Source organism: Gasterosteus aculeatus, chromosome 2 (assembly GCF_964276395.1).
Source record: "Gasterosteus aculeatus chromosome 2, fGasAcu3.hap1.1, whole genome shotgun sequence".
In the NCBI taxonomy this organism is placed as follows: Eukaryota; Metazoa; Chordata; class Actinopteri; order Perciformes; family Gasterosteidae; genus Gasterosteus; species Gasterosteus aculeatus.
This window is the reverse complement of record NC_135689.1, coordinates 6,025,644-6,300,789: the sequence shown is the minus strand read 5'-3', so window position 1 is coordinate 6,300,789 and position 275,146 is coordinate 6,025,644. Positions and strand designations below refer to the sequence as shown.

At 44.5% G+C, this 275,146-nt stretch overlaps 29 protein-coding genes, 1 long non-coding RNA gene and 1 other non-coding gene across 67 annotated transcripts; 14 read left to right on the top strand and 17 right to left on the bottom strand.

Moving 5' to 3' along the window:
- Positions 1–2,143: 2,143 nt before the first annotated feature.
- On the bottom strand, positions 2,144–5,261 carry tcf15 (transcription factor 15). The gene is made up of 2 exons (XM_040193556.2): positions 2,923–5,261; positions 2,144–2,518 (listed from the first exon to the last, which is right to left on the bottom strand). Exons 1-2 carry the CDS (start codon positions 3,397–3,399, stop codon positions 2,456–2,458), a joined length of 540 nt encoding a protein of 179 aa, XP_040049490.1. The 5' UTR covers positions 3,400–5,261; the 3' UTR covers positions 2,144–2,455.
- Positions 5,262–6,822: 1,561 nt separating this feature from the next.
- srxn1 (sulfiredoxin 1 homolog (S. cerevisiae)) lies at positions 6,823–10,279 on the bottom strand. The gene is made up of 2 exons (XM_040193557.2): positions 9,907–10,279; positions 6,823–9,403 (listed from the first exon to the last, which is right to left on the bottom strand). Exons 1-2 carry the CDS (start codon positions 10,126–10,128, stop codon positions 9,197–9,199), a joined length of 429 nt encoding a protein of 142 aa, XP_040049491.1. The 5' UTR covers positions 10,129–10,279; the 3' UTR covers positions 6,823–9,196.
- Positions 10,280–18,365: 8,086 nt separating this feature from the next.
- scrt2 (scratch family zinc finger 2) lies at positions 18,366–24,860 on the bottom strand. The gene is made up of 2 exons (XM_040193553.2): positions 24,283–24,860; positions 18,366–20,930 (listed from the first exon to the last, which is right to left on the bottom strand). Exons 1-2 carry the CDS (start codon positions 24,449–24,451, stop codon positions 20,131–20,133), a joined length of 969 nt encoding a protein of 322 aa, XP_040049487.1. The 5' UTR covers positions 24,452–24,860; the 3' UTR covers positions 18,366–20,130.
- A 26,910-nt stretch (positions 24,861–51,770) lies between these two features.
- Positions 51,771–56,440, bottom strand: slc52a3-1 (solute carrier family 52 member 3-1). Of its 2 annotated transcripts, none has more exons than XM_040192460.2 (4): positions 56,118–56,440; positions 54,226–55,316; positions 53,901–54,024; positions 51,771–53,623 (listed from the first exon to the last, which is right to left on the bottom strand). In XM_040192460.2, the coding sequence occupies exons 2-4, from the start codon at positions 55,230–55,232 to the stop codon at positions 53,411–53,413; spliced, it is 1,344 nt and encodes a 447-aa protein (XP_040048394.2). In that variant the 5' UTR covers positions 55,233–55,316; positions 56,118–56,440; the 3' UTR covers positions 51,771–53,410. The 2 variants fall into 2 exon arrangements, with proteins under 2 accessions (XP_040048394.2, XP_040048395.1); XM_040192461.2 differs by having other exon boundaries at positions 52,850–53,623; positions 53,884–54,024; positions 56,118–56,411.
- Positions 56,441–57,385: 945 nt separating this feature from the next.
- LOC120828835 (ubiquitin-conjugating enzyme E2 variant 2) lies at positions 57,386–60,672 on the bottom strand. The gene is made up of 4 exons (XM_040192465.2): positions 60,502–60,672; positions 59,489–59,637; positions 58,833–58,958; positions 57,386–58,080 (listed from the first exon to the last, which is right to left on the bottom strand). Exons 1-4 carry the CDS (start codon positions 60,521–60,523, stop codon positions 57,934–57,936), a joined length of 444 nt encoding a protein of 147 aa, XP_040048399.1. The 5' UTR covers positions 60,524–60,672; the 3' UTR covers positions 57,386–57,933.
- Positions 60,673–60,976: 304 nt separating this feature from the next.
- On the bottom strand, positions 60,977–66,142 carry peds1b (plasmanylethanolamine desaturase 1b). Of its 2 annotated transcripts, XM_040192464.2 has the most exons (6): positions 65,753–66,142; positions 64,976–65,095; positions 64,743–64,834; positions 64,498–64,642; positions 64,156–64,368; positions 60,977–64,067 (listed from the first exon to the last, which is right to left on the bottom strand). In XM_040192464.2, exons 1-6 carry the CDS (start codon positions 65,886–65,888, stop codon positions 63,946–63,948), a joined length of 828 nt encoding a protein of 275 aa, XP_040048398.1. In that variant the 5' UTR covers positions 65,889–66,142; the 3' UTR covers positions 60,977–63,945. The 2 variants fall into 2 exon arrangements, with proteins under 2 accessions (XP_040048398.1, XP_077944833.1); XM_078088707.1 differs by lacking the exon at positions 64,976–65,095 and having other exon boundaries at positions 65,753–65,964.
- An 842-nt stretch (positions 66,143–66,984) lies between these two features.
- Positions 66,985–69,123, top strand: cebpb (CCAAT enhancer binding protein beta). Its single transcript, XM_040192463.2, has one exon. It carries the CDS (start codon positions 67,781–67,783, stop codon positions 68,696–68,698), a length of 918 nt encoding a protein of 305 aa, XP_040048397.2. The 5' UTR covers positions 66,985–67,780; the 3' UTR covers positions 68,699–69,123.
- An 8,914-nt stretch (positions 69,124–78,037) lies between these two features.
- Positions 78,038–85,113, bottom strand: ptpn1 (protein tyrosine phosphatase non-receptor type 1). Its single transcript, XM_040193022.2, has 9 exons — positions 84,580–85,113; positions 83,413–83,503; positions 82,244–82,344; positions 81,823–81,921; positions 81,565–81,702; positions 81,250–81,459; positions 80,942–81,103; positions 80,656–80,816; positions 78,038–79,993 (listed from the first exon to the last, which is right to left on the bottom strand). The coding sequence occupies exons 1-9, from the start codon at positions 84,634–84,636 to the stop codon at positions 79,744–79,746; spliced, it is 1,269 nt and encodes a 422-aa protein (XP_040048956.2). The 5' UTR covers positions 84,637–85,113; the 3' UTR covers positions 78,038–79,743.
- Positions 83,720–95,395, top strand: klhl12 (kelch-like family member 12). Of its 12 annotated transcripts, none has more exons than XM_078088532.1 (17): positions 84,882–85,492; positions 85,624–85,682; positions 86,186–86,412; positions 86,898–87,051; positions 87,703–87,920; positions 88,564–88,713; positions 88,836–88,950; positions 89,049–89,155; positions 89,236–89,431; positions 89,532–89,690; positions 90,386–90,484; positions 90,570–90,756; positions 91,873–91,995; positions 93,156–93,228; positions 93,741–93,937; positions 94,860–95,093; positions 95,169–95,395. In XM_078088532.1, the coding sequence occupies exons 3-14, from the start codon at positions 86,230–86,232 to the stop codon at positions 93,205–93,207; spliced, it is 1,743 nt and encodes a 580-aa protein (XP_077944658.1). In that variant the 5' UTR covers positions 84,882–85,492; positions 85,624–85,682; positions 86,186–86,229; the 3' UTR covers positions 93,208–93,228; positions 93,741–93,937; positions 94,860–95,093; positions 95,169–95,395. The 12 variants fall into 12 exon arrangements, with proteins under 12 accessions (XP_077944703.1, XP_077944695.1, XP_077944678.1 ...); XM_078088526.1 differs by having other exon boundaries at positions 93,689–93,937; XM_078088565.1 differs by having other exon boundaries at positions 90,386–90,488.
- A 2,402-nt stretch (positions 95,396–97,797) lies between these two features.
- Positions 97,798–112,451, top strand: kdm5bb (lysine demethylase 5Bb). Of its 2 annotated transcripts, XM_040193485.2 has the most exons (28): positions 97,809–98,228; positions 99,717–99,794; positions 100,179–100,301; positions 100,389–100,559; positions 101,002–101,064; positions 101,783–101,938; positions 102,097–102,190; positions 103,502–103,620; positions 103,826–103,984; positions 104,124–104,243; positions 104,330–104,488; positions 104,841–105,022; positions 105,129–105,291; positions 105,428–105,547; positions 105,868–106,062; positions 106,229–106,410; positions 106,550–106,674; positions 106,904–107,054; positions 107,142–107,256; positions 107,602–107,957; positions 108,714–108,852; positions 108,965–109,144; positions 109,356–109,517; positions 109,628–110,113; positions 110,202–110,286; positions 110,382–110,587; positions 110,670–110,918; positions 111,550–112,451. In XM_040193485.2, the coding sequence occupies exons 1-28, from the start codon at positions 98,076–98,078 to the stop codon at positions 111,685–111,687; spliced, it is 4,629 nt and encodes a 1,542-aa protein (XP_040049419.2). In that variant the 5' UTR covers positions 97,809–98,075; the 3' UTR covers positions 111,688–112,451. The 2 variants fall into 2 exon arrangements, with proteins under 2 accessions (XP_040049420.2, XP_040049419.2); XM_040193486.2 differs by lacking the exon at positions 101,002–101,064 and having other exon boundaries at positions 97,798–98,228.
- A 2,032-nt stretch (positions 112,452–114,483) lies between these two features.
- On the top strand, positions 114,484–122,436 carry rap1aa (RAP1A, member of RAS oncogene family a). 3 transcript variants are annotated; one of them, XM_040193965.2, is made up of 9 exons: positions 114,484–114,590; positions 115,961–116,114; positions 118,058–118,145; positions 118,396–118,464; positions 118,563–118,619; positions 118,703–118,843; positions 119,559–119,702; positions 119,956–120,071; positions 121,733–122,436. In XM_040193965.2, the coding sequence occupies exons 3-8, from the start codon at positions 118,089–118,091 to the stop codon at positions 120,040–120,042; spliced, it is 555 nt and encodes a 184-aa protein (XP_040049899.1). In that variant the 5' UTR covers positions 114,484–114,590; positions 115,961–116,114; positions 118,058–118,088; the 3' UTR covers positions 120,043–120,071; positions 121,733–122,436. The 3 variants fall into 3 exon arrangements, with proteins under 3 accessions (XP_040049899.1, XP_040049900.1, XP_040049903.1); XM_040193966.2 differs by having other exon boundaries at positions 114,490–114,615; XM_040193969.2 differs by having other exon boundaries at positions 114,490–114,853.
- A 948-nt stretch (positions 122,437–123,384) lies between these two features.
- xkr7a (XK related 7a) lies at positions 123,385–129,556 on the top strand. The gene is made up of 3 exons (XM_040193959.2): positions 123,385–124,112; positions 126,165–126,364; positions 126,586–129,556. The coding sequence occupies exons 1-3, from the start codon at positions 123,568–123,570 to the stop codon at positions 127,539–127,541; spliced, it is 1,701 nt and encodes a 566-aa protein (XP_040049893.2). The 5' UTR covers positions 123,385–123,567; the 3' UTR covers positions 127,542–129,556.
- Positions 129,557–130,139: 583 nt separating this feature from the next.
- cables2a (Cdk5 and Abl enzyme substrate 2a) lies at positions 130,140–136,443 on the top strand. Of its 2 annotated transcripts, XM_040193960.2 has the most exons (9): positions 130,140–130,768; positions 131,207–131,299; positions 132,584–132,661; positions 132,834–132,933; positions 133,045–133,213; positions 133,287–133,384; positions 133,835–133,941; positions 134,066–134,270; positions 134,821–136,227. In XM_040193960.2, exons 1-9 carry the CDS (start codon positions 130,212–130,214, stop codon positions 134,959–134,961), a joined length of 1,548 nt encoding a protein of 515 aa, XP_040049894.2. In that variant the 5' UTR covers positions 130,140–130,211; the 3' UTR covers positions 134,962–136,227. The 2 variants fall into 2 exon arrangements, with proteins under 2 accessions (XP_040049894.2, XP_040049895.2); XM_040193961.2 differs by lacking the exon at positions 132,584–132,661 and having other exon boundaries at positions 134,821–136,443.
- LOC120829662 (proteasomal ubiquitin receptor ADRM1) lies at positions 136,232–140,717 on the bottom strand. Its single transcript, XM_040193964.2, has 10 exons — positions 140,615–140,717; positions 139,772–140,034; positions 139,582–139,698; positions 139,032–139,155; positions 138,813–138,899; positions 138,619–138,721; positions 138,051–138,301; positions 137,325–137,482; positions 137,044–137,146; positions 136,232–136,539 (listed from the first exon to the last, which is right to left on the bottom strand). The coding sequence occupies exons 2-10, from the start codon at positions 139,979–139,981 to the stop codon at positions 136,436–136,438; spliced, it is 1,257 nt and encodes a 418-aa protein (XP_040049898.2). The 5' UTR covers positions 139,982–140,034; positions 140,615–140,717; the 3' UTR covers positions 136,232–136,435.
- On the top strand, positions 137,373–138,412 carry LOC144388284 (uncharacterized). Its single transcript, XR_013452605.1, has 2 exons — positions 137,373–137,511; positions 138,033–138,412. It is a non-coding gene; the product is annotated as an uncharacterized LOC144388284 (long non-coding RNA).
- Positions 140,718–141,896: 1,179 nt separating the features above from the next.
- osbpl2a (oxysterol binding protein-like 2a) lies at positions 141,897–149,159 on the bottom strand. Its single transcript, XM_040193963.2, has 14 exons — positions 148,886–149,159; positions 148,435–148,606; positions 148,237–148,324; positions 147,899–147,974; positions 147,320–147,454; positions 146,842–146,939; positions 146,572–146,754; positions 146,212–146,319; positions 146,038–146,127; positions 145,824–145,950; positions 145,220–145,339; positions 144,534–144,657; positions 144,339–144,429; positions 141,897–143,715 (listed from the first exon to the last, which is right to left on the bottom strand). Exons 2-14 carry the CDS (start codon positions 148,469–148,471, stop codon positions 143,613–143,615), a joined length of 1,380 nt encoding a protein of 459 aa, XP_040049897.1. The 5' UTR covers positions 148,472–148,606; positions 148,886–149,159; the 3' UTR covers positions 141,897–143,612.
- A 353-nt stretch (positions 149,160–149,512) lies between these two features.
- On the top strand, positions 149,513–158,598 carry LOC120829658 (uncharacterized). Its single transcript, XM_040193958.2, has 9 exons — positions 149,513–150,280; positions 151,023–151,247; positions 152,350–152,508; positions 154,356–154,427; positions 154,526–155,692; positions 155,793–155,912; positions 156,702–156,739; positions 156,822–158,025; positions 158,108–158,598. Exons 1-9 carry the CDS (start codon positions 149,690–149,692, stop codon positions 158,261–158,263), a joined length of 3,732 nt encoding a protein of 1,243 aa, XP_040049892.2. The 5' UTR covers positions 149,513–149,689; the 3' UTR covers positions 158,264–158,598.
- A 646-nt stretch (positions 158,599–159,244) lies between these two features.
- On the top strand, positions 159,245–160,142 carry LOC144388264 (uncharacterized). Its single transcript, XM_078088499.1, has 2 exons — positions 159,245–159,483; positions 159,743–160,142. The coding sequence occupies exons 1-2, from the start codon at positions 159,344–159,346 to the stop codon at positions 160,065–160,067; spliced, it is 465 nt and encodes a 154-aa protein (XP_077944625.1). The 5' UTR covers positions 159,245–159,343; the 3' UTR covers positions 160,068–160,142.
- Positions 160,143–161,039: 897 nt separating this feature from the next.
- Positions 161,040–174,046, bottom strand: dnmt3ba (DNA (cytosine-5-)-methyltransferase 3 beta, duplicate a). Of its 6 annotated transcripts, none has more exons than XM_040193955.2 (27): positions 173,724–174,046; positions 173,112–173,633; positions 171,623–171,755; positions 171,340–171,485; positions 170,974–171,145; positions 169,209–170,875; positions 168,984–169,104; positions 168,812–168,871; positions 168,607–168,650; positions 168,219–168,365; positions 167,635–167,694; positions 167,352–167,501; positions 167,151–167,258; positions 166,519–166,648; positions 166,252–166,368; positions 166,069–166,113; positions 165,908–165,987; positions 165,652–165,764; positions 165,345–165,528; positions 164,864–164,948; positions 164,548–164,693; positions 164,372–164,462; positions 164,138–164,286; positions 163,947–164,032; positions 163,799–163,868; positions 163,482–163,600; positions 161,040–163,377 (listed from the first exon to the last, which is right to left on the bottom strand). In XM_040193955.2, the coding sequence occupies exons 3-27, from the start codon at positions 171,744–171,746 to the stop codon at positions 163,236–163,238; spliced, it is 4,356 nt and encodes a 1,451-aa protein (XP_040049889.2). In that variant the 5' UTR covers positions 171,747–171,755; positions 173,112–173,633; positions 173,724–174,046; the 3' UTR covers positions 161,040–163,235. The 6 variants fall into 6 exon arrangements, with proteins under 6 accessions (XP_040049889.2, XP_077944615.1, XP_077944618.1 ...); XM_078088489.1 differs by having other exon boundaries at positions 164,381–164,462; XM_078088492.1 differs by having other exon boundaries at positions 169,209–169,231.
- A 9,330-nt stretch (positions 174,047–183,376) lies between these two features.
- On the top strand, positions 183,377–204,589 carry nol4la (nucleolar protein 4-like a). The gene is made up of 11 exons (XM_040193848.2): positions 183,377–184,054; positions 191,542–191,697; positions 193,309–193,420; positions 194,420–194,529; positions 196,365–196,503; positions 197,200–197,492; positions 197,566–197,751; positions 198,190–198,378; positions 198,493–198,609; positions 198,756–198,942; positions 199,899–204,589. The coding sequence occupies exons 1-11, from the start codon at positions 183,713–183,715 to the stop codon at positions 200,114–200,116; spliced, it is 2,049 nt and encodes a 682-aa protein (XP_040049782.2). The 5' UTR covers positions 183,377–183,712; the 3' UTR covers positions 200,117–204,589.
- Positions 204,590–208,094: 3,505 nt separating this feature from the next.
- Positions 208,095–210,252, bottom strand: ppdpfa (pancreatic progenitor cell differentiation and proliferation factor a). The gene is made up of 5 exons (XM_040194324.2): positions 210,102–210,252; positions 209,072–209,175; positions 208,833–208,910; positions 208,653–208,746; positions 208,095–208,550 (listed from the first exon to the last, which is right to left on the bottom strand). The coding sequence occupies exons 2-5, from the start codon at positions 209,124–209,126 to the stop codon at positions 208,418–208,420; spliced, it is 360 nt and encodes a 119-aa protein (XP_040050258.1). The 5' UTR covers positions 209,127–209,175; positions 210,102–210,252; the 3' UTR covers positions 208,095–208,417.
- A 243-nt stretch (positions 210,253–210,495) lies between these two features.
- On the top strand, positions 210,496–210,567 carry trnae-cuc (transfer RNA glutamic acid (anticodon CUC)). Its single transcript has one exon. It is a non-coding gene; the product is annotated as a tRNA-Glu (tRNA).
- Positions 210,568–211,119: 552 nt separating this feature from the next.
- LOC120829859 (tumor protein D54) lies at positions 211,120–215,305 on the bottom strand. The gene is made up of 9 exons (XM_040194385.2): positions 215,196–215,305; positions 214,661–214,776; positions 214,421–214,569; positions 214,128–214,175; positions 213,659–213,760; positions 212,860–212,886; positions 211,848–211,883; positions 211,658–211,706; positions 211,120–211,580 (listed from the first exon to the last, which is right to left on the bottom strand). Exons 1-9 carry the CDS (start codon positions 215,206–215,208, stop codon positions 211,509–211,511), a joined length of 612 nt encoding a protein of 203 aa, XP_040050319.2. The 5' UTR covers positions 215,209–215,305; the 3' UTR covers positions 211,120–211,508.
- Positions 215,306–216,159: 854 nt separating this feature from the next.
- On the bottom strand, positions 216,160–220,371 carry dnajc5aa (DnaJ (Hsp40) homolog, subfamily C, member 5aa). Of its 4 annotated transcripts, none has more exons than XM_040193449.2 (5): positions 220,161–220,371; positions 219,401–219,529; positions 219,089–219,302; positions 218,818–218,989; positions 216,160–218,713 (listed from the first exon to the last, which is right to left on the bottom strand). In XM_040193449.2, exons 2-5 carry the CDS (start codon positions 219,508–219,510, stop codon positions 218,607–218,609), a joined length of 603 nt encoding a protein of 200 aa, XP_040049383.1. In that variant the 5' UTR covers positions 219,511–219,529; positions 220,161–220,371; the 3' UTR covers positions 216,160–218,606. The 4 variants fall into 4 exon arrangements, with proteins under 4 accessions (XP_040049383.1, XP_040049384.1, XP_077944591.1 ...); XM_040193450.2 differs by having other exon boundaries at positions 220,174–220,371; XM_078088465.1 differs by having other exon boundaries at positions 216,160–218,710; positions 220,174–220,371.
- An 808-nt stretch (positions 220,372–221,179) lies between these two features.
- LOC120829395 (glucose-induced degradation protein 8-B homolog) lies at positions 221,180–224,436 on the top strand. Its single transcript, XM_040193448.2, has 5 exons — positions 221,180–221,459; positions 221,782–221,909; positions 222,019–222,215; positions 222,365–222,562; positions 223,114–224,436. The coding sequence occupies exons 2-5, from the start codon at positions 221,789–221,791 to the stop codon at positions 223,285–223,287; spliced, it is 690 nt and encodes a 229-aa protein (XP_040049382.1). The 5' UTR covers positions 221,180–221,459; positions 221,782–221,788; the 3' UTR covers positions 223,288–224,436.
- Positions 224,437–225,068: 632 nt separating this feature from the next.
- On the top strand, positions 225,069–230,404 carry LOC120828772 (voltage-gated purine nucleotide uniporter SLC17A9). Its single transcript, XM_040192342.2, has 13 exons — positions 225,069–225,506; positions 226,273–226,470; positions 226,560–226,699; positions 227,254–227,353; positions 227,438–227,562; positions 227,671–227,770; positions 227,873–227,969; positions 228,053–228,140; positions 228,241–228,275; positions 228,630–228,745; positions 229,052–229,107; positions 229,191–229,220; positions 229,367–230,404. Exons 1-13 carry the CDS (start codon positions 225,382–225,384, stop codon positions 229,507–229,509), a joined length of 1,353 nt encoding a protein of 450 aa, XP_040048276.1. The 5' UTR covers positions 225,069–225,381; the 3' UTR covers positions 229,510–230,404.
- A 3,294-nt stretch (positions 230,405–233,698) lies between these two features.
- Positions 233,699–239,517, bottom strand: ythdf1 (YTH N6-methyladenosine RNA binding protein F1). 4 transcript variants are annotated; one of them, XM_040192334.2, is made up of 6 exons: positions 239,126–239,517; positions 238,670–238,697; positions 238,133–238,227; positions 236,402–238,030; positions 235,477–235,521; positions 233,699–235,222 (listed from the first exon to the last, which is right to left on the bottom strand). In XM_040192334.2, the coding sequence occupies exons 1-6, from the start codon at positions 239,153–239,155 to the stop codon at positions 235,208–235,210; spliced, it is 1,842 nt and encodes a 613-aa protein (XP_040048268.2). In that variant the 5' UTR covers positions 239,156–239,517; the 3' UTR covers positions 233,699–235,207. The 4 variants fall into 4 exon arrangements, with proteins under 4 accessions (XP_040048268.2, XP_077944487.1, XP_077944491.1 ...); XM_078088361.1 differs by having other exon boundaries at positions 235,448–235,521; positions 239,126–239,473; XM_078088365.1 differs by lacking the exon at positions 238,670–238,697 and having other exon boundaries at positions 235,448–235,521; positions 239,126–239,463.
- Positions 239,426–243,471, bottom strand: LOC120828778 (sodium/potassium-transporting ATPase subunit beta-1-interacting protein 3). The gene is made up of 8 exons (XM_078086169.1): positions 243,081–243,471; positions 242,498–242,585; positions 242,263–242,401; positions 241,619–241,842; positions 240,743–240,814; positions 240,376–240,452; positions 240,109–240,151; positions 239,426–239,517 (listed from the first exon to the last, which is right to left on the bottom strand). The coding sequence occupies exons 1-7, from the start codon at positions 243,128–243,130 to the stop codon at positions 240,136–240,138; spliced, it is 666 nt and encodes a 221-aa protein (XP_077942295.1). The 5' UTR covers positions 243,131–243,471; the 3' UTR covers positions 239,426–239,517; positions 240,109–240,135.
- A 1,261-nt stretch (positions 243,472–244,732) lies between these two features.
- On the top strand, positions 244,733–257,103 carry LOC120828771 (uncharacterized). Of its 5 annotated transcripts, none has more exons than XM_078088422.1 (8): positions 244,733–245,171; positions 250,098–250,337; positions 250,714–250,771; positions 250,896–250,974; positions 251,905–252,251; positions 252,367–252,456; positions 253,980–254,117; positions 254,783–257,103. In XM_078088422.1, exons 2-8 carry the CDS (start codon positions 250,204–250,206, stop codon positions 255,320–255,322), a joined length of 1,386 nt encoding a protein of 461 aa, XP_077944548.1. In that variant the 5' UTR covers positions 244,733–245,171; positions 250,098–250,203; the 3' UTR covers positions 255,323–257,103. The 5 variants fall into 5 exon arrangements, with proteins under 5 accessions (XP_077944548.1, XP_077944529.1, XP_077944552.1 ...); XM_078088403.1 differs by having other exon boundaries at positions 251,794–252,251; XM_078088426.1 differs by lacking the exon at positions 252,367–252,456.
- Positions 257,104–258,811: 1,708 nt separating this feature from the next.
- On the bottom strand, positions 258,812–266,952 carry uckl1a (uridine-cytidine kinase 1-like 1a). Of its 5 annotated transcripts, XM_040192338.2 has the most exons (16): positions 265,438–265,635; positions 265,085–265,138; positions 264,382–264,569; positions 264,079–264,185; positions 263,210–263,380; positions 262,967–263,038; positions 262,684–262,873; positions 262,512–262,573; positions 261,756–261,772; positions 261,545–261,643; positions 261,362–261,455; positions 260,747–260,809; positions 260,518–260,640; positions 260,185–260,292; positions 259,761–259,917; positions 258,812–259,196 (listed from the first exon to the last, which is right to left on the bottom strand). In XM_040192338.2, the coding sequence occupies exons 1-16, from the start codon at positions 265,500–265,502 to the stop codon at positions 259,117–259,119; spliced, it is 1,650 nt and encodes a 549-aa protein (XP_040048272.2). In that variant the 5' UTR covers positions 265,503–265,635; the 3' UTR covers positions 258,812–259,116. The 5 variants fall into 5 exon arrangements, with proteins under 5 accessions (XP_040048272.2, XP_077944522.1, XP_077944519.1 ...); XM_078088396.1 differs by lacking the exons at positions 265,085–265,138; positions 265,438–265,635 and adding an exon at positions 266,792–266,952; XM_078088393.1 differs by lacking the exons at positions 265,085–265,138; positions 265,438–265,635 and adding an exon at positions 266,792–266,913 and having other exon boundaries at positions 264,426–264,569.
- Positions 266,953–266,978: 26 nt separating this feature from the next.
- Positions 266,979–272,898, bottom strand: samd10a (sterile alpha motif domain containing 10a). Its single transcript, XM_040192353.2, has 5 exons — positions 272,375–272,898; positions 270,787–270,968; positions 267,891–268,059; positions 267,654–267,794; positions 266,979–267,326 (listed from the first exon to the last, which is right to left on the bottom strand). The coding sequence occupies exons 1-5, from the start codon at positions 272,385–272,387 to the stop codon at positions 267,304–267,306; spliced, it is 528 nt and encodes a 175-aa protein (XP_040048287.1). The 5' UTR covers positions 272,388–272,898; the 3' UTR covers positions 266,979–267,303.
- Positions 272,899–275,146: the final 2,248 nt, after the last annotated feature.

The window sequence follows — 275,146 nt, the reverse complement described above, 5'->3', positions numbered from 1 at the left end:
TTATTTGGGGTTGATAACTAATAACCAATTGCTAGCGGGTAAAGTGAGCCCAGTACTCCACTGGTGCTATTTATTTAAGACAGAAATGTTTGTGACCTTCGGATCTGCATGAAAGGAAACACAAATCTTCCCCTTCTCTCTTTAGTCTCTCTACTTAATGTATAATTTAGTTTGCAAGAGAGAGTTCAGGTTTGATATTTTAAAACACAACAACAATTCGTAGAGTAGAAAAAGTTCATTCAAGAGAGGAAACAAGTGTTTGGTTCTTGTTGTTTCCATTTTAATTAAAAATGAACCATATTTTTACCCCAAAACAAATCCAATCCATCAGTAATTTCTAAAATCCCATGAGTGATTTCTCATCTCAGGTCATAAAACTGGCAGCTGGAGGAGGAACCGCCGTCTAGCTTCATTTGGTCTGCGCTGAAATTCTTCCTGCTGAAGAACCTCTTTTGGGATTAAGAGATGTGAGCGTCCGAGGAAGAGGAACAACTCACCAAAGCCAGGCAGTAAACCTCTGCAGTGGCCCCCAGGTGGATCCTCGCCTGTCAGACATGTTAAACACATCCACACTGACCTTATTCCTCCCTCATCTCCTCTGATGGTCTCATCAATTTGGTACCTGTCAAAAAGTCTACTTCCGAATTGGTTGAACACTCGCTACGTTGGGCGGCTCTCACTAAGAAAGCAGCACCGGAGAGCCGTACATCTGGGTCCCAGCGCCGGATGAAGTCAGGACTGGCGCTGACCCAAAGCCCGCCGCACAGAGAGTTGCGCCGAGAGGTCGGCAGCGCGTTGTTTTCCCTTCCTGTGCCTCCGTGACGTCTTCCTGCCGGGGCGAGCCTCTGGGAGCCGTTTGAGGAGGCCCCGGGGCCCCCCGAGCGTGGAGGACGTAGCACAGCAAAAACCAATTAGCCTGACAGGGGGCAGGTGGGGGATGTGGAGGTGTAGGAAGGGAGCTCGGACCCCCAGCGTGCACCCCTCAACCGCCTTAAAAAAACTCCCTTTGCACACGGCCCCCAGTGTCACCGGGAGCGTCCCTCCGTCGTTTGGAGGACTCATTCAAAGCGATGCCAGACGGGTCCTCGGGCTCAGCTGTGTGTGTGTGTGTGTCCGCCTGTTGGACCAATCACTGCAGCGTCTTTTTCAGACCCCAGAGGACAGACAGAGGCCCGCAGAGACTCGGTGGCTTTTTATATTTCGCAGCGGATATCTCAGTTATGAGATGTTGCAGTGAAAGAGAGGGAAATTGTCTATGCGATATGTTGCTCATGCTGCAAGAGAATGTAGAAGTTGAAAGCTGATAAATCTAGAAAAATCTAGTTTAGTAATTATCTGTCATGCTGGTTGCGTAACCGAGTTTAAGATTAAACTTAAAAGTGAATCTTCAACCTCTAATCTGTACGGAAGATAACTTTCTGCAGAACGTTATCTTCCGTATCGACCGCAGCATTATATTTGCATCCTTTTCCATGATTACGCCTCAGCGGGGCTTCACCTTCTCTGCTCCAACGTGACCTCTGACCTCTCACCCCATCGCTCCCTGTCCGTTGGGCCCACAGCAGTGATTTATCCTTCTGACATACCAACAGCTGTGTTGGGGGCTCACAGTGGAGTGTGGGCTACTATTTGCCGTGACTAATCGATAACAGACTTTTAAAAAGCACCAATCGTGAGATCTGGAAAAAAATACTGCAGCCATTGACACCAGAAACCTTGAACCTTTGCTGAGGCTCTGCAGGTTTTATACAACAATGTCTTGGCAAGATTACCGGAAAGAGTGGAAAAGTGTGTCAGTGGGAGACATCTTTCCAAAAGGACAAAACCACTTAGTTGATGCTGAAGAAAAGATATTTTCAAATGGAGCAGAAGATTCAATAAAGTTGTTAATTCAGCATTTAGATGTGGAACAAAAACGGTTTACAATTTTGTCTTTTATAGGATCCAATCCAATCTACACTTCAAACCTTGTGAACCCAGCTTGTCGGAGCGAAAGGTTTGTGGGTCCCAGAAGGGAACACTGTCTTCTGTCTGTGCATCAGTGTCCCAGTCATTACGACAATCTGACATACAGCATAACTTTTCATGGCACAATTGTATTTGATGTCCCAGCAAAAACTAGGAAATCAAGAAAATAACTACCTTTATTTTTCATAAAATATATTTTATTTAAAACTTTCAGGTGGATAAAAAAGTTCATAAGTTTCAAACAAATGCACTGCATCTGATGCTTCTGCTTATGATTACATTTCTTGGTCAAGTATAAATAGTCTCTTCTTGATTTCCTTCATTTGATCCAGCATGTGTTTGCGTGTGTGTGTGTGTGTGTGTGTGTGTGTGTGTGTGTGTGTGTGTGTGTGTGTGTTTAAGTATGTGCTGTGTAACACCAGCTTTGACTCTTCCCTGAGAAAGTTTTTGAGGGTTGTCAGGTTGTTAATCGTTCACTGGCCTTCACTCAGCGTCCCATTCGCAGCGGACCCATTCTTCGCATCTTTAAACAGTCTTTGCCATCCTTTATCTGCAAAAAAAAATGAGAAGAATATTTAATTTGTTTATTACAGAAATCTGTGCACAAATAAATTTGCAGCTTCATTGATCACATTATTATTATTGTCACATTGCAGATTGAGCTATTAACGAGTTGTACATTGCATTCTGTTTTGCTCTCACAGTTATAAAAAATAAACTAATAAATAATGTGTGAGAATGACACCTGTGTCTGGCTGCGTGTGGAATTTAAAACGAGCGCCAAACATGTGCCGTGCGTTTTACGCACACCATAAAGCACTTTGAAACAGAATCAGATGCGACAAGATACAAAAAAAAATACCAAAAGGAAACCGCCTGTGTTCACGATGCATTTTGCAAATAAATAAACAAATTGTGTATAATTAAGCCGCCATGGAAAAAGAAGCCATTTACCCCTTTCCTCTGGTTGCTCAGGCAGAAGGTGCAGATGGTGCGCGGCTGCAGCGCCCCGCTCTCTCCTTGCGCGTGGACCGAGCCGAGGCACGGCTGTGCGTCGGCGCCGCCGTCTCCGAGAAGAAGCACGTTGGCCAGATGGGAGATGTAGCTGGACGCCAGTCGAAGAGTTTCGATCTTGGAGAGCTTTCTGTCCACCGGCTCGGTGGGTATGAGAGTCCGCAGAGCCGTGAACGCCGTGTTGACACTCTGGGTCCTGCCTCTCTCCCGTGCGTTAGCGGCGCTCCTCTGTTTCACCACCACCGGCGGCTCGCCATCCGGATTGCGCGAAATCCGCCTTCGTTTTTCGCCGCAGTCGCCGTAGCTCTGCTCCGAGCTGCCGTCGCTTTCGCTGCGGTTTTCGTCCTCCTCGGACGTGACGGTGAAGTCGGAGTAGACCAAGCGCGTCGCCACGGGCCGCAGCATGGCGAAAGTCATCTTTAAAAGAGAGTCGATCAGACCGAGCGCCGACGCGGGGACCGACCCGGCGCGTCGATGTGGCGCACAGGCCGCATGTAACCACCTGCGGCAACAAAAAGGCAGGATTTCAATGAAGCTAGCCGACTTTCCTCAAGTCCGTTTGGACGGTGTCTATTCCAGGGATGGACACGGAGTACCTGCTCAGCTGGGCTCTTATAGCGCGGTGGGAGGAGCCGCAGGCAGCAGTCTTACAGTAAAAACACACTAATAACTAAAGCGGAATATGCCAAATTGGTGTGAATCACAAATTTCACAATATAGATGAATACTAGAGTGATACTTTAAAAGACAAAGTGATTCAGACATAAACAGCAGAGAGATATTGAACAAACATAAGCACTGGGTTACATATTGGGGGGGTCATTGTTCACTTTAAAACGTATGGATCATAAAACAAACAAAATAACTATTGCTTCCCACAGTGTATCAGTACATGGTCTTGTACCTGGGTGAAAATTTTAAGAAAAACATTATGTATTATATTGCTGAATAGTTTTTCATAAACTGATGAAATGCTTCCGTACATTTGTTGTCAGAAAAGTAGCATAACAACAAATAAAGAAGATCAACCACAACATTGTACTTACGTACAGTAAATGTACCGAGCAGCTATAAGCACATTCCAATGTTAATGCAATGGAAACGTTTACGGGCATTTAGGGACTGTAGTTTGCTTTTCACTTAATTTACAGTTTACAATGTTGTCCTAGCCTGACATGTTTATGTTTATTTTGTGCTGGTAAACCACAAGGCCAACATTAAAATCTTCACACAACTGCAGCAACATATAATTGTGCAGCTGTTTGGAGAACTACTTTTAGTTTGTCCGGCCAATTTTCAATGTAAAAAAAGTAAAAAGTTCTTTAATTTAAATATATTTTTTCATGAAGTCTGTAGCTCAATTGTTCAACGAGGTGTGTACCGCAGCAGCAAACAGGCTCACGTTAGATGGAGGAAATAGTCCTTCTCTTAAATCCCCACGCTGAGAGGCCTGCACTTAAGGAGCAAACCCGAGGCGGCAGGAGAAAGTTGAGTGTGAGTAAACAAACAGAGGATCCTGGAATGGCAAACTTGCTGCCTGGAGTTTGAAAAAACAATACAGTGGCAAATGGACGATTTCGTCCCAGCAGGCTCCTCTGGTCACATTCAGCCACTTCAGTAAGGAATCAGACACCAAGACGGTCCGCTGAAGGGGTTCCTACGTCCTGTGAAGGACAAAGAACCGTCACCAAGCCAAAATGATGTTGCCTCTAACTGATATGAAAGTGTTGTGATATCTGATATGATTTGGTAAACACACCTAATCCCCTCGACTGTGAGCAAACAAAATGCTGCTGCTGTGTGGTTTATCACATTTAGAGAACACTCAGCATGTGTTGTCTTTGTGGGGCGTGTGAACCGCTTTGAGGGGGGGGGGCGCGCGTGTTGACTTGGAGCTAAAGGCAGGAGTTCAAGCGTTCTTAGAAGACCTCTCGTGTTTCATGGAGCCGAGGAGCGCCCTTTCGCTCGTCAGGAAGAGGTAGATTAATTCACCCATGCTGATGAAGCGACAGCATGTTGGTGTTTGCCACCCACCGAGTCAGGTGCCGTCGGGCCTCACCGAGCCCCGACGGCAGCGGCTCTGTCCGAGGAAGCTTTCCCGCCATTTAATTGGTCACTTTAAAAGATGGATGTTAGATCTCGTATACAGACATTTGTGTTCCCCGTTACTTTGTTGAAGCCTCATCTTTCTCTCTAGCGCCAACATGTTCGGCTTTTTGCAAAAATATCTCTGCGACTGTTCCATTTATAGCCATTGAAAACATCCAAATATTCACGTTCCCCAGGGGGTGAATCCTAATGGTTTTACTCTGAAGTGAAAACGGCTCGACAACTATCGGCTGTGTGCCCCTTTTTGCAATCGCTCATGTTGCATTTAGGATGAATGGTAATAACTTCAGTGATCCCTTGTCACATCAAGTCAAAGATTTTAATTTGTTCAGTACTTACAAATCAAATGCAAAACATTGACCAAAAAAGCCAAATGTTGGCATAATAATGTGCTCTGTTTCACACAGGTGATGCTGAGTGGCGGCCATATATTTTACATTTGCATTCTGGTACACGGCCCAACAGAGGGAGGCTGTTTCACTCGCCGTTCCCCTTTGGTGATTCACAAGCACTGGGAAAGCGTGAATAATAAGAGCGCTGTGGCAACTTCCCACTCTGCGGGTTTCCTCCGTTGATGACACATTGGCTCACACGCTCCAGCCAAGAAAGCTGGTCAATGTCGTCCCTTACATCCATTTAAAGGGACAAGTCACCAGATGTAAATGATTTGTTTCTTACGGTCAAACAAATCACATTGAAAGCTAAAAAGAACAAGCAGAAACGGTCACTGAGGGATTTAGGAACCGTAATAAGCAAGCTGGATCTTTTAGCGACAGCTGGCGAAGCCACGTGGATGAACATCGCTAGTTGACATACATGTTAATTCATTCATTTAGGTGAATCACCCGACTGAGCACTTGTGTGTGACCTCACCTGAGCACATGTGAGAGGATGAAGTCAACCGAGCGCTAACTTGAGAAGACAAAGCTGATGGAGGGACGTGGTTGACCACAGACTAATCCTTCTATGGAGTCAACAAGTCCTTTTTATTTTTGGCCTAGCAAGATTTAAACATGCAGAAATACAACCGACTCCTGTGACACCTCATGTAGACTTCTCTAAAGCTACAGAGATGACGGTTGAGGGTTCACGTGTCAAACAGCGCCGGCATGGAACTAAGAACATTTGTTGTTTGTAGATAGAGCGGTCGCCCTGTAACCACCAGGTGGACGGTTCTCTTTCTCCCGTATGTCGAACCCCGAGGGACAAAAAGCATTATCATCAGACACAAAAGAATTTCACACAACTTATAATAACCAAATGATACAATACATAGAATCATATAACAGATACAGAGGACATTTTACATTTATATTAGTACATAATACCAATGCTTTTAATAATTTAAGTACATTTTCCTGCATATACTTACATACGTTTCAGTGCAGGCCTTTAATCGTACTAGAGTATGTTCAGTGTTTCGTTAGTACTTTTCCAAACAGGATCTGAATACTTTGTCCACTGCGCACGGCGTCGAGGTCACAGGGTGGATACGGCATTGCAAATCTGGCACAAATTACACGGCTGTACTCAGCCGTAGTCTGAGGGAATTCCGGATAGGAAGCTGTGAGAAGTCTCGCCGCCTCAAACACCTAAACTCTTTCAAGAGGATTTGGTTGTAAAGCCCCCCCAAGTGGAACAAATGGGTGGACTGGCTAACCAGAGATTTCTTTTTTTTTAGCTGTATCTTAAATGTAAATGGACTCTAAACGAAAGCCAGAACCAAATTAGTATGATTTGTCAGGTAGTTTTATTCTGCCATAATAATACAACAATAATATAAAGGACTGAAAAATCTGGCTTGTAAACATTTCAAGAGATCGTGTCGCAGGGGGTAGAGAGCGTGTGCTGGGAAGCATAAGGTTGGTGGTTCGAGTCCTGACTGCCTCATGTTCCATGTCGAAAGTGTCCCTGAGCAAGACACCTAACCTCTAATTGCTCCCTGGGCAAAATGTAAAAAGCCATGGGTTAAAAATGTAATGTAAGTCGCTTTGGATAAAAAAAAGCGTCCGCTAAATGAACTGTAATGTAAACGACTGTCTGATTTCTGCCCTTTATTTCAAATTGCCTGGAGTAAAAAACAATTCATTTCTCAAATTTTCGGTTTGTACAACAGACGAGAGCATTTTACATTCTGTAGGTAAAACAATTTGGCGGGATGTGAAAAGTACAGAACAAAGTCACTGCAGATGACGTCGTTCTTTTGGACGAGTGAGTGATTTTCTCAGCCGCACGAAACATAATCAATCAACACATAACATCTCCACAGGCTGCAGACTGAGCTGCTGCTGTGAACAACAAAAGGCAATAACGTTCTGTGCTGTCAAGTCATTTCAAAGTTTCTCTAAAAACAGAACAATTAAAAATATACTTAAATTGTTGTAATTCTGACGGTATCAATAGATGTCTCCGGACACGAGGGAGTCACCGTACGTTGTTCAGTCATTTGAGAGTTGACACGGCCACAATCCATTTATGAAAATGTCCACAAACACTTCCTCTTCTCAGCCCACTAAAACCCCTTGATCTGCTTAAATCCTCAAAGACAAAGCGTACAGAACCACCCATGAAAAACGGCTCCCCAGAGCAACAGGTGCAATGAATTTTTTCATGATGGTGTTACGTGTCAAAATTCCTTTGAGGATATGGTTACTTCCAGACACTGAGCGAGCCACAGGAAGTCCTCTCACACGCGACGATTCAGAGGAGAGGTTCAGAGTCCTGCAGGGCCGCTCGGTAAAAAGCTGCCCTCGGGTCTTCCTTCATTTCCTCGCATGGCCACAAAGGGAGAGCGTTAAGCAGCTCTGGGCTCGCATTGTTGGAAGGCGGTGCTGTCGGAAAGGCCTCGTCTCGGCGCCTTGTGATGTGTGGCGTACTCTCATAATTATGCATACCTGCGGTTCCTTCCTCCAAGACACAGGGGCCAGGGAACTGCCTTGATTCAATTCGATTGCCAAGTCTCAAGGTTGGTACCGACGTCACACATGTACTTCAAGATCATGAAATGATGTTTAAGCACTCAAAATGATTGCTAAGCGTGTTATTTACTGTAAGTGGGATGCATTCGGACACAAGCAAGGTTACTTTTTTACAAAATTCAAACAGATTTTGACTGATGGCACTTTAGAGAAGTAATAAAAGCTTTGAGGGTTTTTATACAATCAGCCCTTGACGACGGCAGGATGAGAGGAAAAAAGATAAATGAGGGAAGCAGACGACGAGTAAGAAACACCGATGACAGGAAGAAGGAGCAAACGCAGCAGGACTCAACAACATCTTGCATTTTGACTTGAAATCTTGTCAGCCTGAAGTTACGTCACACCTGACTCCTCCTGCACACCATCTGCTCTACGCGCTCCTTTCTCCTGCCTTATTGAGCTGTCCCATACATCACAATCAGTCGACCGTGCATGAGATTCCATAAAGTGTTGCTTCTCCGTTGGAAACATTTGGTTGTTTTTATTATTTCTAAAATTAACATTGCTGCATTTTCAATAGAAGGAGCTCAAATAGGTGCACTTGAAAGAAAGCCAATGGTGGATTAATTACACATTGTAATCACAGAACACATTTTGACGTGTCACAGTAGAAACCTGCAAATAATAAAATGAATGACAGCTGAATACCTTTAAAAAGATATGTGTTGTTAAGAGTAACGTTGTGCTTCTGCTACTATGACACCAGGTCACAATGTCACTGTCACTTAACTGTGTCCTCTTATGAATGGACATTCTGTATTTGTTGTACAAAAAGAACTGTCAAGACGACGCTGCAATGTGAAATAGTGTCTTGAGGGATTTCAGCTTTTTAATTGCTTTTGATGTTCACGTACAAGGATAAATCTATCAAAGTAAAATGAAATCCACTTGGTACAAATGCATAATTTACAAAACCAAATATGTTATCTAAATAGAATTTCATGAAAAACGTGCTTAACTAAAGAGTTACATTTCCCCCTGCTGGTAAATCCTTTGTTCTACCAAGTGCAGCAGAGGAGTCAAAGCGGTGTCGGTGTGTGTGTTTCCGTGCACCCGTGTGTGTGTGTGTGTGTGTGTGTGTGTGTGTGTGAACCACCTGAGCAAGGTCTCTCTAAAAGCCACTCCTGTCACCGCAGGTCGGGGGTCGAAGCTCCCAAGTAAGTGCTGAGGTCTGACACGTTTGATCTGATGAGCTTGGCTGGGATGCTCGACATGTTCAGCCTCTGATACGCAGCGAACCTGTGACAGCCTCCGAAGGAGTAGTAGTAGTTTCCTCCCTCTCTGCCCGTGATCCAGAGCAAGTCGATGGGCGGAACCACGCCGACGTCCGCTGTCTCTTGAAGGAAAGACAGATTGATTGTGATCTCATACAGCAAGTATGCAGCGGAAATTACGACACCCCCCCTCCTCCCACAAAGAAAGTGTTTCTTCAAAAGACACAGCACAAAACCATCGACACACGGTACTGGGATGTTGAAGAGGGAAACCACAGTATGAGTTAGTAGCTAAAGGTTATTACAGACATGTTCCTGTAGGAATTTGGTAAAAGCAGTGGAGGTAGTACTCACACTAAAGATATACTAAAATCGAGCAAAATATTCAAATACACCCCTTTATCAAACAAATTGTGCTTTCATGTATTCATGATTCAGAATGAGTGGATTATTACTGGATCATTATCAGTGTTACTGCTGGTACAGTGGATCCGATTTGAAGTACTTTTAAATAAAACCGGGTAGTTGAATAAAAGTGCATCCAGGGCCGTAGACATTATTTCAGTAAAACGCAGATGTTTGTGTGGAGATACAGGTTTACTGTGCAGTTAAAACGGTATTACCTGTATCGTGTTCATTATACTCTGAACTTTGAGCTCATTCAGCACCGGAGGAATCGGTCTGATGATGACGTGCATGGGGACGTTGTGAACCTCCTCGACGTTGTCCGAGTGAATCGACCTGTTGCTTTTAACGTCACACTGAGACGACTCCGACATGTTTCTGAGGAATAACACTGACACATTAACCCGTCCGGCTTTAGTAACGTGCCACAGGCGAAGCATTTCCCCCTCGACGGCACAGCAGGAGACGTGTTTGCGCTTCCTCACTTCCTGGATTCCAGTTTAATCACGTGGTGCAGTAACTTGAATGGAAGGTTTTCATTGGTCCTCCGCGCTGTCAATCACAAATGCACGCCTTAGTTAATGCCCGCTCAGGCCCGATTGGAACTAACGTTAGTTCAAGTTTAGACTTAAAATGTGAAAATTAAGTAAAGTTCTCTTTGTTTCTTTAGACTTTATGATGTTGGTCGGCCATTTGTTGCCATATGAATGGACAGGAGAAAATGCCAGAACCACAACACTGCTGCTCTGAAGCAATGTTAATTAACTTAACGTTAGCTAACTTTAATGTTAGCGCAGAAACAGCACCGTCTGTTCGGCCACGGAGGGGCAGCAGAAACGAGCCGTGGACTCGACCGACCACTTGTGAGTTGATAACACTGCGGTAACCCTTATAGCGTCAGCAGGCCTATATGTTATTTACACACCCAGTGGTCACGGCGTAACATAATAATGAATTTGGAGTCATGTTTCTGTTTACCAGGTAAATGTAGGTCCAATATTTCTCTGTTTTTAGCTCTGTTTTTGGTCTCCACACCATCCAGCCGCTGAATGCTCCACCCTGTTACGGGTAACAAATGTACACTGACTTTTTGTTGCTCACAAAAACACCGTCCGTTAAGCTGAACTAACGATAAACATTGAAGTTTTGCCCAATGACCTTAAATTTAGAATAAAGCTCCAGGGAGCTGCTTAGATAATAATTCTCTAAAGCTCGCATTGACCCCTTTCATGTTTCACATTTTCAGTTAGCATTAAAATATCAATTATTGCCGCTCTAAATATATTTTCCTCTATTCCTTTTATATTCCCACAAGATGTTAACGTTAACAGTGGAATGTACAACGGTGTGTTATTTATCTCTTGAAGCTATGTCGATGCAATCTTACTGAAAATTGCATTTCGCACGTACACATTATGAGAAAGAGTCAGTTTACAGGTCACCCTGCTGTTTGTGTCAAAATGATAATAGTAATTGCAGAATAAATGCTTTCTTCCTTCAAAATATGCAATTTTATTGTCTCCTGACCATATTCAAGTTCAACTTGCAGTTCTGATGCAGTAACTTTGTCACAAACTTCGCTTCCACATTTGCATGAATGAATACTGTATTCAATATGGTTGTCAAAAAGTCATTCACAGACATAAAAACACACTGTATGTTTCATGGTGACATAACGTTTTAGGTGAATTGGATATATTTGGAAAGACGGAAGGCCACACCAGTCCCTTATATAAATCATTTGAAAATCCCATATTTTACAGCAGGAGAGTCTAAGCCCTTAAACAGAAGTATTTTGCCCGTTTTACGCATGAGACACCTGACACGCATCAACAATCAAAATTATTTAAATGAGCAAATGCTATACAATAGAAAAAGCCATATATAAAGCCGACTAAACAATGTGAACTATTTTTTTTTAAACTGTCAAACAGAACGTTAAGGGTCTGTTTCTTAGCATGTAAACAGCTCTGTAGTTGCGGTAGTTGTAGTATTTTCATGGCATGTACTGTACATGTAAAAATACAAACTATACCCCTTTTTTCAAGATAGCTTATTCATATAATGGCCAAATTGTTTCTCATTAAAATTCACTCCAGCAATTAGTCACGCTGTTGAAAAGAGCCGCTACAATCCCAGAATCCTTTGGTGACAATAGTTTTAATGAGGTCAGTTTTTTTTTTTTTTGTCGACAGTTGCATGATATAGGCTTCCTCCATCAAAGTGCACCACTTGGTGATTTTCTATTTTTGCAGAGATTTCAAAGAGCCAGCCAGGTTGCTGTGGTTACGAAAAAGGACGTCTGGGCCCGCAGCTTTGCACAGGTAAGTGGAAAGCTTCAAAGATCCGTGGAAGTGGAGCGGAAACAGAACTATTGTTGTGGTCTCCAACCCACAGCTTCGGCATCTTCTAATGAGACAATTAAAAATGATTTCTTGGACAGTAGAGGCAAGCCATCATATTGAATTATTACAAATTCTTTGAACTACAATGGCAGCACCTTTTATGTTGATTAATTGGTCACACAGGGATCATATAAAACGTGAAGGAGGTTTATATATAGTATGTAAGAATTAACAGTAGTATCAGTACATTTTACATCATTGTGGAATAAAACAACAAAATACACAACGTAATTCAGGCGCTTCAGTGAATGTAATGTACTTTTGTCAGGTGATAGCTTTGCGGCAACAGCATCAATCTGTTTATAATTTCCCCATAAACCGCTCAGCTCTGAAAGCCACCTCACATTTTCTACATTTTTTCCCTAAAGAGCAGTTTAGTTGGCACCAGTGTAGCATAAAAAACGCCTGACAAATTCCATTCAGACCGTAATATACTGACATGGATTGTGCAGCCGGCTGCATGACATGGTGTCTCTGTTTGAATATCTAGAGTATAGGCAATATGCATGGTGTAATATATATATATATATATATATACACCCCCAGGCCATTTATCACTCTATACAATGTCAATTTCAGCTTGCTTCTTTGCTGTCAATCAAAAAGCACCACTTCATCAGGCACCAAAGGACACCAGTATCACTTGAAGAGAAGAGAGCCTGTCCGTCAAGGCATATAGACATGTAAATCTTCCCCAGTGCTGAGGAGTGTTTGGAGTCCCGCTACACTCTGTGTGACCCTCTGCTGTCACAGCAGGTCTGTACTCTAGTTGCTAGCACATCTCAATTACCTAGATTGAGTTAGTCACACAGGTACAACGACAGGTCATGGGAGAACAGTTCCCACATAATGATTTGCTGTTAATATTAGATTTCAGTCCCGGTGGGATTGTCACACTTAGAGCAGCCGGAGAAAATTACCTGCCAGCTTTCCGACAGGGAAGTGAGCTATATTTATTTTTACCGTCTTTTTTTTCTTTCTTTTACACGTTGACATGCTTTTAAAGTGGTAATCATTCTGATGGAGATTTTCAGTCTTCAAACTGTAGCTTTGTGATAGATGAATGTTTCTGAAATGGTGACACGGTTTAGCAACTGCGGGTGTTTGCTGCTGAATGTGCTCCTGATTTGTTCTCTCATATTGATTATTCACTAGTGGCTCTCGCTGCCCAAACCTATGAAATTGTTTTTTTGTCTATTATCTTCTATAATACAGCTGCCTGCACCGGGATGTTTAATGATCTTCCTCGCCTTGATATAATTTAGCTCACCCACGGAGAGAACTGTTGCGTTGGAGTGAGGTTGCTCAGATGTCTGAGCTTTGCTCCAAAAAAGTGGAAGAAATGTTTTTCCAGCTTGAATGTCAGCATAGAAAGCCACAAATACATAGTTAAAATGATCTTATCTATGACTGAAACAAATGATAAATATCACATCCGTGGTCCTTATTTCTGCACGTACTGTATATGAAGGGAAACATGAGCTATTTAAAGAGTACCCTCCTTGGCTTTTGCTTGAGTGCTGATGACAAGTTGGATATCTTAGATGCATAAAACTGCAATTTTGACATGACTTCAAAAAGAGAAGCATACGGATGAGGTGGACCCTCTGCCAACAGAGAGACGAGAAAACAGATGGGTTTTACACAAACAGCACAAACATCAAGAACACTGAGTTAAAGAGCTTGGCAGTCTCACTTGACGAAACAGTGAGGAATGGAGGCGCTTTTAATGAGCATCTCTCCTGTGATGCAGAATGGGAAAAGACAAACTGTTAGCTCTTAAAGGAGCAGTTACAGTTGGTTGGCCCAGTGCGAACGAGTCCATTTGTTTTACTAACGTCTTGATGAGTGACTGGTCACTATGCATGCAGATTGGTAATAAGGAGAAACCCTAGATGGCCTATTGTAGATGATGTCCTTTGATTGAATTATCCCGTTGACCCAACGGCGCGCCGTCGCCAACACAAAAAGCTTGTTGTTGTTGGATTTTTTCAATGCTAACAGTTGGTGATAAGCCAACAGATGGCGCCAGATGTTTGAGAAAGGTCACAGCGCAGGCCGGCACCAGTTCAGGAAGTGTGGAATTAGATAATAATAGTTTTTATGAAATACAAAGGTAACTTGTTGTTTGCTGTGTCACCTGTGAGCAGCTAAAGCCTAAATACTCCATTCAATGCAGAATTTTGAGGGAACAGTGAAACCTGCTTATAACATATTCTGTACTAGCACTGCAATTTATTTAAGGAATATTCTATAAAATGTAAAAAATTGCGAAACATCATCGCAAGTTGTGGAAGCTCAAAGTGACATCCCTTTAGTGACCAGCAGTCTAAAACACAAATCTATTCAGGTTAAATGACGTGGAAGCAGCTTTTAGACACATTTGAGATGCTTGAGAACAAAAGACTTTGTTTTATTCCACCGGCAAACTACTGCAATGATTCATCGATTATCAGAATTGCTACAGTATAATTAATCTGTTGATTAACAAATGAATTAATCATCTAATATGTATCAACTCCACTGTGATCTGAGCAATAGAGATAATCTCCCTGTGCAGGCTTAGCAGATCACAATTTGTATGATTTTTATGGCGCTGCAACTACTCAACTCTATAGATTATTTACAAGTTATTACAGACGTTTTTATTAACCGTCCTAGTTTAAGTCCTTCTGTCCAGAGATCCAAAGATATTCTGTTTACTATCACAAAAGAAAAATGGTGAATCTTCACATTTCAGAAGCTGCAAACTGAAACATTTTGGTATTATTGCTTAACACACAACAGTTAATCATCAAAATCATTTAGGTTTCTTTAGCAAGTAGTTCATATTAATTGACTTAATCAATTTTTCTCTTAATTTCTCTCTGTGTCATGTGTGAGCAAATAAAAGACACCAGTTGCCACTTGAAATGGAACAAACAATTTTCCGTAATAATAATAATTCCTTTCAATATTAATAGCATGTCCCTTTTCTGCGTAAGCTGCATCATTCGTCGGTGTTTGTTTCAACAGTCATCTGCTGCTGTTCGTTGACCTTGTAGTGACCCCGCCTCACCACATCAGAAGGCCGTTAATCTCTCCTCTCAGTCGCTCAGAAGATGATGGCGTTCTCAGGTCAGCATCTTTGAAGTGAAGTGTTGCACACTCAAATCCTGCAGGTTGCTTTCAATAATTTACTCGATATGCTCTGAGAGTGTGCGCGTGGCGATGGGAGGCTGTCGCCGCGCTGCAGGGATGTGAAAGGCCGCGGTCTCCTTCTCCTTCCTCGCGGCGCCGATCACTCAGAGCGGCTGTTGTTACAAACGCGCACACACACGCACGCGCGCGGCTCACCCGCTGGTGATGTAATTGGATTGCACGGGTCCCCATTTTGCAGTCCATCGCCATGTAATGACATCAGTTATTTCGTTTCGTCATGAAATCTGATAAGGGACAACATCTGCCAGGGTAAAGTTTGAGTGAGCGCCGCACATGAATGCTGATGTGCGTCTCCCCCGCAACGTGATCTGCTGCGGGTGTGACAATCAACACTCTGCCGTGTGAACTTGCGATTTGACTTTGCACAAATGCAACACGCGAATACAGAAATGACAGTTTATTTTAGTTTCTCCTCAGTGACGTAAGCAAGCACCGAAGTCCGTGACGGAAACAATGGCAGTCAGTGCTTTCCCACAGCGGAGGGATGAGAGTGCAGCAAAGTGTCTTGTTTCTGAGTCCTCGCCCGGCTCTGCCTGCTGTCTCATTATGCCGCTGCCGTGCCGCTGGAGGACACCGAAGGACACAAGCGATTGAATTCAAATGTTGTATATTCCCAGGAAACCAATCAAGAAAGGCGGCGGAATAATAATCCCCGTCCGCTGTCGTGATTCATTTTTATTTAGTTCCATATTTTTCTCGGGCTTTTGAGTCACTTAGAAAGAGTAGTCTCAGCATAAAATCAATGTTCCATTAAAATTTAATGACCGGGAAGGGCTTGATAGTGGTGGAACAGATGCTTCTGCTTTTGATAACGCCGACATCTCAGGAACTCTCAGTCGAAGCCATCAGGTCCTCTGACCGCTCCGGCTCTCAGCCGCAGCCAGAAACAAAGGATGTCGGCCTTTCTTTACGCCTGGTGACGTGAAAAGTTGCTTAATTGACAGCAAAGCTTATAAAATGCATCAAACAATGACAGAGGAGGCCATGACTATATTTACTCACTGTGTTCGTATTGACAAAAGGCAACTTCCAGTATTAACAATATAACAATATTACCAGTTTTACAAACACTATTTACGAATGAAAGTTGACCACTTGAAAAGAAACAACAGTGAACTTGGAGGTTCCTTGTGCTATTGTTTTTATTAATGTTATTGTTGTTATGGTTGTCATTGTTAATAATTGCAGAACAAGATAAATCAAAACACCCCTCAGCAATCATGGCTTACGTTTCTTCATACTCAGCTGGGAGACAGAGACAGAGAATCTGTGGAAAATCTTAATCAGTTTTTTTTCTTTGAGGACCATATGGAAGGTTTCAAGCAGCCAACCATATGTTGAAGGCTTTTGTCATGTAGATCATACTTTTTGGCACTTTTTCATTGCGCAGCCAAGCCGGGCACATAAATAAAAGAAAACATAAGAGCAAAATCATACGGAACATGATCAAATCTTTCAGAATACACAGAGTTTAAAGTTTTTTCGTCTGTAACTTACAGCAGAATGGGTTTTTAATCAAGACACTCCCTGATTCATCTGGCCCCTCAGACTGCAATTGGTACCTGTATTTGTCTTTTCTTTAAAAAAAAGAAAACAAAAAAAGAAAAGACATGGATAGAAAAAGAGCAAATAAATGTCTACATGCATTGTCATATTATTGCTGTGATATATATATACAAATATATTTACAAAAAGCATCAAAGAGGAACAATGTTTCCCTACATCTAAATTCAGAAGTTTGGAAGAATCAGATTGTGCTTTCCTTTCGCAAATGAATATTTCCTCTGAGGACGATCTGTAGTGCTGCCAGATCGGTACATTTCCAATTGAAGTTTTTAATGATCTCAATGCTTTTATCTGCCTCATTAAAACACAGACCCCAGGTTTTGGAGATGGGTTGTATCTCCATATGAAGATATAAAGACAAAGAAGAAGGAGCGCTATAGGAAGTGGGGACTCTGCATTAGTTCAATCATGCAGCGACATGCAGTCAAGTGTTTGTTGTGCGAGTTGATCGGGGGGGACAGGTGGTCCTCATGCAGTGAGTCAGCCGCAGCACAGGACGACGAGAGGGAGGACGAATGGAGCAGAAACTGCTCCCTTTTTTTGTTTCTCCCCCCTCGGTTTCTCTGTTCTGTTTCTTTTTTTTTTTTGCGGCGAGCTCAGCATTACTGCGAACGTGTCATCCATTTGGAATATGCAAATAGCTGACAGCGCATTTGCCTGCTGGTGCTTGACCTTCCCCCCTGGAGGTCGCTCACCGACTCAATTACGCTGCCTATCTGCAGTCTGTCTGCAAACACCTGTTATCCTCCCACACTCCACCGCCCTCCGCCAATCCCACTCCGGCGCATCTCATCCCCGGTGCGTCTGTTTCGGATGCAGTTGGGACGGGATGGGGGACAGCCGGGTGCGCGTAGGGGGGGCCGCGCGGGGAGGGGGGGGGACAAATGATGAGGGAGTGGGAAGTGCATTACGCCGCATAGTATTATCACAACAATCTCGAAAACTTTCTCTACCAAGACAGTGCACGACAAGAGGATTTACAACCTTTTGACACGTCAGAGAGCCGCTTTGCTGCGTGTAACCGCACAGAATCATTTGGGAGCAGTTATGACTTTTAAGTGCTTTATTACATCAGTGACCTAAATTAGAATGATATTAATCCTGTTGTGTAACCTTCTAGCATTTCAGTCAAGTCACACCTGCCTTTTAAGTGATTTGTTTTCGCCCGGTTGCTATTGGATACAAGAGACAGTTGAAATAAGGATTATGTAACAGAGTAGCAGCCTTTTCTAGACGAATTAGCATCTGTTGCTATTTTGGACTCGCTGTATGAAGGATTGTTGCTCATAGTTATTGCATCACTGTTATTATTGCTTTTGCACCGTTGAAACCTTGTTGGGAATAGATTACACCCACCTCTTTATATAACCCATCGCAGTATTTTTTCATGCCGTTTTCTATGCATTTCTGGCATTCATTTATTGCCTGAGATTCAGAGACAAAACGGGTCAGAAAGTCGAAAGGATGCAGCGGACTTTTGGAAAACAGTAAGCTGGAGAGTATTATTGTGTTTTGTTTTCATCGTTTATTTTTATTGCCCTAAATCGACTGAAAACAGGACAGCTGTGATTGTTATACATGTCAGTTGCTGTGTCAGTAAAGTTATTGCCACGAAAACAAAAGTTAATTCTGCATTCATTCGTTTGAAGTCTCCTAACACTGGTACTGTACATTGTTCCTCTTTAAAAAACTAAGTCCCATGGACTCTCTACAGTTTTCATGCATATAAACATTTTCTTTGAAGATCAGCAGCATCTTACAAGGTCAATGGATGTTCATTTTTTTGAAATTATAAACAATAAATAAATACATGATAATTAACAAATTAGCAAGTCTTCAATAAATACACAAAAATAAGGTGAATAAATAAATAAATAAATAGATAAATAGGTATAAATAAAGTATATACATGATAAATAGATGGTATGCATCTAAGCCGTGGGCGGAGCTTTGAGCGACATATAAAACAGACAAACAGAATCATTTGACTGTCGCTTTGTAACTGAGGGTGTGTGAGTCCATACCTTCACTCTGAGGTAACACTGGCGGAGGGGGAGCACCTCAAATAATGGGTGAAGATTGATCTCCAGGACTGAACGATGCACCATGAAGGCAGCAGAGTTCATGCAAGCCACCATGGTGGAGGAAGAACAACGAGAGTTTTCATTGCTATAGACAAGTCAACCGCACATGGCACTTATAACAATAGATCATTTGGTCTGGCTCCCAGTGTTTAGTCCAAGTCTGTACATCAGGGCGAGACTATGAATTTGATGTGTGAAAACCTGTTCAACAGGCCCGGTAAATGTTTTAAAATCACTGCTCTTGCAGAATTGAATTGAATGACCTATGGCCTGTGATGGTGTACAGCTTGTTTAAATTAGCCTCTTTTGTTTTGTTTTTACAATACCCACAGTTACAAAGATGCTTTAGATCGACAAGGGATAATAAGCACAAAAAAATAAATTTAGAAAAATCAAATAGAAAAATAACATCCGTTGAATTGAAACATTGGTGTGGAAAAAAGGGGGTTTGTCTTTTACCTTTTAAAATGATCTCCCTTTTTTGCAAATACTGTCATAGTTCACATTTTCATAAAAAGTTCATGTTGGCAGTTGCAAAAGAATTCAATTCTTAGCAAATAAAAAGCAGCATAAAAATACAAGAGGTCATTTTGTCTCTAAAAAACAAAAGAACACTGTTAGTCCTTTTTAATGTTTTTTTTTCATTTTCTCATTACTATTTGCTATAAAATATCAGGAATCTAAATATTATTACTATTGATATCAATTTCATTATAGTCATTGATAAAAATTCACATGCCAGGCCTCATATATAATTGTGTGTATGTGTGTGCACACGTGTGTACATTTGTGTGTGTGTGGCTGTGTGTGTGTGTGTGTGTGTGTGTGAGAGTTTGTGCGCGTGTGTCCATTTGCATACATGTCTGGTTGTAAGTGTGTGTGTGCTTACATGTACCCACGTCCGTGCGCACACATGTTGCTTAATGGTGTACAACTACCATCTACTGTCTCTATTTGGGGGAAGGTTGTTTGATTGTATGTTTCTGTGGACGATTAGCTACTGTGCAGGGAAAAAAATCCAGCATCTTTTGAAATTGTCTTTGCCATAATCAGCTTCTTCACGTAATCTCAGTGAAAATATTGCTTTCTAAAAAAGGGGAAGAAAAAAGGCATGGAGGGCAGAGTGAACAGGGTTATTGGTTGTGAACCTACAACAGGGGTTCAAAATTTCGCTTCTTCCTCGTGGTTAGTTTTCGGATCCGGAGTCGTCCTCGTCCGCAGAGCCCTTGAAGCAAGCCGACTCGTAGTGCTTGTTCAGGTAGGACTTGAGAGCAAAGGTCTTATTGCAGCGCTTGCATCGGTAGTGCTTGAAGGCAGAGTGTGTTTGCATGTGGGCGCGGAGGTTTGAGCGGTCAGCAAAGGCTTTGCCACAGTGTGCGCAGGCAAAGGGCTTTTCCCCCGTGTGTGAGCGCATGTGACCTTGAAGGAGCCACGGTCGGCTGAAGGCCTTGCTGCACACGTTGCACTTGTGCTTGAGGTCGTGGGTGAGGATGTGCATGGCCAGCGCCGGCATGGACACGTACACCTTGTTGCAGGTGGGACACTTCCTGGCCATCTTGCTGTCCAGGCTGCGGTGCGTCTGCTTGTGTCTGCTGAGGTTGGAGGAGGTGGCGTACGTCTTGCCGCACTCGTTGCAGGAGTGGCGAGCCGTGCCGGCGCCCCTCTCCTGGGCCCCGCCGTTGGCGCTGCTGCTTCTCGAGCCCCCCTCGCGACTCTCGCTGTCCCCCTTCCGCCTCGAGCGACCGTCGGAGATGAAGAAGGCATCCATGGTGTAACCCTCGGCCAGGGCCTCCGATTCACCACTGTAGAAGCCGCTGGCTGTCATGCCAGACTGGGGGCTGTCGGGTTGCTTCAGGTCGGGGTCGCAGTACTCCTCGCCGCTGCTCACCTGCGTGTAGAGGGGATCTGACACCGGCGAAGCCAGCTTGTGCTCCATCTTCTTCTCCCCCTGGTATACAGATGGCGTGATGTAATCCTGGATGTAGCCTGAGCAAGAGACACACGCAAACACAGTTGGCCAGGGGTTGTGATGGATAAGGACACAGTGACATGTTGCTGATTGCATGATTATCATGTTGGATGATTGCCCTTGGTTAAAATTGGTGAAAGTGACGGCACGGAGCTAATTGCATTTTTTTCCCCCAGAACGCACACGTTGCAGACAATAGTGCAGTGATGCAGGAAAACATGACGCACGCAGCTGCGTCTGGGAAGGTTGCAATTTTTACAGTGAGGACGAGCGCTGGATAATAGCTCATCAAAGCTATCCTGCGGAGAAAGATGCATATTAATGCCCCTCTCGAATAAAGTGGTCTCATTCATTAGACCTCCTTTTCTTCCTTTATGGTACGTCAGTCCTCTTTGGCTGTGGCCTGAATGAATGCTCATTTAATAACTCCAAATCTCAAGAAATACTTTTTTTGTATTATATAATGTGAGTGTTCTAAAAAAAAGCACTCACACAAAACAAAACAGGTTGCCTCTGATTGGCAAACAAATGCATTTTTATAGTTTTGGACCAGATGAACTCATCACATCCTGCTGCTTAGATCCTGTAGGATTTCATGCTACGTTGAAGCATGTTGCAGCAAAGCACAAAGCACCATGAGTGATTTGAATCGTACAGAGCATTGATTTCGGAGAGATATATTATTGTTGGCATCATTCATGTCTTTCCTTTCCCTCCGAAGCCAGAACAGCACCAGAGCTTGCTGGCAGCTAAATGCATCCAAGTAGAATTCAATACATCTGTATGCTCCTAGGAGCTGAATTAATGCTAAATGCAGTTACCTCCAGGGTTGATATTCTATCAGTTGATCTGACGAGTGAAATTATAATAGGTGGTGAAATTCTTTTCCTGGGAGAAATAGTGCATAACTGCAGAAAAAAAAATACTGAAGCAATGTGTGCAGCAAGCGGTGGAAATTAGGTATTGACTGCTTCTTAATGAAATTCAAAGTTTCGGACCAATCAATAGGCTATCATATGTAAAACAGTGCAGCTGCTAGAAAGAATAGAAATACTGCGAGGAACAGATCAAGTATCTGCGACACACAATAGTTTATTGAGCCCAGTGTGCTTGAGGCCCGATAATGTGAGACACGTGGCTCGAGCTCTGCAGCCGCAGCGAGCTCACTAGAGGGCCTTCAAGGAACAGGGCCATTAAGAGATGCGTTGAAGTGGCCTCTCACTGCGGCGTCCCCATTCCTAAAGGTCTCCGTTCACACGGCCACTCTGTCAAAGACGCGGCCGTGACGCCCGGTGAAAGGGGAACACCGGGTCTGTGCGTTCACTATTATGCCGCACCGCATGGCTCCACTGTTTTAAACTGCGCAGATGGCGCGAGAGCGCTGCACTTCCTTTTCAAAAGTCCTGTCTATTCATCTTTTTGTTTTCTAAATTCGTACGATCACAATTACATGTGCAAATGCTGCAGCTTCAGCAGCGATTCCCAGCTACAGCCACCTGTTTTCGCAGCCAGACTGCAGACTGCGACCAGCACGTCCGAAGGGCCTCAGCACCGTGTACAACAACATGGCCCCGATTTCCTGATACCGAACATACTGTACCACTGGAAGCAGAGTTGTTTACTATATTACCAAGGTCAGACACGGAGCTCATCATTCAGGACGCGCGCTGTATCAGCCTTTCCGGCTCACAGGCTGGTTTCTCTCATGCAAAGTAAGCATGTAATTAATGGACCCTCTCAGCCACCCCTCATTGTTGTTCGACAGACACTCAAGTCAAATGTCTCCACAATGGGGGGAAAGTAAATCTCATGCACGGCAGAAGTGCTGATGTTAGGTGTTTCAGCCCCGCTGTGAATTCTTTTATTTTCCCCAATCCTTCTTCTCTTTTTTTTTGGAGGACTCAGCACGAAAGGATTCTTTTGTTCAAATGAAATGCCTTTTGTCAACACCGGGCGTAGTGCCTTATCGTGCTTTGCTTCTTATTAATGCAACCCTTATTTTTCATGGTGTTGAACAAAATATTTGGGAACAATAGAGAGTGAAAATAATTACATACTTTATTACGATTTAATAATGAAGCAAGATTGTGCAGCAGGAAATCCAAATCAATCCAAAGTTACTAAAAACATGTTTTTAATAAATACAAAAAATAATGTTTTATTTCTTAATTCTGTAGATTAGTTATTTAGCAAAGCGTTCCACTCCACAAACCAGCCCAGACATTTTTAATACCACTAATCCTGTTCCATCTAAAATTCAGCAAACCCTGTTATCGCCACGGTTGAATAACAGGTGGGCATCATCTCAGCATTCAGCTGTGGCCCGAGAAGCCTCTCTCTGCCAACGCATCCCCAACAAATCACAACAAAGACACACATATGGCCCTTTAAACGTGGCCACAAAATGGAAGCGGGTGAGCCTAAAGCGGAGCGTTAAAGTGAAGGTCGCCTGGCGGCTCCGACCGTGCGGCCGGCCGCGTGTGCTGACCACAGTGCAGCTATGTGACTTTCGTCATGTTTACTGTACAACCTCTCGTCACGTGATCAGCCTCACTGCTGCCCCAAGCACTTTTGTCTCTCTTTTTCTCTCCTCTGCTCCGCCGTCCCTTCAGCCCAGCTTCCCCGCCTCCCCCCCGGCGGTACTGTACAGTGTGTTGACGTCTCTCGTGTCGGCGATAGGCCTGCGCGGCTGAAACCCTAACCCCCCTGCTAGTTTTCAAATGCCCGGAAGGAAAGGAAAGATGTGGTGGAGCGATGGGGGTGGGGAAACTGTGCATGCTCCATTTGGATGGGAAGAGGGGGGCAAGGGAGGATCGGACGGTGATGGAAACTCAAGGACAATAACAGCTAAGGACAAATGTATCATCCGATACTCATCTCTCATATTCATGAATTTGTTAGTGCACGTGATGACCAGATATAGTCAGCCCAAGTGCGCTCAGCCAACACAGGGCTGGTGCAGTCACACAAACACGTAACTGCTTCTCCCGGTTATACACGCGTTTGCTTCCCTATTTACATAAGCTAATCCGTGGCTGTGACCTGAATTGTGTCTGTCCTTCACTGGAGTCAAAAAACAAAAGTCTGGGAGCAGGGGAATGGGGGTGGGGTGCCACTGGAGAGGATTATTCAGGATACCGATGCAGAAATCAGCTGGCTGCGTGGAACATCTCACATTAATTTACACACTACGAGAGAAAGGAAAGAAAAAAAAACCTACGTCGACACAAAAGCAAAAGAGGATGCCATCTGGGCTGAGTGTGGAAATGTCCGGCGTGCTGAAATGAGCGCCGGAGCTGTCCACGGGCAAGCACGAGCGCGAGCACGTCTTTAGCCGGAGCGGGGCAGACCGGAGGCACGTTAACTCACCATTCTCGCTGAGACGGACCCCGAGGCTGGTCACCGAGTCTGTGATGGAGCGTGCAAAAGTGAACGAGTCGTCCAGGTGGTGGTGGTGGTGATGGTGATGGGAAGTGGCCACATTGGACGAAGAGAAATCATCAAGCTTGATCTTCTTCACCAAAAATGAGCGTGGCATGTTTCAATGGATAAAAACACAGAGCTGAGAAAAACGCATGAGAAAAAAAAAAGGAAAGACCCTGTGAAGGAAGCACACGAGCAGATCTGTCTTGACGGTAAATCCTCGCAGTTAATGTGGAGACAGCGGCCAAAAAACATAAGATAAGAAAGGAAATGGAAACCAGCGAAGAACAAGGCTGACGGCAAATGCTGTGTGATACTCTCTGGCTCCCCCAGCTTTCCCCCCCCTCCTCCCCGAAAAAATGAAAAAATGAAAAAATAAAAGCGATCCTGTTCAGCACTGGATAGCTCCTGTGATGCGGCAGGCTTCAGGGACCAGTGAGGAAGAGAAGAGATGGAGACAGACAGAGAGAGGAGGGAGAGAGAGAGACTGTCAGACTAGCTGAGATCAGCAATCACGCCGGCCTTTATATGGGGCACAGGCAGGGGGAGATCAGGTGGTGCTGCGAAATGGAGCTGCTTAGCTTTAATCCATCAAATGTCCCCGGGGACACACATCAAATTACTACTGAACCGTCTGTGCATTCGCACACAGACAGAGGGGAAAGAACACAGGCAGACCCCCACTGCCCCCACCTCTGCCCCCCACCCAACACTCCCCCCTCCGCCTCTTCCCCTTCCCCTCCCCTCTCTCACCCCGCTTATGCTCCATGCTCGGAGGAGGAGTGAAAGAGGAGGGCAGACAATGGAGACGTGGATGAGAGCACACTCGGGGTGTCCATGCCCCCCCCCACCCTCTATTGTTTTCAGATGAAGTGTCACAGTTTATGTTTGCCTTGTACAGGCGCTGCCTCCCCCGTGTCACCTCTGTTACCTCAAACAGCCTCGAAACGAGTCCGTCCCCCCGGTCACGTTGCTCGGTGCGGGGGAGGTCATCCAACCGCTGGACCTTTTTCCTTTTCTTTTCTTTTCAAAGGCGCGCTGGATTCCGGCAGTGTTGGCGAGCCGGCTTTGGGGGGGGGAGCGCTGGTGCTGCGCCGCTCAGCACGTCTCGCTCCCTCCCCATTACCGCTGCACAGATGTGCGTCCTGCCATGCGTGGCAGTGAATTATCTGATTAATTAATTACATCTTTTTTGATTAGGGTGAAATCTAGAATTAGATCCGTGCTCACAAAATTGGCTGGATGTATCTGGGTTGGTTTGCCTCTGCGTGGACCCGTTGGCTCGCTCTTCTGATACATTATACATCGTATTTCCACCATAAGAGCTCAACATCCACTTATCGCTTGTTACAATGCATTCAGTTCAATACATACACTGTAATCTCGTGGTAGTGGTGAAAGGCAGCAGTGAAACAGACACTGTGTACCTGTTTGATTCCATATCAACAGGAAACACTTGTTTGATTAGTTAAAGGCTCACAAGAGTAAATGTACTGTATATTTCTGACATATCGTAATATCAGTGGATGAAGGACAGGCATCAGAAAGAAGTGCAGATCTTTTTATTTTTTTTATCCTATTTTTTAGCCGCATGTGTTGTTTTTCAGTGGCTTTGACACATGGATCCCAAACAGATATATTAAAATTGCCATCAAATTAAATAGACAGAAATCCAATAAAGCATCACGTTGGTCAAGCTGTAACCACAGTGCACCAATTAGTGGATCAATTTTCAAAATCATTTTCTACAAATCAATTGTTTCAACCTTGTTAACATTTTACTTCAATTTATTTTCACTCAAAATACCTCTCTGTGCATAACTAGTAGTTTGGCGTTCACTATAACTCATTTCATAAAAACATGCTTCCAGTGTTTACAACAAAGACACGACGACCACTTGTGGATTCGCCGCGTGGCGACTCATTACATCCCCGCGCCGTGATCAGGTGAGAAGGTTCCTTCTCATAACAGGTTGAACGCTTCTGGTCCTTGTTGTTGATCGGCGGCCGGCTGAAAAGGTGCCGTAGATCGCGGCGGACGTTTAGGGGTGCCCCCTGGCCCGGGTCGCTTTAAATCCTCGCTGCCGCCGACGGTGACCCTGCAGCTCGGACGTGGCGGCTTTCTGGAAGGGAAGTTGTTAAATCAGAGCGGTCGGGATTTATCACACACGCGTGTGGTTGTACATTACAGCGCGGGTTCACATTGCTGTCAGCGAGCCAGGCGCGTCGTGCAGAGGCAAGGACGAGAAAGGTCGGGGCGGGGGGGGTCATTGGGAGAACTAATGTGCTTCGGGGAGGTTTTTTTTTCTTTATTTGTGGTGAAATGTCTATTTTAATAAACACTCTGTTGGATGAGTCAGCTTGGGAAGGAATTTTTTAATCAATTCCAACTCTTTAATCATCTAATTGCACCAGCCGATAAGTCACTCCTCCTGCCTTCAACGGTAGCTTCTGATGTTGATATGACGATTTCTTCGTGACATCAATTCTTTTGTTGATGTTTTGTTCTTCCCACAAAGCGGGGAGGTTAAATGAGCTTCCGTTGACCTTTTCAGCTGCTTTCTTATAACCGAATGTCTGCAGAGCTCTCATCACCCTGCTCTTTGTGCAGTGCAGCGTCTACCGGTTTTTGTATCACTCAACAAATCAATTGACTAATTGTCTCCGATTCTGCCACTTTTTTTCAATTCATGTTTTCCCAAACTCTGCTGTTGGAATTATTAGTGAGTGATTAATGAGTTTTCAGCTGAACTTTAGCATAATCTGCACATGAGCCTTTGCACCGTTCCCCTGCGTATGACGCTTACTGATAAATGGAAGAAATGTGCAACAAGTCAGCCACAGGTTAGAGGTGAATTGAAACAAAAACCGCTGTGATTGAAACGTCTCTAAGGCCAGTTGCTTCTTCCTCCTCCTCCTCCTCCTCCTCCTCCTCCAGTCCACTTATGGCCCCCCCACGGCCTCTGACATGTGGTCACTGCCTCAGGACGTTACCATAGCGACCAACCCCCTCGGGCTGGAGGAATGGTTTTTACTCGGCGGTGCAGAGGCAGGAGCTGCGCTCCGTTCAGATGGGAGGGGGTGTCGGGGCCTCATCAACATCCTGTATGGCCCTCCAGGGTCTATGGAGACGACCCGACCGGCCCCCCTTTTCACACCGAACTATCCACATAGATGTATTACCTCCCTTTACAGGCACATGAAGTCTGTTTAATCACTTCATTTACAGGCTAATTTAGACACCTGACATTACCAAACACTAAATGTGATTTCCGCAGCGTCTGACTCTTGGTGCTGCTTATATAACGTTACTTTGGGCTTGTTGGCCTAGGTGAAGAGATGCTGTTAGAGTCCATTAGGCAAAGCCATCTATAATTTACCTCACTCTTGCTTACTGGGTCACTTCAATGAGGCTTTTTTTTTTTTTTTCTTTTAGTTGCATGCTGCTGCTGCGGCAGGAGACCGCCGTGATCTTCAGAAAGACAAGAGCGGCTGCTTATTAAACACCTATAAATAGAACACGAACACACGCTGGATGCAACAAGTATTCGTTCAAGAACATTCACGCTTAAACGCATGTTGTGGCAGCTTGCATGCATGTGGTTTCTACACAGAAACCAATCGGACATGGCTCAGTAAAGAAGGTCAAGAAACTAATATTTAACATTTTACTGTGGATTTCCAGTCCAACAGGAGTCTGAATGGCCTCCCGAGCCGTACTGTATCTAATGCTGTTTGGCAGATAGTTCAGAGCATCACTCATGCCCTATTTGGCTTGTGTCTGCCGGTTGTCCTGCATGCATCTCGGAGCGTGTGTGCATTTGTTGTCCATGGGCAACTGTTCAGTAAATAGGGCAATTAAGTGTGAAAAGCAGAAAGGAGCTAGCATGTTCCTATCTCTTTGGTGGGGGAGATAATTTATGCTAATAACATCTCTACCGCTCAAGCTGCCCAAAAATGATAGCAGACCCTTTTGGCTACAGAAGAATCTTTTCATCCTCTAGTAGAAAAGGGAAGAAAAAAAAAGTGGTTTCTTGACACCTTGCAAATAAGACAGCTGTGTGGCAGTGAATGAATCCCCCCCTCGCCTTTCATCTCTAGATGATAATCTTTTCTCCTTCACTGTCTTGTATGGCGCATGTTTGTTCTTCATTTAGCCTGTGGAATACTTGAACCCCCCCTGCTCTCTCTTATAGCCTCGCACCCTGCACACAATCTATCATCGTTTCCCCCCCAAGAGCCGTCACAGGAAGTAGCAGCGTAACGCGTAAATGTATTACAGCAAATAGTGTCCCATGTGTGAGGGATGTTCCTTAATAACACTTGAGGAGAAACTTGAGCTCTGTATGATGTTCATGTGGCATAAATTCCTCCATGATACCGGGCGCACGGAAGCTGTGGGTGTCTGAGAGCAGGGGGGCCCCGGGACGACAGATCAATAAATAACCTCAGTGAAAGTGGCAGCAATAAAGCATATAAGATCTCTAGCAGCCAGCGCGCCATCACGCTCGGCGAGGCGCTCCGGCGTCAGCCGCCGTAGAACAAATGTGTCCGCCTCCAAGGCTGGGGCTGTTTTCTTTACTGCGCACACTGAGCTCGGCCGATCACAACGTGGCTTTACAGTTTTAGACATCGGGTCTCGCACGTCTCATGCGGTAAATGTGGAGCTAGCGGGGCTAGAAGTAGGGGGACGGAGGGCCAGCTGACTGGCACCTTCCTTGGAGCTGTGACCGCCTTCATTCCATAATTCTCCTTCACACATCAGTTGTGGAGCAAGATTGCTTCCTAGAGAGAGAGAGAGAGAGAGAGAGAGAGTGTGTGTGTGTGTGTTTGTGTGTGTCCACCTGATGAACGTTAGTCCAATATCACTGTTTTTTGTCTCCCACTCCTGAGGGAAATATCTGCCAAATTTGCTAACTTGGTTTGAAAAAATGCAGCAAAGCTCTGAAGGTTCGAAAAGGGCTGCAGATTCAAACAATAATTCAATTAATTAATAATCGTTTGCTTTCAAAAAGTAGTTGTGCTAAACACAAACCACACAGGAGTTAGAATCCTGACGTGTGTCCATCCCGAGCGTAATCAACTCTTTGTTCTTTATCAAACTGCTAATAAACTGTCCCTTTACTAATCCTACTGCTGTTTTCCATTACAATGCTTAACTTTTCCCATTAACAAGGAATATTTCCGTTTCTTCATTGTTTTATTGTCTCCCAAATGTTATTTTCTATTTCAAAAGGAAGCTGTAATCATTTCATTCACTGCCAGAGACACACAGTTTAGTGTGTTCCCAGTAATACACTTTCATGTTCCAACGCTGTAATTAAACCTTTACTACAACAGTCATCATCGCACCTTGCTCTGATTTATCGAGGAATAATTGTTCAGATAATCTTAGTTTAAATGAATCGGTTTAATTAATCACCGCTGCGTCCTCGCCCTCGCCTTCTCAAATAAAGGCATTGTAAGGCTTTTCACATTATGTTCCATCACGAAGGTCAGAGCGCCGGGTAATAGACTGTCATTTCCAATTTGTACTTCCACGCAAAGGAAGAGCAAACGCATTAGTGAGATGGTATCAGCCCGTTTAAAATTAGACAACACATGGGCAGATCTGCGTGCATGCGGCGTGGACGGAGCGGCGCAGCAGAGAGATTACTGAGCGTCGGGTGCAGCAGCAGCAGGTCTGCAAAACAATTAAATACCCGCCGCTCATTTTTCATTTCTTTCTTTCTTTTGGAGGAGGATTCACCACACCTGTTTGCTGCCGTGGGGGCCGACAAAGAGACCCGTCCCCGACGGCCTTGTGTCGTGTCGTATTCAAGAAATAAAAGAAAATCTGCAACCAAACAGATTTTCCGCCAGGCGACATTGAGTCGGGCATTTTTTTTTTACTCTTATGTGTTTTTCCCTGCCAGCGCGTGTCAGGCAGAGAGGTGAGATCAATTTCCACCGGATTAGGCTGCCTGGGGAAAATGATTGCTTTTTCTAATACTTAGTAACAATTTTTCAATTTCCTGTGGTCTTTGTTACTCCCAACATTTTTGCAAATGAGCAAAACAGAGGCAAGCCGCGTTGCTGCTCGGCGAACTTCACCTTGGGACCAAGCGTCATTTGCATATATATTGAGAGCATACGTTTTTGGTTTATAATAGTCACCATTCTGGGGTGGGGGCGGGGAACTGGGGGCGGCTGGCAGGCATTCTGTCACCTGTTATGAGGCCCTTGTCCATGAACATCCCTGGGAGAGGAAAGCAGGCGATAATTAAGGTGCTGCGACTAAACTGGTGTTGCTCTCTCCCTCCACGCTTTGTTTTACTTGTCTCTCCTCAGATTTAAAACAAAAGGGCCGCGGGGCACGTCTCCGTCTCCGAGCTCCCCGGGATTTTCAGGGGGCTACCGAATTCAGCGAAAATGAAAGGAGTCTATTGGCGCGGCGCTGATCCTGTGGTGATTACAGTGTGAGCCTGATGCTGTTAAATCCACACGTTCCACTCGTTGCGCTTTCCCAGTGTGCAGGGGCCTAACTACACTCAGGCAGAATCAGAGGGGATGCAGTGCAGATGGCCACGTGACAAATGGCTTTATTGCCCCGTTATGGAGATTTGAATCATAATTGAGTGTCCCTACAGTGATGTGTGCACTTGGTGTGACTCACACTGAGTCTCCTGCAAGAGGACAGATGAGCTCTGTTGCTTCTACTTCAAGGCGCCACCGCAGTATTTATATTTCACGTCGAATCTCTTTAAAGTGCTCTCGGTATTCTCCGTTCTCTCAGAATATTTGTGCAAGATTTACGTCGAGATAAAGGGAAATAATTACCAGGAGGAAAATCCATGCTAAGGATACCCACTGTTTTTATTTCACCGGCCATCTAAAGCCGAGCAAGAAGCGATGCGAGCATGCACATTTGCACACTGATGCATGTGCGCCACGCATCACTGCTTTTGTGTGTGTTGGGCGCTTTTCAAAGGGCATGCTTTTGTGCAGGCACAGATGATGCAGCTGGCAGGAGCATGACTATCGCTGGGAGCACGTCCACGTTGGCACACTTACAGAAAGCCCCTGGCTCCCGGGTCACCGTGCACGCAGGCTGCATACAGGCCGCCCGCCCGTCTGCTGTCTGGCCCGTGGATAACGGCTGGGATGCGCCGACTGTTGGATCTGGGTCTACAACTAAATGATCAACTGATTGGTGGCCACACAATGAACATGCAGCTATTTTGAGTTTGAATTGAATTGGAGTCATTTTTCTTTTTTCAAAGCCAGAATTCGCTTTTTTTCTAGTAATTGGGGGGATTTTTCACTCTTCTCTATCATCGATTAGAAGTGCGCAAGGATGACAACCAGTTGATGAAACGAGTGTTTTGTCAGTTTAACTGAAGGTTAATATATAATTGCAGGTGCAGGCAATTATTTCCCATAAGCTAAGTACCATTTCTGTGAGGTGAGAGTGTTTTTAGAGCCAGCGTCTCTAACTGTGACAACATGCAGACTCAGGAATGAACAAAACATGCTGTACAGGGTGGGATCATCGCACACTCATGGTTAACACACTGGTAGGTCCCCTTGTTTTGTTATCTGGAGCTTCCTCGCGATAGTCCAACCCAATACTCCAAATGAAACGCTGTAATTGGGATCAATCATGTTTCATGAGTAATGGTAGCTCCATTTATTCAGTAATTGCCTGATAAATTAACCGGCACAGACACCTGTCAAAACAGCAGACAATCTCTGTGAATCCACCTCCCAACAGGCTCGTCTTGGTGGGCTAAGTTGGTAATGACAACTCCCCAAGTCTGTCCCCTCAGGCTGAAGGATGAGAGCACCACAGAGTTCGCTTTCCCCATCCGTCCCTATTAGGATAATGCATCAAATAGACATTTTAATTTGAAGTTCATTTTCTCCTCGAGGCTCTGTAAATGTCTGCGAGCGTGCATGTGGGAAGAGATAACCTTTCTTTGCGCCATGTGATCTTTTTATTTATGTGTCCTAATGAAATGTTCACTTCTCATTTACCACAGTTTGGGAGATTCCAGTGGGAGAATAAATAGAGAAGAAAACCCCCAAATAAATCCCGATGTTTCATTCACAGAGCTCCTCCTCCGGCTCGACGGAACCGCAGATGACTCATTGATTTCCACAAACAAACCAAATTGCCAGGAGTGGTACACTCCAGTGCGACTCTGAGAAAACCTCATCACTCAGCAGTTATATTGTTGTGCACCGGGCGACCTCCTTTTTTTTTTTTTTTTTTTTCTTTCTCTCTCCGACCCAGCCAGTGTGACGATAACGCGCGTGAAATGAGCGGCGCTGCCTGCCAGCGGTGCCTGAGCCCTCGCAGGGCCCCGACACCTGCCCGCGCTCAGCTGTTCCCGCCACGCTTGACCGCACGTGGCTAATAAACAGACCTGTCCTTATCACTGGAACTCCATTAACGGCGGTCGCGGTCACCTGAATCCCTCGCCGGGGCGACGGCAAATTACAAGGCAAATGTAATGGGTTTTGCTATATTGCCACACACTGAGATAGTGAATTACACCAAAGGCCTGATGTTATTACATGTCCCCGGGACGCCAGCTCTGTGTTTTATGATGACACAGTGAAAACCAGGTCAGCGCTCAAATTGTCATGGTCTTCGCCTCCAATGCTCCACTTCTATCCATCACGTCCATTCAAAGAGGGAACAAAGGCGTGCAGCAGGTCGCACACTTCACACGGCGGCCACTTCAGACAAGTGTGCCACGCAGACGCGGAGCTGCTCTCTTCACGACAATCGGTGTGAGACAACAATTCCGTTGAAAGGGACACAAAAGCGAAAGTGATTAATCGGGTCGCCGTGCGTTGAGATCCAGGGTACCTCAGGGTGCCCTCGAGCATGAGACAACCCGACGACGGCGTTTGATTACAGGCTTGGATATTGTAAAGAAATTAACAATTTTTAAACGTTTCAATGTAAGTCAATAAAAAGGAAAACAGCAGCTTTATTCACCAAAGGTTTTACGCTATCGTATCTTCTTCAGGTTAGGACCCAAAGCTGTTGATTACACCTTATATACAAAGTATTAATCACGCATCACAAAACTTTACAAAATACTGTTGTCCTTAGCTCTTCAAGAAAAAAATAATCCAAAACATTTTTACATCACCAAAAACACTTTGGTACACGTGGTATCCATGGTGATATATTTGCTCACATGACCAGACACGGCCCGTTGCTCCTGACGGAGGCGAGCGAGCCGACAACAATGAGTGAATAAAGAGAAGAGCGCCGCGACCTCTTTTCATTTCAAATGGAAACCTCTTTTCAATTGAAGTAAATCTCAGCAAACGTTTGTGTGGAGTTCCACTTTGGGAAACTTTAAGGGAACACAGAGCGCGAGAGTCCAAAGTGGAGGGAGCTTCGGCTGCACAGGTTGCTTCAGGAGAATAAACTCGAAAGAGACCACGTCTGAAAACAGAATTGAGAGATGAGTCTGTAGAGGACTTTATATTTTCCATTCAATATAAATATATTTTTTATTAATAACATTCCTCTAAATAACATTAGCTAATGTGCCAGATCAGCATTCTGTCAGCATCACACAATCAGAGGTGGTCGGAAATGTCTTTTTTAATCAAAGAAAAACAATTATTATTTCATCTGTTGTGTGTCTTGGATGCAGTGTTCCTCTGCACCAGTTCCTGCAGCCAGCAGTTATACATGTACACTCCCTGTGACCTACAGGAGGGAGAGAGGGTGAGGCAGGGGAGGGGCGGGCATGTAACAGAAACAGTGGGTTTGTTTTTGATTATTGAGCCCTGTATCTTTTCTCTGGCCATACATCTTGTTCTGCCAGGCCTCCCAGGGGCTTCGAGCCATCCAACACCAAAGGCCAGCTCCGGACAAGGAGGCAGGGACAATAGTACCTGCAGGTCCCTATCCGGGCTGGGGAGATACCGCTGGGGCCTCATTGACAAATTGTCCTTGTCTGGCCGCATGAGGGAGCGGGGGCCGCGGTAATTGCATATTTCCCTCTAATTGCATTTGTCACATGTGGGTCTGCTGCCGCGGAGTCGGGTCTGAGGCCCTCCTCAGTGATGTGTTGAACCAAACAGCTGAACTCTCACCTGCACACCGCGAGACGGGGATGTGCACGAAGAGGCCTGCAAAGAGGGCAATAAATTATGCAGAGGCACAAAACATCAGCAGAGCAGCAGTGGAGCCGGGCACAGAGGCCACTGGCCAGACGGAGACATGCTGCAGGTCCATTAAAGCCTTGACTCCATTATGCTGTCTAAGGACCACGAAGGCCTTCTACCTGCAGGATTACACGACAGGAGGCTCTTAATGCAGACCAGAAAATCATAATAATGTTATTTTACACAGCTGCTATCCACCTGTCTAATAGCTACGTACCTTTGTTAAATAAGATTTCTAAGAATACAGCAGAAGCAGAAAATATTGACCTAGATTTGATTTTTTTTTTTTTTTTAAGAGTCAAATATACCCATTTTAATCTCAGACTTTCTCAGATATTTTGTCTGATCAATCATCCATGAACCAAAGATATTCAGTTAATTACGTATAAAAAAGAGAAAATCCACACGTTTCAAGAGACTGAAATCTGCCACAGATTATTTTATTTTTTTCCCTTTTTGGGGGAAACGACCAAAACGATTTACAGATCAGCCCCGATGCACAAGTTCCTTCCCTATTTCTCTCCGCTCCAACAAAGTTCCATGTGATGTGTTGGACGGGGGGGGGGGAATAATAACAAGCGGCCCTCATCTTGGCTTCTGGCGCTCCGTGATACGCGGCCGGCCTGCTGCATTATACAGAGGGGTTGTACAACTACATTTTAATCCACTCGTGTTTCTGGCCTGATAAAAGGATTCTCTCCATCTCTTTCTGTTTAATTCACACTATCATCAATCAAATGTGTCCCTGCCCCCCGCCGCCCAAGCCCAGCACAGCCCCCGTCTCCCTCCCCGGTGTCGGGGGGTCTGCAGCAGATAGGTTGGGGGTCCCCCGAGGGGGTTAGGGACACGACGGACTGGTCACAGATGCCACCGAAATTAAAATGCAAGAGTCTGTGCAAGGTGTTACATTTCTCAGACGTGCTCATTTGCAGTAATATCTGGGCGACGTAAAGAGGCTTATCTGCGATTCCACATACGACTCTCACGAGATTATGTGAATACCATTAAAAAAAGCACGCTATTCGGGAGCGCCATCTCCATAGCGTGGCTACAAGTGTGGAAGATTCCCTGCGCGGTGGACACACTGTTTTTGTCTTCCACCATTGTCTGCACATGACAGTCGCCACAGGCTACTTAGTAATGAATATGTGCCTGTAGCATGTGTGCTGTGTGGAGCCTATGAATAGAGAAAATATGCACGTCTCCGCACAACAGGTCAGCATCTGAACACGGGGAGAGGAGAATATGATCAACCGCTGAAACTACAAAGGAATTATGTATAAACAACAGCGCAGTCTGTGACTAAAGTGTCACGCGAGGATGTCTGATGTCCCAGCATACCCTTTTTGTCTAAATAAGGCTGCAGTTCTGTGTTCTTCATTGTCTTTCATGGATAAGCCTCTGATGGTCGTCTCTCTTCATGTGACACATGAATATACGCTCTGCTGACAGGTAATACAGACGGTAACAAAAATAGCATGTTTGTCACAAAAGCCCATATTGGACTGTTGCGTGACATTTTGATAAAAGTAAAGCATTTCTAGCAGATTTGTTAAAGTACCTCCTTTACCATTGAATAGCAATGTTACGTTGTCTCGCAGCAGAGCACGCAATGGTGTATTTTCTTAGTAAATGCTAAGAAATAATGAATTATGTATGTTTGTATAACACTTAACAGATTGCTGTGCTTTTAAAGGAAAAAGAGTAAAGTCACGTGCAAAAATCACAATTATTTTACATTAAAACCTTGAAAGGAATGCTGTAATAAAGAGGTGGCCGATGACTTACTTTAAAAGGGGCGTATCGTCCCCTGTCTTAGTTAATTCCAAGTTATTGTAGCCGTTATAACCGTGAGTTGTTAAAGTGGCGAGGTAAGCTCAGAACGGCGCTCACGTTACAAAGTAATGGCTCACTTTCTCGTTGCATTCGTAAAGGTCCCGCCTATCGATCTTGTTTTTCTGCCCGCGGTGACGGCTTTACACAGAGGCTACAGGAGCTTATCAAGTAAAGGTCCCTCACAGACTTAGTGTGCTGTCAACATCTTATCTGCATGGAAGTGATACGTCATGTGGCATTTTGTTTAAATGAGAGACGATACAAACATTTGGTTTTTCGCAGGTGGTTTTTCAGCACAGTAACCCGGTAACAAGAAAGCAGGTGGCAGCTGTTGAAAAGAGGAGAAAGTGAATGTCTACCCGGCTACAAATCTTCTTGAACAGTCCAATTTGAACAAAGGATTAGGTGCCCGTCATTAATCAAATAGGCTAATCTTGTAGATCTGGGCAAGTGGTTCCCAAAAGTCAATAGAGCTATAATTTAATCAGAGGATGCCATCATAGTTTATGGAGCAAAATGGAGAGCTTACAGATATGGTCTTTTGCAATTGGCTTTCAGATGATCACCTCTGTGCACAACAGGCTTAGTGTGAAGAGTTTTATGTTTTATGTCTCTAGCAAAATCAATCAGTTCAGAAATAAAAGAAGCAGGAAATATTGTGTGTTCAAATTCTCGGGCAGATCTAGAGCATACATATATGTTTTGGTGTATATATATATACATATATATATATGAATCCATGCGTATTTACTGTGGGGTTTTGCCGCTTTTTTATTTTATCAGTAATAATTAATTTTCAAAAAAAACATTATAACTGTTTTGAAAGAGATGATGATCCAAATAGCAACTATACCTGCATATATATATAAGTAATACAAAGTTACTATGGTTCATTGACATGCGTCCTGCTCTCTGTCTCAGTGTAGCAGTCTCACTTCATACTCATAGTTTATGGGACAAAAGAATAAATATTTTATTGGGAGTAAATAATTCAACACCTGTGTATTCCTTTGCGGTTCACTACCAGCTCAGATCCAGTCACTTCAAGACATCTTTTGTGGATGGAGAGCCCTTCAGCCTAAATGACACTTGGCCAAATAGCATTTAAGTACATGCTCAATATTTTAACAGGGCCACGCGAGGAAGCGATAGAGGGGCCGGGCGGTTCCTGTAAAGAAGAGGAGGTGGAGAGGCACAAGCGTGGAGCTCTTATTAATGATCGCAGAGCTTCTCTGCTCAGGTCTAATAATTAGCTCAGAGAAGTGCTGTGATACACAAGTAGCCAATGATTCTTATTATTATTATAGAATTATAGCCTCTACCTCTGTAAGTATTTCAAAGAATAATGGTCAGTATTCTACCAGTTTTCTTCTTCAGCGAAAGACAAAAAACAAGGATGTCACCAGGAGTCATTATTTTGCATTTATACGGGTGAATTATCTTTTTTTTAAGGGGGGGTGTGGAGCATACAGGGTAGCAAAATGTGCTTCACTGTCTAAAAAAGGTTAGTACTAAATGTTCTTTGAAAATGGATAATGTAGTTCCACAAACACAGGAGTGGATATTGTATCTATCAGGGAATATGTCAAACTAGGCTACAGTGTTTTCATGATTATGAATGAAGACGTTTAAGGAGGGAAATCTTTATAGAAATGGTTAGAATGTTTTGTTTCACATTATCTTCAAAGTAAAAATAACATTAATAGGATGTCTGAGGGATTCTGGCCCTATGTTTTACATGTGCTTGCTTTACAACTTAAATAACTGTTCATATTTTTACAGATTTATTTTTTACAGAATTTATCAAGTTTGACTCGGAAAAGCTTCCTGCATGACGATATTTACAGAATTTCAATTTTGGGAAAACTAATCGTCTAATACACACTGATTCTGTTCCCGATTCATTTTCACAGACCTCATGGACCTCAGACCTCACAGACCTCAAGGAGCCCATGGACCTCACAGACCTCATTGACCTCACAGATCTTAGAGACCTCATGGACCTCACATAAATCAAGGAGCTCATAGACCTCATTGACCTCACAGACCTTACAGACCTCATGGACCTCACAGACCTCATGGACCTCATGGATCTCATGGACCTAAACCCCACAGACCTCATGGACCTCATGGATCTCATCGACCTAATCCTCACAGATGTCTTCGACCTCACACCTCATGAACCTCATGGACCTCACAGACCTCAGGGACCTCACAGACCTTAGAGACCTCATGGACCTCACATAAATCAAGGAGCTTATAGACCTCACAGACCTTACAGACCTCATGGATCTCACAGACCTTATGGACCTCACAGAACTCATGGACCTAAACCTCACAGACCTCAGACCTCATGAACCTCATGGACCTCACAGACCTAATGGACCTCAGACCTCTTGAACCTCATGGACCTCACAGACCTCAGGGACCTCCCTCACTCTCTCTGCTCCTCCGACATGCTCCAGGGGCCTCGGGTTGACTCTCAGCCACATGGCTCAATCCCACGGCCCCTCGGCCGTCTCCAGTTGGCCCCTCAGTGGTCTGCTCCTCTGACAGACAACCAGAGGGAGGGCAGGAGTTCGGCGGGGTTTGTAGCGTTGGTTAGCATCGTAGCTAGGTTAACACTGTTCAGTTCAGTTTAGTCTCTCCCGATTGGACCAGTGTGCACTGGCCGTTTCCACAGCAGCAGTATACTGTATGTCCAACATCTAGCAGTAGCTTCTCTAAACCGTATATGCTATTGTAAGGATCATATATTTTGTATATGTTTGTGTACTAAAGTTGGGGGGAGCCATGGTCGCCTTAGAAAGAATCTAAAAATTATACACTACGTCTCCAAAATCCCAGATTTCCCGGTTTCCCTCCAGCACTTAAACGCAGCATGCACGTGTGGACTTGGAGCTGGAGATATTTGTAATTTTGTTTGAGAGTATTCTCACTCCATGTGATTGTGCAACTCGCTGTGTTTTATGAGGTTTTGGACCGCTCTATGGCCCCCGAGAAGTACGATAGATCCGTAGTAGTAGAATATAGTATCAAGTCATTGATGGCTTTTGGGTTTGGGGAAATTATTAATATTTTCAGCAATGTATAATTTAAAGAAGAAATGCATTTACAAGATTAAGCTAAAAAGATAAAATATTTTTTATTGAAAGCACAGCGGGAAAGTTCCGGTAATCAAATTTACCAGAAGTGTTTTCTGAACTACCACCGGATGGGTGTTGAAATGGCCATTGAGGAAGCTCTGATTAACGCTCTGTTGATGAGAAAATTAACTTATATACACTTCATTATAAACCCGGCAGACCTCAAGGACCCAGACTTTTATGAAGCCGGGACCAGATGTCATCCAGCCACAGCCCCAATTAATCTCCGGGCCTTGCAACACGCCCCTAGAAACACACACACAAAAAAAAAAACCTGATTGGGTGTGCAAGGCAGAGACAGTGAGCAGAAAGCGAGGGTGAGAGATGCTATCCGGAGAGCAGCCGGCCCTGGCGAGTCTGCACAGGGTAAGATAAGAAGGGGGTGTCTGCGGCGCAGCCCGGGTCTCAGAGAAGAGGCTGAGGTTATTCATTGCTCCGCCGTGAAAGCTTGAGAAGATTACCCAGAGCCTGGTTGGCAGTGATACAAGGGGGACAGGCAGAGGGGGCCTCCCTCTCACCCCTTTGTTCCCCATCCATCTGCTTGAATCTCACAATGGCTCATCAGGACCAAGTAGGGTGGAGGGGTGGAGCAGCAGAGGCTCGCAGAATTGGGAGGAAGTGAGCGGATGGGGTGGGGCTGAATGGGAGGGAGGGAGGGATGGGTGACAGCGGGGTGGAAGAGGGAGGGGGGGGGGCTGCAAGACATTTGGAGGTAATGCGAGGCAGAGCAGGGAGAGTGGAGCTAAAAGGGAGGAAGAGATGGGGAATGAATCCTGAAGCGCGGTGCTTGTTCAGATTGAATGAATGGTGCCGCGGCTGACAAGCTCCGACAGACTACATCGGGAGAGGCCGGGGAGGCGGGGGTTCGCATTGTTATTTTCTGGGAGGTAATGGCTGGCAGCTCCTCTTCACTCTGAATAATCAGTACTTTGGTTAGACTCAGACGCCACTTCAAACCATGATAAATACACCACTCCAAATCCCTGCCACCAAGAGGGTAGCGTTTGTCTCTAAATGCCTTGACCACCATATTTACCTTGTTGAGGAATGATCAGATGATGAAGGTGCTTTCTGCCATCACACAGGTAATTATAGGTGTTTTTATACAGAGAAAACACCAGTAACAGCTCACCGTTACTGCAGGGGGCTCTCTACTCGTCCCACTGGGCTGATGGTGGTGAGGAATGGTGTTAATGGCGACATAGATCCAGTTCATTCTTGCTGTGGCCGCGCGTGTTATTATCATCGCCCTCACAGCTCTCTGGTACTTTACCGTAATTATTTATTCAACGTGATAATGATTCACCGTAAGCTGCCACTGTTGTTGTTGATTCACTGCATACGTTTTAGGGGATGGGAGGCGGGGGGGTCAGGACTGCTGCAGGCCTTTCTTTAGGGGGAAAGGAGGGCAGCTCTCTTTATTCAAAGTGCCGCAGCTGTTTCTATTAATGGCAGTTCCTCACAATACAAGGTTCACCTTCACACTCCAAGACGTAGCGCAATCCATCAGCGTTTCTGCGTCGCCGAAAAACGATTAATCTGCTAAATTCTAGAGACGACAAGTCTTTGGGTAATGTTGACAGATTCAGTCAGATAAGGAATAAACCGAGATTGGGTTCCTTTTCACCGTGTTGGTTTGGTAAGCGCTGACACTCAGGTCGACCCATCTTTTGATTGTTATCAGTGTAACTAGTTCACGTGTGACTGTATGAATGGCTGGAGGCTGTTGCACTGCTGAATATGAATAGCGGGCCAATTACTTTGGCCCAGATGGAGCTGTGTGCTCCTCGGAGGAAGGCCTTTCCTCGCCGAGCGCCCTGCGCTCTCTCAGTAGTGAGTAAAGAGGGGACATTAGGAACTAATGAGCTACACAAATATGACTTTAAAGCTGATATCACATTTTCGGATCAGCTCTCAACTCCCTGCCCTATAAAAAATGGTTTACCGGTTCCTACAGTGTTTTTGATCGTGATTGTCAGCTAATTTCTCGGCTAACAAATCGCTCCGATAAACTGTCGGCTGGATCGTAACTTGAATGCATCCAAACCTCGGAGGAGACGGTGCCGCGTTTCAGCATCGCAGCCGACCGTAATCGACTGAATGGATGCTGTAGTTGAGTCCGTCTCCGTTCCCAGAGGAGCTTTTACTGGGACATTCCCAAAAGAATCCTATCTCAAAGCAAGCCGGTGTAGCTGGCGCTCACACACACAGTGGACATATGGCCAAACTCTCATCGTCTGCTGTGCTATTTACGGCTCAGTAGCCTGTCATTTTTTATGCCTCTCAGAAACCAGTATGACACCTGTTTGAATTCTCTATGAAATGTTTTTTAATGTCTGTGAGAAAGCTGTTTTCACTTAATCTTTCCCTTCACACCACTAATTATTGATTCTTTTCTCATGAGATTGACAGCAATGTTTTTGTCGATGGAAACGTGGGCTCATAATGATTGAGTCAGCTGTCAGAAGTCAGGGAACCAGAGAACCGTTGGAGCGTCCTCGTGCTTCCTGAACATTAATTAAAGCGGTGCTCTGTTTGCTCTTCACCCACTGACAGCATTCATTCTGCTATTAGAGGCACAACAGAAATCCACTAACTATCCAGCAGTATCACCTGTGTGACGTTCGTTATTGTATCGTCTTGCTCCTCTGTCCTCTTAATATTTAAAGCCTTTCCCAGCATGCATTGGTCAAAAATCAGTTCCTTTTGGTTTTTATTTGATATGCGCAGTGTGCACTCATGGATGTGTTTGCTCTCTTCAAATCACCAAAACACATTTGATGCAAACAACTGCTCCTTTAATCCGCCGTGGTCATCTTGGCTGTGATTGGCTGGTCTTGGTCCAGCGTGCATGCTGCCTCCCGCCCGAATGTGAGCTGGATGCGCTCCAGCTTATGATAAGCAGGTATACATAATGGATGGATGGAGAGATGGAAATTTAACGTGGTCTGATTAACACAGGCTTTCACGTGGAATATGATTACGTGCGTATTGATTTTATTCATAACGCAGGGAAATGGAAATTGCACCAATTTCAAGGTTGTTCCTTAAATAAGAGCCAAACTACCAGTACTTAAGTCACAGTGGAACAGCAGTTAGAGCGTCTTTATCTTCTGTAATGACGTGCGTTTCAAGGTGAGGCGTCGTTACGCGGGAGGGTTTAGATCACCTCGCTGCTGTTAGATCAGCAGGACGGGGGACAACTTAATACACCGTGGAGCTTTACCAAGCTTTTGCCGAGTGAGATCTAAACCGTCTTCTGACGTTCGTTCCGCTACGTTCTCTCAGGATAACGGTTAAGTGCAGTTTTATGTTTTGGGATTTCCCCCCGAATCACATGTTGTTGTATTTGCCCCCAATATTTTTGAAAAAGCAGGGTTTTGTTGCATGAATTGGGCACAAGCAGGGTTCCTTGACACATATTTATCATAAACCAAGAGATTACTGAACAAATAGGACACGGGATTTGAACTAGATGTCACTATGTTGTTAATATTTATTTTTGGGGGTTGGTTGCTCCCAGAAGCCCAACATATGTCCCAGGCATCATGTTGTGTTTACTGTACAATTAAAGTGTCAATCGTGCCGATTTGCACGTTATTCGCGGAAAACACAACTGTGAGCGTGACATCAGATTTTAATTAGCACATAATCAATACCTCCAGACGCTGGGGTTTAGACCCGCTGTATTTCTTTCTGGGAATGTGAGAGTTTTAGCTCTGTGTTTCAAATCCAACCTGTTTTTCATCTGGATGCAAGTATTTTCCTTTCAATTCATTCAAGATTTAAATCTCCATCTAGAGAAAAATAATATATAATAATAATAATAATAATTTATCTTACAGGGTGCAAATTTCCTCATTATTTCTCTGCTAGTTTCCAGGAGAGAACACTAACATTTTGTACTACTTAAAGGGAAAGTGGAGAATTGTCCGTTAGTTTAGTTACTAAAGGTTATGAGCAGCAGTTCACATTTGAGGAAACATTTAAAAAGGTTTGCATTTTTGGAGACTTCTTTTTGCTGCCGCGCCTTCAGTGTAAGTGTAAAGTATTGACTCCAGTCCTGCATACAAGCTGTTTACGTGTGAGCCGCTGTGATTCAGGACTAATGCAATATTTATCTAAAAGAAAGAAAAAAAATTCACAGTTGCCCTTTCTGTGTTTTTACTCATTAATTTGACAGAAATGCTTTGTTGTGAGATCAAAGGTTGTTTCGCAGCAAAACAGATATTTGCGGAGCGCTCTGTGAACCATGAGGGGTAAACGCACGGCGCCCAGGGGGCTGCGACGCCCTGGATGTGGAATCATCTTTTGTTACTGTGCTGAAATGTCTCCTTCCTCCACTGGCCGTGAACGCAGGAAGCAGCCACAGGCACGCGGCAGCCAATAGAAAGAAAGAGTGGACAAAAATATCCTCCAGGACAAAGATTGGTGTTAGAAAAATGAGGGAAATAAATGGAAGGAGATGAGTTTGACACGTGCTCAACGAGGTTTGTGGAAAATAGTACATAGTTATTATTTGATAGTTATTATGGTGCGGTTGTTATTATTTGTCGTTGTCTGCATGCGTGACGCTTATATTCGCTCTATATGGCGCTTTGTCATGCACCTCTAATGCATTAGTCAAAGTTTGATGAGGTATAGGGACACTTTGGGGTTTGGCGTGAAATTACTACTTTGTTAGGAATAGGGCTTTTTTTTCGAAACCGCTTAATCTGGGGAGGACCGTAGTGTACAGCAACTAGTGTATATAGCAACGAGGAGGACTTACCCCAAAAATAAATCAAACTTTCTACCTTTTAGAGTCCAATTATAAATCCATCCGAGCAGCAGTGGACTCTGTGACGTCCCACCATTATTCCCTCTGCTTCCGACTTCCCCCAAATTAACTGCTAGAGGTCTTTGTGTTGTTTTTAGTTTTGCTGGTCACAAGAGTATTTGAGGAAATTAAATGTATTGGGGCCAAATAGGATTCCTGAAATTGCCTTAATGTTTTGGTGCATAACATTGGAAACATATAGGAAGAGAGGAATCAGGAATCAGGAACCAAAATATGTCAAACATACAAGGAATTTGTCTTGGCGGTTGGTGCGTGACAGTACAGTGTAACAATAGCCAACAAGACAGCAGTGCACAAGTAATAAAATAAAGTAAAATGAAATGCTAATGCAATGGATTAGTAGAATAAGGCAATGGGTTAGTAGAAAACAAGAGAATAAAGTTAGTTAAAAATTTTAAATATTAAAAAAGTTATATATATAAAAAATATATATATATATATTAAGCATAAAGTGCACTAGCGAACAAGTGACAAAGTGACGAGTGACGACAAAGTGAAAAATGACAGTTAAAGTGACATGTGCAGTGTGAAGGGGAGTGACCGGTGGAATGTCAGAGTCAGTCAGTGGGGGACTGCTGACGGGAAGAAACTGTTGGTGTGGCGGGAGGTCTTAGTCCTGATGGACCTCAGCCTCCTGCCAGATGGAAGGGGCACAAACAGGTTTTGTCCGCGGTGAGAGGGGTCGGCTACGGCTAAATAAGAAAAGAAAAAACATCTGAAGCAAGTACTGCAAAGGTCAAGAATCAGAAATACAATTTTGAAAAATGTAAATGTAAGAAAATCTTGTTAAAGAAATACGTAGAATATATCTGGGGGGTGGTAAACAAAGAGCTCTACAGTGTGAATGTGTGAAAATAATAATATAAAATGGCAGAAGTTCATGACATAAACATTTGACCTGATCAACGTTTTGGCAATCGATCCGGAGGATCCGACCCATTAGACAGCAGAAACTCCCCCGTGTGGCTCAGAGCGGCGGACGGAGCGCCATCGACTGACACAGGAGAACCGCCAGCGTGCCGATAAAGTGCTCTCGACGACCAACTAAAACCCTCTTGCTCGGCAGATCTTTAATGGGATCCCTACGATGAGCAGATCCATACTAAGCACAGCTTCTTCCTCCTCGCACCCGGACCATCGCACGGCCCCCCAAACGGCGCAGACGCCGCCGTAGCTTCCTCTTTGGAACAGGAAGCGACGCTGAGGTTTAGAGTGTCACCCTCAGGCCTCAGAGTGCTGAGTCAGTCGCCACTGACAAGGTCTCCTCAACCTGCGTCCACCCTGGCGGCTGAATTATTCATTAAAGGAGAGGAAAGCACTGGGGACCCTGCTAATTTCTCAATGGGATTGTTGGCTGTCCTCGCAGCCGGCGGCCCAATGATAACCGTCGGAGCTTATCAGTCAGAGTATTTGGACCCTTGTGTAGTGGCGAAACCGGACGTGGCGGTGCTCTCGCCAAACCGGCGGGCAGAGCGGAACGCAGTCCACGCTTCCTGAAACCAGCGCGGCGTTGGCCGCCTTCAAGGACGGCGAGCGGCCACGGGGGCGGGAGTCTGAATCAGACCGTCGCAGCTTCACTGAGTGCACTCGACACAATCGGATGAGTCCGAAAAAAAGCGTCTGGAGTTGTTTTAGAAGGCCGGGAGCTTTGCCAGTTGTCGTCATCAAACAGAGTGCGTCTGTGTCCGTGTCCTTTCGTAGCTGGCGGCGAGCCAGCGAGGCGTGCAGAGGTTAACTTAGCATATGACATTCTCTCCTGCACCGAATCCCCATAATGAAGTAAATCCTGTTAAAGTGTGAGCGTATATACGTGGTGGGAGGCCACCGGTTGGAACGCGACACATTACTGTTTTTATTCCACTCACATATCGCAGCGGCGCACGAGAGGGATCAATAGTCTGTATGAGATAATGAAATGAATCATTAGAGCCAAAGAACCTAAACTGGTTACCACCGAGCTGCTGGAGAGTCCTTTGATACCAATTAAAAGGCAGTAGAAAAAAGGAAATGTCACACAGTGCAACAAGGGAGAGAGTGCAGGAAACAATTCGGAACACACGTCTTTTCCGTTATCATTTCCCCATTAATCAATTCCTCATGGCCAGAAGGACCCAGAATCGGGTTACGGATCGCCCATCTACCAGAAAGGTTCAATATTTACAAGGTCAGTGGTATCAAAAGTCTCGTTCCCATGAGATCTGTGGAGGCAGACATTCTTCATTACAACGCACCGCTCAGAGACATTATGGTCCGTCGGAGCCAAACATTTTCGTCTTCTACCTTCAAGGTAAAGGCTTACATGACGTTTTCTTTTCACCGCCTCCTTTGAAGAAATGAGACTGTTGGTAATGGACAAGATGAGCATAAAACTCGGTTTAAAATATTGTTTGTGCAAAAACAATACGCCTTTCTGTCGTGATCTTTTACGTTGTTCCTCTTCCCCTCTCATCAAATTGCACCGATAAAAACCTCCTTAAAGGTGTGACACAAATACACATACGTTTTTAACGCTGAAGCCATTCGACGCCTCCTTCAAAAGCCTTTTAATGCTCTCAGAGACGACGAGGTGGTGTTCACGATCAGCCGCACAATGCCGACTCGGCAGGATATAAAAATCTGTTGTTACAGTATGTTGGAAAGACTGCATCCATTTGTTCCGTACACGTCAGGTTTCTTCATTTCATGCATATCTTTACATGTGTTTATGGGGAAGATAAAGGGCGCAACGTGCTCATTTCCTCAGAACGTACAGATCTAAACTCCCCCAACCCCACACCTCTCTAATGCCACCTCTCCTTGTGCTAATTACACACCGAGCATCTTGCCACAGTTGCTTGTCACCTCTCTCTAATATCTCGCTTTAAATATTAGTTTCATGTTTCACAACCACAGAGGGAGTGAGCGAGCCGCACCTCCGGGGGGCATCGGCTTCTCGGCCGCACGACCACAAATCACATATTTTTCCGCAGCCTCTCACCACGCGAGCGTGTGCATGTGCGCGTGCGCTCAGACGGATGCCGACCTGTTTTTTTCGCGAGCACACTCACCCGCAGCCTCGCAGCAACAGATGGACGGCCTTGAGGCAGAGCCTGGGAGGCTTGTGCGAGGGTGAGTGCTGCCAATTGATTGCTAAGATCAGGTGTGCGTCTACACCAAAGGCACCTCCTGCTCTTTTCAAGTACGGTGGGCGGCACTCGCCCCGGGACGAACGCAGGGACGCAGAGAAACAGTGGCATCTGTGGCAGGTACTGAGCCCTTGACCGAAAATCCAGATAATGACATTCCTCCCCCATTTGTTGCGGTTAAAATCACTGTTGCTCCACGCGTGTCCTGCAGCAACATGTGCCGGAGCGGTGCGAGAGCGGCTCGGTGGAGCTGCAGCCCGTGGATCAGCAGTCGGGCCGGTGCTGGAGTCGAGCCAGCGGGGGAGCAAGGCCGGATGAAACGGTGTCAGCTTTTATCTGCTGCTGATCCAACCTGCAACCATAAATTGGGCTGCACACTTTGCATTGGGTCGAAGGTGGATTAGAGCACACTGCATCAGCTAATGAGCATATTTATCGTTTTTTTTTGTTTTTTTTGTTAAAGTGGTTTGGTTCTCAAAACCCTGAGAGCAGCGCTTTATATTCTCCATATGTCCTGTGAAAACAGAGACACAACTTGATATCATGACGCATTATTGTTACTCAAAGCGTCCATGATCTCTATTTTTCTGATAATAATTTTGAAGGTGAAATCGGTCACATGCAGTTATCCTGTGTTTTCATTATGTTGATCTACATAGAAATATGTAATAGAACTTGCACCATTTGGGCCTGGCCAAGACAACAACGCCGACCCTTACAATTGACAGACAAAGATTCATAGTTGAACAGTGCCGCCACCTGTTACGAAACCTGTTGGCTCGTCAGAGACTCCAGCAACTGCCGTAGAGAAACGAAGCTGTGAACCAGGCCGAGCGCAAAGCTGCAGCTGGGGCCAGAAGCTGGAAGGACCGCGAGTGAGCTGAACTCTCTTTCCGTTCTCCAACCAGCTCACCTGAGAGGAAACACCGGTACACACGAGGTAAAGCGCCACGCAGGTAACATGAGCGCCATGTAGCTTTGATTTTAAATAGAAGTCCTCCATGGGCCAAGGACACTCTTCTAATAACCTGCCATGCCAGCTGTCCTCTGGTGTACATTCATCATATCTCCCAGTATTTTTTGAAAGGGCCTATTTGCATAAAACGTGAACGCAATCAGCACCTGCGGGCCGAGGGGCAGCGCCGCGCTTCCGTCCAATGCATGCTGCATTTGTGTGGAGAGCTCTTCAATTAACTCCAACAGGGCTCGCCTGCCAAAGCGAAAACCTCTCAATCAGCCGTCTGTCCCGAGAAGATGTCCGGCGGGTTCGTCCCATCGCGGAGCACTCCTTCTCATCTCGATGTGCATTCTGCTTAGACTTCTTGATGATGAGGTTACGTGTCCTTTTTTGCTGACAGGCTTCTATTCATATTAAGCATATTATACCTTTTATGTACCACGAATGAGTGTTTTTCTAGAATACACTCGTGTAAACCAGAAACCATTTAGTAATGAAAAACCGACGCACTGCTATCCAAACACAAATGTTTTCCTCAGCACACACCGCACAAATGTTTTTGCTCGTTTGATACCTTCGGCTGCTGCGCGAGAGCAGCGAGAACTGTTTAAATGTCTGTGAGGAAATGAGACCTTCGGTGACGTGAATAAGTGTTTTCGAGAGTCATGATTTCCATTTGAAGTGCGGGAGCGGCCGCCCGCGATACCCGACCGAAACAGGTGTTTGAGAAGTAATCACACCGCGCTGAGACAAACCAATCATATCACCACCTGTTCGCTAAAAGCTCCACTGACGCGTTGAAACACAATCTCCACCTGGCTGCCAGTGATCCCGTGTCATGTTGCCCCACAACGCCGCCCGCCGCCGCCGCGCGGCTCACGCGGGCGCCCCGCTACCCCCGGACTCAAACATCGACCAACGGGGTCTCCCCTTGATCCCCTCTCCTCTTGCTTTAGTAAACACGATAATAGCGGCGCCGTGTTCGCGTGGGCTCCGTGTTAACACTGTGGCTGTCAAAGGCCATCATGCCCCTTCAAAGGATGATGGCTCTCTAAAGTGGGCTCTCTCGGTAGCAGCCATTTTCCACTTGACTGGCCCCACACACGAGGGGGGACTGGTAGCCCCGAGCAGCTGGGCAACTGGTCACTGGGGGTGGGGAAAAGGAGATGAAAGGGGCTGCATGGTAGGGGGGGGGGGGGGGGGGCTAATAGCAAGGAAGGAAGGGCGTCTATATGCATCAAGAGGTGGGTTTGGTATTTTGACCTAAAATACACCCTTTAATTTACCCTCTAAAACACTCCTGCTAATGCACCTGCTGCTGCTCGGGTGGGTTTACACATTTAGGTCGACGTGCTCGCTGTGGCGCTCTACCGAGTACCTACATGTGCGCTCGCTGGCCTCGGCGTCAAACATCATTTTGCACGTCAGCTAAAACAGTTCATGGCTCACCCCGAGGAAACCTGGCAGATCCCTCGCACTCCTTGATGAGAAACAGGCTGCCAATATCTCATCAGGATGCGGGGAACAAAGGCCCGTCGAGGTGTCATGATGTGAATGATAATTCGGCGAGTGCGTGTTTGCTCGGCCATATGGGCTGTGCGTCAACGCTCCGGGTCGGGACCGGCTCGGGACGGGCGGAGCGGGATTTCATAAATCATTTCTCGACACCACATCAAGGTTACGTGGTTGGCAGTCTGTGGTCTGCGAATTGCCTTTGCATTGACAATGCAAAGGAGCTCCGCCGGGATTTAAGTAGTTCAGCGGCTATTTATGGCCGGGAAATTAGGATGACCTTTTCCCAGACTGTGATAATAGCGCCTTTAATATAAACCAATCCACGCAAGTGAAACGTCTCATCCAAACTGGAAAAAGTGAAGCATTTATATCTCGAAGCTTGGCGCGTGCAGAGAAGCTAGCTTTTGTTACCCATCCGTGATGCTGCACGCAGTGTGGGGGTAATAATTAGCTCACCGTGGCAGGGTAACAAGTTAGCACCCCCGTCCTGCTCTGCAGCTCTGTAATTGGTCCCCTCATGTGGCACAGTCGGGCCCCAGAACAAAGGGTTCCCAGAGGGGGAATCTATGCTGACCCATCCTGAACCCTCCACAACAATGACAGGCAGGAAGCATTTACATATGCTGACAGACTTGTCTCCTCCTTGGGTGGAGTGCTAGGCACTTCATTAAAGCAACATCAATACCTGCTGATAGAAAACGAGGAGTGGGCCCATGTGCATCGCTGTCTGCTCCCAGACACTATGGTGAAATGACATAGGCTGTCACATCCAATTTCAAATAAATGGATGCCATTTATTAGATGGGTTGTATCTGTGTGTGTGTGTGTGTGTATCTGTGTGTGTGTGTAAATTGATGAGAGCGATGCTGTCTGAGCTGTGCATGTCTGTGAATCGCCTGCATGCATCAGCAAACGGTTTACCCACAAGCTGTTCACCTGAACGTCAGCTGCCAAAATCTGTCGGCCCTGCGGGTCCACGCAAGCAAATTTCAACACTTTCCGAGCTGTTTTGTGTTTTGTTTTTTTGGTCAAAAACACAGTGCGGCCCGACGTCAACTTTGTGCGTGCTCCCTCACTCAACGTCAGACGAGCGCAGGCGGGTTCATCCGCTCATTTCCCTACTGGCACCGTGAATTTGTTCTCTTATGCGGTTGAAGGAAGAGTGAAGCCCCCCCCCCCAGACCCCCCGTCCCTGTTATGTGATGTGCTGCTCATTTAGCTGGGAGGCACAGTGGAGCAGCGGCGATGGGTGGATGGGCGGGGGGGCCTCTCTGGGAGGTGCCGTCCTGAGCAGATGGAGCTCTCTGTGGCGTAGCGAGTTGAGTCTTCACATGGCGGAGGAGAGCGCAGGATCTCACAGGACCGGGGCCGAGCATCCAGGTGGCCCCGGCCCCTCCTGACCAGCTGGAGGAGCGATGGGACCATCTGACACCCGCAGGAAAGCGATACACTTTTCTTAGCTGCTTTTGTTTTGTCTCCACACAAAGGCCCTGAGCCAATCAAGGAATTTAGCTAATGAAGCTTATGAGAATTCAATGTCATGTTCCCAATAGCGTTGCAATCCTCAGGTACTCGCTCTCATCTCAATGACCATAAGCTGCTATTTATTTTTCATTTCAAGACCAAAAAAAAACCCACATTGTCTGATTTCATTTAAAGGCATTCCTCAAATCCACGTCAACATCCAACCGCGGTGGTTCTGCGCGGCGCACACATGCTGCAATGTAGATTCAACAAATCCAAGTGAGAAAGTCCCATCTGTGCTTCTCCTCCACTGATCCTGGGCCCTGGAGGCTACGCCGGGCTAATTGTGGCCCCATTTTCCTCTCCTTATCTTTTTGTTTTTACTCAGTGTCGGGGTCAGGGAAGCTCCCAAGTGACCAGCGGCAGGAGCAACAGCTACCGGCCCCCGCTGAGCATCAGTAATTAGAGCCCTCCTCCTCCTCCTCCCGGCCGGGGAACCTCTCGCTGTCCTTCTGAAGGGCAAGGGGGCAGGGAGGAGGAACAGCTGCTGATGGGAAAGCACTCTCTGGTTCCCATGGATGACCGGCGTCCCTCCGTCCTCCTCAGAGGATGTGCACAAGCATCTCTGATCGGGATGATGGGGGGGCTCAGACCAGACGCATCCCGGGATCCGTCTTCTTCTCTCGCTGTCGCCGTTTCCATGACCAGTAGCCAATTATTAATCTGTTGCTAGTTTAGAATAGAAGCCATTCCTCACAAATGTCAGAGGTGGTGACTATATGTTCGGTACAGGGGAGGGTGGACGATGGACCACAATGTAAAAACTACTCCAAGACAAGAATTAAGTCCTGTAGCAAAATCCTAGTATTTTGTATGTAGTAAAATAATTAAACATAATTAAGTACTACTTAAAAGTTCTGTTTAGGTCCGTTTTGATTTTTTAACTGTAAAGAAATTAATAAAGTAAGCAGTAGCTTTATCCGTCAAATAAATGTAGAAACGTAAAAAGCACTATGTTCAAAACTGTAGTTCTTGAGCAAATCTGCTTTGTTACTTTCCAGTGAATACACATAGCAATACAATAAATACAGTATTAAATGTTCAGCAACAAAGTATTACAGCTTTTTTGTAATAGTTTTTTTTCAGGTTTCAATGTAAAAAAAAAGATCCCGTGTTATAGGTGTAGAAATGTCCCATTAAATCCTTGGCTAATATGTTTAACATTTATATACAAGCACTTCATCCGGTCAAGTGCACTGTGTAGATGGACGTGAGCAGGATTTGTGGTCACTTTGTGTGTGCACAAGTGCATGGGCAGGTTTTACTACACAGAAGTGTGCTTGCGCCATCTAGTGGGGAAATGAGATAGCAGCTTCATGATTGGTGCAATGCTCCTAAACACCTGAAACCACCTTTTTCATTTTAATACATTAATAGCATAGTAAGTTAATAGCATTTCCCATCATAGTTTATTAAATGACTTACAAGGTTAAGTGTGAACCCGGTGTAAAGGTTTTCAACGATCTTTTCTTTAACAAATGACTATGAATAACTGACTCTGGGTCCAAGTGGAGAACCTCTAAGGAGTTTCATGTTGTATAATACTTGTTATTCCTCGCTGTGGATTAGAGTAGTAGAGTCCATTCTCGTATTGTCATACAGTATATTGAGCTCTAGAGCCGGCAGCGGGTTAGCTTACCATTAGGACCTAAACAGGGCAACAATAAATCTGACTATCAAATCAAAGAAAAATCTACTTACCAACTCCTCCAAAGTCCAATAAAACACACGCAAACTGTGGTTGTCATTGACAAGATGATTAGTGATCTGTACATTTAACAGAGCGAAGCTAGCAGTTTCCTCTCGTCTTAATGCTAAGCTAAGTAACGGACTCCAGCGCTGCGCTCAAACCCACGGACCCCAGAACGGATCTTCTCATCGCACCTCTGAATGAGCACAAACTACTCCTTTGACTCCAGACTCCTCAGGAACGCGGCTCTCAGATTTACTGTCACGAGGGGCATCGGGTGCTGCAGAAGTCCCCCGACTTGAACAGCCGGTAGACGTTAACCAGAGGGAACATGGTGAGCGAGCCCACGAGCGAGCCCACCTGCGTCGCTGCTCCGCACCAGACCAGGGCGCTGTGGTTCTGGTCTCTCAGGATGACACCCACCATTACTTTGACGTAAGACAGCGTCCCAGTGAAGAAGAGCCACGAGAGCACCTGTGGGAGGGCGAGAGAACATAGAAGGAACCATCTGAATGATGATCTGACGTCTATACGCTAGTGTAGAAAAAACAATCAGGATGCCGTGTTAACGGCCCAAACATGTTTTACGTCATCGGTTATGAGAGCAGGTGGTTGCTCAATAGTCGGGTGTTTCGTAAAGGAGGGGTTGAACTTTGACTCGTGCATTTCGCTGATTAAGCCACAGAGAAATGTGTTCTGTGTATTTTCTTTCTACGTCTTTTCTACGACCACACCTTTGTGTGTTGCTTACAATGATCATCTCCCCCACCACAGACCCCTGAAGCAAAGGACATGGACTCATAGCTGCCATCGCCATGTTATAGCTGCCGAAACCGGTCCCCAGTGCCGTCATCACGCCGAGGAACACCAGCGACCTGTAGAACAGAGATGTGCCCAGACGTTCATTAGAGTTGCTTCTGCAACTGCTTCTCTGACTATAAATAGATATATCAAAAAATTCCCAGAGGTTCAGATTTGGCATTTGGCTCTCGGTTGACTTCAAACAAACTTTGGAGTACATTTTCTTTAAAAGACGAGGACCTTGGGAAATCTAAATCCATCCAAGATTTGTTCACCTGTTTTGGAAGAACATTGCGATGGTGCAAGCCACTGGGTTGGCTACTGATGCCAGGGCAGCAGAGAGGTGATAGGCCAGGTTCCCGTAGGACTTGCTGGAGTACGTCTGCACCGAGGGCAGCACGCCGTTAGTTGCGCAGTTGACCCACACCACCATGAAGTAGATGAAGGTCAGCTGGTACACAGAATGTTTCGGGCTGGTCGACAGAGGCTCGCTCCGGGCCGCCGCCTCCCCCTGGCATCTCGCGCCCTCTCCGGCGGCCTCCGCTCCGGGGTTCTCCAGGCCGGAGCTCACGGATGCCACGGCGTCTGGCACGAGCTTTTCGGTGGACAGATCGAATATCCGGGGGAGCCGGTTTAGTGCGGCGAAGGCAGCCAGGCTTATGCACATCATCACGGCGAGGAGGCCAAAAAACACCTCCGTGGAAAAATTGGGAGGGAGATACTCCGTATGCGATGACCACAAGCCCCCGTCCGTCTGGTTTCCTGCGGTCTGAGACGAGTTCACACATTTGGCGATGCCAACACTTTGTGCCAGAGCGACGACGCCGGGAATGAATCCGCTGAGCCCCTCGCCGATGTAGTACGTGGTGATGTAGTTCGCCGGAAGCTGCATCATGAAGGGCAGGAAGGTGACCGAGGAGGTGCAGTCCACCAGAGAGAGGAAGAAGGTGATGGCGAAGAAGGCGGTGCTACGCGTTGCCCCCGCCACCACCGTGGTCTTGTCCCAGAAGAAGGCGAGCAAGACGCAGGAGATGACGCCGATGGAGAGGATGCAGTAGATGACGACTGTTTCTTTGAGGCGACCCGGGCACAGCTTGTGCATGAGGGTGACCAGCACAGGCCCCACGTTGGCCAGCTGGATGATGACTGTCAGGTAGGACGGGAGGTCCCAGCCCTCCGGCAGGGTGTTGACGATGAGCGGCAGCTCCACCCACAGGCCATTCACGGCCACCCAGGAGCCGAGGCCGAAGGCGCAGGCCAGCAGGTGCACGAGCAGAGCCATGGTGCGGTCCGGAGGAAGCTCGAAGACCAGGGCGAAAGGAGAAGAAGCCTCCCCAAATGGGTCCCCCTCTGCTGCGTGTCATGCCTAGAGCCGAAAGTCAGGAACTGTCAAACTATCTGAGGAAAGGATTGTAATTCATTTCATTTAATATTGCAAGAAATGAGCGATGTGGGAGGTGTTGAAGGTGCAAAAGAAAGCGATTCAAGGTGGTAGGAAGGGAGAGGCAGGAGGAACCACAGAGGCCAGTTCATCAGCTAAAAGTAGTCATGTAGTAGAGAAACACTACATTCCCAGGGTGTAAGGTAGCACTAGGTGATAAATTCAAGTGTTGCATAATTTTCCCTTGTCGGGAGATCGTAAATCACCGATAATTCATAAGAGTCGATAATTCATGAGAGCAAATGTCAACTGTGGCCGGCGAGAGTCCCTCCGTCGTTATCAGTAAAGCCTGACAGCTCATGTGCATTAATGCAAAACGCCACGTCAAGGTCAAGTTTATTTCTTAGATAAATCCAGTTGGGAGTCAAGTATCTCCTGACAGAAAACAGTCATTTAAGTTCACGCCCACGGAGCGCCTCGCATGTCCCGAGCAGCTGATACCATTTTCACATCCCTTTTCACACGCTGAGGAGGAATGCGGGGAACCACTCGTGATGATGTGCAAAAACAACCCAGTAAACGTTTTCCATGTTGGCTTGAGAAGCTCATCTCTGTCTCAAACACGGACTGTATTATGTATTTTAACAAATGCAATCACTGAAAGAAAAGTGTGTTCCTCGCACAGATTCTCGGGCTTTTAGAAGAACAGAGTTTACCAAAACGCTCGTGGGCTGCTGATTCAGCTAATCAAATAATCTGCCTGTTTCGACAGAGAAAAGTACTCACGGGTCCCTTCGTTCCCTGGAGGCGTTGGAGACGACTCGCTGCCATCATGCGTAGGGGTCAGCGACAGACGTGTTCTTGCATACACACACTGAGGAGGATCACATGGGGCTTCTGGGTAGGTCAGAGTCCACTCCGCCGGCTCCACTGGATAACAAGAGGGCAGCGTCTATATCCGTTGAGCCGTCAGGACTGCACCCACCTCTTATTAGGTCAAATCAGGGCTGAAACACTTCAAGGTTCCCTTGACATTTTATCTGGCATACATTCGCCCCCCCCCCTGTCCCCTCCAGGAGTGTTGTCTTTGACTTTCCTTTGCCTGCGGTGCCCCCTGCTGGCCCCTAATGAATGTGGCACTGAGATCTGACTGATCAGCACACAACAGCCCCTCCCTCGCTCACCCAGAGAGTTGCAAAGTGATGCAAAGGAAGTAGACGGTTCTTCATTCCTGCGTGTGATCAAAAGAGGTCACTGCCCTTGTATAAGAACCCTCTCCATCCGACTCATAGATTTCACTCTAACCAAGTGAAATCAGAATTTACAGTTGATGTTATTCATTTGATTCTTATAAATGCTTATAAAGGCTGTTTCCCCCCCAGTGGACATTTTGGTATGTCACGGTTGAACAGCACAGCTCTAAATAATACACAGGCACTTTTCTTTAGTTATTACTTGAGCAAAGATGTAATAAGTGACATGGACAGTGCCGCTGTGTCCCAGCAAACCAGCGTAAACACCCGTCCATAGCAGGCTCATCTAAACGGAATGCAGTTGTTCTTGATGAAGGTTACACCTGCAGTGTGTAAAAATGTTGGGAAATCCCAAAGTATTATCGCTTTGGCATAACGTGGTGTCCTTTGTGCTCGTTATCGGGCTGACTGCCTCACTCATTCTCAGTTCTGCTTTTCACTTTGCTGCAGTCTACAGTGTAAACTCACCCACCACACATCCATTCGCTATTCATCCAAATAGTTTGTTTTCACGACACCAACGAAACTAGCTTTCCTGCATGTGGACTTTTGAAATTCAATTTTTTGACTTATCTACAGGACTCGTAACAATTTCAACACAATATCTCTTCAAGAATGTTCACAAGGAGACGAGCTGTCGTCTTTCCAACGGGACGACATGAAAACATTTCAGAGATTTGGCCACATGATCATACATGCTTATTATTGCCAAGTCAAACGTACATTGGGGGTAACAAAGATTGTCTCATAGTGGCTTTTTTTAGTGAGCGATGTTGTAAAAAAGGCGAAACACAAAGCAGGTACACTCAATAAGATTATTTATGTTATTGTACAATCTGCATTTTTAACAAATAATAATACAAAAAAAAGATTAGTAACATGTACAGTATTCAAACGATCACATCTGGTGTGGACTGAGGACACCACCTGCCTCGTCACATCGAGTCCACCCAGAGCTCCAGTGGTTGGGGAGGGGGGTCGTGGGGGGGAATGACTTTCATGAATGCTCAAGTGTGTCTTTGTGTGTATGTAGATTTGCCTGTACTCGTTATTGTTTAGGTCTTATGCGGGTTGTGTGTGTGTACTGATATATGTGTACGTGTGTTTGCATGTATTCATGTGGACCTCATGTTCTGCTTTGTGATGGTGTATACAGATTTGGGAGTGTATATTTGCACGTGTCTGTCATTGCATACGTCTTCAGCTGTGTGTGTGTGTGTGTGTGTGTGTGTGTGTGCGTGCGCGCTCAGTCAAGGTGTTGGCATGAGATGTCACATGGTGGGGATAAACAGATGAAAGCAAAACAAAAACAGAGTCGAGGAGGCGATGGAGGCAGAAGAAGCCGGCGCTCAGTTGTTGTAGATCTGGCCCTCGGGTGGCTGAGGAAGCTTCGTGTTCTCCTTGCAGGTCATGAGCCGTCGCAGCTCCAGCAGCACCATCCGGATACTGTAGGAGTTCTGCCACTTGGCCAGTGCAGTCACCGCATTCACGTCCACCTGCAGGTCAGAGAACCAGTGAGGCTGGGTGGAGGAATTCTTACCCACAAACATTTGGTCTCTCTTGCAACACATCTGAACGCTTACTTCCCTCAATGACCAAAATGTTAGACGTTCAAGTTATTTTATAGCCTTTCTTCACAGGCCGCTCCTTATTGCCAAACTAAATTTAAGTTTGATGGTCCTCGATCTGTGGTTGGTTTAAAAAAGCCTTTTGATATAACGTGGGAAACAATAAAAGGGCCGGGCACCGCCACATTTTAACAACTTAAGGGAAAGCAAACACTGGCAGAGCCAATAAAAAAAATAAGATAATGTTCTCCATTTGCTCCTGGGGAGATCATGTTGGCCTAAAGTGACATTTTCTGTGATTCTAACTCATAAGTAATTCACATACTACAGTTTAAGTGAAATTGAGGTTTCTTAGAGCTCATTAATGGTTGCTTCACCACTAAGTGAGACTCGGAACAGGAAATGTTCTTATCTGCCCGGAACCAGTCTGCAGAGCAGGACGATGGTCTTCCTTTCATTGTCCTCGCTTATTTTGACACATGCCATTCTCAATGTGTTACACTTTTGCACTGCAGGTACCTTTTTAGTATTATAAACTAAATTGTGTGCTTTATCTTAATGTTTTCATACGTCTAGCAAGACCAGGATCAGGAGTATTTCTTCTTTCAAAAGAGCCAAAGGCCCCTAAAGTCGAGCGACGGAGCTGGAACCAGAACCTCGGGTTTTGGAAATTGACGTACCTCACCGCTGGAGGTGTGCACGCCATTCAAGTTTATCTTTGTCACAAATTTGACAAACGGTGGGGACTCCGGGTATTCTGGCCCACATACAACTTTCAGATTGTACATCCTGTTTTCAAAGCTTGTCTGTGGACAGAGACAGAGGTAGAGAGAGGTGAGTGGACAAAAGCAAGAACCGCAAAATCGCGGTTAGGACGGTTACAAAAAATGATAAAGGAATGAAGATTTGGAATGTCTGCAGTCCTTTGACAAAAGTCCTTGGACGTACAGAGTCGTTGAATAGTTCTTTACGGTTTAATATTGAGCTGCACTTGTACAGACTCAGCCTCCCAGAGGCAGATGACAAAAGATTCTCAATGCGCCTCTCAGCGTACATAAGTAAATACCACATTTAGCATCTGAAAAATCTATGACAAAAAAAAACATTTTCAAAAAGAAATGTAAGCAGCTGTGACGTTCCCTCTGAGGACTGTGCTTCATGGTGCCTGGGATTTATTCACTGATATTTTATATTTCCTGGAATGTTTTATTAGTCTCATTGTTCACGTTACTCATCCCCACCCTTTGCAGCCACCTTCTGACGCAGCTCCTCAGTGCGATCTGTTCACCTCTGAAAGCCACCAACATGCTGGTGGCCCAGCCCTTGTGTAACTCACCCTCTGGGGGCCGAGGATCACTCCTCTCCAATGCGTCAGGGTCATGTCGTCGTCATCCTCCAGGCCCCAGCTCACCGTGCCATCGCCCACACCTTTCTGGCCTTCCTCCAGCTCCTCCAGGAGCCGGAAATTGCGAGGGACTTTGACAACTGTTTGTGGACAGAAGCAGCCACGTGACCACCTGCTCGGACACCTGCGCACTTCCAACCAGATCAAAAACCGTCAACGTGCACGAGCGATGACTTCGCAGATACAACGCGCACGCACGCGAGAGGAGAACGAGCAACGCCTTGATTGACAGGCTGTTGCTCCACCTTGTTTTTAAGTATTCAAGCGGCCCAGAAATTCGGGGGTCTGGCTTCGATGACGCCGCGTCATTCGGCCTCTGCGGTGCGACGCGCCGGTAACGAGCCACGCGAACCAACGCGAACAGATGTTGCAGCGGTTCGGGCTCGGATCACCGGCATCTTGCGAGCCCCTTCGGGACACTCGCAGGTTGACGGAAAAACGTTGCGTCATTGTTGACATTAAGCAGTCTCGGGCACGAAGGACACGAATCATCATCTGTCGGTAACATTTCACGGTCGGTTTGTGGCACATCCGCTTACAGAGGCAAAACATTACGCCGACAGCGTCACCGCTGCTGTGGTTCACTAGCATCGACGCTAACCAATGTGGACTTACGTTACGTCATTTACGTTATTAACGTTATCAAATACAACGAGTGACTTAGGATGAACTCAGGTGATCGGTGCTGCATGACTACCTACCGACATAAAACCCCGTTATCGACAGTTACCCTTCTAACTTAAGTTACGTTAGCTTAGCTAATAGCATCGCTTCCTATTCATTGCCTACAGAAGCCCCAACTTTGCGTTAGCTTGCATATTTTTACACAGCTCACGCCTCAGTAGATATTTAACCTCCTTACGAAACTGGATAGTCACATCGCGGTATTTAATTCGGCCATTAATACATTCTATGGTTGTGATATTTTTCTCTTAAGCATTTACCTGATCCGGCGGCGACCGCCATCTTGTCGCTTCACACAGCGGGAGCGCGCACGTCGGTTCGCTTGTGGCGATGTTGCGCGCGCGTGGAACAAACGCAGAGCATCGCTCCTTTGTTGTCCCGGTGTGACGTTAGACGATCAGTACCATGATAGACCAAACATCGGCCCGTGTGTGAGGAAAGAGGTTTGTATTTATCCTTGAACATATTAGTAGGCTGCGTAGATTAAAAGCAGGAAGAACATACATTGCCCAAATAATACCATCAGTATGGAGGTGAGGTATTAGTCTAAGTAGGGTTGCTTATAGATTAGTATGTGCACTATCAATATTGGAACAACTTTGAGAGTATGTGGTTATTCGAGAATATTCATGATAATACCAATATATTGTCAAGTACGTTTTAAGTAACCAATAAGACTGCAATCCAGAGGGAATGTATAGCCACTGAGAAAGTAACTAGAGAAACAGGCAGGAGTAAGTATCAATCTTTTATTTAGTTAATTTATAAATACACTTTATTATATACATTGTGAGTCTTCTGAATGGAAGACAACAAAAAGGCATCAAGGCATTATTCTGATATCAAAGACTCCATCACCACCAGCATCGATAACCTACTGCAACATCCATGAAATATGAGTCTGACCTCAGAGGAAGTCAGACGCAAAGGGCAAAATAAAGTCGGGTTTCCTATTTTGCCGGCAAGAACTACAGTGAGTCAATCAGAGAGAGGATAAGGCAATTCAATGAGTTCAAGGATCATTACAAAAGTGATTTAAAACAAAGCGTGTGACTTAACAAGAACTGGCCACCCCACTTACCAACAACTTCCTTCGCTTTCACAATTTTCAATGAGAAAGTTTTAGAACACATTCTCACTTAATACCCTTCAAACTCACTGACACTCGTCTCTAAAACAAAACAAACCACAATCACAAATTGTACCTTAATAAGAAGAGGCCACGTTTGCTTTACTGATTGCGTTTAAATAATTAAGCTATTTGGGCCAACAGGCTGGAAAATAATAACTTGAACAAGTTTTACCTTTAACACAATTTTATAATAACCCACTGAACCACATTCCCAAGATCATCTGGAGAATACGAATGGTGAATAACTTAATGCATGTTGGATCTAAATTCACAAGCCTGTATGCAAGTTACGTTTGTTACGTGGAGGCTTCCTTCACCGTAAATATTTATTGCAAGGTTGTCAGATTTGTCCAACTTTAAAAGTAATTTGCAGGTCTAGTATTTCTTACCAATATCCTTAAAACACATATTGTTTTATCGACACAAATTAATTTGCTGACGGTCCAAAACATTGAGTAAAGCCAACTGTTATTTATAAAAAAAAGCTGTCAGTCAATCTTGATGCAAATTAGTCTACTTTCCCAAACTATATATATATATTGGCCAATTATGATTTTAAAAAAGCTAAAACTAAAGTAGTTCTGCGCAAGCCTCAACCTAGATGCAGTGGCAGGTAAAGGGATCACTTTACCTGCACATATTACACTATCACACAAAAACTGCTTCTCACGATACTCAGCAAGCGCCTGGCAATCTGCAGTGTATTTCTGCCGTTGACCTGTAGTGAACAATTGTACATAATGGAGTATGAAGGATTCAAAAACTGGAATATCACATCATATAAAGCATAATTTGAACTTCAAAATGAACAATTCAGCTTTCTCCACTTGGTAAACGTAACTGTTTTAAGCATGAAAATGATCTATTAGATAAAATGTTGATAGTTCAAACCCTGAAACCACTTGGTCCAGATTTTGGGTAATCTTTTAAAAGCAGCAAAAATGATCTTATGGATGAGCCCAGAGCTACCTAGCCAGTGTTTGCTGTACACAAACACAAAACAGGAAGCTGGTGACCCAGTACATCACATGTCGTACACATGCGTCCTTACATTTGTGTAGCTTAGTTAGTACATGTAAGTTTTAAGCTCCAGTTATCCAACTAAAATGGCGACTGTGTTAACTAGTAGAAAAGAAAGGCATTTTAACCTAATCAGACGAGTTAAGACATATGGTTCAGGGCTCGTAATACACTGCATAGTTATTTGCCACACAATACATTTACAAATTGCAGACTAAAGCATTAAAAAAAAAAAAAAAAAATCTCTCAGACTAATCAGTTAATGGCAATATCTCTAAAAAGGGAAGAAGTCACTGGATCGTAAGCGGACAGCGAAGCTCGAAGTGACCTCGCCGAGTCGGCACAGTGTGCACGCATCCCTCACCGGGAACGACGCGAGGAGCGAAAACAGTGTTACACACTGCTCGCACACAACTTGTGTGTATCTGTTGCTGACCAACTAGGCCACAGATCCCAGACAGACAGAATCATAGTTGCACAACATAAAGAAGTGCTAAATGAAACAAAACAAGATTTTTTTTTTTTAAAAGACACGGTTCCATGTACTGCAGGTGTGGTGAGTAAGGCTGCTGGACAAAAACAGTGTCTGCTGCAAATCTCCTTGGTTTATCAGGAGTGAAATAGACACTAAAAAAGGCTTTTCAGAGGACAATCGGTCATCGAAAAGTCAGACGGGCCAGGCTGACTCGGCAGAACGACATGATACATTTCATTCGATTTCTAACGGCCTGCATCGACGCCGACGACAGTAACACACATTTTGATGCCACTTTTTCAAGATCAAATTACCTCAATTGTCAAAAGTCCAATCAAAATGCCTTCTTAGGATCTGACGGCAATTTGGTTGATTTTTTTTTGGTTGTTTAAGTTAAAACCCTTTCTCTGAGCCGTCAGATCTGTCATGTAGCATCCAGGAGGGATGATTTTGGCTTTTAAGTAACAACTAACACAACAGCCCCAAAAGCTTGCAGCCAAACCCAAATGAGAGTAACAGTAATTGGCCGCAATACAATTGTATCAGTCCCACATCAAGAGGACCCTTGATGAGGTGGAGCAAAGAGTTTCCCAGTGACACTAAAAAGCAGAGCTAAATATAACGCGATTCATCCACTCTACAATGAACAGAAGCGTTCGCTCGTAGTCTTTTCTGGGATAGCTTGACATTTATACACGAGGGAAATCTTTTAATCTCCTTGGAAAGGATTTACAGATCACCTGTGTCCGACTATCAAGCATCCGAGTAAACCCTCTTAGCGAACGCACTTTGCAAACCAGCTCAAAAAAGTGATGAGTTGTTTTAGACCCGCGAAGAGTTTAGGATGTATTGCTTTTTGAAATGAGGATCTCCATCAGTGAGTTATGAAAAATCCCCGCAACGCAGCCCTCTTGAAAAACAGACAAAATGTGCAAGACTTAAAGCTATGGCATCAGAAAGAGTTAGTTCTTCCTTTCTATAGATTACAGTTCGTGCGAGGCAAAACGAAGGGGGGGGGGGCGAGAAGCCTGGGCGGAGCCAGGGTCTTCTGAGGTAGGGTGCAGTTAGCCAGCGGCGTTACTTGACTTTTTGAGCCCATTTCAAGTCGTCCGCCCGGGGCTTCTCTCCGGTGACGCCCTGGATCAGATCCTCCAGGTTCCTCCAGAAACCCAGCTTCTCCAGAGGGTAGTTCAGCCAACCTGGAGAGGACAGAGCTCAATGACAAGCCTGCCCATAAACGGCGAGGGCCGACTGAAACCCGGTCGACTGGAGAGAGCGGAGACCAACCTGTGGTGATGCAGAAGTACGTCTCGTGCGGGGAGACGTGGTGGACGCGGTGGTGCTTGCGGGGGAGGATGACCTGGTAGTCCTGCAGGAACACCACCCAACGAGGCAGGCCGAAGTACGTGTGCGACCACTTGTGAATCTGGTTGGTCAGGGTCACAAAGATGGCTAATGCGAACAAGTAGCAGTACCAGGCGTAGAAGCGGTAAATCTCAGCTGGAAAGGGGGGGGCGGAGAGTAATGGGTTTAGTGTGTGCATATCAAAAAGGAAAACGATTTTGGGAAGAAAAAAAGAAAATCAGACAGACGAACATGTCAGACGGGGTTTGTCGGGAGGAAACTCACCAGGGGAGAGGGTGAGGAAGCTGAAGGCCATGTTCGCTAGAGGGACGATGGTCAGCATGCAGTTGTCGCCATTGGTCTCAATGAAGTCGTGACGGGTGATGGCCGTGGGGTCGATGTGGTGCTCCCGGAATGGTCGTATAAAGGCCTGAAAAACATGTGACGTATTAATGCAGGAAATGGCCTTTTTGGAAGAAGAAAAAAAAAAAAGACAAGATCATCAAGAGTATAAACAATGGATGCGTTACCTTTCCAAAGATGGGTAAATCCACTGACCCCCACGTATCAGCGCCCCAGTGAACCAGTCCCGATGCGAAGTCCGCAGTGAGTATTCCCGCCACTGAAGAGGAGTTTAAAGAGGTGAAAAGAACCGGGGGAAAAGGTGAGAAAACTTGGTCGTCGAGTTCTGTTGTCAAGAGACAAACTCAACCGGTGACGATCCAACAAGAGACGATTAGACGCGGTTTCAGTCGACACTCACCAATGCTCAACAGGATGTACCACAGATGTCCCAGGTGGAAATTGGCAAGAAGGTGAATGAAATTGAAGGCCATGAGAGAGAAGCAGAGGAGGACAGACAACCACTCTTGAAATCTTTTGCCTTAAAAGAGGGAAAAAAACACAAGCAGACGTATTAGTGTGATTCAACACACGAGGTCCTGATAAAGCTACCAGTGAACAGATGTCCCAAACCAAAACGTCCCCAAGGTTAGTAAACTAGGCCATGCGATGAACTGATCGGATGCTTCCTTCCTCGACGTCCACGCTTCACTTTGCTTGTCACGTGACCAGAAATACCTGTCCACATCGCACAACTTAAAAAAAAAAAAAAGGGAGGCTACAGTTTGGACGTGAGTTACAGTGCACGGGCACAGAAATAACACGGTTATGAAAAGCTCTCGGAAGCAGGAGCAGGATGCTCTTCTAACTCGGTGCCTGCCGGGTGTGGGGGGGGGGGGGAAATGTCAAAAGACGAGCGCGACTCAACACACAAACACAAACACAACCTCAACCCTCGCACGATTGTTGTTGAGTGACAACAAAAGTGGGGCTGTGACAGTCACGGAGCCGCCGCCCGTTGTTCGGTGTCATTTGTGGTTTAGCAGTTAGAGACAAACTGGGTCCTCTCGGTAGGATTTTACGGTGTCAGTTTGCTGACGTTAGTTTGGTAACTACCCTACGTAAAGCCTGCCGCTTGTGGCCACTCGAACCGGGGAAACGAGCCCACGAGACGGAGCTGCGGAGAGGATCGGCTCACCTGGGGAGTAGAGATTGGCCAGTTCTTTGGCCCCGGCGTGTTGTGGCCCCCATCTGGCCGAACCCCGGCCCGGCGCCTCCGGCTCCATGGTCTGTGTTTCCACTCCACGGCCGTTCTCGTTAACCGTTCTCGCCATTTCTCCAGTGCGGGCCCAGCCCCTTCAATGCCGCCGTTCTCTCAGTTAGCAACCAACGGAATCATCCAGCGCTCAGCCCACAGGCAGCGTAGCGTTTTCAACCAATCGGGTGAGAGCCGTTGAGCGCAGCAGCCAATCGGCGCGAGGAGAATTGTTCCAGAGACAGCCGAGTGGCCAATGGGCGGGGTTCGCGAGGGCAGAGACCGCATTTCCTCACCCCGCCCGCGCTGGTGCGCTGTGTCCGCTCCGCTCTTCGGTCGTCCGCGGCGCGTGCGGTAGGTGGAGCTCTCCCTCTCTGTTTCTATAACATCTTACGTACCGTCGGACATCCTGGCCGACCTGGAGGTGTAACAGCGGCATCGGTCACCCGTCACGTTATGTGACGCTGCGACTTCAGCCAGGTGAAAAAGGCCGAAGGTTTGACAACACTTTGGCGGGTGAGGCGTTGACGGCGAACAGTGACGTGAGGAAACTATTTGCTTCAGTGTTAACTAACGGTTATGTGTGTTTGACAGCTGGAGGCACTGGTTACTTTTCAGATTAACTTCTCTTATATACTATTAAAATACTATAAATACTTTACTATCACATGTATTATTCGGGGAGAGTTTATAATATTGACCATAGACTGGTTATACTTCTAGTCCAACACCAGGGCCTTCATGATAATCTAAATCTACGTTATAAATTCTAAACTATTGGGTTAATTAGTCACAGAATAAAGTGTCACACCGGTTGCGTGCACCTGGGGAATGGGGAGGGGCTTATCGTTCTAGACAACACATGCTGAAACTGATTATGTGGAGACGTCCTCAACATTTATATTAGCTGTGTTGCTGTCAAGGTTCTGGTGTTCATTCTTAAAGTTCACCACGAGATGGCAGTGAGGCCTTATCGGTAAACGACGTCACTCAGCTCTGACTATAACTTGTAGATCTGAGCAGCTTTGGTCGTTGAGCTTCTTCAGACCAACGGCGCATATTAGTCACTGTGCTCCCTTTTTGTCAAAAGTAATGTAATGAGTTAAATATGGACCAAGTTTGGACGATAATGAAAAAAGAAACTGCTAAGAGTGTGAGTCATACAGAAGGCTGACAAGTGACCAAACACCCGCCCTGACCCTCATACAGTGTTGGAGAGGATGCATCATCTTGTACAGTTTGACCACACAACAACAAACCGGTTTAGACTAGTTGCTGTCTGTGTTGTGGGGAAACAGCTGTCTGCAGATGTGTCTCGGGATGCTTTTCGTGAGCATCGTTGTTATGGCGTGATTACGCATGAACTTAAGGGCCACTGTGTCGGATTTGTTTGTTCTCCATTATTGGCGGAGGGTTGAGATGTGACTTGAAAAACGGCGTGAATCGACGTGTTGTAAATAAATGCTTGTAAAGAAAGGGAATTATGTGAAAATGAAGGTGTTGGCTTTTATTTTCACGTATGATTTTTTTTGGTCTGTTTTGTTTTAAAAACACATTAAGTTACTCTTTTACGTGGTTGCACACAAAGATAAAACCACGGATATTTGTCAAAAATGTCAAACAAACAAACAAAAAACCAGATAAACCGTTTACATACAAGAAAGTTCATCCAAAAACAGCACATGTGTTCCGGTTGGCTCTCTATCTTGCGCGTCACACACCTGCCCAGCCAAAGCCCCGCCCAGCGCGTCTAATAAAACCCCCCCGAGACAGGAAGACTTGTCAATCTCTCCCAATACATGATCGCAGCTTCTACAAAGTTCCACCGCGCGCTGTCAGGGGCAGTGACCACGGGAGACATAAACTCGAGACACTTTCACCACTGAGGCAACTGAATCCAAAATTACAAACCGACCCGGGCGTCTCACCTCCGCCCTCCATGCTCCTTCGATCCGGCGGGTTTTAAGATCCATGGAAGTGGCCGGATTCTACGACGAGGGCGGCTTTGCTATCCACGGTAGAGACGGCATCATCGGTTCCGTCAGCGGCGGCGCGCACTGGAGGGTCGGCGACTCGATGACGGAGCTGGGCATCGAAGAGCGGGAGAGAGCGATAGACTTCAGCGTTTACCTGGATTCGGCTTTGCACTGTCCGCAACAGGCGGCGCAGACGCACCACCAGCAGCAGCAGCAGCACCACCACCACCACCACCAGCAGCAGCAGCAGCAGCAACCCCACCACCACCACCAGCTGCAGGGGGACGCTTACTCTGATTTCCTGCCCGAGAGCAAGCTGAAAAGAGTTGCGGCTCTGCAGAACTACAAGAACTACTCGCTGTTGACCGAGCTGGAGAGCAGTCAGTGCGACAACCCGAGGGACCCGAGGGAGCCTTACGCGCTGGGTTACACGGAGCTGCAGGAAACCCGCGTGGATAGCGTGCTCAGCCCCGAACTCCCCGGGAGCCGCTACAGAGCCGCGGCCGAGAGGGACGCAACTATGGAGAACGGCTCGTCCGGTTTCTACGTGCACTACCAGTCCACCAGCGGCAGTCTCGGAAACATCTCCAGCGCGTCCTCGACCTGCTCCAGCCCGCCCGGCACACCTGCGCCTTCAGGTAAAAGCGGGTCCCCGACGCACAGTGGCAAGATGTCCTCCGGGAATGCGAAGAAGCGCCTGGACAAGGACAGCGAGGAGTACCGGGTGAGGCGGGAGAGGAACAACCTCGCCGTGAGGAAGAGCAGGGACAAAGCCAAAGTGCGCAACATGGAGACTCAGCACAAAGTGCTGGAACTGGCCGCGGAGAACGATCGTTTACAAAAACGCGTGGAGCAGCTGTCCAGAGAGCTGGCCACCCTGCGCAACCTGCTCTCCGCCACCGGACAGTGTTAAGACCGCACATGTCTGGTCGTCGGTGGACTTCAGAGGACACTAGTCATCTAGTGTGGACAAACGGTACGCGAAGACAGCGGCCACCGGTTTACAGGGACAGTTTCAATGGGACTGAAGGAGTGGCTGCATGGATTGCGCAATCATTCACGATTCTTCACATGTCACCGTGGCTTTATTCTCAGATGTAATTTCGTGATGCAGTATTTCGGTGCATATTTTACGGACATGCGAGTGAATTTCTACATTTGGTGTATCTGGAGCAATGGTTGTTTAAGGGAAGAGTTGTGCTGCAGTGAAATGATGCAACTCTTTGTAATAGTGCTGGCAATGAATGAAATAAGTCAAATTATTTAATATTAAATGGTTAAATGCTTTAAATGTACTTGATATTTTATTGAATTAAACAGATTTATACTTTGTCTAAACAATTCCCCTTTGTGACTTCTTTTTTCATCCTTTTTTAAGCAGATGGTGTTGTGCTTGCCTTAAATATTCACGACCTGTCTATTGCAATGTGTTTCAATCACATATTGCAGATAAATACTGGCTCGACGTTAAGGAACATTTGGCATCTTCTAATCTAGGCCAATATGCAGCAATATATCAACTCGCTAAAGGAATGTGATGTTAGCTTTTGTACACAGTGGATTTAATAGATCTAGTCTTCACCAGTGGGGCTAAAGACATTTTAAAAGGATTTATGGTTTCCACAAAGCAGAAAATGTCTTTCAGTGGTTTGATCAGTGCCGTCACTTGGTGACAGAAATAAAGAAAGAGGGTTAATATGTAAAATAGTGTTTATCTTTCCAAATGACATTAGAAACATGAAGGGATTCCTTGTTAACCTAATGCATTTCAATGTTTACTCATCTATTGAAACGAAAACTCAAATCTCAAAATGCATCCCACCAATTTATACTGAAATGATACTGCTGAGCAAAGCGGAAAAAGAAAAAAAAAAAAAAAGAAGATAGACTCTGTCACACTGCACTGCAGAAATGTTCGCTTTATCTGTGGCACACGGCTCTGTCAATAGTCTGCCGGGTCCACTGGCCCAGAGAGGGGTTCAAGGTTGCATTCAAATTAATCAGCAACTAACCTCCTCACACCACCTCAGGTCACGCTCCAACAGCCAGAAGACCTGGTTGGAAGGCGAGATCCGTATACCCCCCCCCCCCCCCCCCCCCACCCAGCAAACCTTGTTTCAACCTGAAGGTAAAAAAAAAAACATCGAAAAAAAAAATGAAGAAGTTAAAACTGGGAGTGACAAAGTAAGTTACACCAGACATGATAAGTTCACTGCTTGTTTGCAGAAGAATTTACCAATCCGGCAGACCGCTTTCACACACTATGAAACTTATCTGTCTCAAACAAGCAAACCCCAGACAGAGAGGATAAAGGAACGGGCACGGTGGGATTTGTAGGTGAGCCGTGACAATTAAGGGTGGGGAATGTTTTCCTATATGGCCAAAAACGAGTTTAAAAAACCCCCACCTTGTCTAGCTGCTCACAAGGGGACACGTCTACTTTATTGTCAATGACAACTGTCTTTTAAAAAATTCTCTCAAGGTATAAAAACTGTTGCTGCTTTGTGCGTCGAAAGATGACATTTTGAACACAGTGGTTGTTTCAACACACCCAATGATGGAACAGTTTAGCTTTTAACTGTTGTGCAATATCCTCCGTTTCCAACACATCACCACTTGAAGACTGCTACACCCACATTTGAATAAGACATTGTTATCCTCCACGAACATCACAATAGCTTTAAATAGTTGTGGTTTAGCTTTAGGACTTAGTGTGTACAAAAGCAGTGCCACTAGACATGATTGTTTCTTACACACAGCCTTCGGGAAAAGTTGTAGAACAGAACATCATCTAAAGAGTTTCAGGAACAATTATCATGTCGTATAACGCGTTAATGATTTAACACACGGCGCTCCATTGTTGTGACTTCTGTCAGCACATTTAGGAGCTCTCGTCGTACCCGTCAGTGTTTGGCAGAGCTTCGTTTTAGACATTCTCTGCATTCTTTCTTCAATGACCCCCCCCCCCCCTGGTTTCCCATTGGAGCCCCAAAGCAGTCCTTCCCTGCTCCTGGCGCGCATGCTGACAGGAGAGAGGGAAATTCCCACACAGGGTGACCTCTTTTCTTGAAAGTTTAGCCCAGCCTTCTTTCCACATTTTACCGTCAATGGGCAGTGTCTGTCCGTAAGCTCCGCGTTGCATCACCGCCCCTCCTCAGGCCAACTGGCATCCTCAAAAACTCCTCTGATAAGGCAATACATGCGCACGCACACACACACACACACACACACACACACACACACACACAGACACACACACCTGTCACTCTAATGTCCACTCTGTACCAGTGGTTGAGAAATGGAAGATGTTTCCCACTATGAGTCATGTTAGTACTTTCTTTTGGTGTTTTATTAGTTGTTTCTCCCACAAATCCATTTTTTACAACTTGGCGTTCGCCCATGTTTTCCGATTTGATCAGAAAAAGTCGGATGAAAACTCAACCATCTATTTGACACGATTCTTTAATTAATTAACTTGGCTTTGGTCCGTTTTTTCTCCTGGTTAGTTTCACAATGTGTCAGCTGACAGAACATTTGTTTCTGTTTTACATCATGAGTAACATAACCTCCTGACTGCTTGCAGTTAAATTGCAATGTTAGCAACAGGGAGAAGGAGAAAAAAAAAGATGGATCTGGGTTTGTTGCATGTCCACAGATAAGGTTAACAACACAAATTCATGGTACAACTGCAAGAATTTCTCAATACATTAAGTAATCTAATGAACTGGAACTATTTTGATAATCAAATCACCGTTTCATTCATTTTTCAAGCAGAAATGTCAAATATTTGCAGTTTCAAAAAACTGTATTGAATGCTTTTCTTTGTTACACAGATTTGAAGTAAAATGATCTGCTGATTAATCTTTCATAACGTGCAATCACCTTATTCATCACGGCAAATAAAAAACTACAGATGAGCACATATGAGCGACAACACAGTGATTTACTATTTCAGCCAATTTGGTTAAATTAGATTTTGCCATAGTTTGCAATCCATTTAAAACAGGATTAAGTGGGCAACATTAAGTATTGCTTATGACAGTCAGCCTGACTTGTCTGTTGAACTCAGGCCAAAGCTCATCGGCTAAGACAAGGAAAATAGGTACAAAATATATATTATGTTTTCTTTACTGTGAACTTCAGTACAAGAATAAGATGTGCATTTGTTGTGGAATTTGTTCAGCCACAGAACAAAATGCAGTGCTTCAGTATTTACAGCAACAATATGATGTGGAATTGACTCAAAAGGAACTAGCTGGGTGGCTCATTGATTGGTTTTTAATAGGGATTAGTCATTAATCATGAAGCGTCACGCAACATTCGATTCATCTTTTTATAGGAGCTGTTGAAAATTAAAATATCAACAGATTCATCCTTTAAATTAGGTCTGTTTCTGAGTTGGTTTCTGTTGTTGTTGTTGTTATGTAACAGGTAATCTGTGGAGTGCCTCAAAGTTCTATCCTGGGCCCTGTTTTTTTCACATTTATTCCTTTAGTGTTGATAAACTTTAGATGCTTATTTACTGCAACCAGTGAAGTTGTGTTGTTTCTTCTATTCTGTAAAGGACCATAGACAGACATTTCATTGTGATTGATTGATAAAGAGAACTAAATAATGATGGAATGACCCCACATTTAGGACCCTCAAATACTGATATTGCTTGTGTAGAAATATTTGATCATGAAACTGTAGGTACTACTTTTTTGTTTTGTACCTTTGTGTTTGCACATCATCTCTTGTACGCTGTTCGCTCAGAGTCAAGAGTATTGAACACACAATTAAAACTGATATTATTAAATGATGATTTTTAACCCTGTGATTTTGCTTTTTTGGTTCCTCCTCTAAGTGAAAGGAACATTGGATATCCGGACAACGGGTTGTGACGGGAAGCCAGGCCGCCTGAGCTACGGTAAACCGACCAGTACATGATCCGTCTTTAAGTCCACCGAGATTTCAACATCTTAGTTCACTTCTGCTATTTTCACCGTGGATGACTGTGACAACGCCAAACTGACGTGCAGAAGTGACTTGCGGTGACTACACAGGATCAAGTATCACTGCCCAGATCTTGTGTAACCCCAGGCCATCCTTGCAAAATGAGGATGCTACTTCTCAGAGAAAAACTTGTGTGTAAGAAGAGGTCATTTCAAAATAACTGCAGTGTATGGAGGGTTAATAGATGGGAACAGGTGTGTCCTAACTGTGTACAGAACACTGCAATTGTGTATCATCAGAAATTAATTTATAAAATGAATCCTGATCTTTTCCTTTTTACTTTGCTTTTACCAAATGTTGGACTGTGGCAGGATAGTTGTTGATTTAAATAAAAAATATTCAATGCTATTTGTAAATAAATAGTCATAATGGCGGTTTAGCTGACCACTCATGGCTGACCACTGTTAAAATAATGTCAAACTAAGGATTTCATCAGAATTTCCAAAAGGATAAATAGCTATAAAAGGGCAAAAACAACGTCTGAGGATGATCCTCTAGAATCAGAAGGTGTATTTAGCACATATCATGTCACCTGCTTTTATAAAATGTTCACTGTGCCAGGTGCCTGTGCACTGACCACTGCTGTGTGGTGAATTAGCGGATCCATTGTGTAGACCACGAGTGTACCGGTCCTTTCATTCCACTGGGGCCTCTTTGAATTTTTATGTCTGAGTGCTGCGTCTCTGTTGTTATTGCTGCTCGCAGCTTTCCCGATTAAAACCTCTCAAAAAACAAACATTTTTACCCTCAAGACTGCGCTTCGTTCGGTCCTGAGCAGCACACCTGCCCCGACATGTTGTCAGCACACACCCAAGTCGCGGTCAGAAGCTGTGTGAAATACACTGTGCTTCCCTGAAAGCCCAGAGGCACACTTTGCCTCGAGGCAAGTGAGGCCGTAACTAAAAACGCCTCTCGGATTTATTGTGATGTTTAAATTTTGGGCATCGTGTTATTCAAACGTATCGTACCCCGAAATAGCTTTCAAAAAGGCCCCAAAGCACTTAAAAAACGATATACAGCTCACGAATGTTCTACGACTCAATGTGCACCTCTACTTCTGAAAAATGTCACTGAATGCAAACTTATTCATTAAACTATCCACTAATATGTTAGAACTAAAATAACAGATGTTCACTGTGCTGATGATGCCTCTCTTTCACTCCTCACTTTGAAGTAAACATTGGAGTACAGAACTTTTACTATGCAGTATTAATAGATGAACTATTCATACTTTATACCTTCACCGTAGAGACATTTTTTTTGTATTTCTTCAACCAAGCAGTCGGCCCGGAGCCGTCAAATCACAGAGCACAACCTTGAGAAACACACATATATATATACTGGATGCTTGTAAGTGTGAGGTTGATGCCCCATAGAAAGGTACGGAATGAGTGCGGAGAGGCAGCAGCGTTGAATTGTAAGTTGTTTGTTTTAGAATGAATGAATAGACATTAGTAATTTGTTATTTAGTTCCTTATTGCAGGACTTGTTGAGAAGACATTCAACTCCTCTTTCACAATGCCGAAGTTAATATAAAGTTCAACCCATTGCACTATTCCTCAAAGCTCTCCTCTAAAACTTTCCTAGATTACCAGACCGGCTTGACGCCCTGCTCAGTTAGACTGACATCCTTCTTTTATTTGGACAACTAAGCGTTGGAAATCCTTGTAACATGGAAGTGAAAATGGGTCTTCTCACACATTCAAGAAATGCAACCACCTGTTGTGCAAACGTATAGCTTACTGTAAATTGTAAATATTCATGATAAATGAGAATGGTGAGATCAAACCAGCTGTGCAAGAATTTCAACATTTAACAGGTATAGCAGCTTTTGACTGACTCATCATATACTGTAGTTTTGTGTCAAATGTTACTGATAATTAAACAGTTAAAATGTTCTAGCCAGGCCTTTTGTCACGTTAGGAAGAGCTTGCTCCCTTCTGATCATTAGACGGCGAAGCCTGACGTAACTAAATGTACAGTAAATTCAGCGCTGAACACTCATGAAATCACAGTTACCTCGACATAATAGTAGCTGTCATGTGTGGGCCTTGACATGTTCAGATTACTCAACAGGAAGTAGGGTGTGCTGACGACGTTGCTGGCATCGAAAACATTCCAGCCGCAGAAGCTTTAACTATGTGACCATCCTCGCGTACGCGGCCTACCTTTCACCTCATTCCCAAAAATTGTTGTTACAAACAACAGCCGGTGACGTGTGTGTGTCTGTGTGTGTGTGTGTGTGTGTGTGTGTGTGTGTGTGTGTGTGCTGCTTCGCAATGAAACTGACGCAAAACAAACAACATCAAAAAAAGGTTTTAATTTCCACAGTTGCTAACCCAGGAAAACAACAACAATACCCCAAAAGAACACCGTGGTGACTTTGCGGTGAGGCAGGCAGGTCATGTTTACGATGCGGACCACGTGGCGATGACGTCAGGAAGGATGCGGGAGCTCTGCGCGGAGGGGAAGCACCGTCTCCAACCTCTTGGTATCTGCGATATGACCTATATGCGTGAACGCAGCCAATGGCAGTCAAAGTGCTGTTTGTCACGTCGGTGTTCTGACGCCGCGTCCACGACAGCAGCAGCTCCGGGGGACAGGAACCGGAAGAGGAACTGCTCACGGGTGAGTCTCTACAGACGCAAAGCGAAGATATCGGCCCCTGAAGGAGAGAGGCCGCGGTTTAATGACAACAACCACCAAATAAAATCCCCCAATGCCGCTCGATTAGGAAAACAGTTTGTTTTTAGTTTTTTTTTTGTTTATATGCCATATCTAGGTAAGGGACACATGAATAAATGATGCCGAGAGGAACACAGACCTCATACTGAAGAAGCAATTCACCAATTTAACCATGACTGCAAAACAAGTGGAAGCCTTTATTTCACCCTACTGAAGTTAAGAGGTATTGTCAGCAGAAGTCACTTACATCATCAAAAGAACATTTCCAAAAAATAACAAATGCTCTTTTATTGGTGTATTATCCACATTGTTAGACTGTTAATGCAAAACCAGCATTTTACCACAGTAACCGGTGGAGATGGAGCTCTTGTTATCTCAAACCTTTGGATAGTTTAGTCTACTGGGGTCACGAGATAAATCAGAGGGGCCAAATATCTGATACTCAAACCCGTTTGACCCTTGAACAGTTGTTCCCATTAGGCCGGTGGAGAAAACTCCCGAGGAGCCCCAGCTCGACCCTGCTTTTCAACTATCAATACCAGTCATGTCTACAAATACGAACTACCAGTTGGCTCAGCTGTGCACAGAGACGGAAGACATTGAGAAACAAGTGGATTTTGTCACCATCGAACCACACAAGCCGTTTCCAGTCGAGACACAGCGTGCCAACCGCCTGCTGGCTGTGGCCTCGTATTTACCGTAGTATTGGAGTAAACGGTGCTAAATGTTATCTTACTGCGTCAAAAGTGTACTTAAGTGCTTCAGTGAACGTATTGAGCTGCATTCCACCAACGGTCGACGCCGATGGTCGACTGTTTGTAATGATAAGGGCATGAAGAGACACGGTACACCTGAGTGCCATCACTTCCTCGTGCCGAGCCTCCACAGAACCACCCTAGTGCGTGTGCACTGACTCTCACGGGTTTGCGGAGTCACACTTGGAAACATCTGACTCCCCTCACATTCAGGAATTTCCTGATGCCTGCGCGGCTCCTGGCGCGAATGATCTGGCAGGACACGAAAAGAGACTCACAGTCAAAGATCGTTCCCGCCCACTCGCACAGCCAGACCTCTATTGGGAAGTTCCAGGTTAATGGCTAAACTGACACACGCTTTGTAGGAGTCAATGTGGAGTCAGCATTATGCACATTTTGGGCCGAGCAAAGAGGCACTTTAGTGCACATTTTACATCTGTTCAAGTGGCATTGTTCCAACTCCGACAACTCTAATCACAGCATTTTATATCCACGCTTCGGTGGATGAGATACCTGGATGTGATACATACATTCAAAATAAGTAACAGAATACTCTTGACCACAAACAGTGGTTAAAAAAAAACACCGCTGGGTTGTTCAGTCGAATCAACTGTGACTTTAAGAAGACTTCCGGTCCCCGGTCACACCTTGATTGTAGTTTTCCTCGATGAGTGCCAAGTGTCTTGACGTCAGCAGAGCGTGGTTGGGAGTGCTATTACTCACTCTGCTTAAGTCGAATTCTTGTACAGCACGTACCAGCGTCTTATTTCCCAAACAGGAAGTTCTAGCCGAGGCTGTTGCCAAATCATCTGTACTATATCAATGTGGTGCAGTTTACTCAAGCAATGCATGTGTCAAGACATGTTCTTCCGCCCTGCAGTGTTCACTATTGACTATTGCTGTGTACTTTTTACTCTAAAATGAACCGAAAACCTGTTCTCGGGGCTAAGCGGAGCAGTTTTGACGTCAAACATTTTCTGGGTGTTCTTTCATAAAACAATGTTAGAATAAATATAAGAATTGTAGTTTTTTATTTGTAGCACAATACATCATCTCAGCGTTATTGGAAGCCGGTAGAGTTTGAACAAAATGTTTGTGGCAGTTTATATGCGGCCAATAGACAATAACTCAGTGACTCAGGCTTACTGTAAATAAGTGAGCAGACACCAGTTCCAAACAGAACACAAAATAAAGAGTGGGATGCAACAAAATCCAAAGGCTCCATGTCGGCCCATCAGGAACCAGCTCGTTTTACAGCCCAACAGCGCCGCCTGCTGGCGGCGTCCAAACAATTCACAGAGAATTATTAATACTCTGGAAGCTGGAAGAAGTTTCCAGTTCTTTTAGTGTAACAACTGTAACACGTAAATGTCTCGCTAACATCAGGTCGAAGTACTCATTATGCAATAATCATCATTACATCATTTGACTTTGTTGCTGCGGTATTGATGAGTACTTAAAAGGTTGAGAACATCATACTAGCTAGTATGTTATACAATAATACTTTATTTGTATTGTTTATTAAGTGATTGATTAGTTTTGTAATAACCTGCAGCAACTGGAACTGTCAAACAAATATAGAAGAGTACAAAACGCCATCTGGAAGATTTCCTGACGGCTGTGAAAATATTTTGGCCCCCTTCGTAAAGTAAACTAATGTTGGCTTTATAAATTATTTACACAAGTTTTACAAATATCTATAAACCATCACAGTCATTTGCTAAATGTTATGAGCACTATTACCATCGTCTAGGAGGGAGAAATAGAATGTGGTGGTAGATGTAAATGTTTCAGAAAAAACCTGCACAAATCAAAAGTAGACTTCATTTTTTTATTTAAAAATTAACACAAATGTAAATAAAAAAATACATGTTTTTGAGCTCAGTGTAAGTAGAAAAAAAGGAAAACCCGGCGCAATGGCTGCACGGTGCTGAGATTAAGTCCCTTGCTGAAGCTGAAAATAAAACATAAATCAAAAAATATATATATCGAATAAAGGTGTGTCCTTGTTGAGGACGTTTATACATTCTAAAAAAAAGTACAGCTGTCGGACTCACGTACTGAACTTTGTCGAGCCACAACAGGCAGACTGAATGCTAGCAGCTTAGCTAATCTCTTTTTAGGACAAACCTGTTGATTCACGAATGCAGCAATGCCAAAAAAAAAAAAAAGAAAAAAAAGAAAAGAGAAACGAATCATACAAAACAATATTGCCAGCTCAGGGCCGCGACGCCGCGGTCCGACGGTTCATTGCTACAGTGCATCGCTTTCATCCCCGTGCTGGTGTTGGATATTTGGTTTGCTCAAAAGACCCTGGTTCCCCGTTCAAACCCAACAGTTTGACAAAGCAAAGGGTGACACATGACACAGTAGGTATTTGCTTTATTGCTGGCGAAAAAAGGGGTCGGACGTTGGCCACTTTGTGTCTCAATCAGCCGGCCGTCTCGAGTGCAACTTAACACACGCAGTGAAAAGGTGTTATTCAGGCTGTGTTACACATTCTGCTGGCATTAAAAGACTCCGCACTATTCAGACCACTGCGACTTAAAACACTCGAATGGAGTTATTACCTTAGTCAAAATGCCTCAGGACGTTTTCCACTGTCAGTTTGTGAATGCCAAGCAAGCGGAGGAGGAGACAAACCGCCCCCCCTCGCCCTCCATTTGGTGTTTAAAAAGACTTTTTCTGTGTCATTGTGTCATCACCAGGGAGAGAAAACGGCGAGGGAATCGATGACCAAGAGGCAACTCTACATCTCACATTAGCCGTCCTAAAAAATGTTATATTATTATTTCTCACTGCGTCGATTTAACTGAAACATCAGTGGAAAGCTCCACTCGCACAAATGTCCATTCACACACACACACACACACACACACACACACACACACACACAGGATAAGCAGGCCTCTCGCTGACTAGTGAGGCCAGTTAATTCAATGCCCATCCCAGCATGCATCTCTCATCTAGTGGCACATGGTTACTTCACGTCCTTCGCCTTTCTGTCGGGTTTCGTATCGAACCGCAACAAACAGACAAAAAGCTTTACGTTCAAAAATCTGGCTCTATGATTTCTGATCAATCTGTGTACAGAAAAGAAAGAGCCGGTGGGGGAAAAAAAATAACATGTATTTGAATCCAAACGGACAACTTAGCAAGGGTTAAAATGGAAGAACTCAAACAAGTGTCATTTGGTAAATAAGAGAGGAGAAACAAATGAAACGGGCCATTCTTCCCGGTCCACCGAACAGGGGAGCAGGAAAACAAACTCCTTTTGGGTCTAAGTCAGCACGCAGATTAGGGAAGTGACACCTGAAAAACGAAAGGCCCTGAGCATTCACGGCGACGCAGCGGAAGAACGTTCGGGTGGTGAACGAGGAGCCCGGCGGCCCCTTTGCCCCCCCCCCTCCACGCCGCAGTTGTAAAATAAACGAGTGAACCCGAATCTGCCGAGGTCCAAATAAACCCCTCACTCGCAGAGTAAACCCAGAGAGGCGACAGAGAGGGGGAGGGAGGACGGGCATCAGTGGAAACAGGCCCGATAGCAGACGTAGGCACCTACAGCCAAGGCCGTGCACACGCACACGTTGGTTAGCAAGGGGGACCACGCTTCTGGCCTGGGGGGGCTTTCCTTTGGCTGCTGCTGCTGCTGCTGCTCCGTCTCTGGCTGCTGAGATGCCGTCGGGGCTTTGGGGGCGCGATGTTCGATGCCCTCGGGGGGAGGCTGGGGGGGAGCGGCGGGCCTCCTTCGCAGCTCCGGCTCTCGCGAGGACCTGAGCAGAGGAGGAAGGAATCAGGAAACAATTATTACCATAATATGTCAGATATACAAGGAATTTGACTTGGCGGTTGGTGCGTAGCATCAGACAATGCAGGGTAAAGTTTCCGTGTTCCCCGCCACGGCAGTTTGGTTTTAAATCGAGTTGGGACTTTTTAAGAGGACGCCACGGAGTTCAGACGGAACACAGACTAGTCGGGGTTTATTTGTCCCTCGATTTGGTGTTATGGAAATGGCCGGCACAATCGATCAAAAAACGCGATAAGACGCCGCTTAACGGACGTAAATGTGAAATCGTTTGAATCTACATTCCACGACACGACCGTGACACAGAGCACCGGATCATTGCGCCGTCATTGGTCAGCTTAGCATGATCAGACATTTCCCACTCGTTCCACAAACACTGTGGAAGTTAAGCGCCAGCTTGTGATGCAACGCCGACTTTCTGTTTACATTTTGATCGGACGGCACAACAGACGTTTCCTAGCAACAGCTTTGCACAGAACTAAACTTCTTACCAGTTTAGACGTTAATATTTAAATGACGCCACCATCAACCAGTTCAACTGGTCGAAAGCTTTAACAAGATATGTGTACCAACGGATTTATTAAACTACTAAACAAAGACATTTTCGGATATAATGTCGCGGACGGTTACCCCAGACTGTGGATCTCCTTCTGCTGGATGAGCTCATCATTTTCGGGGAAGAAGGATCGCTCGTTTTTGCCATTCTGAGGGTCTCTGGGCGGAGGAAGCGGAGGCGGAGGGGTGAACTCTGGAGGATCATCCTCCTCATTTGAGAGCTCTTTCAAGGACTCCTTGATCAAAAACAAAGTGCTCTTATTACACACAAATAAAGTGAAAACACAATTGACCAATTTCTTAAACTGAAAATGAAATGAACTGATTGAAATTGGGAAGCGGAACAGGGGGGAGCACTTGCCTGCAGAGATGTATCTCCCTTGATATACTTGGCACCTTCAATGACGGCGAGGTAGGAGAACCGAAGTTGATCCGCGGTCTGAATCAAGCCCATGCGATAGCGCCGCATCTCCAGCAGCACGTCGCGAATACGCACCGAAGACGGGTCCTTACGGATGGACATCTGCATCGCACAGCAAAAGCGCTCAGTGCACAGCCGTCTCCAGCTCTTAAATGGATTCATATATATATATATATATATATATATATATATATATATATATATATATATGACATCATGACACCTCAACAGCAGAGCTCTGTACACACCAATAGTAGGCACGTGTCCACGAGACAAAAGGTCCCGGAGCGTCCGATGCCGGCGCTGCAGTGCACCACCACTGGTCCCTGGTCGGAATTCAGACAACCCGACTTCTGCACCTTGAACAGGAAGTTGAGGAAGGAGGCGGGAGACTCCGGTACCCCAAAGTCGGGCCAGGTGGTGTAGTGAAAGTGTAAAACGTCCCGAGTCTCCTGAGTCTGTGACGGAGGATGAGACGTGCGGGGACAGAAGGGAGCGGGACGGAGCGTTAAAGGCCCGAAACGACAACCACTTTAAAACCGAAACGTAACAAAAAAACGTACCGAGAGATTTTCCAGCTCCAGCTGACGGACCGTGTAGTAAGACTTGATGTCCTCTGAAATGAGGGTGAGCTTGAAATTGGCATCTTCAAAGATAGCGTCCCTCTCCTCGCTGGCTGGCCAATATTGGGCACATTTAATCTAACAGTGAAACAAAGGGCATAAAGTCACACACAACACAGAGAGGAAAGCAACGAGGCCACGGGGCAAATAACGGGGGGGGGGGGGGGGGGCAAAGTCAGGAAAGGAGCCCCTGCTTACAGATCCTTTCTCTATGACACGGTTCAGCATCACGACACCGCGGGTCCTCTGCTGCCACACCATCTCCCAGAAGTTCCCACATGTATTTGGAAGGGGTCCCTGCAAAAAAAAAAACTATCTATTTAAAGTTCTCAACTTAATATGTTTTATTAAGTTTATTCCACCTATTAAGATTGTTTTAATAAATTACTATTTATTACACCAATTTCTTCTTTCATGCTGCTTTCACTTGCGCGTTCCCACAGGAGGATTCGATTAGTCAAATAACTTAATAAAGACCCGCTGTTGTAAACCATCTGTGAAATCGAACCTTCTTGAAGGATGCAAAAACATGTTGACTGAACCGCGTTCCACCGACGGGTGTTTCTATTAACGTCTCAGCCCTGAATGCATCGATGAAGGCGTTCTGACTCCAGCTCACCTGAGTGAGGATGTATTTCCTCTGCGCCTCCTCCACCGTTATTAGGCTGGCATTGATGTAGTCATTCGTTCCCAGCTGCAGACATATTCTGCTGTGGTCAACTTCGGGGGGGGGGGGACGAAAAGAAGAAACGTTGGATGTTTTTAACGTGACACAACGCTCAGCTGAGCTCAAGGTGGCCGCCTTCCAACGAGGCACCTCGGCTTGATAACGAGGTGGATGACGTCGAACTTTTCTTTATCTCATTTATCGCACGAAAAGGGCATTTAGGCGTAAAAAAAAAAAAAGATACCAGCGTGAACACGTTTCGGGCCACAGATTTGGACACGCTTGACGGCACAAATACAGTAAATATTTGCATAGATTATTCAGTGTGAAAAAGAGGAAACTGTAAAGTTCAGCTGTCGAATCGGGAAGTTGTAGTAGAAGACGGGTACGACGCTGCAGATAGTCTTACATGAAAAGACACACTTGTAGTTAATGGCAGTTGTATATAACAACACACACATGTTGTGTTTCTCACGTTTACAAAGTGTGTGATTAGACAGCAGAAAAGATGCTTGCTTGAATTGTGATTAAAATCTACTGAGATACGTACCGATGGATCTTACAGATTATCGACTTCAACTCGTTGTATAGTGTTTACTTGTCCGACCGCGTTGTTGGTTTAAGATCATCGGAACAAATTGGTGCGATTATTGTCCTTTGTCTCCGGTTGTTTTATCATTTGTGCCGGGAATTTGGGAGCAGGTTTTCTGTTGCACTAACCGACATAACACACACTGATGCCGTTAGCTGTCACGAAGGTTATATAAAAGCCAGCCTATAGAAGACAATTATCATGTTGTTATTGTCATGTAGCCACACCTACACGTACAATTAACAACCGTCACAAATCCACGGACAAGAGGTCAAAAGTTATGAACTGGAAGTCACATCCTTTGTGACGTCAATCCGCAGTGGTGCAACCCTCGGGGCCATTGTGTAATACTGACATTGTGTTATTTCAAATGACTGAGGTCAAACATCACTGAGCTGTTTGTATAACACTCAACTGTGCAAGACCCGCTTGATGCGTCCAACAGTAAGTCACAACTGGCCGGTGTTTGAACGTGACACAGCAGATTAGAGAGAACTATTTTAAACAGCGGAAGCAGTTCCGTACTCACATGGGCTCACATCTCTGTAGCGGTTGCGATTCTTGTTTTCAGGCAACTTGGCGACTTTGCAGGGGAGTTCACACGACTGCTGGCGAATCTCCTGCGGCAGAATAAAAAGAAAATAGAACGACGTCAACACAAACGAAGAAGAAGAAAAAAAAGGTCTGACGTCACATAGGCCGCGTCTCCGTGGTCGTTAGGCGCTTTGCGAGCTTTCAATAAGGCAATAGCGCTTAAAGGGGTGTTGTTCCTTCCTTTATTGAAAACAATTCTATGAATTTTGAAAACAAAACAAGAGAAGAAGAAAAAAAACTCCTGAAAAGTGGTGTGCTGGTGTGTGGGTGGCGGTGCAGGCTGCCTGTTCAACCTGTGAGTGCACCCACTCGGCTGAAGAAACTGAAAATATAATAACAACACCGGATCCACACTCGGAGGAGATTTTGAACAAGAAACTGTGGCGTAACCATAAAGAAAGAATCCAAGGTACAGATGCAGCACTTTTACTTTGTTTGTGTACAAGTACTCGTCCTGAATAGCATGCTTATATTTAAAGCAAATTAGTTCTGTTTACATCGGGTACACTGCACATTGAGGTTAATAATGCAGAATATGAGCCAACTCCTGTATCGTGACGCATTATTATGGGTCAATTGCTTATTACAGGGGAAGTTTATAAGTAGTTGAAATTAGCTCCACATGTACCGGTGATGCTTCCACCAGCATCAAATAATCATAATCCGGTTACAGGTCGTCCTGACGTGAGTCATTCTCCACGATGAGGACTTTATTAACACATGAGCCGACAACGTGTAACTTTAAACACAACATGTTTTAACTGTGTGGAGTTGGTGTTCTTACTCGAGTAAAAGATCGGAGTACTTCCCCAACACGGACTCCTCGATGTACAAATGTATTCATTTGACAACAATGTAACTGTTTGTTTGTTTTGGAGGGGGGGCGGGGGGGTCGATGGGGGAGGGAGGAGGGGGGGGGGCCTCAGGCATATACACATCAATCATCGGATTGATCCGAGCAGGCACAACATGGACTGAACTAACAGGCTTACAACAAACGATAGACGCCGCAAGCCTCGTGTGCTTCGGACACCGTTTGCCCTGAAAGCGGGCCGCGTCCACCGGGGCTGTGCCGGGGGGCGGGGGCGGGGGGGGGTCCTACCTGGTAGATGGCGTTCCAACTCCCGTTTTCATCGATTTCCCGAAACTCGGCTTCCATTGCTGACAGTCCAGCTGCCACTCCTTCTTCTTATTCTTCTTCTTCTTCTACTACTATTTCCTCAAACATGTACAACCGAAGCGCCCCTCCACCCCCCTCGGGGATTAAACAATCGGTACTCTAAACACTGTCCTGCTGTCGCTGCCGATTGTTCCGTGGATGTCCTGTGATTCTCGGTGCGGCTGCATGAATTACCGTGTTCCCTCTGTCGGCCTGCTGCGAGCGGAAACACGCCGCTGGCTCCTCCCACTGCGCGTCACCGCGCTGGCTGGAAGAAGAAAAAAAAGACAGGAAGAAAGGCACGTCTGTTTGCGCGTTCGCGTTAGCGCGTGGATGTGTGTGCGTGTTTAAAATGTTGTAACCCACACGGCGGTTTTCCGCGTGTGTGGATGGAGATTTTTATTTCGTCGACAACTTTATATGTCAGAAAGAGCATTTCTGGCAGACCGGCGGTGACTAGCGGAAGTCGTCTTGTGTAGCGAACGTGACGCGTCCTCTTCCGGGAGCGCGCGCGTACACACACGCACGTAATGGTCTGTTTACGTCCAATCTGTGGAGTCTCTCTGCTGCTGTGACCTGCTGCAGTTCAGTCCACCAAATTTTCATAGCTGGTTAAAACTCGTGCCGGGGACGATATGAAATTATCCTTTGGGGCGTTTTGGACGTAGCTGTCTTTAAGCAGGGTCGTATAGCGTGACCTACCAGGGGTCATCATGGATTAGCTGTAGTTCAGAGGCGTTTCTCCAGCCAAGTGGGACTGACAGCAGGAACTGGGACAAGGGACTTTAGTGCTACTAACGTTAGCTAGCAACGCTACATAGCTACACGTTTTGAGTCGGCTTCCCTGCTGCGACAGGTACTGCGCGCGTTCCTGACAAGTTGTTGTGTTTGTGTGTCGCTCGGTGTGTGTGTGTCGCTCGGTGTGTGTGGTCCTCCTCCGGCCGTCGGCTCACTTTGTCCGCCCGCGTGTTCCCTGTTGTTGTGCAGCGTCGGCGTTAGCCTCCGGCTGGCTGCTGCTGGCTAACGTGTAGCCCAGTCTTTTAACGGTAAGTTGCATTAGCACTACCACGATCTCCTGCATTCAAACATGTTAAGAAAGTAACACTCAGTTATTAGAATCATAAATGATTCAATTCAATTTGAGAATTGAATCAAGAAAATCTTAACGAGCTGACTACATAAAATAGCTATGAAGTGTAATGTTGTCCTTTAACATGGATTGGAAATCTCAAACATTGGAAATATTCAATTTAGACACCTCAAACGGCAAATTATATTCAGCCCCTGAATATACTTTGCATCTTTGTTTCCCCGCCTTTCTAACTTTCTAACGTCACATCTAAAATGTCCATTGTTTCTATGAGCATGCAACACAAGCTTGAATCCGTCACACAGTTACATATATAGCTTGAATCCGTCACACAGTTACATATATATATATATATATATATATATATATATATATTACACACTCAAACACTGACCAAAGGATGACAGAGACGTAAGTGCTGCATGTTGTGTTGTGACGCTCGTTCTCTCTCGGTTTTAGATTCCCGGAGTAGTTTGAGATCCTTGAGAGATTCTCCAGGCAACATGGCGCCCAAAGACATCATGACCAACTCTCATGCCAAATCCATCCTCAACGCCATGAACTCCCTTCGCAAGAGCAACACACTCTGTGATATCACTCTGAGGGTGGAGAACGCAGATTTTCCCGCTCACCGGATTGTTCTGGCCGCCTGCAGCGACTACTTCTGTGCCATGTTCACCAGCGAGGTAAGAGTAAAACCGCGTCAATGCTTAGTAGATAACATAATGTATAAATAAGAAGAGAACGATATCTATTCCCGGGCGTGGAAAAAAAAAAGAGGAAAATATCTACATAAGATCTGCAGATGAATCACTTGTTGTTTAGCTTCTCCGACAGAATTTTATTTCTGCATTATCACAAATATTTACAGCATCCTCCTGTTCCTAGAACGCTGATTCAGAAAAAGGAAAAAATAATAACTAACCAAAATACCTAGGAGAATGAAGAAATCCTTCACACAGGACAGATATGCAACAGGTGTCGTGGAAACCAACAAGTAAAAGGACAGAATAGACAATCAGGATGAAAAATATAGTCCGTAAACACATATGAAGACAATGCTTGTTTTTACTAAAACAATAAAGTTAGTGAGACAATTCTCGATAACACCCAATGCACGTGACTTATCCCTAAATGAGATTCTTCTAACTCTGTGTTTTTGGCTCTGCAGCTGGCAGAGAAGGGGAAATCTTTTGTCGACATTCAGGGTCTCACTGCAGCGACTATGGAGATCTTGCTGGACTTTGTGTACACAGAGACGGTGCTGGTCACAGTGGAGAACGTACAGGAACTGCTCCCTGCAGCGTGCCTACTGCAGCTCAAAGGTAGGTGAAGAAGTGTGGCCATACCTTTATTTGACAACTGTGTGTGCTTAAGTCTGCTGATATCGTTGTGAGTCTAGGCAAAGCGTATGTGCACATCTTATCAGGCATTTCATTTAGTTACAGCAAACAAAAGGTCTCGGAAGGTGTTAAAAAGGTTCAAATAATTTTTTATTTTTTCTAACGTCCTAAATATGGCATCTTGCCTGCTGTGTAGTATTGTAAGTTATAAAATGTTTGCATGCTGTGGGGAGACGCTACAATTAAAACGTGATTGCTGCGACAGTAAAATGTGTTTGTGGGATGTTGTTTAATCCTTTTTAGTGGAGTTTCAGTCGCCACAAACCAGGGATTTCATTGTAAAAATAAATCCAATAAAATAAAAAGGACACTTTCATTGAAGCCTTCTGTTTATTGTAAAAGTATGAAAAAGGTGACATCATCAATTATTCCCAAACTTTGGTGAGTAGTAGTAATTATCATAATACGTGTTATTCAAAAAGGTCTTGAAATAGTCTGACATGTATCTAAATTAATCTAAATCTTTCCAATAAAATTGCTTCGGCATTTCCAAATTGAGTCAATCCACATCTGGTTGAATTTGAACCATGCGTAAAGTGTTAAGTGTATAGAATGCGTCTTTCTTTTCTTCAGGGGTGAAAAGAGCGTGTTGTGACTTCTTGGAGGGTCAGCTGGATCCATCCAACTGCCTCGGGATCCGCGACTTTGCCGAAACTCACAACTGCCTCGACCTGATGCAGGCGGCCGAGCTCTTCTCCCAGAAGCATTTCTCTGAGGTGGTTCAGCATGAGGAGTTCATGCTGCTAAGCCAGGCAGAAGTTGAAAAGCTCATAAAATGTGATGAAATCCAGGTATGCAAGCCGGGTGTCATGAGGTTTGAGTCCGTGTGGTTGTTTACAAGATGCTTCCGATCTGCTGTCAATGAGTGACGATCAAGACAAATGCAGCAGCTATAATGTTAGAATCAGTGTTCTATGTGCCTGAAAAGCGGGTTAACTGACTTTCACAGCTTTCACGTTGTTTTTCAAACAACTGAGTGCGTAAAGAAGAAAGCAAGCACCAACCTGCAGTATTCTGACCCCCCCCCCCCCCCCACCTAATTCCATTCGGTTTGCGGATTGAGCTGACAAAGAAATTGCAGTGAAGAAAACCGTATTTAAGTTTTCCCTTCTGCTCAGCAAACCACACACCTTGCTTTATGAAAACATGGTTATTATAATCAAATGATTTATAGATCATCGCATCTCTCGAATGGTTTCTCCTGTCACTTTTGTTGTTTTAAGAATAAAACGTAACCATACACGTGAGCCACTGTCACGCATAATTTGGCCCCAGTAGAAACTAGGTGTTGTCCTCCTCGTGTGAGGAATTCACGGCCCGTTTCCGCAGCCTGCATTGTTCCACGTTGGGCACAAATAACTGCAGTTGCTTCAGTGTGTATTTCCGCGCCTCAACGTGGCCGCACCTCCTCTGACCGGTGCTGTCTGCACGCAGGTGGACTCGGAGGAGCCGGTGTTTGAGGCCGTGCTGAACTGGGTCAAGCACAACCGAAAAGAGCGCGAGCCGTACCTGCCGGACATGCTGGAGTTTGTCCGGATGCCGCTGCTGACCCCCCGCTACATCACAGATGTCATTGATGCTGAGGTGAGCCGGGCGACAAGACAGCGGCTTGTTGTTGTGCGCAATCACCCGACGAGCTTGGATTATCTGATGAAATGTCTTATCACGGTAACCACCATAATTATGCAAGTTCTGACTTGTTGTAGCCCCTCATTCGGTGTAGCCTGCCATGTCGAGACCTCGTCGACGAAGCCAAGAAATTCCACTTGAGACCGGAGCTGAGGAGTGAGATGCAGGGCCCACGCACACAAACTAGATTAGGTGGGAATCATTTCTCTAGTAGCGCTTCTGCTGTGAGCTTTCCTCCCGTACAACCGCTGTAACTAGAAACGGTTGTTTTGTGTTTATTTTTTTTCCAGGTGCCAAAGAAGTGCTGTTGGTCATCGGCGGGTTTGGCAGCCAGCAATCGCCAATCGACATTGTTGAGAAATATGATCCGAAAACACAAGAATGGAGCTCTCTTCCCGTGAGTACTGGAGCCCCTCAGACGTCCTGGCGTTTTCTATCCCGAGTGGGTCCGGCTAACGCGGACCGCCTCTCCAACAGAACATCGCACGGAAGCGGCGCTACGTCGCCACGGTGTCGCTCCACGACCGGGTGTACGTGATCGGAGGCTACGACGGCCGGTCGAGGCTCAGCTCGGTGGAGTGCCTGGACTACACGGCGGACGAGGACGGGGTTTGGTACACCGTCGCCACCATGAACGTGCGCCGGGGCCTCGCCGGGGCCACAACGCTCGGAGGTGAGCGGGACGACTCGACGGCTTCGGCAACGATTGCAGCTTTTTGAATGAGTGATTTGTTATCTCTCAGGAGGTACTTGATATTTTCTGCTCTTTGCAGACATGATCTATGTTGCCGGGGGCTTCGACGGCAGCCGGCGTCACACCAGCATGGAGCGTTACGACCCAAACATTGACCAGTGGAGCATGCTGGGAGATATGCAAACGGCTAGAGAAGGAGCGGGTCTAGTGGTGGCGAGTGGACTTATATACTGTCTAGGTATGGACAAACCTACCAGGCGATCATTTATGATTTTATTTTTGTCATCAATCAATGAACTCATTTTCTAACCTATGATTAGTTTTGTCTATGATGTGCTTATTGTGGCGTCTTCAAATTGAACGTTTTATTCGACCATGGGTCCTTTCGAAGCAGCAACACAATTTCCTGAGGTGTAGGACTCATTTAATTTGCGTGTTTTGTCAATACAATCCTCCAAAACCCAAATATATGTAATTGACATCACATATGGCAGAAAACCAAAACAGAAAAATACACACTGAGTTCTTTCTTTCTTGGTGATCCCTCTCATGAACCTTTGACCTCTAGACTAACCGATCGATCCCTTAGTCCATCTTCTTGCTGTCTGTCAAACACGATCGCCTAACAGTCGCACAGAGGGCGAGGGGGGGTCAAAGGGGACATTCCCCCAGCGTCTGGTTCCTGTTCAAATTCCTTTCTGCAGGGGGTTCTTCTGATTGGACAACACAAACCTCCCTGATGTGTATTAAATTGATGATTTTTCTATATTCTAGTTAGTGATAAATACTAAACCACGAATGAGTTGAAGATACTTTGAATGTCTCACAAGGGATTAATCCACCAACTCCCAACACAACTAACAGATTGTGGCATTTTCGCTCAAAAAGTCAATCTGTCAATAGATGTCCTCGTGTTCCTGCGTCTCCTCACAGGTGGATATGATGGGCTGAATATCCTGAATTCAGTGGAGCGGTACGACCCTCACACGGGTCACTGGACGAGTGTTACCCCTATGGCCACCAAGCGGTCAGGTAGGTAAGAAAACAGAATGCCCTCAAATGTGCCGGCCGGCCGCGTGCGTTGCTTTTCCGCCTGAGAGCTTCCGACTGCTTTCAGGCGCTGGCGTGGCTTTACTCAACGACCACATCTACGTCGTGGGAGGCTTTGATGGTGTTTCGCACCTGGACTCGGTCGAGGTCTACAACATCAGAACCGACTACTGGACCACCGTCGCCAGCATGACGACGCCTCGGTGTTACGTCGGAGCGACGGTCCTCAGGGGACGCCTCTACGCCATCGCCGGGTAACAAACAACGTGCCTCCTTCTGGGACGGTTTAGAGGATCAGTTTAGACTTTCACTCGCATGTTGCAAGTCGCAAGAAGCGGATAGCCTGGCAAAATCGGGAACGAAATTCACGTGTGGAAAATGTATCCACATTTTGACCAAAACGAAGATAAAGAGGCCTCAATTAGTCAAATCAATAATAGCGAAAAAACAGGCTCAACTCGCGACATGATCAGGTGCTCCGACCCAGCAAGTCACTTGATTGGCCGATCAAATACACGCCAGAGGACATTCCTGCTGGATTACTTTGTAACATAAATGCCCTCGTCACATTACATTGTATTTATTTAGCAGACGCTATCAAAAGCAACTATTTGGGTACAGCTCCAGCAAATCTGCAGTTCTACTTCAAGGAGATAAGAGAGCAAAGAAAGAAGGAAGACGCTTTGTTGTTCTATACTTTGGTCCCAGGTGCAAGCGGGACAGCAGAGTCATTGTGAGGATTTCTGGCGTCTGATGAGCCTTCAGCCTGGTTGATCTGTCACTCAAACTGCACTACGTGGTTCTTGTTCCTTCACACTTTAATTCTGAACTCGGATCCGTAGCTTGGATCTAATTTTTTGGTTTCACTGTTAGTTCAGACAGTGAACATGGAACCGTGTTTACGGTTTCATTTAAAAGTTCCATTTCAAATGGTGAAGATGTGAAAAGAGAGCAAAAGTTTGACTTTGAATGAATTGTGACAAATGCCGAACTAGAGGGACGTAAGAGTTGCCTAAATTCACACACATCTTTTCGGACTGACATCTGAAATACTAGTTGAAACTATAAAAGGGTCCCAATTTAAAAATAAACTAATGAAAACCTCTTTAGAACGGGATCTTTGTTACAGACGGGGAATCATTACAGCAATTAAAACCTGTTTTGGTGTCCAAATGAGCACATTATTATTTCCAAGCAGGGGTAATGGGATTGTAAACCTATCCCTTCATGTCTCTGTATTTTAACACTTATACTCTTGTTATCTGATAAATCTTTAGCATTGTGGCACATCGTTATCGACAGACGGCCACCGATCATCCCGTTAAGACTCCCAGCTCACCTCCGTTTGACTCCCGTCTCTCCGTCTCCAGGTACGACGGGAACTCTCTCCTCAGCAGCATCGAATGTTACGACCCGGTCATCGACTCCTGGGAGGTCGTCACGTCGATGGCGACGCAGCGGTGCGACGCCGGCGTCTGCGTCCTGCGAGAAAAGTGAGCTTTGCCGACGGGAGCACGGCCAGCTGGACTTTGCTGAAATGCCACTTTAGACGGCGCCAAACAAGGGGAGACGTTTGTTGGCCAGTATGCAAATAGGGACTCTGTTTGGGCCTCGCCTGCTGGGAGGGGGGGGGGGGGGGGCTGTGCGGTGCAGCTCGGCGGTAGAGTTCACCTCTGACGAGCCCACCGCCGCATGCATGCATGGCTCTCCGCTGGAACTTGTCGCTGTCGCAAACCTGTGAGATTATTTTTTCAGTTTGTCTTCAAAGTGCAATATATTTCTACTCATCACAACAACAACAAAAAAGAAGAAAAACAAAAAAGATGGAGTTGATTTGGACTCCGGTTGCTGCTATATGCCTTATGACTTTGGCCTACATCAAACAATGAACATCCGTGTTGCCTCCCATTTGACTGTGACGAGTTACAGTACGTCGGCTCATTATCGAGTGCACTCATTTGGCCACGACGAGGTCGTCAGTAATTTCAACCATTTTTTGTAATTTCTTCCGTAAACAGTGCTTTTAGATTCATATCGCTTTCATACAGAAGGTTTAATACTTATCGTTGCTCTCAAAATATATATTTAGAGATCAATATTGTTTTAGAAAATGACTGAATTGTACCAGTTGATTATTTTGTCCCTAAAGAATCACTTTTAAGTTTGAGGTGCATGTGATTGTTCCTTTTCTTTTCTTCCTCCACTTTTAAACCTGGAAATGTACATGTAGGACAAACAAAGTCCACAGAACATTGTCGCCTGGGAAGTGAATAAACACTGATAACTGAGGCGTTTCGTCCTCTCAGTATGTAATCACCTGACCGGTGAACAAGCGGCGCTCATGTCGTCCGCTGAGTCAGCGGCATCGCGCTCCACATCCACACGCAAAAGACCACATTCAACCAACTACACAACGAAATAGTGTCTAAATGCCTCTTAATTACTAGTTTGCCTTCTGATGAAGACTGTTTGACACCATGAGGTAATAATTGTGGCTCAGATATTGAAAGAAATGCTTTGAAATGTGGTACAAGCATTTATGTTTCCTTTAGAATAAAGTAATTACTTTTGTCATCCTCTGACGTTTCATGCAGCACAATCATCCGCTCGCAACGTTAATTTGTCCAACACTTGTTGTGCTTCTTTGTCGCAGACGGCAACAGGATCACCAAACTAATAATGCTGCTGAAAGAATTCCACCATAAACAAGTTTATCAGAATAGAAAGTACGTTTACACGTTGACCAAATAATCAATGAATAAATGTTACCATCTTCTGTACTTTTGCGATTTTGAAAATTGTAAAATCGTATCACCAGCTATAAATATAACTGCTATATATGAATCATTTATGTTAGACATACAAGGAATCTGACATGGCGGTTGGTGCATAACATTGGACAGTAAGACAATTAGCTCAATGGTAAATTTACAAATCATTGATTAGATTAATTTTGACAATTACATTTTCAGAACTTTATCTACCACAGTATTCATTAATCACTGAAATCAAACATACAAAGTGGGTGAATACTAAATGAATCCTTTAAATGAGTAAACTACTAAAAGAACACAACTATTCCTATTCTTAACCACCTGTATATTGGATCATTTTAAGGTTCTGTTGAGACGTTTCATGGAAAAAACATAATGAAAATCCGAATGGGACTCGTGTTCTACCTTACAGCACAAAGTCAATATGCATTCTCCTCTCCGACTGTCCCGCCTAATGGTGCCAGTTACAAGACGTCCCAAACAGAGTGACCGAAACAACATTTCGAGGAGGAGCAGCAGCTTTCTCACCCGCGTCACACAGACACACACGCACACACCAGGTGAGTGTGTGTGCAGCTATAAAGAGCGGCGGTGATGGGAGGAGACTCTGCTGGTCCCGGATCAGTGTGGAGGAAGGTCTCAGTGTCCTGCAGCAAACATGGTAAGATAATTACAGTTTACTAGAAATGTCGAAAAAAGGGTTTAGTTGGTTTTGTTGGAACTGTTGCATTATCAGTGCATGCAGCATTTACTTCTGAAATAAATCTTTAGTATTTAGCTGCTTAATCTGCAGGGAAATCATACGTGTTTTATCCAAAACCTCCCCTGAGCTCTGGCAGCGTGGACTGATTCAGGTATTTGTGTTAACATACATACAAATTTGAAGTCTCAAATGTTATTTAATCATCTGCTCTAATTTTGGGTGTAGAACGTTTTACGAGTTATAATCACTGCCAAAAGCTTCTTAATCTTCATCCTCAGACCCTCAGAAGTGAAGTTGTTTGTTTTCTTGTCATTAAAGTGTGTATTCCCAACTAATCTTTCAAATATCACTCAACAGCCAAAAAATGAAAAACTTGGTCGATGGTTTCCCTTCAGGGAAAACAAAACTAACATGTTCAAACAGACCTGCTGGAAAGCCTTAAAGCTGTTGAGTGTTCCCCTTCTGTTTGTTACTTGGTTTACTCGTAATAAATGTAAAATCGAAAAGTGGAATTGCAGCCACTTCATTTTTTTTTTTTTTACCTAATTAAAAAAAAAAAAAAGTTTAAAAACATGGAACATTTTGGTTCCAATTCTGTTTCCTCTCGACCGGTGGAAATAGTGCCATTTACAGAAAAGCCTTCACAACTATTGCATTGATCGCATTAAATGAATTCACGATGCCCAGAGGATCCATCCTTATGACCTTTGTTATCCTGTATCTTCCCCTCTAGCGCCATCATCAGGTCAAAATGTAGACGCATTCAACATCTCAATGACATGACCGTTGAAATTACTTTTAACTGCACACAACAATGCACTTTTCTTTGGTACGTATATTTAAAATATCATTATTCTAATTTCTCCAACCGAACGTCCAGCTGTTCTCTGTGCAGAGAGAGTGCATCTGTGTCCACGTGGGCCAGACAGGGAACGCCTGCTGGGAGCTCTTCTGCCTAGACCCGTTCAGCAGTTTCTTCGACACCGGGAGCTCCGGGCTCCACGTTCCCAGGGCGGTCTACGTGGACCTGGAGCCCACCGTGGTTGGTGGGTTGTCCCCGGGTTTATTTTTATTTTCCTCATGAAGTAGCGATTGGTGCCCGACTGGCTTTAAGGTGAGTAACCTTGTGAAGGTAAGAAGTGTGGTTTGAGATTCTCCATCTTTCTAATCATTCTCTTCTACTCAACAGGCATCAACTACCAGCCTCGCACTGTAGTTCCTGGTGGAGATCTGGCCAAGGTCCAGAGGGCTGTGTGCATGCTGAGCAACACCGTGGAAGTAACAATTTCACATATGTTCTGTGTGTCTTACAAAATACCGTTCACCAAATTAATAACCTAATAACCATCAGTCAGCTTTGGACTAAAAAAGACAATGTACTGAATTGTGTTTTTAAAATAAAGTTGGACATGAAAACTGTGAGGGATGCCGTGTGCTAAGGTGGTCAAAGACGACATCATGTCGACACCATGACACTTGAGTCGTTCAGTGAAGAAACGCAAAAACAATGCTTCATCTTACATTTTAGTTCAGTTCATTTTATTGTGGGGGCGGCACGGTGGCGTGGTGGTTAGCACTGTTGCCTCACAGCAAGAAGGTCCTGGGTTCGATTCCGCCCAGTGGCCTTTCTGTGTGGAGTCTGCATGTTCTCCCCGTGTCTGCGTGGGTTCTCTCCGGGTTCTCCGGCTTCCTCCCACAGTCCAAAGACATGCTCTGGGGATCAGGTCAATTGGGGACTTTAAATTGCCCGTAGATGTGTGAATGTGAGTGTGAATGGTTGTCTGTCTCTGTGTGGCCCGGCCCTGCGATTGGCTGGCGACCAATCCAGGATGTACCCTGTCTATCGCCCGAAGTTGGCTGGGATGGACTCCAGCCCCCCCGCGACCCTGTGTGCAGGATAAGCAGTTTGACAATGGATGGATGGATTTTATTGTGATCAAGGAACGGTAGAAACATAAAAATAGGTAAAAGACTGATTTCCATTGAGGTTCTTGATTTAAATACAGCATTGGTGAATTGTATAATTTGATGTAATCCATTTTTCTGCTAGTTTATGCTTCTGCTCCAATATATTTTAAAGGAAAATATTATGCTTTTTACCCCCATACATTGAATAGATACTTGTTACTTTTCAGATTCAAATTTTAAATGTAAAATACATGATGCCAAGTGGTATTTAAAACAGTTGAAAATGAGCTCTACGTTACAACTAAGTTACAAAATTAAAGCACCGCTTACTAATTCATCAATAATCCCAAAACACTGACAGATGCCTTTCTGCATAATGAGTAATTTTAGTGTAATACTTTAAGTACACTGTGTTGCTAAAAAGGAATTTTCTTCATTCAAATTTGGAAAGGAGTAATCTAATTTAGCATGCGTGAGATTGCTACTTTTGCTTAGGCAGGGAATTTGATGCATTATACACTACGTATACAAATTAACTTAGACGATTCCAAGTCTCCCATAAGTGGTTTTCTGACGCTGAACTATATCAAATCGTCATTTTTCTCAAATCGCATGAAATCATCCGACAAAGTGCGTGTGAATGTGCAGCAGCAGACGTTATAGGACTACGAGAAGCATCCAATCACAGGGCGGCCTATTTACGCAACGAGTCCCGGCAGCAGCGAAGGTGTCACCTGAACATATTCATCCGCGTGAAAATGTAAACAGTAGACGTTGTACAAAAAAAGAGACTTGTTTTTCACATGTTATAATGTAATATTTCTCAACAGTGCATCGCGATAAACTATTTGCAATGTATTCATCGTTACATGCATTGTACTGAATATCAAGAATCTATAATTTAGAATGTAATCTCCACTCGGCTGACATCGCCCATGAGATGGACACATGTTTGGTTCCTGTTCGCGGTGGCACATTTCAATGTCTAAAATCGTTTTGCCTTTGTTGTGAATAGTCTTAATGAAGTTTTATTCAATGACTTGTACTAGCACTATTGGTATTTCTGTTTAAGCTGTACACTCACTACATGCCTATGGAAATATTGTACTTTACTTTCCTACATTTATATTACTTACTAGTTACTTTTCAGTTAAACATTTCAGATAAAATGACCATTTATTAAATATGATGCCCAACATTTATCAAACAGCTGTAATTTTCAGTCAATTCAACATCAAATTAACAAACTAATCATGAACTAGGGCACAATTATGAGTTCAGCCACAATTGTAATTATAATCTGTTATAATTAGCTCCACCTTTACCAGCTATATTCAAATTATATTTATACATAAATGTAACCAACCGTATGATCCGATTACATAACATCTATTACTATAAAAGGAGACATTTTGAAAAATTACTTTCACTTTTGTTTTTTTTAAGTATAGAATCTTGAGGCCAATATATATTGAGTAATATTGCTACTTTTACTTCAGTAAAACATCAAAACAGTACTTCTTCCTCCACTAATTTGGTTAAGTATTGGGATATACCCAATCAGGCGTTCTAATAAAGCATTAGGTGTAATTATTTATTATTAATTCTTTAATTTTATTAAATTAAATATCAGTGTCAGATGTTGGCAGTATAGTACCCTCTGCTCATTCAGGCACAAGGGAAGCTCAATCTTTCATCTGCTAAATTATGTTGAACGCAAGTCTGGACTGTGTGCTTGCTTAAGTTCAAGGCTATGATGAGATGCTTAATTACAATGTAACAATATATATATAATAGGCTGTGAAAAAAACATTTATTGCACAGCAACACTGGCAGAAATGGAGAAGTACATCAGACATGATAAAGCTCTCCTACATCAATTACAAATGTGTGGTGTCTAGTTTTTTCAGCGGACGTGCTCAGTGCCTTGGAACGTTCTCCTCGCTGTGCATGCGAGCGTGCGCGTGTGTGTGCGTGCTGGCTCTGTGTGTGTGTGTGTGTGTGTGTGTGTGTGTAAGCCGCCTCATCTCGTGCTGTTGACGACCGACTACAACCGAGACCGACCGTGAACAAAACGGGATTTTAAAAAAGGAAAAAGCAGCCCACCCCAGGCGGACCGCACCACGGCGATACTTCCAGTGAGTGACCGGTCCAGCAGGAGCTCCCCCCCCCGGGTCGGTCCGCGACGATGAGCCAGCCTCGGACGGACGAGTTCAAGCCTCCTCCGGAGTGCCCGGTCTTCGAGCCGAGCTGGGAAGAATTCAGAGATCCGTTTGCCTTCATCAATAAGATCCGTCCCATCGCCGAGAAAACGGGCATCTGCAAAGTCCGCCCGCCTCCGGTGAGTGGGATTTATTTATTATTTTTGAAAAGGGACAAACGTTACTCGGGCACTGTAGTTATTTAACCGTTCAAACGTCGGCAGATGGACCGAGCTTTCGGGGTTTAAAGGGACTGTTCAACATGGCGGATGTAACGTTAACGTAACGGCTGTGCTCCGTCTTTGTGCTGCTCGCGGCTAGCTTGCTCTCATTTGTGATCCCAAACGCCGCTGCTGCGCCCCTTTTTTTGAGGGGGGTGCGGGGCTTTAAGGGTGTCGATCGATGGCTCGTTCGCATCCGCAAGGATGTGGCGGTGTATTAAAAGCTTGTTTTGGTCCCGGTCCACCGTGTGTCAACAAAGCCCCCGGTGCTCCGTCCGCTGAGCCACGTAGCTAGCTAGCTAGCTAGCTAGGCTAACGCTAGCTAAGAGCTCCACAACCAACCTGTCATAATGTAGCTCGCGGCTCGGACGCAGTGTTATGCGGAAGCCATTCCTCCCTTTCTGCCCAGGTGATGATTATCAAACCACGCATGGATGTTCGCTCTTGTTATCACCCCCTTGTCCTTTTCAACGTCCCCCCATCCACGCTGGTGGGGTTAATTATGGATTATATTTGTTGAAGATCATCACGATGCAGTCGGGTCATTTCCATCCATCACTTCTCAATCCATCTATTGGCTGGTTATAACTGCTGTTAATGTCACGGCGTCGGGCTAAATGAATGTCCCCCGTTTAATGGCTTTATTTTATTTTTTAAATAAAAAGTTAATCAAGTGACCCCATGGTGGGGACAAGAGGCACACCGGGTAGTTTAAACGTGAAGTCCACTCTCATTGTCAAAGAACAAGTTGGGACTTTAGAAGTGTTTGTTCAATCGGTCACACACACACACACCTGTGTACCAGTGTTATAGCATGTTATACTAGCAAGACATCCCGTGTTCATGTATGAGCCTGTGTGGCAGGGTGTTGTCCTCCATGTTGGCTTTGTGGTAAGCTGGGCTGCTGAGTGTGAGTCTCCATCTGGCCATTTTGTGTGCCAGTGGGGGATGTTGGCTACTGACTAAAAACAAGAACTTGGGTCTCTGCTTATACAATAGTTTATTTTTTGTATTTATTGCGTGTACAAGGTTGTATTGCCACAAATGTTGATTGTTGCCTGGAGTTTCAAACTGACAAAGATAATTGTGTTCCTTCCGTTTCGGCAAGGCCTTGCTTTTCTGCCAAACTTTATTCATACATTAGTTAAATATTTTTCAACTGTGTGGCAGACTATTAAACTGCATGTTCTATCTGCTTAATTAACCTTATTTAAGTAAAAAAAAACATGTTTTTTTCAAATGTGGTTCCATGCTTTGAAAAGCAAAACATGAGATCAAAAACAAATAGACTAACCAAGCTATTTATCAATTCAGCATATCACTACAATAATGCTCATTGCATAATATAATAACAATGTTTTTTTATGACCTTCGTGTGCCCGTCTGTGTATTTTTGTTGTTGTTTAGGGTTGGCAACCTCCGTTTGCTTGTGATGTGGACAAACTTCACTTTGTTCCTCGGATCCAGAGGCTCAATGAGCTGGAGGTGAGTTTTATACCAGTGATTATCTGACCGCATCGGTGTGTCGACAACGATAATAACAAAGAACACTAATGTTATTAATCCCTGCTAATGATGTAATGATGTAATGTAAGAAGAGATACAGTGCAGATTTACAACGGAAATTACACAAAGCTAAATGCAAACTCTAAACGATTAACTTTTTCTATTTATTTTAAACAGAAAGACACTCTTTCCTGTTATTGAATCTATTTGTAGCTTCTACTGATTCTTTCTAGCCCATTATATGTTTTCCAAATTATTGCCTGGGTTTGAAAGCCTTTACCTCGTGTGTCTCGGATGATTTCCCTGAGCTTAATTTATTTGTGACTCTTTTCTTTTTGTTTTAATTCCTTATTTTATATCCAGGCACAGACCAGAGTCAAGCTCAATTTCTTGGACCAGATTGCCAAATTCTGGGACTTGCAGGGATGTGCCCTGAAGATTCCTCATGTGGAGAGAAAGATTTTGGATTTATATAAACTCAATAAGGTTAATACTTAACATCGCACAGCATTGTTTTTAAATATCGATTCCAATTAAAACGACTTGCACTCACATACCTCACTATCATTTCAGCTGGTAGCCGATGAGGGTGGATTTGACGTTGTCTGCCAGGAAAGGCTTTGGACCAAGATCGCACTACAAATGGGTTTCGCCCCGGGCAAAGCAGTCGGCTCGCACCTGCGAGGGCATTATGAGAAAGTTCTCTACCCCTACAACCTGTTTCAAAGTGGAGCAAACCTGCTGGTGAGTTTGACGCGTGTCTCATTATGACAGCACATCTTGTTCCTGCTGATCCTCACAAAGAGAAGCTAAAGAAGGAGTTATTTAACACTAGACTCAAAGTTAAATAACATTTCTTTAGCTAGAAAATGTATAAAATTAAACTATTTCTATCAGAGATTTGAACGACTATAGGCTATATTAAGATGAATATAAACAGATGCATATTAGGATATGCATATTATGTCAATGTTTTTTAGAAATGTTTTATTTGTAGAAGTTTATTGTGTTGTCTGACTAATAAGTGTGAAATTACAATCGGGTGTCTAGTTATGTCAAATAAAACCTTTTGCACCCAGATATTCCATACCACATTGCAAGAGAGCGTATGAAAGTTTGGTACTGTGTGACCTCCTCGAGAGGTCACTCTAAATTTTGTAATCACCAAAGCTCTCCCTAACCTCAGGCACCAGAGCCAGCTTCCAAACAGATGTGTTTGGAGGCTGATCCTGATCCTGAACTTGAAAAGGTATGTTTGTGTTATGGTTAAGGGCCACTAACATTAAGAACTGTGCATGTATGACTTTGGCTGCACACTGTACTGTACCTGCAGCTCGGTGTTGTAATATTTCCGGGCATGGTAATATTAACCCTTAAAACAGTCATTAACTGGTTTTACAGCAAAAGAATGATCTCAAGCAAATACCTTCGCTTCTATTTAGTTCATCTATGATTAACCTACGTCTTGGGACACATTTATAAATCAATTATTTTGTGTCACAGGCAACAGTAAATTTGGTGCTTAATATTTCTCAGTTCAAATATTCTTGTTTTCTATCTTTCTCAAGTGTACTATAATTAAACCACCGAGCCGACAGGCTGTTCTTTACCTGCTCACACGGCCACAGCTCAGATCTATGTTTTTGTTTTTGTGGTTTGGCCTCTTTGGTGTGTGTGCCCCCTGTTTGGGGCACTGCTGTTGATTCCTTCCTTCCTTCTATTTTATTACATTTGGTAATCAAAAGCAACAATCGTATAAGCACATCTTTATTCAACTGTGGTACACATACACTTCCTGTTTTAGACAACCAAATCTACTGTGTCTGTAGTTTGGTAGCCAAATTTAACGGCGTTGGAAATTTCTCGCTGACTGCTCCATTTAACCCTGCAGGTAATTCCAGTTGGACACGCATGCCTTTTTAAAAATATATGAGCTGTGGTTTTAACTGGCACGCTGTTCCCTTCAGTGTGTTCCGAGGCCAATCCAGCCGGTGGAGAGCACAGATAGCATGGACACCAAGGACACCAAGGACGCCATGCTGCAGGAGCCGGCTCAGAGGACGACTGCCCCGCAGCCCGACTCGGGCCCCACTGCTCGCAGAGCGAAGCGCATGAAGTGCGAGGTGGGTGTTGTTAAAGAGAGCCGACAAACACACCTGACTGAAAAGATCCCGAAACAAGCAGCACACACGCCGCTCGTCGCTGTTCACCGCATATCTCCACATCACGGTTTTAGTCATTTTAAATTGTCCCGCAGTTTAACTTCTCCGTCTCTCTGCAGGCCGTCTGTGTGAAGACCGAACCCGGCGAGTCCGGAGACAACAAGCCCAACCTGAGGCGGAGGATGGGTTCCTTTGTCGCCAAGCAAGAACCAGGTCAGGCTCCACATTCCAGGGGGGGAAAATAGTTCCCCCAATGAAGTTTACACTATTAATCTATCAGTAGATATCCATGAGCCATCCATACACAGTATTTAAACATCTGACAAAAGGTTTGTAGCCCATTAAAGGGAAGTTTTAAGCTTTCGTTGTGTATTTTTTAAGGTCTTTGAGTTCCTGTCAGAGATCATGACTGTCAGCAGGTTTACAAACCGATAATGCTCGATAATATAGTAAAACACCATAACATATAAAATATGTCTTTGTAGAAGTTATAACTGATGACAAATACCATAAATATTTGATTGAATTGATTTGACTCAATTCTCACAAAATATGTGTGAAGAAGAAAAAAAGGATTATGTAAATATATAGATAATGGAATAATTGTTTAATATCCAAAGCAATTTAAAGATAGATAGTGGATTTACAAAACTATCACTATTATTTTAAAGACATTATAATGGTCATAGAAATCTGTAAATAGCATCAGACTGTGTTTTTCCAAACTATATAAGATCATCAAGTAATCCAATGAACTAATTGGATTACTTCTAGTTCTAATATATCTGTTTATTCGAGGCTTGAACCTTGTCTGGCCTCACAGTTCCATTACATGCGCAACAATTCTTGATGAATCGCATCTTCAATTTTAAATATTGTTATACATTGAAACTTTTTCATCACTGAATACAAGCGGAAAGGGGTTTAAAAATCTGTCCACAACCCTCTAGATGCATGAAAAGCTTTGTCATCTCAACAGGAGCATCTGTGTGAGACCCCCCAGTACATAAACAAAACATGTTTCTGCAGTACATTACAAGAGTTTATCCACCTAATGAAGGTTTTCACATAGCAGATTTAAGAGACATTTCTATAGCTACCACACTGCACCAATTAGCCTTCTGTCGAGCAGACTTTGCCTTACTCATATCTCCTCCACTCTTACTCCGTTTGAGTCACTGCGTCCACCGACACGGTTACAACAACGTTGATGAATTTCAGCCTGCGTAGAGGGACGGCAGTAGGCCTGCCTGAGCGTGTGTGCGTGTGTACGTGCTCGTGTGCATGTGAGAGACACCAAGGAGAGAAATAAGTGCGTCACTAACAGACAGCAAAACGCAGTAAAGGTTAATGCTGAGCTGGAATGAGCCCAAAACTCCTGTTGATGCACTGCACTCCCAGAGGTCACTGCATCGAAGTGGTGCACACCTCCGTGGTACATGAATAAAGACTCACAAATGTCCTTGTACCACACACACGGTGAACGGTTAGTTGGTGTTGCTAACGTCTCCTGTTGTCTTGCAGAAAAAGAGATCCCGATTCCAGTGAAACAAGAACCAGTTGAAAGTAAAGAACCAATACTTGAAGCCGACAAAACCAAGTCGCGTTACAAGAAATTCATCCCTCCTGTTTTTTCAAGTCCAGTAAGTATAAATGTCTCTATATTCAACGTGTAATACGTGATCAGAAGTCAAAGCCCAGCCTAAATCACTTTAGGCTAGGCTAAATCACTTTAGGCTAGGCTTTAGGTACACACACCGTGTACCTTTGCTATATATAATCTAAATGAATGGCGGCTTATAATCAAGCTCGGAAACAGATCCATTAACAACTCCTTTGGTTTTCCAGGTGGATCTGGTGGTGTGTCTGGTGTGCGGCAGCGGGGGAGATGAAGAGCGCCTGTTGCTGTGTGACGGCTGTGACGACAGCTACCACACCTTCTGCCTGATCCCTCCTCTACCTGACATCCCCAAAGGAGACTGGAGGTGCCCCAAATGTCTCGCTCAGGTGAGGATAAAGTCTGATTCAAGTCACTCAAATCAACTTTAAACAAACATGCCATGGATCATTTTTTTTAAATGACTATAAGAATATCCACAAAAGACATTGAACGTATTTGTTGTGTCTCTTTTTCTGTCCGCTAAAGGAATGCAACAAACCTCACGAGGCATTCGGCTTTGAACAGGCATACAGAGACTACTCCCTGCGTGCATTTGGACAAATGGCTGATGCGTTCAAATCCGATTACTTCAACATGCCAGTTCATGTAAGCATAAGCAGTTTCAGAGCAAATCGGTCCGCCTCTCCCGCTGCGAGTATTTTTCTTAATGTTGCTTCATGTATTCATCACAGATGGTACCCACAGAGCTGGTGGAGAAAGAGTTCTGGCGGTTGGTGGGAGCCATCGAGGAGGATGTTACTGTAGAGTACGGAGCAGATATTGCCTCAAAGGACTTTGGCAGCGGGTTCCCCATTCCCAACGGAAAATTCAAAGTCTCCCCAGCTGATGAGGTAAACCTGTGAAGCAAGCACCCCAAAGATTAAGCTGCAACTTAAATGAATTTACAATAATTGGTAAATCCATCCCTCTTTCCTTTTTATGCTTATCAGGGTCCAGGTCACAACAGATTCTAAAATTAGGAGATTGTTGTTGTATACTGCTGCTAATAAATAATTGTGTGCCATACCATCTCGACAGTATGATCAAGAGATAGGCATTTAATTGCAGTCTATGTGGTAGACTTAAAGACCTGACCTGCACTTTAACCTGACCGTAGGGGAAAGTATCAGTCTAATAATAAATGAAGTGTTGTGAACAGTATATTGCTGTATTATTGAACTCTGAATGTTGTCTGTCTTTCAGAAATACCTGAAGTGTGGCTGGAACCTCAACAATCTGGCGATGATGAACCCTTCCGTTCTGACTCATGTGACAGCTGACATCTGTGGGATGACGCTGCCATGGCTTTATGTTGGCATGTGCTTCTCCTCCTTCTGCTGGCACATCGAGGATCACTGGAGCTACTCCATCAACTACCTGCACTGGTACGCAGGATTCCCTTGAGGAGAGCAAATAGGTTCTTGATGGTGGTGATTTATTCCTGTTTTATTCTAAGCGTTATCTTTTGTTGTTCTCCGGTTTTACCACCAGGGGGGAACCCAAAACGTGGTACGGAGCTCCTGGCTTTGCTGCAGAACAGCTGGAGGAGGTGATGAGGAAATTGGCCCCAGAGCTGTTCGAGTCTCAGCCCGACCTATTGCACCAGCTGGTCACCATCATGAACCCCAACACTCTGATGGCCCACGGAGTCCCAGTACGTACTTATGTCCCTCCTCCATCGCCACTGACCTATATGTTTACCCGCAGTAAAGCCAGTCCCACTTCTTTTAGGAACAAGCAGCGTGTCTCTCTAATAGGAATCCTGATGTTTTGTGGCTGTTGTCCTTCAGATTTACAGAACAAACCAGTGTGCAGGAGAGTTTGTCATCACGTTTCCCAGAGCCTACCACAGCGGCTTCAATCAGGGCTTCAACTTCGCTGAGGCGGTCAACTTCTGCACTGTGGACTGGGTACGTCTGATCCCTGAACATACTTGTGTGTAAAATGGCAGCTCTTTTAAAAAGATGGCAAACTCAGTTATTTTCAGAATGATTACACAATGTATTGCACCAAAAACAATAACTAAACTGGGAGGCAGGGAAATTACATAAGTGTGTAACACAACAGGCTTGGTGTGTGTGTGTGCATGTGTAGTCCTGCATGCCGCACCTCCCTGTAACTCCCTCAGCTGCGGGCCTTATGGAACTCATGTGGTGTATTTTGTTGTGGATTTGACCCAACATGTATGAACTCTCCCTTCAACTCATCCTGTTCCCCTGTATGTCACCAGATGCCTCTTGGCAGGCAGTGTGTGGACCACTATCGTATGCTGGGCCGGTACAATGTGTTCTCCCATGATGAGATGGTGTGCAACATGGCCGCCAAGGCGAGCACGCTCGATGTCGTCCTGGCATCAGCTGTCCACAAAGACATGGTCGTCATGCTCCAGGAAGAGGAGACGCAAAGAGAGAATGTGAAGAAAATGGTAAGAAATTGCCTTTTTTTTAAATAACCAATACGCTGTTCCACTGACTAAATTGTTCCTTCATGAGCGCACGTGCCCTGCTTAATATCACATACGTGCACGCAGATATGTTCACTCAAAAACAACACGCTAGTCACTTTTAACATCTTTTGCTGTTGTCCCGCAGGGGATGGTGCACACCACAGAGGCAAAGTACGACCACCTCCAGGACGACGAGCGGCAGTGCGCCAGGTGCAGGACCACCTGCTACCTGTCTGCTGTCACCTGTCCCTGCAGCCCAGGTGTACTGGTCTGTCTGCACCACGTCAACGACCTCTGCTCCTGCCCCATCGGCGATTACACACTCAAGTAAGTCCCCGTGCAGCTGATCGACAGGCTTTATGTGCGGACATCAGAGCGCACCTGCTGGCGGTGTAGATGTAGATGCTCCTAGACCTGTAATTACCTCTACCCTCTACCCTCTCTAATGAAGAGTTTTCTCCTGCAGTCTCAGGTACACACTGGACGAGCTGTTCCCCATGATGACAGCGGTGAAGCAGCGAGCCGAACTGTATGATGAATGGGCTTCCCTCGTGAAGGAGACTCTTGAGGCTAAACTAGAGAAGAAGAAAGGTAGGCAGCAAGCGCGAATGAGAAAACAAAGCATAAAAGGAGCGTACCGGGGATTTGGTACGTTGACGCCAAATAAATACTCCATTCGCTATGTTGTTTTGAGGCAAACGTTACAAAATGCAATCAGCGGGCTAAAGATGATGGAAAGGAATAGTTAGCGATGTGTGTTCCATGTTCTCCAAACTTAGCCGTATGTGTCAAACGGATCAACCAGGTGTTCTGTCCTCAGGTCTGCCAGTCTTTCGCTCGCTTCTTGCCGAGTCGGAGTCCAAGCTGTTCCCCGACAACGACCTGCTGCGTCGGCTGCGCATGGTCACACAAGACGGAGAGAAGTGCTCCTCCGTGGCACAGCAGCTGTTGAATGGCAAGAGGCAGACCAGGTAGCACTCTTTATGTTTCCTCGTGTCGGAAAGTAGAGTTAGTTCCTTTAACGGCGCTCATACCTTTAACTGATTGCTCTTTCCCAGGTATCGGTTTGGAAGTGGGAAGTCATGCAGCCAGCTGAGTGTGGAGGAGCTGAGTTCCTTTGTGAGGCAGCTGTATAATCTCTCCTGCAGTCTCCCTCAAGCTCCCATGCTGAAGGTAGGAGAAATGCATCCATTAAGAACATTAATTCAAATTTAATCTGGGCTGCCACTGTGCATTTCTTTAAATTCTGTATGCTCTGTCAACTTTAATCCCCACCGACAGAAAATGCAACTTTAAACTGTGGCTGCTCACGGCGAATGTTAGCGAGGGAACGGCTACTGAAGCCTCTCATTCCCTTTTTATAGTAACGTCTGCATACATTTTACACAGAACATGACTGCAGAGTTTGTCGCTAACATTAGAAGCACATTAGGAACATCTCATGACAGCAAGAAAACCTGTTTCCATGTCAAACCAACTTTAAAGATTGGGATTTAACCTCCTGTATATTTTTATCAGGAACTCCTGAATCGCATCGAAGACTTCCAGCAGCACAGCGAGAAGGTCCTGGCGGACGAAGCTCCCGGCGTCGCCGAGATCCAGAGCCTGTTGGACGTCAGTTTCGACTTTGACGTGGAGTTGCCCGAGCTGCGACGCCTGCGGGTGAGGCTGGAGCAGGCGCGCTGGCTGGAGGGGGCGCAGCAGGCCAGCGCCCAGCCTTCCACGCTGACCCTGGAGACCATGAGGAAGCTCATCGACCAGGGGGTCGGCCTGGAAGCTCACCCGTCCGTGGAGAAAGCCATGGCACGCCTGCAGGAGCTGCTCACTGTGTCCGAGCACTGGGAGGACAAGGCGAGCAGCCTCCTCAAAGCCAGGTGAGGACAGCATCGACGAATCCGTGACTACATCAAAGCCACGGGGAGGGTGGGTGGTCGCTGGGGCGAGGGGGCCCAAGAAGAGTCCCCAAGAAGACGTGATAGGCGGCTCTGTTAATAACTATAACTTTCTGTCCAGGTCTTTGCACTGATTGTACGTGAATAATGTCAACATTACATCGGTGCTGCTGATTTTGCTTCGTTTTAATTACAGCTAATGCAAAATGCCGCCGATAGAATATTCAACAAGACCAACAAAAAGTGAGCACACATTTAGTTCTGCCGTCATTCCATTGGTACTCATTGCTGTTCAGTATTAACTGTCACAAGTGCTTTACAAAGGCTTTAATGGCATGGCTGTCAGCAATGTGCATCTCCCCATTATCCCAAAAACTAATTTCCAGTCAGGTGTAGTCGAGTGTTATGTTCCCTCACCATGCTTAGTTTACTGCAGATTTTCATTTTGGGTTTCACATTATTGAACATATGGTTACAGTATTTATAGTGTTGCCCGAGATGTTTGACACACTCAACACTTTATGAATTTAGGTTCCATCTACAGAGCCTTGGTTTTGACAGTGTGATTGAAAAGTGCATACCGGATGTTTGGAAAGTGTTGGTTGGTAAAATATTGGAGTTTCCTGTGAGGATGTCGGAAGAAAATGCCAAGACAGGTTGTTGTTAAGGACAGTAATTGATTTGAAAGTGATGCAGGTTTACCTACAATCTGTCATTTGTGTTTTCACGACCGGCCAGACCACCACACTCCATAGAGACTCTTAGTGCTGCAGCAGAGAAGGCGTCCGGCATCCCCGCTTACCTTTCAAACTGTCGCCTCCTAAGAGACACTGTCAGAAAAGCCAGAGAGTGGCTTCAAGAAGCTGAGGAGCTTCAGGTAAGGACGCACGCACTCGACACTGCATGACCTTAGTGGGGAGTTTGATGTCAAAATATTCTCTAATATTTTATTGCAATCCTGAAATCGCTTGTTTGTTTGTCTTTTTCAGGTGGGTGATTGCACAGTGATGATGGACAGCCTCTCTGACATGGTGCTACGAGGACAAGCCGCTCCAGTCCACTTCGAGCCTTTAGAGCGGCTCGAGTCTTTAATGGTAGAAGTGCAAGAATGGAGAGAATCTGCAGCTCGAACTTTCCTTCAGAGAGACTCAACCCTTTCCTTACTGGAGGTAAAGAACGGCTGCTCCCTCCCTCTGAGAACCCCAAACACCTCCGATATTTTTCCTCCCTCGTCTCTTTCAAAACCACAAGCATGTAAATCAGCTTTTGATCTGTGATCCAGTGCCCCCCCCCCCCTCATTCCCTTCTCAGTCATTGTTATTGCAGCTCTCGTTCCTGGCCAATCAGTACAAAAAATAACAACAATTTTGTCAATCGCAGGTCCTATGTCCAAGATGTGAAGTTGGCAATATGGGTTCTCCAAAGCGCAAAGCCAAGAAAGGAAAAGAATCGCCAAAAAGTAACAAGAAGAAAACTCCACGGCTAAACAATCTCAGTGACGTGGAAAAAGCTCTTTCAGAGACCAGAGACTCCACCTCTGCAGTAAGTGAAGTACTTCTAAGATGAATGTATCCGAGGCTGCGGTGGTAGATTAACGAACCCGTACTATCTGGAGATTGACTCACCAACTCGGCCCGTATTCGGTTTCCCAGATGGCGACTCTGGAGGAGCTGCGGGTGAGAGAGATGGAGGCTTTCTCTAATCTCAGGACGGCGAATGAGTCCAAGCTCCTTCCTACAGCCGACTGCATGGACCTGAAGGTGTGCGTCTGTCAGAAAGCGCCCATGGGTGCGATGTTACAGTGTGAACTCTGCAGAAATGCTTTCCACAGCGTTTGCGTCCGAGAGCCGTCGGACTCTTGCGGAACGCAGCCGTGGCTCTGTCCGCTGTGCCATCGGGCAGAAAAGCCCCCCCTGAACAAAGCCGCGTCTCTGCTGGCCTCCCTGCGGCGCATCGGGGTGCGCCTGCCGGAGGGCGACGCGCTGCACTATCTGGTCGAGAGGACTGTTAACTGGCAGCATCGAGCGCAGGAGATCAAACAGTATTTTAACCTACCAGAAGTGGAAGAGAGACCCGGGACTCCTCCCACCTTAACCCGCTGGGCATCGGGCAGCCACGAAGCTCACGACGACACTCAGGTTAATCTTCATCCCACACTTCACCCTGGAAACAAGAGTATTTTGTGCAAATGTTAAGTTTTGGCGGTTTGCTGTTTTTTTGCCGCAGGCTCCGTGTTTGACTCCAGAGTGGAACAGGACAAGCCATAACCAGACCGTCTTCTACACGGAGCAGAGATGCATCCCGCTGCAGGGTGGGTGCCATCTTATTCTGGACAGCACGAGTCACGGATCCCTGTGGATTGTTATTGTTTATGTTGGGGCTGTTGTTTTTCCTCCCGTGCGACAGGCCTGAGCCATGATCTGGAGGAGCTGATGGTGGAGGGGCTCTTGCTGCAGGTGTGTCTGCCGGAGGTGCAGAGCCTCTTCCACGTTTTATTGGACAGAGCCAGCAGTCAGCACGCAAACCGATGCCCGTCGCCACGACAGGACAAAGCCGCAGACTGTGAGGAACACATGCCGTTTAACTCCGGAAAGAATCCGCCAGCGAACCAGGTACTGACTCTTACCGCCAGATGAGTTGATCAAATGCCTCCTAAAAAACTGCCTCAACATCCCTTCAAATGATCATTTTCAGGATGCCGTCAATGGAGGGAGGGAAGCTACGATTGGCTCCGAAAATAAAGCGAAGCGGCATCTGGACGGAGTAAACGCAGAGCACCGAGTGAAGGAGAAAAAGCACTCCCATAAAAGACAGAAGATGAATAAAAAGAGGCCGGCCTCGACCTCCTCCTCCCCACGCTCTGATTTCTCCCAGTCCGATGACTCCGATGAGGAGATGGCCGTGTGTCCCGCAGAGAGGTGTCAGCTGCCGGAGGGAGATGAGGTGAGGAAGAACCGCCGGCTCCCAATAGATTACTTTCATGATGCAAATATAGCATCAATATTAGAACTATCGTGGAACTAAGTGGAGTTTTGCCACAGAGAAAGTTTTTGCGATGGGACAACCTGAATGGGAAGCGTCTGCGAGAACAATGCTGATGGTGTTTTTTACTAAAAAGGTTGTTTACTTTCACCACTGAAGCTTTATCTTAGAGGACAGTGGACGTTGTCCCTCATATCCCACAAACGAAAGCATGATAGTAAGTATACTTGTAATGGCCAGTATGAATAAAACTAATAACTTTATTCTCGGTGTACATAAGGCCGTGTGTAAAGATTTTGAAAGAAGGTGATTCAAGATTCAAGATAGTTATTTACTTAACTTAGTGCTTCATCCAAATAACAAACAAGGCTTATTTTATTATATATATATTGGTTATAATCAATAGTTTTGCATCAATGCCTTATTTTTCAGCTTAAGAGCCTGAAGATTTCCCACGTCATGAAAATAATTAGTACAGCTCTGCAAATGCTGGAAATAAGCAACTTGTGAACCCGAAATTCGTAACAGCAACGAATAAAATGTAAATGTTGTGTTTAACTGGCCAAGCACTGAATCGCGCTCCCTCTCGCAGGTGGACTGGGTCCAGTGTGACGGCAGCTGTAACCAGTGGTTCCACCAAGTCTGCGTTGGCGTCACGGCGGAGATGGCTGAGAAGGAGGACTACATTTGTGTCAGGTGTACTCTGAATGATGGACACATGAGAAAATAAAGAGAATGTGATGAGGTCGGTCATCACTCCATTTTATTCGAGCCGGAAGTCTGGATGTGTCACTGATCCGAAGGCCCCGCCCACAAGCCCCATCCCATCTGTCTGCCCCCTTTTTAAACAACGGTGCTATCTCCTCTTTGACTTGTTGTGCAGAACTATAATGTTTTAGTTATTTTTTGTATTTTACATATATATATAAATATATATATATCTATCTATATAGATATATATATTTCTTCTTATGGATTGTTTGTGGTTGTCTAAATGAAAGAAAAAAAAACTGGGGATGTGAAGTGCGCTGCATGGGATTCCATATCATCAGCGCTAAGGAGTCTTTAGAACTGTAAAGTGGGTAATAATCATAATAATCATGGGTTAATAATCTCTCTGGACCCTCCGTGCATGTTAACTAAGGGGATCGGAGTCACGGTTTCCATCCCTTACTCCCCAAAAAATGACTACACATTTTTTTGAAATCCAGTGTTTAGTACATGCATCTTAATATAATTATTCCCATTTTTTTGTAGAATAGGTTAATTTATCTGAGCAATAATTTTTGTCTGAATCGACTTAAATGGCTCGATCTCGGCTGAGTTGTGTTGCTGCTTTGGCGATGGTGTGATGTACAGAGAGCGACGTGGACAGATTGGATTACCTCTGTGGTGGTCTGCGGCGACACGTCACCACCACCACAGCATGTAGCGTAGGATGCTCCGGGGACAATGTTACAAGTTTATATTGTGGAATAAAGCCCTTTTGTTCTATGGAGAAGTCCTGTTATTTTTCTGACACATGGAAGGGGACAAACCACTAGATGTCATCGTAAACACGGTTTGAAATGGATCTCCGCTGGTTGTTCTTTGTATCTTGTGTACACTCACCAGATGGTAACCAAGTGTTGAAACACACAAATACAAATGCACAAAGGGGAAGGATTACTTGCATACAAAGACATCGAGTTCCTACTTTTGGTGTCAACAGATCAGTCTGAGTAAAGTAACCAACAATAAATGTGACGGCAATGATAATCAAACAACAACACTAACATTTTTGATCAAACAAGTTGGCTTTAACGTCAGTGAGATGCTTGACAAGAATATATAAAGGCGTGTCGCTGACTTCTTAATTCTTCCAGTGCAGACTTCAAATTGTAATTACAAAACTAATCAATATTAAGTACGCTGAAGCTCAGTGTGTTGTTTCAACTTGTGACAGGTGAATCTTTCTTCCTCTTACCGAGCAGTTTGACGGATGTTGAGAGCTGGAGAATGACAATAGGATCATCGGTAGTGATACTCATTTTCTGATGTGTCATCGGCCAGATGCGCGTATGTTTTCCTTCATGAACAGTGTTCAGATTTAGCGACACAAAGACAAACATTGAGCCACACACTGAGCAAAGAGAGTGACGTGTCTGTGAGATCTAAGTGAGTCACATGCGTCCTTTCAACAGGCCGAGGTGTTTTCCCTTCACCAAAACAGCCACCAAACAAACAATGATTTACAGTTTAAATGAATTATTGTTTCACTGTAATTGAAATTAAGCTGTGATTAAAAGAAAAAACACATTCCACACATTTCCTTTCCTCGTCCCACAGAAACTAAATAAAGCTCAAGGGATGAATTCTATTTATAACAAATGTTACTTCTGTTGATGTCCCTTGAATCTAAGTTTGGCCCAAAAGCTTGATCACCAGTGTGGCACCAAACGGACAAACACGTGAGCGTTTCTTTTCAAGGTGATCTGTAGTTTATACGATGAGGCCGAAGGACAGCAAGCTGTTCGTAGCGTGTGTTTGTATGTCGTGTATTGAATGACTAACTTTTGCCCTTTATAACATCGATATCTGCCGTTTATGGCAGGGATCATGGGAATAGCTCTCAAATCTGTTTGTTTCTCTAACAAGAGAAGGAACGTTTATCTAGAGTAACATGGCAGCACTTTCCACAGCACACAGTACATGAAATTATATTTGCATTCTTCAGTCAACCGAGGATAGACAGCCTTTCACAAACTCCACATTTAGCCAGTGCAATGAGGAAGATATGCAATGAGAGAAACACATCTAATCCATGTAGTCACTGCGCTGTGACCAGCTGGCACTGCTGTTCTTTCATGTGGGTCTTTGTCATGACAACAGTCGCAGTAACAAAGCAGGCACACAACGGCAAATGGAAATGTTAAGTGGGCAATGAACTGAAGAAATGATTTAGATGCAACCAATAATGTGACACACCTACGCAAATTCAATGTGTCTATATGAGAAAGGCAAAAATAGGCGTTAAGTCAAACTACACAACAACTCATCCAGGAAAACATTTCACTTAAATTCCACCATGTCAAACTCATGTTGTCGTTCAAAAAGGCCACATGCATTTGCATCACACCAATTGTCTTTATAATGGGTTTATGAAGATGCCAGATTGTTTCTTAAGAAACCTTATAAATTACAGAATTTACTGAGTAAATGATGCCCTTCTGGTCCTACTCCCTAAAATTCTTAAAAACATGAACTATGGTATCCCATGGTCTTCTTTTAAAAGGAGACTATCTTTTTGCAAGCTTTTTAGTGAGGTTCACAATGTTTGGATTATGGGTAACACTCATTATTATCCACACGTTTAATAATAAATAACTGATTTATGACTGTTATGCTCCCATGTATTCCTCTTATAGGTTTTATATACTAAATCCATTTTGTGAAATAGCCTTTTGTCGAGTATACACTTTTCGTATGACGTTTTCCATAAAATAAACTTGATTAGACCTGCAGAGGTGTACGTTTGTTCTTAACCCGGAGAGCTGTGATTGGCTGATCCTGAGCCAATCAGAGGCTTCTGCTCCGAGCCTTCCGTACATTGGCACATTCACATAGAGGAGAGCGCACACATAGCGGAACACGGTAAGCGTCTTGTGCAGCTTTACCAGTGCGTGGAATTGGCAATTATATATCTAATAACAAAGTTGTTTTTACTTGTTTAGTCCCTAAAATGTGATAGTGTCTCATGAGATACTATCACACCTTCTGGCTCCACCGTAGCTAAACATGTATGTTGTGTCAAATAGCTTTAGCTTACAAGCTAACTTAACAGATGACCGGATTGAGTAACGTTAGCTAACATCAGCTAATGACGAGCTAACTAACCGACATGATTTGTGGTTCAGGTAGTTTTTTGCCCGACTGTATCTCTTACATCGCTTACAGATATGAAGGACCGTGTCCACGTGTTAATAACAAAACCAACGTCTGATAAGTCAAAAATTAGCAGTATTAATGAAAACACGATTTGAGAGTTAATGCTAAGTGGCTAGCTAACTTATTTTGCTAAAAGGGTTAGCTAAACACGTATGTTGACCTTAAGGCGACATAAAAGATAATTTAGTGTTTACCAGACATGGACACCGTTAAACCGTGAGCTCGACTGGTTTTCTCTGCCAGTCCAGCGTTAGTTAACAGTGTTCGTGCTGCACAGCTTTCCGTATCCTTTCCAGGCTAACACCCAGTGATGTTAGCATGCCATTACAAAATGCTGCTAGCCGAATGCTAACATTTGGTATGCCTGAATACGCTGTTTTTTTTTTTTACTATCGACGACGGCTTTTCACGCTCAACGTAACATTCTTATGTTCGATATGTTGATCCGTCAATATATAGTACGACGCCGAGTTGTACTGTTTGAATTAAACGGTGTTACGGCGACTCTAGTGCGGAGTAAAACTAATAGCCACACCCTTCCTTTCGAAAGCAAGTGCCGTTAACGTTACGTTAACGTTTCGCTTTAAGTTCTGAATAAATCTGATGTCGGTATCTAGCGTTTAAGTGTTGAGGGCGTAGTTTGAGATGATATAAGTTTATTAAAGCTTTATTGAATTATAAGCGTTGTTGTGCTCGTCTACTAGCGTTACGTTTAAAGTAATTTACCCCCTCTTGACTCTGTCATTCATGATCCAACACGGACTTGGAACAGATGAGTAACCCAACATTTTTTAAAAAGTCCAGCCAGGTAATAGATGTTTTAGAAAATCCTGGATATTTTTTTTTACTGCTTGCATGTTGATCAGCAACAGGTCTTTCACGGAATACTTTTTATTGGTCATATAACACGTGACAACTCACGTCCTAATTAGCAGACCCACACAGCACGTCAATTCCCCGCGTAGAAGCTCAGCAGATGATTATAATAATCCTTCCAATTTCTTATATTAAACTCGTAGCAATCCCAGATTAATTTAGGCTGACCGTAAACACTTCAATATTTTGGTTCAATTCAGGGCCCGGTTCCTGTCTGACCAGTTTGGCGGAGTCCCCTTTTCCCGAACGACCCTCAGCATCTGCCCGCTAACATCTGTATACCTGAGGATCTGCCGGCCCCCCCTCCCTCCCCAGATGTAGAGGGAGTTGTCATCTGCAGCAGCCGTGTACACAGTAGGTCGAGCTGGTTTCTCAGTTTTTGTTGGATGTCCACTCTTCACTTCTTGATCAGGAATGTAGGTGCTAATGAGAAACCAGCAAGTGTTTAGGAGTTTGGTGAAGGTTATCAGCTCAAGTGTTTAATACTTGAAATGTTTGTGTCCAGGCTCGTATCTAATCGGGCGCAGGCTTAGCCCTCATATCTGAAGTCAGGGCTTAGAACTGAGTTTTTGTGACACCCATACACATTTACATCTTACACGGGGTGCTTCGCCTACATTTTGTATCAGGCACACGTTGATGTCATCCGAGGTTCACCCCCCACATGCCATGGTAATTGTATTTCAGTGCACTGGTTATGGATGCACCCTCTGATCTCCATTTTCTGTTTGTATGGTGTACTTGAGTAGAGGAGGGTCATTACAATGGCTCTTTGTGGAGTTCCCTGTGTGCCGGTCTCACACTGTGGGTTTCTGGTGGTGCTTCATACGTCCTAGTTGGAATTGCAAATGCCGGTGGAGTGGAACAGAGTGTTTTTTTGTATTGTTTGCTTCCACATTTTGGAAAATATCCAACAGACCTACTATGATTAGTAGATCTAAAGAGGTTCGTAAATGAGATTTTCGTGTGCATCACGCCCTTTTGGACATCAGGTGAAGATTGCTTGTGTTTTTTAATTACTATTTTTAAGGACGGGTTACACTTTAAACCACATCTTCCTTTGTACATGGTTGCAAATTGTATTTCACTGAATTTCGTTCTAGTGTTTTTTTTGTTCTGTTGCCATTCATTATTCTTGAAAAAGTTCACCTTAAATTTCTCCCTCTTTGAGTCAGATCTATCAAACTAGGCAGCTCGACACATGCGTTCTCTGAAATATTTCCAAATGAAACCCACAACAATGAGCTGTTGGATTGTTGGTGTTTGGTAAAAAACAAACAATTTAAGCTGTGTTGCAAAATTACACTACAAAAGACAAGCCCCCCGTTGTCATGGTTGTCAAATATTTTGTCCCTGGATAATAAAGACGACACACATCAGTCTTCTGGCTTGATATTTTCTAGGTCATTTAGCGTTTTCAGTCCGTTGGAGTTAATTGTCTGTGACCTCTTTCCTTCGCATAATAGGGAAGTTATTTGCGACACAGGAACCCTTATCTACTCACACTCACTTTTTTGGAACGTATTGAACTTTTCACACATTACAGTTCAGATGTTGCACATTTTTACTAAAAAAGGCACGGAACTATTATTGCAGGAAAGTGTTGCTTGTTGATTTGCCCGTCTGAATCTCTGGAGTTGAGGAGCATGTCTTTGATTTCCGGAGCCCGTCTTGATTTTCTTCTTTCTGAGGCGACGCCCATCGTCTTGACAGCTGAAGTCCCATGATAGTGGGTGGGAAAGACGGCCACATTTTTGGCGGAGTAGCAGCGTTTTAATCTGCTGATGTCAGTGGTGATTTTTGACTGTTGTAGGCTCTGTACTGACGGGGTGTTCACCCTTACATCAGCTCTACTACTTCAGTCACTGTACATTGTTACTAATACAGAGTTTGGTACAATTTCTGCAGGGGGAAAAAAACAAGTATTTTAATTGCATTCAGAATTGTCTTTCTTAGCCAAGTATGTTTACATGTACCAGGAATTTGAGTCCGGTTTAAAGTTTCTTGTAATGTATTTAAACATAATTTCAAGAGTAATTTACAGTAACATAAACCTTAAAATGAAACGTGCAGAACGAAGGTGGGGAATGCGGTCGAACCACTACGTACGTACATGTGTGGTGTGTAAATAAACAATGTTGGAAAAAAAAGAAGTTTTGTTTGTGTTGCTTTGTCTAACAGTACTGTTAAGAAATTCTTCCTTAATTAAGATAGTATTTTAAGAGAAAATGTAATAAAAAAGGTGTTTTGGGTTTAGCGAGTTCTGCCTGTTCATCGCTCCCTCCGTCTGTGCACAGACCCTTGTGCCGTCCCGTGAAGTCGCCCACCATGCGTGAGTACAAGCTCGTGGTGCTGGGATCAGGTGGCGTGGGAAAATCTGCACTGGTGAGTGATAGCTGCTGCTGCTGAGTCCTCATGCGTGTCACGTTGTTGTCGTCAAATGGTGTTAAGATGCGATTTACAAAGTACAGCTTTCAGTAAGACCGGCGAGTCTTTTTAGAGGAAATATATTCTATACATTTTACTTAGGTGTGTTTTTATATTTTGAGAAGTAGCTTTTCCAGGGACAGTTTTTGATTTAATGATCTACTTCATTAAATCTTTTTCGTTCATTTCTTCCATTTGTACATTTCAGACAGTCCAATTTGTGCAAGGCATTTTTGTGGAGAAGTACGACCCCACAATTGAAGACTCCTACAGAAAGGTAGGCTCAGAAACACACGGGTTGGCTGTTAAAGTGCCTTATGTTTCTTATAAGAAAAATGTGCTTTACTTCCCCCCCCCCCTTTCTTTATCCAACAGCAAGTTGAGGTCGACGGGCAGCAATGCATGCTGGAAATCCTCGACACGGCTGGAACAGTAAGTCCAGGCAAACACGGGCATCAGATGGAGATGGAAGGTCTACTTGCTGCTGATGGCTCCTCTCTGCTTTGGATCTGTAGGAACAGTTCACGGCTATGAGGGACCTGTACATGAAGAATGGCCAAGGGTTTGCTTTGGTGTACTCCATTACAGCGCAGTCGACATTCAATGACCTTCAGGACCTCCGGGAACAGATCCTGCGAGTAAAGGACACAGAGGACGTGAGTGTGAATCTTTTGAAACTGATTGGTGTTAAAGTACGTACTGGTAAGTACTGGTAGATAAAATGAATGAAAACCCTGTTTTCTATTGCTCTACATTGTTTGCTAAATTAAAAAAAAGGTTAAAGAGTAATGTGACTGGATTTGATTCTCTATAGAAGTTGCAATATTATGAATCCCTTCAGACTATACATTTGCATAGTGAAAAAATGAATATTCAATTGCTGTACGCGTAGACAGACGTACAGAAGAGAGAAAAATGACCGCAAAAAAACTGTTTCTTTCACTTAAAGTGAAACCATTAGAAGGCCCATGATTTTCCCTCTTGGTTGTTTTAGTGATGATCTGATTGTAAGGCAGGTGACCTCTTTTCTCAGCCACTTCTCTCTACAATCTGCCCGTGTCGCCTCTCTGGCTCATCACTCCCCCACTGGAGGCTCTGTGGGATAGAGGGCAGAGTGATGGGGGAGGAACTTTGACTGGGTGTAAATGTCAGCTGTTACTTAAATCCACTTCCAGCCTCTTCATCTCTGAATTTTGTGTGTGTGTGGTTTATTTATTCATTCATAGCAGGTTCCTTTATTTTGTCTTGTTGCATCTACAGTAAATATGATCTTAAACCAAAGGAATCATTCTGTGTAACAATTAAAATGCTCTACGCACCAAGATGTTGCCCAGAGGCTCCAACCCTTTAACATTTCTGTTAATCAACCAGGTTCCAATGATCCTGGTGGGAAACAAATGTGACCTGGAGGACGAGCGTGTGGTTGGAAAGGAGCAGGGTCAGAACCTGGCCCGCCAGTGGAACAACTGTGCCTTCTTAGAGTCCTCAGCTAAATCAAAGATCAATGTTAATGAGGTAAGTGCGCCCCCGATTTAACGACACACACAAGTTATGATTCAGCTTTAAAAACAAACATTTTATCCACCGTAACTTTGGTGCCGAAGAAGAATACGATGGAACAAACAGCGTAACTCCAGGTGTGTTCATGTGTTTACGCGTTGTAGGTCACAATCGAGGAGCAGAACCACTGATGCTGTGCCATTTAAATGTCCTTATTCCCCAATTCCGTGCTCAATATTTTAAAACCATCCCTTTCTCTTGTCTTTAGATTTTCTATGATCTGGTGAGACAGATCAACAGAAAAACGCCGATGGAGAAGAAGACAAAAAAGAAGTCGAGTTGCACACTGCTCTAAACTGCCCGCCCACAGCAGCTCCAGGCCAGGTGAGTGGGTGTTGATTCTAAATGTATTTCAGACATGAGCCGGCCTCCCTCTGCACACCGAACAAGGGGAAATTCATTGAACGTTTAGAGGTTTATTGCAGCAATTATTAGAGGCATTTGGTTCATTTTGGTAGCAGGTAAGTTTTGTGTCTCATTAACCAGGTGAACTGGTTAAAGAGGGTTTAACGCGTCACTGGAAACTATGTAACAATAACTCATGAATTGCATATTTTTGCAAGGGCGGGGGGGGGGGGGGCGAACAAGAATACATACGCCCTCTAGTTCCTTTTTTCCCTTGTGGTGCGGTTTGTACACGAGAGTGCCTGGAACAAACACCCAGTAAACCAAGTTACTTCAAAATAATAACAAATAATAATAATCATGTTTAAAAAAGAAAATCCATTTGACGCTGAAATTTTCATCTTTTAATGTTTTATCCAAATGTTATGACTTTTATTCTTTCATGAATATTGTTGCTCCACCTGCTGGTGGAATGTTGTAACTGTAGTTAAATATGCCAGAAAAATACTTTGTGTTCCGGCCCGTTTTCTAATGTTTTTGACTTTGCCATCCACTGCTTCCTAAAGCAACGTCAGGGGGGTTTCCCATCATTGCTGTACGGGCTTTTCATTTAATATGAAAATCCAACACTTGAGGCTTGGTTGCATACAAAAATCATCATGGTGACATTCATGGTGTGTAAACTTCTCAAATGAAATTAAACTTCCCTTTAGGGCATTGACAGCAGTAGAAACGTCTCCCTGTGATACATCACTAAATTTAAAAGGAATATAAAAACAAAACTGCAAGCTTTGTTAAAAGATGCGTTTGCTTTGGAAGATACTTGCTTTGTCTATACATCCTCATGTCATGGCTCAGCAGTAGTTCATGTTTTATGATACTTTACAGGTTTTTGATCTCATCAGTCAGCGTGTCCACCTTCAACTCTTGGTATACAGAATTAACTCAAACAAATGTCTTTGGGCACATGAGTGAAAAACAAGTCAACAAACGTGCAGCGTTGTTCCCGTTCTCTGTACAGCAATATTTAAGTATCACGAATGAAACAAACATTATATATAATATCTATCTCTATCTATCGCGTTGTTTTTTTATATGAGGGTGCATGTTTTGCCGTTCCATGTCCCTATTCTTTTATATATTAAACATGGTTACCACAGATGGCAACCAAAGGACAAATATTGGTTGCCAATGGCAACCTGACAACTGATACTGGAAAAGGAGGAAGGATTACATCAGGCAAAGCATGTTTCAAGGTTCCCACTAACACCTGGCTAATGTTTCAAGGTGGAATAATTATCGACTCATCCCTTTATGTGGACGTAATACTGGTTATGATGCTGGTTGTCCACTCTTGGAGAATCCTCATCTCATAACAGTGGCTATATTTGCATTGTCTAGTGAGGGAATGTGATACGTTACTGTAGCCAGATGGTCAATTACGGTCACTGCAAAGTAAGTGGAAGTCTTCTTAAGAACAGTCTTTATTTCCAAAATGTTGGAAAGGCGAGAACAACCGGCCCAGTGGCTCCCCGGTCATTTGAGTTTGAGGCGTGTGCTCCAAACGGAGCTTCCTGTCTTCTCTGCATTTCATTCACAGGGTTTAATATCCGCTGACATCATTCTTTTCTTGCTTACAGAAACGTGTCATGATAAACTGTTTCCCAGTGGATCGTGTCAGCATTCCAAGTCCTCTCCAGAGCATTTTAGAAGAAGGCAGAAAGAAATACTTCACTGATGGCAGGAGACGGCACATACTCTCAAGATGCTCTTCTGCTTTTTAACAGCAAAGAAATCCACTTTTTTTTTTTTATCGTCACTGATGACAACTGTTTTTTGTTTTATTTGCTGTTCTTTCTTCTCCACAGTGTCTTTCTTTTTTAATTATTTGTGTAAAAGAAGATACCATGGTTTCAAATCCATATATGGAAACTTAAATGTTTTAAAGTAACATCAATCTTTGGCATAATGTGACTATGTTTGCAAAAGGAAACCTTGTGTTGACCTTTACATGCATTTCTGCACTAACAGTGTCAACAAAGATGCACCATAGTCCATGCGTCGCTCCTACTTTCAAGGATGTGTATTGATGGAATAACATCTTTCCTAAGTGACTTTGTTTTTTATTGAGAGCTGCAGGCCTTCCATATTTCCCATAATATATTCTACTTCCATTTTTGCATAATACAGCTAAGGAAATTAGTATTTTATAGACTGATGGGGGAAATGGTGTGTTCTGATCTGTGTCTTGAGGCTGAAATACATTGTACTAAACCGACTCTAATATTGCTGTCACAGATGCTTTTCCAGCTTTTATGAATGATTAAATTTTAGTACATTTTCATTGTCTAGTTTTTTTTTTTCTTCCTGAATGTTGTCCAATGTGTTAAACTGTTTCTACCATTGTTTGTTAATCAGGAAATTGAGTTAATTTGCTCAATACTGTTTGTCCCGAGCAGTACTCACAATAATAATTTATAAAAAAAACAAAGTCGTGAGAGGATCAATAACCTCAGAGATTCTCGACAAGCTTAAAGTGCAACTGTTGGTTTTCTTTGGCAGAAACGACAGCCTCAACTCAAGTCGCCAGACTCGTAGCTGAGCATTTGGCACCGCTGCTGTTGAGGGAGGAGCACAGAGGGAGAAACGCTCGGCGGCAGAACAGAAACACGTGGTTGGCTTGATGCAAGTGCAGGCCGACCGGAGTCAATCAGCTGATCCACCTCAGAATGCTGGCGAGACATTGAGGTCTCTTAAGATGTCAAATACAATTGCGGAGTCATATTTAGAGCAACATTTATCCAAAAGGAACGTCATACCCCACCCGCTTGAAAAATCATCTCATCTGGGTTCTTTTTTTATTTCTTAATTATTTATACGCACGAAAATGAGAAACACATTTTTGTTCTGCAACGGTTTTTCTCTGATGGCCCAGACTATTTGAACAACTCAATGTTCTGTATCTCTTGGCGCCTTTGAGGGCCCCTGACGTTAAGGTCAAAGTGGCACCACGTGATCCAGCTCCAGTAACCAAAGGCGACCTACACGTTCATAAAGAAGCAGCAGCGACTAAATATGTAACTCATCTGTCGCAGAGAATGCGTTTGAATTCTGTTACTTCTTAGTGCATGTTGCTTATGATAGTGACTTACTTCCTGTACATTAAAGTAAATTATCTGAGTTACTTCTGGACAAAACTACAAATTCAGCATAACCATTTGTGATCCCGTTTCAGCCCGCTGTACAGTGAACGTAGCAGCAGAGGGATTAAATCCTCCTATATTATCATTACCACCGCTGGGTGAGCTCCCGATGCTCCTCACCTACCCGCCCCCTCCTCCCTCCTTCCCTCCCCTCCCTCCCTCTATCCGACACGCATGCATACGGAGCGACGGGCTACGCGACCCCCCCCACCGCCCCACTCCCCCTTCCATCATTTCCCCATCTCTTACTCACTCTCTTCCCTACAACAAACATGGCCGCGAAATCCGACGGTGCAGCCGTCTCTCTACGAAACGAAATCCCAGCGGAGTGTCCCTCCGGGTCGGACCCGCGGCCTTCCCGGCACCGCGCGGCCGAGCAGCGCTACTCCGTCCCGGACTGCTGCTGGACGCTGTGCGCCCTTTTGGTCTTCTTCTCGGACGGGGCCTCAGACCTGTGGCTGGCCGCGGACTACTACCTCAGGGGCTCCTACTGGTGCTTTGCCCTCACGCTGGTCTTTGTGGTGATCCCGTCCGTGGTCGTGCAGGTGTTGAGCTTCCGATGGTTCGCTTACGATTTCACGGAGACCGTCGAGAGCGGCGCGGCTGCGGCCGCCGCCATGGTGGGAGGGGGGGCGTCCACCGCCGGGCAGAGCGACTTCAGCACCACGGACAGCGGCGAGCGGGGCGCTGGCCGCTCCGCGGAGGCCGGGTCGCTGCCGGGACCGGGCACCGGGGGAGGAGTCCGGGGCTGCTGCAGAGCCTTCGTGTGGCTCTTCCAGGCCATCATTCACATCTTTCAGCTGGCGCAGGTCTGGAGGTGAGTCTGAACAAAACGGGACCTGAGCGGGGGGGACAATACACATTCTGCCTTTGTGTGTGTGTGTGTGTGTTTGGCTGTTTGTGCACATGCATTCTTCATATGGCCCCAGCATCACATCACCTGAAGCTGAACGCTTATGAAAGTAGATAATTCAGGGAGGACTGTGCCCAGAATGCCTGTAGTCTTTTTGTATTGTTTGACGTGTCCCCAGCTTAGAAAGGGAGAATTAGACTCCACCCAGCCCCACCCCCAAGCCTCCCCGACGCGCTTTTAGGTCAATCATCCTACTGGAAAATCATCAACTCATCCACACCAACCGCTTTATATAAATGAACTCAAATTATTCCCTTTGTCTTTAGGGGTTTTTGGCAAGAAGCATACGAAAGAAAATTAATAGTCTTAAATGTCACGAGAGTTGCTTCCTATTTCCACTAATCTGTGCACCGCCTTCCTTTCACTGAGTATTTTTTAGCTCTTAGCTTGAGGCTCCTGCTCTTATGTTTGCTAAATCCCAATTCTCAAATCCCCCAGCAGTTTTCAGATCCAGTCTATTCCTCTCAGTGGAGCCCCAACATGTTTAATTATCAGACACGCGCCGACTCTAAACAAGCGGGTTACACGTTCTCCTCCCACATGGATGCGAGACCTAGTAGGTCTGTAGGTCAGCTCCTGAATCAGCGAGGCTGAGGCAGTGCTCAAGCTCCGAGTGCTCTGATAGCTTTTGACAGGCTTGAACTGCTGCCAGCCAGGAGGGGTCATCCAGCTGAACCGTGATGGGACGAGGGTTAGACTAAATGTGATGACGTTCAAGGGCAGGTTGTATTTTCTAGGCATATAATGCTGCACACAGACTATGTGTAATTGTGAAATCGGATGCACATCCCTTCTTTGATTTATCCGTAAACCATCATAATCTCCCCTTCTCTCCGTCTTTGTGGTCGCTCTCTTCCTGCCTCTTTAGACAGCCCTATTTATATTGATTTCTTATTTCCTCCTGGAGACTGAGACTTGTGTGAGTGTGTCCAGGAGCCCATTAAAGCATTGTGGCGGCACAGAATTACCGGTAATGCCATTAAAGCTGTTGTGCGTGTCGTCCGTTCATTGCCGCTGCTCTCAGACCGGCGTGTCTGCCCATTAAGAGGATTACCGCTCTGTGTTTCACCCTCGGATGTTAACTCGGAATGATCCGTCACCGATACACTGTTAGTCAGGTGAACCGGGATCTACCCGAATTAAATGTCAGCGCAGGAGAGCATCACAGAGTGTCTGCGTGTAGGTCCTTCACCCTCATTATTGCACGCGTGCTCTTCTCTTCTCAGCGTGTTACGTCCCAAGGTAGCACTTGTAGGAAGCAGAACAAAAAAAGGTTACACAAACTCTCCAGTGATTCAATGAGCTCGTTGACATAGAGGCCCTCAGACTTTCTCCCCCCAAGCAATTAATGCACATTTATAGCTTCAGTCAACGGCAACCGCCACTTTATTTGTGTGGGGTTTTTTTTAAGAGAAATGATTCACACAGTGTGTATTTGCGTGGTTCAACGTGTCAGTGCACTTTTACAGAATTATGTTTGCACAGTGCAAGTATGAGAAGTTGTGTGTCTACAAAACGATGTGTGTTTGCCAGACAAGGTCATGACTGAACAAGCTGCATGGGGGTGGAACTACATGTCAGCAAAGCTCAGGAGTTCACCAAGGGATTTATAGCGAGCTCTTTTTTCCCCATCCCTTCATAACCTTGAATCTAAAGACTAGATTGAGTGTGTTTTCGTTGCTCATATTTAGCCTCCTTCTGCAGCACTCACGCTGATTTCATACGAAGAGAAGCTCCACATTCACCCCCTCTAATGCCGGTACTAAAATCACAGAGCTGCTTAGTTCAGTCTAGTTGGAATCCCAGAGGAGCAAGCAGCTGGCTTTTTTTTAAAGCTCCCGGAGCTTGAAACAAAGTTAAGTCCAAAAGTTTTTGAAGCACAGTTTTTAAAACCTTAAAATCCTGCCTCAATACACAAGTCAATGTGTTTGAACTGCGTCTGCCTCTGATACACAGGTACGTCCACGCCCTGTATTTGGGTGTGCAGAGCCGCTGGCACAGGGACCCCGAGCGCCGGCACTACTACTGGCGCATGATGTTTGAGAGCGCCGATATCAGCATGCTCCGCCTGCTTGAGTCCTTCCTGAAGAGCGCCCCCCAGCTGGTTCTGCAGCTCAGCATCATGAACCAGGCCACTCAGGTGCTGCCCCTTCAGGGTGAGTGTCCCAAAATGGCCAATCACTACATCAGTCAGCCGCAGGTCCCGTGACCCCATGCTATGTATGATGAGTCACTCCTGATGCGCCTCGGTCGGCCTCCAACAGAGCAGAGAAATGTTTATTTCTGTCGTGCTAAACGTTGCGACAGTCAGCCCCCGAGCTGTTTTCATCAAGTCTAACTTCTCTTGCGCGTCTCTCTCTTCCCTCTGTCTCTCCAGGGCTTTCAGCTTCCGCCTCACTGATATCTCTCGCCTGGATGGTCGCCTCCTACCAGAAAGCCCTGAGGGACTCCCGAGACGATAAGCTACCCATGACCTACAAGGCCGTCATAGTTCAAATTCTGTGGCACCTGTTTACCATCGGCGCCCGCACCCTGGCCTTCGCCCTGTTTGCCTCTGTGTTCCAGCTTTACTTCGGCATCTTCATCGTGGCCCACTGGTGCATCATGACGTTCTGGATCATTCAAGGCGAGACGGACTTCTGCATGTCCAAGTGGGAGGAGATCATCTATAACATGATGGTGGGCATCGTATACGTTTTCTGCTGGTTCAGTGTTCGGGAAGGGCGCACTCGCTGCAGGATGCTCATTTACAGCCTGACTGTGTTCATTCAGAATGTGGCGCTCACCACTGCCTGGTATTTGTACCGCGACCCTCGTACCTCAGACTTCTACGCCGTCATCATGGTGTGCGCGGTGGCGAGCAGCTACGCCCTGGGCACCTTCTTCATGTTCGTGTATTACTGTCTGCTGCACCCCGACGGCCCCATCTCGGGGTGGGGTTACATCGTGGCGAAGGAGGTGCCTGTCGAGACGCTGGCCTCTCCGGCAGCCAGCCTCCCCCCCGACGTGGTGAGCAGCCCCCCCAGGACCCTTCAGAGAACTAAAGGGTCAGAAGGAGAACGGGGCTCCGGGGTGGACGCAGACGTGTTTCAGGTGCGAGCACTCCGGGGAGCTCAGGCCCCGGCGCCCAACCTAACGCCCAGAACAGAGGGGCCTGTCATCCGCATAGACCTGCCCAGGAAGAAGTACCCCGCCTGGGACGCTCACTTCATCGACCGCCGGCTGCGCAAGACCGTCCTGGTGCTGGAAAGCGCCGCCCCGGTCACGCCGAGGATTCAGTACCGGTGTCTGGGCACACCCAAAGAAGTGATGGAGTACGAGACCACCGTGTGACGCGCCGACGGTGCTGTTGCCGAGCTTGAGCCGCGTGCCGCGTGCACACCCTGCCTTAAATGACGTGGCAGGTGGAGGACTGTCACTGAGCAGTCTGTGTCAGCGCGCCGCGCCCAACTTGATTGCTCTCTGCATGGTCACTTAGCGGAGAAACAGGTGTGAGAGTGTGGCGTCTTTATCTCTTACAAAGGCAAAGTGCTGTGATGTTGTGTGACGATGGTGCATATTTCGGTTCTGTATCATTTCTCAGGTCGGGGTGTGGTACACGAGGTTGACGTTAGCAGGGAACTTGCTGTCCGGTGGAGTTAGAGAGAAGCACAGGTAGTCAGAGAAGTGGAGCTGATCCACAATCCGAGGCCCTCCGGAGAAGGTTGCTTCTGCGCATCCTCTCAAGTCGGCCAACAACAAAGACGAGCCTTCAACATGCGTGATTATTTATGGCAGCTGGGGAGGAAACGTCATCGAACCAGATGTGGAATGGTGATCGGCGTTTCAAGGTGGAGAACTCGCACTGTAATTTTAAACCCAAACTCCAATAATGAAATCACAGGCACTGATGATCATAATCATAATTTACCATAGCTACTCACTCATGTTGAAGGATTCTCTGAAAATGCTGAATGTAAAAACAGTTGAAAACGTGATTATTTGTGACCAGGCTTCGAGCGTTTATGTTGTCAGTGGGATTCACAACATCCCTGTGGTACAGCACTTGTTTTTCGTTCTTCAGGTAAGCTAGGATAAAAAGATTTGTGTGTTTACAAGCAATCTGTTGTTTTTGGGACATGCCATCAATGTTATTCCAGTATGATGCACCTTCATCCAGAATGTGTACTGAACAATAGTTACATTATGATTTACAAGATGTATTCGGATAGGACTCTCAACATGTGTATTTTCATACTTTACACAGCAAAGGAAACCAGACCCTCATTTCCATGTAAGTTAAACTGTAAAATGAAGAGGACGTTACCAAGGGACCACACTGTCGGTTAAAATACTGTATCCATACTATGTTGTCTGAATAATGTAGAGCGAACATAATTAGCTGCAGACTCGGAATAGCTTTGATATTATTGATGGTACAGGCGTGTGAAACTTGTGGTAACATTTCTATTTTACAGTATTGGAAGTTTAATTTTCATTTTTCTCAAGATAAATATATTTTACCTGGATATGCGTTGAAGGGAATATAGACTATGGTCTATTTAATCCCCAAAATAATCTATTCATTATCCACAAATTATTGGAAAATTCTTCATATATGATGAATTGAATACTCACCATGCTCAACTAATCACACATTTCTGACTTGTAGAGTCATGGTCACGCTTAGCATTTAATATAAATGCATTATTTGGCATTTATTTATATATAATCAGTGCTAAACATTGTTTTCCAGGAACCTCCCTATATAAAATGATCACAAATTCATGGTCCTGTGAAATAAAGTGAAACCGTACTTTATTTTATCAGGCCTGTTTTTGTATAGAGTAGTCACAAGAAGGAGATTTCTGAACTGTGTGTTTTTGTGTGTATGTATGTGTGAGCTCATATACCAGCATGTGTATGGCTGTATGTGGGGGGAGGGGAGTCCTGCCATGTACATTTAAGTTAATTTGAAATGTGTCATTGAGATAAGACAGTTTTGTTGTAAACACTGTCCAGTCAGCTCAATTTCCCCCAGATGACACCAGAATGAACGCATAAAAGCCCATTTAACACCTTTACAACGCTGTTGCAGTAAAAAATAATAAGAAAAAAAAGCCAGAGAGGTTTCGAATATGGTGCTAACTGTTTGAGTCCATCACATCATCACGACCACACGGTGGACCATACAATTAGCTCGTCATGGCAGGGCTGTACCTCAAAACACAAAGCTAGAATCAAAAAGCCTTAAACTGGTCGTACCAGGCGGTTGCTGTTCAGAACAAGAAAGAAAATAATTCAAAAGAAGGTGAAGACAATTTCATTATGGTGTTGTTGCTAAAATAAAGAGCAATGTGTTTACCTGAGTTTTGCTGTAAGTCCTTTTTTATATTTTTTACACAGAAACGAGCTTAACACGGCGTGTTTGGACAGGCGAGTAGATAATGTCAGATGTTTTCATCCACGCAGCATGCTGCTGGCATGGCTCCAAACACTCAAAATAGGGCGTTTAATTTCTCTAAATGATATATTTCTACATAATGGCCAAGCTAAGCTTAGTTTTGGTGGGAAATATTTGATTCCACCTTTTTGTGTTGTCTTTTTTTTTGTTTCTTGAATCTAAACTCTTTCATACTCTCACAGTTTAATGATTTAAGATTGGGGTTTGCTAATGCAATATAGTCAAAATATACCATATTGGGGTTTTCCAGCATGGGACAAATTGTTTGATCTGATTGGCCTTTTATAGTTGGTTTCATTACATAAGTGTATAACCTGATAAAAAGTAGTAAATTGTGTTCATACAAATACAAATGAACCCGAAAAAACATTTTATTGGTGAATTTAGCAATTGCCACCTTTGTTTTCAGAGCACCTCCCACTACTTTATTGCAGCGAATCAACGGTGAGCATGATAAATTGTTTCCACTACCGCCAATCACCGCCGACGGGGGGCGGGACCAATGTGGTGCTACCGGTCTCCAGTTGCCTTCGCGTCCAACGGCCACATTTCAAACTAGAATGGCGACCGCTGTCTGCGGTCTGCAGTCCACCGGTAACAACGGCAAACAGGGGAAAACACACCGGGAACACCGGAGGAAAGCGAAGGATTCAAGAAGGAGACAAGCTGCGTTGTTGTTTTTAAACAACATCTCCCTCGATGGACGGCCCCAGTGTCAGCCAAGCGATGGAAATACCGACCGAAAAGCCGCCGAAGAGCAGCGACTCCGGGACAGAGACGGCGCCGCGACGTTCGTGCCCCCGCCGGCCGACAGCCAAGAACCGGTCACCCAGGTGACCGAACCCGCCGACGCCGGCAGCGGCTCGTTCTCCGGTTTTCCAGCGGCAGTCGGTCCCGCCCGGCTCTCTACGGTAATATCCCCGGGACCCGGCGGGGCGACCGTCGTGGGAGCCAACGAGGTATTCTTGGAGGGTGGTGGTGCGGCCGAGACGCTGACCCCGGACACCCCGCTGTCTCCTGTTACCACCGGAGGACACGCGGCCTCCTCCCGTGTCAGATCCGCTCCGGCCGCTATCAGCCCGGTGCCGGCCGCCAGCTCCCTGGATTCACGGCCGAGGTAAACAAACAGTTAGGCCTTTTTTTAAAAACAGCCCAAGTCGATCACTTCCGGATACAATGAAAGCAGCAGGTAGACTGACAGGAAGTCCCTCATTCTCCTGTACGGAGCACCAGCAAAGTGTCTTCTTGTTCTTTGACATGTGAAATGTGTTTAAAATGTCACCTATTTCTGCTATTAGACTTTATAGACAGACATAATAGGGTTACAATAGGCTTGTTACCTGCAATCTTCAATGTTGAACAACGTTTCTCAATATCTTGGATGTAAATCAAAGCCACTATCCTGCTTTATGATACAACATACCTCTTGTGCGGTGCTTCATTTTGAATGTTTGGCGTTAAAGAGAATTACATGTTGCATGTTACAGATCGATCCTCCTCATTTAGAGGGTCCTTTTTGTTTTGTTGATGTTTGTTCTTCTCCAACGGTACTCAGGTTGAGGAATGTCTCCGGTTCTCCGGGTCCCAAAGTGCCAAAGAAAGTCCACTTCATCAAAAGCATGAGACAGTACGACACCAGGGGATGTAGGTGAGTCTCCAATTTACGGAAACCAATACATTTACAAATAAATCCAGGAACCAATGAGTATTGCTGTGACACCAAGTCTCCTTTTGAAAAGAGTGTTACAAAAACAAAACAAAGGCCGCTTTATCTCCTGCTCTGAAATATGCGATTAGCGCATAGACATGGTTACACTCCTGCTAGTATTGTAATAAGCTGCTTAACTCCGGCCCAGACACTTTGGCCAGCAGAGGAATAACAGCAGTGCAGCTGCTGCGTGGTGCCGGATACGCTACATTTAATCACCATTGGAAGCTTTGCAAAAACCAAAAGCGGGGCAGTGACGGATCGTAACACCCTGTTGTTGCGCGAGCTGTAAGGTAACTCCAAGCACGAAGGGCCTCATGACTGAGGAGTTCTTTCTAGTGGAATGTTTAGTCACCGGCTGCAAACGGCATGTCATATTTTTTTTCCACTTTGCCACACCGCCTGTTTTTGAATTCCACTTTTATTGTTTTTTTTAACATTTTTTCCTTCACTCGACCATTTCATGCCCAACATGAGTCATGTGTTTCCTTCTGATCTGAGCACAGCGACAATGAAGCAATCTCAAACGGCCCGTCCAGTCTCCCTTTCTGTGTGAGGCAGCGCATGTTACCGACTAGGCTTACTAGGCAATCCATCTAGCTTATGTATCCACGCTAATTAACACAAGTAGATTTCTGTGTTGCTATGTTGTCCCTTGTATGATATTTCAAACCTCTCACAGAGTCTTTCTGTTACTAATTGGTGTTTTGTTGTTCAGTGGCTGTAAATAGACTGGGCGTTTGGCTACTTTCTTCTCAGAACGCAAGAGGTCTTTTGAACGTATACTTAGTTTGTTGTTGTAATTCCAGCTTGTAGCCCCAGCATGTGTCTCTCATTTGTGTACGTGACCTTTGAACTCCAGATATCTGCATCGGATTACAACTAGCTCATTTCTATTTGGAGCATGATTGAAGCTGTTTTGTTTAACCTCTTTGCTTTGTAATTACATTTGATTGATGATCAAAACCGCTTAACTTTGGATAAATGGAAATACAAGAAGGTCACAAACGAGGGTTTTTCCTCTTATTCCACTTTGAGCCGCATGTAGTGTTTTGAAAGCTGTCCCGCTTTGGTAGTGATTCAGATCCACATAAAAGTGTCTCTGTGGTTGATGTAGCTCAATCTATAACTAACACTGCGAGGAAAGTGGCTGTTGCCCGTAGCTGTTGCTTGTAGACTGACACACCGTCTGTTTTGTCTGCCTTAACTTGCTGTGTCCTGCAGGATCGTGCTGATTTGTGCCAAGCGGTCGCTATATGCTGCTTTCTCAGTGCTGCCCTATGGAGAGAGTGCTCACGTCAGGTACAATGAAAGCAGCGTCCCAGGCAGAGCGCCCACCCATCGCTTTTATGTTCCCATCATCAGGCTGTTTGATTTCTCATCATCATCGTCATCATCGTTGTAAGGGATGTGTGACGGCGGTGTGACTTCATCATGTGGTGAGGATGACACCGATGTGACTCTTTCTGAACAGTGACCCCAAGCTGGAAGCCCACAGGCAGAGGCTGTCTTCTGTGGTGGCCGTTGACCTGCTGCCTTCCTTGGAAGGTGTGGAGCTTGCAGACTACAGCAAGGTAAACGTTGAGGTGTCGCACGGCGCTATGAGGAGAAGCCAAAATACTCATTACTCAAGTATTTAGGCTTGATTTTTAAGGTTGCCGACCGCTTCTTTTCTCGCTCCTCAGACGGTGTCATACGCTCAGTTCCTTTATCCAACCAATGCCTTGGTGAGACCGAAGAGCGGCGGCGCACCAGAGAACTGCGTAGCTCAGGCCCCCCAGTCCCGTTTCCGTGGTAACGGGCAAAGGAACTTCACCCCGGCTCGTCCGAACAACAGCGCGGCACAAGACGCATGTATGTCTCAGAGTGGGACCCACCGGCACACATCTGCTTCCACAGTTTAACTGACAAAGATGATGTTTTTCAGCTATGGACGAGGTGGTGGAGTACGATCCCAACCTGCTCAGTGACCCTCAGTGGCCTTGTGGGAGACATAAGAGGGTTCTGATATTTGCATCATATCTGGTGAGTTTGCTCTGAACATTTAAATGATTTTTATTTTATTTTATTTCCTCAGTCTGACTAAAACTGAGACTAATGGTTATCTGCAGTTCCTGAAAGGTTTTTAAAAGCACTAAATTACATTTTTGCAAAAAAAAAAAGAGAACGATTGGAACAAAAGGTATTTTACTGTTGATGATAATTCACACATCACATATTTGAATTATGCCTGTAAGAGTTTCGTTACGGAATTTATGAAGTCTGCACATGTGAGTCACCGCAACCACGAGAGGTCCTCGAGCATTCAGTCACACAGAAGTGAACACACAATTACTCAAAGGTTATTTCTTTGCCATTTTTCGACAGGATTTCACAAGATAATGCAAATCACAGCCCCATTTAGCATTTAATAGAATATCGACCCACGCCGACATAATCCACTTCTGTCCTGACGTGCTGTTTCCATCTCTTCAGACGACTGTAGTTGAGTATGTGAAACCATCTGACCTGAAGAAGGACATGAATGAGACTTTCAAAGAGAAGTTTCCTCACATTAAGCTGACTCTGAGCAAGATAAGAAGGTACAGACGCCCGTCTTTTAAATGTCCTCAAAGAGCCTTTTGGTCGTTGGAACGTTTTTGTACCTCAGCATATTTACGTTCCAGTTTTGAGTTAGTTACTTCCTTCCTACTTGCTTTTTACCAGCCTGAAGAGGGAGATGCGGGCCATGGGCGATGACTGTGGTCTACAGCCGGTCACAATAGCAATGGCTTTTGTCTACTTCGAGAAGCTGGTGCTGCAGGGCTGCTTCAACAAGCAGAACCGGAAGTTGGTGGCAGCCGCGTGCGTGCTGCTGGCTGCAAAGATCAGCAGCGATTTACGGAAGCCAGACGTCAAACATCTCATCGACGTGAGTAAAGTTCCCACAGACAGAACAGGACATCTTGCAGATAAGACAAAACGGAAAAACTGTACAAAAATTATGTTGTCAATAAGTCAAAGTATAGCACGTTAAAGAAATTCATGAAAAACTATTATGTAAAGAAAAGTTATAAAATATCCAATTCATAAAAAATAAGGCATGCCAAAAATCACAACAAGTTTATTATTAAGGATGTCAAAATAAAGTGGAAAAGGGTCATGGAAAAATCTTCCTGCAGTATGTTGAAACAAGTAATAATAATAATAATAATAATATAACAGTCTGATTGTAATATGTCAAAAAAGATCATAGTACAGTATGTCAAAAGAAAAATGTCAGAAAAGGTGATGCTGGAAAAAAATATTGTTTGTTGACAAAAGTAAATGATAAAACTTAAGGAGTAATCAAGCAAGACAACAAATCCTAGTATTGTATGTAAAATATGAAATAAAAAGCTGCGTGAGCATCAAACGGATGTCTTTCACCACCTACATATCTTCACTGTGGGACTTCCTCTTTCTTCCCTGTGGACGAGCAGAAGCTGGAGGAGCGTTTCCGCATCAACAGACGGGAGTTGATCCCGTTGGAGTTCCCGGTGCTGGTTGCCTTGGAGATGGGACTCTACCTGCCTGAGAGTATGGTCATGCCACACTACCGCAGGCTGGTGCAGCAGGGCTAAACCGAGGGGAGACCTGCAATCCACCGCGGAGCGTCGACGCGTGAGCGAGGTGACGCAGCGACCAGTTCATAAGCTGCGCCGTTCGAAACTTAATAATTCTGATACTTTGTTTCCTGTCGGTCGTCGAGATTTACACTCGCATATCTTAGACTCGATGTCATGTGCGTCTCCCTGAATGTCCTTTTTTTGTACGTGTGACGTTGTCTTGAACTCTACGTTAGAGATGTTTGATAAGCACGTTGATTGTGCTTTTATTTTGTCTGGTACGTCCGAGTATTTGTGAATGAAACTTGCGCTGTGACGTCCAGAGGACTCTCCTCTCTGGCACCTTTCTCATCAGTGCACACGGTCTGTAGAAGAAACGTACTGTTGATTTTGTAAATGCCTTTTTGAACCCACTGTGAAATGAATGTCCTTTTAGCCATGAGACTGAAACTGTAGAATGTTGGTGGAAAGATTAGAGAAGCAGCCATCTGTTGGTTCAATACTAACAATCCTGCCACATTCATCTATTTATCCTGTGAAAAGAAAACATTAGTTTACTCTTGTGGCCATCTGTGCGTTCATACTGTACCAATATACAATATCTAAGGAAACGTGTATAATTATTTATAGTAAGTGATGTTTTAAATGTCGTTGAACAGGGATGTTTTTATAAAAAAAGAAACCGGTGAACTGGAATTTGAGTTGATGTATCTTTCGGTGCTCAGGAGTTTTACTTTCTCGTGTCTTTTGAATGGTTCGTATCTAATCCAAAGAGATGTTTTGATATTCAGGTTGCTATAATAACAAAAATGACCTGTGCTCCCATTGTAAGTCAATGAAAGGTCACAGTTTATATTTATTTGACAGGTAACTCCGAGCACCACACTGTATTCACACGCCTGCAGCCGCCACTTAGCTTACAGTAATTCTTCAGATTTAGGACGTCGCGTACGAAAAGAAAAAGTGCCTGAATCTACAGTGGAATTGTCGACCATTCTAATTGTGAGTGCCATTTGATGTTGACATTTCTGACTATTGCTGCTGTAGAGAAGTGTTGTTTTTCTGCTCTAGGAAAGATAATTAGACATTTTATTGTGGTAAAAAAAAATGGTACGATAAACATCCAAATAGAGCTGTGGAACTGCAGAAAATTGTCTTTGTATGGTTGATGTTAAACGCGTATTTATTTGTTTTGATACTGTCAAATTAATGTTTTTCTAATATATTTGCAGAAACCTGCCTCATTCATAAAACAGGAGAATAAACACGAGGCACGAGTCACGCATGTATCTCATCGTTTTACTGTTCCCGTGTTACAGCAGCTGGTTACATGTTCAGTTTAAATAATGCAACACGCTGATGGTGAACATCTGAGTCTCAGTGACATTTCCTTCTATGAGCTGCAATTTTTATCCTCAATTTTGAATAGTTCTAAATCAAGTGAAGCAGCTAAATAAATACCTTAAATAATAATAAACTTTAAGAATTCTTAGTCCAGACTCATGTCTTCGTCGTCATCCTTCTTGTCTTTACAATCTTCATCCTGGTCCGCCTTTGTCTCCGTCTCCATGGCTTTTGCAAAAGCCTCGACATCTGCACAATAGAAATATCCATAAAATGAGTGCTAAAAACGGGATGAAATATTGTTCTCAATATTAATTATGTTGCAAATTAGTTTCTTGATTTAATGTGAAGTCTCAACATATTGTATACCTGTAAGTCAGCGCATAATATTCTATAAATAAGCCATAGTATGTAAACAAAGTCAGTACAATTATTTAAAAGTCATAGTATGTTAAAAAAACCTCTAGTACGACAAAAAATCAATCAAATCATAATATGCAAAAAAGTAATAAACCGTGAAAAATTCATACTATTGCATTATGAAATGTCAAAGTCTGAGTATAATAGTTTGGAAAAACTCAATGTAACACGTTTTACAAAGTCATAGTATGTTGAATAAGTTTCAAAAGTTAAAGCATGTATAGAACAAGTCAAAGTATCCTACAAAATCTCTGAACATGAGCTATACAAAAGTGCCGACGTTGGTTTCCCTGCTAGAGAAGGGAAACAAACGTCTGCGGGCCGAACACTCGCCTCCTTTGTTGGCTGCATCCACAGCTTCTGCAGGCAGACCAAACTGGTTCATCAGAGGCCCTAACTGACCGGACGCCAGGGCGCTGCTGAACATGCTCATGGCCTGCAGAGAGACAGCAAGCACCCGGATGACCACGAATATCAACAAAAGAGAGAGAGAGACCCACAAAAATAGAATATACAGGAGTTTAAGCTGGTTGTTTATTGGCAAGAATACATTTGATTACTGACTTTAAACACTCATTCTCAGAATGAAAGGAGGGTCGGGGGCAACCTGTTACCTGCTGAAACTGGGGCGAGCTGAGCGTGTTCTGGAGCTCCTCCGTGCTCTGAGGCAGGGACTCCCCGGAGGGCAGGTACGGCATCAGTCTCTGCTGCACCTCGGGGTTCACCAGGATGGGGGCCATGATCTCAGGTGTCAGGACGCTGGCGAGATCCACTGCAGGACACAAACACCCCCACTGACCGGTTAGTTGCAAGATATCCACGTGACGATGTACAGTATTCGAGTGTTTGTGAGCTGTCTGACTTCAGCGTTACTGCCACACGTGTATTCAATCCCACCTCTCAAGAAGTGTTCACATTTATTGGAGTAAAAGTAACAACATCACACTGTGATAATACTGCTAGTTGTTGTTTTAGAAACCGTTCCCAAGTGAAAGTAGTAGTATTCTCTGCTATGATCCCTATGGTCTCTTGTTTACTGTGTGTGTGTTTCATTTGACTGCAGCACTAATTCATATGTTGCATCTTACTGCTGTAGATATTCAGGATTGTGCTTTTGCTTATAGTTTAATCTCCATAAATACATCATATGTCTTGTGAGAGCAACCACGGATCTCTGAAAAGGTTTATTATTATTATTATTTCAGTGACTTTATGCGCCGAGTTGTGAGAAAATGGTGAAAAACGACAATAATACATTTCCCAAAACCCCAAACAGTGAATGTAAATCCCTTTTTGGTCCCCTGATGTGTCCCCGTATCCAGAACTGCTCGGTGCCTCACCTCCTTGTCCGCTGGCGGGCACGTTCATGGTGGCCAGGATGCTCTGCAGGTCTCTGAGCTGGATCGGCTGCGCGGGGCTCGCCGCCCCCGCCGCCGCCGCCGCGGAGGAGGGAACGGCCGGGGTGGAGGGTGTGGAGGCCGGGGGGGAGGCGGCTGAGGCGGCGGAGGGAGTGATGGGGGTGGTCGGGACCTGGGTGGAGCCAAGCCGACTGGCATTCGAGGTGGAGGTTGGTGTGACGGCTGTGGACGGGCTGAGAGGAAGAAAACAGCAGTCAGCATTATACAAATGATCCTCCAGGACCTTGTGCTAGAAACTTTTAAAAAAGGTATTTCCAAAGTCAATAAAGAACATTTGAGTGCTAGCTTGGGTTATGATGCTCTCCTCCGTCCCTCAAACTTCATCGCAACATCACGTCTCCTTTGTTTACCAGCAGCAATGGAAAAAAATGATGCCGCCAAACAACAAATGTAGGACAACAAATACAAACTTTACCGCCGGTTGTTGTTTTAGAGAACACAGCGATGGAAAAGTTAGGATTTATTTTCAATATGCAACAGAATTAGACACCTTGTGGAGGAGTTACTGGCAGCGGGGACGCTGCTGCTGGTGCTGCTGCCGCCGCTGCCCAGGAGGTTGGCCAAGCCTGGACCCGCCAGCGCCCCGAGACCCCCTGGCGTTCAGAGAGAAACAGCCAATGCGTGAAACGTTGTTTGCCGAGATTTCTTCCCCTCTCTGACTGACGAGCATGTAGGTTTACGTACCGATCCCGCCCAGTCCAGTCGGTCCAATGAGCTGCATCAGCTGGTTGTGGCTCATGTTACCCAGAAGGCTCTGCAGGCCGCCCTCCCCTTCACACGAGACAAAATGACCGTTGACATCCGCATCAGATTCACTTTTGAGACGTTTTCTGACTCCAATATTTCAGATTCTTGCACATTAGATAGGAAAAAAAAGAAAACGACACTTTGAGCATCTGTTACCTCCCAGCGCGGACAGATCATGTCCTCCGCTGCCGCCGCTACCGAGCGCACCGGGCATTGGAGGGTTGTTGAGATACTCGTTTACTTTACGGCAGTGTTCCTCGTCCTTATCAGTCTTGGGCTCCTGAGGTCAGAAAAACAAAAAAAAAACTGCTCAGGCTTACTGACTCACTAATGATTGAGTTACAGTTATTGCATTATGTTGAAGCTACAGTGCCCACATTGTGACGGAGGAACAGGCCACTTTAATTGTTGTTGGACAACAGTGTCTCTGTCCCAGAGAAAAATGGCCGCATCTGACTTTTTCATGGGATTTGGTGGCAATGCTAAATTATTTCAGATTACAGTATATATATAGATAACAATGCTACTACCAGCATAATAAAACTGTAATGATCATAAAAGGGTCTTATACATTTAGCTTCAGATTTTTATCCTTAAAGATTACATAAAATCCCAGGATACATGAATACTGATTCTGAATACAGAGGTGTGTGTGTGTGTGTGTGTGTGTGTGTGTGTGTGTGTGGGTGTGTAACCGGCTTCATACCTGAATCCAGAAGAAGAGTCTTTTGGAGCCTGCTTTGAACTTCAGCACATAGACCCGTCCGGTGGTGCACTGGCTCACGCGCTTGAACTCGCAGTCATCCGGGAAGATGATCAAGTCCTAAATCAGAAAACGAGGAGTTCATGATAAAAGGCAAAAGGCAGAGCCTTTTCACACTGACCACGTCACCTACGTCGTCCACGTTCCCGGTCGTCCGATCCTTCCAGCAGAAGTGGATCAGGGAGTCGTCGGTCTGCTGAATGTAGACCTGACCTTTGCGCTTGTCAGGGGTCACCGTGCTGCCTTTCATGGTCATCTTACCGGCCCGAAACTCCACCAGGTACTTGCTGGAGGAGCCACGGGACCCAGAGACCATGCTGGGGAACAAAGCTCCAGACGCCATGACGAAGAGGACAGACTGCTGCTTATTTAGGTTTTTATGTACAAGGAATTTGCCTGCAAGAAAGAAAAGAAAACCCAAGAAGTCAAGTAGCCTAACTATAATGAGAAACATTTACAATAACATGGAATATTTGTTCATGTGTACATTAATAATCATAGAGCTGTGTTGACCATCAGGATATTGGGATTGTTTTTTTTCCTGCTGTATCTCAAGAATACAAATGAACATTTGATCAAGCTGATTGATTTTAAATGGTAGCTGCGGTATTTTAAATAATTTCTACTAACCTATTCAATACAAAGCTATTATTATTATTAGTATTATTGTCTGCTGTTTTCCGAGACTGACATTAACGATTTTAATAATGCATCCGATTCAATAGGAAACATAGTTCTGGGACAAAGCCAATCGCAGTGCTCCCATAATAAACAGCTATCGTTCCTGCGATGGCCACTTTAGCCACCGATGACTCTGCATCCTTTAACGCTAGCAGGCAGCCTGCTTTCAGCTCGATGACGTCACGACGGAGCTGCAGTCTTATAATGCAAAAACGGGATCTAAACAAGCATTTGGTTGATATGTCACTGAATCAAAAACATGTTACTGATGAGAAAATAACATGTTCATACTTACATGTACTCACTGAAATGTCGTTCAACCGCAGAACAGCTAAACGTACTGAAGATGATTGTTATTGGCTGGCTGTCTCCAGTGCTTCAATGTGATTGGACGAACCACATGTCAATAACGTTTCGTTCAAAGCTCCCTGCACAAGTTCGGTAGAGAATGCACAACACAAGCTCTTTCTAGCAGTGAACATTTTTAAATAGTCATTGATCAAACACAACTACTTCCCTATTAAACATCACTTATTGGTTGTTAAGCACATTTTTCACCTTATTTTTGTACCTGTTCTTTTTGATGTCATTTTACGAAATATTTCAGTACTTTTATTTAATGACATTTTGAGCAAAGATCCTTCAAGTTAATATTTTCAGACTTTTTTAATGGGATTTTTTGACCAGAAATATTCTACTTTGACAAAATATTATTTGACCTTTTTTTAAATTTCATTTTCGGATCTAAGCAAAGTAAAAAAAAAATGTATCGACCTATAATCTTTGGACCTTTTTCCCCCATGACATTTATATAACTTAATCATTTTTTCTTTTTTTCCCCCTGAAGTGAGAGCGGTGTTCAGGTTCTCGGCACTAAGTCCAGTCGTTTCCGGTGGTTTGCCTTCGCCTTGTCACCAATCCGGTTCGTGGTATTTATGGACAGGATATTGAGGCGTAGCGCCGGGGGGTGGGGGGTGTTTACAGTTCAGGGTGCTGCAGATCTCGCCGTTGCTTTTTTGCAGACGACCTGGTGGTGATGGCAGGCTCTGTGGCTTCCAACGGCTCGCAGGCGAGTGTGAAGCGGTTCGTGATGAGGATCGGAGCCCTTAAATCCGAGGCCATGGTTGTCAGCAGGAAACCGATGGATTGCCTACTGCGGGTGAGGAACGTGTCCTTACCTCAAGTGAAGGACTTCTAGTACCTCGCGGCCTTGATTGCGAGTAAGGGGAAGATAGAGTGTGAGTTTGGCAGAACACAATTTAAAGCTTCCATCCTGTCAGTGGATATTGTGCTTCATGGGTATGGATCCTCATATACACCCCAAAATGAAGACTTAACACAAACTAAATAGAATCTCACGTGCCGTGGTTGGGAGTAACTTCCCCTCTCAGATGTCAATCCTCTGATTATTTTGGAAATCCAAAGAGTTAAAAGGTTTCTTGTGGTTCACAAGAATAAAGCAGAGATTAAAAGCCAAATGTTGTGTAGCATCAACGCTTTTTTTTTTCTCTTCCAATCTTTTGTGTTGTGACCAGACTGGAATAAAAAGGACCGACTAGCGTTGCTGTGGGTGAGTGTTTGTTTCAGTAGTCCATTATTTATTCCTCAAATATGCCATATGGTTGCATGTGGATAATACTAAGGGTGGATCAACGAACATACAATGTAAACATTTTTAAATGGATGCATGACGACAAAAATAATTGGTAAAAAGAGGGAGATCAGAAAAACCTTTAGAGTGTCTGCAGGTGTCACAAAGTGCTTTGAATTCAGAGTAAAGATGAAGGAAGCCGGAGGAAGAAAGGAAGTAGAACCTATCTTCACTGTACAATATGTGCGTCGGACAGTGAGTGTACACATGTTAGTGACTTGAAATACAAAAGGACTATAAACTATAAACCATCATGTAAGCGTTGATTGGCTACAAGCTGAAGGAGTTTTCACATGTCAGGAGGGCAGACGGGCTGGATCTTTTTGCATAGGTTTATGAAGGCTGCAGAGTCCAAAAACACAACTTTCAATGGTGGGAAAATATGTGTCAGAAAATCACAAAATATACATTACACCTTTTACATTTGTGGTGACTTGCATATTAATATCTTGCAAATAAATACATGTCCAAAAGTCACTTTCAGGAATCCCATCAGAATCAGAGACCACCTTCATAACTCCAGGATTTTCCTGAGAATCATTCAGTTTCTTTTCTTCGGTATCGGTCATCCAGTGAGGGTTGTGTATACATCTTACGGGCACATTTCCAACAGGAAGTGCTAAGCCAATCCGGCAAATTTATTAAAAAAAATTGTTTTAACGTGCCAAAATGAACAAATACAAACTTTTAGAAAAACGTAACAAAAAAAACAGAACTACCTATCTGACAAGGGCGACTTTATACTTTAGTTTAGTATTTCTTAAGTAAAACAAAATATATTAAGGGTTTAAAAATACGTTATTAACTTTTTATTCACATTTGTGCTTCAGAATATGCAAAGATGAGGTTTCTTGTGGTGTCCGACTTTGAAAACATCCTGCTGTAAACTAAAAACGCTCTGTAACCTTTTGCTTTAACATTTTATGTGAATCCATTTACAGTTTTATACCTAGTGCAGAACTACGTTTTTATGGCTTTAACGTTGTGTAAATAATCATTTTGGTGAACATACATGCACCAATCATTATACACAGCATCTTTGTTACAGTGAACAACATAATGTACCAACAATACGTTTACTGGGACGGTAAACGTGGTTAAAAGCAGCTTTCAGCTCTACTGTAAGTCTCTATTCACAGAAAACCGGTCACATCTGCCTTTTTACAGTTAACTAAAATGCACAAATAGGTTATATATACATTTTTTTTTTAAATAGCAGTTGTGTTTAAATAACCCCTGATATCTGAATGCAGCGGACAAAAAGTGTTTGTTACGTCTACAGGTAAGATTGCGGTTGAGTCCCTAAACTCAAACTCAAAATATCCTCTCGGGAGTTCTGTGTCCTGCAGCATCATCATCAACACGCATGTAACACGCACATAAACGGGTGACCGGTTTACCAACCCACACAGGCCAGAAACATACATGTGGACTATTATTGTCATGATTAGGGCTCATAAAAGATGCCAACATTTACAGTAAGTAAAGTCTAAAAACCATAAAACTCTGCTGTGGTCCGTACTGATCTGATTTTGATATCAGCTTTTAATGGATCCAAACAAAGACACAGTACCTGTGAGCGTCCGGACATCACAAAGACACAAACGACTGGAGCTCTTCGAACTGAACACCTGCTCCTGCGTCAATAAATGTTGGGACAGTCAGTGTAATTCCTGTCAAAATATCCACCAGTGTACAGCCAATCCTCCGCTCCAGTATGAGGGTTTGCTCCCAGCTGAAACCACCTGGGGGGGGGTGGTGGGGGGGGACATAAAACATGCCGACACATTAGTAAAATGACTATTAAAACAAAGATTAAATCTTTTTATTTATGTGTTGAAGCTATTCTCGCAACTATTGTCAACACAAAGGAGGCTCTTCCCAATAAAACATTTACTCTGTATTTTTTCCATTAGTAAGGGAATTAAACATGCTGTACAACAAATTAGACGTTTCAGACTAAAATGAGCTTGTTTTGTTTTAAAAAGGTACCAGGGACAAAATACGATTTGACCCAGTTTGACCTGTTTTTCAGGATATTCAATAATCCGTCTGTACTGTGTGCATGAGGGAAAACTCATGAATAGTGGAGGTGCTGTAGTTTGGAATTTGTTCCTCGTCTCTTCTCCGTGTCTCCACATCATGACACAGAAGATCATTGTCCAATTTGACACGAGGAGAACCTCCTCAATACCTTCAAATGATAATAATTAGATAGTCTTCAGTAGTTTAGCGGTTTATGCTTTCCTGTGTATTAAATGTTTGAGTCGGTCATTCGGCCATCCTTGAATTTCCATCACATCTATGCAACAAGATGCACGTTTGAGGTGAGCTTTAATTTTGAGTTCTTGAAAACAAGCCCACCGACCTGGTTGACCACTCCTCCTCCTCCTCGGAGCGTTCCCTGCGCGAGGCCCGTTGTTTGTCCTCTAAACGCTCCTTCTCTGTACTCGATAAGTCTGTAAAAACATCAACGAAAAAGCAACGGCACAATCATGTTTTGTGTGCGGAAGGAAGGAAGGAATGGAGTGTGTGTGAGCACGGGGGGGGGGGGTTGTGTTACCCATGTCTCCGTTCTCCATGGCCCTGATGTCGGGCCTTAGCCGGCAGTCTGTGGGGGCCAGAAGCCTCTCCATGTCGGGCTCCAGTTCGTTTAGTGTCATGGCAAAGCTGGTGAAGTTATACATCTGGACACACGGAATAAACATATTTGTTCAATAAACGAGTCTGCAGATTTTGAAAAAAAACTCTTCCACATCTGGAAGTCTGAAGTCAAATTAAATTGATACAAAAAAAGGTTTGGACTCAAGTTAAAGAAAACAAAATAAATCTTATTTACCTCTAGTGGTCTCTATTCGTGCAAGTAGTGTAAGATTTATTTGCCCAGTTGAGATCTCGGCCTCCACCTCACAGTATGAGGTGATTTGTGTTTGTATTCTTGACAACACTTAAGAGTTACATGTGGGATTATATTTAAAAGTAATTTAAGAAAACACCTCTTTCCAGGATCTGTGTGGCTATTATTCCAGCTAATCCACTTTTATTAAAGGAAACCATTTCTTCAGGATGAAAAGTTCCTTCCGTGAAGACGTGCTGACCACGTTCAACCATTTCATGGGCTGGAGGCTGATGACTCAACATGGTGAACACCGCCGGTTTGGTGAAGTTTGCTAACAAGCAACGCCTACAGACATCTGTAGCGGTTCAGCAGATTTCCTCAGTGTTTTTGAGTGAGTGTCTGATATTGACCTGTGCTGAATTAGCAGGCCGCGGCGTTATCCTCCACAGTAAGGCACTTCCTGGTATCACTGTCACGGTCTCTTGAGCTTCTGGCATCTCATCTGCCTCCTCAGATTCACAACCATGTTCCTACACACACACACACACACACACACACACACACACACACACACACACCGATAAATAAGACCAAGCCAGGTGGAATGACAAGCTGAAGCCGACATTACGTACAGTTCATGTGCAAACAGCTAATTCACAGAACTACAGTTGCACAAATTCAACACGTCGCTCAAGCAACAATGCGTGTCATTGCAAGACATTATAGATTAGACCTAATCATACACTTCACTTTGAACATAACTCAAACTAGACAACAGCAGTAGCACATTACAGATATCCAATACACTTTCACCTTACCTTCTACTAAAGCCACTGCATGTTATTGTGAGAGGAAAAGATATCATTTGAGAAAAGAATTTAGATGGATGAGTCACACATCACTTCACGTTGTAAAACACATAAAACAAGTCGATGACGTGAAAAGATACTCATGCAGCGTTTCATCTCAGTAGAAAATCAGATATCAGTCAAAACAGAGTCTGAACTCACGCACCTGTTTCGGCTTTTTTGAGTCAGCGCCCGCCTTCTTTTCAGACTTCTTGTATGCTTCGTGAACCTTGGCGTCCACGCTGTACATGCACTCTGTCCACTTTCCATAAATCACTTTGTGCTTCTTCTTACTGGTTCAAAAGCAAAGAAGAAAGCTTGTTCAGTCAGGAGAAAATTAATCACAGAGGATCGACGGCGTCGTTGTGGTCCAGCGCTACCTTCGGTCTTGGATATGACCCTCGACCCTGTGCAGCTCTTTCCCAAACATTCCACACGGTTTGAAGTTCAACACACACTTATCCCTAGTGCTGGGGAATTAAAAGCACACGTAAATCAATAAGCAATGATGACAAACCAGTTAAAAACGTTGCAGTTAAGTATTGAGGGAATACCTGTGGTTGACTATCTCCACTGTTCCATATTGTTCAATCCAGAGTTTTCCCAGTATGATGTTATGCACACAACACATCGGGTTTGTCCATGTGTACACTTCTTTATGTCTGTGAAAAGTTCCCAGAATCAGAAAGGAACGGTTTGATAGTTTTGGAAAAACACATTTCCAAGACTTGACAAAAGATTGACAAAGTCGGTCAGTCAAGACTATTTGTTACCATCGGACAGAGCCGAGCTGTAGAGTCACATTTACCACACACTACACATTTTAGTCTGATGGTAGTGTGTCCGCTGGTGCAAGCGCAACGTGCTTTGTGGGGGGGGCATTATATAAGAAATAAAGAGGTAGACACACTCACTTCAGTAGCTCCAGCGTCATGGTGCCTTTGGGCTCGGCCTCCACACTTTTGCCCCAGAACTTGAGTTTTGGGTAAATTGAGCCGTGAAATTCAAACTCTTGCTTCAGGGACTGGGCGTGGAAGGCACTGACGGGGGGGTGGTGGCTCACCTGCTCCGAAATCAATCTGTATCCCTCGTCCTCTCTATGAAAAACATTTAAAAACTCTCATAGATTAATAAAGAAACATTTTGGTGTCTTTCTGACAACAGAATATTGTCCTCTCTGATACCTTGTGAGTTCATATGTCTCCCCTAGTAATGGATTAAATGGCTTTCCAGTCCTTTCCCATTGAGATGCTACAGCCGAAACAGCAAACGCGGCAACGACCTGATACGGAGACATGAAGGGGATCAGAGAAGAGCGGCAAAGAGTTTAAATGGGTTAATTTATTGACAGAAAATAATCGGTTTACATTTCTGTTGGGTTTGGGACTATTGCTCCAACAAATCAAGTTATTTGAAAAGGTCATATTGGTTTATGAAATCCTAACGGGAATCTTTCCAAATGTTTTGACACACTTAAATTACTGGATAAAGAAAATGATTGTTAGCTGCAGGTTGAAGTCAGAGTAAGATGTGTTAAATGGTTCGGTCCAGATGGGTTTAGAAGAAAGGAGAAAGAAAATGGTTAAATCAATTAAGAGAGGAAGAAAATGTCTGAAAATCCAAGTAGATCACAAGCTCCTAAAAGTTGTCCTTGATTTGTACCTGCATTCGTTCTATTGAGTCAGACAAACTGCAGGCTTTGTGGATGAGGTGAGTGTGCTCCATGTACTCCGAGATCCTCTGAAGGAAGCTCAGCGGCTCGTTAAACACAACCGGCATCGCTATTTTAGACAGTTCCTAGAAGAGCACATGAAAACATTTTTAGACAGAAGACATAAATAAGAAGTTGAACTTGCAGTTTGGATCAGAACTGTGACACTGACACAAAAAATGCTTACTTAAACAACTCATGCATCAGTTTGTTTAACTTCCATGCAACAAATACACTCTGCCTGTAGATGAGTTTCACATCCCTGGTTTTCTTTTTGTTTAAGCTAGTTTTGTTCATTCAGATGGTTGCAAAAAAACAACAACTTCCAAGCCAATTATAGTGAGCTGAGTAGAGAGAAGTCAAAGGGTTCTGTCATGATTAGTCTTGTAGCGCCGCAATGCAGGCTGATGCACGCAAGCAATTATAAACCCCAAAAAGATGCCACAGTCAACCAAGAATTTGACAACATCTTGTTCATGGCGAATCGGATGTTAAAAATTGAGATTAAATTGGAAGCAGATAGGACTCACCATGCCGATGCATTTCTTCAGTATACTCCACACACTGAAATTGTTTCTGGAGATCATTTCAGCAGGCAGGGTTTTCCTGGTACACATTAGGACCATATAGGATTTTGTTTTTAAGCCTGTGACCGGGTATTGATTATACAATGTACTGCACAAAAAGGAACAAAAAAAAGTTGAAAGTCGACTAGCTTCACCACATGTTTTGCAAAATGAAATCTAATGGAACAGAAATCTGGTTCCAGTGGCCTCGTGAGTGAGTGCACGATGACCCCCGTAGACCGTAACCCAAAGACTAACGTGCACACGGACAGACATGAGTACACCTCCGCACGGTTCCTCACCGGCGCCTCCGGACTCCGTTCTCCTGCTCGTCGCTGCCGTCAGTCACATCTTTGAAGCTGACCTCACAGGAGTCATCGGATTCCAGCCCTGGTGCGGACGACGCGAGGGGTTAAGGGAAGAAATGGAATAAGGAGAAGAAGAATTAATAAAGACACAAGGACGTTGGACTAAATGAGAAAGCCGTCGGCGTGTCTCACCCGTCTCCGCGTCGTAAAACTCTTCCTCGCTGTTCATACTGAGCGGAGAAAGTAACGTCGTGCGTTACTCTACAGTCATGTTTGCACCGATGGCCCGTCTCCGCTGCCCGGTCCCGGGTCCAAGCATCAGGCAGCCGAAACACACCACCTCCAACAGCACGGACGACTTACACTAAGCAAGGGGCAGCCAAAGAAAGCACAGAGTAAGTTACAGGATATGACAAACAAAAATAAATAAAGGCTTCCTAGCTGGCTGTCAGCAGCTCTGCCCCCCCATGAGAGCCTGGCGGTAGCTATTAGCGTTAGCTAGCCATGAAGAGCTAACTAGCCGTCGGCTAACATTGCTGCTGCTAAGCTTTGCCGTTAGCTGGGAGTTGGGCAGCAGAGGTTGTTTTACAGTATCTACACAGAATCTGGCAATAGGAACGATGAATAATTTGATTAAATATACCTGTGAAATCAAGTCAAATCAACGCTGGAGTGACATCAACAAACGAAGAGTGCGCTCCTTCTCAAACGGGGCGGTAAGGACACCGTGACTGACGGATCCGTCAGCCAATCACAGCGCGGCCCAGTGCGGGCTAGAAATAGAAGGCAATGGTTCTTTGGTCAAAGATGGTTCCGTCTGCCTCAGCTGTTCTCCTCTGCACACCCCCCCCCCCCCCCCGTTACATTAAAATACTATCAGTAGACTACGGTTGACTGTTTTTCTTCTATTCTTTATAAAACCCATAAACTCTTTTTACAAATGCCTTTTACATTACATCATCATAAATGGGTAAAGTACACATAATTTAAGGTAAAATACTCATGTAATGAAATATACACTCATCGTACACGTTGTACTGACTTTCTAATAATACACTAATTACTTTTGGATGGTTATTATATGGTTATCACTTGTTGACAACCATATAATAGAGTTGTTCCTGACGAGACATATACACTAAGGCAAAGTGTTTGGGAACATTTTCATTGAGGGTCAATGGATTCATTTTATTTTGTAAATGTTAACCGGAAGTCGTGAACAAACTACGTCAGTCCAACACTTCCAGTCACTTTCTGCCCGGTTTTCTATGATCATTTTGGCAAAGTTAGTCTTCAGGATGGAGAGCAACCAGACGGATGTCTTCAGTAAGCTTTGAGCTGTAGACATTAACACATTTCAACATATTAGTGGAAACATCATTATCATATTGAACAAAAACAAAAAGCTGCTATTTCATTCTACCGGAGAAAGAAAGAAAGAGTCGCGATGAACAGAGACGTGGACAAAAGCGCAAAGACTGCGCTCCGGAGCCACAAACCCCCAAAGGCGCAGCAGCTGGTTTCTGTCCAGAAAAAGAAGAAAGATCCGGCTGCAAAAGATGCCCAAAGTGGCTCCAAGTCATGTCAAGGAGACTCTGAGAGGGAGCCGAAATCGGCCGCACCGCAGGGGAAACGACCGGTGAAAGTGTGCCCCGGTGCCCCGCTGGAGCGCCCCGGCGCGCAGAGGAAACTGTCCGACGCCAGCAACGCATCCGAGGATCTGAGCAAAGACTCCGGCTGCCCGTCGGGGAAACTGTCCTCCTCGGACAGCAGCTCAGAGATATCCGACTGCCCCTCGGAGGGAAACAACAAGCACGACTCTCCGAGCGGCGACAGCGCGCTAAGCTGGATAGACGGCGGAGCTTATTTGTTCCCGGACGGCGAGGCGAGAGGCGACGGGAGACCGCGCGTAAAGGCAGCGGCGGGTCTCAGTTTGTTCAACTCCACGGGGTCGTTTATGGATCTAATGATGGACGAGACGACCGAGGATGTTTTCCGGGAAGTGGAAGATTTGAGATCAGAGAACGAGTATTTGAAAGTGAGTTTAACTTTTAATACGGTTTGTTTCAATTGTTTTCTAGGATTCAATTCCATTCGCACGATAGTGGTGTATCTTAAATGTCCACATTTCTGTATCTTGTTTTTTTTTTAGGGTCGTTTCTTGGTGAGACCTAATAAGAGGCCCTCAGACCCTGCATACCAGAGCAGATTTTCTGTAAATGCTCTTGTCAGGGTTCATTAGAGTAGAGGACAAGTGAGGAGGGAAGGTCTCCTGCAAGAATCAGAGTCACGAGTGAGTGACACAGATTATCTGCGGCGCCATCCGCATTTTTTGTATTGAAATTATGTTAAATGGAAGACGCATAGTAACAAATCATTTAAACCATAACACGTTATTGAGTTAGTGTATTTGTAGTAACGGACTTAACGCAGTCTTTGAAGTTAATTAGGAGTTTAAGAAGTGGAAATTACTTTTGTTGTATAAAAAGGCGTACTAATTCTAAATCAAAGTGACAGAGATCTCTCCATCAGACTATAAACCACTACGACACAGTGTGAAGTAAATATAGTGGAATAAAACAGTGCACACCGTCAGGAGCTGTTCATGTCTTCCACTGTTAAACTAATTAGAGACTGTAATAATAACCACTAATTGAAAATGCATTTGAATGTATTTGATCTATATTGGTCCAGAATGGTTGTAACTTTAACATACAGTATGTGTGTGTGTGTGGGGGGGGGAAATGCCTAAGGTTGAATTTCTGTGTTGCCTGTCCCAGGATGAGGTGGAGGAGCTCCGCTGCGAGATGCTGGAAATGCGCGACATGTTCCAGGAGGAGGAGGTGTACCAGCTGCAGGAGCTGCGGCTGCAGCTTGAGCAGGCCAACAAGACCTGTCGCATCCTGCAGTACCGCCTCCGCAAGGCCGAGCGCCGCAGCATCCGCGTGGCTCAGACGGGGCAGGTGGACGGGGAGCTGGTCCGGAGTTTGGAGCACGACATCAAGGTCATGGGTCACCGGCGGTCACTGCTCACCCTTCGTCGTCCCGCAGTCTCGTTTAACGAAAAACGCCATGAAATAGCACGTTCCTGCCCAAATGGCTTATGAGTGAATCACTGCCATTCCAGTCGGCGACACCAATTTATTATTCCCACAAAAGTTATCTCTCATTCCAGCAATCGGGGGGCCTCACACACGCACGGACTGTACCGCTTGACGGCCGCCCGACTCACTTCGATGAGCTGTAAAGTGCTTCCCGCTGCTCGTCAGCGCCACAAACATTTTAATTCGTTGGAAATGTCTTCGTCATGCGCCCTGTTTATATTTATGTCACACTGTGGTGTAATTATGTGGTGAGTTGTTCTCCATCGGTAGGAAACATAAAGGCAAAGTAACATTTTGCAGAATCAATCAGTGTTGGGCTGCGTGAGGGGGTGCAGGATTCCCAAAAGCCTCACACACGCATATGGTGAATTCCCGTCAAAAGCATTTCCTTGTAAAGTCGCTTTTACAACTCTGGGAAGGAGGTGAAATCTGGGCCAAAAGATTTTCTTTTCCAGCGGTTTTGCCTGATTGGAGGCAGATCTTTAGGGCCTCTTTTTGTTGGTCAGACGACTACAACAACGTAACAAATAAGATGCAAAACAAGACACAAAGATGGTATTCAAGATGCAATACTGCCACAGAAAAATGCCAAAGGACCACTGACGGAAACCAAATGATGTCAAAGATCAATAAAATGATCACCAGGAAAAAACAGAAAAGTCAGACAGCGACTCAAAAATACTACAACAAGACGTAAAATAACCATAAGAGATGCAAAATAAATTCAAATACACTCCAAATGACCCACAAGAGAGGCACTGCAACCACAAAGAGCCAGATAACGACAGGAAAGACGTGCAAAATGGCAACAAACTAAAAAAGATCAGGTGAAGAGAAGTAAACAACCACTGCATCTCGTTAGGGGAACAACAATCTCCTTAGTGGATTTGTCAAAGGTTTTACACGCCCTTCATAACCCGTTCACAGTGCTCGGGCCCCTTTCCTCATAATCTGTGTGTACTCGCTCGTTCACACTAACCCCCGCTGCTGGCTTTGTTTACAGGTGGGAAAGAGCGTGTCCCTCCGGCTGTACAACGAGCTGGAGGCGGTGCAGAAGAAGGACGCCCAGTTGGAATGGGAAAACGAGGTGCTGCGGGAGAAGACGCAGGAACTGGAAGTGGCCCGACAGGTGTTACAGGCGGAAGTGGAGAAGAGCAGAGAGGTGCGCGCATTAGAGCATGACAATTTTACATCAAAGACACCACATCCAGTACAAAAAAAGGGAGTATTCTTATATGTCTTAAACCCGTTCTGGGGGGAGTGAGGGGGTCTTAAATCAATCAGTTTATTGGACTGTCACCAGCCTCCATCCCTTCACGTCAGGAATCCTCCTCTCCGCGTTCTACACAGCTGCACCCGCCCCGGCCAGTTGTCGCCCTCATCCCCCCGGTCACCCTGATGTCAGGGGACACATGACCCGGGTGCACAATGATATGAGGAGGAGGGTACGGCCGGCAGCTGCCTGGTGCCTCGGCGGGCCGAAGAGGCTTGGTATGCCGAACTCTGAACTCCGGGCACAGCTGACGTCCTCGCAGAGAAAAGGGAGCGAGAGAGATTACAAAAATAGATCCTCCCTTTCCGCTCCTATTGAGAATGGCTAAATCTAGATCAGCGTGTATTACGGCCTTTAAATTGTCGTTTGTGTGGCGGCATACTGACCCGCAACCGCTCAGGCTTTTATCACACAGCGGCTGCCGCACAAGGACACTGAAAACATTTCCAGTTCTCTTTTTATTCTGGCGGCCCCTCCTGCCTCGATGGCTCCGGTGATAGCGGCCGCGCACTCCAGTGACACGTGTGTGGTTTAATCCAGGATTCTGTGAGCTCAGTCTGGCTTCAGACGCAGCTGCTAGTCCCTTTGATCCCGGCAGGGAAATCCACTTAGATTACCTAATCTAGGGGCGCAAAACACAGTCTAGATGGACGTGAAGGAGGATGAACATTTCAGAGACCCACATTGCAGCTGGTCTGTCTGTGACCCAGTTTGTGGGACTTGAATGGTAATTGAATACGGTCCGGTCACAAACACAGCTGCAAATTCTTGAACAACGACGGAACCATAAATAACACCTAAAACTGCGCATTTAATTTATATGCAACATAAAGTTTCCATACATCTCGTGCTCAGTCTTAGAATAAATTCACACTTTTAGAGAAGGAAAGGACTTAAATGTTAGAAAAGGTTTTGATAAAATCTCACGGTGGACTGTTATCTCATGTTAGGTATCTCTTAAAGTAGCACAAGATCATAATGCAGAGTTTGAATTGTATTTTTTGCAAATGAATAGTTTGAGACTTTAGGAAATACTAAGACTTTTCTTCCGGAGACTGAAAGGGGAAGACGGATACCACTCTCAAGTCGGAAACTGGTACCGATCTTCTCTTTAAACTGCATGAAATGTAGAACGGTTCCTTCCTCTCTATTTGTATGTTGGAGAATTCCACTACCTGTGCCGTTCAAACACTCTGGAAGGCAATAGTGATGCTCAGTATCCAGTTATATCAACAGCAAAAAGCAAAGAGACACTGCGCCCGTTTATGCATTACGAGCAGCAACGTTTCTTTATTAAATTCTTCCAGAAGTTGAGTTCTGTACCTCTGTGAAGTACAGTTGCTGGTCGAAGGTCCCACGGCCTTTGCCGTAAACGTTCACGGAACAGCCAAGTAAATCCTAATACATCAACAGCCTACAATACATAAGAGCAACGCAGCCTACAGGGACTGGTGGAGGGGGGAGTGAAACCTAAATCCTGGCCTCTAAATCAGAGGAAATCATTTGGTTGGCGTGTCGATGATCTGTGTGTACGCAAGGATTTGTCATCAAAGCCGATCTCGGCATCTCGGGGAGGCAGATAAGGACATCGCAGGAGGTGCCCAAGCCTGTACACCCATTAGGTTCAAGAAATGTTTCTTAAAAATCATTCACTGGTGACAGGTCTCTCACTTGAACAGGTTGTTACCCGTGTGGCATCCTTCATAAACCTCTTGGCCCTGTCTTATATCCCTCAGAGCACTCTGAAGAAGAAGAGCAGCCGATCGTCAGCCAGTAGGTCTGAGAAGAGGCTCTCTCAGCAGATTGAGGTTCGATACGTTTGATAATGTCATTTAAAATGTGGCTGCAACGTATATGAACCTACCTTCTTCTGGATGGTAATCACTGCTTGTTTGTTTACCCAAAGGATGACAGTGCAGACCTCCGGTGCCAGCTGCACTTTGCCAAAGAGGAATTAGCGCTCATGTGCAAGAAGCTCACCAAGTTGGTTTCAGAGAGCGAGGTCATGCGCGAGGAGCTCGCCAAATACCACTCGGCCTGCGGCGACTTAGACACCGTCCAATCATCGCCAGGCAGACAAAACTCTGCCCATGCCAGGGAGGCAGGGGTCAGGGTTCACCTCAAACTGGTGGAGGAGGAGGCCATGCTCCTGAGTCGGCGAATCGTTGAGCTGGAGATGGAGAACCGTGGACTGCGAGCGGAAATGAGCGACCTGAGAGGGAAAATGGGAAGAGGGGGAGGCGAGGAGGAAGAAGAAGAAGAAGAGAACCGGGATGCGCTTGAGGAAAATCTGTCAGCATCCACACAGGTGGACACAGAGAGAAGTTATGAAACAGGATGCACATTGTTCGAGCGGTGTGAGGAATCAGAGAAAGGTAGGAGTGATAAGGAGACCTCATCACAGACTGGTGAGATGATGACTGCTCGTCATATCACTCGAGAGGGTCCTGTGGGGGGAGAGTGGGACCCTTCAGAAAGTCATGAGATTGATAACAGCAAAATTACAGAAAGGGGCCTCAAAGGCTTGACGGTAAAAGACTATGAAACTCTTTTAGCTCTAAGAGATCATTCCAGCATTTTGAGTTCAGCAATCCAACTCCTGACGACGCAACCTAAAAGTGACAACAGATTTTCCACCTCGTCTGCTTTTACCTCTACGACAGAGGTGGACTTGAACGACAAGGGACATAAGTTAGTCCCCCCTTCAAATGAGGCTTTGGAGCTTCTGCAGGCCATGTTGTTGGCTTTCATCGGCAGGGTGGAGACGCTCCTAACGGGGGATGATTTTGGCAAACTCTCCCTTCACAAGGATGGACATGTTTGGGATTCCGGCAGTTTCTCCTTTCTCTCTGGAGACTGTACAGGTCTCAACGTCGAAGAGTCACAGAGTATGCAGGAGTTTGTAGAAGACCTGCGCACCTCCGGGGTTAAGGAGAGAGAAAAACAAATGAGACAAACAATTTTGTTTCAATCGGACCTTATTCACAGCTGCAGGGACCCGAAAATGCGACTGTGCTTGCAGGTTCTTTGGATTCTCCATCAGTGTTGTCAAGTTCAAGGACCCGGGCTGGAGGTAAAAGAGCTCAAACCAAAGTTGTTGGTACCTAAACCAGCCAATTGCGTCTGTTTGTTTTAATATATTGTTATTATATCTTCATCTTTTATTTATTTAGGGTAAAGACAACGCCATGTCTGTGCTGTGGGGCTTGCTGCAAAAGCTTGACGCAGAGCTCCGGGGCGAAGGGATCGAATTCAACAGTGAGGCCAAAGGTGTGCAGGGCAGAGACGCCGAGGTGAGGATGGTTGTCTCGCCTGCCGTGTGTGAGTCTTGCGTGATGCAGCGGGGAGTCTTGATGGCTGATGATCTGGCGCCCGCTCGCCACACGTCCTCCTGACGCTCCCTGCAACTTGCACCATAAAAAAGATTCATGCCAGAGGATCTAGGCTAATCTCTGGTAGGCGCTGCAGCCAAACAGGACGCCTGCTGCACAAACTCAACTGATTCTCTGCATTGTCCATGATCGTTGTTATTCAGAACGTAACAGCTTTCATTATTTTTCCTAGCTGCAGAAAGGAAGCTTTAATCCATCTAAAGAAATAACCACTGTTGGTGCTTTCTTTCTCAAGAACTGCTCTCAAGGGCTGGATTTATTTCTTCAGTGGTGTTTTTCCTCCTTATTCCGCTGGCTAGACTGTAATCCCTGCTTTCGCTTGCAGCACATTTAATATGCATCGGTGCCAAATAGCGTTGTTGTTCAATGTAATTGAACCCAATGTCCCGTATGACATGAACCCTGCATAATGGTTTCCTATGCAGTGTCCCCTAAGGTTTACCAATTAGCACCAAACACAAAGTACAGTCAAGGCTGACAGGGAAGACCTTGTTAGAAGCCTTAAACAAATTGAAATTGATCTGATGGGGACATGAGTTAAGACTCAGAAGAACATTGGGGTACCGTTAAGATCTGTACATCCATCCAAGAGTTGTCCAGATATCTGAGCCTGGACCAGTGGCTCAACAGGAAAACATTTACGTTCCATTATTTACACGTTCCATTATGTGTTTATCTCCCTTTCCTCAGTGTGGCGCCAGCGTTGACTGTCATGGTGGTGCTGACAGGTGAGGTCTTTAAAGCCTTTGAAGCCTTTTGTCCTTGAGGTCACTGCGGTTATAACTCATAAATCCCCGTCTGTTTTCACAGAACGGGCAGCTCAAAGGGGAAAAGACTCAGGCGACAGTTTTCTCCACGCGGCTGTAAGACGAAGAACTGGTGCTATCTGAGCCAGGAGGCTGCCCAGCTGGACCGAGAGGACCCCGTTAAGACGTGGGACCATCTAATCATGCCGCTCAGCTTCCCTGATCTCGACTTTGAGCGGATGTCCGTGGACAGGAGCCACACCGCCCCGGAGAAATCTGCCTTCCGCATCTACTACAGCCCCCCGTCCGCTCGCAGAGTGCAGCTGGCTCAGCAGAAGCAAAGCCCCGTCACGGACGGCCAGTCGGTCAACTCGGGCTCTCCGTGGTGCACGCCGCCGACCTCCTTCTCCCCCGTGTGTCTGGGGTCAGCTGCCAACCTCAGCGACGACATGAAGGAGATGACGGCCAGCTGGAGGCAGACGGGTCAGGGCGGTTCGCAGGAGCAAAGGGGGAGATCACAGCGTCGCTGGGTGGACGTGGCCTGTTCAGGGACTCAGACCCACAGCAAGCCACAGATGGTGAGTGTTGGTCTGCAGACAGACGGGTCGATCACTGCGAGAAGCAGTCCATCCCGGCTCCTAAGCCCCTCCCTGGTCTCCGCCCGCTTACACCACATCTCCACCTCTCTGGACGGGGGACCAGGCAGAGTCGAGAGGGCCAGAGCCTCCGCCTCCTCTCCTAAATTTTACCGGAGGCACTCTGTGTCCGGTGCATCGTCTCCCCCCGAATCCACCAAGTTGAGCTCCTCCTCCTCATCATCATCCACCTCCAGAGATCGAGCAATTTGGAGCCAGAACCACTCGACCCACAACAGCCTCAAGTGGACTCGGCAAACCAGTAGCAGGTCCTGTCCAGGACTGAGCCACAACTCTCTGAGCAGCACCAAGTCTCTCAGTGGCAAACCTGCAGGCGCCAACCGTTACGGCATGGTCACGGAGTTCCTGCGCAGGGTGAGCGGCCGCGCCGAGAAAACGGTGCCGGTGCCGGGGTCCGGGTCGGGGCAGAAGACGAAGAACGGTCGGAAGAACCTGGAGCGCGTTCCGACGAGGCCCCCGGCCGCACCGCTGCACAGGAACGACAGCGTGACGAGGATCGTCAACCAGCGGTTCATGAAGCAGCGAGAAGAAGCCGGCCGGGCCCAGAGAGAAGAGAGGGGGAGCAGCCTGGACCTCGGGGTTCGAGGCGGCACGGGTACCGTCACAGCAGAGGTGAGTGTTATTGATTGAGGAATGAACATGTATTCTCCGGTTAAGCCTTTTCGATTCTTGCTAAGTGTCTTTCTCCGACCAGGATGGAAACTACGAACGCAGCTCCAGCAGCACCCTGACCTTCTGCTTCGCTCGCCCGTCTCGATCCAGCCAGAGACAAACGTCAAGCCAGAGCAAACTCCAGCGGCACAGATACTCGCCTCCCTCGAGTACGGCTGCAGACTCCAACTGCGAGTGAAGGGGCAGAGAAACCGCAGCTGAGAGCAACTAGGAAGAGAATTTCAAATATTGTCTTCAAAAGCAATTTCTGCTCTACTTCAGGAGGGTTGAAGTGGGACAACTGGTAAACTGTTGGACGTTTAGGTTTTTTAGCTCAGTCCTTGTGTTTTTGGCACGTTGGCTCAATGTGGATGTCAATTACAAGAAACTACAATGTTGCAAAGCTTAATTTCCATTAATGACTTTAAACTTGATCATAATGTAAACTGCAAATTCACTTTCTTATTTATGTTTGTGGTATTTTGGAGATAAAATCCTTGTCTTGCTGAATAAATATCTAAGATCTCACTAAAAGGATGTATTGAGATCATTTCATAAACGTTTATGCCTTGTATTCACAGTCAAACCTCACCAGGACTTCTGCAGATACTTGTTTACGCAGCACTAATCAGCTGCCTCAGGACGGAGGCTGCAGGCTCTTACATTGAATGCTCAAAAAGAGAAAAGTAAAAGTAGTAGCAGCATTTCATGGCCTGTCACCAGCATGATCAATCCCATGTCCCTCTCTCTGATAGTGTGACTGTTGACTTTCACTGACTGACAACCAGCACAAGTATAGTGTTTTGTTTTCGGTAACAAATATTGATATGGAAGCTCACATTTCTTTTTTTAAAGCTGAAATATGTTGTCTCCTCTTTGGTACCTTGCCGGCTGTAGTCAAGGACAAAGTGACAAAATCAAACGGTGTCCTGTTTCTGTTCGACACACGTGTTCCCTGTCTATTGTCTCCATAGGTCACAGACACACTCTGTGGGTTCGCTCAAGTGGAGAGTCTTTAGAGAGTCAAACATTATTGAAATAAGGGCCAAAATACACAAAATACCCCACAAAATAGCCCACAGTGTTTAATCTCGATATTTGGATGCGCTGCAGTACCGCGTCCTACCGGAGGGGCCGCGGTCGCTGGAGCGCTGCACCTTTTTCCCCGCTGTTTTGTTGACGCGAAACAAAAACAAAACCGGAAGTTCTTCCCTACCATCAGATAGCTTGCCTCCAGATGAGTTAAATGAAGTTAAATGAATGTCGAATCAGCGGGTAAATGGAGTCCGTTTTCTCCAGGTTTGATGCTTTTGACTTCGAGGCCGATCGCCGGTTTCAGGCCGGTCTGACGCATCTGAAGCGAGACGGCGGGCGCGAGGAAAGCAAAGTGCTGGAGCTGAAACTCGTCTTCTTCAACAGGTAAAACGCCTGTGAATGTATACAAATACAGACCGATGTATTTACAAATCATACAATGCAAAAACAACATATTTGCCGACCGAACAAATTAAGGGCTCTTAAAATAGTATTTTTTATCAAAAATCTGAACGGGACTCACAAGCTACTCTACAATGCATAATGTATAAGTATCTAAATTGTAACTGTACTGCATCACATGTGTTTACTTCCATGATCTCGGTGATGGAGTTAATGTTACGACACCACCTGTCATTTCCAGGTTTGTGGAGCCGATCGACGGCACTGGCTACAAACAGTGGAGCTGTGCTTCTCCTCCTCCCGTGACTCCAGCGGACGGTGGTGCTGAGCAGCCGGAGCAGCAAACACCTTCAGACTGTGAAATCAGTCACAACCAGACAGCAGAAACCTCTGCAGAGCCGGAGGTCGGGCAGCTGTCCTTCGCCGAGGTGATGCGACTGGTTCAGGAGGGAAAGGAAGTGCCTGGAGCAACGAAACCGGACATAAAGCCGACCAACCAGAGTCCCACTCCTTCTCACATGGAACGCAGACTGAAACCCTGGGAGGTGTCGTCGGCTTTAAAGTGACTCTTTTTACTGTCAAATAAAAATGTATATTTAATGAAGAGTATGAAAAATGACAATTATATGATATGTGGTTATTATTATTGTTATTAAAGTAAAGCAGGAACAAGTGCTGAAAAACTATTATCGAAAAAAAATGATTGGACCAACAGAACATGCTAGAAACCTAACTTCAAAATCAGCAACATACTTAATGTAAATATGTGAGAATGTGAGCCCAAATACTGTTTATCTTCAATTGTCCTCCTCCTCTCTCACTTAGGTCAGTGTGAAGACTTAAGTGGTTCACGTTAACTTTGAGCTTTCAGTGGTGCCGTATAGCTAAATACATCTAATCAAGTACTGCAATCACCTTCATTTTCAAGACAATGTTATGCAACTTCATTCTTCTTCTCCACAAGGTTTTATAGAAAAGGTGTTTTTTTTAGGTTAATTTGCAGATTATGGATTCTAAATTAGAATATTTTCATGGGTTAAAGGGCAACTGCGGCCAGTTGCTAAATGGATAAATGACACTCACGGTCTAGGAATATTAATAAACATGAACAGTTCTCCCAAATCCAAAAGCTACAATGTGAAAGTTATAAATATATTATCGGCTATTATATATATATATATATATATATATATATATATATATACACACACACACACACATACTGATATAGACGACTAGTTCACTTGTAAGACATCTTTGCATTGTGTTGGGCTTCACATCCAACCACCAACGGAGGCAAACGCTCTGGAGAAGTGGGAGCAATTTTATTGTGACAGGATACCTATAAGTGAGCAGCAGGCTGATTAACTCGAGATAAAAAGCTACGGATTCTCTTCCACCACTTCCCCAAGTATAATGCAGCATTGTGAAAAACAATGCTGATCTCCTGCGGTGGAATAAAAGTGCTTTCAGTCGTAACCTTATTAGCAGTGTGTGCTTGTGACATGCATAAACAAATTGATTGGAAGAAGCAAAAATGATACAAATCAGCTTTTATTTCCATCAGTTGACATAGCACCAAGCTCCAGGTAAACTCACGTTTCTACGTATCTACATCACGTTGGACTAAACTACATTAATATAATGATTCCTTGTCTTTGCCCTAAGAGGGTCCGGGGCACTTGATCCCTGATGTGTCTAATTAGTCAACTCAAAACAATAAAACGGGAGAAACAAAAAAGTATACCAATAACCATTCAACACGCACCAAAGCAACAACAAAACAGCCTAAAAAGAGGTAAGAAAAATTCAAATAAGGCAAAAGCCAACTGTACGCACTGTTAGCATAGCACCACTAGGAGTCAAAAGTCCCTAATAAGAAATGAGGTAAAGACGTTGAGCTTGTCACAGCAGGTCTGTGTGCGACTGCCCAACGAGCAGTGAACACATGCAGCACCGGGACGAGTCGTCAAGCACCGGGACGCTAACAGTGATTCGTACAGGAAACAGCACCAACATCTTAACTCTCTGGAGAGCTAACATGAAACATTTTAAAACAAAAACCCCACAGGTGAGCGTTAAATTGTCATACAGTACTGTTGCTTTTTCAAGATAATCATAAAAGTCTGCATGTCAATGACAAACCGGTCAAACGGTTCTTACTATTATTGTAGCAGTAAGTAACGACTGCACTCGTTACTGGTTAATCTGCCGAGTGATTTCTTGATGAATTGTTTGGCTTCTGAGACATCAGAAGACAAATGAACATCACGATGCAATAACATCAGTTGTCTTGTATTTGTCCAACTAATGGTTCAAAATAAACAAATATTAAGACCACAAAGTACTATTTTCATGATTATCAATCTGAAGAATATTTTGACCTGTTCGTTGATTAAATGTCAGTTTCATGATTTGTCAAAACCTACGGGGTTAGAGTACAAGATGACAAAAAGAGGAATGAAGGAGCCCTTGTAGGACACGACTGATGAAGCACAATGCAGACTGTAACGGTCTTCATCAAGCTCAAGACTCGCTGTGCTTAAAGTTTAAAAAACTTCAAACAATGATGATCGGCACTTTTAAGAGCTGTGACACTTAAGCTCATTAACTCTCCCTGTGTGAGATGGAGAAAGCCTAAAATGTGTCTACTGGACTTCCTAATGCTCATTATATTCATTTTCTTTTTAATTATTTTTAGTGGTTATTCTTTAGTAATTCATTAATTTAATTTTGTAATAGTTTTATTTATTATTTTTACAATTTAAATGTTCACAGTTCCTCTTCATTGAGGCTGTTTTCCAATCAAACGCACATTGCAACAAAGTAGGTTTTTGATAGTTATTAGATAAATGTTTGAGCCGTTTTTGTTTTATATTCATCTATTGGAAATGAGCTGAATCTAAAATATCTAAAATCTAAAATACAAGCCTTTACTGCAAGTTGAACGTCCACGACGTCACGTTCAGGTCGGACCTTCTTACAGTAATATTGAAGACAGTACAGTGAAAATATTAATACTAAAAAATACTCACAGCTTCTTGTTCACAAAGATTAAGCAGAAAATATTTTTGGTATAAATAGCAAACCTTAAAAAACACAAATGTTAGCACCGAACCGCTGTCCAATGACGAACAAACTACTATGGAAAAATGACGGACTTAAAATAGGTTCAAGTAAAAGTTCTTATTGCCGTAAAAGCACAGATTAATCATAATTATGAATAGTAACTGTCATGTAAGTAATTCTACTGATCTATAAAATGTCTCTATTGCAACGTTATGGCTTCATTGCCAATTCAGTGGTTCACGTGTAAGAATGTGACATTTCTTCACATGATCTGGTTGGTCAGAAATTAAGTTAATGGAAGGTTGCCATAGTGATCTTCCCCCGAAAGAAGAAGAACCAGCTGTGCAATACTGTAAAATAAGCCCAAAGATAGTTGATCAGCCGCCTGATCTCGCTTTGTGGTTCAGGCCAATGTTCCCAGCAGAATTATTGTTTGATTACAGCATCATCATTTATCAGAGGAAACCCCTGTTTCGGTTGGTGATAGTGGATCCCGGATGACTGACAACTCTCAGCATTAAAGGAGCTCATAAGCAAACACTACAAGTCCAAATAGTGGATTCTAAATTGAGACTTTCATAAAAATACTGGAGAGTTTGAACTGGCCAGTGAAGCAGGGCGGATTTAAGGCAGGAGGTTTACCGCTGCTGTTCGGCTCACAGTCGTTATTCACATTCAAAATAATCCTTCAGCGGGGCGAAGAGGTGACGGATAACGGGGACACTCCAGGAGCGACCCAGGACTCTCTGCCTCTGCGAGCGGCCCATGTTGTTCACGTCTGTGTAGTGCTTGGGAAAGCCAAAGATCCTGAAGGAGTCCATCGGATTAGAAGTGTTACAAGAAAAAAAAAATCATCACATACAGGTCAAACGTCACAATCCACAAGGAGAATTATTTTCCAAAAGGCTTACTGTTCCATTTCGGTGCACCACAGGTAGTCCTCTTTGCCGTTCATGGTGACAGGAAGGGGACCCATCTTTCCTTGCCTTATAGAGTTAGACTTTGTTGTGATGGTGCGGACTTTGTCGAACTACAGGAAGACGAACGATCGGGGTGTTTCTACACGGTTCACCAACTTAAATTTAACCCATTTTAAGACCTTTTTAATAGCCCACAGAAAATCAATTAAGACCTGCAGGTACACAGGTTATACAGTCGCTGAAACAACATAATTATAATAGAATCAGGTCATCATCTATTTTACACATAACAAACTAAATGCCTCTACCATTGCCTTGCGTCCGCCTTCCAAACAATCCTGCAAGCCCACTTTGTCATCAAGAGACGTAGCGAGAGGTCTGAGGAGAAAGAAATGCTTTTGAAGGCTGTGGATATACATATGAAGAACGCACATATGATCACGTATTATCATGTACCTGTTCATGCCAGGGAGGTTTCCCCAAAAGTAGCGCGCTCTGTGGGCAGGGGAAACTTTCACTGCATCGATCAAAATAGGATTACACTGAAAGATAAAAGGGAGGAAGAGAATAATGAACAATAGGATTTAATTAGGCCTGTTTTCCTGGGGATGAGGGGATACTTTCACCGGTCATCCCAAAAAAATTACCTCTAGGAATCTGCAGATATCTGATTTATCGTTGGCACTCATGAAAACCACGTTCTCAAACAACCAGAAGAACGGACGGTCGTCGCCCTCCTTTGGCTTCAACAAGGTCAAGAGGCGGTAGAACTCAAAAAAGAGCCTTCCAGTGCCCTCTGCAGGACAAACAGAGGGAGAGAAAGTCATTAGATGCACTTAACCTACCAAAATGCCTTCCTCAGAAGTCTGGAAGCTGCATACCAAATAAACCTTTTCTAAGAGGGTTGACCATGGACAGGTCGTTACACGGACTGCCTCCAATCAGGAGATCAAACGGACCCCATTCAGCCAACTGCAACACACAAGCACAGAGCTCGACTTGAGTTCATATCCTTAGGTGGTCTTTGACCACAACCACCACTAAAGCTAGAACTCACGTGTTTCCTTGTGATGGTACGAACATCGTTGACATATTCGATCTTTCCCTCGTGCTTGATCATCCCCACGGTGATTGAATCGTCACAAATCTCTGAGGCGAGGTAGCGCTCGATCTTGAAGCCCAGGTCTTTGAGCACCAAGTAGCCTGTCGTGATGCAAGAGTAGTTACTCATTAGGAGGAATACAAACCTGTTTTTCAATGTAGACTCCATAACCGACTTCCCGTTAGAAGTGTAGTTTTGTTTCAGTATGAACAAAACATTTCCAGAGACCAGACGGGTTTGTCCTAAAAACAAATACAACACAAATACTAACCTGTTGCAATGCCGTCAAAAAGGGAGAGCACCTTGATTGGTCGACGCTGGTCAGCGCAGATGGAGGGGTAGACTCTGTGAGGCTCCTGGGATTAAAAGAGAACGACTCTCAGTACCACTGAACTAATATGTTGGATGACAGCATTCAGTAAAGAGACAGTTGTAATCTACCTACACTGCGTTCTATCCGCTGCACATTCATTTTTGTTACTAGTTAAGAGTGGAAAAGTGTGGAAAACATAAATATGATGAATCTCTACTGGCAGTGGGTACAACTACCTAAACCCGTAACGAACTGTCTCCATCACTCATTATCGACTAATTGCTTCAGTCATTTATTAAACAAGCACACGTAATATTCTGCGTTCAGAGAAAATCTACTTACACATTTGAAACATGACTATTACTATGTTTTAACTATTATTTTGCTGACATCGTCTGTCCTCCACCTTCAAACAGGCCTGATAGAGTGAGGTACGTACAAACGCCATGGCGGTGTCGTTGGCAAAGAAGTCCTGAACCCTGACGCTCCAGTCTGGTCTGAGTTTGAGGTTTCCTTTGCAATGTGCGGGCTTGCACATGTAGCAGCTCCATGGATCAACATCTTTCAGCTCGTCGAAGGTTCCCGGGCCCACCAGGATTTCCAGGCAGTCCTTACAGAAGCATCTGGGATGGACAGAGAACATTTCAAGTGACCAATCTCCATTGACCGTTATTATTAACAGTCATGTAAATACCCAATGATTGACATGATAATCATTTAGTATCGCGTGTCGTGGTGGTGTTTACCTGCAGCAGCTGGCGTTGCCACACAGAATGACCTCTAGGCCGGCACAGCACACGGTGCAATACGACTGGTAGCCATCTTCATCGTAGCGATACAGAGTCTCTGTGAAGTTGCCCTGTGGACAGCGACATTGCGGTCGTGCAGCATTTGGGATGTGAGTAGCGGCGGCGTTTCAGATGGAGGTTAGACATTCACTGGAATGCAGTGAAGCAGACCAGAAACAGTAGACAGAGACAAATCGTTGGATTATAAGATTACCTTGCATTTCAGACACAGACCACCTTCAAACAACGGATGCTGCACTTCAATCTCCAACGATCCACAGCTCAAACAAAAATCTGAAATACCGTTACCGAATATTTATATCAACAACGGTTTCTAAATCACATACTTCTTTAGTACGCTCGGCAAAAACATACCTTCAATTTTTCTGCCTTTTTCTTTGACCATTTCTCTTATTGATTCTGAAAAGTCAAATATTAACACAAATCACAAATATGAAAAAATAATGTGGACATTACATGAACGCCAGGACTGAATCGAACAGGTCATGTTGTCTTCCATAAAAGTTTGTCGGATCAAATGTGGTTAAAGATACGTACCTTTGTGACAGATGATTACGGGTGCATTGGCCTTGTTTTTATGAACATATTTTCTTTTTGCTGGCGGCTGGTTGTCGGATGTTGCAGAATCAGAAAAATCTTGATGTGCTGCAGCATCTTGAAGAAAAAGAAAAGATGTAATCAACAACAACCATAATTTATGAAAAAAACATGACGACTAACTGTGTCTTTATTTCTATAATAGCAACACTGTCTGAATCAGCAGTCATTCATAAATAAGAAAATGTTCATGAACTCTACTCGTACCAGTAGGTGAAAATCCTTCAGGTCCGGAAGGCAGAAATCCCCCAGAAGCCCAATCCAGCATCAACTTCAGCTCCTTTTCTTTATTTCCTTCCGCCTCAACAAAAGACTTCTCACATCGCTCACTCGCCAACTGGACAGTACAAACATTCAAAAGTTGCATGTAACATCTTAAATGTTTGCAAAAGGAGAAACTGTAATTATTGAAAGAGCCCGAGTGGCACGTAGCTGTTTGAAATCCGATTTCATTTTTCTATTTCCACCATCTGTTCAATAAGTCTCAGTTTAGACCTAACCCGCTGACCTTCCGATTGAATCCAATTTTAAAAAATAGCCGTTGTTGCCAACATATTTGATTTCGGGCGATCACAAACACACATTTTGAATAAAGTTTTTAAAGAAATGAGAGTTGACTTCATATTGTCTGATTCCAGTTGACCATAACTTCGTAAGGCGAAGCAGTGCACAACGTTACGTTACACGTTACAAGGTTGACCAACCACAGGTCATTCAGTCGGAGCTTCCTAAGTTTGAATCTTGATATGACAGAACATTTTGTCAGGGCGTCTGTTTTGGGTCAGAGGAGGTGGTACTAAATGTTTTGATTTTGTGACAAATGCATTTTGGTCTCCTACCTCAATGATCTGGTAGATGGCTTCCTTGTAGATGGGCAAGCTGGCAAAGGAATTTTTGCAAAAGCACCTATTGAAGTTCCTAAATGTCAACAGACTCTCCGTATAGCTCTGCAACAGAAAGCCACAATTATGTTTAAGTGCTATTTGATATGATATCGATATTTGTTTCCGCAGTTCGAGCACATTAGCTGGACCCCTCACCTCTGAGAACATCCCGTCTCCGAACCACTCCACCCGTCTCATACCCAGGGGCGATGACTTGGCTTTCCAAGGCATCACCATTCCGGGCCACCAGGAAAAGCCTTTGACTTTCCCCCACACCAGCTCACCTGTCAGAAACCCTTTCCCATCCTGCAGATGTAAAACAGAAAAAGAAAAGTAATACTGATTATCCAGATTAGCTTTTCAGCTAAAAGAAGATCATCTAAATGATGTTTAAGATCATCTGTATTGTAGACTGGTTCTTGTAACTGTTTCCTGTTACCTGATAGGCCGTCTTCCGTCGTCCTCTCAGTGTGGTTTTGAGGGGTGGTGTCTCTTCTCCCTGAGAGTCCGACACATTTAAAACATTCAAACGTTTTACCCTGAGAGGCCCACATAGATGCGTTTTTGTCTTTTTAGGGGGAGATGGCAGGTCAACGCTATCAAGGGGGATACGTCATCTGAAATGTGGGACCCCGAAGTTGTTCAGTGTGAAAGGACTTGGAACATAATGATAGAAGTATTCGACAGCCATCCCATGCTCGGTTATGTCTCATCAATTGTTGCACATTCTGCTTTTGATGGCAGCAAGCCTATTTTTGATTGATATTTCATTTCAGGTGGCATGGAGGAAAGAAGCCAGTTATCCCGTCATCAATCCTAACATATATACATTTGCTTTTTTCTAAGCAGCAATAGTTACTGAAATACATATAATTGATAAGTAATCAAACAGTCGACAAATGAGAAAACTGTGTTTCATCTCACAGAACATGTGTCCTTGAGTCTAAATGGAATTTAAACGGGCGGAAAGGCCCAGTCGTGGCCCAGGCGTATTCTGGTAGAATACTTGAGTACACCAAGTACCTCATCTTGGGACTCCAGACCCCTTTTGCTGTCCTTATCAACCCCTTTGGGGCTGGAGGTGGTTCTACCACCAGCCTGAAACAGTGTACGGGTCAGTGGCTTCTGGCGCAAACTGCTCTCCAAGCCGTGCGTTCCTCTAACAGCCATCTGAGAGACAACACAGGCATTACACACTCGAATATCCCTATCGGGACAAACTGTAACTGTAATCACAAACAGTAATTATGTTTGCAATAGAGATTAAAGAAGAATTTGGAGGACATAAGGAATGTAGGTAAATAAATAGAGTAGAGTAGAGTTGTGTGCATAACTGATCATATTTATGGTCAAATAATTATTTATTCATTAATAAAGAAATACAGCTTTTCTAATTCTGAAAATCTGTTACCCCGTTCCACACGGCGCCGTTCTCTCCAGGTGTACCACCATTTTCTTTGGAAAAAAACAAAAAGGATTTTAGTCTGTTTTGCTGTTGTTATCATTAGAAGTATTACATCTGCGCTCGGACATGTTAAAACTAGAATTCTGAAGTGCTGCAGAATCCAGAACCTGATGCTCACATCAAAAAAAGACGTGTGTTTTCCTTTACTTACGATGTATCTTTGTGAGGCGAACTTCACACTGCTTCACTTCCACATTAAGACCATTCTGGTCTGGAGAATCACATACAAGTGTTAACGACATGCAGGATTGACTGCACGGTTCAGTACTGTACACCGAACACAAATCATCATCATCACCTAATACATTTGGCTTTAATCTTACCTTCAGTTTGAGTTGAGGACTGTGTGATGGTGGAGTCCGAGAGAGTGCCGTCGGACGTGAGGTCAGACTCGCTTTCTGTTGAGCCCTCCCTCTCAGAAGACATTGCAGAGTTATTCAGGGCCTGCAACAGGAAATGCAGCAAGTGCAGAGAATTAATAATATTAAAGATACCGTAACATAAACAGAGACAAAGAAAATGTTGATACGGCTCCTCAATTTACATACCGTGGTAAAAACCTGCTGAGCCTCTAGATTTGGACAGGGAAAAGACAACAGGGTCAGAACAAGCTTTCGGAAGATTGATGTCGGACGCAGGTCCTCCAGTACGCTAGCCCAGTGTTTCTCTGGTGAAACTACTCCCGAGGGCTCTTTATCTCCCCGCTCGGCTTGCTGATACTCAAGGAATTCCCGCGTGAGCTGCTCGACCTCCTCGGGGGAGCTGCAGACTTTCAGCGAGGTCCCGAGCTTCTCCACCTCTTTCCCACTAAGACTCCCTCTGCTGTCGGGGTTCAGCAGCTGAGCTATTCCACTTAGCACCTGGTCGCTGAGAGGCAGCTCCTTTGCAATGCAACCTGTCAGTGCAATGTAGAAAGACAACGCCTCCTCTTTTAATATTGCCAGTGTATCTGTAGCCTTCGACTCATTCAGGAAGTCTTCCACAGCGTTGCCACCCAGACAGAGTTTGGAGGCTGACCAGTGGAATTTCTTGCCCTCTAGGATTCGGGGATTGCGTTCTTTGGTGAATCGAGCAGCAGCTTCCGGTTGAAGGAAGTAGGAGGTGTAAGTGCACAGGAGGCCACTGGCCTCTTGTAGGATGAGCAGCACATCGCCTCGGACCCCTTCCGTCCGTGGCTGTAGACGTTTTTGGAAACTGTGCAGAGGCTCTATGGCATGCTCCAAGAACATAAATGTTGCCCTGACTTTAGGATCCTGCATCTGTTGGCAGATTAACTTGGCTTTCGTGTCGCCCTCGTCGCAGGACGTGAAGTAACTAATGAGATCTGTCCATATTTCTAAGATTTTTGTGACCAACGGATAGAATGTAAGGCAGTTGGTGTTAAGATGAAGGGATGGACTCTCTGCACTAATATCTGAGCCAAAAAGAGTATTGAGGTTTTCATTCTTGGTAGCGCAGGAGGAGTAGTGAGCATGGATATCTACCATCAACTCTTGAGGCTGATTGGAGAGCTTCTTAATCCCTGCATGGAACGCAGCATCAGTCGTGGCGTACAGATCCCCTAAGGCTACTATGTTCGGGTTAAGTTTCCTGAGCTGCGAGCAGATCTGCTCTGAGGCCACACTGCTGCAGTTTGAATAAACAGACACAATATTATCTGTGTATAACCCGAATTTCTTTAAGGTCGCCACTACTGCCGCTGCTGTTAGATCGTCGGCGTTATCCTCTGACTGAAGGGCATCCAGGAATTGGAAGCATTGCCTGGAGGTTTTGACATCAAAAAAGCCAACAAGGACCACAGAGACCGTGTCCATTCCCAGTGTACAACCTCCAAAGACGTACACACAGTACGGAGTGTGTTGGCAAACTGGTGTCATGTTGGAATTCTGCAAACCCAGTTTGCTGCGTGCAAAATGTCTAGAAATAGCCGCATCGCTACTGGGACGAGGCTTAGAGGGATTGGTTTTTGGGCAAACACGGTTGTATATTTGGGCCTTTTTCTTGTGTTTCATTGTTTCCGCGTGTCGTTTGAGTTCCAAAAAACCCTTAGGAAATGTCTTCAGGCTTGTTTCGCAAGAGCGGCAGAAGGTAAATTCCTCTCCAAGAGCACTATGGTCAGCCCAGTCATAAGTGTTCTTCCATTTTTCAGTGTAAGGAAATTCTTTAGCTGTTACAGTGGCCGTTTCTTCCGTGTCTGAATCTAATTTCGATCCCCCTGACAGAAAGGAAATAAGAATTACTGCGTAACTACTGTAAACAAACAAAACACAGAATGCGTTTTTCATTATAACAAAAAAAAAGTTGTTCAGTTACCTTTAGGAAATTTGTCAGGTACCAGAATAGGGCTGATATCCTGGCTGTTCCGAGCTTTCACAGGGTCGTATTTGTTATTTTTATTATTTGAGGTGTAGAAACGTTTGAGCCACTTCAGGAGGTCAAAGTGCACTTTCAAATCCCCTTGTATGAGCTCCTCAATTGGAATAATCTAAACCAAGACAAAGAACACAGGCCACAATTTTGAAGTCAACCTAACTTTCGTATTGATTATGAAGAATTGAAGAGAATATATGGCTAGCTAAGCTTAGCATAAAAAGACTGCAGGAAACCGCTGGCCTGTCAAATGTAAAAAATCTGCCTACCAACACCAACAAGTTAAAATGCTAAGAGAAAAATGCCTACCTTTGTGAGACCGTTCTTGCTGAAGGCCTCATGTAAGAGCCTGAAGTTGTGCTTACAGTCATCCTCACTATGTGCATCAAACTTCACCTTCGTCATGGCAATAGAGCCGGGAATAATACAGTCCATGATCTGACAGTGACACGCACCTGTGGGAAACCGACCACATAGCAGTAACATTTTTAAAAAGCATGTATACGTACATGTATACACACAAGATTCAGGTACAAGTTCACAGAAGTACTGCTGTACCATCATATTGTATCTGCTCATAATGATCAATCACCTGAACCCATCTCCTGCACATCTTTGAAGTTTGTCTTCAGCAGGTTGTTGTACCAGGACACCAAATAAATACGGCTGCTTTTATCGCGGATGGCGTCTGGGATCGCAACCACTGCACTTGCCATTGTAAAGCCCTTAAAAGAAAAATTGGTTATTATCATAGTTATCTCCTCTTCATGTCAGTAATTTGTTTTAGTTTACTGTAAACTTACACCAAACATAAAATCACAAAATTTAAACATTTACTGTTGCTCACTCCTGCTCGGGAGGTGGAGATAGAGGTCCACAAATATAGTGTTGGTATAAGTATTGGTTTGATCTTGTATAAAAACACTTACATGTGATATGGCCCATTGCAATCAAGGTAATGACATATGTTAATATTGATGTACCTCACAATGTAGCATTTTTTCTGGTAACTAAATAAATAAAGTGTGGATACATTAGGTGGAACAATTACTGCTTACTGTATATTCAATCAACAATGTTGGTATATTCAACCAACGGTGTTATTTGTAATATTACATTTCTTTGTATTATAGTTTTTTTCAATGTATTATTACCAATTTGTTAACATTAGAAAACATGGCTGTCAGTAATGCCAGAGCTCAGTTTACCCCACCGCGGGCTATCAGGGGTGGGGGTGGTGTGTGTGAAACCGCTTCAGTGGGTGGTTTCTAATCCCTTATTGTCTCATCGTGGTGCACACGGACGGGGCGCGTTCTGTCAAATACACGTACGCGTGTAAACTGTTTGCGTGTGACTTCTCAGAGCCGAGATGCTGCCGGGTTCCCCGGGACTCTCGAGCCACGCTGCACCCTCACTTTCTCCTCCCCTTCCTCCTCGATGAATCGACATCGTAAACGAAATCTCGCGTTGCCTATTTCTTTTTGCCGCGAACGTTCCCCTCAATGCACAACTTTCATTGACCGACAAGGAACTCGAGCTTTGCAAACACACGATCTTATTACATTATTTTTTTTAGGGCGAAAACAACAAACACAACGCACCGATAGTCACTACCATGGCGACCGGCATGTTTATTTCTGCAGCCGGTGTTTACGTTACGTGCACGGTGCAGTTGCAGCTGCCGGCGGACACGTAAGGGAGGAATCTGTACGTCCCGATTCAAGCGACTAGCTATAAGTGGTGCAATGTAAAAACTAAAGAGAACGTAATAACAACGGAGTTTCCACGCGCGCGTACGTTATTAAAGCAACCGGGGTGGTTAGACTGATGAAAGACGGTGGTAATCGCGGTCAGTAAGTCAATACCACCCGATCAGATATGTTATCGACGAGGACATAGATCAGTCGGTCTTTGTTTTTGAGAGGCTGCATAAGGTTAAGCAAGATTTTGCAAACACACCAGGACAAAACCAGCTATAACAAGGGCCCCGGCATGGTTATCTGTGCACCGCCGATGAAGTCTCAGTAGAATACAAGCGACTGGCTTCGTAAAAAGACAATGGGGAACTCTGGGTGGCTTACCTCGCCGGATCCCTCACTGAAATAGACGATTCTCAAGACCACTAGCTCCCCCTCCAAGGCACATTTTAGAATGGGCAGACCGGCACTTGTGACGTCCCATTAGCCGGGGGAAGCCATTGGGCGAGCGGTACAGGAGGCCGCCCCGCTTACAGCCGACACTATTAACGTTAGCTAGCAAAAGTGCCCCGACGTTACGAACCTTTTCCCATCCCCCAACTAACGTTAGCCTGATTAAGTTAACATCGGAGATAAAATGGTAGCTAACAGTACAGTAGTTAAGCTTTAAGTTAATAAAGTTCCTCGGTTTATGTGTCAAATCACTAAATAGGCTGTAACCCCCATCCATTGTCATAAACAATGCGATGTTCCCTAAGGAAAGATAAAACCACACCTACCTCAGTGACATTCGAGAACCATGCTAACGCAATTAGCGTTAGTCGCCTGGCTAGCTATTAGTAGCCTAGCTTAACGTTAGCCAAATTTAACCTTGCATCTCCCAGCTTCCGGTCCAGGCCCTCAGCCCTAAAATATACAATTCACGTTAGCGCAACACGTCTAAGGTTAATTCACTATAAACTGTACGTACAATGACTGAAAAACACCTCAGCCTACCTTCTTTTAAGTTATTACTAGACACTTTACGGTTTTTTTTGTATCTCCTGTCTGGGGTTATAACGTTAACGTAACGTTAACTATCTGAGTACAATTCCGTTTTAACAGTGTAATGGCCGCTGTGCAAGGCTGACGAGTTCTTCGTAGTTTAGCTCTCAACGAGCAGTACAAATGAATTAATCTCGGCAAAACGTAAAAGTCTGATGCCGCCCAAAAACTAACAACCGAGTGAGTTGTCCAACTTAACTGCCACAAGACACGCAAAGAGAGCGAACCAGCGTGGCCAATATGGCGTCTGTTAAGCGAAGCGATGCGGAACCCCTCTGAATGACGTCAGAGTGAAAGCCAGCTCAAATGTAGTTACACTGTTAGCAGCTGGTAGTTTAATTATTTAGTTATTCTGTCAAGTTACGCGACCGTCGGAATTTGTTATGACATGTGCTAGATTGATAAATATTATTATGTCACCAGTCCGCTGGTTTCAAGCTGACGTTTTGTCGAAAAGTGATGCACACTAAATTGTGTATATTTCCATTTTATGAAATCACACAGCCATAAGAATATGGATAATTTGTTACAAATATTTAACTAACTTTCCACAATTAAGTGTTAATATCATGTCTGCAGAGCTGGAATAATAGAGATTCACGCTTGATACTGTCAAATAAGAGGGAATGTCCTTTTTAAAATCTCACTCATTAATATGAATTGTGATGTTAAAATTAAGGTTTATGCTGTTGAAAATATGTGAATAATAATTACTGTGTGGCAGACATTATTTAAGGCTCAGGGCCTAGCTGTGGGAGACTTACTTTACGAGACATGTGATCTGTGTATGTGGGACATCACAACGGTCTATCAACCTTTTTACGACAGAAGAGCGCCTCGTGAGGCAAAAAGGAAAAAATTACAGCTCAATTAGATGAAAAAAAAACAAGAAGGGCGGCACTGTCGCCTCACAGCAAGAAGGTCCTGGGTTCAACTCCACCCAGTGGCCTTTCTGTGTGGAGTCTGCGTGGGTTCTCCACAGGTTCTCCGGCTTCCTCCCACAGTCCAAAGACATGCACTGGGGATCAGGTTGATTGATGACTCTAAATTGCCCGTAGGTGTGTGAACGTGAGTGTGAATGGCTGTATGTCTCTGTGTTAGCCCTGTGATTGGCTGGCGACCAGTCCAAGGTGTACCTTGTCTATCGCCTGAAGTTGGCTGGGATAGACTCCAGCCCCCCACGACCCTGTGTGGAGGATAAGCGGTGTGAGGATGGATGGATGGATGGAAAAACAAGGCGGCAGAGAGTTAGCCCAGCGGCTGGATAATAGCTGGAATCTGCAGCCAGAGAGCCTCGGGCCACGAGCAGCTATGCCAAGTAACTGCAGTAGGTTTGGAGAAAGTACGTGACGGAACATGTGTGTTCTTGTCAGAAGGCACCTTCATCACATTGCAGCTGCCAGCATAGAGCTCGAAGGCCACTACGTTGAATCAGAAGAGGCGATGTGTGCCCCTGTAACTAGTGGTAAGTTAGTGTATCGCTGTGGGACATGACTAAAAATGCCACTGCAACGTTTTCAGACAGCTGTATTGCTTAAACTTTAAGCACTTTACACACAAGAGGAGAGGTTTCAGTTTGTGTGTTTTTCTCAGAAGATGCACACAGGCCCTCGCTGATCAAACTGCATTACGATTGCTCCCCTGGGGCAACTTATTATGTGACTTGACTTAGCTGCCTCCTCGTGTGAGGGACAATATTATCTATTATCTTATATAGGAAATGTTGCGAATCCTTTGTGTTTCCTTGTTACTCTGCTGTAATTATTTTGGTCCAGCTGTTTGAGGTGTTCATTTCTTTCGATTTGTAATCCTTAACATATAATATGTATTCAATCGTTTCTGATAAAAAACCTCAATTGGCCAACTTTTGTCTTCATTCTTTAACCACGTTCACAAGGGCAGGTTACATCTTCAGCTATAAAGATGCCAATGCTCTCCCTATATCCGTCTGTTTTGGGCATTAAACACATTTTAGCACAGTGTACAGGTTATAGCATAAACATTAAGAAAGGCAGATTAAAGCAACTGGTGCGGTGAGTGGGTTGATATGTTGATACTGAAATCTGTGACACAACTTTAATAAGAACAATTTATTATAATCATAAGGGGTTTAAGGAGCAGGCTGTGCCTTGGAACCTGATTTATATGACTTAATTGAGTTAAAGCCTTGGTCATATATGTTGGTTGGAGATGATGGTTATCACAGAGGCGGTCGAGGGGTTAATGTGTGTGTCTGAATTTATGTTCAAGCTCAGGAATGGATGTAAGTGAATGGTTGGATGGGATCACAAGGGCAGTGTTTCCATTGGTGGGGGGGCAACATTTATGCATCACATATTTATAGATGGATTGATACTAAACCCTGATGCGAAAAATGCTCTTACGACGAGAAATATTGCTTTAATAGGGTAAATTGTCCCTGACTGTCTTTTCATGGTGTCATTACGGCGAGCGCTCTGGGCTTGTGTGACACCATCTGTGGTGAGTGTAGATCCACTGCGGTGGTAGCCAGCAGCGGGGTCACCGGGGTCATGTTGGGCTTTGTTTGTCCAAACCAACTCTCCACCAGCCCATCCTCCCTAAAGGGAAACCCGCGGGCTGGCTAATCAAAATCTTCCCTTTATCTTCATGTGGCTGACGTTCAGTGGGGGTGTAACAGTGGAGGCAGTGCAAATATGTGTGTGTGTGCTTCTCCTAAAAGAACTAAAAATAGATTGAGGTGATGATGTTGACGATGGATACAGTAAAAACACTTATTGGTCAACAAATACCCTGAAAAGACCAAAACAAAACATTTCTAGTGTGTTTAGCTCATTACTCTCTGCCTTATACTCTGTTTTTTTTTTTATTACTGAGAACCTTGAGCGCTGCAGTTTCTTTTGAGTGAACACAAAATGTGTTTTCGGACAGACAAGCAGTTGTAAAATATCCCTGCAGCCCCCTCGTTCGTCTGAAAGGAGCCGCTGCAGAGGCACAGAGACACAGCAGGGATGCCCAGCAGAGGAGTCTGGGTAAACAACTGCATGGTTCTCTGGCAGAAAAACAACATTGAAAATCATCTATTTCACCAAATACCAGTTAATTACTCACAGCAACAATGTATTTCTACGGTTGAACACCATGATCGTGGATCTATTATCCCTTTGCATCTGCTTCACACAGGGAGTTTTTACAACACTCGCCAAAATAAACCCAACAAAAATGATGTTTACTCTTGTTTAAGAAATATTCCCTATGGCCTGCACTATCCAACTGCTTCCACGTGTTATTTTACATATTTTTCAACCTGCAGTAAGCAATTTATTTTGGACCACTTGGGGGCAGCAGAGAAAAGCTATAAACCAAACTGACATATCAGTGCCTTGTAAGATGAATTATTTAGCAAACAGTTGTTTTCTTACACATTCAGCTGCTGAGCAACATTCCCATTCATGTTTAGTTGGGTTTTTGTCCTCCATGATAAATGCGTCTACTATATTTTATCTCTTTTTTATCTCTACTAACTGCTGAGGAAAAAAATCTGTCTCATCCATTGCTTAGTTTTAAGTGCTCTACTATATTCTCCAACTAGTCGTTACGTTTGTGTCTTGCTGGTTTATTAGTACAGTTTATCAAACAGCTGCCTGCTCCGTATGGAAACAAAACCCGTCGCTGAGAGAAGTAACGACACTTTGTAGATTTTGGGTGTTGGATTTGTTGTCTGTGAGAAAGTCGGCCTTATGCTTTACATGGATTTAACTCGAGACTTGGATCAGCAATAATGCTGTGGCGAATTCACACTTATTGCAAACACCTGCTGTGTTAGTATATATAATAGTATAATACACCAACAGAACAAAATCAGCTATTACATGCATTTAACACTTATTACAGTGCTATTCCTTTAATATATCAATATGCATTAGGCTCGGAGGCCGAAAACCGACTCAACTGACCCACTCTTTGAGAGTGCCATGTGCAGTGAAGGAGGACTAACATGTGGTCTGAAACAAGGAAGGAAAGTTAGAAAAGGGGAAGAAAAAAACCGAGGCAAAGGTCAGCGGGAGCATTCAGGGGATAAGGCTTAAAGCACGGAACCTGACGGGTGCAATCAGATGTGTCACCCAGCCGCGGCAAAGTGGATGTCAGTGCGGCTGCAGGGGGCCCACCGCGAGCATGTCACCGCCAATCATCGGGGTAGAATAAGAGCCGTGGAGTGTTTGGGCAGCAGGCAGCGTGTGCGTCTCTCCACAGTGAGCCCATTACAGCTGTCGAGGCAAAGTAGTATTGGCACGGACGAGGCCGCAAACACAGGCGGCAGTGACGGAGGCAAAGGACGTGAGAGGGAGAGCCTCATGCGCAGCAGCTATGTGTGAATGAGCGGATCGAGGCGAAGGGTCGTGTTTGTGTCTGCTGATGATGGCAGTCAGATTTCTGGGCACTTGGACTTGTTTACGTCTTGAGTAGCAGAAATTTTTTCAGGCACTTAAGTCGTCCGCGCCGGCAGGTTTCACAAGCAGCCCGCTTGATAAGCAGATGTTGTGTCGGAGATAAAGCTTCTGCTGTGAGCGGTGGTTAGTTCACCGGGGTCACAAATACAATCTGCATTTGTGTGGAGGTAACAGGCTTCCTGTGGGCCCCTCGGAGCCTCCCAGACCGCAGAGGAGGGTTAAAGTCCTGCGCTGCTGACAGACGTGCGACTTCTCAGTGCTAGACGCCACGTTCTAAAAGTACTGAGCTTCTGTGCTTTGCCTTTGACTTCAATGTCTTCATCACAATTCATTTAAAGCTGCATCGTTTTTAACACTACTATAGTGTTATGGTTTATCTGAACAATGTAGGCAGTGTTCAAAGAAACATTCCAAAACTCTAAAAACCTCTAACGAGGAGAAGTAGCAACATATCACACTGGCAATCGCGTTTAAAGGCTGGAAATGTGTGCACTTAATGTATAAGACAGATACAAACTGTAACCTTCGAGTCCTGATGTTAACATCAAACGCTCCAGTAGGTTTTTGGGGGCCGTTTCACTGAACACTACCGCATGCTGTGGCTTCATAGGACGCTGCAGAGTTGTGGGTCGGGCAAATAAACAATAATGTGAAAACCACTGGACTATAAATCTGCAGAGCAGATTGAGATGGTAATTCCCTACAGGGTGATTGACGCCTCTTTATATTGTCAATTGATAACCTGTTAACGTACAAATATTGATTATGAGTGCTTTAATATCAACGCACACACACAGACACACACACACACACGCTCAGTTTAATGGCTGCTCTTTGGCTCCCCTGCTTGTAGTGTGCGCTCATTAACACTCCCTCGTGGATATGAAAAGGATGGGGTAAGAAGGGCGGAGGCTGCGCCTCCATCAGCTCACGCTAATCCAGAGTCAATCCTGTGCACGTGGGGAGGCAATGAGAGCACTCTCTTTAGAGGAGAGGGGTCTGCAGTGAGCCAGAACTGTGGCCCTTATCTCCCAGCCATTGTCCCCCCCCCTCCCCCCCTCGCCCCCGCCCTACTCCCTTCATGATTAACCAGACTCATCGCCCTCTATGGTCCGTTGTTTGCTGTTACTTAGTTACCGGTTGCAATGATTTGCCTGGGCCGCTTGTGTTTCCATGGCGACTGTGCCGATTCTGTCGTCTCCCAGGCTTGCCTGTTGGCTGTGCTGTCCCGATGGCCTGTAGCCGCCCAGGGCCCTGACCCACAGCGCCCTGCCCCCCCCCTCCTGAGCCCACCCAGCCCAAGTCTGGTGATGTGTGTTCACGTCGCACTGCAGGCCCTCATCATTCAGACTGGTGAAGCAACTTCTGGTCGGTGTTGTGGCTGGCTGAGCAGACAGAGAGATTATATCGTAGATAATAAATATTCAGTTGGCATGCTCCCTCTCTCTTTACCCCCCCTCTCACTACACATTTAACCACTGTCGTGTTTTTTTTAAAAGGAGGAGTGTGGCTGTATCAAATTAAAAAAAACAACACAATCATTTGAGTTTGAATGAGTTTAATGTTCACAATGAAAAATACAGAACATTCTTTCAAATCAGATCGCAATAAAATATGCAACCTCTGTAGAAAAATATAAAAAAAGAATGCAAATTAAATAGATTCAATTTAAAGTAATTCAATAACCAAAATGAATTTTCCTGACACCACGAGTGGTATGTCAGAGAATATTCTTGAGTGTGATTTGTGGGGGGATCCTTTATCTACAAGACGTTGCACAAACATTGTGACACAGGGAAACAAATCAGTTACTCGAAAGACAAATGAATGTGGTTTTGTTTCGGACAGGTCCGGTTCAGGACGGGCGGCACAAATGAGGTGCAGTCTTCATCCCCACCGACAGGCGGCACTAGTGATCCGATTGTCACTCATACTCAATCACACGGTGAGACCAACATGGGGCGGAGGAGGGTGACTTCGTCGCCCTGACGGAGGCTGATTCAGCATCACTGCCTGGCTCTTATGCTCTTCTTCAGTCTTACATTGCGTGTCCTCGTCTGTCCCCCTGTTCACTCTGTGAGACTCCCTCTGAACTCTGGTGAGGTTGTTTCGCCTCATCTAGGCTTGTATTATCTTGTATTTTGTGCACGCATAAGAGCAAAGCATAAGAAACCTTTTTTTCAAACTATCCAACAACATTTAAAGTTAGAAATTTACTCATGCATGAATTCAACATTGAAATGTTGCTTGCCAGATGATGGGTCTGCACATACATGTTTCATAGTATTTTAAAATACATTAGAAGTGTATGTTACTCAATTACTCAGAAAGTACTCAGTTTGCACATTGAGTACTAAGTCGACTGAATATAGGACTCTCACTTGTAGCATTATTTCTTTACTATTTTATTAATACTCAAGGTGCTACTCCAATAATCTGGCATTATAATAAGGTTGGTTTACGTACAAGAATAATGCAACTTGCTTCTTTCATTGATCTCTCTGTGATGATCAATAAGTTTAAGTTACAACCAAAAATGATTTTGGGTCATCTGAGAAATTCTTTTTCGGCCATCATTTTTGCTGACATTAAAACAACCCATAAACCTCGACCCCCGTTGCTAAGCCAAATTTAAAGTAGGGCTACTTTATCATCTTGTAATTCATCCAAAAATTGTCACAGAGATTTAAATTCAAGATATTCCTGAAATGTAAGTTCTGTGATCAAATGTTTGAGGCCGAAATGCACCCTGGGAGTTTCCTTCTCCCCCGAGTTCTTCATGTACACAATTGCATGCTTTACTCGCTATTTATCAAAGAACTACATATTGAATCCAGAGCTGAACGTAGTGGAGGTCAGAGTGTAAGCAGATGGATGCTGGAAGCTGCTCTCTTCAGGCTTGTCTTTAAGTGAGGGGTTTTATTTTGGAGAGCGGGGCATCTCTGCTCCAGACAGGCCTCGCTGTGGCCCTGCAGGACAGGAGTTGTGCACCTCCTGGTGAAAGGAAAGTGCCCAGTGGGGGACTGTGAGCATAATTACAGCAGTTTTGCCTCATTAAGAGTGAGGAGGCGTGACCCTGCCTACAGGTCTGACAGCTGAAACGCATGGATGCCGCCGCTGAGCGATGGTCTCAGGGATCGGTACATTACAGGAGAGCGATCTGGTTGCATGTGTGTGTGTGTGTGTCCAAAGGTGGAAGAAGTATTTAGATCCTGCACTTGAGTTAGTAATACTGCAATTCCAATGGTAAGTACAGGCCCTGTATTAAACATAGTAATAAAAATGAATAATTTTTCCAGATCTTTTGAATCAGAAAAGATGAAACGGCTCAATTATTACACTACGGTGGAATCGCATGATCTGTTCAGCTGAGGATGTTTGTGAATTTGGCCAGCATCATGAGGATTTGGCTACACAATCATTTTTATCTAAAAATAAGTTAGGCTAAATCAGAGAATCGTAAAGTATCAAAAGTTGAGTTATAAGCGTCTATGAGTGTTATATGTTGTCGTTAAGTGATTCCGAACCTGGGGCCAGGGTTCCTAAAGGTGTTCCACAATGAATCCGAGGGGCCAACAAATGATTATAGGGATTTAAAATTATGTAACAGAAATCCCAGAGGATTGGATTTTCAATCGGCTGTTAAGACCCAATATTAACTTTATTGTGTGTTAAACTAAAATATGGTTTTATGTTTTACAAAAAACTGCTATCTTTAAACAATAATGTTTCTGGTGTTTTTCTTATTATGTGTAAGAGGTTGCTTTTGTGCTTGACCCAAATGGTCAGTAATAATTTCACGATGAGTCACTGTTAAACTGGCCTCATTCTTTGCAATTACAACAAGTCGTGGATTCCTTCTAAAATCTGAGATGTTTCCTCCCCTGAGGGATGAATGGAGCCCTGGAGCTCATTCTGCATGCAGGCCATTCCAGAGAGAGGACACAACACAAAACCAAATGATGAAACTAAATGAAATAGCATGCAAAGGAACATACAGAGACACACGCGTGCACACACGTGTGTTTGGTCAATCTCTTTGTCGTTCAGTCGGGGTGGGGCGTTTTTTTTTGTCCAGCATGCTCATGGAGAGATGAGGATGGGGCATCCCACTCACCCTCTGCACGGCCGGAGACACTGCTGCTGTCATGGCAACAGCAGCAGCCACCACCGCCAGCACGGGCCTATAACGCACAGGCCAGGAGAAGTCACACACACACACACACACACACACACACACACACACACACACACACATGCAGACATGCAATGAGCACGACACACACAGGCCTCGAAACCAGATCCAAAATATGTGCAGTTTGTTGATTCTTTACCAGAGAAAGTAAAATTCTTCCTTTGTTAAAAATAGTTAAAATCTACATTTTTCTTTTTCATGAGACAGATGTTGCAACATTGAGAAAACTTAAATCACCTTCAAGAAATGGTTCTGAAATGGTTTACAGCACTGTGCAAAAAGCACACAAATTGACAATAAGTGGACCTTTATCGAGACAACTGCCATATTTGGTCATACATGTTTTTTTAGAGGTTGCTTGGTTACTTCGTCTAACATACTTTTTTTATCCAGACTTCTTTGGCCTATTTGAGTGGAAATTATAAAATGAATGATTTCTAGCATATCCTCCAGATATGATAAAATATGTTCTGCCCCCACCCTCCGTCACCTTCCACGTCTCCAAATCGGACATTTTCTCTCTGCGCCGGGGCAGAATCAACGCTATTTGCTGCAAATCAAGCCACTCGTCAGTGCAATGCAGACATTTCTGTGTTCTATTCACGGGATAGAAAGAGCAGCCAGTGCAAACGCGATTCACATTCAAACAGGTGTGAGGAGCCGAAACCATCCCAGGTGGCGCATGTAGATCGAATATGTGGCCACATAGGCGCACGTTGTGTGCATTTCTGCGGGGTTTTTATGGGTTGAGCAACCGGCATCCGAAAATAGTGTTGGCTGTTGAAAAAGTAGGTCGATAGGAACTGAAAGCTTCGTCTGTTTCGACGCTTTCGTTTGTGTTCTTTGTTGTTTAGAGAGGACTGTGGGGTCTTTTCATAGCCTACAATTTAGCGGAGAGCGTTTTACGCACAGGTGGGAGATACCCGCTCGGCGTGCTGTAGGACAGCCCCCCTCTCTGCTCCCCGGCGGATGATGTGAGGAAGTGACATTTTTCACGGCTGCGGTTCGGGACAGCACACTGCTCCGCTGCAAACAGGTGTGCAGCCGTCCGGGTCACTTTTCTTGGGAAACAACAGAGAGGCAGCATCCCGAACCCGTAACCAAGCCTCCTTTTACACGGGACGGCGGGGACCCGAGGACGAGGATCAACCCGGTCAAGTCTTTATTAGCCTGGGCTGTTTGAACGGGCTGAGACACACAGAGAGAGAGAGAGAGAGAGAGAGAGAGAGAGAGAGAGAGAGAGAGAGAGAGAGAGAGAGAGAGAGAGAGAGGGGGGAGAGAGAGGGTGCGAGAGAGAGAGAGAGAGAGAGAGAGAGATGGCAACGAAAAAGGCGTGCGTGGATGCGCCTAAAAGGAGCCGGAGTCCGGTCGTGTTAGAGGCGGAGATGTTCAGTGAATTTCAGGACTGGTGTCTCCGGACTTATGGAGACTCCGGCAAAACAAAGACCGTCACCCGGCGAAAATATAACAAAATCATGCAGACACTGTTGCAGAACGAGGAGTCGGACGGCGTTTATATCGACAACAGCCACATCAACGCCAAATTCAAATTTTGGGTGAAGTCTAAAGGATTCCAGGTCGGGACCAACGTGTTGGGAGAGCACAACAAGAAGGGAGCTCCGGGGAAACCCGTTCTGTATGTCCCGGTCAAGACAACGGTAAAGTGTGTGTGTATGTGAGTGTGTGTGTGTATGTGTTTGCTTGACAGAGAGAGAGAGAGAACGCGCGTGTGCACGTGCACAGACGTCCCATTGCCGCCTGTTAGTTAATAATTATTTCACGCTGCACAGATGCACCTGTCACATGAAATACAACTTAGAATCTTTTGTCGTCCCGGCTCGCCCTCGTCTCTCATGATGAAGCGTCACTTTGTCCACATCCCAACCAGAACAGCCGTACTCTCATCCCTTGCTGCCATAGCAACGCCGGTGCCTTCTGGCAATCGCGATTGTAAAAGGTATCGGCTATCTCGCCAGTGAGGTTGAAGTCCTGTCAGCGGCGCGCTCCCGGGTGCAAAGCGCGGAGATAATTGGCTATTGGCAACATTTAGTTTGCACCGTGCGGTTCGGGTTCCCGATGTGGTGATTCCGTGCGCGCGTGCACGCGGGGATGCAACGGCATGTCCGTGGGTCGGGTATAATAGCCCGTGTCAGGCCACTCCGGCGTGTGCGGGACAACGGGGCAGACACGTCGACTAAGATGATGTCTGATACACCCTTCCGCTGCGCGCTCAGCGGGTCTGGATGGGATCATATGACGAAACGCGCCCTGCACCGTCCCACCAAACGACTCCGTCGCCAAGAGTAGTTGGAGAAATCAAAAGATGCGGTACTACTCCATACTCGAATATATGTATTTTTTTTCCTCTCGTACAAATGTCACTGCGTGGCAGACAGTCGGAGTCTCGGTGTTTTCACTTCTCATTGTCCTGGGCAGGATGCGGATCGACTCGCAGGCACTCGTTGCTCTGGCAACACCTGTGTAGTCCAGGATAGTCTGTCTCTGCCGCATTTTTATATTGTACGTTTAGATTATAACCCCCCCCCCCCCCCTCCCCCTAAAACCCCAGTCTATGCCCGTGTTTGAAAAAGAAACATTTCACAATGGATGTGACGGACTGTCGGTAGCTGTGCGTATAATTGGTGGCCACGTGAGGGGCTGTGGCGGAAACAAAAGGGTGTGATTGGGACTGATAGCGACGTACGCCCACAGTTGCCGCTACCGACTTCTTCTACGTGTGGATGCGTGGATGAGTGAGTGAGATATTAATGCAACACTGAGGCGCCAGGTGTGTGGTGCGGGTTAAATCACACATTCTTTATTAAGAAAAACACGGTGAACTGTCAGCAGTGCCCTAGAAGGTCTCTTTGTGCACACACACACACACGCACACACACACATGCACGCACACACATGCACGCACGCATGTTATATATATGTATGGTGTTTGGGCCTGCTGTGCCAGAAAGGAGACAACCACCATTTTAAATAAGCGTCTTCAGGGAATAATCCCCCCCACTACCCGCCCTGCTGGGACGAAGTCTCTCTGGACCTCACAGCGCAGAAACACAATTTCTGGTAACTAATTCTGCCACCAATTACAGTCTTTATGCTTTCGACTTTTGTTTGAATAGCACCGAATCTTCCACAGGTGTTATACCTGTGTGAATGTACAATTTAGATTAAGGCCAACTGCCTTTACAAAACTCCTCTAATCTCCACTCAATATTATGTTTCCCTCTGGGCAAAGGGGCAGGTGCCCCGTCTCTGCAGGTGCAGATGGGGCCTGAAATGTGTTGTTGATTAGCTTTTGTCTGCGGCTCTCGTCATTTCTTGTCCAATATAAATCCTTCCCTCCAGGTGAGCCCTGCTTTGTCTGCCTCTGAGGACCCTCCGATATAGATACTTCTCTAAGGTCTGCCTAAACCATTGGGGAGACGGAGAAAGTCCTACAAAAGAGTGCAGCTGACTGTTTATTAGAGAGGCACACGCTTCCTATTAACATAAGGAAGGGGAAATCATCCCCCTGACTCCACTTGGGAAATTCAAACAACAAACTAACATCGGCAAACGCAAACTGCTTCTAATGATGAGTCAGTGGCAACAAATCCAGCTATCGAAATGCGTTCGGCTCTATTAGAAAGCGAGAGTTTTTCATCCGCCGTTTGTGGGCTTTATAAATAGGCCGTCCTGGGCCAGTGGAAAAGTGACACACGAGCAGACGCACACACACGCACACACAATGGTCACTGGCTCCCCGTATGGCTGCAGGGCCGGGGGGGGGGCGTGTCTCTGGAGCTCCGGCATTGGTAGCCCCGCTGCAGCTGCTCCGTGGGTGTGCCAAGTTTCTGTATGGGGGCAGGCATGGGGCTAAATGACAGGAGGCTGGGTGGGGGCAGGGATGACGGTGGCTGATGTGCAGACAGAGACGGTCTCTTCTTCTTACCATACATACAAGGCTGCTTCAGTGTGTGGCGGGACAGAAAGCCGGGGCCCGGTACAGCACGCACACACACACACACACACACACACACACACACACACACACACACACACACACACACACACACACACACACACACACACACACATTATGTCTTGATTAGAGGAGTCCACGGAGGAGGAGGGGAACGGGACCAGAAACAGACACAGAGATGCGCCACTCTAGCTGAGCACACGTACTTGGTCGAGTCAGAGTGCGGCCACTTTGAAAAGAGACGTTTAAATGCCCCGTGCGTTTTTCTTTTCGGCATTGTGTTGACGATTTCCTGCGAGCTGTTGCTTTTCGTTGCCATGCCAACGGAAGTCTGTAAATATCTTTATTCCCCCCTCCCCTCGGTGGACATATTCTCGCACACAGACAGTCCACATGTAACAGTTCAGAAGCACTTTGTGTACAAGTTGAATTTAGCTGAATTCAATATCAGCCTGTGACACGCTTCATATTTTAACTTGTACAATTTGTTCGGAAGCTTAAACAATAAAACACTAGTTCAGAAAATGATTTGCCTCAAGTAACAATGTATTGTGCAGCTGTCAATTACTTTCTCACTTCCGTCTATAACATGCAGGAATACATAGAACAATAGCAATTACAGGTTGTGAAAGCTCAAGGTTGCTCTCAGGCCAAAAGATGTTCAACACAACAACCTTACAAACTATACAATTATGGACATGTTAAGAAGCAGAAGCAGAGGAATTCTGCATTTACTTATTTTAGAAAAAGGCTAAAAATTAGTGGTTGCAGATGGTTTTCTGTCAGTTGACCGACTCGTCGACAACAACACGTATTAAGACATTGTTTAAAGAAAAATTAAGAAAGAAATTCTGGTTTCAGCTTTACAAATGTGATCATTTTCTGCTCTTCTTTGTCGTTATAGTTAACTGAATATCTACAAGATAAAGCATCTAAAGGTGCAACCTCATACTTTCGGAGATTATATTTTTCAGAAAATATCTGACATTTTATCAACAAAAGGCTTCATCCATTAATTGAGAAAATAATCAGCAAGGATTGCCACAGAAAGAGGTTTCCTGAAAAGAAGATTTAATGCTGCTATCTATTTACAACATAAAGGTTTGTCTGGGGACGTCCTTGTGCAGAAATCAGAAAACGCTCTTCCTAATCTGTGTCATGGAAAAATCGTCCCTAAATGTTTGTGCTTTGCCGTCAGACAGGAAGAGCAACATCATCATTATTATTTGATTAATTAGTCCACGTTTCCCCTGAGAGGGCCTCTTTTGTGGAAGGGCCACAGAGTCAAAAGAATACTGCCCTTATTATTCCAGAGCATTTGCATTTATGCTATTTTTGCATAGAGAACCTCTGGTGCTTTTGTTCCACGTTTCCCCCCCCCCCCTGTCCCGTCCGTCTCTGGCAGCGCCTAATAGCATGGGCTCACACTCGAGGATTCAAATGGCAAATGCTCACCACCCCAAACAAGAATCAGCTAGTTGGTCGGATAGATCGAGCCGTCCTGTGCATGTCGGTCAAACTGTGTTCATAAAGACAAGACTTTATGTCCACGACGTTATGTTACTGCGACTTACTGTAAGATGGAAACTGTGCTGCACGTATGTGGTAGTTTGAGCGTGTGCTCATACAAAGAGGGGGTCGCTGATCGCATGCTCTGTGTTTCCTCCCTTCAGCACCCTCTCTGTTGCCATGGAGAGACCGTTCTTTGCTTTCCCATAGGAGGAGAAATTAACACCATTTTTAACTGGCCCGGGGGCCTCCCCCCCTGTGTGGGAGATAGTCTGAGTTCTGCTCCACACGCACACACACACACACACACACACGCACATACAGACACACACCCACACATATGCTTTAAGACGGCAATAATCTTCATACCAGGCCGCTACTGTCATTTTTAATACCTTTGCCGGGCCAACGTTTGACGAAGTGGGACGGTATGATAATAGCCTTAAAATGGACTCTGTGATGATGTATGTGCGAGTCATTTGCATACCATTTCAAGTCAGGGACTGTAACGTCAACACTGCTGGTCCGCTGGCGCTGGTGGGACTGTCTGTGTCTCCGGCTCGCTGGGATAATGTGGATGTCACACACTCAAATAATGTTCATCGAGGATGCAACCAGGAGAGGAACACACACACACACACACACACACACACACACACACACACACACAGATGTGTGCGTAGGACATGAGGGGTAGAGCTCTTAATGTGGATTTAATGAGAGGGCGTCATGAATTTAGAGAAGAGAAAAGGATGGTGGGGGTGAAAAGAAAAGAAATAGAAGGGGACGGGTTGTGTCAAATATTTGGGACATTATGGAGGTGATAGTTTCTTTTATCTCATTTTTCTAAATTGTCATCGGATTCTTCCTCTTGCATACGCACACCTCCACACACACGCAGACACACACGAAACAAGGATTGGACCGTTTACATGTCCATTAGCCAGTCCTGGAGGGAGAGATGGGGCTATAAAAGATGACCTGTTGTCACATCGGCAGTAAGATAATCTGAGTCATGAGCGCTGTTGACACAGCCATCTTCACTCGCCAGTTGAGGGTACACAGACACGCACACACAGACACACACACGGAAAGTACCTGAACACACCGCACTCCTGCTGATAAAGCTACTTATTAAGCTACTTATTGTGCAACCACCTTTCAAAATAAAACACCCTGCTCATGTTTTGCTTGACTTTCAAAGTTAAGGCTACATTTCTGCCTTTGAGATCGTTCACGAATGAAATCTCCCGTGTGGCGCATCTCTTGTATCTTTGCCGGCCCGTCTTTGTGACCCAGCTGCTTCCCGTGAACCTCCCCTCCTCCTCCTCCTCCTGACCTGCCTGTGTGCAGGACTGCTCCTCTCTCCCCTTTCTGCTACAGCGTGTGTGTGTGTGTGTGACTGCCAGCGGGGGTGGGGGCAGCCAACTCAACCCCTCCAGTCTCCTAGCAACAGAGCGGTTTGGTGCGGGACGGGGAGAGAGCGAGCTGGGGATGGGGGCTGGTTGTACAGTGGCTGGGGAGAGCAAAGTCCTACGGGATTAGAAAGACAGAGAGAAGGAGAAGAAGGAGGTCGAGGAGTTTTTAGGGATGCTGACACGTCTCATGTTTGCGCCGTAAAAAACTGCTCGCCGCCGATGAGACCAAAAATCCACGGCGCCGTTCGACAGCTGTTCTCCTGTGAGATGCTTCAGCTACAAGCTGCAGCCGGAAGACATGTGCTGCACTTAAACACACACCACGCTCACAAGTGCACACACACTCAAACCGTGTTGCTTTTGGAGGTGAACGTTTCACTCCCCGTTGACTTGTGTTTATAAACTTGAGAGCTTATGGAAGCGGCGGCGGCCTCCAGGTGGCTGCATTTTCGATGAAAGAAATGCATCTTTTTGTCCGCAAGTTTGCTCACTTTTCTGATAATATCATTGTTTGAGAAGCAAAAATGTGAAACAGTCCTTTGTAACAGCTTTTGAAATGTGGCCTTGTCCATGTTTTATATCACTTCAACTGAATATTTCTGGTTTTTCTAGGGCTGCCGGACTAAAAAGAGGTTTTAAGATTCCACACGGGCCTTTGGGGAAACTTTGAAAGGCACTTTATAGACCAAATGATTGTCCTGAAAACAATTGCTAATGAAAAAAAACATTTACAGCCTGAAACAAAGCATACAACAGCAGGATTAACTACGCTAACTACGGTGCAGTGGGTGGCAATATAATGTATGTGTGCGACTTTCGACACATTCCCATGCGGAATATCCGGTGTGCGTATGTTGGATATTCTATTGGGGTAGAATTCAGTGGACGATGCAGTGGCTGTGTGGGTACACTGCACACCCCACAGTTGTATGAGATTATCTAAATCCAGCGTGAATGGACCTGACACCATTGTCCCAAGCAGCAGCAGCAGCAGCAGCGGCGACGGTGGTGGTGATGTCACCGGGGGAATGATGATGAAACCTCCAAGTGCGATAGATTACACCTCCGATGATGAGGCGGAGGGTTGCTATCATTTAATTTATTCTCATTACATTTAGCCCATGCTGACAGGGGAGAGTGGCTAGAAAGAACGAGGGAGAGAGGGCCGGATTAAAACAAACCCGCTCCGTGAGCTGGTTTTAGTTGCCATGGCAACGATCATTACCTCGCACTTGGGAGAGCAGGAGCAAGGAGGAGTGGGGGGGGAGAGAGACAGGACGGAGGTAGGGGATGAAGACATGGAGGAGAGACGGGAGGGAGGACGATGTCGAGGAAGAAATCTGAAATTGAAATGTCAATCCCAGGAAATGTGCAGAAATGTCAAGGAGACAAGGGGGACAAAAGTGTGATTCCTCAATGCCGGAGGGACAACTTTTTGAACTCCGGACCCTCCTCACTTGAACAAGGAAAGATCGCTCCCCACCTGGAACCCAATTTCCAGAAAATGTCGGGGCTTGTTTTGTATCTGTGTTGAAGGGGTGCACCAGAAGGAAACCTAATTAAATGCCCCAAGCCATTTCTATTTTCCAATTTTAAGCTCACTGGGACACTTTGAAAACACCAGCAGGTGCATAATATTAAGATAAGATCTGCTCGAAAATGCAAAGTGTTGGAAAAGGATCTAGGGGATGGGAGAGTTACTTGGAGCAAAAGATGGAGGCAGAAAGGAGGTAGAAAGGACCCATGTGGTGCTGCGGATGGAGGCCGTTGTCCTGGCGATCCCACTTCTATTGCATGTCACATGACCCTTTGCCCAGCACACCTGCCCGAGAGAAATCAGTGGCAGTTTCTATGGCGACGGGGTCAGCAGTATGGGAGGCGGGATGGCTGCCAGAGGTTGTGGTAGGAGGAACTGTTAGTCTTGTACAGTGTCGTTGGTGTTATTTTTAAACATTGCAGAGATGAGGCGATGGCTGCCGACCCAGCCGGGCCGAGACTTCTCCACCCGAGAGAGACGTTTAGTGAGGCCGAATCACCGGCGGACAAGAGAGGTTGCTGAAGTGGCAGTTAGGACCCTTTGTGCACAACTGTAACCACCTGACCCATGACTCATTTCACTCAAAGATCATGCTCACGTGACACGGATGCTCTAATTGCAGCTATATTACATGAGATGTATGATACACACATGTCATCTCTCTCTCTCTGAACTCCGGTGTCTATCTCTCTATCTCTGTTTTAGTGCTCGGACGGGAATTCGGCCCAAGACAACTCGTCCCTGAAGCGTGTAGCCGTGGTGGAAGATTTCTTCGACATCATCTATGCCATGCATGTGGAGATGGGCGCCGACCCGGGAAGAGCGCCCAAACATGCGGGCCAAAAGAAGACCTACAAAGCGGTGAGTGAATCCAACCGCACGCAGGGCGCTGCTAACCCTGCGAGCGCTGCTCACAGCAGCAAAGCAAGAGCAAAGACTGTCTTCAGGATGACTTTTTTATCAGCAATACATCAATGTGAACAATTAACAGTCAATACATTGTTGCCCCACGGACACACAAGGCTCCTTCAGCCATGCCAGACGCTCAGTGATGCTGCATAGGAGCAGTGGTGCTTATAGCTAATTGCTAATTTGTGCATGACAACATGCTAACAGTGAAAATCAACATGTTTATGGATATCTTTCTATGACATGTCATTAGGATTCACTCTCTGGGGACAATGAGTGTTAGTACCAAATGTCATGACTTCCAACAGTTATATTTTAGTCAGGACTTCATATATATTGTGTAGTCTGTGTCTTTGTTTGCCTGTGGTTAGGGTTAGCTGGTGTTAATATTTTAAAAATCCAATGTAGTATTATTCTATTACTTTGTTTGAAGGAGTGGGCCCAAAGTACGCTTTCTTTTTAGCGGGGCAGACCTTCTGTTGCCTGGCTAAAGGCATGTGAAACTTAGACCTCAAAGATGTATGTTTTATTCTAGGCTCCACTGCAACATAATGTATAACATCAAGGGTTACCAAGGGAACAAGTAACCACCCATACCAGAACAACAAAGTATTTATGGTGCTCAAGAGTTTTGTGGTGCCATATGATTGATGTCTGCAGAACAAAGGCAGACAGAAATAGGAGTTAATGTTGCAAATAGAGGTGGCGTTTCTGGTCGGGGGCGTGCTGAAGGGACGAGGGGCTTTTTTGGGGGGGGGGGGGGGGGGGGCTAGTAGAACTCTGGTACCTCCCTCCCCCCAGGATTGGAAAAAAATAATCACAGAGCCTCTTCCTCTTGCCCTGTAGAGAGGTCCTGTCACGTCTCATAGAGTGTACCCTTTTGAGGAGGCAGCATCACTGGGGCAGGGCATAATATGGAACTGTCACTGTGGCCTTCTGGGAGGTGCACGCTCCTCTGGGTGGCCTTTGCCTCTCAGCTGCCTCAAGGGGCTGGCAGGGTAGGGGTGGGGCTGTGAGGGTAGAATGTGTGTGTGTGTGTGTGTGTGTGTGTGTGTGAGGCGGAGGGGGGGGGGGGGTGAATAGGGAACCAGGAGCTGTGGCAGTGGTGATGGTGGGCCGGTGGGGGTGGGCACCCCTGCTGCCTCCCCATGGTCACGTGAAGGTCGCATTTTACAGGGAAACGCCAGAGGAGGCGAGGATGGGAGGGTGGCATGGCTGTGTGTGTGAGAGAGAGAGAAGGGGAAGATGCGAGTCGACTGCACCTGAGAGAGCGGAGAGGAGAGACATGAGTAACACTGATTGTTTAGACTATCAAAGCAGAAGTATCCCCTACTAGAATTAGGCCACTCGAAAGGATGAGAAACCGCCTGAGGGGAGGATTCCTCCTCATACCACATCCAGATGACACGTTATCAATGACCCCAAACTTTCACACATGCACGGTATGAAAAAAACCCTAAAAAAAAAACCCTGCACACACAGTTTCAGTTCACAGCCGGAGCCATGACCGCTGCCATTTTTGTTGCTATAACCCAGCCTCCTCTGCTCACTCCGCCGGCACAGATAGCAGAGACCTACGCCTTCCTGCCCAGAGAGGCGGTGACTCGGTTCCTAATGAGCTGTGGAGAGTGTCAGAAGAGGATGCACATCAACCCGAGCACCGCCGAGTTCAAAGGTAATGACACACACGTGACCTGTGGAGGACTTTCTAATTCTGGAGACATCATTAACTGAAATGGTATTTTTGAGAGCAACCTTTAAAAGCGTAAAGTTCAGATCCTTTGACATGCGGTCGTGGAAAAAAGGGTTAATTACAATGCCCACTGCAGGCGGAGATGGAAGAACCCAATCAGTGTATTCTACAAAAGCCTGATGTAAATGTTGTAGGATTTTGTGAAATGATCAAACGATTCAATTCAATCAAACGATTGATGGAGGTGTTTATTTTAGATTATCAAAAATTTTAAAGGTGAGTTCTCTATTGTCCCGTCAGAAAACAAAATAGGAACAAATGTAATATAAATGTTTTTATACCAAGAGGAGTTTTAATATGAGTCCTTCTTTAATAAAACATAGCGTCTATAGAGTGTATATATCCATCACGGGCATGCTGTAACAAAGACCCAAGAGGACCACATCTCTGGGATTGTACACACCCACTATGATCACAGGGTCCCTCTAGTGGCCGGTACGGAGACCGCAGGTGGATCTCAGCCACTTTGTTTGACATGCTGCTGCTTGCAGTCAAACCCTTTAACCAAAGCTCTATTTATTGCAGAGCAGAGCTTTGAGAGGACAGCGGCACGCTAGACCTGTTCATTAAAGTAGCACAGGAAGTTAATTGCTGCAGGATGTCCTGCTAATATTTGGGGTTACTTTTGATTTGGGTCAAAAGTAACCAAAGAAATAATTGTAATTGATGAAAAAGTGTTATATCGATCTATTAGCTGTAGTGGCGTGGAAATACAAAGTTGCATACAAAGTACCTCTAAATGGTATTTAAACACCGTACTGGAATAAATGTTTTCTTTGTTACTTTCCACAAAATTAAATCCAGAAATCTTCTAACTTGATTCATCATTCTGCATCTGTATTCGATTTTAAATAATCGAAATCTACCAAGAGTTTGTAAATTATTTTTTTAAATTGCGTGTATTTTTGCTCCCTTTGTCAGAAAACGACAGACCCACCTCACTGGTCCCGGACCTCATTGATTACAACATGCCTCTCACTGCCACCTACCTGAAACAAATGAAGCTGCAGTGCATGACGGCCACCGAAAGGGTAGGTTCCCTATTTTCTGCAAAAGGCCACGATACACGTGTCCTGATGGATTGATTAGAAAATCAATCCCTGTCAGCGTCTCCTTCTCACCATGTTTGCATTTGTGTCGACTGCAAACATCCTCCAGTTAACGTTCTTCTCTCACGGAAGCCGTGTGGAGAAGACACCCGTCCTATAAACTTTTGGGTCAACATTAAACTTTCTAAGCAGTCCTCCTGCTGAGGAGGCGGGAGGGAGGAGCTCAGTGTGAGATGAGGATTAGTAAATCATGTGCTCGACGTCATGTGTGAGACCACTCCCTTGTGTGGCTGTGACAGAAACCCTGCGGAACCACTGTCACTAAAGTGCAGAGAGCGCTGCCTGATGACGATAATGTAGAACCTCGCTCACGCACAATTAGGATTATCCGGAACAATGACCCAGACTGTGATTTGCGGGTGAGTACGAATTAACAAATGCTCCGAGTGTTGGTCCCATCTGTGTGCAGGCTGAGTATGAGCACGGCCAGTGATTTGATAATTAACCATGGCGGAGGGTTGTTGGAGGCTCGTAGTGATTCGTTCCATATCTCTGCTCTGCTGGTTCAGAGGACTCTTCAGAGCAGGATGCAGCAGGTTTGTCGTGTTGGCAGAAGTTCATCAGTGAAGAGTTATTGCTGAGAAGGTTTGAATGTTGTTTTACAGACTTTCTGTTTTAGATATGGTAAAGAAATAAACTGCATATGGGGACAAAAACGTTCCTTGTATTTGATTTCCATCTTTTCCAACTAAAGATTCTCACTGTCACACAGCTTAGCACGATCATTTGGATCAGACACCACAGAGACGCTGCAACCAGTGCAACCAGTGCAACCATAAATTATGTATTTAACTGTGGAATGCAACATTCATACATGGAATGAAAAACGTGGATCTCTGAACGTTTGGCATTTTTACTTAAAACAACTCTTCTGATCAGTTGCATGTCTGAAGTTGAACTTTATGGTGTGTTCTTACAATTATTTTACCCATGTCTAGTACGTTTATTCTGCAAGTAAATTCTTCCCTGACGCTCTTCAATAATAAATCCTTTTACAACTAAATCCCCAGACTGTATGAATTATATACTTTCCTAAAGCAGAGGTATTAATGACGCCTGAAATGGTGTAATTAAAGACTCATGTTCTCTTTCTCTCCCTTTAACGCTACGTTGCTCACTTGCTACTTAATGGAGTTGTCACTGAGCACTTTGGGCCTCCTCAAATCTTTATAGAGGGACAGATGCATGTTCAAACGCAGGTTCAGAGCTTTTTCTGTGCTCGTGTGGCAGGAGTCACACAGCGAGACCATATTTCCGCTGGGTTCCCATCACACAATTTGAGTTTTTGCTCCCCGTTCACTCTTCACTCTTATTTGTGAATCGCTACAACAAGCATCCTTAGGCTCTCAACGTAACAGAGTTAAATATAGCAGCGCTTTAGGAAACATATTACTTAATATGGAGCCCTCTGCATTTTTTTCTGAGCCCGACTTTTGTGTGTTCTGCAAAATATTTGAATCAAGAAAATGTGAGGAATGAAAGCATCATCGGCCGTGTTTGTTCCTCCAGAAGCTTTTTCAATTTTTTAAAGAAGAATGTGGATTTTGTCCCCCATCAACAATGTTAACATGTGTCTTTGTGGCCTGTATGGTAGTAACCCCCCAGAATTGCTTTGTAATAAACAAAAAGACAAGTCACATGTCCTTCTTCGTCTCTGTGGGACAAATGGGAAACTTAAGGACCTTCCTCCTGCCCCTCGGGTTCACACGCAGGGTTCCCCTCCCCGTTCTCACCGTCTCTGCCTTTCTCCCGCCCAGGATGACAGTTCGATGAGCAGCGAGGACATGAACGGCGTTGAGCCCACCTGGGTCGCAGCTGAGCCGCCACCAGTGCCCGAGCCCAGTCCGCCGAACGGAGAGCGGGTCAGCGACCCGGCCCCCCTTAAAGAAGAGGATGGTAAAACATGGCTATCTGTTCTAATCTCGTACTGTTTGTTAATGGCACGATGGCTTTTTAGATGTTTTAACTCCTGTTTTGTTTTTATTTACATCTGGAATCTGAATGTTTATGCACTACATGAGAAAGGCCACCGATTGAGGATGCACAGGAAACAGCTTGCCTTGTTCTTAGTGGACTAATCCACATAAATCCACTCTTACAGGGGGTGGTACACATCCCAAATCCACTGTACACACCTCTCTCGCAGGGTACAAGGCTTAGAGAAGTAGGACAAAGGCCAACATTCACCATGACAGATTAGGCTCCAGTATAGAAAAACATTGAAATGTACAATGACTGTGGTTGTGCATGTGACACATGTAGAAATAACTCATGGGTTGAAAAGGAGTCATTTGCAGACACCAGGAAGTGAAGGCTCCCTTCCCCCACCAGTCCCTCCTCATCCTCATCTCTTTCCCTCTTTGTTGTTAAAACTCAGAAGATTCCCCCCTTCTTCCCTAACTTTCATTTATCTTGACAGTTGACCCCGATACCGACTTCCCTACTAGTTTTCAGAAAGCACAACATGAGGCAGAAAGCCCGCACCTCCCCCCTGTAGTCAGAGAGCGATATTCTGCCTTTTGTAGTGAACAAACCCACTAGAATACAAAATAAATCTCTGAGCACCTTCCGTCGCTTTCCCCTTTCTGCTAGATGACGTCTCCTCGGAGAGCGGCAGCGCCAACGGGCTCCCGGCCCTGACCTCCCCTGAGGCGCCGGCCGTGGGCGGGAACCCCCCAGATGGCGGGGCCCCTTACGGGGAGGTGACAGAGAACGGGTCGAGCGCCCCCCTGGACTTCAGCACCACCTCGCCCTCGTCCACCTCTGAGGATCAGCAGCCGGTCAATCTGAGCGACAGACTGCTGCCGGCGGGGAGCTCGCCACCGAACTCGTACGCCGCAGACGGCGGCAGGAAGTACCCGATCAAAACAGAGTACGGCAATAAGGTGAGAAGGGGAACTTCACTTCATCTTTCTCTGCCAGTCTGCATAATCTATAATAAAGCTGTTTGTTTTTTAGTCCCCTCTTTACAGCTCCGGGAGCTATGATTCTGTGAAGACCGAGCTGAGCATGAGCGCCGAGGATCTGACCTCTGGTCGGGCTCAGATGATTGACGACGACGACGACGATCACGACGACCACGATGACAGCGACAAGATCAACGATGCCGAGGGCATGGACCCCGAGAGACTCAAAGCCTTCAATGTAAGGAGCCTGGGACCTGTCTACACGCTGATATGCTCACATGCAGATATTGCTCTTAGAAATAATAAATAATTCTCATATCTTGACTCGATATAGGCGCGTAACCTATGCCGCCGATTTATTCCGTGAGAAGCACCATCGGTGCGTTTCTGACTCTAATGGAAACGAATGCAGTAGTTGCAGAAATGCAACCATGAGTGAATAAGCCAACGTTGTCCTGAATATGAGCAATGATTCAATTTCCACCCCACCCCTCTTTATCCCCTCCTCTTCCACTCTACCTCTGATGCTACTCCCCCCCCATCCCCTGCATTCCCTTTCCTCTCTTTTGTTTTCGACTCTCACACCCCTCGCCCGCCCTCCTCCCTCCGCCCGGCTCCCCCGCTCCATTTTTCTGCTCTATATCCCCTCTCACCCCTCCCCCACTGTCTCTGTCAGATGTTTGTGCGTCTGTTCGTGGACGAGAATCTGGACCGCATGGTGCCCATCTCCAAACAGCCCAAGGAGAAGATCCAAGCCATCATCGAGTCCTGTAGCCGCCAGTTCCCCGAGTTTCAGGAGCGCTCCCGCAAGCGCATCCGCACCTACCTCAAATCTTGCCGCCGTATGAAAAAGGGGGGTTTTGAGGTACAAAGCGCCCCTCGGCTAAAATGAATAATTCCAACATGCAATCATCAATCCCAATGAATCCAGTATTTCACATTTCGTAATGTGCAAAATCCTGCTGCCGCCTTCTGGCAGATTCGACCAACACCTCCTCACCTCACGTCCGCCATGGCTGAGAACATCCTCGCTGCCGCCTGTGAGAACGAGACCCGAAACGCTGCCAAGAGGATGCGGCTCGACGTCTACCAAGCGGTAAATGTCTTGGCAGTTGTTCTTTGCGAATTTGCCCTGCAGGGGATTTGGGGAATTTGCTGGGATGGCTGTGCATCATTAACGGCAAAACTCCACGCAGGCTACAATATCCCACCGCCGACTGAACAATGTCTCATTTCTCTCAGGATGAACCTGCCTCCGACAAAACCAACTCAAGGGACGCGGCCTCTGTGGCGCCGTCAGGTTTCACCATCTCAAGCGCGGCTTTTGCCCAAGACCAGCTCTACACCAACGGAGGCCTCAACTACAACCTGCGGGGGTACGGGACAGTCGGCAGCAGCCAGCCGAGCTCTGGTGCTGCACACGCAAACGGTGAGGAGGCCTGGAGAAGAATTGTTCACGCTGTGTGTTTAGAAGGAAAGGATATTCATCACTTTTCATTTTTTTTCATTATTTTGCCCCTTTTCAAACAAAAGGGTTGGCTCATGCGACAACAACGCAAATATACTTTGTAATTTAAGTCTCCACCCCAAAGATTCCACTTTGAGATGATTGCTGCCTTCAAATTTAACCTGAGAGCTTGTGTTTACCACATAAACAGTCACATTATGTGTGTTTAACATGCTAGTGAGTGGTTAAGGTTATGCAGGAAAAAGCAAGGGCAATAAAGAAAATATGAGGACCGTTTGGAATATCGGCATTTTCCTCAGACAAATAAAATGATGAAGGAAATTACAAAATATCAAGCACCACCAACAGCCTTTGATTGCTTGCGAGGTTGTGAAGACCACGAGAGGTGATGTCATATAGACTTTTCTTGTTAACACTTGAACACAACATAAGTAGCATTTAAGAACAAATATTGGCCCCCGTTTCTTAAGATAAAACTATTTTCTTCTACATTGAAATTTTGAATATATGTCTATATATATAAGTGGATTATGCAAAACATCTGAGATGTCGATGAATCATCTTTGGGTTCTGCCGAGGCTGTCGGGATGTTTAAAGTCCACATTTTGGTCGGTCCACAACATTGGTTAAAAATGAAATGTCACGGTGACGGTTGAAGGAATTACCCTTAATCATCGTGGTGCTTGACCCTAACCCTGAGAGAGAGAGAGAGTCATCCCCTGACTCTTCCTATAGCACCACCAACAGGTCAACATTTATTTATCTGATACTTATTTATTAGTGCGCACAAAGCTCCTTTTGTCTTTGAGACATTGAGCTCCTTTTTGATGCATTTACTCTCAACACGGTTTGATGTCTCCTTGTCTCCGGCCCGTTTTCCCGTGACATCTCTCTAACCAACGCGACTGTGCCCGCAGGTCCCACGGATCTGAGTATGAAATCAGTCGGCTCGAACTCCACCTCCTCCAGCTCCAACAGTCACGGTCAGGGCGGCGGCGGCGGCGGGGCTTCGGCTGAGCTCAGCCCTCCGGAGGTCACGGCGGTGAGGCAGCTCATCGCGGGATACCGGGAGTCGGCCGCCTTCCTGCTCCGCTCGGCGGACGAGCTGGAGAGCCTGATCCTGCAGCAGAACTGAGTTTGAGCCGAAACCCTCTCACAGCCCATCCATCTCTGCACGGGGTCACACACCTCCGGGCAGACGTTCATACAAAGACGCAGATGTGTGCGAGTGATACTGCAGCACACAGTGGGTCCTGTAGGTACGGTACCTTCACTTACTCCCGACTGCGTCTATGGGTTCGGACGGGGCCAGAACATATCACGGCTGACAAATGTTTAGTTATGCATTTGGTTCACTTTGACCTTACAGTGCCCTGTTATCTGTAGCCATTCATCCCATTCAGTTCATTTGAACCCTTCAACCTCCATTTGTCTCAGGAAGCGATGATCTATGTGAAAGAGTTGTCTTCATCGGTGCACAACCGGAACCCTAAATTAGCTGCGACCACGATGCCGCATTGGCTTGTTTATGCAGATGTTTGGAGAAATTGAAATGGTTAAATGGCAGCGATTTAGTGTCTTGTTTCTATTTATACACCGACGAACCGTAGGCTGTACAGTGGGTTAGGGTTAGACATTGTCTGATTCAGTCTTCTGAATCGAGTCATTCCTAAACAATTATTCTCTCCGAATTCACTTCTGTCTCACGGAGAGTTTGGAGGATTGTTTTCTGAAGGTCTGCAGATAAATTGCTGCTAAATCCGCTGACCTCAACAGTTACTGAAGGATGCGCTGACCTAAATATACCCAAAAAGCAAAATAAGGACAGGACAGTTTGTGAAAGCTGAGACGTTTCGACCAACAGATCCGTCAAACCTTTTACCTCGGCCCTGCTCTGGTGGAAGAGTTTCCAGAAGCTCAGACATGTGGTTACTACGAGAGAAAAGACTCATTACCCAACGTTACTTTATTATGGTTATTTCTATCACGGGCAACTACTCATTATTTAAATATGAACAGAGGCTTTTATTAAGCCTGGGTATGCAAATTGAGGTCACAGACACCTGTCAGGGAAAAAAGGAGATTAATATATTGTTCAGACGTTTGGTTTATAACCAGTACTACTGGAAAAGAAGAAAACGGTGCAATATTGAAGATAATCAGTAAGGGTGTGCTTACTGAAATGACTGTCAGACTTTTTGAAGCATTTAGGGCAAAAAGGCAAAGTACTTTACCACAATCTCCTCTCGCTGTAACTGTCAAGTTGATAAAAAAAACAAAAACAGAAAGGATTTCCCATGCAGCATTGTAGCCAATTTCAATGTTGTTTGTTGTGAAGCTTCATCGCGAACCTCTTAACTGAGGCACTTTCATGTATTGGTAATGCATCCGTAGTCAAAACCGAAATGGGACCTGGCAGAAAAATGAGACTTAATGTTGCACGTCTTCTTTTCTGTTCTTTTTTTACTTTTGAAGTGATTTTTGGAGTCTTTTTTTTGCGAAGGAATCGTCCCGCGCGTGTTTTGTAAGTTAAAAAGGAGCACACGGAGCTCACGCGCATCGCTGTAACCCTGACAACCACGTGGCTTTACTGGATGTAGTGAGTGTGCGTGGGCCGTGTCGTCCCCCTCCGACCTCAGCTGTGTCGAACCCTCTCTGATGTCCATCGTAGATGTCGTGTCTGAAAACACACCGTCTGAAAAGAAGCAAGAGACAATCTTTGAAAAAGATGTGATCGCATCACAGTTTACTCTCCCAGCTTTCTGCAAGTGTGTGTTTGTGTGTTTGCGTGTGTGTGTGTGTGTGTGTGTGTGTGTGTGTGTGTGTGTGGGGGTTGTTGGTCTGAGGGCACACTCGAGTACACAAAGCAGATGTAGAGCACAGTCTCACAGCAGACACTTTTAATGGTGAGTCACTCGGCACAAAATCATGTTTTGTAAGTTTGTGTGTGTGTCTTTTTTAAATTCTTTTTTTGTTGTCAACGTACGTGTTGGTATTGACAGTATGTTTATGGTTTTCTGTTTGTGTATAAGTGGAGTGACCCAGTTTGTACCACATCAATCTGTGAGTATTTAATTCAGTAGGCTGACACATTCCAAACTAGGACAATGACTCTTCAAGCAGCCGAAAAAATGGCTCGCACCTTATCGATCAGTCAAAGTTTAGAGAGATATATTTCTGTATTTATCACAAATCTTAGCATATTTATCAGTTATTTATGAGGAATCAGTCTATTTCTCAACACCACCAGGCTGGTCTACAGTTTGATTTGCAGGCTAAACAACCATTTCACATTTTTATTCCAATGTCACAATTGGGATGCACAACATTTACATTATTTTCAACTATTGCAAGTTTGGAAGCACTTTATAGCTCAGGATTAAGGTAACAAAACAGTGATTTGAGTGTGTCTTTACCTCATTTGGATTATCAGCTTCAGTTCAATCATAGTAAGAACTGATTATGACAAAGGACAGAAGCGGCACTCGTTCTGCTTTATTGATGGAAAAAGCGAACGGCTCCTTTTCATAAACCTTGGAGCAGCGTTTGAAGGCGTCCCAGAGGGGTGTTCAACGAAGGGGACTCGGAGGAGCAAGGCTCATTGTCAAAGGTCCGGCCCGGAGCTGAATCGGGTTTATTTCATGATGAGCGGCGGCTCGCAGGGTCAAACCTACACAGAATTTATCACACGTATTCACAGCTCGCCTTGACAAATTTAGAGTGTGTTTAGTCATTTGGTTGCAGTGCGTTTACAAGCACACATATCGACTTGAATCCGGTGAAGGATGACGGATTCATCGTAAAAACACTGTTTAAGCCTGAGCTGAACCTAAGGCCGGAAGCCAACTGGAGCCAAACCCGGTTGACCTGCTGACTCACTGGAATACGCCCAGTTCAGCGGCTTTACGAAACACCCCTCAGGGCTCAATCAGACGTAATCATAGATGTACGTGGGACCTGAGTCCTCACACATGTCTTCCTTGTCTCCTCCAACCTGCTCGTTCATCACTGCAACCACAGCAGACCATCTCCCCTCGCGCCAAACTCAGTGATGTCCCGCCGTCCCGTTCTCACAACCAAACGTCAGCTTGCAGAGTTGTAAACTTAAGAAGTTACTGTGATCACTGGCAACCACTGGTTGTCATGTTGTTGTTTTGTTTTTTTCTAATTATGCCCAATGGATTTTCTCTTTGTATTGACTGGACAATGTAATCTAGTGGTGTTAAAATGCCCTGGTAGCTTGTGGATTGCTTAAGTGGTCAGATAAATGTACTGTATAGCTGTACAAAGAGTGATAAAAGATGTTTTAAACCTTTTTTTTTTGTGGGTACAGCGCTGAAAAAAAAAGTCAAAGTGGTTTTAGTCTTTGCTTGTTTTAACTTATCTTTTGGTTGTGGTCTGTATTACTTCTATTGTTATTTATATTATTTCAACTGTTGCCTCTCCTGCACCGATAAGAGACTGTAGCTCTGTGCAGGAGGTTGTACTGTAAACCCGTGTGAAGCTTTGTATTTCCCCTCTGGTTTTTGGACTCAGTGAAAGTGTGATGTTTACATGTACAGTTTTCCAGAATACATTTGTGTTTTATTCAGTCTATATTTTGTTTTCCTCACTTATACCCAGAATCTGTGTATATTTGCCCAGATAGTTTCCTCTTTTTTTTCTTGCTCCATTGCATCAAAGTGCAGGCGCGACGTGGTCACGAGGGCATGAAGTGCGCCGTGGCAGCTGGATCGGGTCGCCTCGGTGTTGTGGTGGCTTTCAGCATTTAAAAAACAAACATTAACAAAAAAAGCGGTAAATCTTAAGTAAAAGCGAAGCTTCACAACTTCTCAAAGTGGACCAGCAAAGATTTGTTAAGGATCCACTTTAATCAACTCTTTTAGAATACTTTGGTGGCCTAAATGGAGATCGGTGGGGTGTAGGTACATTTATTATACTACATTAAGTGCTCAGAACCTCTTAATATCCCGGCTACGTTGTCAGGGAGAACTCCTTGTCCTTAACTCGATTGGTACCCTGGAAGGTACACTTTGACCTGTTGTAATATCTCCATGGTAACATAAAAGCCATTCCCCTCTCCTGGCCTTTTTAAGGGGAACCCATAAACCTCAGGAAATACTGAATCTCCGAGTTTAGTTTTTATCCAGTGATTTCTTCAGAAGTGAGATTTAAATCTCTCAACGAAAACCATCAACATTTATATGAGATTGTCTATTGTTTTGTACATTCATCATTGTGATTTAAAAGTGGAACTTTTTTCCAGTACCTGTGACCTAATAGTTTGATTTTTTTTTGGAGTGTTTATAGGTATGGATATTTATTATTATATGTGGAACAAAAAGACAAAAGAAAAGGTTGAACCTGTTTCATTTGTATGTTTCATGCAAAACTGTCCAGGTGAGATTATCTCTGCCTCTTACATATCACTGATGAGGGACCTGTGTTTGTTTGGAAATAGCGCTTTTTCAGTGTTGCATCAACGCTATGAAAAAAAGAAAAAAAAAAAAAAACACCAGTGGTTTACCAACAGCAGAGCTCCAAGGCGCTCCTCTTCTCCTGAGATGTCAGTAATTGAATAAAACAGTGCGATGAGCCATCAAACTGAGACCTCATCTGTTTTCTTTTTCCTCACCTCGTGTCAGACCAGAGCGGGTTCCCGTCCACAAGAGGGAAGCAGAGTGCTGCTGACAGCACATGCAGACCTTCACCTGTCACACTTTGTTTCTCTGCCGCTCAATGCCAAAAATATGTAACTTTAATTTTATTTAAAAAACTTTCATCGTCAGCTGTGAGACCTTATATAGACATATGTGGGCCTTTTTTCATCAAGTCCTGTTGGATTAGGTGAAATCTTTACGACGTTTAAGGCACTTGAGTTAAATGTCTGAATACTTATTATCAATGGAATATTTTAATTGTTTTAAAATTTCAAAAATCATTTCAAAATCCTGTTTCACTTTTAATATGTGCCAGGAGAGTAGATTGATGAATGGAAAAATAAAATTTAACAATTTTAGCATGAAGCTGCAGTACATTTAAGTGGGAGAAAGAAGTGTACACTCAATATAGAAAGTGTATTCAAAAGGAAAATTGCGCATTTGTGGGTTGAAAAAGTCACAAATCGCACATCAACAATGTTGATGTCTCATCTTTAGTTTGGCTTGTGGATTTCAGAATTCATCCTGCGGGGAACATGAAAACATGAAGTCAAATGTTTTGGCTCATGCAGGTCTGGGAAGGTTTACAGCTGCTTCCTCACTCTGTGTGAGGAAAAAGACGCCGTGTTCCAGCACCAAACATAACGTTCTCACACGTCATTTTCCTCTTATTGATATCAATCTACAACTAAAAGGTCAATTCAGAGAGAGATTAAATGACTGGTTGAAACATACGCAATATTCAATGCAGTAAAGTCTGGATGTAAATCTCATTAAAAGAAGTTCAATTTGATAAACTAAATAAATTAAATAAATAAAGACAATTTGATTCGGTCAGTTTGTTTTTGTGTCCCACCAAGTCTCCTTCTAGCTGCAGCTCATCCACATTGTTCAAATCAGTTAACTACTCAGCCATGACATTGAGACACTTTGCGCTTTGTGGACTGCAACTGACTCCAACACAATAAACTTATGTCACTTTCCTTGTGTTTCCCAAGTGGCCTAATGCAAGATTTCGGAACAAGACTTGACCTTGAATGTTGAGTTTGACCGACACAATAACAATTATCTCCATCTCCATTAAAAATTTGTTTCATATCAATATTTGTGGACGGGCCTTTTTCCAACCCCTGATATAATTCACACATTTCTACATTCATATATATTTATATATACAAAACTACTTGGTAAGGACCAGTTAAAGATGAAGGGAACGCCGGTTGTTTGTGTTTATCATTATAATAACCTTTCAAGCAAAGGTTCAAGTCCTACGCACATTTCAGATCTGTTTCATTCGACATGTGTTTTCCAGTTTATTTGAGTCCCAAACTTGATCCAGATAACAAACTCCACGAAAACAGCTGCGTCCTGCAGAGACAATTGGTCATGGCGAGACTTTGTGTTGACACTCAGTGACACGTGAACTCAAACAGGCCTGGAGGGTACACGCTGTCTGCTCGTGCTGCCGTTCAAATACGGAGCTAAAAACAGGAGGACACCTGACCCCCTTTATCTGAAAAAACAAACATGTGAAATTACACAACAATGCACTTTGTCTGCTCGTACTGAGAATTAAACATTTAGAGATTGTCTTACTGAGTAAAATGGAGTCGTACTCGTGGTCCCGATACCTTTGCCCCAGACTCCCCTGCACTCGGATCACGTGTGGGAACGCTCCGCGTGGCTATTTCGACATCCATTCACAGACCATATTTCCAGTGCATCAGGGTTTAAAAAAAGATGCCATTCGGAGGATAGTGTTTCAATGATCATCACACGGACAATTATAGTCAAAGATGAATTTGTTAACATTGCTGTGGCCCTAAAAATAATCAACTCCCTGGGAGGTGAAGGTGTTCTTCCCTTGTTGGTCATCAACGCCGACAAGACCGATAACGCTTTGGCACCTAAGGTAATTCCAGAGTGGGAGGTCGACGTCAGCCATAAGAAGGCCCGAGGCAAGGTTTAGGAAGTGACTCGGGAGGCGAGGTTATGGAGCTGCTGTGGAGAATGTCTTTGCCTTCTCGGTGACAGGGTGCTATGGCAACAAAACCACCCTTCAGCATCAACACTTGAAGGATATTGCCCCCCTCTGCAAATCCCCCCCCCCCTTCAGAGGGAGATTCCAGAGCTTCATGTGGTCAACGTCTCACTTCGGGAATCCCAAGAGCGTTCAACACCCGAGCATCTTTAGTAATAGGATTAGGTGGACAGAAAATCGTTGATGCAGTCTACTACAAAGGTCCTGAATAACTCATTCTGTCCCGATCGGATTCACAGATATTTTCTATATAAACGCTTTTCTGTCTTGCTGAGAAATGCATGATATTTGTGCTGGTGGCCTTTATGTCGACATGCCGTCTGTTACCCATTAACCTCTAAAAATTACTCAAAAAACAATCTGGAATTAGTCAAATATATTTTTACTAATTTGGAACTGTGCTGTTGTGGTGATTATTCGTGGGTCGTTCACTGTGTTCCTTGAACTTTGTACTGAGAAACCCAAAGCGGCCTGCGAAGGGAGAGAACGCCTCCCGTGTCGCTGAAGAGCCGCGGGAAGTATTGTACTCGCCCGGGATCGCAGGACGTCTTTAAACCCAAACGCTTCCCAGATACGTCGCCTGAAATAAAGCAGCTTTGGAGGGCGTGCGGGACAGATTGAGCACTTTTTAAACGGATAGAGGTCTAAAGACATGAATGATGTGCTGGAAACATACAACTTTCCTTTTGGAACAGAGAGGTTATCTGATGAAGGATCTGGACTCAATCCTCTGAGTCTATTCTTAGTTCTCTGTGTACACATTGCAAAATGTTCCCCACATATCACTCCACTAACAAACTCCATTCAGAGAACTTGTGCATGTATTGATCTATCAAACGGTCAGTAGTACCTGACATGAAAACCTTCAAAAACATTGGTTCTACCAGAGTTTGTGGTATTATATTATTTAAGATAGATTTGTTGCCACTTATATTGCTTTTAACACGTTATCCAACACACGTTGCATTGAATAAAAACCACACACAGACTGCAAGGAAACACAAGCGCTCCCCTCGCAGCACTGGAAGAATGTGGTCATCTGAGCCGTGCAGGCAGACCGTCGACCTGCTTTCAAACGTGTTGCATAAATGTCCGGGGTCACCTAATGTTAGACTCTGTTAAAGCCATTTTTACATTTGGAGAACCAAAATATATTGAGCACATGCATTTCATTGTTGAACGAAACCCACAAACCTTCTCTAGAAGCTGTTGACCCACATTCGTGCTCAGGTGAAACAAGTTTTGTGAGCTGTATTATAACCATGTCACGGATAAACCGATTAGTTTGGAAAGTAGGCTGCATTAGTTGTGACAACTGCGCCGAGGATCTGAGGCTCATTGTAGAAACTAAGTACAATTACCGATCTATAAAAAGGTTCAAAACAGCTGTGTGGAATCAGAAAACACGCTGCTTAATGCTGTAAGCATTTTATTTATTATTTATTAACAGTTTAAAGTTTAAAGTCACAAGAACAAAATGAAAAACACTTTTACATACTTTTTTAAACTTTTGGTCATAACAAAAATATACTATTGGTGGGCAAAAAACAGAAAGCATTGACTAAAAAGTAACAACCACCATCATCATCATCATCATCTCCGGTGACGTGGACTAGGTGATGGGTGACGAGCTGTGGAGGCCATGTGGGGGCCATGTGGGGGCCATGTAGGGGCCATGTAGGGGCCATGTAGGGGGGCGATGGCAGGAGACAGGTAGGTGAGGCGGGGGTGGAGTCTAGGCGGAAGTAGGTGGAGGGGTCGATGTTTCGGACTTTCCGTTGTCGCTGCTTACACTGAGTTTTCTGTTCAAAACCATTTCCCTGGCGACGCAGGTCACCTGACCGTTGGCCACTGTGTAGGTGCTGTTCCTGTAAACCAAAAAGAAGGCTTAGCTTAACCCCACAGGACCAATCGTCACCGCACCCCATTAACTGACATTTGGTTATACGTTTGTTTGTCACTACGCTCACTTTTGAGTGTCAGATCCGTTCGGCATGCCGGGCTGGTTTTGTTTGGCAAAGAAAAATGAAGTCCACCAGTGGCCAGAATCTTGCCTTTGAAGACCTGAAGAGGGCATGAATCATAAATGGGAGCTCAGTTTGCTGCAGGGAGATTTTGCAAAAAAAAAAGTCATTTTTTGTTGTACATACCTGGGGGGTGTGGAATAACCTCTCCAGTGTACTCCGCACTCCCACAGGAGCTGTTGCTGGAGTTGGATCCCAGGCGCCCTGGAATCATTTTTTTTAAAAAGAGAAAGGTTTTAGAAAAAAAACATCAAGTCATCTCCCACAGGGAGAATACCTACACTGCCGTCAGAATATCCAGAATGAAAAAGCAATCAAAGATGTTGTCTTGCCATTGAAAAGCGTACAAGCCACATGTCACTCACTTCTGTAGTAATCGTGCGTGGCGATGAGGGAGCCAGTGGATGGAATTGCTGCCATTTTTGCCGCCCTTAGCTGGAAAATTGCTCACGGGTGGAGAAATGGAAACCTGGACACCGATGGTACAGGTATTATTAGCTGGAAATATAAGAAAATGAATGCGGTTACGGTGTTTTTTATATATATATATTAAAAATGTTTCCTTTTATTTAATATCTATTGCATATATTACTATTAAATAATGCTTTGGGTAAAGGAGACTATTTCACGACAAGCTTTTTTTGCATGCATGCATGCACGCACGCACTCTGATTTATTCCTACCCACCTAGTAATAAATCATAAGCAGCTGCTTCCTAGATTCCGGTTTCCCATGGCTCAAATAACGAGAATTCCATAATGTTAGTCTAAACTCCGAGGCTTAGCGCGCAAGAAGGCTGCGTAACCATGGAGGTTTCTGGCAAAAAGATTGTGCCATTACCACCAGGTGCACGTTTATAAGGAAATTATAGGTGGTTCCATCCAATTTTAGTACGATATACACTCTATTAATTTAGTAGATTAAAAATGTACAAGAATGAAGAATGAGTTATATGTTTGTGTGTGCATTTTATATTACATGTTTGTCTTTAAGAGGAGTGTGTTAGCAGACTGGAGAACCAGCTGAACTATGAAGCTTAACACCAGGTGAGCAGCAGATTAGATTTAGGGATTTCATGGAGCAGACAAGGACAGCAACTCATTGCCTGGATAAACATAGCAGAGACTTGAAGCATAAACTCAATAATAGCCAGAAGGCAGATTGTACCTGTAACAAGTAGCAGATCTACTGCATGTGCTCATAAAAGGTCTGCATGTTGTGCTGAGATTGTTAAAATAGGTGTGGGAAAACACAGAACTGCACACCTAAGAATATAACAAATAATCCAGCTCATAAGTAAATTATAATTTGTGTTGAAGATGTTGTGAGATAAATACAAGATAAACCCGATTTAGTTCATGTTTAAACACACAAAAGAAGATTATTTCGACCTACCTTTAAGATCAGGACGTGGTTGAAAGGCGCGAATAGCGCTAACTGTGACGATGGCCCATTTAGTAGACGACCTTAAAGCACTGACTGCCCCCTCTATGGGAGGACCGAGCTTTATAGGTGCCTAGCCTGCACGTGCTGTTGTGGCACGGGGCGGAGTCTAAATGATTACGAGAACACGCGTTGTTCTCCTCGGTGAGGGGAACTTGATGACGTCAGAAAAAAGGACACTTACATGAACCCGCTGATATGAAAGACTGAAGGACATAACGCCGCGGTAGCTGTAGCTCACAGCTAATAGTTATACGTCAAATAAACGACGTCCAACGCGTTCTTCCCAACTTATGTGAATAATTTAGAGGTATAAACCTCTATGTGACCAGCAAACATTCGCCGCTCCCTGGTGGTCTAGTGGTTAGGATTCGGCGCTCTCACCGCCGCGGCCCGGGTTCGATTCCCGGTCAGGGAACGTATCTTTTCTCACTCTTATGCGTATTTAGTGAAGTACAATTCTCAAACTGAGATGGGCTCGAGTGAGAATCGCGTCTTTGCCAAATATTTGTTTTGTACAGAAGTTTATTTGGAAGATGGTTGTACTTTTTCCCCCCAATCTGGTTTACTTGAAAGTGATCGCAGTTTTTTTTTCATTATTTTAAAAACCTTATAGGGAGCAGTCACAAAATGTTATTTCAATTAAACGTCCACATGTTGTTAGGGCGGTGGATCAATAACATTTATCTTCCTCCAAAGTGGGTCATGACAGAAAAAGTTTGAGACCTACTGGCGTAGCGTAATAACACCTTCCATGGCACTAAATGTCGTAAGTACTCTGAATTTATGGATCAGTACTCCCTTATTACAATTAAAGTGGATGCAATTGAACGGACGCATACACCTTATCCTAAAAAACACATTTGAAACATTTGAAGCCTCTAACGCCACCCAAAGGTTCGATAGAGAATAAAACCATCACCAAGTAAATTAAATAAATTTAACATGACGAAAAACAACAATAGACCAATCACCATTCAATTGACTTTAATTGAAAAATCTGAAATTACAAAAATACTTGTTTATGATATTTTGTTTAGTAAATGTCACAATTAATGTCAATGAATGCCTATTACAACTACGGGATGGGTTTACTAGACACTGCATATCAAAGTAAATAACTTGTACATACATTTATCCAACAAGCAGAAAGATATTCACATTCAAAGACTATTTTGACATGTCATTTTACAATGATTTCGCATTGTAATTGTCATACATTCTATTCGTCATATTGTATTAATAAAATAAATAACAATTGAGAAATTAACACAGTAAAAGGAGCAAAAGAAGATCAATTCTATTTTCTAGTTTTATGAAAAAACAAACATCATTAGTGATATGTAGTAAGGGTTCATCTCATGTGCGGGAGGATCTTCTTTCAAATCCAGAGGTGTCTCCGTTATTTGTGAGACCGCCACCCACTTTGTCCTGTGGGATCCAAGTAGGAAAGTGATCAATGCTCAATAATATACACAGAAATAACTGTGCTGTTTTGATATACTCACCTTCACATTTCCAACCATTTCCTCAAAAGACTTGAATGTAGAAGAATGTCTACAGAGCAACGTATAGACAAATTACACAGGACATATTTGAACATTTTTTCTACAATTCATGACAGATCTTCAAACATTTGTGTTTGAGCAAACAAATGTATCATTATGCGGTAAATGAAGAGTAGCAGTGATGTTTTACCTCATAGACGGAACACTCATGGTGTGGCTCAGGGTGCTTTGTGTCATTGGGGAGGCAGAAGAGAGGACGTTTTAACATTGTAAGTGACAAATAAAGCTTATATATATATATATATATATATACACACATATATACATACACACATATATATATATATACCGATTTACATATATATACATATACACATCTATATATATATATATATATATACATATACATACATACATATATATACACATATATATATATATATACACATACACATATATATATATATACACATATATATACACACATATATATATATATACACACACATACACATATACATATATATACACATATACATATATATATACACATATACATATATATATACACACACATATATATACACATATACATATATATATACACATATACATATATATATATACACATATACATATATACATATATATATATACACATATACATATACACATATACATATATACATATATATATATACACATATACATATATACATATATATATATACACATATACACATATACATATATATATATACACATATACATATATATATACACATATACATATATACATATATATACACATATACATATATACATATACACATATACACATATATATATATACATATATATATGTATATATATATACACATATATATATGTATATATATATACACATATACATATATATATATATACACATATACATATATATATATATACACACATATACATATATACACACATATACATATATACACACATATACATACACGCACACACACACACATATATATTTATGTGTTATGTTTACCAGGGACAATGGGCAGTCAAAATTTCAGTTTCCACATCAATATATATATATTCTTTTTACGATCCCAATACTTTTTTCAGTAAGATTCAAAAGGAGTTTTACTTGAAACAGACTAATTTCACACTGCTGTAATAATACATACAGACACACTCAGGCTTACCGTGGTGGGCTCGGAAGAGGCAGAGCTCTGTTGAGATAAAGACAAACACACAGATGACGTCACATCAGCTTCTTTTTTAACATGTATGACATCCACAGACGGTTGATGATGATGTCCAGATGTAATAATGTGATTGGATTAAAATTGCCCACTGGCTTAACAAAAGCACTCTGATTCAATGGGATTTTGGACCCCATTTGTACACATACAAACATACCTAATGAACCTCAAATGCTGTTGTGCTGTCCTTTACAAAGCATCCTAACATGGGTACAATTTTGAAAGACTATATTTTTTTAAATGTATGCTACTTACATACTTTTTACATTAAGAAATATTTGGGGAATCTTTGCCATCGATTTGAAAATGTTTTGTGACTTAGCTATTTTTCCCTTTTTGCTAATCCGAAATATATTCAACTAATATTTGTAGAACTATTTAAAATGAATGAAAATTACTAAATAGCATTTAAAACGTGGAAACACAGGTGCACTAAAAGTTTTCTGATTTAGGATTTTTTGAAAACAAAAACCTGGGTTTTACATAATACTCTTAATGTATTTTTTTAAATGTATTTGTTTGCTATATTGATTCCTACTCATCACTCTACCTTTCTGAATTACCTATTCTTACCTACCACCTCATTTGTAGCTTTTTCACTATATACATTTTAATCATGTTCTTTTTCTCTGTGTTCTTACTTTCAAATTGTTTAGGACTCATATCTTTTTTACCAAATCCTATTGGAAAATTGGGTAAACTACTTAGAAGAGGGAAGCTGGGCCAACCCGGGGGGTACCTCATGTCTGCCAGTCTCCTGGTGATGTTCATGCCGATATTGGACAGTGCAGATGATGTCACCTGGCCTGCATGAGTGAGACTGTCCCGGGTCCTTGTATATCTACAGATTGAGAGGAGTAGCAGCAGTCAGGAATAACGGAGAGCAGTCACAACGCCAACACACGTGTGACACAGAAAGCATAAACGGGATAAACGGTCAACAGGTTCCTATACGTCAGTGCATGTGGCTCACGCTTTTTCAAACACTTTAGGCCAGTCCTGCCATTACCTGTTAACACAACTGCTCGTTGCACTAAGCCCGGCTGTAAGGCTATTAACGGGGCACCAATCCTATTCAAGCTGGAAAATCCCATCACTCGTTTCTTAGAAGAGAATCCTCTTTAGCGTGTGAGCGCAGTGCCAAACATCCCTTGTGCCATGAAATGTTTCCGAATTATAATAATGCAAACATGAGGACCAACACTCACATGTTGGAGTGGCTGATGTCCTCCAAAGTAGCAGAGGCCGAGAGGTATCTGAAACAAGTTGACAGATGATTAGCCGGACTCAAGACAAAACACACAACGGTCAGTTGTGTGGTTTCCACGGTTACGTAACCACGTCAAAGTAAGACAATGCGTGGTAAATGGTCGGCCAGATTCTCTTAAGCCTGCTTAGACTGCATGTAGTGCATGTATGTAGTGGCGTTTTGGGCCATCTGAAAGCCCTCGCCTTACGATAAAAGAATCAGCGTAGACATGCAATGTTTAGGTCGACTCACGGGGCAGAGGTCTGGACATCTTGCCAGCCCTTGGACAGGTTCTGTTTGATGTTACTGAGAGGGCTCGTACCCAGCTGCCTCCTGATGTCTGCTGCATATTTTTCTCTGACCAAAAGCACCTGCCTCAAGGTCTGAATTTCATCATCAACCTGGAAAAACACAAAAAAATGCTAAATAAGTAGAAACAATATGTGAGCAGAAACTGTTAAATACATTTAACGCCAGTGAATGAATGATAACCTTTGCAAGTTCAATCTGTAGATTGCATATATCCTCCTCTGTGAGGGCCGAGTCTGAGCATCCATTTTCTGTTATCCTTGAGGAGAAGCTTGTGGATGTTGAAGCCCCACCAAAGCCTTACAAAGCAGATGGTAAAATTAATCTAGATAATTTAGACAGTCACCAATACATAGGATACCCTTATGAGAAGTAAAATATTAGATGGTCTAAAAAACATTGGATTGATAGATAAAGCATATTATTGGTTCGCACTTTTTAATATTGTATAATAAACTTTAAAACGACGTAAATTACACCAGTCACATAACAATCAAAGCACCCGGAGCTGTCCAAAGTGCTGAACTCTACTCCGTCTGCCCGGATAACTGAGGCTAACGGGAGCTAACTGCTAACATTACTTGTTGCACACGGAGCTAACGTTAACGTTAGCCAACGTCGAAAGCAGCACAAACACACAGAGCGCAAATTAGCCACCGACTAAAGACTAACCGAGGTATTTGTTACGATTACGGTTAGAGCGATGAAGTAGTCTTACCTGGTCGGTTCATCGCTGCCTCACTTTCAGCCTCGGGAGTGTTTTCACTCGTTTAGCTAGCAGCAGCCTCCTGTGACGTCACCATCCAATCAGCTCAACTCAAGAGTCTCAGCCGAGATCACAGAGGACGTCATTATCTTCCAAACGCGGGATGACGGCGCAATGTACACATTACGAATCAGGCATTCCATGACTTCAAAGTACATATACTTAGAATACCAAAGGTAACAGCACTGTTTGTAGTAGTGATTATGCAGAATGGCCCATTTGAGAATGGTATAAAGGGTGTTGTGTCAGCAGCTGATGGAGCATGAGAAGTCAATTCACACCACCATAATTATAGGATATTATACAGAGACGGAATTGGCTATTGTCAGTTACAATAATAAAAAAATAATAATCATGGTGTAATATAAGAGTCTTTGAGTACTTTGAAAAGCACTATAAATAAAATGTATTAAGATGCACAGTTGAAATTTAATCTGGAACACAATTTATATTGCATATGACCATATTTCATATTACCACATTTTAGTTAATAGTTTCTAAGATGAAGATAAGTATCTAAATCATTCATCTTGTAATTTAGACTTGCCTCCATCTGCTGGCAAGAAATACCACTACACTTCAATGAGTGCCAAGTCTCCTCTTGATGGAATTTAAAATAAAGCTGCTCTTTTTGTTGTGTGCTTTTGGTCATGTTACCCGGAGATGACCAACCAACAGCAGCAAATGACAAAGACGTGTTGATTTAGTTTACTTGATACATTCTGCGAAGTATAGTTTAAATATGTATTGATCAAAAAGATAAATAAATAAAATTGTACGACACAAACCCTCTCGCTCACTCACTGTTCTTGCATGACAGAAGAAAAGCTAACCAGTCCAAATTGTTGCATTTTTGTGCTGAGAATTGAAAGTGTAAGATTCAAACTATTTAAAAAAAACTGAAGGTAACTAGTGAAAATTTTCAGGAACATTTATTCAACGACAGCAAATCAGATCAATGACCACTTGTTTTCTTCCAGACACACAGTTACCATGCTACAACATAAACGTTAAGGTTTATACTTTATATGGGCGAAGTGATCGTACAAACGCTCTTAACCATTAAACCATTCCTTGCTAAATTGAACGGTTACATTACAACACCATACCAGTTAAAATGATAGCCATCATCAAGTATGAAATAAATAAAATTCCAAAAATGCATCATATAACCATTTCACTATACATACTATTTATTTTTGAGGAGTGATTTCCTGATCATTGATCCATTATAGTTACTTTTTTTTTTTCCAAACACACAGTGCATTCAACTTAGAACATTGACAGTAGCATCTTTCAGTAGCTCTATGAAAAAGCCATGACAGGAACATCTATGTTTCATCAAGGGTTACAGGAAACATCATACGAGGGCCACAGAGGTCAACATCCATACCGTTAATAGCAGAGGGTGGGCAACGGGAGCTCACCTAATGTAAACCATTGAAACACAGTATTAGCATTTATGCAACGGACAATGTGGCGAAGACGTTCATGGCCATTTGCAAAACTGTGACAATGTATGCAAATTCAGTAGTATGAAAAATCTAGAGTGGTTTTTGCGTGGAGCTGCCTGTGGCACAGAGCTCACAGATGATATGCTGGACGAGCTTCTTACTCTACATGGATTAAAAAAAAGTCAACAATGATAAACGATTACAGTATATAGGACAATATGTCATCAGACTTCAGTTCAAAACACGAGGACTAACAACATGATGTAAATCATATTCTTCACTACCTAAAACGTTCCCCTTGTCGATGTTCTGTGGTCAGCTTTATTACCCAGCTAAGAAGAGTGCAACATGTTTTTGTTTTTCCACAACACATTAACTACTTCACATATTCAAGACAGCTCCGTTGAAAACATGTCACCCGCTGAACAAGCTGCTGATATAGACCCGTTATTTCATCATATCGACGGCTCTCATCAAGATCAATAAACAACCAGAAATAACAGGAATATATAAATTAAATTAATATCTTTGAGTGTCAATTAGTTGTGACGTCCCTGAATTAAATAAGGTTTGTCGTGGTTATGAAGAAAGGAAAAAGGAGCAGTAAGTCATCATATGTCAGAGTAACCTTGATGTTTACCTTTAACTATGGACAAATGTAAGATAACATTTCCGCCACTGAAGATAAGTAAATCATTCAACTATCAATTAACCTATTTTTTTTTGAGACTCCTTAAAAAGCAGAATTTTCTCATTTCTGAATCCAATGTCAATTGTTTTGCATCTATCAGATGTAACTGCTGATTTGACAAAAAAAGAAACAAATATAAAAAAGGACACAAAAATTCTTGTTAGGTTTAAGTGACAATAGATCAACACACTACAACTAATCCACCCGGGCTCAAAAACTGACATAGATCGATGCAATAGGCAACATTTTGTAACCAACATTAAAATTACCTTGACAATAACGGTCATGACGACCTGTTCCGTGCTGCAGGAAAGTGGTCTCCATCCTGCAAAGGGAAGCTGAAATAAAGCTGAGGCAGAGGAACGGAAAGCCAGTGCTAATTAATAACAAGAATGTTACGCCAGCAGGCATTTATGAAACAAATGTCTGCAAGTAAAGCTCTGTGCCTTAACAACCTCGTGAGTGACTAAACTCTCATGGGAGCCACCACAGACAAACAAACCAAAGCCAGAGACGTGCTGCAGGTCCGACCACAGCCGGCATTCATCTGAAGTAGCACTGATCGCGAATCGGATGAGCAAATTGCACTGAAAATGACAACTCTGATCTCGAGGGTTTAAATGATGACATCGATCACCTCAGCACACAAGCGCATCTCTTTGAGCTCCTCCCTGAGCAGTGGATCTCTCCTTCTGCATTAAATAACACGCAAACCTCGCCCCCCTCCCCCGCCTCCTTCGCCAGAACTGTGCTCATTTGAATATATTCCACATACGTATGCACCTATAAGTCTTGCAAAGTAAAAATGTTGCAGAAGACTAAAGAAAATCTGGAGACCGAGGTTTATAAACAGTGCATGCTACACCATGATGCAAAGTGCGGGGGGGGAGGTGGGGTAGGCGACCTGTGCGGTTAAAGGCCGAGAAATACAAAAGAAGAGATAAAAACGAGACATAGGGGGTTTCTCTTTTCGTCTTGTACCGGGGGGTGGGGGGGGGATACGTTGTGGACCAATCGGGGGAAAGGGGTTGGAAGGAATGCGACGTCATAAGTTCCTTTCATGGGCCATGCTTACTAGTCCCCTCTCCTCCGCACGGCGCACCCTCTCTGAAGTGGAAAGATGGATTGCCCCCTTCTTACATCTCACGGAGGCGGAGCGGGGAAGCAGGCAGGACCGCAGGCCAGGATTGACGGGGGGGTTGGGTGGGGGCGCGGGGTTTAGTTGAAGCCGGTGTCGGTGTGATAGGAGTGGTGCCCGTCCGATGTTAACTGGGTTGTCTCTGTCGCTGATGGTTGCAGCATGATGGGGTCACCCCCAGCCTCTGCTTGAAAAAAAAAAAAAAAAAAAAAGTCATTCTTTGAGCCTCCTCCACTCTTCTTGTTGCAAACCCGACCTCTCAAGGAGTTCAAACGGGCGATTGGGTCTCACCTCTCTCGTCGGACTGCAGCTGAGCCTCCAGGTCCTCGGGGGACACGTAGAACTCCTGCTCCTGGCCCTCCCGAGGTCGTGGTTTACATTTGCCACAGCAGCAGTTACAGCAGCAACACAGGCAGCAGCAGAAGTAGCAGCCGGTGGCCAGACCGCAGAATACGAACAGAGCCTGAAGGAAAGGAAGGCATGGGAGTGACGAGTCAACGTAGCGTCAGGAAATAGAAATGTTTAGCCAGAAAGAAAAAAAATAGTGCTAACTCTGTCTTACCTTTGCCCACCAGCTTGAAAGGACAAAGTAAGTGTTGACATTCTCCTCTCCAAACTGCTCGGCCACATACAGTCCAAGAGAACCATATTTGTCATAAATATTACGCTTTGTGGGGTCATTCAGAATAGCGTGAGCGCTGTTTATCTCCTTGAACTTATCGGCGGCCTCTGGGTTGTCTGGATTCTTGTCCGGGTGGAACTTCAACGCCAGTTTCCTGCGCAGGAAGTTGGTTGAGGCAAACATAAAATAAGAATCGCAGAACCGGTTCTCGGTTGGTAATTAAGCAAGGTAGGCCGCAGAGGGATGCCTCACCTGTAAGATCTCTTAATATCATCCGGCGTGGCCACCTTCTCCACTCCCAGCACGAGGTAGAGAGACTCACCGGCGGTGGACAGAGAGCGCTGCCTCTGATGCTCTGCCATGATGCCTCACGTCCACAGGCTGTGCACACAAGCAGAGAACATTGATTGGGCTGCAGGTCACAGGACTGCTTTATTACGATAACCTGTTTAGCGTGACGTGCATCTGGTAAAATATCAGCCCTAAAACCACAGCGGGGCCCTGTGCGACTGCAGCTCGTCCAACGCTGTCAGTGTGACTGATCTCCAACGAAGGCAACATGCAAGATGCATTATATTTTCACGTACTGATTACTGGTTTTTCAGAGTAATTGGTGCTTTTATATAAATAAAAAAAATAGGAGAACATCATCCCTGACAATTTGGCTGCTTCCAAATGGGTGTCAGCTGATACAGACCCTGGTCTATTATTTGAAGCTCCGCACAGCGTACTTTTCTACCTCTGACAAGTGTATATGTCAAATCCCCCTTTCGCCTCTAGATTTCAATTGTCTGTAAAAAAAAAAAAAAAGGATTAAGACTGAGAATAGGATGCTGGGAGCATAATCTCTGCAAGCATCATCGCCAGCACCGCCACAGTACATAGCGCGCAGCATCCATGTTGGTTCGCCTCCTGGCCTTTTACTTGATGCGAGCCAGGGATGGATCAGTCAGCAGTAATTTTCAAGGGCACGCGGCAGTGTCTCGCGGGCAAACAAATGATCGAAACGTACCTCTGTGGCTCACCTTTCCGTCGGCTGTGATGCGCTGCGGCACAAACGATCCCAGCAGGTTATATCTAGTCAGACGGCGTAGCGTGACTATGGCTGCATCTCGCACGTACCCAAACTCTCACTGGCTCCCACACTACACAATCATGGACAGCTGCAGCAGTACGCTGGCTCCGCCCACCCCGTGGCGACCCGACCCGCGCATGCGCAATGGACCAGGATGAGGATGCTGGATACAGAGGCGTGCAAGTACCGCAATGGCTATTTTAATTGTGCTTAACGATCATCGTGACACTAGGACCACGTTAACTTTATTAGTATCTTGAACTAAAGTAAAAAAAAAAACATATTTAAGAAGTCACATTAACCATTAAAGCAACAATGAAACAATACTAGAACTGGATACTTGTAAGGGGAGTCAGACAAGCATCATTCAATGTAGGCAATGTAAAGTGCAAATAATGACAATTCGTGCAGGCAGTTAAAATATGAAATAACTTTTCAGTCGGCACAAGCAGATAAAAGCGCAACAAATGAGGACGGACAATGGGAGCTGGGCCCATAACCCAATTCGCCCAGTTGGTTGATCCAGCTTTGCATGTTCAACTAAATTCAGATCTGGTGACTTTAAATCCAGATAATATTTATCATCAAACTATGGAGTCAAGTTCATTGATCGTTTTTAGGGTATTTGGTTTGTCTATGGGGCTGTATAAGATCAAGACCAAATCAAGACGCATTAGTAAACATACATTTTAAATGTTTCTCTATTCAGTTTCCAACTGCATAGGTCTCCCATTTCACATTTCTCCATTATGTCTAAGCGTTGTAGCCTTCTTGTATTTTAACAGTTTATCTGTTGTGTTTTGACATACATACAGTGTGGTGAAAGGAGATAGTTTTCATTAGTAAAGGTCGTGCACGAGAAAAAGGTTGTTTTCGAAATCGTATTACAGCATAAGTACAAGGGTAGCATGAAATAATATATCAATAAAGTAAAATATCTCCCTCTATGCATCGCCATACAGATCAGATTTGACCATCCGCTGCGCCGACTGTTCCTCGGCAACGGTGACGTCACCGTCTTCACCAATCGCAGAGCTCGCCGGGATGACGCTGCTATCGCGAGCTTATCACCTTAGCTCGGTTAGTTAGCTAGCCGCGAAAAACCTTGACCGTGTACGCTGCGTTTTTACACTTTTCTCTCCAAAAGCACCGAGAGGACATCGCGCATTTCTGTCGTGATTATTGTCCACTCCCGCGTGTACGAAACGGATAATCCTCGGACCTTTTGTTCGCACGGTGAGTTGGATGAACGCTCACAAGCTAACTAGCCGGGGCTTGTTGCCCAGAAGCAAACGGGTTTGTTTTGAAAAGCTCCGGAGAATCTCCACAATATTTTTTTTTCGTGACGCTATCAAGCGCTCAATCGCTTTAAAAAAAAAAGGGCACGCTTATTGTGTGTGTGGTTTTGTTATTACTCCAGCATCAATCACCGTATTATACCAGTGTTAAATCCTTCGTATGTGAACGTTACCGCTCGTGCAGGTACAAACTGTGACCAAGCTGTGTCAGTCTTGGTCACGTGTCGCTGTGTTTGAAATACGATTTTTCGTCCCTCCAGGACCCCAATGATGAGTTATGCTGAAAAGCCAGAAGACATCACAAAAGAAGAGTGGATGGACAAACTGAACAATGTGCACATACAGAGGGCGGACATGAATCGCCTCATCATGAATTACCTGGTGACAGGTGAGGCTCGTGGCCGCACTACTGTGACTGGGATTTGCAACTAATACGATATAATCATTAATGTCTCTGTCGTCGCGTCTCGTGTCTTATCTGTTTCTCGTGTTCCAAGAGGGTTTCAAAGAAGCTGCAGAGAAGTTTCGGATGGAGTCTGGGATCGAGCCGAGCGTGGACCTGGACTCCTTGGATGAAAGGATAAAGATCAGGGAGATGATCCTGAAGGGACAGATACAGGAAGCCATTGCACTCATCAACAGCCTACACCCAGAGCTGCTTGACACCAATCGATACTTGTATTTTCATCTGCAGGTACTTTCACACTGAATCTGAAATAAAAATATATTACTTGTAATAATAGTAATATTTTCTAGTTAAAAAGGATAATAATGCAATTTTTAGATAAAGCACGAACTTCAACATTCACTGCTTTGTACTTGTTTTTGGTCTCTCTTTTGCAGCAGCAACATTTGATTGAGCTAATCAGGCTAAGGGAGACTGAGTCAGCGCTGGAGTTCGCCCAGACACAGCTGGCGGAGCAGGGGGAGGAGAGCCGCGAGTGTCTGACGGAGATGGAGCGAACGCTAGCCCTCCTGGCCTTCGACAACCCAGAAGAGTCGCCCTTTGGGGACCTGCTCAACATGATGCAGCGGCAAAAGGTGGGCCGTTTTTTTTTAATTTGTTTTGCTTTCCGACTGAATTGTTATTTAGTTACTATTGCACCTCATTATTTGAATGGCTGCAAGAAATAGAGAGTTGCTTTCATTGAAATCCAACGTCGGACCAAGCAGAGGGGGAAAGTGAATGTTGTTGTCTTGATCTTTGAATATTACCCAACGTAATGCCGCTCGTTTGTCTCTGAGGTCACATTCCCTTTACTCCGGCTCTGCTTTGTTTTCACATTAGATGTTCAACTAGTAAATAAAAAGTTGTTAGGAGCCCATTTGGGTGACTGGATGGAGAAGAAGAGTCTTGTACAGCAACATAAAGGGGGACTTTAACGTGTCTTGACGTATCTTATAAGCTTAATGACCAGCCAAATACACAGAGTAGGATACAACTACAACTACTACTACCACTGTTCTGCATATGGGTTTACCAATTAATAATAAATACAGATGAATAGTTGTTTAACATTTGAAGTGATTCTACCAGAGTTCTTAATTGTAGTTCTATTCGCTGTGACTGAACTGCATATCTGGATGAACAGGTGTGGAGTGAGGTGAACCAAGCCGTGCTGGACTATGAAAACAGGGAGTCAACGCCCAAACTGGCTAAACTCCTGAAGTTACTGCTGTGGGCACAGAATGAGCTGGACCAGAAGAAGGTGAAATATCCCAAAATGACTGACCTCAGCTCGGGCACCATCGAGGACCCCAAGTGAACATAGCAGAGGAGAACAACCGTAATTTATGATCAGTCAGTGACTGTGTGACAACCAGGTAACGTATATGTATAAACAAATGCTACATTGTTTTTGTTTTTCACATGTCATCCATCCGAGATACAACTTTAACTCTTTGTGCAAACTGTAAATTGCTGTATTGCAAGTTGGAAGAAATTATATAAATACCGTTCCAGAATTTTTAGATCTTTGAGAAGACAAAATTAAAATTGCCGTTTTTATATTTTGCCTTTCTAAAGCTTAAGCCGGTAGTATTATTTATTGTAGGAGAGGGAGAGAGAGAATTGAGGACACAATTTAAGAGTATTTGTAAATTGAAAGATATGCAAATAAATGTATTCTAGTTTAAATCAATTAATATCAATTAAAATATTGTATGATTTGTCGTACCATAACAATGTTCCTATAGGATGATCCACTTTGCAAAGTAATATTGTGTGTGTGTGGAGAGGGTGATACGCAAGTTAAATCTCAAAACTGGCTTCCATATTACGTTTTTAGCACCCTCGGCCTATTTTGAGCCTCAGTATGCGTCACTATTCCTCATGAAAGGGTTTTATATTACAACGGGGTTGAGATTAAAAGAATATTCTACCATTCTGAATGACTGAGGTGGGATTTCTGTTTCTTGAGAGAAAGGGCTGCTCCGATCAAGAGATGCTAACGAGTGACTGTGCCAATAACGACTCTGTTATTTAAACTTTATTCACACTGGAACAGATTTCTTTTTTCAATGGCTGTGTTTTGTTTTTTAATATTTATATATCAATGATTAAATGCATTGACGTTTTGAATAAGTCCCAGAACGTGTAATTTATTTTGCCACTTTTAAAGCCGTTCATATTTTTCACTTCTACTGCATGTAAATGTATTTATTATTTTTCAATGGGGAAATGCTCTTGCGCTAGTTTTTGTTTTGTTTATTAACTTTTATATATATATATATATATATATATATATAGATTGCTGCTAGTTGTTAGTCCTTAATTTAACTTAAAGTTATTTTGTCTATAGATGTTGGCTTTGACAAATACTAAGACCCAGTGAGCCCACATCCCTTTTTATTATTCAACATTTTTAAGATCAGATTTGCAATTATTAAAATAAACAAAACTTTTGTGAACCATACAACAGCCATGTTTCCATTTTTTTGAGTTGGGAAAATCTGTTTTTATATATACTGTATCTCCATTTGATTATACTTACTATTGGAATTCCACTACATTTTTAAGGAAAAACGTTTTTACTCTACAACATTTACCTTTAGTCATTGGTTTATTCAGATACGAATTATAGTACAAAATAGAAATCGACTAAGACATTGTGAAGTATTCTATAATAAGCTACACAGTGTATTACATTACAGGTCATTTAGCAGACGCTAAATCCAAAGCGACTTACATTACACCCATGGCTTTTTTCAAATTTTTGCCTGGGGAGCAATTAAGGGTTAGGTGTCTTGCTCAGGGACACATCAACATGGAACATGGGGCACATCAACATGGAACATGGGGCAGCCTGGACTCGAACCACCAACCTTGTGCTTCCCAGCACACCTTCTCTAACCTCTGCGCCACGACGACCCCCCCCATTTACAAATATTACAAATAAACCTCTACCTTTACCGTCAGTTATGCCTGCACAGTAATGCAACAATAATTATAACCAATTATATATTCAACCAATTATATATTCAATTCATAAAATACCATTCTGATATGGGTCACTGCATAAGTGCTTTTGCTGCTTTAAATATATACAAATATATTTTAATGTAAAACATACTTTTTATTTTTTTATTTTAGAAGGATTTTGAATGCAAGGCTTAAACGTGTAACAAAGCATTTGCACTGTAACATTGCTACTTAAATAAAAGATCTGAAAACTTCAGAAGCTTCAAACAAACAACTCTTCTGTCCTACAGTAGATAGAGTAATTTCCGGCAAATCATGACGGTTCACAAGATTTTCGTTTTGTTCAAACAAGTTTTACCAGATGGTCCTGTATGCCTGAGGTAGAGCTGGCTCGCAGTGTGGTGGAGTTGTGCTGTTTCATACCGACTCCAGCGTGCGGATGGCTGACAGGCACGCATCAGGAGACGGCAGAAATGGCTTTAATGGTTCTCCACCGGATCTTAAAGTTGAAATAGCTAATGGTTCGACCAAAGGGGAGAAAGAGGACAAGAACCTGTGGCCAAGGTGAGAAATTGCACAATATTTAGAGCAGACTAAAGATCGTTTTAAGCTTCAAAACAAATTCTGTGTGAAGAGTATGCCGTAACATTACAGAGGTAGTAAATGTTTGACTGAAACAGCTTTTCTAATATGAACTTTGCTCAGGCATTTAGGGTAACTTCAAAGACTGTTTTTGCTTCGCTGGAACAAGATACTCTTTTTAGCCCAGCTAGTAATGCTTTATGTTAAAAGGTGTTTTGGTGTGGACCGACTTGAAGGTTTGACAAAGATAAACAACTGTTGAATGAATTGCCATAATGTGCAAAGATTCGTGGTCCCCAAAGGTTGAATCCCTCTGACTTTGACCCCCAAACTTTTCCTCAACCACCACCAGCATGTTGACATTTTAGGTTTCTATTGAAATGCCACATTTGGTACAGATATTCCTGGTCCCCAGAGGATGAACCCCAATAAGGTATCCTTTAACTTTTGGTCTAACCTCGACCCATCAGATGCTTCGTAACACCGAACCATTTGACTTCATCCGTAACATCTTGCAAAAGGGCAGACACGTCTTTACTGCTGTTGTTTCTGCTGCCAACACATTCCTGTCACTCAATGACATTCCTGCGGGCCTCAGCTGAACGCTCCCACGTTAGAGCTAGCATGCAAAACTAAACCTGCTCGTTCGTAACCCGCTCCCCAAGTGTGTTTCCCCCTTTTTGTTGTTCCTGTTAATGGTTTCTGCTTCAACCAACTGCAGGTGTAACCTGTTTCCCTTGGTTTGCAGAGCGCTGGCTCGAGCATGGACCCTGATGCTGTTCGTAGGCACGTGCCTCCTCTACTGCGCCAGGATGGCCATGCCGATCTGCGCAGTGTCAATGGCAACGTCTTTCCACTGGAGTAAAATCGACGCCGGGCTGGTTCTGGGTGGATTCTTCTGGGGTTACTGTTTCACACAGATCCTGGGCGGATATGCTAGTGACAAGTAAACAAACAAGCTATTAACACAGTGTTGACAGACTTTAAGCAAAAAGCTAATAACCTTTAACTCCACGGTGTTTGTTGATCTTCTAGGCTTGGAGGAGAGCGCGTCCTGCTCATCTCTGCAGTCTCGTGGGCTTTGATCACAGCTGTTACTCCTCTTCTGGCCCACTTAGGTTCTCACACCCTTGCACTCATGACTATGGCCAGATTCCTCATGGGACTACTGCAGGGTGAGAGTTGCCGTGTTGGAACAAGCACGTAATGACGTGATTAACATTTTGAGTGAGAAAAGTGTTCAGTTTCTTGCCCGGAATTAGATGAGAGGATCTATACCCCTCGGCATAGGTCTGTGCACTAGCCGACGGTTAGCGCCTTTGTTTTTCATGTTGAATATTTCATTTAGAAACAACATTTTGGTAATTTACAAAGCTAGTCATTGCAGCTTTCCCTCAGAAGCAATGACATCAGGTGGACCAGAGAAAACACCTTGCGCTCTAGAGCCTGTGGTGAGGAAATATTCCCCAGGATATATCAAATTTGCATTCAGGCAGATGGGTTGGGTGGAATATTTATGTGGGTCATCACAGCTGACAGCGTCGCTCATGTGCTTTTCTCACATTTATTATGGGCAGGTGGTTGCATTAAAACAGCTGTTTGATTCTTGAAGTGAGCACATTTGCTAAACAGTCACTCCCCCCAACAAGAGTCCCAGCGCTGCAAACAAATGTCCACTATAGTGAATATGTTATTGAGGAAGCTAAGAGTGTCTTATAATGTCTCTTAGGTGTTTTTTTCCCGTCTTTGGCCAGCCTCTGCTCACAACGTGTGTTGGAAGGTGAGAGGGGTTTTTTAATGAGCGCCATGAACAGCGGGAGCAATCTTGGGTATGTTGTACACACACACACACACACACACACACCGTCACTACCTACTGTATCTATGATGACACATTTTTGTGGCCCTTTCAGGATATTGCTAGCGGGGGGGATGGGGTCCCTGCTGCTGGACCGGTACGGCTGGGAAAGTATGTTCTACATAATTGGCTTCCTTGCTGGACTCTGGGCCTTCGTTGCTTGGCTGTGTTTAATAAAAGGTACAGTTACTACAGCGGGAGGGGGAGGTGTTTGACTGAATAACAAAGGGCCCATAGGTTGTAACTTACATACAAAAGCAAAATATAACGTGTATATGTGTGGTTCAGGTACGGAAGTTACCCCCAAGCGGATGGAAAGAAGCAGCGACACACAATGGAGTTTGTCAACAACGGGCTGGCTGAGTCTTTTGAAGGAGTCGCCAGTCTGGTACGACCGCGTCCTCTGATCCTTCGCTCTTTACCAACTACATAAATGCCCGAGTCAGTCAGGGTGACCACATTTCTGCATCTGTCTCTGTCATCCTCTAAGGGCCATGGTGTTCACTCACATGTGCATGAGCAGCACTTTCACAACATTAATGTTGTGGCTGCCAACATACTTCGAAGAATCATATCCTGAAGCCATGGTATTTCACACTGTAGAGTAGATTGCTCCAGCTCCCCTCTTCTGGCCTGCGTGGTTTGAATGCTTACCTGTCCGTTCTTGCAGGGATCTGTTTATAATGTAATTCCATGGCTTGTCGCAATTCCATCAGCACTTGCCGGAGGATACGTGTCAGGTTTTCTCATCAACCAAGGTGCTTAACTGTGTTTATTAAGTTATTGCCTTGTGTGTTTTGAGGTCAGCTACAGTGCCTTTCAGTAAAAAGATGTTAACACCTTGTTTTTTCCCCTTAGGGTATAGTGTAGTATTGGTCAGGAAGATAATGCAAGTAAGTGTGGAAATACTTCATCAGTTCAATGATCCTAGTTGTGTTCTCACGTGATTTGAAACCGCTGTCTGTGAAGTTTTGTGCTGACTAGCTTGTTCTGTGTGCATGCTACAAACATGTAATTAAACAAGATTCTCCAGCGCAAAATATTTACAAGTTTAGTGATTCACTCTTATATTTTGAACTACAAGCTATACATATATTAATGTTCATAATTAGGTGCATCAGGCGCTCAGACCTCTTTTAATCTATTGTTATTATGAACAATTATGAATCTTTCTGCAATTTTACATTTATTTCTAGAACATAAATGATGTCTTTAAATGTCTCACCTGCACCTCTCACCCTCCGCAGGCAGTTTCCATGGGCCTATCGAGTGTGTTCATCGTGCTCCTGTCCGGAGGCGTCCCATTTACCTCTGCTCTCATTTTCATTTGTGCTGCAATTGGTCTATCAACATTCAGCAGCAGGTGAGTTATGAAATGTTTGTATTCGTGCATTTTACTCTAGCGAAAGATGTGTTGGTGAAATTAACATAAGAAACTATTTAAAGGGTTGTTCTATATTCCTGTTTCCCTGAAAAGATCAAAAGTAAAAAAAAGTGTTAGTCTGTTTGTCAACACTTTCATCCTCCCTCTCTCCCTGAACTCTACTTTATTTTAAATGGAACTTCTACGGACAACCTAGTTGATATAAAGAGATATTGGATTTTTATGATAACACTGTAAATAAAGAATATCACTGCAGTAAGCATAATAAGTTTCAATGTGTTTCAGCGGTGTGTCTGTCAACGTGCAAGATCTCTGCCCATCGTGTGCTGGTGCCATCTATGGTATTTTAAACCGTCCACATTGGAGATCCATAAAACTAATCTAATCATTGTTTTGCTTGATCAATTTTCCTCTTCCGCAACAGGTTTCATGAATATGCTGGGTGCTTTCATGGGTAGGACATCAATATTCTGACATAATAATGTAACAGGGATTTGAAAAATGTAATTTCCATTGTTGCTACGAGCTCTGATCTCAAAAATATAGATATTTATATTTCTTATTTCTGTCTTCATTGATTCCCTCGACGTGGCGGCACAGGACTAGTGTTGGTTTCGGTGTCCGGCTACCTGGTGGAGGTCACGTCGTCGTGGGCCACAGTGTTCTCCCTCCTCACTTTGGTGAACGCCACGGGCCTCGGGATCTTCCTCATCTTTGGAGAAGCTCGGCGCGTCGACCTGTAAGGTTACACACAGACGTTGCGAGTTCTGCATCTCATTTGGGAGACTGGACATTAAACCTAAATGAGAGTTCATTTTGAGCCTCGTTCTGCTCAAACTGCCTGTGAACAAAACTAAATATTTTGTAGTGAAATAATAGTTTTTTTGATGGTTTAAAATAATTTGTTATCAAATGTTTACTGAACATTAAAGTAATAATCTTCTCCTGTTGGAAATGAAGGAACTTGAGTATCGTATAGAAGTACGTTTCACTCGAGTATATTTACATCAAAAAGGAAAGCTGATGGTGACCAATCAATGAACATGTTAAGAGATGAATTAAGTCCCAATCATAGTCAGATGTTATCTAACATTTACAACATACAAGTTGATTTTACTTGAAGGACATTCAACTTTTTTGGCCACTATTAAAACTACTGTACTTTCTGTAACTGATCACATTTTTGTGTGGAAATTTCCTGGTTGCTTTAGTTTATTTTATTTAAGTTATGCATTGGTCAATGCTCAAGTCCACTAAAACAATTAGAAGGAATGACTATGGTCACAACAACGGCGTGTGTCCTGTCGTATGTTTAAAGCTTCAAACGTCAATTAAAATATATTTTTTTAAAAGTAAATTTATTTAACTGGAGAGTATTTTGCTGTGCTATTGTGTTTTTTGTACTTTTGAACAAGTTTTAGTGTTTGTGATGGATGAAATGTGTATTTTCCAGTCGAAAGCCATGAATGTCCATTCGTCTTGCTTCTGTTCAGCACAACTTATCAACAAAAAGATGGCAATATTTATTTCAATGTCATAGTCATTGTTTAAGAACCAACATTTATTTTGACAACCATTTGTTTTTCTAAGTACATGAAAGAGTTATTATGAATAAAGATGCACCACATACAGTATTTATTCAGACTTGTATTCTTTCACTTTATGTTGGTCTTATTACTAAAATGTCTTTAATTAATTTTCCCTCCATCAGTCTACACCCACATGCCTTAAATGACACGGTCAAAGCATGTTTGGGGTTTTCTTGGGTTTGACAAGCTCTGCACACCTTCATCTATTCTCTGCCATCTTTCCGTGCTGACCCTTTGGAGCCATGTCATCGGGTTTCCCATAGTCCTTCGTTTTGTTTTCTACCCGTCTGACGCCTCCCCGGATGGCTCAGTTTGCCCGAGCAGCTACCTGCATGAGTGCATTTTGTTCCAAACTTTTGTGTTTGTTTGTGTGCTGAATCCCAATCCAGTCTCTGAGCTCGGCCGTTCCTTTGACCCCATGCATGGTTTCTGCTTTGAAGTGATTGTTGGCTGGGAACCCTTAAGTATTATGACATCTGACTTCAATTCCCAAAATGTCATGAGCAAGATTATTTAACAGCGCCCTCTGCTGAACAAGGTTTAATTCAACCTTCCCCATTCTACCATACTAAACCTGCAATCACTCTTTGACTTCCCATTTTACCACATAACGAGTTCAGAGCCCGGAGGGGGAAAGAGTTTCCTCAGCTGTATGTCCGGTTTCAGCACCCTGGTCAGCGCATCTCACATCCGGGTTCAGTTGGTCTGCAGTAATGGAGAAAATGACCACGGCCTGCAGCAGATCCGTTACATTAACCCGGCCAGGCAGACGGTTCTGGAGTGTGTGTGTGTGTGTGTGGGTGGGGGGGGGGGGGGGGGGGGAGTATTCCAGCGTTAGATAGCGAAAATAGGCTACGTCATGACGTCATTGCTGCAGCCTATGAGGACCAGGGCATGCAAACCAGGACGCGGAGGCTCGATGTAACGAAATGTCTAATATAGGCTATTAAAAACAGAGAAAAGAAAGGCACGTTCGGCGTCTCAATCCGAAGGTGTGATCGGACTGAAGCACGTCTTCATCCCCTCTAAGCCCGAGCGGACATCGTCGGCGGGCTACTCCGCCCGCCTCGACCGGAGGACGGCATTGTTTGGCCCTCATCCCCTCCGTCTCCTCCGTCTCCATCTCTTTGAATCCTGCAACACGGGGACAGGCGGAGACCTGAAGACATCCCATGCACGCGCTGCGGGATGAGAGCACGCCGCCGGAACGGGCCGGAGAGATTGAGCAGGTCGTTATGGCGTTAAAATGTGGAGGAGCCTTTTTTTCTGTGAGTGCGGACATGAAGGAGACGCGGAGCATCGTTGGATGGAGACGCAGCGGTGTGAAATGTGTCTATTTCAATATAGATCACATTTGAGGACATTTTAGATACTCCATACTGCGTCGATGTCATGTATGTGTGTGTGTGTGTGTGTGTGTGTGTGTGTGTGTGCGTGCATGCGTGCGTGTGGGCGTGCGTGGGCGTGTGAATGTCTATGTGAATGCGTGTGTTTCATCCTTTAATGCTCTTAAAGCTCGAACTTTCCTCGACAAGGGACAGGATTGCCACTCCTCGTGTTCACGGCGGACCTTGATTTATTAGCAATACAATTAAGGCACGCGGTGAATGCCAAGAGAGGAATCCCACTATCCACTAACTGCATGAGGATGAAGATGAAGATGAAGGTGAAGGGATTTAAAACATCTGCAGCGAGCGAGAGAGGGAGAAGGGGGGAGAGGGGGATGATAAAGATATAGAGGGAGAGAGGACGAGAGAGAGACAAGGAGAAATGGACAGAGAGGGAGATAGAGGGGAACAAAGGCCGCCTGTTTTCTGACCAACGATGACCAACATTTAACGGAAGTACATTGTTTTTGTAGCAGATTTCTTAACTTTAAGTCTTCCATGAAGAGATCAGTCTGCCAGATTGTGTTTTTTAATAATGACAATCATCAAAAGGTTCGGGTTTCTTACGTATTACAGTAAAATTGGTATATTCTGGTTTTGGACTGGACAAAATAAGCATTTGAAGTTGTCTTTTTGGACTTTGGAAATTCTTAACTTTCTACATGACAAAATATTAGTTGCAGCCGAAGTGACGCCTTCAAATGTATGGTTTTGTTTGACAAACACAATTCAGTTTTACTGCGATTCTTTGTTTTGTTTTCTTAACATTAGTCATCACATTGAACTGTAACTGATTAGCTTTATTGCTTTTAGAACTGTACAAATGTATAGTTATTTGTGTTTAGAAGTATATTAAAAAAGCATTTGAAAATGGTGTTATTTAGATTTATTGTCACAATAAGACTACTAAAGGCCAACTACGCTGTAAAGTCAACTAAAACTAATGACAAAAGGATAAGGCATAAATAGATAGCAATGAACAGATTTACTATTTTAACATCATGCATAATTTCTTTTATCGTATGTACCACACTTAATTTGTCTGAGCGCTAGTACGTTTTCACACATTTCCTGACCAATCATAACGAAGCTAAAATGGGGTGATTTAGAATTTAGTTGTTTCTTTCAAACTGCATGTTTTTGGCGTGTTCTCTCCTCCAGCTACATTTACTATTTTAAAATGTACCATTTTAAAAGCTGTATCAGATAAAAAGTGCATCGTCACAAACCTGAAACGGGATTCTTTCACGACAGCGACGCACGATGGTTTTTTGCTGTATTGAATTATAAAAGAAGCCTTAAATAAGTACAGCAGTTCAACGCACACAAGAATGCAGCGGTAATATTATTCCAATCAAACACTGCATGGAACATTTTACAGCACAATGACCACTTTTACTTTTGATAGTTTTAAAAAATGTATGTGATGATACTTAAAGGGTTTGTATGCAGAACTTGCAGTTGGTTTTCTAAATTGCATTTAGTGTTTATGTGCCTCAACTGCAGCTGTTCAAAAGGGATTCAAAGGATACTGCTGACCATTTTCTAGAAGTTTATCATTTTCAACAAATCCCACGAAAAGACCCAAACTACAAACCTTGATCAGACAAACAACAGAGTGTGCACTATATTATGTCATTATAATGACAAGTTAATGAAGCAAAGGGAGAATTATGCATATTTTCGGTTGATAGTGCTTGAAAGCCAAACAAGTATGATGCTGAGAGAAAAACATATTTATAGCAGTTTTATGTGAATTAATCAAAGCAATAGGCATATAGTTGCAAGCGTGGTCCTGCAATTATATTTAAAAAGTGGTTTAACTTTACCAGTTTGTTCTTATTCAAACCCAAGCTCCTGCATAGTGCAGCGATGTTTTTTTTATTTGGGGCTACACTATCAACATCGATTTAGTCGTGCACACATAATCCTCGTCACAATAAAACCCCACAGAGAACCGATAAGTATATCTTTAATAATGGACATGATCAAATCTAAGTATGTGATAGTGACCTTTGATACAATGGATATTAAATTCAGGGGTGACTTTAAAACTTCTTAATTTTTTTGCATAAACGTTCTATAATCCAATACCAGTAATATAACTCTGATTGCTCCACAATCATACTCCCTCTCCTTTCTTTCATTCTTGCGCGCACACACACACACACACACACACACACACACACACACACAAAATACAGCAAGCAAGTAAAAAAAAGAAAAAAAAAGTTACACAACATATACCATATAGGCTAGTCTCTGGGTTTTCATACACTTGACAATAAATCAGTTAAGTATAATGCTACAGTTAAACATTTCGAGGCGATCTCAGTTAGAAATGCCGTTACATTAAAGCTTACATTGTCTGAGGATGATGTGGACGGGTTACAGCGATGGCAATGATGGCAAGATTGTAATTCTGTTAAGAAAGAACAAGAAACAAAAAGAAAAACAAAGTAACAGGCCTGGCTCGAGTTTAAAAAGCAGTACATGCCACATTTCCTCCGGAGTCCCATAAACCGAGAGCTCCTGTTTGAGCAGCGGGGAAATAAAAGTCACCGGAACAGGGGAATAAGAACGAAAGCAGATTCTGAGTTGAATCATACATAGAGTTGTGATTCCATAATTTATATAAAAAAAAAGAGAGGGACCACCTAAGAGCATTTGATCTCTAGACAGCTTTTCCTAGAAAGAATTTGGGGTGCAGTTCTGGAAAAAAAGCAAATTGCTAATTTAATTTAGAGCTGAAAAGAAATGTTAACGCTCGACGCTTGGAGAGACAACATCGTACATACTCTCCAACTTATGAAAAATTTAGCTGTAAACCAGTTAGTATATTATTCAAAATATATTAACATTTACGCGTTCTAACGTCACAACCTCACACGATTATGACCACAGAGACTTTCAGTGTTCACCCTCGCAACCCAGTAAAACACCCCTCACATGAAAAAATGGGCTGTATAGAAGTTCACTTTTTTTCATCTGAAAATATAAAATACAACCGGCCACAAACAGATAGTGGACATTTGTCAATAAAGTCATATTTACTCGTTAAGATTAACCAATACAAGCACTTAACATTTCTCCAACACACAAACCACAAAGTGAACTGTCAGTGAATATCAGCAGCATGTTGTCGAGAGATTTTCAAAAACAGACGTGCAGATATTGGTTACTTATATTTAGTTAAGAATGCAAGTTCCGGGGTAGCGATAGATTGGTAAGGCTAAAAAAAAGAAAACAAAACAAAACCATGAAAATACGTATTGAAGCGATTCAACTGGTGGAACTTTCTTCATCCCTGCACACATCTTAGAGACAAGGAGCGTTGTGGGTCAAAAGTTTGATGGGGGGCCAAGTCGAAAAAAATTAAATAGAAAAAAATATTAGTTTCAATTTCTTTTTGTCCTAGTGTTCCTTTTTTTAAAGTCTAAATTCCATCGACTGTCGTCTTCGGATTATTTTTGGCGATCCTGTAATAGGGAATAAAGAATTAAATTAAAATCAACAAATTATGATACAGATCATTTAATATAACATCACTTACACAATTATATTCAGGAAAATAAGGAACAATATACGTTATCATTAAAGAGAAATTATATTTGAGAAATGACACAGCAGCTCTTTTATGTCGATGTGAGAGTTGTGTTTGTTGTGAGGCAGATCAAGTTGATTACTTCATGTGTGTGATTCACCATGCGTTTGAATCAATATCTGACTTCACCTGATCGATCCGGGATCGGCTCTGTATTGGGGCAGGCTCATAACTCTGTTAAAAAAATATAAAAAAAAACACATCTTACTGAAAATATATATTATTTTATTATAACATCAGCAGATTCTCCAATTTCACATGGTTGGATAAAAGTACAACCAATGGATGAAAGTGCAAGAAAAAGGGAAACCAGCTCGCAAAGAAGGGACTTTATAAATCAGATTATGAAAGAAAGGGGGGGGCAGTGTGACTTTTATTTATATTTTCATATTTTAATTTTAGCCTTTCCGCGTAACATTTATTGCATAATGATCAAAAAGATGGCTTTCAGTCATTAAGGTGCAGTCTCTGTCTCAGGGCTTTATTTTCAGCATCAAACAATTCGCTAAAACAGAACCAAAATACACCTGCCACTCAGAATTACGTAAGTGGTTTAACTATGAGACAACCAATATAATGACATTGTATGGCAGCGGTCCCCAACCACCGGGCCGCACCACAGAAAGCTTATATATATATATATATATATATATATATTTTCTTCTTTTTTTCTGAAAAATGTTTTATTTTGAAAATTGACCGGATTTTCTCCTAATTATGTGCGCTCGTCCCTCTGACACATTCCCCACGCGTCACCAGGCGTTTTTCCTTTTCTTTCTGTCCTTTTACCGTACACGGCAGTTTCGCCAACCAGCGAACACAGACTACACCCCCCCCCCCCGTCGGTCGTTCCACCCGCAACAACTACAACACCACCCATCCCCCCCCAGTCGGACCTTCTCGACCGGTCCGCAAAATATTGTCTGACATGAAAACGGTCCGTGAGCTAAAAAAGGTTGGGGACCACTGTTGTATGGGACTGTATTTTCATACACTTCCTTAATATCTTTATACCCAATTTAAAAGTGCCATGTGTCTAGGAGGAAAAGACTACCTTTTTCACCACCTCCTCCTCCTCCTGCTTCTTCTCATAGTGGGAAAAGTCATCAAAGAGGGAGGTGGTGTGTTTGTACTGGGCGATAATCTTGAGCACCTGCTTGGCTTTTTCCAGGGGAACCTCTTGAGTGTCGCGAGAGTTGGTGACGGGCTTGTTGTCATTGTTCTCCAGGCGGATGTGTCGCAGCTGGCTGTTGGGCACGTCCTTAACAAACAACCAGTTCACATCAAACTTGCCCTTCCACTTGTCCTGCGCCCAAACGCCGGCGCTGGTGCCGTAGTCCACGGGCGAGCGCATTTGGGCCACGCCGCAGAAATGGCCGCTGCCGTTGACGCTGAACAACAAGTAGACGGGACCTTTAGAGTTCATAGCTCTGAAGGCCGAGTCCAAGCGCTTGTTGCCGTGCTCCGTGCTGCACCAGATGGAGTACTTGATGGAGCGGTGGATGTCGTCCTCGGAGTAGCTTTTGATGATGAACACGCGTCCGTTCTTTAGGTTCCAGTCGAACTCCTTGGGGTTGTAGCTGTGGACGGCGCGCAGCTTCTCCAGCACGGGGTGGGACTCTGATCCCGGGTCCGGGGGCGCACCGCCGCCCCCTCCGTTACCGACACCGCCACCGTTGGAGGAGCCGCTGCTGTCCAAGCTTCCCCCGCCGTAGCAGAGGTTGCGGTTGCGTGGCGCTATCCAGCGGGTCTGAGGTGTCGGAGCGGAGTTGTGGTTCTGGTAAGACTGTGGAGGAGGAAGTGGGGGACCCTGCATGGTCATTTGCTGCACGAGGGACTGGGCAGACTGCAGGGACTGTTGAAGGGGGGGTAGGAGACTGGGGGCATGGGAGTGAAGCTGGGGCTGTTGGTGATGGTGGTGGTGGTGATGGGGGGGCAAAGGAGGGGCCATCTTATTAAGAGCCCCTTTATTCTCCCATGTATCAATGTCCATGTTGTGTTTAACAGGAGGTGGAGGCAGACCTCCTCCAACTATGGGTGCGCCGAGTTTGTTCTTGGCCTTTTGTTGCGGCAGCTTGGCAGGTTTACCAGCAATAGCAGCCCACGATGTCGGTTTCGGAGGGGGCATTCCAATTGGTGCGCCGCCGTTGCCCGTAGCAACGGCTGCAGCCACACTGCCACCTCCAAGGGAGCCTGCGCTCTTCACACCCGAGCCACTTCCTGTCAGATCCCCACCTATCTTTAGGCCCAGCATGCCGTGTTCAAGGCTGTTCATACCCGGTGCCTTACTCAGGGTGTCACTATGGAAACCCGTCTGACCATCGGGTACCAAGGTGCCTCCCAGAGAGCTCGGCGGGTAACTGTAGCTTCCCCCGTAGGCCGAGCTCTGGGTCTGCTGGCCCTGAGAGCCACTGGTTCCCCAGGCTGAGAAGGCCGGGTTCTCCGGGAAAAAGTTGAACCTGTGAGGGTAGATGCTGCTGCTGAGGCCGCCCGGCTGTCCAAACACCGTGTCGTGCATGAAATGATGGTCTCCATTGCTGAGGGGGGCGTAGGGTGTCAGGTAGGGAATTGGTGGATCACCTCCTGTAGACCAAGGAGCCTCACTGAGAGGGTAAGGAAATCCAATGGAGGGGGCATAGTAGCTGGACAGGTAAGGGTCTGTCATGGATTGATAGCTGTTATTCTACAAACACAAATAGAATAAAGGTAATGTGTTAGGGCTACGAGATGCAGCGATATGGAATCATTCCAGTGAAACAGACGGGATATATGGGATGTTTCCTACCTGATTAGACTGGTTTGTGAGATACGGCTCAAAGTCATTGTCATGCACTGTGTCCTTCTGGTGGAGGGAACCATTCTGCACTGAAACTGGAAAAGCTGCAAACAAGTCAAACTGTTGTCAAAGCTGAAATATACACACTGCCCAAAACAAACCTAATAATGCCAAGTTTAAATATCAGCATGGTATGAGCCGTCATTACAACATCACAGACTCATAACATCGTTTTGTAACATCCAGCATCACCCCCGGTACGCTAGAGCCACACTGAAGTCAGTCAGGCAGTTAAAAGTGAAAGTGATTTGATTTCTATTGATAAAGCTGTTTTTTCGATTATGTTCGAGGGACATAGCAAGCACAATATGTAATAAAGCAAATATAACGTTAGTATTTGGTGCTGCAGAGACATCATTTCTTTTCTCAGTTGACATGAGGACCGCATCAATACACAGGTCAGATGTATCACACATATGGTATCAGCTGCTAAGAAGCTCCATGTGCCACATCTCCAAAAAGGTTGAGAAGACATGTTCTTCCTACCTTTGCTTGCATCTTGTCCTTTCGTTGTCTTTAGTTGTCACATTGAAAGGAGGGATGCATGTGAAATGAGGGGAAAAAAAACAAAAAACGCTTGCATGGGTCTCCAGTGTTACTTCAAAGCATCACACGTCATCTCAGCTGCACAGTGGCGTGCGTTACATGCGCGGACCCGGAGGCGCTTGCTCGGCTGCCTCTCGGCTGCCTGCCGCTCCGAGCGGAGCAGCGGGCCCTTCGTCGCTGTCACCGGACAGATTTTGAGGTGTTATCTGCCCTCCCTGTTGGCTAACTAGCTGGCTAGCTTGGGAATGGTGGCAACGTCTTCAAGAGTGGGATGCACAGACACCGCACAGGCGCGCGCGCGCGCACACACACACACGCGCGCGCACACACGCATAATACACACACGTACACACGCACATCTCTGTAGGGAATACAGCGCTGATCCCCGCTGCTTACCTGAGGGTCGATGCTAGCGGCAGACATCATTCATCCGCCAGGTGTTTTGTCGGACTGAGAAACCCTCGCGACACGTACGGCGTTGTAAGCTGCAGGCTAATGGCTGGGAAAGCTGCTTCCCTGATCCGCGGCAGTTAGCTAACAGTGAAAGCCGGCTAGCAGCAGCCGTTAGCCGGTGTCTCTGCTCGTCGTGGCCCCCGCTGGCACCGTGCGCTGCCCTGTCGACATTAATCCAGCGGGGCTTCGATCCGCTGCCACCCCCCTCGCCGTTAAATTAAAATCCGACCAGCCTTGGTGGCCCTGCTCACTTGCCCCAATGGCAGCTTCATCCGGGGTCTGAGGGGCGGAAATGACGGCGGTGACGTGGAGGAGGCGTTCGCGGCTAACGTTACCTAGCAGCAGGAAAGATGATGAAGAATTGGCTTGTTTTGTCTGGATTTTTTTTTATTTTTATATCTGTTTCCCGACATGATAAATATGAACCCTCGTATGTGTTGATGGTATATTAATTGTTTCAATTAATAAGCCCATTATTTGGTTATAAATTATTTGAAAATATTATTTTTGTGATCACTTGTATCCTAGTACATTTCTATTTTCTTACTGTTTTGCACCAGTTTGTGTTGTCTTATCTGGTATGCATGTGTTCTGGTACATATTGTGTTATCTGTGCTCAATTAGATTGATGTGGAAAAAAGCAATATAGTATTCTCCCTTGCAGTTGTGCTTACATCATATGTACATTTTAAAACACTGTTCTTTAATGAATTTACCTTTTGATAAGTATTATCTTCTGCCTGTCTATTCGTCCATATGTGGCAGCACTGTATTATTGCTTCAAAGCTTACATGATTAATATATTTGTCCTTCTATGACACATGGTTGCGCAACAAAATACGAAGTGTATAGTTTACACACAAGTAGAACATATTTACAGATATTTAAATTAGAATAAAATGAAATTAAGTAGCATACATGGTTACCTTACAGATGTAAATCCTTGAACAATTTCACATACAGACCCTCCTGTATGTGAAGGGGGAAAACAAACAGTTTAGTCATATAAATCTTTTAAAATAAAAAAGTATACCACATTGCAAGCTGTTTTGCGAGTGTTTATTTTACTGAATTAAATCATACACAAGTTAGAATTGTTACTTCATCAGTTTTAACAGTAATATTGTTTGGACCAGCGCATTGATGCGTGGTTTTGCAACAGGTGTTTTTATTGAAAATTATACGCTAACTACATGATGGCAGTTCCTTCCTTCGGCCCGGTTCCTTCTTGGTTTCCCTCAACCACTTTACATGTGTGGTTATTTAGAATCTACGCAAAAGAAAAGAAAAATACACATTGTGTTAGATGTTAAACAGATATGAAATATGAAATACAACGGATGGAAAAAATAGGTTTCACTAGAGAAGCAACTGAGAGGGTTTGGGTGGAAGATAGAAATCACCACTGATGTGAACTAAAATTAGAACAAACAAAAACACATAAAGAAATAAATTATATAAAGAAATCAAGCTCAGTATAAAGGAAAGAAAATAGATCATATTGTAGAAAATACTTAAAATGGATAATGCATGTAAAAGTATTCATATTTGTTAAAATACCAGGAGCATGCAGCTGTCTTCCTCCTCTGAGAAAGTGCTGACGATGTAGAAGGCATAAACAAATCCGGGGAGCTACAGGAAATAATACAAATATAAATAAGAGTGATTCACAGAGTGAAAAGGGAGTTTTCAAATGGTCCCCAATCATCCCCAAGCATTATTCATCACAAAGCTTTGTATAGAAACACTCTCTTGGTGGTGATAACACGGAACATTTGACAGAGGACCTTTTGATATTGTCACAGTCAGAAATGCACAGTTGACAATAATAAAATGAATTCCCCTCAGCTGCTCCCTACATGTTATTGATAACGCTGGTCATTATCGTCTGCTGTGGTACAGGCTTCTTTTGTTTACAGCTCTCATAGGTGCAGTGGCTCAACCACAATATTTCTTAGAATTTAGATTGTTTAGATATATAAGTTATTTATGATCAGTTCCACATTTTGTTTTCAACGTATACGGCTTTTGAACGTTTTTATCTTGATGAAAGAATTGGTACTCTTCCAAGCTGCTGGCAAGCTGCTTCACACAGTTGTTGTCAAAGACGCAGCATCAGATTAAATGTAAACATGAGAAAAGAATCCAGAGGCTGAGAAGCTCAGCATCACACTAAACACCACCGGACACCAGTGACAACGTCGTGCCATTTTTAAATGTTCGAGGCAGGTTTTCCAATTTAGAGTTGCTGTTGCTAGGCAACCCGCCGTTCCTGTGAGTGGATATTTACTCATATTAAAAGAACATGAAATGATAAATTTACTTTGAATTGGAGTTTTTTAAAGCATAATCTAGTAATTCTGTTTTACATGTTCTCCTGTTTAAATAGTACATAATAATCCTAATGAGTTTCTTATGTCAGTGACGGAGACTCACGGATACGAGTAACTGGACGATGCGGTGCAGGATTTCGATGTACTGGTATTCCAGCCAGCTCAGCACCGTGGTCAGCTGTGGGTTTTGCTGGTTCTGCTCAGGGAAGGCCCTCGCTCTCGTGCCTCGGACCGGTGTCCTTCCACCAGAGCAATGCGATGATACTCCCAGCGAGGAGACATCAATGTGCTGCAGTGATACGACAGGCAGAGAAGATGTGATGGTGACTTTTCACCTCTTGGGTTCTGGAAAATATTCTGCTTGAAATAGATCAGAAGATACTAGCTGACCAAAAAGTTTTATTAAAAACTCCTTCAAGCTCAACATCAGGCAACAAAAAAAAGTATGAAATGATAATTAAATGATTAATTATCTCATATTTCTTGATCCAAAACCAGCAAATATTATAAATACATTTGTGTAGACTAGTCAGTTCATTATTGTAATTTCCAATACAACCGCAGATACAACTGCTAATATTACTATTGAAATGACTGTTTCTATCACTAGTATGAGCCCAAAAAATGTATTAATATTATTTCCAAAGCAGAGGATACATAAACAACTTGTGTCAACAGGAACAAAGTGTGAACTGAGTGTTGTGACTGCAGCTCCTGTCAGTTAGAAGGACAGCAGATAAGCTCAACACTGTATTTGTGATCGGACGCTGTGTGGGTCTCTAATTATGACACTTATGTGACTTATCTTTGAGAGACCTCCCAAATCCAGGTAGAGACAGCTGACAAAGACATTCCAGCCGACCCACAGCAACGTCCACAGCAGGTACTGAGAGCACAAGTCAACAAAAACTATGATTGTTAGTAAAAAAACAACAACGATGTGTTTTTTTCCTCTAAAATAAAAATCCAACCGTTCCCTCACCATGAAAACATAGCGTGATCTATACTGGATGACACCAAACCGGCCCAGGATGACCATGACCATGTAGAAGAAGTGCAGTGCTGTGATGCTTTTCATAACATCTTACTTAAGATGCATTGGAAAATGGCTCGTCTTACATGAGCAACAGTCTAAAACCAAAATATATACAGAGTATTTTAATGGAACACCATTGCAACATTTCAGAGCCTGGAACCACCTCTAACTTTCATCTTTCATCTTAGTTTGAAGTTGATGCACAAACCTGAAAGAATAATGACCATGTGAGTGGAAAGTCATCAAATACAACACACAAGAATGTGTTTAACAGCTATTAAAGCTATTAATTGGGAATAAAATGTTTGACGCCTCTGGGTATAACAAAAGATTCAAAATGTACAGAAAAAGAACATTACAAAAGCGTCCAAGCATCAACAAATAAACTTACTTCTATGAGTCTTTCAGCTATTCGCTTCATTAAAAAGGGAGGATCAATTTTGTGGTTTGAATGAATATAAGTTGTATCACCAGGGGGAAGCAGATGTGTTTAGGTGGAAGCAGGATGACAGAAAAACATCTTACCAACTGCAGACAACACAGGGGGATCAGCATGCATCGTGCCGAGCAGCAGCCCATTTTCCTCTCCGTTGTGTTAGATGAGGATGAAAAGGAAGATGCAGATGTGGACAACAGTGAAGTGACTAAATTAGTTTTATAAATGCCAAATGTCCAGACGTTTGGGGAAACGTAAAACGCAGTACACCTGATGAGGAAAATACTTTAAGCTGTCTCTGTGTGGGAACTTCGGGGGAGGGGAGGCTGTATGAGAGGTAGTTAATGCCAGGATAGGGAGAGGAGGGGAAATCTCCAACGACAAAGTCAATGATGCTGTGAGGCTTTTAAAATTCAAAAACACTGTCTGTACAAAGAATACCATGAAATAATACTAAAAGAAGTTAGATGAATTAGCATTTCCATCCATTAATGTACTATATGTGGATATTGGAAATGAACACACACTCATTTTCAAGTGACATGCTGTTGAGCCATTGCAGAAGAGGAGGTTGCTATTAAAGACGCAATGAAAAAAGTCAACCCTGAAAAAACAAGATTGAAATATGATGATTTTGTTTTATTGAAACATGATGTTATTGTTCCAGGTCCAATTGTTTCCATTGCCCCATTTAGCTTTTAGCAATGCACAAATTTTGTTGTCTTTTTCTTCTAATTTCCAGCTCAAGTTCATACGAAGGATTTTGATACTAGATTCCCTACACTAAGCGGAAAAAAACATGATTGAAATGAGTTGTGAACTGCAAAAAAGCATCTGAAGATGTTCCCATGTGTTTTTGTGGTGTGGCTTTTCCGTGACATTTTTTGACCAACATTTTTTTTTACCTGTCTTTACAGGATATATTTTGACCTTTAATTGATTAATTAATTGATTAATACTTAATATTTTTACTTTTTTCAAAGCTATTTTCAAATAATATTTTTACATTACATTTTTTAACCAAACATATTTCAATTTTTTTTAACCTTATATATATTCACTTTTTTTCATCTATCTCCAGAATAATTCTCCTGGCTCTCCCAGCGTGGCACGGATCGACCCTCATACAGCAACACCATCTCCTGCACCGTGATAGGATGCTGCTCTCCTGCAACGCCCGGTTGACGCCGGTACGCGGCGGTAGAGAGCGGTGGAGGTGTGAGTGAGTGGCAAGGTTACAACAAGACATACTGGCCTACTTTTATATCTATCATGACATGTGGACCTAAATATTTGGTAGAACTTGACTTGACATTGTGTTATTGAAAAGGCGTTCTAGAATAAACCACTGTGGGAAGAGCAAACATGTAAATCACATACAAATATGTGTGTCACACCCACATGAGTCTCATTGAGTTTCACTCTTCAGGTTTTAAGCCGAAGTGATTGAGTTTCAGTACTGAGGTTAAACGAGCATTCAAAATACAACAATAGCCTACAACAAAAAATAACTCCAACAGGTAAATGAAAACATTCTTTGTCGAAATGACGGACCTGACAGGGAAATGTAGTTCCTTAATCTAAATTCTAAATAAATCTAAAAGAGGTTTAACCAGAGCCATGTGCACCTCGTGCAGGGACCGCGAAATCCTCCCGAGCCGCACTCAGCGCGTTCATCTGACGCCGCTACGCGCGCACCTCCGCCTCCTTCCGAGGGAGGACGCTAGAATCAAAAGACAAATTCAAAATCGGGGGGTCTCCAGCTCTGCGTGTCACATGGAAGCACAGTAGCCGAGCCGAGGGGATGTGAGCGCAGATGGAAGGGGCTTGAGGGACCGCGGAGGAGAACAACCCGGGGAGCACATCGGAGATCCAGCGGCGGCACAAAGGCGGGTCCGACCCGTGCCGGGCCTCCCTTCTGGCTGGGGAGCGAGAGGTGCGCGGACAGGGCGCACGAGCGGGTCGGCGGGCGCTCGTCGGGTGTCACATGCAATATGCAGCATTCCCGTTTCCTCAAGCCCGACAACGCCAAGTTATCGCCTTCGATCGATTGTGCTCGCGGGGAGCGCCATGGTCCGAGGGGAAGCAGAAACTGAAGGAAGCGACCGGGGTTGACGCTGCGCCCCCCCCCACCCCCCACCCCTCGCTCCCAGCCCCCCCCCCCAAAAAAATCTCCAAAACTGAGTGAGTACAGGGACGCTATAGCGCAATGCTCTGTGCCCGTGACTGTGTGATAGGCTGGAGGGAGGTGTGAGGGGGGGGGGGGGGGGGGGGGTTGGGGGTTGCATTCATATGTGCCTATAGATTCAGCTTGATAAGCGGCATCCTTTATTAATCCAGGAAATGTAACCCATGAGCTTTTGGCCGGTTTCCTCCTCTTTCTTTGTGTCCGCCCTGCCGGTGCACCCCCCTGCCCCCCCCCCCGGTCATGCATTTAACACAGACACGTGTGCACCCACCTCTGCCTAAATGCGCTGGCGTTTTAATGATTTCAAGCCCCGAAATAAAAGCATTCGTCAGATAACCTGACATTGATTTGATGAGAGGAAGGTGCAGGAAGCTTTCAACCCCCCTTTACCCCCCCCCCCCCCACCCCCTCCCTCAGTGAGATGTCCCTCCTGACTGTGAAGCATAAAGATAATTAACGTAAGAGCTTCCGTTAACATTTCCAGCCTCCCTCTCCTTACCCTCCCTTACCTTTGTCATGAGTAGACGGGGGGGGGGGGGGGCTTTTGTGTAAGTTGCCAGCTGACCTCGGGGACACAGCACCCTTTGCCATCCTCACTTTGATCTGACAATGAATCGGAAACACTTGGATGATTCGATGGGGAAGAAAGGGAGGAGGAGGAGGAGGAGGAGGAGAGAGAGGGAAACACACATCTGGGAGGCTTAATGAAACCGTGATAAAAGCTCACTGCATCAGCATGAAATTCTTCTGTTGCTGTGATCGCCCATCGCCTCCACCTGCACCCCCCCCCCCCACCCTACACACATACAGACACACTTCACATCCTCCCTGCCCCCCCGCCGGCATCGCTTAGAGCCGCGGTTTGTAACCTGTTGTCACGGGCATCGCCGCAGCCTGAGGTGTCACAGCCCAGAGGCGCGGCCACGCGGGATCGATGCCGCGGAGTGGGGGCCATCATGAGCCACGTATACGTACAGCGCGCGCGCACGGATGATTTTTACTGCACACAGTGTAAAAAAAAAAAACATGGTTGGATGGATTTGGGGTTTTAAAAAAAAAATCTTTTTTCGCTGGTTAACGGATGTGAATCATGTGATCACAAGTGATGATTCTTTAATTTGCTGCGAGTGTTTGTGTCAGAGGCAGCGTGGCGCAGATAAAGACTCAGCTTCCTTCCTCACAGGGGCATTAATCGTTGTTGCAAGCAAACATTTGACCTAATTCACATTCTCACACAATAGCAGCCCCCCCCCCACCCGCCCCCTCCCCTCCTCTCTCCCTCCATCCCTCCATCCCTCTCTCACACACACACACGCACACGCACAAGCACGCACTGCTGTTATTCGTGTCACCCAGAGGGTGAGGTTTTGCTCCACATGAACTCCCAGGTGGTTTATCAAAACCTGAGCAGATTGACAGAGAGGAGGCCAGTGCTGGCTGGCTGAGCTCTAAAGAGGCTCTCGTGTCATTAATAATGAACCAACATGTTAATGCTGTGCATGTTCCTAGAGATCGGAGAAGCTAATTGGTGTTTTTGTTTTGCAATTTGTTGTCACACAATGTGTTCCTAAAAATGCATTTTATCAAAACGATAACAGAATACATTCTTTACTTTTTGTTGTTGTTGCTGAGCCAATACCATGAGCATTCATTTACTTATTTAAGGGAGTTGGAGTATTTAGTTTTAAAATGGGACAAAATAATGTGCCATTCTTTTGCTCAATTTGCTAAAAACGCATGATCTGTTTCGTTGAGTGTGTCACACTGTTTCCTTAAAGCATATTTAATTGTTGATATTGTCCAAGTCAACAGTTTATATTCATTCATTTGGACTAAAAATATAAACTTCTTGATTGATTGATGATAATTGATGGTGGTTGATGGTTTAATAACAGTATAGAGAACATCAAGATTCCCAAGATGATGTCTTCAAAACAGTTTCAAATCCAGATAAAACCAATTTATCATCATGTCAGAACCAGAATTGCAGCAAGTTTGATTTGAGAAGCAGAATCATACATTGATTGGTCAAATCATAAGAAAATTATTGGCAGCTATATTGATAAATAGTTAAATTAATCTATTCTAATGGTTTTCCATCTTCTCCAATTGTGAGGATTTCTGCTTTTCCCGTTTTGTATTAATTAATTTATAACTGACATTTTATAAACAAACAATTTATTATAATTAGGAAAATATGCAACAACATTAATGAACGGTAAAACTTGTTGCTGTCATGTGGTGAAAAGAAAATGTCACTGCCCATGTCCAACTCTATAAATACGTTCGATACGTTTTTAGATCAAAGCAGCGATTTAATGACATTGAGAGTGGAGCATTGATTACGGATGTTTTTGGTTTTATACACCAAATGATAAAAAATACTAATAGCTTGTCTCTTGTTAAAAGACAACAGGACGAATAAGTAGAAATCAGGAATATAACGTAAGCTCAAAGGTCCACTTCACCTTCTGGTTTTCAGAGCATCCAAACACCATGTTGTGTCGCTATATGCTGTTCCCAAAGCCAAAGAATACACGTTTATGTTTTTAACTCACTGCTTCTTCAGTGATGATGAAGTGCATGTGATTCAGGACACCAGGTATTAATGATCAACAATGCTCCAGTTTCTCCCGTCCCTTCTGGACTGTGAAACCACGTCGGAGGCAACACCTGCTAAATCCGCACCTGCAGGTATTCTCTGGTATTTTGTAATGAGCAAACTGAGCGCCACAGGCTTGAGAGCGGGTGGGGGGGGGGGGGCTCTGTACGTGGCTGACGGTGAGGGGGCTTTGTTTAGCAGAAAAATCCTCCAAGGGAGGGCCTCTCCTTGCTCCCGCTCTGAGCTCTATGTCCAATTGGTCGGCTCATGTGAGCCAGCTCCAGGGCCAGAGATTACACTGCAGTGCCGAGGCGTCACTCCGGCTGATCGCCGCAGGCAGAGGCAGGGGGGGGGGGCTGAATGGGGAGGAGAAGAATGGGTGGGGAGGTGCGGACGCGCTCAATGAGATACAGGGAAGAGGAAGGAACCCTCGTTAGAAATGTGACAGCCTCCTCTCATCATCTGCTTTTCGGTGTCGTCTTCAAACACCTGCCACCGGACTCCCACGCATTCCTCCCCTCCTCTCTCTCCCTCCCTCTTTTCTTTTTACTCCACACCTACACCTTCCCACTTTCTTCCCTCTCATTACCCTCTCCGTCTCGTCTCTCTTCGCCTCTGTTGTCAAATCAGCACGGGTGTAATTGCAGTCGTGTTGTTGCAACTGCAAATTAAATGATCGCTGTCTCCTGGCTGCATCTCATTCTTTAAAACCGTTGGCGTTCAAATGGGTCTGTGACACCTCTGACACGTTTGCTGGCTGCTGTTGAAATACCCAAAATAATTCCACAGACGTGCCGGGAAATCACTTTCTCAAGATGTGTTCAAAGAAGGAGGCCTAATTTTGTTGGTCACCCAGCATTCAAATTCGACTTCGATGATATTAATAGCCAAGTAGCATGGGGTTCATTTGAATAGGGAAACAAAGCGTTTGGTTTCTGGTCAGGGCCCTTCTGAACTTACAAGGCAAACTACAAGCAGCGTGCAAATAACCACAAAGACGTCTGTGTTTGAAATGTGGTGCAAATTGGATTTCATGCTGTGAACAGTGGGGTTTGTGGCTGGAGCTCCTCAGAGAGATGCAAATGACCCACAAAGTGTGCAAAACTTACACCGTGCAGAGCCTTATAAAGTCCTCCTGTCTCAGCTGACATCTCCAGTAAGAGAATGTTTCCACCGAAAGGAACATAAACAAAATAAAAAATAGAGGAGAAACGGTTGGTCAAGAAAACAAAGAGAAGCTCAGATGTCTTTACATTATAAATTAGTCTTTGCCTTTGTAGTAAATCTCTAAATCCTCTATATTGAAACTATTTATGAAATATGTATCTTGTACAAAACGTAATCAAACCCAAGTGAATGATTTGACCAAATGACAAGGTCATGACGAGACTTTTAGGGAAGAAGAGGCAAGAACAGAGAAGGGATGCTTAAGTCCTTATTAGACCTTACAGATCTCTACTGCAGCGCCAAAGCAACATTATGAGACACGTTGTTCACCAGACTACATAAATATATTCAGTCTGTGAGGAAAGGATCCACGAGCCAAATACATTGTTTAAAGAATCCGATTTAATCGTTCGCTAGAATGAATGCGGAAAAGTCCGTCTTAAAGCAACAAGATCCATCCTGGAGCTTTCTGTTCTGTAAGCTCCATGAATACACAAGAGACATTTGGTCGGACGTATACAGACAGCTGAGCATCATCATCATCATCATCAACCCAACAACAAGACTTTGAAAAAAACAAAAAACAGGCAGCAGTCTGCAGCAACAGGCAGCAGTCTGCCGCTCAGCCTTGTTGTTGCTGATGGACAAGTGACAAATAAACACACAGTCACATTAGACAGATGGCGTGATTCGGCAGAGATTAGAACGAGCGCGTAGATTTTTTTGCTCTGGCGCCAGGCTTGTTATTGTCTATTTAAAGCGCATTACGCTGCCAAATGTGAAATTGTCTGGTAAGCAGCAAGGAGCGGCAAGAGGGACGCTCTGCTTTCATTCCCGTCTCCTTCAGTGTTTCGGGTCACTCCGCCTGATGGCACGTGCAGCTTTGGAGGTGACGCATCGCACCTTCTCAATATGCATTTTGTGCTTGTTTGATAGGTGATATGAACTTACACATGTGCATCAGCACCAGCTGCTGGACACGCAGGTCTCAGGTCTCAGCCTTCAGATTTTTAAATTCCCACTTTTCTTCTTCCCAAACTGCTGCTTCCCTTCACAGTGGGAATATGTTGCTTGTGGTTCCGCTGCAATGTTAACCCACTTAGCGTTTGATCATTTTAGCAATTAAGCGCCGCTCGCTGCTTTCTCGCTGCAGATCCCAGAGAGGCCGTGGCACTTCCCCGCGTGGATGAGTTGTGCGGTCGTGTGTGCGAGTGTGCGCGTGCGTGTGTGTGAGAGCAAGTGAGCGTCAGCGCTCCCACATGGCCTCCATGCAGGACGGGCTTATCTTCACGGCTCCTCCCTACGGCAAGGTCCTGCTGCTGGGTGCTATCGCTGCTGCCTCGGCCTTTGTTGTCACAATCCTCATCGTGGTGCTCTGCGTGGGCTGCCAGAGGTGAGGCGCCGCGCACAGACACACACACACACACACACATGTTCATTTACACGTGCAAGCCGCCAGTGGTGGAAGAATTCCTCAGGGACTTTACAGAAGAAGACAACAAGGTACTTTGTATTACATGCATTGGAAATACTGACTGCTGCAGCTGGTACTGTTGGTAAATTTAAGCTGTAATAATACATCATAAGTGATTAGTTGAAATTGATTTCATTTTTAAGTATGAATACAGTAACTACAGCTGTTAAACAAATGTAAAAAGTGGAATATCTTCCACGTTCATGGATAGTGACTCAAACTCTGCACACACACATACACATAAGCGCATGACTAAGTGTCTACCCGGGTTACAGAGCGCTTGTGTGTTCCACAGGAAGGGGAAGACACACAATGTTCCCAGTGAGGGGGGAAAACACCGTCTCATGGACATGGTAGGTATCAGGCTCCTCCATGTTTGGAAGCAACTCAATTCACCAGGGAACAACATTTCAGATGCACCTTCTTTTTGTAACTGGATCTTTGTGTGTGTGTGTGTGTGTGTGTGTGTGTTGTCAGGGTATACTCAGGCAGTCAAAGCTGCGGTCCATCAGTAAATCCGGCACTGAGATGAACAAGATGAACTGCAATGGCAAAAGTGAGTGAATTTTTAACAAAAATCCTGACTTCTGAACTGAACCTGACTGTCTGATGAAAATCTTTTATCCCCTAAATGGAATGAAACAGTCTGTTCTTGTCTTCGCTGCATGACAAAGCACCCTTTTCCGTTTTTAATGTTGCAGTTTAATGTGCAGCCAATTTTAGACACTTTGTGTGTTGCTAGATGTGTTGGTATACCATTGCATCATATTATATTTGCATGGTTTGTTGAATGTAAGAACTATGGTCTAACATTTGCCTTCAACACTGTCCTCGGCCCGCTCCACATCCACTCCGGCCCCAAATTCATGAACAGCCCTCCTGCAATTTACCCGAAAACAGAATACACGTTACGATAACAACTCATTTCAACTGAACTGTTCAATTTTTAATTTACAAACATGCATATCTCTCTCTAGAAGACACAAATCAGAGAGCCAACACAAGTCCCGGCGCTCCGTCGCTGCCAGTCAGCAGGGAGCTGTGTATGTGGGCACTGTGACAGAAGCCTTAAAGGCTTTGAAGAAACATAAGCACATGTCCTGCTTCATACTTGTCCTGCTTTCAATGCAGTGGAATCAAGTCAATTTGGACCCGTTTCCTCCAACAGCTGCTCCCAGTTCACCGTCAGCTCCAGATCGTCTCTTTCTACCAGCGAGAGATTCATTCATGTTCACATATGTTCGTCTACTACAAATGTGCGTGAGTTCTGTTTTCTGGTGGGCATCGGCCTGTAGGGGGCAGCTAAAAAGTAAAAAGGTCCAGCCAGCGTAGACCGTCCGGCCCCTCGGGTCTAACTCTGACCTTCGTTCTCAAGGCAGGCAGCTTCCCCAGGTTCCCTCTGGAGAGGACGGGGAGCACACTTACTCTGAAGTGGGCCGAGGCTCCTCCACCACACGTACTGACGATGCCATGTACGCCATGGTAGGCAGGGCCGGGCAGACGGACACGCCGGCCCCTCCGGCCGTCCCCGCCAACACCCCGGCGCCCCCGGACCCGGACGGCGACGTGGAGGGAGGGCTGCCCGAACCAGAGTCCGAGGTCATGTCCCACCCTCACCCTCCGGAGACGGCCGAGTACGCGTGCGTCAGGAAGCTGAGGAAGGCCGAAAAGGCCCCCCAAAAGAGGGACAGCGGGACGGACATGGGGGAGCCGCCGGTGCCGCCTCCGCGACACGCCCCGCCGTCACACCCCGCCCCTCCTCCGCCACACCCGCACAGCACGAAGTTGCCCCGGAGAAACATGGACGCCTTCAGTGTCCCGGCGTTCCCAAAGGTTTGTAGAGGAACGTTTACCAACAGTCATTCAGCTTCAAATTTCACACATTTCATATTGTGCAATAGTTTGACAGTAAAAAATCAAGGTGCACTTACTAAAAGCTTTTCTCCAGCGCTTTCAGCTGCATCTCATCTCCATGACAACTGGGCAAACTCCATACGCCGATGAAGACCATGAGATGCAGTTGAAAGTGGAAAAGCTAGTAAGTGAACCTTATATTAAGATTGTTAAAGTACAAAGATGTTGTTGTTTGGGGTAAAGTTGGTTTTAACTTTTTGACATTCATTTCTTTGCGTGGGGGGGGGGGGGGGTAGATTACCTTTTTAATGGGATTAATACGATTACAATCAAGTCAGAAAAACTAAAAAATGTGATCAGATAAATAACGGATAAAGAAACATTTCATGCAAGGTTCCCCAGTGGGTGCGCTGGTATCATACAACATCTCTGCGATGAGGCCGGACAGCCTGCTCTCACACTGCAGAGGGGATTCGGTTTTATGGCATGAGGAAAGTGAAGAGGTGATGACCTGAGTGGGAGATGGAGTTCACTGCTCAGCAAGGTGGTTCTCCAGCGGTCTGACGTGGACCAGCAGAGCTGATCGTAACAAGTGTGGATAGAAATGTTGTTTTTGTCATTGATTCGGTCCACCACTTTAGTCAGGAATGAAGTATTTTGTGTTGCCACTATGTTCAGTACAGACATTCATTGATTGAGGTGTAAGGTTGGAATGAGAAATACAATAGAAACAGCAGTAACATTAAAGTAGGGATATTTTACAATAAGTTCCACAACTCTCACCAGAGTCAGTAAATACCTGCAGGCTCTTGTGTTCCCATTACAGTGGACAACAAATTAAAGTAATAGATATTCATATCTTAACCTTACAAAATATAAAATAGTATTACCTGATCCGGATCCAAATAGTATGCAGTGTAAACTGGAGAGCAAAGCTAATTTAACAAAGGACCGCTCGCCATCAAGGCGTGCAGCCCCCCCACGGTGATCTTTTGGAATTCCCCAAAATAAAAGCACCACAGTAGAAAAAAACACTCCCTCCAGTAACCGTCCATATCATCCCTCAGACAGCGTGCATGCGTATCTCTCCCCCTTAGTGGGGAGGAAGCCTTCCAGATGCCGGGAATGGACACGGTCGTTACCGTGCCAACGCCGCAATTTCCACCGCACCCAGGCCCCGTCCCGCACGGCGCTGTGATGCGAGCTGTGTGTATTTGTGGAATGACTCTTCGGCCCAGTGGGGGGTGTTTCTGCCCGCGCGTGCTCGCAGCAGCGGGGCGTGAAGGCGGGATTCCCGCCTCTTAAACGTGGACACGAGGCTCCGTCCTCCCCTCCAGGTGACTGTGGGAGACCACTCGCTGCCCTGCGCGAGGTCAGCGAGGTCGTGCTATCCGCCGCGACCCGAGTGAGTTCGGCAACGCGTACGCGGCTCACAGGCTTCCGTGTGAGCGCCGTCTCCTTATTGTGGATGACGCAACATGTTGAAATGGAGTCACCCAGAACATGAGCACGTGGCTTCTCTCGCCACCTTCCAGGGAAAAGCTGGGAAAAGTACCGTATGAAATCCATCCGATAGATCATATGAGGCCCACTTCTGCGCGTGTGATGTGGTTAATTTGTATTTGATGAACCCCTTCAATTCTGTTTTTTTCAAGCAAAACTTTTTGCTTTACTCATGAATGTGTAATTGTTTGGTTCTGTTTTCAGGAAGTGATGTTTATGGGCAACGGAGAGCAGTACATCTGGAAGCCGCCAGAGGATGAGGAGATGCTCATGCACCAAAATAAAGCCCTTGGACCTTTGGGTGCTCACCCGGTGGAGAATATACAGCCGTCTGCTGCTGTGGTGAGCGATCATTCTTCAGTCTTTGCATGAAACCGAGTTTATTTGTTGAATTAGTTCCCGTTAGATTTACGAGGTAGCTTTAATATGAACGTTTCACCACATTGTTTTATAGTCTGCTGACTATCTGCTTGGACCATCACTTCACTAAATTATATCACTATTAAACTCAGCCCCAGTTTGTGCCTCTAGTGAACAATATTACCTGTGAATTTAAGAAAATCCTTTATTGGTTTCTCTGAGAAATGTATTCTTTGGCATCTTTTAAAAACCCAAGATATTGTTTCACAAATTTAGATCTGAACAATCTTCAAATATTCAGTTAAAATAAAATTAATTAGATGATATAAGAACTCTTATGAACTAAAATATAAAAAGTTGTATTGCTGTTTATCACATATGTAAACACGTAGCCATCCATTTATATTGATGTTAGTTTCTATTACAGTTTTTTTTTTTTTTTTAAGTGTGAACGTCTGAGAAAATATAGAGAGAATATTTAAAAATGGTTGAAAGAATAACTGGAACTGGGTTTTTCACTTTCTTTCAATTTTAAGATGTAGAAAGACAGGTCTGTCCATATAAATCAGCTCTGATTGACTTTGACTGTGTGAACTTGTAATGAAGTGTTTTTCACAGCCCATAATCTCAGTTCATCTTGGCTGCAGGTGGCTGAGATGTACTCAAAGGTGTGCAAGCCAGGAAAGAAGAAACGAGCGGTTCCCGTGTCTCCCCCGGCCAACCCCGGCTTCCGGACCCTGGGTCGCGGCGACCGGGACCGAGACCGGGACGGGGGCTTCAGTGTCGTGGTCAAACCCCAGACGTGGGCCCTTCAGGACGGCAAAGCCGTCGGAGGGCCCCTCGACGACCACTGCTACGAGTCCATCGGGACGGAGGAGTGCGACCCGGCCTACGAGAACATAGAAGGTGGAGCCGCGTGGAAGAGAGAGAGGCCCCCCAACACGTGCGCCACCCTGCGGCCGAGGAGGAAGAAAGCCCAGCAGCCCTTGCAGCAGCAGCAGCCCCCTCCCCCGCCGCCGACGCAGCAGACCCCCAAGCTGCAGCACCTGCCCGCCAAATCCCTGCTGCTGCCGGGGGAGAACCTGTACGAGAGCATCGGCGACCTGAAGCAGGGCTCCGCCACCTCCAGCACCACCACCATCTTCACCTTCAACGACGGCATGGAGATGTATGTGACGGGGCTCTGAGGCGGCGGCGGCGGCGAGGCGCTGTGACCCCTGACCTTCAACACGAGGAGCTGAGCGAATGCGCCCCCCGCCCCCCAAGGAGTGGCGGCTGAGCCCCCCGTCATGCTCCCCCACACATACTGTTTACATTCAAGTCATAACATCAGGCCTCTCACAGGCTCATCAGGCCTCGGGGCAATAACGTTAAACCGGTTATGACCTGGGCTGAACACAAAGGCCGCTCTATAAACCTTAAAAAGGAATCCAAAGGTAGTGAATATTAAATGAGCACAAGACCACCGCAGAGCGACCTGTAGGTGACAGTAGCACTTCTATTTTACTGATACATATGTGCAAAGCACAATAAAGTTTAAAAAAAAGCCTAAATTCTTCCTCAATTCTAGCGGGTAAAAAAGGTCCTAGCAGGACTCCTACAGGGGTAAAGGCGCTGCGCTGTGTGAAGTATTTCGGTAGCACTTACCACGAACAGGCCTTCTCCAAAGTTACGACGTGATTCAGGACGAAATTCGAATGAATTGCTAATCAAAATACTTGAAAGCTCAGGGACCAAGAGAAACAATTATAAGAGTATTATAAGAATAAATTGCACACATTTTTCATTCCTCCTAAAGCTTTTGACTAATTTAGATCATGTTTAAAAACAGACCGGATATTTCACTCAGTCGCGTTTTGTTTCATCCTACATGGACTTAACAACGTCTCTACTGCCGTCTGTAAATGTGTGTTTTACTTTGTTGAACCTGTTTCTGCACTTTGCCTGCTACAAGTTGCATGCTAAAAAAGTGAAGAAAAAACAAAAAATCAAACAAAAAAAAACAAAAAAACAAGCACTGTCATGTGGTACCTCTATATGAATGTTATTTTTTTCTAACGTCGGTGGTTGATTTATTTATTTTATGAGTGTATTGCTTTATTTCTCTGTAGAGCACAAAGCCGGTCGGATGGAGGGTGTTTTCGGCTCAGTGGGACTCCGAGAAGCAGACTTAATTGTCTCTCTACACACACACACACACACACACACACACGATAGATGAAACTAGACTAAAGAGAAGCGCTCGAGTAGAGAGAGTTCCTACTCTGCTCTGCTTGAGTTTCGCCATAATGCAGCTTGGAACTGACGTGCATTAGCAAAACATCACGTCCAATCATCGCTACATTGAAGAACACTCGGTCCTCTCTGTTATCAGTGTTAAAAAATATTGCAAAAATGACAACAACAAAAAATGTGAAGCAAACGGTTTTTCGCTGGGCAGCAGAGGACGATTCACGCAAAGATTTACACCCAGAACCTGGACACGATTTCATTTGACCAAATATCCCCAGGAAACAATGTGATAATACTGTATGTTGATGCAATGTGTATGTACATTACAAAAGAGAAAGAATAATAAATATATCATCAGTGTCAAAAAAAATCTATCTTTTTCTATTATGTTTAACTGTGTTTTGGAATGACTTATCTTGTGACACAAACTGAAAGAAGAAGAAAAAGAAGGAAAAAAAAACAGCTGCAATGTAAAAAATGTCAGTGTGTTCTGTTTGTTGTTTTTGAAGCCATGTAGCTACGGTGTGTTCTTGGAAAGCCCAGCTGAGTTAAATGTGGCAGCTAACGTTGTGTGTTTGCTATTCAGACTACAGGGTCTTGTACTCAAAAAGCGTGTAATTAAGTGCTAAAGTGCAAAAGATTGTAATGTTTTATATCAAGATTACTATTCATGAAATGTCAGTCAAGTTTATACTTTTGTAATAAAGTGGCACTTTAAAAAAAAAAAGATGTTTTATCTCATAGTGTCAGTTATTACATTTGAAAGAGAAGACTCGGCAATGAAGATAATCTTCACTGAAAGGTTAAATATCACCAGGAGTTCACGTCTACTACAGAAACATCGAACATTCAAATGTATTTTTTTGTCTGATATCAAAAGCTGCCTGTAGATTAATGTGTTCAGCTTCAAAGGAAAAATGTATAATCTTCATCTTCAGGTTAAAATAACAATTTATAAATAGTATTTATTACATTATTTCTCAGGCTGCTTGATTCTTTTGTGTGCGACCTTACAACCTCGTCTCAGTCAGTGTGTGTGTGTGTGTCTGAGTAGCCTCCCCATTAAAATGTGAATGCGTGTGTGCACGTGCGCGTGTAGTGGGTCTGAGTAGCTGGGGGTTGGGGGTGTTTGGGGGTGTTGGTGTTCGGGGGGGAGAGGGGAAAAAAATAGGTCACCCCTTTAAAACAAAAAAGCTTGCCGTCAACATCGCAACCGTCTGCTGAATTTTCATTGGCGGGCTTGTCTCCATGGTAACAGGTTAACCTTGAGGCAGTAGTCACGTGGGCGAGAGAGTCTTCTGCTGTCTTGGGGAATCTAGCGGGCGTCGTGTGACACGCGTGACCGCGGGCGTCACACGAGGAGGAGCGACGCCGCCCAGAACGAAGCGCGAGGACGACGCGGCGCGTGAATGAGCGGATGAACGCGTGAATCACACCCTGCAGATCCATTGACGGCGCGTGACGAGTGAAGGAGACGCCAGGACGATACTGAGCACAGGGCCAGGAACCGGCAGGGGAATCATCATTCACACCAACAGATCACACACACAATGATATCATGAATTATCAGCTCACATGTTTGTAGCTGAGCTTGAACACAATGTATCCTGGAGCATTTTTATTAGTAGGATCCTCAACAAAGTGCTTCTGTGACCTGCAAAGCTGCGTTTCATGAAGCCGGATCGCGTTTCAGGGGTTGAGGTGAGTCTGGATGCATCGTTCCGTGCTGTGGAGACAGCGCTTTCTCCAAAAGGACACACGCTGGAAATCACACCGAGAGAAGCTGAACGTGAGCCACACTGACCCCTTTAGGCTTCGGGGGGCATCGCAGAGGGGGGGGGGAGGGGGGGGGGGGGGGGGAGAGACCCGGACAGTCGCACCATCGAGGATCACATTTGAGGGAAAAGGCACGTGACCCTCCGTAACCTCGCTGGGATAAACTGACGCACAGATACACAACTAAATGACAAATAAACTGCAGTAGAAAAAGACAGCGGCAGTGACAATGGAATCAAATGTTGAAGATGTTTTCTTCTAGCGGGAATTTAAGATTTGTTGTATAACTTTGCATTTTACGCCTCTTGAATGTGTAAACCTGAAGGAATGTTGGTACATGTTTAGTATGAGCTTTCCTTTCTCTAGATGCGTTGCCATTACACGATGAGGTGTGAGTGTGATTTTGTTTTTTATAGCAGAGCATATTCTTGAGTGGTTCCACCAGCTGTGAATAATTTCCTTCTGAGCAAAGTTATAATGAGCCCCAGTTTGGGCCTCTCATGTATTAACATGTAGAGTTAAACGCGGCCGTTTCCAGAGACCTCAACCACATTGTGATAAAAAAAAACAATTTCAACTTGTTTCTCAAGTTGTGTTGTGACTTTTTTTTTACTGATCCTGGAAATCTTCTAGCTCGACGTGTACAATATGAACCACATCAGAGACAGTTAGCTATCACATGGTTTATGTTGTGGTTTGTCTATATAGGACAGAAAGTCTTTGTATCTTGTCAAAGATTAATAAATCATCAAAATAAAATGGGTTGCCCCATAAAAACGTATAGAGATTAGTTTGACTGGCGGGTGAAGGCGGCTGGATCTCCAAACCAACGCTGCTTGCAGGAGCGGTTTGCTCGACACATCTGGATTCTGACCTGCTGTTTGATAATGAGGGAAACTGACTGAAGGACAGAATGCACGACAACGGGGGTGTTTTCAAGTGGCGCTTGGATTTCCTCTCACGGACGCGCGCGTCAGAGCGACGGCTGCTCCCCGTCCCCGTCGCTCCAGCTGAGGGACGTGTCCGTCCCGAAGTACCGGTCTCCAAAGTCCCCTGAAAGACACCACACCGTGGGCTCAGAGCCGATGTTCACCATGCAAAAAAACCCAGCACGACGAGACAGTTAAACCAAACGCTGAGAGGATGCAGAAAGAAGAGCTCGGTGATGATTTTCGAAGGTGGTGAAATTCACTCACTTCAGTCGCTGTAACACGATGCATCATGTGTAGCTACGTTTGCCAACGCCGGCCTGATTCATATCAGATATGCACGTGGTGCAGTTTAGTCGCAGGGCTAATTGAACTCGCTTCAAAGCGACGCGAGTATAAAATTAGAATCTGCTGAGACATGAATGAAATATGTCGACTTGAAACACAAACGTTTATTATCTTTTATCTGAAGCAGAGTTCTGGGACATTTTTAGATCCCGTATCAAAGTTTTAAAAACGTGCACCCTTGAGAGAGTGTTATGTGCCGTCAACATCTGGAATCGCTTTTGAAAGTCACAAGATTAGCCGAAAAAGTTCAAATAAGTTACATTTTGGACAAAATGTTTGATGCATGCCTTCAGATTTAACAGAGCGGTTGCGGAGAGTCAGACGGCACGCGGTGGCTTACCGATACCGGGAATCACGTGTAACAAATCGTCCAGACTCCGGTCCACTGCAGTGGTGATGATTTTGACCTTCGGGAAGGCGTAGGCCACAGAGTGCACCCCGAGCTCGGCCATCAGCAGCGACACCAACGCAATCTTTTCCTCCTGCACCTCGTGGTCCTGCTCGCCCACACACACACACACACACACACACACACACACACACACACACACATCATATGAACAGCTGTCAGAGTCTAGCTGCTCACCATCATCAGGGGGATCAATTGCAATTGGAGAGGAAAGGAAATAATTGCACTGGGACAGAAATAAAACTTCCAATCAAAACCCACGCAGACAAGCAATAAAAAAAAACGTGGCTGATAAAGAGGAGACAAGGTCCTCTTGTGCTCTTCCTCAACAATAATGGTGTTGATATCAACCCACCAGTAGGACTCGCACTGCCATCATGGCGGCAGCGCCGGTGGAGACGGTGCTGTCCATTAGGATGACATGATCCTCGCTGATGTCTTTGGGCAGACGCAGGTAATGCAGCTGGCGAGGCCAGAGAGGAGGAGACAGGTTACCATGGTTACAAAAGCAGGAAGGGTAGTTACCACGGAGACACACATGATGTGGAAGAATGAAAGAAAAGAAAAAAACAATCAAAACGTTGAGATCTTCAGTTTGATGCGATTTCCGAGTCACCATCTTATTATGTCTTGATCTGAATATTTGATTTTAAGGGAATTCGGCACAAAAGGGCAAACTCTCTTCTACCTCTGGTTCGCCCGAGTCCAGGTTGGTCTGGATGAGGATCTTGCCGATGCGGACGTCCTTGCACACGGCCCTCAGGGCGGGCTCCATCGTCTCCCCCGCCCGCAGCACGGACACACCCGTGATCTGCGGAGACGAGGCAGTGGTGTCGAGTCGAGTGTGTCCCCCCCCCGGCGGACACACTCGACTGGAAGCTAACTAGAGACGCGGGGGAAAGCGGAGCATCACTCACCCCCTTCCCTTTGTAGCTGCGGCCCTCGTACTCACAGCCCTGGGGAGTCTGGACCACACACGACTGTCCGAAGATACAGAGGAAACATCGTCTTAGCACACAAACGCATGACTCCATTTTCCATTTGCAATTTTGATTTGATTGCTGATATCGTTATAAACTTAATACCATTCCAAAACGGTATTAAGTTTAATTTGCAGAGACTTAGACACCAACTCACAGAGAACGTTCCGTCACCTTTATTGTTTGTCTGGTACGTTGTTGGGAGTTTAAAGTGCGTTGAAAACAGTTCATAGTTTGTGCATTCAAACTGTGAGAACTGATATGGGAACTGTATTTTTAGAAGTAAGTTTGAATGTGGGGAAAAAGAAGAACCTAAAGACAAAAGTTGACTCTCGCTGTGTTGATTTGGAAAATAATCATCTCAAGCAAGCTTCATGCCTCTGCCAAACTGTATTGGCACCAACAAACTAACTAATTCTGATGACAAAATCAAAGTACAGCGGCCTGTGAAACCAAAACAATGAGCTGAAAGACCTGAGGGGAACTCTCTGTGGATTCGTCCCCACACACAAGCATCGGTTGATTATTATTCAATATGCACCGTCCACCCACCTGAGACGGTAGAAACGTCAGCGCGTGTTCTATGAGAAGCCGCATCAACCTCTTTGAGTAGAAGATGAACTCGTCTCGACTGGTTCCTTTATTCCTGCGTTAACCCCCCCCCCAAAAAAAAGAATAGGTGTCAGAAGTCACATTGTGTGTAAAGAGGTGTGTTCCCTGAGCCCGGTCGCGTACCTGATGATGGTGTGCAGGCCTTTGACCTGCGGCGTGCGCTCCAGCACGCTGAGCGTCCGCGGCAGCGTCTGACTCTGCTGAGCGGAGGCCAGCAGCGCCCTGAGAACGAGGAGAGATGCAAAAAGGACGGCACAGGGAGGCGTTGTTAACGCCAGACGCAGACGGACAGACCGTAAGCCAGCGGAGGGAAAAGAGTTCTGTATGAGCGTACCTGACACTGAGCTCACGCTGCGTCACAGAGAGAGAGAAATAAAGAGGATGAGAAGACGCCCACAGCCTGTCGGCCCCAAACAAACTTATTTCTACTGAAGATGGACATTTATTAAACAGCAGCAACAAGCGAATTTGCAAACTTTTTGAAAACAACAATAAAATAGTAATTTATTTCGAATCAGTGTTTAGGGCAGCAGGGCGGACTACGACTAAAGGAATAAAGAATATGGGCAATAAACAAAATGACCAGATATATTCAGCTCAGCTGCAAACAAATTACTGATAATCTTTCATTTTTAATCCCTCTGAAATTCTGAAATACTTTGCCTGCCAGAAATACCTTGCTTTCTGTCAAAACGTACATCTGCAAACACGCAGCCGTTTTGCAGGAAAATCTGCAATTTAATAATTCATATTTTCCAAATTATGACATTGAATTGTTTATTAAAACACAAAAAAATACCCCCAATAATAAAAACAGAGATTGTATTTAAATTAACTAAGAAGCTATCGAACACATGTTTGTTATGGTTTCTTTTTTCAATAAAGATCCGTGGCACAGAAAAATCAGCGTGCCTTTACGTTGATAACAAATAATAAGAGGCTTTTTTTACTTTGTTTTTTTTTAAGTTTGCAACTGAGCTTGAAGCGCTTCATTGCCTGAACGAGCCGTGCGTCTCTGGCGTGTGCTCGCATCTCTCGGCCACACGGTGGCGCCAGCCGCTCAGGTTCGATCAGCAAATCGGCCGCTCACCTCCTCCAGCTGGCTGTGGACGTGCTGCACTATCAGGTCGATGGCCACCATGTTCCCCCCACCTCGAAGAGAAGTGACAAGACAATGACCATCTGTCCTCGCCAGTCAAATGTTGTTGTTGTTGTTGTTGTTTTCCCAAATAGCCTTTTGGTTATTCTAAGGGAAGCCTCACCTCTCGGCACCACGATGTCAGCCAGCCTCATGGTCGGCTCGATGTACTGTTCAAAGGCCGGCTTCACAAACTTGTTGTATTGCTTGATGACGCCGTCGATGTCCCTCCCGCGCTCCGTGACGTCCCTGCGCAGCCGGCGGACCAGCCGGACGTCTGAGTCAGTGTCCACAAAGATCTTCATATCCAGGAGCTGTCCAAACAACACGACACCGCGGTGGTGACAGCGCACACGTCACTCAATTTGTAAAGAAAAAGGAACCAAAACACACACACACGGCCTCACCTGGAGAAGCTCTTGGTCCGCAAAAGACATAATTCCTTCAAATATTATTACACTGGCACCGTACACATTTTTCTGCACGGAGCCAAGAGAAGAAAAAAAAAATGAAACAGCGTTGAAAGCTGCTGCTGTTTGAAATGACAATGTTTTATTAATGTAACTACATTTTTCGGCTTTGAAGAATCCATCCAAAGCAAAAACAGGACGCCCCGTCCTTGTGTTTTCTGTGGAAACGGGACGACTCACCCAGTCTTTCTGCCTCCCGTGCGTAGTGAAATCATACACCGGGATCTTCACACTCTTTCCCTGCTTCAGCCTCCTCAGGGTGGCGACCAGCAGCTCAAGGTCAAAAGCCCCCGGATGGTCAAAGTTGTAATCGTTACTCGCTGCCAAAGTCTGCTGCTCCGGGGACAAAACCTGTAGAACACAGAGGACTGAAGCTCGCAGGTTGCAGGAAAGCAAGTACGCACATTTTGAACAATATCTTAAACTACTCTTTTAAAGAGTTGTTTTCACCAAATGTTGGCGACTATAAAGTTGTGCGAAGATTCATCTTGGTTGGAATTTCCATTTCTCTTGCCAACAAAGTGCGAATGCTCAGGATGAATCAGCTGATGATCACTTTTCTTTATGAATTTGGTCGATGATCTTGTTTTAATTAAAGCTGATTGGGCGTCCTGGAAGTTTTTTACCTCGCGTGGGGGTATTAAGCGTTTGTCTGGACATATTTTGTAATATCTTTGAATGTATTACTTATGTACAATGTTACTACGTTTTATGTTCAGCGCTGTGACCAAAATCTTGGTGAAGTAAAACAAAAAGCCTTTATGATGTTTTATAAAGTGAAAGTGTCACATGTAGTTTGTCTCCGTTTTATGATATGGCTGGTGTTAACTTCTAAATACATGCTCTCATTTGTGTACAAAGTTAGTTTTTCAGTGATGCTCTTTATGTAGAAAACCCCTAATGAGGCTATAATCTAAAGTGTGTCACAACCCGAGTAGTCATTTAAAACTGTGACAGCAGATCGCTTCTTATTGCTCAACGTCATCCCACAATGAACCCACCGATCACTAGAGCCAAAAGAAGTAAGACAAAGGCAGCACAAAACTCACCTTGTAGAAGGAATCCATAGACAAGAGCACAACCCACGGCACATCCAGAGCCTCGATGATCCTATTGGCCACGGTGGTCTTCCCCGAGGCGCTGCCCCCACACAAGCCTGCAGACCCACACGGCACGTCAGCGTCCCGTTACGTCTGCTTTTCAGTGTGTGTGTGTGTGTGTGTGTGTGTGTGTGTGTGTGTGTGTGTGATAGCAGCACAGCGTTAGTGGGTATAAGGAGGACGGCTCAGAGCTCAAAACCCACGACTGGGCAACAAGAAAAGAGTCGAGGAGGAGCGAGAGCATCGCCATACCGATGACGAAGGCCTCTTTGGGCTGCGCTCCGTGCTCGTCATACCAAGGAGGTCGGCCGGCGGTGTAGACGGTGCGCGTGCCCGTGCGGAGCAGAGGAGGCTCGGTTTTACTCAGCGAGGTGGCGCTCTTCCTGCGAGGGGTCCCGGTGGGGGGCAGGAGCCGGTCCAACGAGTCCTCCCCGCTCCCACTGCAAGTCAGCAAACAGAGGGGGGAGTTACAGCCTGCACGCACGCAAACACACACACACACACACACACACACACACACACACACACACGAGTCTACAGGCAGGTGGATAACTTGATGAACTACTTTGTCTATTTGTATCATTTCTTTTCGTGGAGGTAAAGGGGAGACCCTGGAAGTGCTACAATGTTTGACAACCAGTTCATATGTTACTGTTGAGAAAATATATCAATATTATGGTTCTGGTTCTGACTTGTTAGATCCCAATTGGGGCCCAACTAGTCGCCAAAGCAAACATGGGGCTTAGTACTACATGCTGCCAGCCACAGCTGTGGAGACTTTGGTAGTTTTTTTTCTGTTTGTCTTACTTCTTACTACTTCTTCCTGTTTTAAAGCTATTGGTTGTCTTGTCTCATCTGGACCCGGAGTCTGAAATAAGGTTGATTGATTAATTTATACCTGACATTCCTGACAGTAGTTTCATGCAGAACTTGTTCTTGTCACACGTGTACTTACCATGTGGAACTGGAAGTAAACGATCTGAATACTTCCTCCATGCCTGGACTGTGTCTACTCTCAACATGGAACAAACACAAGTCAGCCGAGGCACAGCTGCATTCCCACAGGCAGTCATTAGAAACCATGGATTGTGCTGCACAACTACGCACATGCGTACGATACACACTGTAGACGATCCTCTGTGACTGAGCGCAAAATCAACACACTCCCAAACGCCCTATTCAGTCTTCATAAATAGCTCACACTTGTGCGGTGTGTCCGCGAGCTCCCCCCGAGGAGGACAACAAGCATCCTGCCCACGATCAGAGGAAACGACAACAACAACAACAACACAGAGAGTCACATCTTACCCGCGGTCAGACCTCAAGGACCAACAGCCAGAAATTCTGGCTCCTGCGCAGTCCTGCAGAGTCATGTCTGCTATAGGCAACAGCCTGCTGGCCTCCAGCTCGCCTGTCACCGTGGCAACTCAGAGTAACAATGACCACAAGTCAAGATGGTGTTCAGTTGGGTTTAGTTTGCTTTACCGAGTCCATTCACAGTCTGTGTCCACGGAGAGTAAACATTCCTCTGAAAGAATCCCCCGGTGCTGCCGTCTGTGTGTGTGTGTGTGTGTGTGTCAGGCACTAAGAGGATCTGCGGCCTGCTTTGCTGGTATTAATAGAGACACTCGACGGGACGGGCGTCTTCTGCTAATCCTTTCTCTTCGTTAGATGAAAAAGAGAAAATCCTCACATTACTAATCAATGAATTTACCAATCATTTCAGCCCTAACAAGCTTTGCCTATTTGTGTCCTTAGTGGAAGCTTCAGTCATCTTCTTAGTTTGTTTGAGTCAATTGCTACATTGTTGATGGAAAAAATAGCTAATTTATTTATATGGCCTATTTTCCTCGCACGGTTGTACAATCTATATAATGTACCACGCCATCTGTTTTTAGGGCTCTTTAATGGGCGAATTAGGCCAAATCGCCAGGAAGAGCAACAGAGAGGGTTCCCTCTTCCACGACTGATAGAATAGTCAAGAACTATTAAAATAAGTTTTAAAAATAACTAATAATACCTCACAACAAAATGAAGTTGAAGTTCAATCACATGAAGTTTTTTTTTCTTCTAATTTGACTTATGGTACATTTTCATTTTACAAAATCCATTTAAATAGGATTTTGATCCAATAACTTATTTTTTTATGTAATTTGATTTACTTTTACAAAAGTAAAATATTGAAATAATAGATTATATTATTGTATTTTTATTTAATTGAAAGCAATTGAGGTTAAGAAAAAAATTGCGGTGTACTTTACCAATAAATGTACTCAAGTAAATTTGAAAAGGCCATACACAAGGAAATAAAATGTAGATGTTTTGATTTAATTTAAAACCAGCATTGGTGACTTAGTGAGCCTGTGACGTCACCATGCAGCGCGTCACGTCTCCCCGCATCTGTTGGGTCCACAGCCTCCGACAAGTCCCCCTTTGCACAATTAATCAACACGAACAGGAATGGCTTTTGATTTAAAAGTGTTAATACCGGAGAATAAGCGTATTGGATGCGCTCGCGGTTTTGGCGCAGGGGAGTCAGTGCGGTTAGCTTCACGTGACCGGGTCACTGCGCTGCTGCACAAACACAAATAAAAACACCACGGGAGCAATTCCGGTACAGATACTTCAAACAGAGGCATAAAACACGGAGACCATCGTGTACCTGTCCGAGCGGGACGACATTATTCTCCTGCACTCCGTTTTCATGGAGCTCCTGCGACCTCCGAGCCGGCGGCATCGGCTGGATTCCTTCTGATCGGCGCTGTGGGATTGTGGGTAATGTAGTTTATCGCCAAGTGCCTCCTCGCCAACGCAGTTTCTAGGTCAATTAACACATCCCTCGGATGCAGTCCTTTGCACTAAAAGCATTTATTTGTTGCTTTTTATTTATTTACTTTTTGACATTACAAAAGTTTCACAGAGCGAGAAAGAGGTAGAGACAGTAAGAGAGAAATAGTCAATAGAGCAATTTACAAAGCAGATTGTCTGGGTGCTTCTCCGTCACAGTTCATTGACAGGCCGCAGAGTTTGTGTAAGTTTGTTGTGCAGAATGAAAAGCTGCCAACTTTCGCTCAACAACATAACTCGTATAGATCGCTTCTCGCTGGAGGGATTTATCCTCTGGATCGGATTCACATTTGAGTTCATTTGGGGTAAATATTCCACTTCTTCTGGCTACGATATTCTTCCAAAGGAACCTGTGAGTGACACAAAGATGAATACTTTTTCATTCAAAGGGAAAGTTAAACATTTAGGGAAACACATATTGACACCACTCATGTCTGTATTGTCAATAAGAAGCTGGTGAACGTTTAGCTGGAAGACGGAAAACAAACACCCACCACCAGCGGCCCCAAAATCTCAATATTTAACAACTCATATCTCACTCGTCTAATTAGAACAAAAACTAACATTTCATTTATCCATACATTTATATTCTTACACTCTAAGTCGTTCAAGTCCATCTCTTTATTGTCAGACTGTTCCTTAAAGACGAGGTCCGAGTAGTGGAAACACTCCCTCACCTCTGCTGAGCAGCTGCAAGTTGCGTCCCTCCTCCTGCACCTGGAGCTGCAGCACCTGCTGCAGCAACTCCTGCCGAAGTGTTTCCTGCACCAGCCCCATCCTCTCCAGCTTCTCCCCGTTCAGACGCAACAGGGCCCGGCCTAGAGAAGTGGGAGCAGATGACAAATGTTGTGTTTATTTTCCGATTCTTCGATCGCATTTGTAGGTCAGCTGAGGATCTTGGCTTGGTGTGCAACCTGTGATGGCGTGCTGGGAGAACGCCTCCACGTAGGCCAGGTAGTTGTGCGGACAGTGTTTCTTCAGCCATTTGCAAACGTCTTGTTGCGACCACAGCACGACGGGACGGATCAGGCTGGGCTGTGTTGGGCTCGTGTGATATATTCCATAATTGTCGCTGGAACGGTACTGCAGACCGAAAGGAAGACGTGCGATTAATTACAGAGTAGACCGACATGTTTTCCAAGAGTATTCCAACATTTTAGGAAGTCATGCCGAGGGTTAAATGAGAAGATTGAGGTGCACATCTGTACATGGGGGATCAGGCCTCTATATGATAAAAAAAAAGGTTCAAAACTCATTATAGCACAGAAGGACGCCGGTGGCCGTATATGAACATGCAAATCAAACACTCCAGAGATGTGAACCTCTCGAAGATGCAGCAGCAGCTCCTGAAAGAGCAACAGCACAGCCGCAAGAGCCAGTGGGATCGTGAGATGCAGCGCTTTAATATTACAAGATGTAAAACTATGGAAGACCGATCAAACTGGGCCTTTGATCAGTCACTCGGTTTTAAATATTCAGCAGTTACAGGATTTCAGGATGTTCTTGTATGCAAGAAAGTGCTGCATCAAAAAGAGAAAAAGGCAGACTAAAGATTTTTCCCGTAAGTCTTAATTTGTCAGAGGACTATCTGATAAAGAGGAATGTGTAGAAAAGGTGTTCCAGCTAAGAAGGACCCTTAAATTCCAGCACAATTCATCTTCAGCATTTTACTTTGTAGTGTCCATAATCTCTGATCTAATGAAACACTGAGTCATGAACAATGACCACTCCTCTTTCGGAAATATATGTAATTGCTTGGCTTAAAAACGAACATAACGAGTACAAAATATGTGGAAAATGTGTCCAGCAATTTAATCAAACAGTGGTTTTAAGTATTACTTCAATCAGTTGTGATTATTGTTTCAGTAATGTTGTCTAGCACCAAAATGTCATTTCAATAAGTTACATGAAGCACAGAACAAAGCTGCTCGCATGTCACATTAAGACCCACAAAGAGAAGAGCAACAAAGAACAATAAGTTATACTTAAGACACTACGCTGGGATTCCTTTCCTTCCACTTAGTTTGTGAGGACAGCGTTTCTACGGCTGCGTGACTTCTGAACAATCACACAAAGGACCCGTACTTCTCGTACTGTGAAGCAAACAGTCAATGCGAAAGTCATTTGAAAGTCACCGAAATGTTTCACACATTTCATTGAAAGCATTTTCCCAAACTAAATAGCGTTGAGCGCTTTCAGACAGCGGACATCGTTCTGATGGTCGGTATTGTCCCCTAAAAAACATGTCGCATTGTCTCCTTGCGCAGCAATTAATGATTTTCATTATTAACTAATCTCCTGATTAATTGTGTCGATTAAGTGATGAATTGTTCAACCAATAAATTGTCAGACAATATTTATTGTATTTATTTATTTGAAGCTAGAACTAGATTGTTTTTGGCTTCACATTCTTGAAAAACGATTATTATTTTCTTTCAACGACTACTCAATGTATTGTGTAGCAGGGAGAGAATATAATGAGTGTTTCCTCGTCTCAAACAGACATGTGCAGTACATTAGTGAGGAGTCTGTACATGTAGAGAAAGCGTCTATAAAACTAGCTGAAAGGTGAAAAGCTGCACTGTGGCACAAGAAGTGAAAGTACAACACCCATTAAGTTTATGTTTCCCAAAACAGAAATAAACCAACCGCTACATTATGTGCACCCAAGAGGATTGAAGCGCACAAACAATGCATTGTGTAAAACTGTGTTATCAGCCAAGTCCAGTCCAATGTTTGCAGCTTTGGCTTCAGCTCATTACCGCCTTTTTAAAGACTCTTTCATGGGGTGAAGCCTAAGAAGAGGGCTTTAAACGAGGACACTCTACTGCACACATGGATTGTCCCCGTTGACGGCGAGCAGACAATGCTATCGCCACACAACAAAACGAACCTCTATTAAAAATGTAATTAAAACGGGAACCAGAAGGCTACCGGAGGCAGATCGGATGACGACTCATATAAAGAGATCTATAAATAAATATATTAAAAAAGGCTTCGCACGCCGTGCAACAACAACCACAGGCTGTGTAGCATCAAGTATTTCCTATCAAACCAAATTCGGTTTCCTTCTGCTCCGAGTCAGCAGTGCCGCTGCAGCACAGCGTGATTGTTGACCGGCCAGTCGCTATTTAAAGCCCAAATGTACTAAAAGGCCGTTAGAGCCCCCCAACCCGCTGGGGAGAGAGCGACTCCCATTGTCTGCTGAGAAAGTGCCGCCCCGTTACATCGGCCAGACGACAGAGTGTTTTCTATCTGAGGGGATAGTTACTGAACACCTGCGAGGATCCACATAGATCCTCTGCATTACATTGGTTTGGTGTCTGAATTACTGCCTGCAGGGATGCAGTGGGGCTCACTGAATAAACTCTTACTCGTTGTGATGAAACCGCCATTACGTCTGTTTTTTTTCCCCAATTCAATTTTAAGAATGATGTTGGACCCATCAGAGTTATGGATTTCTGCAATTAAAGTCAAACTGCAAAATGTTTTTCTCACTACTGAAATAGTGCGACTATCGGCCATATTTTTCAGTTGACAATAAAAGTGTGTGCTTGTGGATAATTTCCAAATAGTTAAAACACGGCAGCTTGTCGTCCTCGGTAGCCATTAATGGCCGACTGCATCGAGTGTGTTGTTGAGCGTTATCAACCTTAAGAAATAAAGATATCTCCTTGACCGTGATGCAGAAGGCCCGGGGGAGGGAAGTGAGGGTGGGGAGGGAAGTGAGGGTGGGGGTCTCACTCAACATCAGCCTGTGAAGCATGTGTGCTAGCGGACGTGTCGAGGTGTCATGTTCCGGTTGAATACCTGCAGGGCCTCTGTGCCCGGCTGCTGCAGCAGCTTCACCGGCCTGCCGCCTGCGGTTTTCTGCCCACGTCCGTCATGCCAGGTCAGGTTCCCACCTGTCCGTCGACTGAGCTGGTGCTTGAAGTCCTCCGGCAGAGCCCTGTACTCCACAGCTGGCCTGCAGAAGCTGAAACTGGACGCCGCTGCAAGGTCAAAAGCGAGCAGGAGGTAGAACGATTAGGTGGCCGGATCTGCTCGTGAGCATGTAAAAAGCAGCGCGAGGCGCTCTGCAGAAAACACTCGCTCAACTCTGCGTGACTTGCAAATAAAAGAAAAGAGTCAAATTCCCCCGCATGAATAACTCGTCAGTCAGGGATGATTTCATTGTAAAGTACCTGCTGTGTTAAGGAGCAGGTATGAGGTAATGTTCAAAGTCCCCTGAGCCTGTACAAGCTCATGGGTGATTCACAGAAGTCCTAGTTCGGGTAACAGCCTCTGCGGCGAGCCAGATTCTGGTCATTAATGGCGAGGCCTGCAGGCGGACATCCAAACCCACTCAACAGCAGGTGGCTTCCCAACCTCCAGTGATTAAAGGCAGTGTGTAACTAGTCAACACGCTGTTACTGGCACAGGTCCTGGCAGAGAGCCACGGGTCATTACGGATTCATCTCACCGTGTGTGTGTGAAGCTATATGCAGTGCAGCTGTGTGTGTGTGTGTGTGTGTGTGTGTGCGCTAACGTGCATTTCCAGTATCTTTAAACCGAGATGATCATTTGGAGACGGGGCATAACGAGAGACCTTTGGGGGTGTGAGTGTTTGAGGAGATGAAAGAGTGTCTTTTGGTTCTCTAGCTTGGTGCCTCTCCCTTCTATCATTCAACGTCCCCCCACTGAGAGAGCAGCGAGTCTCGCAATCATCAAGGCAAACCAGCAGCATCAGATTGTTATGAATAAAACGCTGCATGCCATTTTGGTTTCTTAGAACCAAACTCTGACGCTGCGTACTTTCAATCAACTCTCTCAGCCCCCCAGGCTGCTGCAGTAACCACAGATGTGCCCCTTCCCCGGATTAAACACGATTAATTAAGACCACTTGTCAGACTGAGTTTGTTGCTTCCTTTAGTTTTGCCGTCTATGAGGGGTGGAGGGTTTGGAGGGGGGGGTCTCATTAACGAGCACACATATTAATTGCCAGCACCGGATAGAAAAACCCTTTCATGAGCTAGAATCTTACTTAGCATGCTGTGAAGGGTCTCGCTTTGCATGCAGTACATCTCACGGGCTATTCGGGGGTTGAATCTGCTCTGTGGATTAAACCGAGAGCAGCGCATCCGTCACCAGGAGCATTACGCAGTGTCCAAAGACGACAAATACGCAGCACAACAGTCCAACCTGGTGCCAGTGGTCGCATCACGTCGCTGGAATCCATTTCAGTTTAAAGTTTCTTACTTCGTAGGTAGATTTAATGCGATGTGTACTTCCTCCTGCAGTAACGTCACATACCAAACAAAACCGGTCTAACGAGAACGCTAACCGAGCTGGAACTAACAAAGTGCGCCTCCGTGTTAGTACACACACGTTGACCGTCATGGTTCGGAAAGCCGCCTACCGTCCACCGCCATGGTGCTCCCGTGCCGCGGAGGATCCGGTCAGACTCACAACATCGCCGGTGACCGTCGCGCAGACTGCAGGCGTTCTCCGCGCGCGCCTCTCTCGCTCTCTCGCTCTTTCCCTCTCTCCCTCCCTCCTTCCGTCTCCAACGAAAGTTTCAGAGCGGTCTGGCAGGAGGGATGACGCTCCGCATTCCCTCACGTCTCACCGGGGCACCTGTGGGAATGACGCTGCTCACGTGGTTCCCCGGTGTCGTCCGTCCGTGGGTTGTTTTGTTGGGAGACGCGGGAGGAATGTCCCCAAACAGCTGTGCAGACTTGTTTCGCCGGATTAGGCGTGAGTGCGCGTGTGCAGTCCGTGCGCGTGTGTGTGTGTGTGTGTTTTCTTTTTAATTATTTCTATGTCGTGAGAATCAGACGCGCGTCTTTTTCTCAAGAGCCCGCACGTGCGCAGCGGGCTCAAAGTGCGGCCCCGGGCCCTGTAATTATCACAGCCAGTGGAGACTCTGAAAAACAGGCGGATGAAAAGGCTTCTCGTCGCTGCAGCATCCAGCGGGTTGGAATCCCCCTTTGCCTTTTCTTAAAGAAAGGGAGCTCTGTGCGCCCTGTGGGCAGAGGGCCTTCTGTGTCTCGGGCCCTCTGTGTGTGCGGTTCATCCACCGGAGCTGCATGTACGACTTACTAAATGGGTCAGATATTCAGCCCTTTATATTTACTCTCTTCGCCATTTTGCCTCCACGTTGCTATTATTTTCCACCGCAAAAAAACAACAACAACTAGGGAATGGAGACGGGGCCAAACGACAAACTGGAGACAGCATTAGAACATAACAACTGAAACAGCATCGCATTTGGCACACACATTTGCACCCTGGTTGCCTTGGCAAACGTTTTTTTAAATAATGGCCCCAATTAGTTGGTCAAACATTCCTATCAGAGCAATAATGGACATAACTAGATCCTGTTTTAGTCGGTTACAGGTTTCTGCCAAAAGCACACAGGGCTTCCAACCCTCATGACAGCTTCTAATTCCCAGCCTGTAAATCAGGGCACCTTGAGTCGCCGGTTTGTGGTTTGTCAAAAAAAAACTCTGTCATGCTAAACGGCCCCTGCTGTCAGCGCCGTACTTATTAGAGGGACAAAAACGCCGTTCAGCCACATGATGTGGTGCAATAACAAGGTGAGGTGACGCCCCGCGGGCTGTGCACGCACCACACCGGGGGACTCGCCTTCAACAAGAGGGGGCTGTCTAAGTGGGGAGGGATCTCACTGTTCGCCAAGCACATAAACACATAAAAAGAGGTGGAACGGAATTGTGCACAAATCTTACTGGAGCGTCAGGAGCCGGGGGATTGGCCCTTGAGGGGTTGGACTAAAATACATTTCATGGTTCCCATCCGTGTATTTAGAAATGTCTCATATTGTGACATCAGGCTGCTCTGGTTTAAATCTACAAAACAGGAAAACAATAATTAACTGACACCGCTGTGAGTGTAATCAAAGCGGAACCAGCAGAGGTAAAAAAAAATTGCATTTCGTTTCAGTACAGATTAAGACGTGATTGTCCCCAAGAGACGGATTTTGACAGGAGAGCAGCAGTGCAAGTGTGATGATGAGAGTTGACGGGAGAGATCAGCGCACCCACTTAAATCACACTCAATCATGTGGTTAGGTGGTCTGTTGCGTAACATTGGAGAGACTCAGATGGTTACCGGAGGGTATTTAGACTTCTGACCTAAATGGAAAGAAATCATCTTTGCAGTCCATCAACAGAGACAATATTTTTGTTTAAGGCAAAGTGAAAAATCCTGCATTCTAAATATTTCTTAGATAAAGTTACGTACTTGTTTTAGTATCAAAAGTACTCATTATGCCCAGTGGACGTTTGTTGCGGTTTTCTTCATTCTCGTTATGCATCAGTGCATAAATATAATGATGTAAATGTAGATTACAGAGTAACAGGTGCTTCACTTATCTTCCCTGATAAGACCTCATCTCAGGAATGTGTGGGCATGGACAGCAAACAGCTCTTTATGTACATCTCTTCATTGATTTTGTTGTATCCATGACAACTAATTATCCTTCTTATAATTTGTATTAGTGCACGGAGCTCGTGCAAATTCTCAGCAAAACTCCAACCAACTTGCATTTTCAGGAGGTCTCCCTTCCAGAAGCCAAGGAACCAAGTACGGGTCCAGTACGTGTACTCCCAAACCCTCCAAGATCTTTGGCTGGTTTATCCACGCTGTATCTCCTTTCTTTAATCCAAGTAAAATCTGTGTAATAAGCTGTACTTATAAGCAGGTGCAGGTAGAGAACTCTGGACCGTCAGGATGCGGCCATGTTTAACCTCTTTATGCTACGCTAACTATCTCCTGGCTCCAGCTTCATATTTAATTAACGTATAGACATGAAAGTGCTATTGATGTATTCGTCTAACTCGCAGTAAGACAGACACAAATGTACATTTTCCTAAATTTATTTCTAAAGGGGTTTGAGACACTGTAGTAAACAGACTATTCAAAGCAAACATGGGCTGACAAGAAGTCGCTTTTCTTTTTTTGGGAACTGCAGGGACTTCAGGATATACTGGTGCTGAAAATATTCAGAACTTGATTTTAAAAAACATTGTTTTAAATTTAGCTTGGTTTAAAGTCAAAATGTATGTAAATATCCCAGTGTTACCCAGCAAATTAAACTTAAGCTACTAATATGTTTGCTCGTTTTTTGTTGTATTAGTGGTTTTCTCCCTTTTGTTGTTACCACTGTGGT

Bases quoted from the DNA above. Each gene is read 5' to 3' on its own strand.
- LOC144388264 (XM_078088499.1), top strand. From the start codon at position 159,344: ATGGAGTCCGTTTTCTCCAGGTTTGATGCTTTTGACTTCGAGGCCGAT. The intron at 159,484-159,742 runs GTAAAACGCCTG...TGTCATTTCCAG, and splicing joins AAACTCGTCTTCTTCAACAG to GTTTGTGGAGCCGATCGACG.
- dnmt3ba (XM_040193955.2), bottom strand. From the start codon at position 171,746: ATGGCAAGTGCAGTGGTTGCGATCCCAGACGCCATCCGCGATAAAAGC. The intron at 165,988-166,068 runs GTATGTTTTTGC...ACGGTATTTCAG, and splicing joins AAAAGGCAGAAAAATTGAAG to ATTTTTGTTTGAGCTGTGGA. The intron at 163,378-163,481 runs GTAAGCCTTTTG...GGACTCCTTCAG, and splicing joins TGGTGCACCGAAATGGAACA to GATCTTTGGCTTTCCCAAGC.
- slc52a3-1 (XM_040192460.2), bottom strand. From the start codon at position 55,232: ATGGCTCTGCTCGTGCACCTGCTGGCCTGCGCCTTCGGCCTCGGCTCC. The intron at 54,025-54,225 runs GTGAACAAATCT...TCTGTTCTACAG, and splicing joins GCAATGTTCTTCCAAAACAG to GTCGCTGGTGTTCCTCGGCG. The intron at 53,624-53,900 runs GTAAGCAACACA...GCCCTCCCACAG, and splicing joins TGGTGGGGGAGATGATCATT to GTGCTCTCGTGGCTCTTCTT.
- LOC120828772 (XM_040192342.2), top strand. From the start codon at position 225,382: ATGGCTGACAGGCACGCATCAGGAGACGGCAGAAATGGCTTTAATGGT. The intron at 226,471-226,559 runs GTAAACAAACAA...TTGATCTTCTAG, and splicing joins GGCGGATATGCTAGTGACAA to GCTTGGAGGAGAGCGCGTCC. The intron at 226,700-227,253 runs GTGAGAGTTGCC...AATGTCTCTTAG, and splicing joins CCTCATGGGACTACTGCAGG to GTGTTTTTTTCCCGTCTTTG.
- samd10a (XM_040192353.2), bottom strand. The intron at 268,060-270,786 runs GTATTCAACCGG...TTCGGTCTGCAG, and splicing joins CGGGCACAGAGGCCCTGCAG to TACCGTTCCAGCGACAATTA. The intron at 267,795-267,890 runs GTTGCACACCAA...CCACTTCTCTAG, and splicing joins CTCCCAGCACGCCATCACAG to GCCGGGCCCTGTTGCGTCTG.
- LOC120828835 (XM_040192465.2), bottom strand. From the start codon at position 60,523: ATGGCGGTCGCCGCCGGATCAG. The intron at 59,638-60,501 runs GTAAATGCTTAA...GTCCACAAACAG, and splicing joins GGCGGTCGCCGCCGGATCAG to TTGTCAAAGTCCCTCGCAAT. The intron at 58,081-58,832 runs GTACGTCAATTT...TCTGACCTGCAG, and splicing joins TGCACACCTCCAGCGGTGAG to GTGGACGTGAATGCGGTGAC.
- uckl1a (XM_078088378.1), bottom strand. From the start codon at position 265,212: ATGGTTTCTAATGACTGCCTGTGGGAATGCAGCTGTGCCTCGGCTGAC. The intron at 264,186-264,381 runs GTATGGCGATGC...GTGGGTCTGCAG, and splicing joins CAAAGAGGCCTTCGTCATCG to GCTTGTGTGGGGGCAGCGCC. The intron at 259,197-259,760 runs GTAAGCCACCGC...GGTGTCTTTCAG, and splicing joins ACACGTGATTCCCGGTATCG to GGGACTTTGGAGACCGGTAC.
- scrt2 (XM_040193553.2), bottom strand. From the start codon at position 24,451: ATGCCACGCTCATTTTTGGTGAAGAAGATCAAGCTTGATGATTTCTCT. The intron at 20,931-24,282 runs GTGAGTTAACGT...TCTCTTGCTCAG, and splicing joins GGTCCGTCTCAGCGAGAATG to GCTACATCCAGGATTACATC.
- klhl12 (XM_078088577.1), top strand. From the start codon at position 86,230: ATGGCGCCCAAAGACATCATGACCAACTCTCATGCCAAATCCATCCTC. The intron at 86,413-86,897 runs GTAAGAGTAAAA...TTGGCTCTGCAG, and splicing joins GTGCCATGTTCACCAGCGAG to CTGGCAGAGAAGGGGAAATC. The intron at 88,951-89,048 runs GTGGGAATCATT...TTTTTTTTCCAG, and splicing joins ACGCACACAAACTAGATTAG to GTGCCAAAGAAGTGCTGTTG.
- ptpn1 (XM_040193022.2), bottom strand. From the start codon at position 84,636: ATGGAAGCCGAGTTTCGGGAAATCGATGAAAACGGGAGTTGGAACGCC. The intron at 81,460-81,564 runs GTACGTTTTTTT...CCTCCGTCACAG, and splicing joins TGGAGCTGGAAAATCTCTCG to ACTCAGGAGACTCGGGACGT. The intron at 81,104-81,249 runs GTGTGTACAGAG...TGTGCGATGCAG, and splicing joins TGGACACGTGCCTACTATTG to ATGTCCATCCGTAAGGACCC.
- dnajc5aa (XM_040193449.2), bottom strand. From the start codon at position 219,510: ATGGCAGAGCATCAGAGGCAGCGCTCTCTGTCCACCGCCGGTGAGTCT. The intron at 219,303-219,400 runs GTGAGGCATCCC...CTTCCTGCGCAG, and splicing joins GATATTAAGAGATCTTACAG to GAAACTGGCGTTGAAGTTCC. The intron at 218,714-218,817 runs GTGAGACCCAAT...TTTTTTTTCAAG, and splicing joins GCTGCAGTCCGACGAGAGAG to CAGAGGCTGGGGGTGACCCC.
- LOC120829395 (XM_040193448.2), top strand. From the start codon at position 221,789: ATGATGAGTTATGCTGAAAAGCCAGAAGACATCACAAAAGAAGAGTGG. The intron at 222,216-222,364 runs GTACTTTCACAC...TCTCTTTTGCAG, and splicing joins ACTTGTATTTTCATCTGCAG to CAGCAACATTTGATTGAGCT. The intron at 222,563-223,113 runs GTGGGCCGTTTT...CTGGATGAACAG, and splicing joins ACATGATGCAGCGGCAAAAG to GTGTGGAGTGAGGTGAACCA.
- nol4la (XM_040193848.2), top strand. From the start codon at position 183,713: ATGGCAACGAAAAAGGCGTGCGTGGATGCGCCTAAAAGGAGCCGGAGT. The intron at 191,698-193,308 runs GTGAGTGAATCC...CCGCCGGCACAG, and splicing joins AAAAGAAGACCTACAAAGCG to ATAGCAGAGACCTACGCCTT. The intron at 197,752-198,189 runs GTAAGGAGCCTG...TGTCTCTGTCAG, and splicing joins AGAGACTCAAAGCCTTCAAT to ATGTTTGTGCGTCTGTTCGT.
- LOC120829658 (XM_040193958.2), top strand. From the start codon at position 149,690: ATGAACAGAGACGTGGACAAAAGCGCAAAGACTGCGCTCCGGAGCCAC. The intron at 152,509-154,355 runs GTGCGCGCATTA...TATATCCCTCAG, and splicing joins AAGTGGAGAAGAGCAGAGAG to AGCACTCTGAAGAAGAAGAG. The intron at 158,026-158,107 runs GTGAGTGTTATT...TTCTCCGACCAG, and splicing joins CGGGTACCGTCACAGCAGAG to GATGGAAACTACGAACGCAG.
- LOC120828778 (XM_078086169.1), bottom strand. From the start codon at position 243,130: ATGGGCTGCTGCTCGGCACGATGCATGCTGATCCCCCTGTGTTGTCTG. The intron at 240,815-241,618 runs GTGAGTCTCCGT...TATTTCCTGTAG, and splicing joins TCGTCCAGTTACTCGTATCC to CTCCCCGGATTTGTTTATGC. The intron at 240,453-240,742 runs GTATTTTAACAA...TCTTTTGCGTAG, and splicing joins AAGACAGCTGCATGCTCCTG to ATTCTAAATAACCACACATG.
- LOC120828771 (XM_078088403.1), top strand. From the start codon at position 250,204: ATGGCCTCCATGCAGGACGGGCTTATCTTCACGGCTCCTCCCTACGGC. The intron at 250,772-250,895 runs GTAGGTATCAGG...GTGTGTTGTCAG, and splicing joins AACACCGTCTCATGGACATG to GGTATACTCAGGCAGTCAAA. The intron at 252,252-252,366 runs GTTTGTAGAGGA...GCTTTTCTCCAG, and splicing joins GTGTCCCGGCGTTCCCAAAG to CGCTTTCAGCTGCATCTCAT.
- osbpl2a (XM_040193963.2), bottom strand. From the start codon at position 148,471: ATGAACAGCGAGGAAGAGTTTTACGACGCGGAGACGG. The intron at 147,975-148,236 runs GTGAGGAACCGT...AATGTGTACCAG, and splicing joins AACGGAGTCCGGAGGCGCCG to GAAAACCCTGCCTGCTGAAA. The intron at 146,755-146,841 runs GTATCAGAGAGG...TGTTTTTCATAG, and splicing joins GAGACATATGAACTCACAAG to AGAGGACGAGGGATACAGAT.
- ythdf1 (XM_078088361.1), bottom strand. From the start codon at position 239,155: ATGATGTCTGCCGCTAGCATCGACCCTCAG. The intron at 238,228-238,669 runs GTAGGAAGAACA...ACTTGTTTGCAG, and splicing joins AGGACAAGATGCAAGCAAAG to CTTTTCCAGTTTCAGTGCAG. The intron at 235,522-236,401 runs GTAGTCTTTTCC...TTTTTTTAACAG, and splicing joins AGGAGGAGGTGGTGAAAAAG to AGTTATGAGCCTGCCCCAAT.
- LOC120829662 (XM_040193964.2), bottom strand. From the start codon at position 139,981: ATGGCGTCTGGAGCTTTGTTCCCCAGCATGGTCTCTGGGTCCCGTGGC. The intron at 139,156-139,581 runs GTATGAAGCCGG...TTCTGACCTCAG, and splicing joins GACTCTTCTTCTGGATTCAG to GAGCCCAAGACTGATAAGGA. The intron at 138,900-139,031 runs GTAACAGATGCT...TCTCGTGTGAAG, and splicing joins TGATCTGTCCGCGCTGGGAG to GGGAGGGCGGCCTGCAGAGC.
- srxn1 (XM_040193557.2), bottom strand. From the start codon at position 10,128: ATGCTTCGCCTGTGGCACGTTACTAAAGCCGGACGGGTTAATGTGTCA. The intron at 9,404-9,906 runs GTAATACCGTTT...TTCCTTCAAGAG, and splicing joins GTATAATGAACACGATACAG to ACAGCGGACGTCGGCGTGGT.
- kdm5bb (XM_040193485.2), top strand. From the start codon at position 98,076: ATGAGCCAGCCTCGGACGGACGAGTTCAAGCCTCCTCCGGAGTGCCCG. The intron at 107,257-107,601 runs GTAGGAGAAATG...TATTTTTATCAG, and splicing joins CTCAAGCTCCCATGCTGAAG to GAACTCCTGAATCGCATCGA. The intron at 109,145-109,355 runs GTAAAGAACGGC...TGTCAATCGCAG, and splicing joins CAACCCTTTCCTTACTGGAG to GTCCTATGTCCAAGATGTGA.
- cebpb (XM_040192463.2), top strand. From the start codon at position 67,781: ATGGAAGTGGCCGGATTCTACGACGAGGGCGGCTTTGCTATCCACGGT.
- ppdpfa (XM_040194324.2), bottom strand. From the start codon at position 209,126: ATGGCAGCAATTCCATCCACTGGCTCCCTCATCGCCACGCACGATTAC. The intron at 208,911-209,071 runs GTGAGTGACATG...AAATGATTCCAG, and splicing joins CACGCACGATTACTACAGAA to GGCGCCTGGGATCCAACTCC. The intron at 208,551-208,652 runs GTGAGCGTAGTG...TTTGGTTTACAG, and splicing joins AACGGATCTGACACTCAAAA to GAACAGCACCTACACAGTGG.
- tcf15 (XM_040193556.2), bottom strand. From the start codon at position 3,399: ATGACTTTCGCCATGCTGCGGCCCGTGGCGACGCGCTTGGTCTACTCC. The intron at 2,519-2,922 runs GTAAATGGCTTC...TTTTTTTTGCAG, and splicing joins TGAGCAACCAGAGGAAAGGG to ATAAAGGATGGCAAAGACTG.
- peds1b (XM_040192464.2), bottom strand. From the start codon at position 65,888: ATGGCGAGAACGGTTAACGAGAACGGCCGTGGAGTGGAAACACAGACC. The intron at 64,835-64,975 runs GTGAGTGTCGAC...ACTCCTCTTCAG, and splicing joins GTACATCCTGTTGAGCATTG to TGGCGGGAATACTCACTGCG. The intron at 64,369-64,497 runs GTGAGTTTCCTC...CCCCCTTTCCAG, and splicing joins CTTCCTCACCCTCTCCCCTG to CTGAGATTTACCGCTTCTAC.
- rap1aa (XM_040193965.2), top strand. From the start codon at position 118,089: ATGCGTGAGTACAAGCTCGTGGTGCTGGGATCAGGTGGCGTGGGAAAA. The intron at 118,146-118,395 runs GTGAGTGATAGC...TGTACATTTCAG, and splicing joins GCGTGGGAAAATCTGCACTG to ACAGTCCAATTTGTGCAAGG. The intron at 118,844-119,558 runs GTGAGTGTGAAT...TTAATCAACCAG, and splicing joins GAGTAAAGGACACAGAGGAC to GTTCCAATGATCCTGGTGGG.
- cables2a (XM_040193960.2), top strand. From the start codon at position 130,212: ATGGCGACCGCTGTCTGCGGTCTGCAGTCCACCGGTAACAACGGCAAA. The intron at 130,769-131,206 runs GTAAACAAACAG...AACGGTACTCAG, and splicing joins TCCCTGGATTCACGGCCGAG to GTTGAGGAATGTCTCCGGTT. The intron at 133,214-133,286 runs GTATGTCTCAGA...GATGTTTTTCAG, and splicing joins CAGCGCGGCACAAGACGCAT to CTATGGACGAGGTGGTGGAG.
- xkr7a (XM_040193959.2), top strand. From the start codon at position 123,568: ATGGCCGCGAAATCCGACGGTGCAGCCGTCTCTCTACGAAACGAAATC. The intron at 124,113-126,164 runs GTGAGTCTGAAC...TCTGATACACAG, and splicing joins CAGCTGGCGCAGGTCTGGAG to GTACGTCCACGCCCTGTATT. The intron at 126,365-126,585 runs GTGAGTGTCCCA...CTGTCTCTCCAG, and splicing joins TCAGGTGCTGCCCCTTCAGG to GGCTTTCAGCTTCCGCCTCA.
- LOC120829859 (XM_040194385.2), bottom strand. The intron at 214,176-214,420 runs GTGAGTCGACCT...AACTTGTTTCAG, and splicing joins GATGTCCAGACCTCTGCCCC to ATACCTCTCGGCCTCTGCTA. The intron at 211,581-211,657 runs GTGAGTATATCA...TGGATCCCACAG, and splicing joins AAATGGTTGGAAATGTGAAG to GACAAAGTGGGTGGCGGTCT.